This window comes from Ornithorhynchus anatinus, chromosome 5 (assembly GCF_004115215.2).
Source record: "Ornithorhynchus anatinus isolate Pmale09 chromosome 5, mOrnAna1.pri.v4, whole genome shotgun sequence".
Lineage (NCBI taxonomy): Eukaryota > Metazoa > Chordata > Mammalia > Monotremata > Ornithorhynchidae > Ornithorhynchus > Ornithorhynchus anatinus.
The window spans coordinates 59,093,682-59,381,060 of NC_041732.1; the positions used below are offsets into that span (position 1 = coordinate 59,093,682).

Below are 287,379 nucleotides of genomic sequence, written 5' to 3' on the forward strand. Positions count from 1 at the left end.
AACTGAGATTTGATCCTAACTCCACCACTGCTTTGCTGAGTGACTTCAGACAAGTTCCTTTCCCTCGCTCGAGACGGGGTAGCAATCAATCAGTTGCATTTATCGAGTGCTTATTGTGTACAGAACACTCTACTAAGTACTTGGGAGAGTACAATACAACAGAGTTGGTAGATAGGTACCCTGTCCACAATGAGCTTAGACTTCATAAAATGGTTTCCACAGTGTACTTTCAGTTCCTTGAAAAAATATGCTAATGGCAAACTAATATAATCATTATTATTATTATTATTTCCAGTGGTATAATGACAATGGGATTGGGATTCTAGATGGGCTGTATCTGAGCTCTGGGTGGATCAATCCGTCAATCAATCAACACTATTTATTGAGGTCTTAGTGGGGACAGAGCATTATTACTAAGCTCTTGGCAGAGTACAACTGAGCAAGTAGACACAATCTGTCCCAGTGCTTAGAACAGTGCCCTGTACATAGTAAACATTTAACAAATACCGTTATTATTATTATTCCCTCAAGGAGAAGAAAACTGTAATAAGACTTTGGCTAATAATAGTAACATTTGCATTCTGCAAGTGTTTACTCTGTGCCAAGCACTGCATTAGGGCACTGTATTAGATGCAAGATAATCCAGTCCCGCATGGGACTCACGGCCTAAGTAGGAGGGAGAACAGGTATTAAACTCCTATTTTGCAGATGAGATAACCGAGGCACAGAGAAACAAAGTGATTTGCCCAAGGTCAAACTGCAGACAAGCAGCAGAGTCAAGATTAGAACCCAGGACCAAACTCTTTTCACTAGGCCATGTTGCTTCCCCAAGAGAACAGTAAAAAAGCAGCTTCTGCCCTCAGGGAGCTTATACTCTGAAGGTATGCAGAAAATATTTGGAAAGAACTCAAATATTCAGCATGGAAAAGAGCCACTGTGAGCCCCATGTGGGACACGAAGTGAGCCCAACTTGATTAATTTGTATCTACCCCAACACTGAGAGCGTAGCTCAACACACAGCAAGCGCTTAACAGATACCATAATCATCCTCACTCGGACAAAGACTCCGTTTGCCAACGGAAAAAAAAAATCCTGCAGAGGCATTGCTCAGTTGGGTCCATGCGATGTGAGGGTGTTTGCTGTTGGGAGATGTGTGTTCTTGAAGGTGAGTAAGTCTCGGTCTTTCTGTTTACCAATTTCTCCATTCCCTAAAGAATCAAACTGCATCTCCAGGATCCCTTTTCTCCACTCTCCTCTCTTCAACACGATGCCAGCTGTTTCTCCTAGCATCAAGTGCTAAGAGAATCCCGGACATTTTTGCAGGACATGGTGGGTGACCTCAGCATTTGTTATCAAAGCACGTATTCCAGCCAACAGAGTTCCTCGGAAATGAGTCTCAACCTTTCGGGAACCATTACAGAAAAAGCCTTTATGGCTGCTAGCTTAGTAAGACTGACGTGCCCAAGTTCCTGCCCACGGTCACTCCATTCTATCAGGCATTACAAAGTCTCCTCGCCGACAAGTTACTGATTAACGCTGGATTTTTTTTTTTCTTGGAGGAAAAAAAAAGAGTCACTGCTGCTCCAGAGGGGACTTGCGTCCAAGGCAGCTGTCATCGATCAATCACACACGTGATGAGCGGAAAAGTGCTGAATAAAATGAACCTCTGCTCTGTCCAACCCTCACACGGACTGAGCCGGAGCAGATCACGGTTCTCTCACGGCAGGCAGCATGGTCGGAACCCAGACGGAAAGCGAGTCGCATCTTCCGGGACCACCGGGTCCAACCCTGACCCGTCCCGGTGGCTCGGAGCATTCAGCCCCAGGGACGAGACAACCGGGCTCTCCTAGAGCATCAGCGGGAGAGAGGAGCGCTTCCGATTCCTCCAGAGCCTCGGTCGACAGAGACATGGACTGTCTAGTGTGTTGCAACAGGTACGGCCCCTACAGGCCGCCAAAGCTGTTAGCCTGCCGGCATGTTTTCTGTGCCGTCTGCCTGAAACTCCTTCTGAGTGTCCAGGAGAGCTCTTGGGTGATCACCTGCCCCCTCTGCAGAAAAAACACAGCCGTCCCCGGCGGGCTGATAGGCAGCCTTCGGGACCACGAAGAGGCGAGGCGGCAGATGGAGAGGCTTCGAAAGGAGGTCCGCCTGTCCCCTCAGAGACTGGAGGGCTTCCCCGGCTCTCAGGCCCCGGGCTTTGCGGTAGAGGAAAACCAAGACTCTGTCAGTGCTAACAGAGTGGCCGCCAGGAGCCTGGTGGTGCACCTCCTACTGCTCGTCCTCCTCATCGTCTTCATCCTCCCGTTCGTCTACCCGGGCGTCATGAAGTGGGTCCTGTGCTCTATGACATTCCTGGTCCTGGTCTTGTCCGGGATGCTCTGCTTATACTCAAGTTTCAGAAGGCGTTGCTCTTCGGCCGCCAACTTTGCGGGACAGCCGAAGGATAACCCCATCGTCTCCATCACCTAAAGAGACGCTGCTCGGGGGACTTTCGGGTCCTTTCCCAGGGTTGGGGGGGGGGGTTTCCTGGACTCCCCAAACCAGTTTCTCCAAACAGTTTCTCGGGCAGTGAGTTCGACCTGGAAGGTTGGAGGAGGTCGAGGAGGAGGAAGCTCTCAGATACCACCCATAAGGAGGGGGAAGATTTTCAGGGAACCGAGCCTTGGTTCCCGGTGATTCTAGAAGGGGGTTTCCTGGAGTGGTATTTCACGAATAGGATCAGAGGATCTTTTTTTTCTTTCACCTTGGACTTCTAAGAAGGTCTGAATGCAACCGTCAATACGGGAGCTCCCTGTAGCTCCCTTGCCCTTTCCCAGCCCGACTGCACTTATATCACTTGTTGGGGGGGATTTGGAGACTTGATGGATACTTGTTGTAAAGGTAAAGGGATCATAAAAGCAAACTGTGCTACCAGCCTGCCCTAAACAGCTGTCTTTATCCAGTGGGTTTTTGTTATGAAATGCCCATTTTGGAGAAAGATGTGGAGGAGGTCTCATCCAGTCTGACCTAGAATTTCCACATCTAGTTCAGCTCCTGAGCAATGCAGATGGATTTGCTGAACTCTTGAAATGTCCATCTGGTTTGGATGAAGTTTCTCACTGACCTCCAAGTGAAGATGAAGATCAATTCTTAGAGGTCCCGGAAGGATTTGGGTGACTCCCAGAGAGGCTTAGGAATTGACAGAGAGAGAAAGCACTTGGCCACCCAAACAAACATTTTCATAAAACTCAGGGTGAGTTCATAAAGAATAGTCTCATTGTACCTTAATCATCAGAAGCATCTTCACTATCCATTAAAATTTGCATGCTATAGGACTGGGAGATCTGGGCCATAATCTGAGGGAAGAGAAAATTTTCTCTCAGTGCTGTGAAGCTGCCTTTCTTTTTATGGTATTTGTTAAGCACTTTCTATGGGCCAGGCACCGTACTAAGCCCTGGGGTGGATACAAGCTAATCAAGTTGGACGCAGTCCATGTCCAACATGGGGCTCACAGCCTTAATCTCCATTTGTAGATGAGGTAACTGAGGCACAGAGAAGTGAAGCGACTTGCCCGAGGTCACCCAGCAGACGAGTGGCAGAGCCGAGATCAGAACTCAGGTCCTCGGACTCCCGGGCCCATGCTTTATCCACCAAGCTGTGTTGCCTCTGGAATTTGTTTGGCATTTCCAGTTAAATAGATTCTGCCCCCAGATGCTTTCCTGGAAAGCTAAATTCATGTATGTTCTAAGGAAAGCTACCATAACTCCTTTCCTTCTAACTCCCTAAAATCAAAACCACAAGAATTGCTTTGGAGGCAGGTGGGGGGAGAGGGGAGAGCCTAAATGAGAGTTTTTATGTTTGAATCGCTTGAAAACCTACGTCATAAACCACGTTAGTTCCTCTGCATCGGGTGGGTTAATGTGTTTTTAAACTATGCTTCTTAGCCTATGGGAACACTGTGTTTCTGAAATATGAGTAAATTAAGAAAACCTCTTTGCATTTCCTGCTTCTCCATTTTCAGTGTGCAATTGTCTTTCTTCCACCCCAACAGGGTTGGGGCTTTTTTCATCTTTTATCTTCCAGGACTGTTGATGGAGGGGAAATAAAAGATTTGGCAAGGCAGCTGTGCCAGTCACCGAGAGTTTGCACAGCACAGAGAGCCTTTTTCCTGAGTATTTACATGCACAGACATAGAACCCCGTTTTGACAGAGGGCCCTTCTCGGGTTGCCGATCACCAGAGCCTCCAACAGGTTGGCCAGTTTCCCGCTCCCCTTGACTTTGCAATCGATCAGTGGTATTTACAGAGCACTTACTATGTGCTAAGCTGTACTAAGCGCTTGGGAGAGTGCAATCCAATCGAGTTGGTAGGCAATTTCTCTGCCTGCAAGGAGTTTACATTCCTGGGGCCATGACAAGGCCTGGAGGGGAAGGCTGAGAGAATGGTAAGGAACCAATTGGCAGAGGTGTTGGATACAGACACTTCCTCCTTGTCACAGCTGATGCTTCGTTCTGACAGCTGGAGAGGGCTCCCACTGCCCTCCTCTCTGGACGTGGCCACCTCACTCCCCCCATCCTGTCTCTGACCTGGAACTCCCTCCTGATTTATACCCATCAGACAATGACTCTCCCCACCTTCAAAGCCTTACTGAATTCATATCTCCCTCCAAGAAGCCTTCCCTGACTTTCCTTTTCTCCCATTCCTTTCTGCGTTGCCCTGATTTTCTCCCTTTATTCACCCCTACACTCACTCCTGCAGCGCTTATGTATGCGTTCATTATTTATTTATATTACTGTCTGTCTCCTCCACCATACTCACAGTAAGCTCACTGTGGAGAGAAATTGTCTACCAACTCTGTTATATTGTATTCACTCAAGCGCTTAGCACAGTGCCGCACAAACAGTAAGGGCTGAATAAATACGACTGATTGATGGATTGAACGATCACCATTCCTCCATTCTGCCTGGTATCCCCAACCGTCCTCTCATTGCCACCTCCCCACCCCCACCCCCACCCCGGGTGGTACATTGGGGTCTGGATATCCATCTCCTCAGCAAACTAATGATGAACAACCTGACGTAGCCAGGGTTTGCCGTGGAACACCGAGGGCCGCTGTGGGGGGACTGGGGATGGGTAGAGGAGGAGATGGAAGAGGGGGAGGAGGAGATGGAAGAGGGAGGAGGAGGAGGCGGAAGAGGAGGAGGCGGAAGAGGAGGAGGTGAAAGAGGGAGGAGGAGGAAGAGGAAAGAGGGAGAAGAGGAGGAAGAGGAAGGAGGAGGAGAAGAAGGAGAAGAAAGACACACCCTATGAGAAGAAAGTGAATTGGATGGGTAACTTTGAGTGACTGGTTATAGCAACATGGAAGGCCCAGAGGTGGGTGCTTTGCAAGGGATTTAGTACCAGAGGCAGTCATTCTCTGGGGACAAAGTTATTAAAATCCCCAAGGCTCAGGTCAGGAACAGGGAGTATGAATACCCTCCAGACTGTAAGCTCTCTGTGGGCAGGGAATGTGTCTGTTTAATAATAATGTTAGTATTTGTATTTATTATTTGTTAAGCACTTACTATGTGCAGAGCACTGTTCTAAGCGCTGGGGTAGATACAAGGTAATCAGGTTGTCCCACAGAGGGCTCACAGTCTTAATCCCCATTTTATAGATGAGGGAACTGAGGCACAGAGAAGTTAAGTGACTTGCCCACAGTCACACAGCTGGCAAGGTCATGGGTTCTAATCCCAGCTCTGGCACTTGTCAGCTGTGTGACTGTGGGCAAGTCACTTCACTTCTCTGTCCCTCAGTTCCCTCATCTGTAAAATGGGGATGAAGACTGTGAGCCCTCTGTGGGACAACCTGATTACCTTGTATCTACCCCAGCACTTAGAATAGTGTTTGGCACATAGTAAGCGCTTAACAAATACCAACATTATTATTATTATTATGATAATGGGATTTGTTAAGTGCTTACTATGTGCCAAGCACTGTTCTAAGCACTGGGGTAGATCCGAGATAATCAAGTTGTCCCACATGGGGCTCACAGTCTTAATCCTCATTTTACAGATGAGGTAACTGAGGTGCAGAGAAGTTAAGTGGCTTGCCCAAGGTCACACAGCAGACAAGTGGTGAAGCTGAGATTAGAACTCAAAACCTTTCAGCTCCCATTTCCCAACTACAGCTCCTGATTGGTTTCTACCTCTTTGGCAAAGTAGAAAAGTAAGGAAGAGCCGAGTGGTGAAAGGCAGAGGGGCTGCTTTCAGCAAGTCTAGAGCACTTATTGAGAGCTCACAGGATCCAGAGAGCTGTACTGAGCACTTGTCATTTGAAGTGCAGTAATGATAATAATAATGGCATTCGTTAAGTATTTGCTATGTGCCAGGCACTGTTCTAAGTGCTGGGATAGATACGAGGTAATCAGGTCGGTAACAACCCCTGTCCCACATGGGGCTCACAGTCTTAATCCCTATTTTACAGACGAGGTAAATGTTGGTATTTGTTTTGTTAAGCGCTTACTATGTGCAGAGCACTGTTCTAAGCGCTGGGGTAAACACGGGAATCAGGTTGTCCCACGTGGGGCTCACAGTCTTAATCCCCATTTTTTACAGATGAGGGAACTGAGGCACAGAGAAGTTAAGTGACTTGCCCACAGTCACACAGCTGAAAAAAAATGAAGCGCTTACTATGTGCCGAGCACTGTTCTAAGCGCTGGGGTAGACATAGGGGAATCAGGTTGTCCCTCGTGGGGCTCACAGTCTTAATCCCCATTTTACAGATGAGGGAACTGAGGCACGGAGAAGTTAAGTGACTCGCCCACAGTCACACAGCCGACAAGTGGCAGAGCTGGGATTCGAACTCATGAGCCCTGACTCCAAAGCCCATGCTCTTTCCACTGAGCCACGCTGCTTCTGAGGCACAGAGAAGTGAAGTGACTTGTCCAAGGTCACACAGCCAACTAGTGGCAGAGGCAGGATTAGAAACCACTTCCCCTGACTCCCAAGCCTGTGCTCTTGCCCCTAGGCCATGCTCATTCCCCTAGGGGGTGGTCCTCAAGGAACCTACCATCTATCAAGGAACTTACCATCTAATAGGATAAGGTGTGGTAAAAAGGAAGAAACAAACATGCATTCATAGTCAAAGTAAACATGAGAAAATGCAAATGACAGAAGCAAGTACAGTAAGTGACCTCCAAAAAAAAACAACTTGTAAATACATTCTGTACAAGGATATGCTTTAGTGAAGGGGAATTCCAGGGTCGATCAGAGTGTAGAAAGTCAAGTGGACTTCAAAAAGCTGATGAGTTTCTAGCAGGATTTCAAAGAAAGTGAGAGGCCCAGTTCTCTTAATGAAAAAAATACATGTGGTATTTGTTAAGCACTTACTATGTGCCAGGCACTGTACTAAGCGCAGAGGGAGATACAAGCTAATCAGGTCCCACATGGCGTTCACAGTCTAAGTAGGAGGGAGAACAGGTATTGAATCCCCATTTTGCAGAAAAGGTGGCCCAGAGAAGTGAAGTGACCAAGGTCACACAGCAGACAAGTGGCAGAGCCGGGATTAAAAGCCAGATCTTCTGACTCCCAAGCCCGTGCTCTGTCCACTAGACCACACTGCTTCTCTCATCTCAACTCCTATCAGGGAGATCTGGGCAACGAGTGATATCATAGAAGTCTCAGAGTCACAGAAACCATTCCCTTAAGGTGGGAAAGTCTGACAGAGCAGAGCAAGACCTTGTTCTAACAGGTGAAACCTCGGTTCTTGAAGCTAGGAAAGGGATGGGATGTGGGAGGGTGTTTGTTTCTTCGGTTTTTTATGGTACTTGCTAAGCACGTACTATGTGCCGGGCCCTGTACAGGGCAGATTAAAGCTAATTAGGTTCAACAAAGTCTCTATCCCAAATGGTGCTCACAGTGTAAGTCACGGTGACAGACTAGACTGTAAGCGTGTTGTGGGCAGGGAATGTGTCTGTTGTGCTCTCCCCGCTGCTTGGTACAGTGCTCGGCATATGGTAAATGCTCAGTAATACAATTGACTGACTGACAGACTAAGGTAGTTGGGCAGACTGTAAGCTCCTGATGGGCAGTGAGCATGTCTACCAACTCTGTTGTACTCTCCCAACGCTTAGTACAATGCTCTGCACCCAGTAAGCACTCAGTAAATTCCATTGATTGACTGACTGAAGGTGCTACACTGAGAAGTTGCTGAGTTGACAGAGGCTGAAGTGCCAAATTTCATCATTCTAAACAAAATCTTTCCTTAACCTTCTCCCTCTCTCACGAATTTTTTCTTCAGACTAGATGTACAGTTGTCTTTTGTATTCAGAGATGACATCACTGACAATGTAATCAATCAATAAAGTGATTGGATTTATTGAGCACTTACCATATGCAAAGCGCTGTACTAAGCGCTTGGGAGAGTACAGTGCAACAGAATTAGTGCCTTCCCTGCCCATAATGATCTTAATGCAGTTCACAGCATGGCATGATGGCTACAGCACAGGCCTGGGAGTCAGAAGGTCATGGGTTCTAGTCCCGGCTCCTCCACTTGTCTGCTGTGTGGCTTTGGGCAAGTCACTTCACTTCTCTGTGTCTCAGTTCCCTCAGCTGTAAAATGGGGATTAAGACTGTGAGCCCCATGTGGGACATGGTCTATGTCCCTCCTGATTAGCTTGTATCTAACCCAGTGCTTAGTTCAGTGCCTGGCACGTAGTAAGTGCTTAACAAATACCACAATTATTATTAAGAATTATCAATAGTAACAATAATAATAATAATAATGTGTGTTTGGCTGGAAAGGTAGAATATGGGAAACCACAGTCCAAGGGGTCATACAAAAATGCTCTCTTTCGTTGTGTTGCTGTGTGCTTAATACTGTTACTTTGTCCACTTTTGTCTCCTTGTCTCTTTCTACAGGATGCGTTTGCTCAAAAAGAGCCACTTCCTTCTGGACGACAATCAAGGCTCCTTGCTTTCGATTTCCTACCTGACAGCAGAGGTAGGGAGCCTGGAAGTAGCAGTTCCAAGGAAAGCAGGCTATCACATCCATGCAACTTTTCACGGGTCCTACAAGCCCTGAGAGAAGCAGCGTAGCTAGTAGAAGCAGTGTGGCTTAGTGGAAAGAGCATGGACTTGGAAGCCAGAGGTCATGGGTTCAAATCCCAGCTCTGCCACTTGTCAGCTGTGTGACTGTGGGCAAGTCACTTCACTTCTCTGGGCCTCAGTTCCCTCATCTGTAAAATGGGGATTAACTGTGAGCCTCACGTGGGACAACCTGATTCCCCTGTATCTACCCCAGCGCTTAGAACGGTGCTCTGCACATAGCAAGCGCTTAACAAATACCAACATTATTATTTAGTAGTAGTAGAGAGCCCGAATTGTTGCCGAACTGTACTCTCCAAGCATTTAGTACAGAGCTCTGCACACAGTAAGCGGTCGATAAATATGATTGAATGAATGAATGAGTCCTGGGAGTCCGCAGGACCCGGGATCTAGTCCCGGCTCCACCACTTGTCTGCTGTTTGACCTTGGGCAAGTCATTTAAGTTCTCTGTGCCCCAGTTCCCTCATCTGTAAAATGAGGGACAGGAACTGTGTCCAACCTTGTATCTTCATCAGTTTAGGACAGTACAAAGTAAGTGCTTAACAGTTCAGTTCTGGGTCCCCTTCTATTCTCCATCTACACCCACTCCTAGCAGCTCTATGCAGATGATACCCAAACCTACAACTCCAACACTCATCTCGCTCCCTCTCTGCAGTCTCGCATTTCCTCCTGCTTTCCCGTGTGTTCTCCCGTCAACTCAGGTTAAACACGTCCAGAACTGAACTCCTTATCTTCCCACCCAAACCCTGCCCTCCCCCTGACTTTCCCATCAATGCACCACCATCCTTCCCGTCTCCCAAGCCCGCAACCTCGGCATTATCCTTGATTCCTCTCGCTCATTCAACCCACATATTCAATCCATCACCAAATCCTGTCGGTCCCATCTTCACAACATCGCTAGAATCCACCTTTCCTGCTCCATCCAGTCTGCTACCACATTAATACAATCACTCATCCTGCCTCACCTGGATGACTGCATCAGCCACCCGGCTGACCTCCCAGCCTCCTGTCTCTCCCCACTCCAGTCCATACTTCACTCTGCTGCCCGGATCATTTTTCTACAAAAACGTTCAGGGCATGTCACCCCACTCCTCAAAAAACTCCAGTGGTTGCCCATCCACCTCCACATCAAACAAAAATTCCTCACTATTGGCTTTAAAGCAGTCCACCACCTTGCCCTTTCCTACCTCACCTCTCTACTCTCCTTCTACAACCCAGTCCACACACTTCGCTCCTCCAGTGCTCACCTTCTCACTGTGCCTCGGTCTCACCTGCCTCGCCACTGACCCCCTGGCCCACGTCCTGCCTCTGGCCTGGAACGCCCTCCCTCCTCACATCCGACAATTACTCTGCCCCCACTTGAAAGCCTTATTGAAGGCCCATCTCCTCCAAGAGGCCTTCCCAGACTAGGCCCCCCCTTTCCTCTTCTCCCATTCCCTTCTGCATCACCCTGACTTGCTCCCTTTGTTCTTCCCACCTCCTAGTCCCATGGCATTTATGTACATATCTGTCATTCATTTGTATTGATGTCTGTCTCCCCCTTCTAGAATGTAAGCTCATTGTGGACAGGGAATGTGTCCGTTTATTGTTGTATTGTACTTTCCCAAGCGCTTAGTACAGTGTTCTGCACACTCTAAGTGCTCAATAAATATGACTGAATGACCATAGTCATTATTATTATTACATTCATTGCATTACTTTAGAGAAGCAGCAAGGCCTAGTGGATAAAGCCCGAGCCTGGGAGTCAGAGGACCTGGGTTCTAATTCTGGCTCTGCCACTTGTCTGCGGTGTGACCTTGGGCAAGTCACTTCATTTCTCTGGGCCTCAGTTACTTCAGCTGTAAAATGGGGATTAAGACTGTGAGCCCCAAATGAGACAGGGACTGAGTCCAACCTGATTACCTTGTATCTACCCCAATGCTTAGAACAGTGTCTGGCATATAGTAAGCACTAAACAAACACCATAAAAAAAATTCAGGATTAGATTTGCCTTAGTTTCTGGCCACAAGAGGAATTTTCCCCTAAGAAATTCCACCCTCTAAATGCATCTGCCTCTTGCAGACCTAGCCACTGTCCCTCCACAGGTCATATCCAAGCTCCACTTAGAGATCAGTCCCGGGAAAAGGAAAAAAAAAGTCACCAAAATAAATGATCATGTCAACACAGAAAAAGTCAATAAGAATAATCTCTTTCTCTTTGTATTCCAAAAGGCGGGAGGTTTCTATGGGAGCAGGCTTTTTTCATATCATTAGGTCTGTTTGCCTTCCAGGAAAATTTCAGCTCTCCTTTTCATCTGCTATTTCTCAATCTGTTATGATAGCATGACTCAATAACCACAGTTAAGTCCCGGGAGCATGGGAGAAGTGGTTAACAGCATGTAAATTACATATAAAATAAATAACAGGACTTCAGCAAATTAGTCACACTACTTGTCAGTCCAGTGAAAGGAGTCTGAATGGAATATGTATTGCTAGGTATTCAAAGAGAAACCCACTAATTAGAGTTTATGAGTGAGAGTGGGCCTCAGGAATTCTGCCACTGACCACCAGTGTGACCCTGGATAGGGCTTTTCTCTTTTTTCTGTGCATTCTCAGATATGATCTCAATTCTGGCACAGTGTGCCCCTTGGCTAGGCCTTCTCTCTTCTTCTCTGTGCATTCTGGGACATAATCTCCATTCTGCCATTGACCAGCAGTGCCATCTTGGATAGATCTCTCCTCTTCTTCTCACTGACTTCCCAAACAACCTCCAACCCCTCTGGGTTTGATGGGAACTTGGTGGAATGTGAAGCCTAATGGGCTCCTTGGTTAAAAATCACTCAGGGTCTCTCCCACCTGCTTGTTTTTGGTGGGGTGCAGTTAGTACAGTGTTCTGCACACAGTAAATGCTCAATAAATATAATTGACTGACTGACTGACTGACTGATTGGGATGACCGACATTGCCCTGTCTATGTCCTCTTGCCTGAATAACCACCACTCAGGAATATTACTAACAAACTGGCTGCTAGTGTTAGGTGAGGAAAAAAATGTCTATTGCTACACAGGAATCGGGAAGACAATGAGAAAACCTATGGCTTGGGAAAATGAATAAAGGCACTGAAGAGTACAGAGAGGCATGAGAAGTTACATGAAATACATGCTCTTACATGTTCTCCCCTACTTCAAAGCCTTAATGAAGGCATGTCTCCTCCAAGAAGCCTTCCCTGACTAAGCCCTCCGCTCCTCTTTTCCCACTCCCTTCTGTGCCGCTATTAACTGCTCCTTCATTCATCCTCCCTCTCATCCCCACAGCATATATATATGCTGCATATATTTGCAACTTATTTATCTAATTATTTATTTACATTAATATCTGTCTCCCCTCTAGACTGTGAGCTCACTGTGGGCAGGAATGTGTCCGTTTGTTGTTCTATTTTACTCTCCCAAGCGCTTAGTACAGTGCTGTGTAGACAGTAAACACTCAATAAATACGATTGAATGAATGAATGATTGAATGGGTAGGCATCCACTTTGTGAAAGTTCAATGAGTTCATCCAAATTTTAGGGCATTTCCCTATGGCCTGCTCTTACCAACTTTCTCCAGACCAATTGTATTGCCCTTCCAGGTCCCCCTAAACATGGAAGCCACGTCCGAGCTGCAGAGAGAGGGTGGGTGGCATCCGGTGCAGAGTCTGTCCTGGATAATGCTCAGGACCAGCTGAAAACCAGAGGGCTGGCTACCCTACCTACGATAGCCGCGATGCCACTGCAGAATACGGCTTTCATGTCTGCATCTTGACCACAGGATCTTGATTCTCAAGCCAGTATTGTCGATGTATTTCTCCACCCCAGTGGTCCTGCATCCTCTGTTCTCTATCCTGCCCTTCTGCCCCCCAGTTCCACAGTTGTGGCCTAGACGGCCCCTTCAAGAAGTAGCGTAATTTAGTGGACAGAATGTGGGCCTGGGAGTCAGAAGGACCTAAGTTCTAATCCTCACTCTGCCACATATCTGCTGGGTGACCTTGGGCAAATCACGTCACTTTTCTGGGCCTTAGTTACTTCGTCTGTATAATGGGAATTAAGACTGTGTCCATCCGATTAGCTTGTATCTATTCCAGGGCTTAGAAGCATAAAGAAATGAGCCAACTTCTTGTATTTTTTCTTCCATATTTCTAAGTATTGCTACTTGTTTTGATGTCTGTCTCCCCTCTTCTAGACGGTAAGCCAGGTGTGGGCCGGGGTCGTCTGTCTTTATTGCTGAATTGTATTTCCCAAGCACTCAGTACAATGTTTTGCACACAGAAAGCGCTCAGTAAATACACTTGGATGAATGAATGAAAGAACAGTGCTCGGCACAAAGGAAGTGCTTAACAACTACCATAATAACAATAACAATAATAATTTCCTCTTGCTTTTCTCCAGCAACCGCTGATTGAAAGGTATATCCCCAATGACAGCTGTTAGTCCTCTATCTCTCTGAGAAGTGGGACTCTTCTGATTTGGATTTAGTACATAGAATGCTCTCTCTCTCTCTTTCCCCTACTCAGTAATTATAATTAACCATAATAATAATGGTGGTGCTTAGCACCTTCTATGTGCCAAGCACCATACTAAGCACTAGGGTAGATACAAGATAGGTTGAAGGCAGTCCCTGTTCCATATGGGGCTCACAGTCTAAGTAGGAGAGAATGGGATCGAAGCCCGATTTTACATACGAGGAAACCGCGGCACAGAGCAGGTAAGTGACTTGCTCAAGGTCCAACAGCAGACAACTGGCTGAGCCAGGTTTAGAACCCAGGTCCTCTGACTTCCAGACCCATGCTCCTTCCACTATGCCACGCTGCTTTCATTTCCCTTCCCTCCCTCTCCCCTCCACTCTCTCCTTCCCATTGCCCAATTTATGCCAGGAGAATTGTAGAATAGTAAAGGATGGGTCCCAAGAGGGCATTTGAAACTAACCGCATCCATTCTCCTGCCTTCCTAATGACTACTGGTGCTAACTCTCTTAGAGGGTAAGAGCTTTACCAGCTATCGCTGCATCATTTCCTTTCGAAACCAGCTTTCTAAAGAACGTAAGCTCTCTCAAGGGCAGGAATTTGTTCTATTCTTCACTATATACCCACAACCGCCTCGCTCCTGAATATGCAATGCTCAATCAATGATCTGTTTTGTTGGCTAACCTTCCCGTGTTGATCTGACACTGCAATATTATGATACCAGCTGAAGTCCCTGACTATTGGCATTGGGCACTAAGAGCCTTTGTTCCTTTTATTTACTAAACTTCAAATCATTCTGTCCTTGTGATTGCAACTTGCTTGCTTTGACTGTTGGGGTAAAAAACACAGAAACAAAACCCAACAATCAGATTCCACGTCGAATAAATCACCACCCTTCATCTCTCCTTGGCACAGTTTTTTTTAAATTAAAAAATAACAACCACAGCAACAATAGGAATAATAATAATTTGTGTTATTTGTTAAGCATTTACTATTTGCCAGGCATCGTACTAAGCAATGGGACAAATACAAGCAAATTGGGCTGAACACATCTCCTGTCCCTCAAGGGGCTCACAGCCTTAATCCCAGTTTTATACATGAGGTTATTGAGGCATAAGATGCTCCATCCACTAGGTTACTAGGAGCTTACTATGCGTCAAGCACTGTTCTAAGCACTGGTGATGATACAAATTCATCAGGTGGGACACAGTCCCTGAACCAGATGGGGCTCATAGTCAAGTAGGAGGTAGGAAAGGTCTTAAATCCCCATTTTACAGTTGAAGAAACTGAGGCACAGAGAAGTTAAATGACTTGCCCACAGTCACTCAGCAAGCAAGAGGCAGAACCAGAATTAGAACGCAGGTCCTCTGGCCCCCAAGCCTGTGCTCTATCTACTAGGCCACACTGCTTCCCAGTTCATTGAACGTTGTCCTATTAAGGATACAGGGATCTGTAATTAGAATGTAAACTCCTTTTGAGCAGGGAATGTGTTTATTGTTATATTTTATTCTCCCAAGTGCTTAGTGCTTTGTGCATAGTAAGTGCTCAATAAATGCAACTGAATGAATGAATGAATGAATAATTAGATGAAATGAAGGACTGAGAGAGCTCTGCCTCCATCTCCAAAAACTCTGCTTCCTCCCTAACTTCTCCCCGGCTCCAATTCCCTCTGGGGATCTAGGTGGGGGTGGTGACTGGGACGGGGAGAATACCATTTCTCTGAGGACAAGTTAATGCTTTCAAAGTGTTCTTTAGGTTCTTGGATGAAAGGCAGAATATCAAGGCAAAGAATAATCACTACTTCATGAAAATCCATTCAGGACCTCTTGGCTTCAGAGACAGCAATCTGGATCCAAAAAATAAAAAAACCAACAACAGAAGTAGAGTGTGGTGAATCTTCAAGGAAAGGGAATGAAAAATACATTTTCCTAAAGTTAATTCAATTTTGTAATGGGTTTTGTCCAAATGCAGTGCTAGGAAACAAAGGCCAAGTGCTCAGGGACAACTTGCAGCCAAAACCCTTTGCAGTAGGGATAAACATTTCAACAAAATAGCAAGCCACGGCCTAGTAACCACTGTCTACAAAGCCAGGGAGAGGCCTGATTTCCTTTTCATGTGTTTACCCCTTCTCTCTTCACTAATGGACTTCTCTGCAAAATACTCTGCCAGCTACATTAAAGCCCTGCCCTTTCTCCTCAGAAAATCAACATTCAAATTGTGAACCGAGCAATGCAAGTAAATTTAAAGGGCAGCATCTTCACCACCAGCCTGCTGATCTGCAGAGAAAACCTTCGACGATACTTTATCGCTCATATAGAGAAGCAGCGTGGCTCAGTGGAAAGAGCCCGGGCTTGGGAGTCAGAGGTCATGGGTTCAAATCCCAGCTCTGCCACTTGGCAGCTGTGTGACTGTGGGCAAATCACTTCACTTCTCTGTGCCTCAGTTCCCTCATCTGTAAAATGGGGATTAAGACTGTGAGCCTCACGTGGGACAACCTGACGACCCTGTATCTACCCCAGCGCTTAGAACAGTGTTCTGCACATAGTAAGCACTTAACAAATACCAACATTATTATTATTATATTTACTGAACATTTATTGTATGCAGAGCACAGTACTAAGTGCTTGGGAGAGTACAATAAAACAGAGTTGGTAGACATATCCACTGCCCACTAGAAGTTTATAGTCTAGAAGGAGAGACAGATATTAACATTAATTCTGAATAAGTAGTCAGTTGATCATATTTATCGAGTACTTGCTGTAATCAGACACTGTACTAAGTGCTTGGGACAGTACAATTTAAAAAATATAACAGGAATGCTTAAAACTGCTCTTACTAGACAACCAAGAAAGTCTTACTGAAGTCATTGGCCAACAGAAAAGTGAAAAGGGAGCAAAGACAGGTGACCCTCTCAGGGTCACACCTGGAGAGTTTCCAGTAGTCTACAAGTCTCGACTATGGAAGGGAGAGTCAAGCAGAGGCCTAACCATTCCATTCCTAGCTCGGGCAGTAGCTAGTGAGTGGAAGACAATCGGCTAAAAGTCAGAATTCACCTGCGCTGGGCAGCAGCAGCACAGGACAGAGTCGAGGGCTGAGACTCATTTACTGCGTGGAAGGAAGCGATGGTAAACCACTTCTGGATTTTTACCAGGTCTATGGATCCACTACCAGAAAGATTGCAGGTGGAGGTGGGGCATTCTGGGAGAGATAATAATAATTAATAATAATTATGGTATCTGTTAAGCGCTTAATATGTGCAGAGCACTGTTTGAAACGCTGGGGTAGCTACAGGGTAATCAGATTGTCCCATGTGGGGCTCACATTTTTTTAATCCCCATTTTTCCAGATGGCGTAACTGAGGCACAGAGAAGTTAAGTGAGTTGCCCAAGGTCACACAGCAGACAAGTGGCGGAGCTGGTATTAGAACCCACATCTTCTGACTCCCAAGCCAGGGCTCTTTCCACTAAGCCAGGCTGCTTCCACGGTGTCGCTATGGGTCGGATGTGACTCGACAGCATAAGACAACAACAACAAAAACAGAGACATGCGCCACAGTTAATCTGTGGAGTTTGCAAAAGGTCTGACCATCCTGAGCCAAAAGCTAATGCTTGTTTTGCCACTTATCTTAAATCAAACATAATTGTTTGACAACTTCTGAAATCTCTGCTTAAAAGAGATTGCCAAATCCTGTCTTATTTGGGGAATGCTGGCTCAGTGGAAAGAGCCTGGGCTTAGGAGTCAAAGGTCATGGGTTCGAATCCCCGCTCGGCCACTTGTCAGCTGTGTGACTGTGGGCAAGTCACTTCACTTCTCTGTGCCTCAGTTACCTCATCTGTAAAATGGGGATTAACTGTGAGCCTCACTTGGGACAACCTGATTACCCTGATTCTACTCGAACAATGCTCTGCACATAGTAAGTGCTTAACAATACCGTTATCATTATTATCATTATTATTATTATTAGAGCTGGGCTACATGCTCATCTTTTCAGAGCCAACTACGGGTGCATCGTTAGAACAGAAGGCCCTTGACTTTGTTCACCAACCCCAACCCCCTCAAGCCCCTCTGCACTTATGTATATATCTGTAATTTTATTTATTTGCATTGGTATCTTTCTCCCCCTTCTCTAGGCTGTGAACTAGTTGTGGCAGGGAATGTCACTGTTTATTGTTGTACCGTACTTTCCCAAGCGATTAGTACAGTGCTCAGCACACAGTAAGTGCTTAATAAACACGAGTGAATGAATGAATGAATGCACTCCGTTACTGGACTCTCCCAAGCGCTTAGTCCAGTTTTCTGCACACAATAAGCACTCAATAAATATCATTGATTGATCGATTGACTGTGGAAGTCTGTCCAGGGCAGGGCCGAGCTAGAATGTGTGACGGGTGGGGGAGATGTACTACGTTCCAGGCGCTGCCAGGCCCAGTACTGGACAGCAGTGAGAAGGAACAAATCCGTCTGTCACCTTAGAAGCAACCGCACGCCCTGTGATGCTCCTACCCCTTTCGCTGGTCACTGAACTAGCCTCTCAATAATAACGATAATAACTGTGGTATTGGTTAAGCTCTTACTTTGGGTCAAGCGCTGTATTAAGTGCTGGGAAAGAAAAAGATAATCAAGTCCACGTGGGGCTCACAGTCTAAATAGGAGAAAAGGTATTGAATCCCCTTTTGACAGACGAGGGAACTGAGGCCCAGAGAAGTGAAGTGTCTTGCCCATGGTCACACAGAAGACAAGCGGCGGAGTCGGGATCAGAATCCAGGCCTTCGGACTTCCAGGATTGTGCTTAATGGAAAGAGCTTCTTTCAACTGCAGCCTTTCCTTGCTCCAGGTGTCCCGATTCTGACACTTGGAGGAGGGATAGGGAGAACTGTGGGTGGGGGAATGAGAGAGCTCAGTAAAACAAAGCTTTGGAGAGAAGACGATTTGTGGAGGAAAGGAAAAAGATGTTGAAGTGCTGCTGTGGGCTTTCTATAAGAAAGCGGAGAGATTTAGACGTTTGTGAAGTCTAGCCTTGCTTGCCTGCAGTTCATGGTTTTCACAAGCCAGGAAAAGAGTTTAAAAGCTACTCACCTTATTGTACTGGAGAAGCAGTGTGGCCTAGTAATAATAACAATAAGGTATTTGTTAAGCACTTACTATGTGCCAGGCACTGTAAGGCTCGAGCCAGGGGAACAGAAGGACCTGGGTTCTAATCCTGCTTCTGCCACTTGTCTGCTGTGTGACCATGGATAAATCACTTCACTTCTCTGTGCTTCAGTTACCTCATCTGCAAAATGGGAACATAAACTGTGAGCCCCACATGGGACATGGACTGTGTCCAACCTGATTATATAGTAAGTACTTAACAAGCACCATATAAAAATTGTACTTCCAAAAACTGGGTAAAATGTCACACAAGGAAATTGATGGCAGAATAAGGAAGACTGAATATTTTCCTACGTGGGAGCGGTTTCCAGGAAGTAGTTTTCTTTTTTTTTCTTTCTGTTATTATTACTTTTTTTAATGGTATCGTTAAGTACTCATTAGGTGCCCGGCACTACACTAAACCCTGGGGTAGATACAAACTAATCATGCTGGACACAGTCCATGTCCCCCATGGGGCTCAAAATCTTAATCCCATTTTACAGATGAGGGAACTGAGGCCCAGAGAAGTGAAGTGACTTGCCCAAAGTCACCCAACAGAGAAGTGGCAGAGCTGGGATTAGAGTCCAGGTCCTTCTGACTCGCAGGCCTGTGCTCTATCCACCCGGCCACGCTGCTTCTCGCCCGTTACTTTGATTTTCTGCAGCCTAATGCTGAGGTGAAGATTTCCACCTAAGCCGGAGAAGCACCCTCCTCGCCCATTCCCCTTAGAACAGACATTTAAATTTCCCACATATTTCACAGGAGAAATGTTCTCCACCAGGTGACAGGTGGGCAGGAGTTCCACTGTATAAATTCCAATCTTTCTTTTTTAGGTTGGCTTCAGACTCCCCCTCGCTCTGCCAGATTTTCAGCGCTCCCTGAAGGTATCTGAGCTTGCCCAGAAGAGAAGCCTAGCATGCAGTAGCCAGTTTGCTGGGATTGTTAGATAATTCTTTAACTTCACCTCTCCTCCTTCTAGAAAGAGAGAATTCATGGACTTGATTTAAAGCTAAGTCCCCTGAAATTCAGTGAAAATGAATTGGTTCAAAGAAGCCTCACTTCACTTCTCTGGGCCTCAGTTTCCTCAACTACAAAACCTGTTTTTCCTCCTTTTTAGACTGTGACCCCCATATGGGACCTGATTATCTTGTATCTACCCCAGCACTTAGCACATAGTAAATGTTTAACAAATACCAATATTATTATTATTATTATTTTGTTCCCTGCCCAGAAGGATCTTGCAATGTAGAGAGGGAAACATACATTAAAATAAATGATGAAGATGCACATAAGTTCTATGGGCTGGAGGGAAGAGTAAATATCAAATGCTGAAAGGGCACAGATCCAAATGCAAGGGTAACCAAGAAGGGAGTAAGTGACATGAGGGCTTAGATAATAATAATACTAATGATTAGAATAATAATAACTAGTATTTGTTAAGTGCTTACAGTGCCAAGCACTCTTCTAAGCACTGGAGTGGAAACAAGCAAATCGGGTTGGACACAGTCCCTGTCCCACGTGGGGCTCACAGTCTCAATCCCCATTTTACAGATGAGTTAACTGAGGCACAGGGAAGTTACGTGACTTGCCCAAGGTCACACAGAACACATGTGGCGGAGCCAGGATTAGAATCCTGGTCTTCTGACTCCCGTGCCCTATCCACTGGGCCACACTGCTTCTCTTTTTAGTTGGGGAAGGCCCCTTGAAGATGTGATTTTAATACAGATTTGAAGGTGGGTTGAGTCATGGTCTGTTGGCTATGAGGGGGAGGGAGTTCCAGGCCCGAGGGCAGAGGAGGGCAAGTGGTTAGAGGCAGCATGGCCTAGTGGATAGAAAGGTCAGGGAGTCAGAAGGATATGTGTTCTAAACCTGGCTCTGCCACTTGTCTGCTGTGTGGCTTTGGGCAAGTCACTTCACTTCTTTGTGCTCAATCACCTCATCTGTAAAATGGGGATTAAGGCTGGTGAGTCCCGAGAGGGACAGGAACTGTGTCCAATCTAATTACCTTGTAAGTACCCCAGTACAGGGCTTGGCACACGCTTAACAAATAAAGGATAAACAAGATCGAGGTTCAGTGAGGAGTGGCATCAGAGGAGTTTAAGTGAGCAGGCTGAGTTGTTGTAGGAAATCAGCAAGGTAAGATAGGAGGGGGAGAAGCTATTGAGTGCTTTAAAGCCAACGATAAGGTGTTCTGTTTGATGTGGAATTGGATGGGCAAAAATGGCGGTTCTTAAAAGCAGTGGAGAGATGTGGACTGAACTGTTTTTTAAGAAAAATCGTTCAGGCAGAAGAATGAAGTATGGACTGGAGCTGGGAGAGACAGGAAATAGGGAAGCCAGCAATGAAGCCGATGCAGTTGTCAAGGCGGGATAGGTTAAATGCTTGGAACAGCAGAGTAACAGTTTAAATGGAGAGGAAACGGCAGGTGTGAGCAATGTTGGGAAGGTAGAACTGACAGGATTTGGTGATAGATGAATACATGGGTTAAATGAGATAGAAGAGTCGAGGGTGCCATGGTTACGGGCTTGTGAGCTAGGTGGTGGGAGGTCAGGTTTTGGGGTTTACCATCTTCTTGTCACCCACTCCCAGCACCACAGAACAGGAGGTGGGATTGCTGAATGGGCTAGAGGAGGTGATTAATCAGTCAGTTGTATTTATTGAGCACTTTAAAGCACTGTATTAAGCGTTGGGAGAGTACAGTATAACAACAGACACATGCCTGCCCACAACGACCTAACAGTCTAGAGGGGGGAGAAAGACATTAAAATAAATAAATAAGAGATATATACAGATAATGAAAGGACAAACTTTCTGAGCAGAGGCACTGGCTATCTCCCCTCTCCAGCTGTGTTGCAGAATGACTTTCTAGCTGCTCTTCCAGAACAGTGCTTGGCACATAGTAAGCGCTTAACAAATTCCATAATTATTAATCATTATTATTATTATTCCAGAGCTGGGAAGTGGAGCTGAAAACTAGGCAGCACACCCCCCACCCCCCACCCGGCCCTCGCCCAGACTACGCACCTCTATCAGGCTCGCAGCAAGGGTCAAGTGAGAGCACAGCAGTAACAGGATTGAGATTTATGATATCATGAAAGGTGCGGAGAGGGCCAACAAAAAAAAATAATTGTTTTTTCACCAAATCCCATTACGCCAGAACAAGGGGGCACCCACTGAAGCTTGAAGGCAGTTCATTCACGACAGGCCAAAGTCTATCAAATTCATTACTGCAGGGAATCGTGCTAGCCAAAGATAATAGCCGCTTCAAGAAAGGGTTCGATAATCTATTGGCAAAGGATTTTTAATGTGTTATTGCGGAAGGTGGCCTGTTCTGCACGCAATAAGAGTTCAAGAAATACCACTGATGGATTGAAAAAAAGAAGGTACATAGAAGTACATGCACATTTTACATACGTATAGCCATAATAGATGAATAACAATCAAGTGATCATCATCTAGTTCCTCCAGGCATCCTGTTGCCATTCCTCCAGACTAAATATTGTGTTGGAGGGGCCAATGGCCTAAAATTTTATTACAATTATTTTTACTGAAAAAAGGTTTCGCCACTTGTCGGCTGTGTGACTGTGGGCAAGTCACTTAACTTCTCTGTGCCTCAGTTCCCTCATCTGTAAAATGGGGATTAAGACTGTGAGCCCCACGTGGGACAACCTGATTCCCCTATGTCTACCCCAGCGCTTAGAACAGTGCTCGGCACATAGTAAGCGCTTAACAAATACCAACATTATTATTACCGCCCCACAAGAACCTAAGCAGTAGCGATGGTAATGCTTAGGTTCTTGTGGGGCGGTAATAGCTAAAAACCTTTTTCTAAAATGGTATTTAAGTGCTTACCAAGTGCCAAGCGCTGTACTAAATGCTGGGTAGATACAAACTAATCAAGTTACACACAATCCCTGTCCCACATGGGGCTTCACAATCTTAATCTCCTTTTACAGATTAGGTAGCACGCACATAGAAGTGAAATGACTGGCCCAAGGTCACAAGTGGTGGAGCCAGATGTAGAATTCGGATCTTTGTGATTCCCGGGCCCGTGGTCTATCCATTTAGGCCATGCTGCTTTTATCCAACTTCCTTCTCTGAGGTCAAACTTGATATCAATTATCCTCAGACAGTTTTTGTAGAGCACGTTTATTTCCCAAAGCCTCGACTTATCCCGTTTTTGCCCTCATAACAATCCTGAGTTAGGTGAAAAGGCAAGCATTATTACCCCCATTTTGCAGATGAGGCAATTACAGTCCAGAAAGTTTTTGTGACTTTCCCAAGGTCACACAGGCGGCTGGTAGCGGAGCTCCGACTTGAATCTCCCCCCCCTCAGCACTGTACTCGTCCGCTCAACTGTATATATCTTCATTACCCTATATATTTTGTTAATGAGATGTACATCACCTTGATTCTATTCATTTGCTATTGTTTTCATGAGATGTTCTTCCCCTCGATTCTATTTGTCGCCATTGTTGTTGTCTGTCCGTCTCCCCCGATTAGACCGTAAGCCCGTCAAAGGGCAGGGACTGTCTCTATCTGTTACCGATTTATACATTCCAAGCGCTTAGTCCAGTGCTCTGCACATAGTAAGCGCTCCATAAATACTATTGAATGAATGAATGAATTCAGACTCTCTTGCTTCCAGACGACCACTCTTCCTCTACACCCTGCTGCCTCCCCTTCTAAGAGAGGGGATTCCTCATAATCAGGTGGCGAATGTGAGGTAGGAAGAGCCTGCAGACGAGAAGCAGCATGGGCAGGTGGATAGAGCAGGGACCTGGGAGTCAGAAGGTCGAGGGTTAATGATGGCATTTGTAAAGCGCTTACTATGTGCAAAGCACTGTTCGGAGTGCTGGGGGAGGACACAAGGTGATCAGGTTGTCCCACGTGGGGCTCACGGTCTTAATCCCCATTTTACAGATGGGGTATCTGAGGCCCAGAGAAGTGAAGTGATTTGCCCAAAGTCACACAGCTGACAAGTGGCGGAGCTGGGATTCGAACCCATGACTTCTGATTCCCAAGCCCTGGCTCTTTCCACTGAGCCAAGCTCCCAGCTTCACCACTTGTCTGCTGTGTGACCTTGGGCAAGTTACTTCACTTCTCTACGCCTCAGTTACCTCATCTTTAAAATGGGGATTGAGACTGGGAGCCCCAGCTTGGGAGCCAGAGGTCATGGGTTCAAATCCCAGTTCAGCCGCTTGTCAGCTGTGTGACTTTGGGCAAGTCACTTAACTTCTCTGTGCCTCAGTTACCTCATCTGTAAATTGGGGATGAAGATTGTGAGCCCCATGTGGGACAATCTGATCACCTTGTATCCTCCCCAGCGCTTAGAACAGTGCTTTGCACATAGTAAGCGCTTAACGAATACCATCATTATTATATGGGACAGGGATTGTGTCCAACTTGATTTGCTTGTGTCCACTCCAGTGCTTAGTACAGGGCCCGGCACATAGTAAGCGCTTAAGAAATTCCATCATTATTATTATTAGAATTGAGTCAACGGAATCCCCATTTCCTGACTCCCAGTTCATAGTGCCATCCTGTCTTCTCGTTAGATTATTAGTCCTCTAATAATAATGTTGGTATTTGTTAAGCGCTTACTATGTGCAGAGCACCGTTCTAAGCGCTGGGGTAGAGACAGTGTGATCAGGTTGTCCCACGTGAGGCTCACAGCTAATCCCCATTTTACAGATGAGGTAACTGAAGCACAGAGAAGTTAAGTGACTTGCCCACAGTCACACAGCTGACAAGTGGCAGACTGTAAACTCAGTGGGAGCTGGGAACGGGGCTGCCAGCTGTCATACTGTATTCTCCCAAGCGCTGAGAATAGTGCTTTGCAGACAGTAAGCGTTCAATAAATCCCACTGATGATGAGATGTCAGTGTTATCGCCCTCCAACATCTTCCTCAAGGTTTTAGAGGGCAGTGTGAGGGGCTTCTGGAGGGGGGACCTGGGCAGGCAAGTTGCTCAACACCCAACCCAAATTTTCAGGACAAGGTTTCCTGGGGCTCCAGCAAGGAATTCCTCTGTTAGAGAAGGAGCGTGGTCTGTAGTGTCTGGAGCACCGGGCCGGGAGTCAGAGGTCATGGGTTCGAATCCCAGCTCTGCCACTTGGCAGCTGTGTGACTGTGGGCAAGTCACTTCACTTCTCTGGGCCTCAGTTCCCTCATCTGTCAAGTGGGGATGAAGACCGTGAGCCTCACATGGGACAACCTGATTACCCTACCAGCGCTTAGAACAGTGCTCTGCACATAGTAAGCGCGTAACAAATACCAACACTATTATTCTTTGGGCCTCAGTTACCTCATCGGTAAAATGGGGATTAAGATTGCGAGCCCAGTGTGGGAGAGGGATTGTGCCTAACCTCATTTGGTTGGATCTACTCCAGGGCTCAGTACAGTGCCTGGCACCTAGTATATGCTTAACAAATACCACAGTTATTATTATTTGTTGGGGCTGACTAATTGTAACTGTCACACCTGCCTGGTGGGAGGCTGATAATAATAATAATAATTATTATGGTATTTACTAAGCACACCCTAGCGCTGAGAAGCAGAGGAGCTTAGTGGAAAGACCCCGGGCTTGGGAGTCAGAGGTCATGGGTTCCAATCCCAGCTCTGCCTCTTATCAGCTGCGTGACTTTGGGCAAGTCACTTCACTTCTCTATGTCTGTCACCTCATCTGCAAAATGGGGATTAAGACTGTGAGCCCCACATGGGACAACCTGATTACCCTGTATCTACTCCATCACTTAGAACAGTGCTCGGCACATAGTAAGCGCTTAACAAATACCATCATTATTATTATTACAATTCAGGAACAAATAGACGCAATTCATTCATTCAATCATATTTATTGAGCACTTACTGTGTGCCGAGCACTGAACTAAGCGTTTAAGAAGTACAATTGAGCAACAGAGACGATTCATTCATTCAATCATATTTATTGAGCGCTTACTGTGTGCAGAGCACTGTACTAAGCGCTTAGGAAATACAATTCAGCAACAGAGACAATCCCTGCCTACAGCGGGCTCACAGTCTAAAAGAGGGGCGACAGACATTAAAACAAGCAAACAGGCATCAGTAGCATTATAAATAGAATTATTTATACACATCATTAATAAAAATAGAATTATAATTATAGAGAAGCAGTGTGGCTCAGTGGAAAGAGCACGGGCTTAGGAGTCAGAGGTTGTGGGTTCTAACCCCAGCTCCGCCACCTGTCAGCTGTGTGACTTTGGGTAAGTCACTTAACTTCTCAGTGCCTCAGTTACCTCATCTGTAAAATGGGGATTAAGACTGGGAGCCCCACGTGGGACAACCTGATTACCCTGTAGCTACCTCAGTGCTTAGAATAGTGCTGGGCACATAGAAAGCGCTTAACAAATACCATCATTATTATCCCTGCTCTGCCACTTGTCAGCTGTGTAACTGTGGGCAAGTCACTCAATTTCTCTGTGCCTCAGTTACCTCATCTGAAAATGGGGATGAAGACTGTGAGCCTCATGTGGGACAACCTGATTACCCTGTATCTACCCCAGCGCTTAGAACAGTGCTCTGCACATAGTAAGCGCTTAACAAATACCAACACTATTATTATCATTACAATTCAGCAACAAATGGACACCATTCATTCATTCACTATGGAGCGGGGAAAGGTGTCATTTTAAAAGGTGTCATCTCATGACATTAGGGCTATGAAGGGGGGAAAGGTGTCATTTTAAAAGGGGTCATCTCAAGTCACTAGGGCTATGTTGTGGGGGGTAAAGGTGTCATTTTAAAAGATGTCATCTCATGACACTAGAGCTATGCAGGGGGGGAAAGGTGTCATTTTAAAAGGTGTCATTGCAGGACACTAGGGCTACAAATAGGGGGGAGAGATGTCATTTTAAAAGGTGTCATCTCAAGACACTAGGGCTATGTGGGTGGGGGGAAGGTGTTATTTTAAAAGGTGTCATCTCAAGACACTAGGGCTAAGTTGGGGGGGAAAGGTGTCATTTTAAAAGGTGTCATCACAGGACACTAGGGCTACGTGGAGGGGGGGGAGATGTCATTTTAAAAGGGCTCATCTCAAGACACTAGGGCTACGTTGGGGAGGGAAAGGTGTCATTTTAAAAGATGTCATCTCATGACACTAGAGCGATGCAGGGGGGGAAAGGTGTCATTTTAAAAGATGTCATTGCAGGACACTAGGGCTACGTGGGTGGGGGGAGAGATGTCATTTTAAAAGGTGTCATCTCAAGACACTAGGGCTATTTGGGGGGGGGGGAGGTGTTATTTTAAAAGATGTCATCTCAAGACACTAGGGCTATGTTGGGGGGGAAGGTGTCATTTTAAAAGGTGTCATCGCAGGACACTAGGGCTACGTGGGGGGAAAGGTGTCATTTTAAAAGATGTCATCTCATGACACTAGAGCGATGCGGGGGGGGGGGGGGGGGGAAGGTGTCATTTTAAAAGGTACCATCGATACTAGGGCTATGTGGGGGGGGGGTGTCATTTTAAAAGATGTCATCTCAGGGGACACTAGAGCTATGCAGGGGGGGAAAGGTGTCATTTTAAAAGGTGTCATCTCAAGACACTAGGGCTATGCGGGGGGGGGGGGGACGACGACGGGGGGGAAATGTGTCATTTTAAAAGGTGTCATCTCAAGACACTAGGGCTATGGGGCGGGGGGGGGGGGAAGGTGTCATTTTCAAAGGTGCCATCTCACGACACCTCGTGGTCTGTCGCGACCGGTCCCTCCCCCTCGGCCCCCCCCCCCTTTTCCTGTGCCCCGGCCGGATGGGCCTCCCAGGAAGAAGCCCGGAGCGGCCCCGCGGGCCCGACCCCTGACCCCTGACCCCTGACCCCGGGCCAGCGGCAGGGCCCGGGCCCCGCGGGGAGGCCCGGGGGCGGCAAGGACCGGAGGAAACCCGGAAGCCACCGGCCGGAGCAGCCGACACGGTAGGGTCGGGGAGGGCGGGGGGCGGCCAGTCCTGTCCCCCGGGCCCGCGGTTGTGCTGCCCCCCCATCCATTCATTCACCCCTTCGTCTTTATTGAGCGCTCACTCTACTAATAATTATGCTGGCATTTGTTAAGCAGCTTCCTAATCATTCCGTCGTATTTATTACGCCCTTACTATGTGCGGAGCACTGCACTAAGCGCTCGGGATGGACAATTCGGCCACAGAGACCATCCCTGCCCAATGACAGGCCCCCGGTCTAACCGGGGGAGACAGGCAGCAGAGCAGAATAGAACAAAAAAAGGACAATTCATTCATTCAATAGTATTTATTGGGCGCTTACTATGTGCAGAGCACTGGACTAAGCGCTTGGGATGGACAGTTCGGCAACAGAGACCATCCCTGCCCAATGACAGGCTCCCAGTCTAACCGGGGGAGACAGCAGAGCAAAACAGAGTAAAAACACAAGACAATTAATTCAATAGTATTGATTGGGCGCTTACTATGTGCAGAGCACTGGACTAAGCGCTTAGGATGGACAATTGGGCAACAGAGACCATCCCTGCCCATTAGCGGGCTCACAGTCTCAACAGGGGAGACAGACAGGGCTAAACAGAGTAAAAACACAAGACAATTTATTCAATAGTATTTATTGGGCGCTTACTATGTGCAGAGCACTGGACTAAACGCTTAGGATGGACAATTCGGCAACAGATAAGACACCATCCCTGCCCCATGACTGGCTCACAGTCTAAACGAGACAGACAGCAGAGCAAAATAGAGCAAAAAAACAAGACAATTCATTCAGTAGTATCTATTGGGCACTTACTATGTGCAGAGCACTGGACTAAGTGCTTAGGATGGACAATTCGGCAACAGAGAGAGACCATCCCTGCCCATTAGCGGGCTCACAGTCTCAATGGGGTAGACAGAGCAAAATAGAGCAAAAAAAAGACAGTTCATTCAATAATATTTATTGGATGCTTACTATGTGCAGAGCACTGGACTAAGCGCTTAGGATGGACAATTGGGCAACAGAGACCATCCCTGCCCATTAGCGGGCTCACAGTCTCAACAGGGGAGACAGACAGGGCTAAACAGAGTAAAAACACAAGACAATTTATTCAATAGTATTTATTGGGCGCTTACTATGTGCAGAGCACTGGACTAAACGCTTAGGATGGACAATTCGGCAACAGATAAGAGACCATCCCTGCCCCATGACTGGCTCACAGTCTAAACGAGACAGACAGCAGAGCAAAATAGAGCAAAAAAACAAGACAATTCATTCAGTAGTATCTATTGGGCAGTTACTATGTGCAGAGCACTGGACTAAGTGCTTAGGATGGACAATTCGGCAACAGAGAGAGACCATCCCTGCCCATTAGCGGGCTCACAGTCTCAATGGGGGAGACAGAGCAAAATAGAGCAAAAAAAAGACAGTTCATTCAATAATATTTATTGGATGCTTACTATGTGCAGAGCACTGGACTAAGCGCTTAGGATGGACAATTCAGCAACAGAGACCATCTCTGTCCATTAGCGGGCTCACAGTCTCAGCGGGGGAGACAGCAGAGCAAAACAGAGCAAAAAAAACAAGACAATTCATCCATTCAATAGTATTTATTAAGCACCTACTATGTGCAGAGCACTGGACTAAGTGCTTAGGATGGACAATTCGGCAACAGATAAGAGACCATCCCTGCCCAATGACTGGCTCACAGGCTCAACAGGGGAGACAGGCAGCAAAGCAAAACAGAACAAAACAAGTAGTCTGACCTAGGTATCATCAAAATAAATAGAATCATAGATAGAGACACATCATTAACAAGATAAATGGGGTAATAAATAATATAGACAAATATGTACAGTGCTGAGGGGAAGAAGGAAGAGCAGAGGGCGCGAGAAGGGGGAATGGGGAGGGGAGGAGGAGCAGAGGGAAAGAGAGGGCTCAGGCTGGGAAGGCCTCCTGGAGGAGGTGAGCTCTCAGAAGGGCTTGGAAGAGGGGAAGAGAGTTTGGCAGATGTGAGGAGAGAGGGCATTCCAGGTCAACGGTAGGACGTGGGCCAGGGGTCAATGGCAGGACAGGCATTCAAATGTATTTATTAATAATAATGTTGGTATTTGTTAAGCACTTACTATATAATAATGTTGGTATTTGTTAAGCGCTTACTATGTGCCGAGCACTGTTCTAAGCGCTGGGGTAGACATAGGGGAATCAGGTTGTCCCACGTGGGGCTCACAGTCTTAATCCCCATTTTACAGATGAGGTAACTGAGGCACAGAGAAGTTAAGTGACTTGCCCACAGTCACACAGCCGACAAGTGGCAGAGCTGGGATTCGAACTCATGAGCCCTGACTCCAAAGCCCATGCTCTTTCCACTGAGCCATGCTGCTTCTCATATGCCAAGCACTGTTCTAAACACTGGGGTAGATACAAGGTCATCAGGTTGTCCCAAGTAGGACTCAGTCTTCATCCCCATTTTGACAGATGAGGTCACTGAGACCCAGAGAGGTAAAGTGATTTGCCCAAGGTCACACAGCTGACAAGCGGCAGAGCCAGGATTCGAACCCATGACCTCCGACTCCCAAGCCGGGGCTCTTTCCACTGAGCCTCGCTGCTTCTCAATATTTATTGAGTGCTTACTGTGTGCAGAGCACAGTACTAAGAGCTTGGAATGGACAACTGGGCAACAGATAGGGCCCATCCCTGCCCAACAACGGGCTCACAGTTTAACCGGGGGAGACAGACAACAAAACAAAATAAAAAAAACAAGTAGTCAGGTAACAAAACAAGTAGCCAGGCATCACTGGGCACCCCGGGCTGCCCACCCAACAGACCCCCCAGTGTCTAGCAGCTCCCCTGCCCAAGGGGGTCAGCACCGCGCCTGCGCAGTTGCACCTCCCCTCCGCCTTCGTTCCCTCGCACTGCGCTGCCCTGGGGGAGGGCGGGGGAAACTGGCTGATCTGCGCCTGCGCAGTTGAGCCCCCGTCCGCCTTCGTCCCCTCGCACTGCGCTGCCCTCGGGGGGTGGGAGGGGGAACTGGCTGCTCTGCGCCTGCGCAATTGAGCCCCCGCCCGCCTTCGTTCCCTCGCACTGCGCTGCCCTCTGGTCACTGCCGGGTCGCCGTCACGGCCGTCGGCTCTGCACCTGCGCAGTTGTGCCCCCGTCCGCCTTGGTGCCCTCGCACTGCGCTGCCCTCCTCAGCTCTGCGCCTGCGCAGTTATGCTTCCGTCCGCCTTCGTGCCCTCGCACTGCGCTGCCCTCCTCAGCTTTGCGCCTGCGCAGTTATGCCCCGCCCGTGCGGGGTCGGAGTGGCCTCATTTTCCACAGATTCGCTGCCCTCATTCATTCATTCATTCATTCATTCATTCATTCATTCACTCACTCACTCACTCACTCACTCACTCACTCACTCATTCACTCATTCATTCGAAGCAGCAAGACATAAGGGTTAGAGCACGAACCTAGGAGTCAGAAGGTTATGGGTTCTAATCCCAGCTCCGACTCTTGTCTGCTGTGTGACCTTGGTGAAGTCACTTCACTTCTCTGGGCCTCACCTATAAAATGGGAATTGAGGCTGTGAGCCCCACATGGGACAGGGAGTGTGTCCAACCCGATTTGCTTGTTTCCACCCCTGTGCTTAGGACAGTGCCTGGCATGTAGACAGCACCTACCATCATTATTATCCATTCGTTCAATTAATCGTATTTACTGAGCACTTACTGTGTGCAGAGCACTGTACTAAGTGCCTGTGAGAGTAAAATACACAATTGTATTGTACAGTTGTACAACAGTATAACAAAACAACAAGAAGCAGCGTGGTTTAGTGGACAGGGCGCAGGCTTGGGAGTCAGAGGAGGTGGGTTAATTAATGTTGGTATTTGTTAAGGGCTTACTATGTGCCAAGCACTGTTCCAAGCGTGGGGTAGATACAAGGTAATCAGATTGTCCCACGTAGGGCTCACAGTCTTCATCCCCATTTTACAGAGGAGGTAACTGAGGCACAGAAAAGTTAAGTGACTTGCCCAAGGTTGCACAGTTGACAAGCGGCAGAGTCGGTATTAGAACCCATGACCTTCTGATTCCCAGGCCCATGCTCTATACACTAATCCACGCTGCTTCTAGTCTAATCCTGGTTCTAATCCCGCCTCTGCCACCTGTCTGCTTTGTGACCTTGGGCAAGCTACTTAACTTCTCTGTGCCTCAGTTACCTCATCTGTAAAATGGGGCTTAAGACTGTGAGCCCCATGCGGGACAACTTTTTCATTCATTCAGTAGTATTTACTGAGCACTTACTGTGTGCAGACCATTGTAGTCAGCACTTGGAGTTGTACAATTCAGCAACAGATAGAGACAATCCCTGCCCAACAACCGGCTCACAGTCTAAAAGGGGGAGACAGTCAGCAAAACAAAACAATTAGTCAGGCATCAATGCCATCAAAGTAGATAAATAGAATCGTAGACATAGACACATCATTAATAAAATAGAGTAATAAATGATATATACAAATATACCCAAATGCTGTGGGGAGGGGAAGGGGGTAGAGGAGAGGGAGGGAGTAGGGGCAGTGGGGAGAGGAGGAGGGGCCCAGGGAAAGGGAGGGCTTCAGGGAAGGTCTCCTGGAGGAGTGAGCTCTTAGTAGGGCTTTGAAGAGGGGAAGAGAGTTAGTATGGCAGAGATGAGGAGGGAGGGCATTCCAGGTCAGTGTAGGACAACTTGATTACCTTGTATCAACCCCAGTGCTTAGCACATAGTAAGTGCTTAACAAATACCATTATTGTTATTGTTATTATCATTATTAACAATGAATAAACACATTCCCTGCCCACAACAAGCTTACAGACTAGAGCAGGGGAGACCTCCAAGATGCCTTCCCTTAAGTCCTCTTTTTGTCTTCTCCTCTTCTCCCACTTCCTTCTGTATGACCCTGACTTCCTCCCTTGATTCATTCCCTTTCCCAGCCCCACAATACTTATATGCATATCTTTAATTTATTTATACTAATGTTGGTATTTGTTAAGCGCTTACTATGTGCAGAGCACTGTTCTAACCGCTGGGGTAGATACAGGGTAATCAGGTTGTTCATTCATTCATTCATTCATTCAATAGTATTTATTGAGCGCTTACTATGTGCAGAGCACTGTACTAAGCGCTTGGGATGAACAAGTCGGCAACAGATAGAGACAGTCCCTGCCGTTTGACGGGCTTACAGTCTAATCGGGGGAGACGGACAGACAAGAACGATGGCACTAAACAGCGTCAAGGGGAAGAACATCTCGTAAAAACCGATGGCAACTAAATAGAATCGAGGCGATGTACAATTCATTAACAAAATAAATAGGGTAACGAAAATATATACAGTCGAGCGGACGAGTACGGTGCTGTGGGGATGGGAAGGGAGAGGTGGAGGAGCAGAGGGAAAAGGGGAAAATGAGGCTTTAGCTGCGGAGAGGTAAAGGGGAGATGGCGGAGGGAGTAGAGGGGGAAGAGGAGCTCAGTCTGGGAACGCCTCTTGGAGGAGGTGATTTTTAAGTAAGGTTTTGAAGAGGGAAAGAGAATCAGTTTGGCGGAGGTGAGGAGGGAGGGCGTTCCAGGACCGCGGGAGGACGTGACCTGGGGGTCGACGGCGGGATGGGCGAGACCGAGGGACGGCGAGGAGGTGGGCGGCAGAGGAGCGGAGCGTGCGGGGTGGGCGGTAGAAAGAGAGAAGGGAGGAGAGGTAGGAAGGGGCAAGGTGATGGAGAGCCTTGAAGCCTAGAGTGAGGAGTTTTTGTTTGGAGCGGAGGTCGATGGGCAACCACTGGAGGTGTTTAAGAAGGGGAGTGACATGCCCAGATCGTTTCTGCAGGAAGATGAGCCGGGCAGTGGAGTGAAGAATAGACTGGAGCGGGGCGAGAGAGGAGGAAGGGAGGTCAGAGAGAAGGCCGACACAGTAGTCTAGCCGGGATATAACGAGAGCCCGTAATAGTAAGGTAGCCGTTTGGGTGGAGAGGAAAGGGCGGATCTCGGCGATATTGTAGAGGTGAAACCGGCAGGTCTTGGTAACGGATAGGATGTGTGGGGTGAACGAGAGGGACGAGTCAAGGATGACACCGAGATTGCGGGCCTGCGGGACGGGAAGGATGGTCGTGCCATCCACGGTGATGGAGAAGTTTGGGAGGGAAGATGAGGAGCTCAGTCTTGCTCATGTTGAGTTTTAGGTTGTCCCACGTGAGGCTCACAGTTAATCCCCATTTTACAGAGGAGGTAAGTGAGGCACCGAGAAGTGAAGTGACTTGCCCACAGTCACACAGCTGCCAAGTGGCAGAGCCGGGATTCAAACCCATGACCTCTGACTCCCAAGCCCGGGCTCTTTCCACTGAGCCACGCTGCTTCTCTAATGTCTGTCTTCAACTTCCGGCTCTGCCACTTGTCAGCTGTGTGACCAACTCTGTTGCCTTGTATTCCCCCAAGCGCTTAGTACACTGCTCTGCACACAGTAAGCGCTCAAACACCAATGACTGATTCCCAGTCCTTCCCTCCTCTCTTACAAGATGGGATTGTGATGTTCCATCCAGTCAATTGAGGGAAAACGGCCCCCGCCAATCCACCCTTGGGATGGGGAAATTACTGGCAAAGGCTCCTTCCCCTAAAACATCTCTCATCTCTTGCTGATAGAAAGGGCCTTCGGCCCTTGGGAGGGGCTGCATTTGGAGTTTTCGTTCTTGGCGGTGTCCAGAGGATGGATGAGTTCAGCTGTGTAGATAGTGTGACATTATGGTGTAGTGCTTAGAGCATGAGCCTGGGCGGCAGAAGATCCTGGGTTCTAATCCCGGCTCCGCCACTTGTCTGCCATGTGGCCTTGGGCGAGTTACTTCGCTTCTCTGGGCCTCAGTTACCTCATCTCTAAAATGGGGGTTAAGATTGGGAGCCCCATGTGGGTCAGGGACTATGTCCAACCCGATTTGCTTGTATCCACCCCAGGACTTAGTACAGTGCCGGGCACATAATAATAATGTTGGTATCTGTTAAGCGCTTACTATGTGCAGAGCACTATTCTAAGCGCTGGGGTAGATACAGGGTAATCAGGTTGTCCCACGTGGGGCTCACAGTTAATCCCCATCTTACAGATGAGGTAACTGAGGCACAGAGAAGTTAAGTGATTGCCCACAGTCACACAGCTGACAAGTGGCAGATCCGGGAGTCGAACCCATGACCTCTGACTCTGAAGCCCAGGCTCTTTCCACTGAGCCACACTGCGTAAGTGCTTAACAAACATCCTATCGTTATCATTATTATTCATGCCAACAGACATTTTTATGACTTGCAGTTTGTTCGATAGCCTCCTCCACGTTTCACGGAGATGTTGCACCCACCTTCTGACACTGAGCTTCAGTAACCTTAATACTAATCATTCAGTCAGATATATTGAGCGCTTACTGTGTACAGAGCACTGTAATAGTGATAATGTTGGTATTTGTTAAGCGCTTACTATGTGCAGAGCACTGTTCTAAGCACTGGGGTAGACACAGGGGAATCACATTGTCCCACGTGGGGCTCACAGTCTTAATCCTCATTTTACAGATGAGGAAACTGAGGCACAGAGAAGTGAAGTGACTTGCCCACAGTCACACAGCTGACAAGTGGCGGAGCCGGGATTCGAACCCCTGACCTCTGACTCCAAAGCCCAGGCTCTTTCCACTGAGCCATGTACACTTGGAAAGTACAATTTGGCAACAGATAGAGACAATCCCTACCCAACCATGGGCTCAGTGTCAATGCTGAACAGAGTATTTCTCAGTTTAACAATTGATAAATTAACATCAATTGGTAGCTTGGAGATACAGAGGCAGTAACCTAAACCTGAAGACGACCTTAGCTTCTCACTAAATATGCACTCATGGGAAGCAGCATGGCCTAGTGGATAGTGTAGGAGCCTGGGAGTCGAAAGGACCTGGGTTCTAATCCCAATTCTCCCACTTTTCTGCTGTGTGACCTTGGGCAAGTCACTTCACTTCTCTGGGCCTCAGTTACCTCATCTGTAAAATAGGAAGCTGTGAGCCCCATGTGGGTCAGGGATTCTACCTGACCCGATTAGCTTGAAACTACCCCAGTGCTTAGAATATAGTGAGCGCTTAACAAGTACCATCATCATTATTACTGATATTATTATTAAGCACTTGGGGAGCAGACTCTGCAAAATCTGCATTCATTCATTCATTCATTCAATAATATTTATTGAGGGCTTACTTTGTGCAGAGCACTGTACTAAGCGCTTGGAATGGACAATATGGCAACAGATAGAGACAATCCCTGCCCAATAATAGGCTCACAGTCTAAATGGGGGAGACAGCAAAGCAAAACAGAACCAAACAAAACAACATCATCAAGATAAATAGAATCATGGAGATAGACACCTCATTAACAAAATAAATAGGTTAATAAATAATACATACAAATATGCACAGTGCTGAGGGGAGGGGGAAGAGCAGAGGGTGGGAGGGGGGGAAGGGGAGGGGAGGAGGAGCAGAGGGAAAGGGGGGCTCAGTCTCATTCAGCTTCCACATCCGCCAACACGCTTCTCAAAATTTCTTATTAATTTATAATGGTGCCATTTTATTGAATGGGCACTTTGTGGCATTTAAACACTGCTGGACATCATTTCATTTACATGTACCAAAATAAAGAATTCCCCTCTTGGGACTGCTTCTGGAGAGTTTCCAGTACTCTACTGGTCTCGGTTATGGGAGGGAGAGTAAAGCAGAGGCATACCCATTCCATTCCTGGCTTGAGCAGTGGCTAGTGAGTAGAAGGCCATCTGCTTCACGTCAAAACTCACCTGTGCTGGGTAGCAGCGGCATGGGAGACAGTCAGTAGAGAGTGTTGAAAGGTCAAAATTGGGGCTGCAGAAAATAGGACCTTTGGGTCTTATTCTTGGCTGACTTATTGGGTAACTTTAAGCCAGCCACGCACCTTCTGGCTTTTGTTAAAAGTGTAAATAAAGGAAGAACAGCATGGGGAAAATCCTGAGTTGATGAACCTCATCCCTTTATTTTTTTACTACAAAGTAACTAACACATATCCCCTCTCAGGATCACACTTGGAGAGTTTCCAGTACTCTACCAGTCTCGACTACGGGAGGGAGAGACAAGCAGAGGCCTATCCATTCCATTCCTAGCTTGGGCAGTGGCTAGAGAGCGGAAGGCCACCTGTTACAAGTCAAAACTCACCCGTGCTGGCCAGCGGCGGCACAGGAGAGAGTGGAGGGCGGAGACTCAAGTTGACTGCACGAAAGGAGGCGATAAGAAACCACTTCCTTATACCTACCAAGAAAACTGTATGGATACGCTCCCAGAACGATCGCAGATGGAGTTGGGGCGTTCTGGGAGAGATGCGTCCATGGAGTCACTATGGGCCGGAGACGACTCGACAGCATAAGAGAAGACTATAATAAAGAATAGAAGTCTGGTGTGAGGGAATGATTTGAAAAGTAAAGATTCTGCAATTGAAATTAGCTCCATCCCTCATAAACCTCACCTCCTACTCCTGGACTAAGGCCAGAAATGTCGGGCCTATCCCCACAAGGACAGTCCTCTCAGTGCGACGTTGCAAATTTGTTGAGATTTCTCCAATTGCTAATGAAAAACTCACATCGGCTACCTGAACTAGGTCAGACTTCAGCCACCCAGAAGCGAACGATTAAACTTGCAGAGATGTTCTTTTAGAAAAAAGAGTAAATGAGCTAAGGAGATCAGAGCCATTTTCTCCAAATTCCCCTCTAAGACTTAAAGGCCCCCAGACAGACTCAAGCGCCTGCCCCACGCAGGCTCTTACAGTTAGATACTCCACATTTCCACAGACATCAAGAGAGTTCATTGTATTATCCTTGCAAATTGTTGGACTAGGGTGTGGGAGGAGGGAATTCTTAATGGATACACGGAGGCATTTGGGGAATTTTATTACTGGATTATTTTAAGGACTTGGGGTTCTTTTGTTATGAATTTGGTGGTTGTCATGGAGACGTAGTGAGACAACACAAAAATCTTGGGCTCTTTGGTCAATTTACTCAATCGGAGATACTCATCCAAGCCCGCAAGACACCGATGGGAGTAATTCAGAAAAGAGAAAGCGCTGGGTTTTAACATCACCAGTTTTGGGTTTATTTTAGCTTCAGCCATCATGTGCCGTGTCTCTTTTAGAGAGGGATAGTTTCTGATATTTAATAATATCGGATAGTGCTTTAGAGTAGGCATGCTGCTTTGGAGAAACAGCCTGGCCTAGAGGATAAAGCACAGACCTCGGAGTCCAAAGGACGTGGGTTCTAATCCCTGCTCTGCCACTTGCCTGCTCTGTGACCTTGAGCAAGTCACTTCACTTCTCCGGGCCTCAATTATCTCATCTGTAAAACGGAGATTAAGAGTGGGAGCCTTATAGAATAATAATAATGTTGGTATTTGTTAAGCGCTTACTATGGGTAGAGCACTGTTCTAAGCGCTGGGGGAGATACAGGGTCATCAGGTTGTCCCACGTGAGGCTCACAGTCTTAATCCCCATTTTACAGATGAGGTAACTGAGGCACAGAGAAGTTAAGTGACTTGCCCACAGTCACACAGCTGACAAGTGGCAGACCCTGGATTCGAACCCATGACCTCTGACTCCCAAGCCCGTGCTCTTTCCACTTAGCCACGCTGCTTCTCTATATGGGACAGGGACCCGTGTCCAATCTGATTACTTTGTATCTTAGTATAGTGCCTGGCGCAGAGTAAGCGTTTGGTAACCACAATTATTATCATTACTAGTAGTTACTAGTAGGACAGACTGGTATTTATTGAACACTCACTGTTTTCAGAACACTGTACTAAGTGCTTGGAGAGTACAAAGTAGGTGGGAAGAGGATTTAAGCCCCATTTATTGATGAAGAAATTGAGGCACAGAGAATATTAATAATAATAATAATAACAATACTAAAATAATTGCAGTATTTGTTAAGCGCATACTATGGGCCAGGCGCTGTACGAAGCAGTGGGGTGGATACAAGTAAATCGGGTTGGACACAGTCCCTGTTCCACATGGCGCTCACAGCTTTAATCCTCATTTTACATATGAGCGAACTGAGGCCCAGAGAAGTGATTTGACTTGCCCAAGATCACCCAGCAGATGAGTGCTGGAGCCAGGAAGAGAACCCTAGGCCTCCTGACACCCAGATCCATGATCGGTCGACTAGCCCACACCGCTTCTCACTTCCAGTGAAACAGTTATCTCCAGGATAACTGATTGGTCAATCAATCATATATATGGCGCACCTACGTACTGGGCACTTGGGAGAGTACAATTGAGTAGGAGACTTGGACCTTGTCCTCCAGGAACTTACAATTTAATGGGGGAATTTGAAGACACAAAATGCGTTGACCTTTGAGACCAAAAGAATGGAAAGATTAATAGATACATGTCAGTGGCACTTCATATCGATTGAGAATGGGCATAAGTGCTCTGTGCATAAACAGTCCTCCAGCTCATCCCTTCTTCCTATTTCACATCTGGCAGATCATTGCTCTCCCCATTTTCAAAGCCCTCACTAGTCCAGGAGGCCTCATTAATTTCTCATCTCCCCATCCTATTCCCCCCCCCCCACCATTAATATATCTCTGCTTTCTAGCTGTGCGACTTCAGGGAAGTCACTTAACTTCTCTGTGCCTCTGTTACCTCCTCTGTAAAATGGGCATTAAGTCGGTGAGCCCCACGGGGGACAACCTGATCACCTTGTATCCTCCCCAGTGCTTAGAAAAGTGCTTTGCACATAGTAAGTGCTTAACAAATGCCGACATTATTATTATTATCCATATGACCCAAGCACTTGGGTACTCACTGTCACTGTCCACCCCCAGCATATTTTTTTAAACTGTATATGTTAAGCACTTATTATGATCCAGGCACTGTACTAAACGCTGGGGTAGATGCAGATTAACCTGTTTGGACACAGTTCCTTGTCCCACACGGGGCTCACAGTCTAAGTAGCGAATCCCCATTTTACAGATAAGAGAACTGTGGTCCAGAGAAGCAAAGTGACTCTTCCGAGGTCACACAGCAGACACGTGGCAGAGCCGGGATTGGAATCCAACTCTTCTGCCTCTCAGGCCTGTGCTCTTCCCATAGGCCAGGCTCTATTACATTATTATCATTAGTATAATTATTGCATGTGTCAAATACTGTCCTAAATGTCAGGGTAGATACAAGTTAATCAGGCTGGACACAGTTCCTGTCCCACTTGGGTCTCACAGTCCATGTAGGCGGGAGTAAGATTTAATCCCCATTTTACACTCAAGGAAACTGAGGCACAGAGAAGTTAAGTAACTTGCCCAAGATCTAAAAACAAGCAATTGGCAGAACTGAGATTAGAACATAGGTCCTCTGACTCCCAGGCTCTTTCCACTAGGCCAACCTGCTTTGTCCTAGCTATAATTTATCCTAGCGTCTGTTTTATTCTCGTGTTTGTCTCCCCTTATAGAATGTAAGCTCTGAGCGAGCAGGGACAATGACCACTATAAATAATTCTATTTTACTCTTCCAAGCCCTTAGTCTTTGATGATGATGATGGCATTCATTAAGCGCTTACTTATGTGCCAAGCACTGTTCTAAGCACTGGGGTAGATACAAGCTAATCAGGTTGTCCCACGTGGGGCTCCCAGTCTTCAACCCCATTTTACAGATGAGGGAACTGAGGCACAGAGAAGTGAAGTGACTTGCCCAAAGTCACACAGCACGACCTCTGACTCCCAAGCCCAGGCTCTTTCCACTAAGCCATGCTGCTTCTCAAGACTTTGCACAGTTTTGTCTTATGCCATCGAGTCGTCTCCGACCCATAGCGACACCATGGATATATCTCTCCCAGAACGCTGTGCTCTCCGCCTGCAATTGTTCCGGTAGTGGATCCATAGTGTTTTCTTGGTCAAAATCCAGAAGTGGTTTGTCATTGCCTCCTTCTGTGCAGTCAACTTGATTCTCTGCCCTCGACTCTCTCCCGTGCCGCTGCTGCCCGGCACAGCGGAGTCTTGACTTGTAACAGATTGCCTTCCCCTCACTAGCCACTGGCCAAGCTAGGAATGGAATGAATAGGCCTCTGCTTGACTCTCCCTCCTGTAGTCGAGACTGGTAGAGTACTGGACATAGTAAGCGCTCAATAAATACTCTTGCTCGCTTAAGAATCAGCCTATCCTAGTGACAAGCGGGCCTGGGAATCAGAGGACCTGAATTCTAATCCCAGCTCTGCCAAGTGCTAGCTGTGTGACCTTGGACAAGTCATTTCACCTTCTGTGCCTCAGTTCTCCTGTTCTCCCTCCAACTTGGACTTTGAGCTCCATGCGGGACAAAGACTGTTCCAATCTAATTAACTTGAGTCTACCCCAACGTTTAGAACAGTGTCTGACGCATAATAAGCACTTAACAAACACCGTAATTTTTTTTTTTTAATGTGCCAGAGGCAGCTGTTAGATGGATGAAACGTGGGAAGGTGACGGTTAATCCGAGAAAGCCTAGTAGAATGGATGGGAATTAGGGAGGGCTTTGAAGATAAAGACAGCTGAGGTCTGGAGGATTTTGAAGTGAGAAGGATTTCCAAGTAGGAGGAAAGATGTGAACAATCAGAAGCTGGAGAGTCGATACAGCGAGAACGCCAGCGTAGGAGGAATGAAGACTGGTCAAACCAGGCTCTAACATTTGGGCCCATCAGCCAGAAGTTATATTGGAAGGCCCCGGGCTGCAAGTGTCGCCTGCATCTTGGATCCTTTCCTGCTCCTCTAGACTAAGCTCTGGTGGGCAGGGATCGTGTCTGCCCACTCTATTATATGTACAATCCCAAGCGCTTAGAGAGTGCTCTGCACGCAATAAGTGCTCAAAAAATACCTCTGATTGATTGGTGACTAGAGGTGTGGTCTGTAAAACGTGATTGGGATTTGGGCCTGCATAAATGAATGGGGTTTTCCTCCCGCTTATCGTGGGTGTCCTAAGATTTTGTGAACACCCCCGTCAGCTACAGCAGAGGATTTCTTACAAGCAGCTATCGTTCCCCAGGACATCTGGATCATTCAGGGCAGGGGAAGCCACCCAGAATCATCTGGGGAGACACCCCTGAAACCCTCTGGATTCCCCCTAGCAAACAAGACTAATCTTGGGTTACTCTGGAAATCAGGCGGGCTTGAAGGAGATGAATAAGGCATGGCCCAGTGGAAAGAGCCGAGGCCTACGAGTCAGAGGACCTGAGTTCTAATCAACTTGCCCCTTCCTACCTTTCCTCCCTTCTCTCTTTCTACCGCCCACCCCACACGCTCCGCTCCTCTGCCGCCCACCTCCTCGCCGTCCCCCGTTCTCGCCTATCCCGCCGTCGACCCCCGGGCCGCGTCCTCCAGTCGTCCTGGAACGCCCTCCCTCCTCACCTCCGCCAAAGTAATTCTCTTCCCCTCTTCAAAACCCTACTTAAAGCTCACCTCCTCCGAGAGGCCTTCCCAGACTGAGCTCCCCTTTTCCCTCTGTTCCCTCTACCCCCCTTCACCTCTCCGCAGCTAAACCCTCTTCTCCCCCCTTTCCCTCTGCTCTTCCCCCTCTCCCGTCCCATCCCCTCAGCACTGTACTCGTCCGCTCAACTGTATATATCTTCATTACCCTATTTATTGTGTGAATGAGATGTACATCACCTGATTCTATTTATTTGCCATTGTTTTAATGAGACGTTCTTCCCCTCGATTCTATTTATTACCATTGTTCTTGTCTGTCCGTCTCCCCTGATTAGACTGTCAGCCTGTCAAAGGGCAGGGACCGTCTCTTTCTGTTACCGATTTGTACATTCCAAGCGCTTAGTCCAGTGCTCTGCACATAGTAAGTGCTCAATAAATACTATTGAATGAATCCCAGATCTGCCACCTGTCTGCTGTTACTTAAGTTACTTGACTTCTCCTTGCCTCACTTATCTGTAAAATGGGGATTAAGACTGCGAGTCCCATGTAGGACAGGGACTGTGAACAACCTGATTATCTTGTATCTGCCCCAGCGGTTAATCGAGTGCCCGGCACATAATAAGCGCTTAACAGATGTCACAGGGGCATGAGGTAATCTTGCCGTTACTCTGGAGATCAGGGCTGCCCGAGGGAGATGAACAGGGATATGAGGAATGTCCCTCCTCCCAGGGTTATTGGGTATTTCCCTTGTGGTCATGTACGCCCATTCTCAGTGAAATGGATTTGCATCATCAAACATGTTTTACATGGCTATTTCATTAAATATAATCTGCTTCAGGCACTTCAGAGTTGTGAAAAATCGAACCTGCTTTACCATCTCGTGACTGCTATCAGTGCAGCTGCAGAATGGAGAGCAAAGCAGCTCGTTACAGGCAGAGAACCTGTCTAGCAGCTCTGTTCTATTGTACTCTCCCAAACGCTTAGTACAATGCTCTGCACATAGTAAGTCCTCAATAAATACCAGAGATTGATCACTTAATATGGTCAAAAGTGCTGTGGAGGTGTGAGGGGGTGAGTGTCGAAGGGCTTAAAGGGGTACGGACCCAAGCATACAGGGGGAAGGGCAAATAGGGCCAAGAAATGAGAGGTGAATCAGGGAAGGCCTCTTGGAAGAGATGTGATTTTAGTAGAGGTTTCGAGATGGGGAGAGCTGTGGTCTGTCAAGAGAAATTCTTATCTGTCCTCGTGTACCAGGACCATCCCTGCAGAGTACATAACAGCTAACCGTCTCATCTCAGTCATACTCCTCAAGAGCCGTACGGTGGCTACAATCTCGAGTCCGGTTTTTCCAGCTCTCTCGCTTGGCAGCCTCCGATGTCATTTGCATAACCGGGGGAAGGTACCCGGAAAAGCCGAGAGCTCTGGTTCGCAGCTAAAAAGAGTTTGAAGCCCAGGCTCCTTTCTTAAAGCCCCCGTAAGTACTATGTGGCCACCAGACAGACAGTTGTTTCAAATCACTGGGGGTCAGGGAGGCCCTTTTTGCCATAAAAGAGAGTGGAACCAACTTGCTGGAGAATGTCAACCCGCCTAGAGTTCCATTAGGGAGAATTAGAGGGAATCGGATTCAGGATTAACTATAATAGCTTTCTTCCCTAACAAAGCCTCACAGAAGGCTTGCTTTGCGACGGCTTGTTTGAAATCCCAGGGTAAGCGGGATTATTATCCTCAGCCTCTAATGGAGTGTGGAAGTGATTGAATTAAATAGAAGCTGCCGAGGGCGTTGATGTCGGAGGGTTGGTTTCTGGTCTCGGTTTTACGTGTTCTTCCGACATCCAGGTCAGCCCTGCGGAGTTGGAGGTTTGAGGTCTTCTTTATTTAAAGCATATTATGAGATGCCTTAAATTTTCTGCCAGTTGAATTAGTAATCTTATTCCGGGTAAAGTGTAAACAACTGTCCTGCAACAACACTGTTGTATTGTTAGACTGTACTCTCCCAGATGCGTAGTACAGTGCTCTGCACACAGTAAATGCTCAATAAATCTGATTGTCTGATTAATGAACTAACACTGATCCTGATAAAGGAGAAGTCAAGGTGAGTACTGGTCTCCTATTTAAACTTCGGCTCAAAGCCTCAGGGATTGGCTGAAATCTGGGGTTCAGGTGGTTCGTAGCAGAATGCCTTTGCTCCAAAGAGGGCAAAGTTGACCAGGTTCTTCTTTAATCTTCAGGAAATCCTTGTGAAATTTTCAGAGGAGGTAGTATATTTCCTGAATAGATGAGGGAAATGAGGCTAAATGATTTACCCAGAGTGTTGCAGCTTTTCGGCGGTGAGCGCAGGCTAGGAATGAGCTTTTTCAGTCACGTTTTAGGGAGATTTTTCTGCTGGTTTGGTATAGTAATAATAATAATTATGGTATTTGTTAAGCACTTACTATGTGCCAGGCACTCTTCAAGGCGCTGGGATGGATACAAGCAAATCGGGTTGGATACAGTCCCTGTCCCACCTGGGGCTCACAGTCTTAATCCCCGTTTCACAGATGAGGTAACTGAGGCTGAGAGAAGTGAAGTGACTTGCCCAAGGTCACACAGCAGACAAGTGGTGGAGCCTGGATTAAAATCCATGAACTTCTGACTCCCAGGCCCATGCTCTATCCACCACACTATGCTGTAGTATCTGAGTAGTGTGGCTTAGTGGAAAGAGCACAGGCTTGGGAGTCAGAGGTCATGGGTTCTAATCCCAGCTCCACCACTTGTCTGCTGGGTGACCTTAGGCAAGTCACTTAACTTCTCTGTGCCTCAGTTACCTCATCTGTAAAATGGGAATGGAGACTGTGAGCTCCACGTGGGACAAGCTGATGACCTTGTATCTACCCCAGTACTTGGAAGAGTGATTGGCACGTGGTAAGAGCTTAACAAATACCATCATCATTATTATTATTATTATTATTTCTACAAAGCACTGGGTTAGATACAAGAATGTCAGGTCACACATGGAGTTCAGAGTCTAGATTGTAAGCTCATCCTCTAGACTATAAATTCATCCTGGGCAGGGAATGAGTCTGTTTATTGTTCTATTGTACTCTCCCAAGTGCTTAGTTCAGTGCTCTGCACACAGTAAACCCTCAATAAATACGATTGACTGACTAGGTTGGAAGGAGATCAGGTATCGAATCCCCATATTGCAGATGAAGAAAATGATGCACAGTTAAGGGATTTGCCCAAGGTCATGACAGCTGATACGTGGAAGAGCCTGAATTAGAGCTCGGGTCCTCTGACTCCTCCCGTGCTCTGTCCACTGGGCCCCAGCTGCTTCATCTCTGATTTTTTTTTTTTTCCCTCAGGTGCCCGGATGGCAGCCCAAGAGAAGGGGAGCCGGAGGGCTTGGAAGCAGCGGAGGAGAACTGACCAGGTGGAGGGGGTGGAGCCGTGCCTGCCTGTGAGTGAGCAGCTGACAGAGGCCAACAAGTTCGCCTACGCCGCGCTCTGTGGGGTGACCCTGGCCCGGTTGTTTCCTGAGCCGGAACAAAGGTAATGTATCGGCCGGGTGAAGGGAGAAAAATGGGTTCGGTTCTGTCCACCAAGCAACAACTTTAGGAAACGGAGTCGACGGATCGTATTTATCGAGCGCTTAACGTGTGCTGAGCGCTGTACTCAGCACTAGGGAGAGTACAATATAACCGACACATTCCCTGCCCACAGCGAAGTTACAGTCTGGGGGGAGAAAACGGTGCTCTGTAACTGCCGGTTGGTGATAAAGTCACTCTTGATGATATCAGCTCACTGTTATGGAGAATAATATAGTGGACTCCATATAATAGAGGTCAAGGAGTCCAGTTGTGTTGTACTTGGCTTCAGGAAATTTGAAAAGGCGTGGTCTAGGGGATAGAATATGGGCCTGGGAGTCAGAAGGACCTGGATTTTATTGACCATTTAGTGTTTTATCGTACTTTCCCAAGCACTAAAATCAATACTCTGCGCACAGTGAGTGCTCAATAAATACCACTGAATGAAGGAACAAATACCATTATCATTATATTATTACAGTCATTACAATACATTTGAGAAGCAACGCAGCCTAGTGGATAAAGTCTGCGCCTGGGAGTCAGAAGGACTTGGGTTCTAAATTCTGGCTCCACCGCTTGTCTGCTGTGTGACTTCGGGAAGGTCGCTTCACTTCTCTGTACATCATCTGTAAAATGGGGATTAATAATATTTGTTGGTATGTGTTAAGTGCTTACTATGTGCAGAGCACTGTTCTAGGTACTGGGGTAGAACAGGGTAATCAGGTTGTCCCGTGTGAGGCTCACAGTTAATTCCCGTTTTACAGATGAAGAAACTGAGGCCCAGAGAAGTGAAGTGACTTGCCCACAGTCACACAGCTGACAAGTGGCAGAGCCGGGATTCGAACCCATGACCTCTGACTCCCAAGCCCGGGCTCTTTCCACTGAGGCACGCTGCTTCTCTAATAACATTGATATTTGTTAAGCACTTATTATGTGCAGAGCACTGGTCTAAGTGCTGGGGTAGATACAGGGTCATCAGGTTGTCCCACGTAAGGCTCACCGTCTTAATCCCCATTTTACAGATGAGGGAACTGAGGCACAGAGAAGTTAAGTGACTTGCCCACAGTCACGCAGCTGCCAAGTGGCAGAGCTGGGATTCAAACTCATGACCTTTGACTCCCAAGCCCGGGCTATTTCCACTGAGCCACGCTGCTTCCTGCCTAATAATACTACTAATAATAACAGTGTAATGATGATGATATTGGTTAAGCGCTTAGTATGTGTCAAGCACTGTAAGTAGATACAAGCTAATCAGGTTGAACAGAGGCTCTGTCCCACATGGGGCTCACGGTCTTCATCCCCATTTTACAGATGAGGTAACAGGCACAGAGAAGTAAAGTGGCTTGCCCGAGGTCACACAGCAGACAAGTGGCAGAGCCAGAATTAGAACCCAGGTCCTTCGTTTTCCAGGCCCTTGCTCTGTCCACTTGGCCTGTGAGTCCCAAGTGGGACATTCACTGTGTCCAACCTGATTAGCTTGTAGCTACCCCAGCGCTTAGCACAGTGCATGGCACATAGTAAGTTCTTAACAAATGGCATTTAAAAAAAAAATTAGGACCTGCGTTCTAATCTCTGCTCTGCCTCCTGTCTGCCGTGTGACCTTGGGGAAGTCACTTCACTTCTCTGTGGCTCATCTGTCAAATGGGGATTAAGACTGTGAGCCCCATGTGAGCCAGGGACCGTGTCCAACCCGAATAATTTGTAATAATAATGATGATGATGATATTCGTTATCAGGTTGCTTGCTCCCTTCCTAGGCTGGAGCTGCTGGCGAGCAGTTGAATTAATGGCCATCGTGACAGCGGGTTTTAAGCAAAGGCATTTATCAATCAATCAATCAACGGTATCGATTGAGAGCTTACTATTTGCAGAGCACTGTATTGAGCACATGGGAGAGTGCAGTACGACCAAATTAGCAGACGTGTTCCCGTAACGAGCGCACGGTCCAGGGGACAAAGAATGTCCACCCAGGACCTGCAGGACCCCATTCTCCTAGAGTGGTTTGACAAGTTGGAGTTCCCGGAAAACATCCCACCGTGGATTTTTCTATGGCGGGAAATTCCAGAGCCGTGCCCAGCCCAATCAGATGATGATGTGGGGATTGAGGTTAGATTTTCTTCTGGCCGGGACTGGCTGCCTTAGCTGACTTGTCGGGCAGACGGAGGGAGGATCGGGTCCGTGTGGAGGCCGTGGTACCTGCAGGGAAATCCAGGTAGCCTCTGCCTACGTGGCAACCGACCTCCAGATTTGCTGGGGGGCTACTGTCCTGGGCCCATCAGCGGGGCTCAGTGGAAAGAGCATGGGCTTGGGAACCAGAGGTCATGGGTTCGAATCCCACCTCTGCCGCTTGTCAGCTGTGTGACTGGGGGCGAGTCACTTCACTTCTCTGGGCTTCGGTTCCCTCATCTGTAAAATGGGGATTAAGACTGTGAGCCCCACGTGGAACAACCTGATTACCCATATCTACCCCAGCACTTAGAACAGTGCTCTGCACATAGTAAGCGCTTAACAAATACCATCATCGTAATTATTATTATTATTACTACAAAGCATTGGGGTAGATACACGATGGTCAGGTCACACATGGAGTTCAGAGTCTTGTTTGTTATTATTAAAAGGCCCGATTCAAGCTTCTACCGCAGCCAAACCTGGCCCGTTTTTCTTCTGCCCAGTTATAGAATGGGCCCGTTCAGGATTCTTCCAATATAAATTTTATTACGTCAGAAGTCGAAATGATATGCTGTGTCTCCAGACTGTTAACCCAAGTCACGGTTTGGGAACCCAGGCCACAGAGGCAAAGGACCTCTCCCCACACTGATTCTCAAGGTGGATTTGTGGTATTCCAGGATTACTCTGGCGATTCAGGCTGCCTGGAGTCAATCAATCAATCATATTTCCGAGGGCTTACTGTGTCCAGAGCACCAGACTAAGCATCTGGGAGAGTACACTATAGCAATATAACGCAGTTAGAAATATTCCCACGAGTTTACAGTCTGGGGGGGGTGGTATTTGTTAAGCGCTTCCTATATGCCAGGTAACGTTCTAAGCACTTAGGGTAGATACAAGCTAATCAGGTTGCACACAGTCCATGTCGCACGTGGGGCTTACACTCTTAATCCCCATTTTACAGATGAGGTAACTGAGGCACAGAGAAGTGAAGTGACATTCCTGGGAGCACCCTGAGAGACGGACCATTTCTAATTCCCACTTTTGTATTCTCTCCGAATGTTCAGAACAAGGCTCTGCATAACATAAATGTTTAATAAATACTATTACTGCTGCTTCTTGCCCAAGGTTGCACAGCAGACAAGCGGCAGAGCCGGTCCCAGAATCCAGACCGTTCTGACTTTCAGGTCCATACTCTATCACCTGGCGATGGAGGGCTGACAGCTATAGCAGAGGAGGTCACTGAAGGCCTCTGTATTGTACTGGGGCTTTATACGTGTTAGTTTGTCTTATGCCATCGAGTCATTTCCGACCCATAGCGATTCCATGGACCCACCTCCACCTGCCATCGTTCTGGTAGTGGATCCATAGAGTTTTCTTGGTAAAAATACGGAGGTGGTTTAGCATCGCCTCCTTCCGCGCAGTCAACTTGAGTCTCCGCCCTCGACTCTCTCCCGTGCCGCCGCTGGCCAGCACGGGTGAGTTTTGACTTGTAACGGGTGGCCTTCCACTCGCTAGCCACTGCCCAAGCTAGGAATGGATTGGTTAGACCTCTGCTTGACTCTCCCTCCCATGGTCGAGACTGGTAGAGTATTGGAAACTCTCCAGCTGTGACCCTGAGAGGGGATATGTGTTAGTTACTTTGTAGTGAAAAAATAAAGGGATGAGGTTCAACATCCCAGGATTTTCCCCATGCTGTTCTTTCTTTATTTGCACTTTAACAAGAGCCAGGAGGTGTGTGGCTGGCTTAAAGTTACCCAATACCTCAGCCAAGAATAAGACCCAAGGATCCTATTTTCTACGGCCCCTATTTTGACCTTTCAACACTCTGTATTGATTTGTATTTAGGAGATCTTGCTATTAGACCTTGGTAACCATAAGATTCTGAAAATACCAAGCAAGATAGTGTCATTGTAAAATATAATCCCCTGTGTAGTCAGACAGTGCATGTGCACTGTAAATATTAATTGACTATAATACACCAAAAATATAGGTGCACTAAAAGTCACTTCTTTTGGTTGTCTTGTACAAATCTCACTGTCCAAATATTTTTAATGCTTATTTATTTTGAAGCTGATTATCTTGCCTGTGAATATCCCAGTCTTTTGCTTCTTGCTTTTCTGGCTTCCTGCCACTGGGACATTCCACTATTCTGTAAATAGCTTTCTATTTCTGTTATTTAACTGCCTTTACTTCTTTCACTCTATCCCCACCTGTGTTTTCCAGCCCCCAAATCCTGTTTGTTATCCCTTCTCCATCACTGTCCTATTCTGGCCCCTAGCACATGGCACTGGACTCATCCAGGAATGTTTTCTTCCTCCTGTTTGTCAAACCTGGCAAATTTGGATAGTTTCCTCTGATAGATGGTGAAAAAGGGTGAAAAAGGAACAACTTCCTTCTTCCTCAGAGTTTAGAAGGAATGCTTTGCACTCAGTGGGTGCTCAGTAAATACCACCCACTAACTATATTCATCCCCCCTCCTAGCCCCACAGCACTTATTTATAGATCTGCAATTTATTTTCCTCTTTTGATGGATGTACCTGTCTGAGTTTGTTAGAAGTCTGCTTTTTCAGGGAAGTTAAACTTTTTGAGGGCAGACTGGAAGAGTTCTTGAGTACTTTTCACCCCAGGTTAGCCAATACATCAGTCAAGAATAAGACACAAAGGTGCTATTTTCTGTGGTTCCTATTTTAATGTCTGTCCCCCCCCCTCTAGACTGTAAGCTTGTTGTGGATCTGTTATATTGTTCTCTCCCAAGCACTCAGTACAGTGCTCTGCACACAATAAGTGTTCAAGAAATTTGATTGACTTCTCTTTAATACTTCCACCTGAAAGTGGGCAGGGGAACATAAAGGTGAAGAAATCCAAAGCTCTTACTTAATCTGATGAATGATTAGCCTCTCTGTGAAATGGCGGAGTAAGGGAAGCGGTTAGAAGTACCCACTGACTAAAATATTGTTATAGGTTTGTCTGTAGATTTCAATTACACACACTTTGCCTGTCCCGCATTAACATGAATAATGGAGGGATGGCTGGAAAAGGTACTAAGTGGCCAAGTTTACCTGAAACGATGATGTCTTTCAGCTCCTTTCGGGAGGAGTTTGTCAGAGGGCTGGTGAAATGGCTCCAACTGTCAGATGCGGTCTTGCCTGCCATGATGGCTTTTGCCAGTGGCCTGGGAGGAGAAGGAGGAGAAACATTTGCTCAGATGTTACTGAAGGACCCCATCTTACAAGATGATTCCCTGATTATCATTCAAGTAAGTGTATTCACTGGGTTTGGGCTCATGGAAAGGTTTTTTTAATAGTATTTATTAAGTGTCTACTAAGTGCCAGGCCCTGCACTTAGGACTAGAGTAGATGTGAGATAATCAGTTTGGACACGTCCCTGTCCCACGCGGGACTCAGTCTTAATCCCCTTTTTACAGGTGAGGTAACTGAGGCACAGAAAAGTTAACTGACTTGCCTAGGGTCACATAGAAGGCGAGTGACAGAGCCAGAATTAGAACCCAGGTCCTCTGACTCTCAGGCCTGGGCTCTTTCAACTAGGCCTTGCCACTTCTCAATCGAGAAGCTGGGAAGGAAAGATTTTTTGTTTTTGTTTTCATTTTTTTGGCAATTCCCCCAAAAGATAACTCTAATGATGACTCCTGAAAATAGACTGGCTTTTCTGAAGAGTGGGTGAGCAAAACTTTGTAATGACAAACCGTTAGCATTGGTTTGCTGGTTGACCTTTGGGAAGTTATTGTCCTTTCTGTGCCCAGTTTTCTTATCTAAAAGGGAGGCACCATGGACGAGTGGAAAGAGCACGGGTCTGGATTCTAATCCCGGCTCAGCCACTTGCCTGTTCTGTGGCCCCAGCTTCTCTGTGCTGCACTTTCCTCATTTGAAAACTAGAGTTTTGATACCTCTTCTCCATCCTTCTTAAACTGGAAGCCACATGTTGTTTAAGGGACTATGCTCACACTGATAATCTTGTATCTGCCTCCATGCTTATGACACTGCTTAGGCATAGCAGGGAAGCAGGGGAAGCAGCGTGGCTCAGTGGAAAGAGCCTGGGCTTCGGAATCAGAGGGCATGGGTTCGACTCCCGGCTCTGCCACTTGTCAGCTGACTGTGGGCAAGTCACTTAACTTCTCTGTGCCTCAGTTACCTCATCTGTAAAATGTGAGCCTCACGTGGGACAACCTGATGACCCTGTAGCTACCCCAGCGCTTAGAACAGTGCTCGGCACATAGTAAGCGCTTAACAAATACCAAATACCAACATTATTGTAGTATAACCTTAACAAATACCAAAATTGTGAGGTGGGGATTAGGGTGGGAGGGGAATCGCAAGGCAAGGAATGTATGGGAAAGAAGTTGGGTGACATTCATTGACATTTGCTGCATTTCAGCATTAAGGTGACTAGCTAGTATTAATATTTTCAATGAAAATTTAATTACATATACAGTTTCCTGGTAATGTTTCCTTTTCTTTTGTAGGACCTTGTGGCCTTCTCTCTGAAGGATGGTAAGTTCTCTCCTAGTTTTAATTTCTAAGGCTTCACCTGACCAATGCTGCTAGCTGGAAGGTCTAGCTGTCCACTAATGAGTCCCTTTAGTACTATTCTGGTCCATCACCAATCAGTGCATCAATCAGTGGTAGTCAGAAGGTCATGGGATCTAATCCTGGCTCTGCCACTTCATTCAGTAGTATTTATTGAGCGCTTACTATGTGCGGAGCACTGTACTGAGTGCTTGGAATGTACAAATCAGCAACAGATAGAGACGGTCCCTGCCAATTGATAGGCTTACAGTCTAATCGGGGGAGACAGACAGACAAAAGCAATAGCAATAAATAGAATCAAGGGGATGTACATCTCATTAAAATAAATAGGGTAATAAAAAATATATACTAATAAGCGGACAAGCACAGTGCTGAGGGGAGGGAAAGGGAGAGGGGGAGGAGCAGAGGGAAAGGGAGGGAAAGGGGGGCTTAGCTGATGGGAGGTGAAGGGGGGGTAGAGAGGGAGCAGAGGGAAAAGGGGAAGCTCAGCCTGGGAAGGCCTCTTGGAGGAGGTGAGCTCTCAGTAGGGCTTTGAAGAGGGGAAGATAATTAGTTTGGCAGAGCTGAGGAGGGAGGGCATTCCAGGACCGCGGGAGGACGTGGCCCAGGGGTCGACGGCGGGATAGGCGAGACCGAGGGACGGTGAGGAGGTGGGTGGCAGAGGAACGGAGCTTGCAGGATGGACCGTAAAAAGAGAGAAGGGAGGAGAGGTAGGAGGGGGCAAGGTGATGGAGAGCCTCAAAGCCTAGAGTGAGAAGTTTTTGTTTCGTGCGGAGGTCGATAGGCAACCACTGGAGGTTTTTAAGGGGAGTGACATGTCCAGAGCGTTTCTGCAGGAAGGTGAGCCGGGCAGAGGAATGAAGAATAGGCTGGAGCGGGGAGAGACAGGAGGAAGGGAGATCAGAGAGAAGGCTGACACAATAATCCAGCCGGGATATTATGAGAGCCCGTACCAGTAAGGTAGCCGTTTGGGTGGAGAGGAAAGGGCGGATCTTGGTGATATTATAAAGGTGAAACTGGCAGGTCTTGCTGACAGATCGGATGTGTTACCCCTATTTGTGGGTATCCACCCCATTGCTTAGTATAATAATGATGGTATTTGTTAAGCACTTACTATGTGCCAAGCCCTGTTCTAAGCGCTGGGGTGGATACAAGGTAATCAGGTTGTCCCACGGGGGGCTCACAGTCTTCATCCCCATTTTGCAGATGAGGGAACTGAGGCTCAGAGAAGTGACTTGACCAAGGTCACACAGCAGACAAGTGGCGGAGCTGGGATAAGAACCCATGACCTCTGACTCCCAAGCCCATGCTCTTTCCACTAAGCCATGCTCCTTCTCTGGTGCCTGGCACATAATAAGTGCTTAACAAATACCTTTATTATATTACTGAGTGCAGAGCATTTGAGACTGTACAAGAGAAGCAAAAGACATCAGCCCCACCGTCAAGACTCTTACAGTCAAAGAGGTGAGACAGGCAGAGGTTATTTACAAATAGTCGGAATAAGTATAAGGACTAGTATGGAAGAGTAGAAAAGCTTTGAGATTAATAATCATCATCGTGATATATAATAATCTAAAATGTAATTTCATAAGTAATGAATAGTCATCAATCATCATGATATATAATATCTATAATGTAATTTCATAAGTAATGAATAGTCATCAATCGTCAGTAGCATTTACTGAGCACTTTCCGTGTAAACAGCACTGTTCTCAATACTTGGGAGAGTACAAAAGAATTACTAGAGGCAGTATTGCTTAGAACAGCGCTTGGCACACAGTAAGCACTTAACAAATACCTTCATTATTATTTTTATTATCATTACCACCCCTCAGAGAGTTTACAGTCTATTTGGGGAGGCAGACAGAGCAGGGAGAGAGAGAGTATATAAAATATACATCCATATAGTTGTCCTTTGTATTCAAAGAAGTCACCAGTGATGATAAAATTCACCCGAGCACACGTGACTGAAAAGCTAATGTGGATCCCCCTCTAGACTGCAAGCTTATTGTGGGCAGGGAACATCACTACTAACTCTGTTGTATTGTACTCTATAAACACTGAATACGGTGCCCTGCATCAAAATAAAATAAATGGTGGTATTTGTGAAGCGCTTACTATGTGCAAAGCACTGTTCTAAGCACTGGGGGATACAAGGTGATCAGGTTGTCCCACGTGGGGCTCACAGTTTTAATCCCCGTTTTACAGATGAGGTAACTGAGGCACAGAGAAGTTCAGTGACTTGCCCAAAGTCACACAGCTGGCAAGTGGCAGAGCCAGGATTCGAACCCATGGACTCTGACTCCCAAGCCCGGGCTCTTTCCACTGTGCCATGCTGCTTCTCTACAGTAAGTGCTCAATAAATACCACTGATTGCTCCTGCAATTCCAACCATACTGTGCACAGAAAAAACCACTGTCTCTTGTTATGCTGTCATGTTTGATGTTTAGAGTGCCTGTCACTATTTTCTGATATAATAACAAAAATGATAATGATATTTGTTTAGCACTCAATATATGCCAAGCATTGTACTAAGCGCTGGGGTAGGTACAAGAAGAGAAGCAGCGTGGCACAGTGGAAAGAGCACGGGCTTTGGAGTCAGGGCTCATGAGTTCGAATCCCAGCTCTGCCACTTTTCAGCTGTGTGACTGTGGGCAAGTCACTTAACTTCTCTGTGCCTCAGTTCCCTCATCTGTAAAATAGGGATTAAGACTGTGAGCCCCACGTGGGACAACCTCATTCCCCTGTGTCTACCCCAGCGCTTAGAACAGTGCTCTGCACATAGTAAGCGCTTAACAAATACCAACATTATTATTATTATTACAAGATAATCAGGGTCCACATGGGGCTCACGACCTAAGTAGGAATGAGAACAGTATCGAATCCCCATTTTGCAGAAGAAGGAACTGAGGCACAGAGAAGCAAAGTGACTTGCCAAGGTCGCAACAGGTAAGTGGTGGAGCCAGGATTAGAACCCAGGCCCTCTGACTCCCAGGCCCATGTGTTTTCCCCCAAGCCATACTGCTTCTCCTTTGCTTCGCTTCTGCTCTAAAAGACCAGCTCCTTTCTTGTTATGCCATGCTGGGCTATCCTCGGCTGTGATTCCCGATTTTCAACTGGACTTGTGACTTTTTTTTGTCGGAGACTATTTTTTTCACCGTGCCTTGAAACATTTCCTCTGTTGGCCTTGCTTTTGGTTTCCCAATTTCAGCTCTCCGTACATCAGTCGTTTGGGTATTCCGCTGTTGTTCATTCAGGTCATGTGATCCACCCCGCATAACTGAGTTGAAGTGAGCATTCACTCTGTCGGCCTTGCTTTTTGGTTTCCCAATTTCCGTTCTGCATACATCACTCGTTTGGGTAATCTTCTGTTGTTCATTCTCCTCATGTGATCCACCCGGCACAACTGAATTGACGGGTAGCCTCGATGCTAGGAGACTGACAGCTTTGCAGAACTTTGTATGTGTTCTTGTCTTGCCATTTGATATTGGGTGTAGCCTGTTGAGCTACTGGAACAACTGACGGAGCTGGATTTTTTTTTTAATGGTATTAAGCGCTGCTTATGTGCCGGACACATCAGGTTGGACACAGTCCCTGTCCCACGTGGGGCTCACAGTCTTAATCCCCATTTTTCAGATGAGGTAACTGAGGCCCAGAGAAGTGAAGTGGCTTACCCAAGGTCACAGAGTTGATAAGTGAAGGAACAGGGATTAGAACCCAGTTCCTTCTGACTCCAAGGCCTGTGCTCGCACCATTAGGCAGTGCTGCTTCCCAGATTTGGCACTCGTGTGGGATCTAGGTCTCATAATCACAGTGAACAGCACAACGTGCCCGGAGCATGATGCATCCTGCCACCATACTCTCTCTGACAGCTTCCCAAAGGATGAGCTACATTTTTGGTTATGGGTGCGGCTTCCCTGCACACCTGGGTGATTTGGATAAAGGGAACAAACCCTGACTTACTCCCTTTATGCATCCCCCCTCTCAGCCCCACGGTAATTAGGTACATATCTGTAATTTATTCATTTCTATTAATGTCTGTCTCCCCCTCTAGACTGTAAGCTCACTGTGGGCAGGGAACGTGTCTGTTCTGTTGTTAGACTGCACACAGTAAGCACTCAATATACACAACTGACTAACTCACTGACTCGGTCAAGAGGCCTGACCCGATGCTGTTTTGGGGAAACAGAGGTAGTGGAGCTCCACCATCCCCCCTACCAGTCTCCCCTGACAGTGGTCTCCCTTGACACCCCACCTCAGGGTTGGGAGATCTCTCCAAGAAATCGAGACCTCCCTTACTCCCCCTTTGACCACTTCCAATGCTCCTCCCCAATTCCATCCAGGAGTGGGTTTCCTCACCTCTGATGTCATTTTGGGGAGGCCTGGGGCATCCCCGAGTTGTGTCTCTACATTTTGGGGTGTTTCCTAGTCGAAAATCTGCACAACCTGGCAAGAGGTCCTGGCCAGTTTGGCTGTCCTGGCTTCTCTAGATGGAAAACCACTTTGAGATCTCCAGGGAGGTGGGGAAGGTTTTTTTTATCACTCCGTGATTGCCGCTCTTATTGTTCCCCTGTACTCCTTTTGTGTAATGGTCTCCGTGCCCTTTCTGGAGAAAATGGATTCACATTGTTCTTATTGTAGATCCACTGTCCTTTTCTATTGTTGCCCGTTCCTTCTTACCCCATCATTCTGCTTTTTGTTATATTGTACTCTCCCAAGTGCTTAGTACAGTGCTCGGCACACAGCAAGTGCTCAATTGATATGATTTATTGATAGAGCGGAGAATGGGTATTAGTATTAAGAGAGGTTCCTGGAGTGATACAACTTGAAGTTGGGGGAATTCTTTGGGGAAAACACCTTGAAAGTAGGATTTTTTTGGAGGGCCTTGCAGATGGGAAGCAGCATGGCCTAGGGGATAGAGCACAGGCCTGGGAGGCAAAAGGACCTGGGTTCTAATCCTAGCTCTGCCACTTGACCTTGGGCAAATCATTTCACAGCGCTGTAGTTTACCTCATCTGTAAAATGGGGATTAAGACTGTGAGCCCCACCTGGGACATGGACTGTGTCCAACCTGAATAGCTTGTATCTACCCCAGCGCTTAATACAGTGCCTGGCACGTAGAAAGAGCTTAAAATAAATAGCATAGGAAAATAAAAAAGGTAGGAAGAGCTGTTGCCCCTTCCTTCCCTCTCTTAGTTCCCCACCCATCCCAAAATCCTTATCCAGTTTCTTTCATTTCCAGATAGTTAAGCAAGTAAGGACTTGCCTTTCTCTTCATGTTTTTCCACATTGCTTAAACTGGGAACTGGCTGACGTTCATGCTATTCGGGGATGGTGAGGAGTTTAGATGAAATGAAATCCCCAGAGAATCCAAAAATCCTGTTTTGTCCAAATTTTACCAGGCCCCTTCACAAAATCTTCCAGCGCTCCTATCAAAAATTAGATCTACCGGTTTTGATTTCCCCACTTTTTATTATTTTCCCTTCCCGTCGAAAGGCCAACGAGCAATGAAATGGCCAAAAGTCAGACAGCAAGAGGGAGAAATCAGAGAAACCCAGGCGAACAACCGATTGGATAATCAGCCCCTGGATAATCGAGGGTTAGCCACTGATTGTTTCACACTTACCAGTCATCTTTACCTGGCTCAGTGATTCTGGGAAGTTGGCCGTTTTTTTGTTTCATAATGGGGAAAGGGACAAGTGGTTTCCCCACTGTCCTTGACCGTTATTCTACCTGAAAACTTTGGGCAGCTGAGACACAGGGTTCTCTTTGAGATAAATGTAAATATTGGTTTTCGTTTTGCATCACGAGGCAAATGGCTCAGTTTGAGGAATGAGGGCTCAGGCAGGGAAGGTTTCTGGGACAACTGCCCTAGTTAGGAGTCTGTCCAGGCCTGGATCATCTCTGGGCCGGAAGATCTCGGCAAGTCGAATAGGTTCTGGCGGCCTCCTGGGGCGTTAGAACTGTTCTAGGATGGGCCTGGGATTGTGGATAGGGAACGTGTCTGTTTATTGTTAGATTGTACTCTCCTTAGTGCTTAGTTCAGTGCTCTGCCCACAGTAAGGACTTAGTAAATAGCCTGACTGACTAATTCCAACCCAACACCATTCCTCTCCGACCCACCCTCCTTCCTTCAACCCCCGGACTTTCCATTCCAGATCCATTTCCCTGGAGCTAGACTTATGACAGACTATGACAGAGTTATTAATAAAAATAATAGTAATTTTGGTATTTGTTAAACACTTTCTAGGTGCCAGGCACTGTTCTAAGAGCTGAGGTGGGTTGGACACAGCCCTGGTCCCACATGGGGCTCACAGTCTTAATTCCCATTTTACAGATGAGGTAACTGAGGCCCAGAGAAGTGAAGTGACTTGCCCAAGGTGATAGAGCAGACACGTGGTGGAGTCGGGACTAGAACCCAGATCCTTCTGACTTCCAGGACCATGCTCTATCCACTAGGCCATGCTGCTTCTCAAGTTACTCTCCCAAGCACTTAGTACAGGGCCATGCACACAGTAAGCACCCAATAAATATGATTGAATTAATGTATGGAATTGAAGTTCTATTTGACTTTTGAATAATAATAATTATGGTATTTAAGTGCTTACTGTGTGCCAAGCACTGTTCTAAGCACTGGGGTAGATACAAAGTAGTCAGGTGGTCCCACGTGGGGCTCAGTCTCAATCCCCATTTTACAGATGAGGTAACTGAGTCTCAGAGAAGTTAAGTGATTTGCCCAAGGTCACAAAGCGGACAAGTGGCGGAGTCAGGATTAGAACCCACCACCTCTGACTCTCAAGCCCGGGCTCTTGCCACTAGGCCAGGCTGCTTCTCAGATTTTGTCTCATTCCCTGATTTTGGCTCACTGCCACACCTCACAAAAGCCATACCCTCATCCACAAAGACTAAGCATCTGAAAAAATAAAAGATACATGGTTCCGTTTTACTCCTCAAGCCAAGGAAAAAATTTGACATCTGTATAGTGAATGGAGGCTATGTCGACAGATGGTTTAGGTCATTCAGAACCAGAGAAGCGCCACAGCGGAGCGGAAAGAGCGTGGGCCTGAGAATCAGGAGACCTGAGTTCTAATCTCACTCTGCCACTTGCTCGCTGCGTGACTGTGGACAAGTCACTTCACTTCTCTGGGCCTCAGTTTTCCCATCTGTAAAATGGGGATTCAATATCTGTTCTCCCTTCCCCGTAGATTGTGAGCCCCATGTGGTACAGGAACTGTGTCTGACTTGATTTTTTTGTATCTACCCCAATACTTAGAATGGTGCTTGCCACATAGTAAGCGCTTAACAAATACTGCGTTTGTTATGGTCATTTTCAGCGAGGAATTCCTCTTTCCTAGTAGATGTCTGTACTGCCTCCAGATTCCCTTGGACTCCAGATCTGTCCAGGCTGCTAACAAAGAATTCTTCACATCTCATCATCATATTCTGCCTCAATTTTTCCCAAAGAAGGGAACACTTAATACAGTGCTTTGCACACACTAAGCGCTCATTAAATGAATGAATATATGAATGAATGGTAAGCACTCATTAAATGAATTAATATATGAATGAACATAAGATTTTGCCATTGTTCAGCTTGGGGCTGTTTCAGGCATTGCTCTTGGGTAGTATACTCCAGCCCACACCACCTTTTATGTATTTTATTCATTCAATCGTATTTATTGAGCGCTTACTGGGTGCAGAGCACTGTACTAAGTGCTTGGAATGTATAATTTGGCAACAGATAGAGACAATCCCTGCCCAACAACAGGCTCACAGTCTAAAGGGGGGAGATTTCTTAAGTGCTTACTATGTGCCGGACACTATAATAAGCGCTGGGGTAGATTCAAGCTAATGAGGTTGGACACAGTTCCTGTCCTTCTTGGGGCTCACAGTTTCATTCCTCACTTCACAGATGAGGGAACTGAGGCACAGAGAAGCTAAATAACTTGCCCACGGCCACCCAGCAAACAAGTGGCAGAGCCAGGATTAGAACCCAGGTCCTCTGGCTCCCAAGCCCGTGTTCTTTCCACTAAGCCACACGGTATTTTATAACACCTTATGGAATTTTATTAAGCAAAAACGGTGGAGGCGGTTCCCCGGCATATACTTGTTAATCTCGTGAGGCATCGACCACAATCGTTAAAGCAGTTTTTCATTGATATCTGTTAAGCGCTTACTCTGCCCCAGGCCCTACACTAAGCACTGGGGTAGATACAAGCTAATCGGGTTATACACACACAGTCGGTGACCCACATGGGGCTCACAGTCTTTATCCCCATTTTACAGAAGAGGTAACTGAGGCCCAGAGCAGGGAAGTGACCTGCCCACGATCACACTGCAGTTAAGTGGCAGAGCCGGGATTAGGACCCAGGTCCTTCTGACCCCCTCTGACTCCTCTGACTCACTAGTGGATATTGTTGCTTCTCCTCAGTTCTCTCCCAGAGACTGCAGTTAGGGCATGGTATTCATTCCCGCAGCCGACTGCAGTTCCCCAGGGTGTTCTTGGATGGCGGCCTGGTACTGCCTTCTCTTCTCTCTGCTATTTTTGCATGCTTGGCTGGATTGTTCAGAAGGGATTTTACGAATGTAAACTGGCATTTCCTAGGTTGTTTTTCCTCTCCTCAATTTCTTCTCTCAGTGGCCTTCAAATAGCGATGTTTCCAGGTAGACCAACTTGCAAAACTATTTTCCATTTTATAGTTTTGCGTAAATGACACATCATTATTCAGGAGTGAAATTCTGCAGGTAGTAATAACTTGATAAATCATCCTGATCGGCGCCATTCCAAACCACTTAATCTGACGGCCCTCGCCGTATTCCCATGAACCCGGTGCTTAGTACAGTGCCCTGCACATAGTAAGCACTCAAATTACATTGATCGATTGATTTTTTTTTTTTAATATTATTCGTTAAGCACTTAGTAAGTGTCAGACACTGAACCGGGAGCTGAACTAGTTACAAGGTTGTCAGATTGGATAGAGTCCCGGTCCCACACAGGGCTCCCAGTCTTAATCCCCATTTTAAAACGAGGTAACTGAGGCACGGAGAAGTGAAATGACTTGCCCAAGGTCATACAGAAGACACGTAGCAGAGCTGGGATTAGAACTCAGGCCCTTTTAACTCCCAGGCCCAAGCTCTGTTCACTAGGCCACACTGCTTCACAAACTGACTGATGGGATTGATTGATTGATTAATAACTCAAGTTAGGGGCCGAGGACTTCCCTCCTCATTGTTATCTGAAAAATATCAGTTACCCAACCAGACTCGAACCCTCATAGTGGGAATACCAGAGAGTATGTTGTGTACTTCAGAAGAGAACCTGACCGTTTTTCTTTAGAACCCTCTCTCAGGTGCAAAGTCTAATCGGCAGCAGATGGCGAGAGCAAAAACCCAAATGATCTCTTTCCCCAAGAGAGGAGGTTTTTCCCCAAGTTTAAATTCATTTTGGTAACTGATCCCTCCGCTCATTATCAAACCTCTCAGAGGGGTAAAGATGGCGGAAAGCTTTTTTTAGGGTACTGATCGGCTGATTAGTTGGATTACTTACGATGTCTTCCTGCCTTCCCGTGGCTGGCATTGCTCGTTATGAGGAGGGGAAGAAATGAGAAACACCTCAAAGTTGCAACTTTTTGGACTTTTTGAATGGGTGCTAATTTCAAGGATATGTCTGAAAGCAGTTTAGGAAATTAGCTTGAGAACAGGCTTGAAGGTTCTATTAGGGACTTAAGGGATGGATTGACCTTTTCTAACTAACTATATGTATCTTAGTCACAAAATGTTTCCATAGTGGTGGAGTGGAATTTTTTTTTAATGCTAATCCTGTTCCCTTTGCCCTAAAATACCTTATGAAGGGTATTTACCCACCTTCTTCTTTTTGGTTAAATTTACTAAATTTTCCTCCTTATGCATAGATAGTTGTAGCGAATTAAAAATGAGGTGGCAATTCTGGGGCAGGACGTATAAAATTAGCTCTCTATTATTACAAAATTCTCAACATGCTGTTAACTTTTATTTTTCAAAAATAGCCCATGTGCTCTATAAAGAAGAAAGACATTGTGGTCTAGTAGATCAAACGCTCCACTCGGATTTAAGAGCTTTTGGTGCCTCGTAATTTTCTCGGAGACCTTGAGAAGGCCTCTTTCCCTCCAAGAGGGCAAGAACTCCTCACGGTCCATTTCAAAGACACTCCGCCAGCTCATGCCACTTTACATATCCGTTCTCTTGAACCATTACTCCCCAACTCACTCTTCCTTCTCCTGAATCATTTTTTCCGAAAAACTATTCAGGCCCCATTCCCTCGAAACCTCCAGTGGTTACCCATCCACCTCGGCACCAGGCAAAAACTCCTTACCGTCGGTTTTAAGTCTGTCGGCTCTCTCCCTCCTAATTTACCTCACGGATCTCCTACTACAACCCGATCAGAACCATCAGTTGTATTTTTTGAGCACTTACTGTGTGCAGAACGCTGTACTAAGGGCTTGGGGAAGCAGCGTGGCTCAGTGGAAAGAGCCTGGGCTTCAGAGTCAGAGGAAATGGGTTCGACTCCCAGCTCTGCCACTTGTCAGCTGTGTGACTGTGGGCAAGTCACTTAACTTCTCTGTGCCTTAGTTCCCTCATCTGTAAAATGGGGATTAACTGTGAGCCTCACGTGGGACGACCTAATTACCCTGTATCTCCCCCAGCGCTTAGAGCAGTGCTCTGCACATAGTAAGCGCTTAACAGATACCAACATTATTATTATTACTATTGTACTATTTGTCTAGAGGGGGAGAAAGACAGTAATATGAATAAATAAATTATGGCTGCGGACATAAGTGCCATGGGGCGGAAGGTAGGGCGAATATCAAATGCATAAAAGGTACAATCCAAGTATAGGCAACTCAGACCCCTTACTTATATCCATCCTCTGACCTGCAACTCTCTCGCCCTCCATATGCAACAGACCCCAACGCTCCCCACCTTCAAAGCCAAACTAAAATCACATCACCTCCAAGAAGTCTTCCCAGAATAAACTCACATTTCCCCTACGTCCTCCCCCTTCTGTGTTGTCTATTCACTTGGTTCCGTACACGTTAAGCACCAGATATTCACCCCACCCTCAACCCCACAGCATTATGTCCATATCCATAATTTATTTTTATTACTGCTCTCCTCTGGGCCTTAAGCTCCTTGTGGACAGGGAATATGCCAACCAACTCTAGTACTTTCTCAAATGCTTAGTATTGTGTACCTCACATGGTCAAGTGGTCAATAAATACCATCGATTGTTCGATTGAGGAGTAGGGGAAACGAGGGCTCAGTCAGGGAAGGCCTCTTGGAGGAGATGTGATTTTAGTAAGGCTTTGAAGTTGGGCAGTGGGTTGTGGTGGTATGGTATTATGATTCTTGTTAAGTGCTGTTAATGTGTCAAGCACTGTTCTAAGCACTGAAGTCGATAGACGCTAATACGGCCCAACATAGTCCCTGTCCCGCATGGGGCTCACAGCCCAAGTTAGAAGGAGAACGAGTTGAATCCCCATTTGCAGCTGAGGAACCCGAAGCACAGAAAAATTAAATGACTTGCCCAAGGTCACAACGCAGGCAAGTGGCGGAGCTGGGTATAGAGCCCAGGTCATTTGATGCCCGGGCCTGTTCTCTTCCCACTAGGATATGCTGCTTCCTGTATGTGGTCTGACAAATATGAAAGGTGGGGGAGTTTCAGGCCAGAGAGAAGATGTGGGCGAGGGATCGGCAGCAAGATAAATGAGATCAAAGTACGGTGAGAGTAGGTTGGCGTTATGGGAGTTAAGCATGCAGGTGGTAGTAAGAAATCAGTGAGGTAAAACAGCATGGGGAGAGCTAACTGAGCGCTTTAAAGCTGTTGATAAGGAGTTTCTGTTTGTTGTGAAAGTGGATGGGCAACCAACAGGACTGAACTGTTTTTCGAAAAGCAGTATGGTCTAGTGGTTAGAGCACAGACCTTTGAGTCAGAAGGACCTGGGTTCTAATCCCGCTCTGCCACTTCTCTGCTGTGTGTTGCCTTGGGGAAGTCCCTTAACTTCTCTAGGCCTCGGCTACCTCATCTGTAAAATAGAGATTATCACTGTGAGCTCCACATGGGAAATGGACTGTACCCAACCTAATTATCTTGTATCTACCCCGGCGAGAAGCAGCGTGGCTCAGTGGAAAAGACCCGGGCTTGGGAGTCAGAGGTCATGCGTTCGAATTCCGGCTCTGCCACCTGTCAGCTGTGTAACTGTGGGCAAGTCACTAAACTACTCTGTGCTTCAGTTACCTTGTCTGTAAAATGGGGATGAAGATTGTAAGCCTCACATGGGACAACCTGATTACCCTATATCTACCCCAGTGCTTAGAACGGTGCTCGGCACATAGTAAGCACTTAAGAAATACCAACATTATTATTATTACAGTACTTGGAACATACTAAGTGCTTAATATCATTGAAAAAAAAAGCCAGGCCCAGTTTATTGTTGTACTGTACTCTCCCAAGCGTTTAGTACAGTGCCCTGCACATAATAAGCTCTTATTAAATTGACCGACTGATTGACCGGGGACCCCAAAGCTGATTTGCGGTTTCCCACGCCCCGGACGGTGGGGTGGACCGGAGCGGAGGAGCTAACGTCTTTCAGCAACAGGCGTTGTCCATTCAGACTGGGAAAATATCTCCACCAAGCATGCGAGGGCCCGGGGAGGACGCTTGCAGAGCGGTCAGTCATTAGCACTGAGCTCTAGAGCCGCAGTTCAGTCATTCCTAGCTTCTCCCTTTGGCTGCTGCCTCCCTCCCTGCTTGGATCAAGGGGGAGGCTTGGGGAACCCAGCCCCAACTGAGCTGGGGAACCCCACTTCATCAGGTGAGGTCTCTACGAGGTAGTGGCTGCCGGGCCCGAAGCAGGCCTAGGCACCACGGCACCCGGCCGAGCTCTGCCCGAGCCTGCCCTGCCCATCTCTCCCCGCTCCCGGTGCCCACCAAAGGGAGCACTCTGTGGTGTGGGAACCGGAGCCTTCTGGCCGGCTGCCGGCGGGGTAGCCTGGACCCTCTGAGGTGGCCTTTGTGGAGTTTGGACCCGTTTATTCATATTAAAGTTGGTCTCCCCATCTAGACTGTGGGCTCGTCTCTGGACTGTAAGCTCATCTCTAGACTGGAAACTCGTTGTGGGCAGGGAATATGTCTGTTTATTGTTGTGTTCTATTCATTCATTCAATAGTATTTATTGAGCGTTTACTATGTGAAGAACACTGTACTAAGCGCTTGGAATGTACAAATCGGTAACAGATAGAGACAGTCCCTGCCCTTTGACGGGCTTACGGTCTAATCGGGGGAGACGGACAGACAAGACAAGACAATTCTGCTCTCCCAACCGCCTGGTATGGTGCTCTGCACACAGTAAGAGCTCAATAAATATGATTAAATAAATGAACTCTCTTCCTGAGACTTGAGCAGGACACTTAAAGCTGCTCCCAGGAACCATTTAAGATGGTACAGTTCGCCAACACCACAAACTTTATCTACAAGGCCAATAGCGGGATATAAAATTGTGTATCCAGGTCACTCGATCCATCAGTGGTATTTATTGAGTGCTTGCTCTTTGCGTACTAAGCACTTGGGAGAGTAAAATGCAATAGAGTTAGTAGACACATTTCCTGCCCATAACGAGCTTACAGTCTAGTAGGGGGAGACAGGCATTAAAATAAATGAGTAATTTATAATTTAAAGATTCGTACCTAAGTGCCATGGGGTTGAGGGAGGAGCAAAATATTCATTCATTTAGTCGTATTTATTGAGCACTCACTGCGTGCAGAGAACTGTACTAAATGCTTGGGAGAGTACAATACAACAATAAACAGACACATTCCCTTCCCCAGTGAGCCTATTCATTCATTCGATCGTATTTATTGAGCACTTACTGTGTTCAGAGCACTGTAGCAAGCGCTTGGAAAGTACATTTCGGCAACAGATAGAGACAATCCCTGCCCAACAACGGGCTCACAGTCTAGAAGGGGGAGACAGACAACAAACAAAACAAGTAGGCAGGCATCAATAGCTTACAGTTTAGTGCCCAAAGGTCACAGATCCAAGGCATAGATGACACAGAAGGGAGAAGGAGGGTTTAAACAGTAAGCCCTCTTGGAAGAAATATGACCTTAATAAGACTTTGAAGTTGGGGAGGACGGTGGACTGGTGAATGTGGCTCGGGAGAGGACATGCGAAAGGGATCATCAGCAAGATAGGCAAGGTCAGGGCACAGTCTGTAAGCCGGCCTGCTAGAGGAGTGAAGTGTGCAGGTCGGGCTGTAGTAGATCAGTGAAGTGAGGTAGGAGACAGAGAGCTGATTGAGTGCTTTAAAGCCAGGAACTGTTCTAAGCGCTGGGGTAGATGCAAGATAATCAATTTGGACACAGTCCCTGTCCCCAGTGGGGCTCACAGTCTCAATTCCCATTTTACAGATGAGGGAACTGAAGCAGGGAGAAGTGAAGTGACTTGCTCAAGGTCACACAGCAGACAGGTGAATTAAAACCCAGGTACTCTGACTCCTAGTACAGTACTTTCCACACGCTGCTTAATAAATGCCATTGATCGATTGATCCAGCGTTTAGCACAGTGCTTGGCTTATAAAAAGTGTTAAATACCGTTAAAAATACTGTTCAGGATAAAGAGGGTGTGAAAGATAATGGCTGGTGAAGAGTTGGATCTGAGAGAGGATCCAGGCCACATGAAAAACATTTTAAATATCTGTTTCCCGTTCCTATTTCTGATTTTTCTTCACAAGACTAACACCTTCCTCCCAGGCAAAAGTCTCCTTTTCTCCAGTTCCCAATGGACAGAGTAAGTGCCTGCAGTCAATCTGCCAGACACATGGATTGCAGTTGGCTTGCCATTGCTTTTTTCCCATTTAATATTTGTTATTGAAATGGAATTCCCCGATCGTGATTCATCAAAGAAATGGGGAATTTCAAGCTTATCTTTTGAGATGCAATTAGATATAACTTTACTAGCAATTACCAAATTTCTAGCCCCAGTGCTGTTTTCTTCCTGTATCTCTCTCACCTTGAAGTGGTATTGAAATCGTTTGGCTCTTAAAAAAGCTGTCTGTAGTAATCTCCCGTCTGCCGTTCTATAAAGGAGCCCGGTGGACCAGGATAAAACGGGCTCAGGGGTAGTGAGTTTTTGGAAGTTTGATGAGAAGTATCTTTGCACTCCAGGGAAAAGAAGGATAAAGAATTTTCCAAACGCTGTTGCTGAGATAGCCTTTATAGTCCATCCATCAATCAATCAGGCTTTGGTATTACTGAGCGCTTACAGTGTGCAGAGCACTAGACTAAGCATTTGGGAGAGAACGATGTAACAGAATTGGTAGGCACATCCCCTGCCCTCATTAAGCTCACATCTCTGGAGGGGGAGACAGACATTGATATAAATAAATGATTCATCTTTCCTCCCTCTCACTGACATTTGTGTTCCTCCACCCCCTCTTTGAAGGGGTAGTCTAGTTCCGTTTTCCTACCAGTGCAGGTTGGGAAACATAGTGGCTTGCTTTGCGTTCTTTCCGGTGATGAAATATCGAAAAGGGAAATCCTGTCCCCAGTTACCTGCAGTATAGATATCCCTCTTTTCCCTCCCCTTTTAGACTGTGAGCTAAGGACGGGGACTTTGTCTAGACTGACTGAAATATATTTACCTCAGCGTTAAGTGCAGTGCTTAAAAGCACGTATAATGTTGGTATTCGTTAGGCGCTTACTATGTGCCGAGCACTGTTCTAAGCGCTGGGGTAACTACAAGGTCATCAGGTTGTCCCATGTGAGGTTCACAGTCTTAATCCCCATTTTTACAGATGAGGTAACTGAGGCCCAGAGAAGTTAAGTGACTTGCCCAAAGTCACACAACTGAAAGGTGGTGGAGTTGGGATTAGAACCCATGACCTCTGACTCCTAGACTCCTAAGCCTGTGCTCTTTCCACTGGGCCACACTGCTTCTCTATAAGCACTTAAATCTCACAATTACCATAGTTATCTTCGCCCAAGGCCCCACTGTCCTCTGGTGGTAAAGCAAGGTTTTGACTTCTACAGTGTCCACTTTTACTCTGAGCTATTGGTCACTGACATGTAATAATAATTGCGTAATAATGTAATAATGCATGCAATAAGAATTGTGGTATTTGTTAAGTGTTCACTGTGTGCCAGGCACTACACTAAGCACTGGAGTGGAGACAAGCAAATCGGGTTGGACACAGTCCCTGTCCCACAAGGGGCTCCCAGCTCAATCTTCATTTTACAAATGAGGTAATTGAGGCACAGAGAAGTTAAGTGACTTGCGTAAGGTCACGCAGCAGACAAGACGCAAAGCTGGGATAAGAACCCGTGACCTTCTGACTCCCGGGCCCGTGCTCTATTCACTAAGCCATGCTGCTTCTCTAATCAATCAGTTGTATTTATTGAGTGCTGACTGTGTGCGGAGCACTGTACTGAATGCTTTAGAGAGTCCAGCAGAACAGAGTTGGTAGACATGTTCCCTCTCCACAGGTAGCTTACAGTCTAGAGTGTGAGACAGATATTACTATAAATAAATCAATTACAGATGTGGATTCATCACCAGTATGATTTGAGAACTGTCCCGACTTTAAATTATGGAACCATAAAGTTCCACCTTCCGCCTTCATCTGTTGGTGAATTCCTTAAGGGCAGGGATTTTTTTGAAAAAATAGTGTTTGTTAAATGCTTACTATGTGCCAAGCACTCTATTTCGAGTGCTGGAGTAGATACAAGATAACCAAGTTGGACACAGCCCCCGTCCCATTTGGGGGATACAGTCTTAATCCCCATTTTACAGACAAGGTAACAGAAGCAGAGAGAAGTAACTTGCCCAAGACGATGGAATCGGAATTAGAGCCCAGGTCCCCTGATTCCCAGGCCCTTGCTCTTTCCACTAGGCCATGCTGTTTCTCATGTGATTTTGTCTCTTACCTCTTTTTTTATGGTATTCATTAAATGCTTTCTGTGTGTCAAACACTGTTCTAAGCCCTTGGTTAGGTACAAGTTAATTAGACCAGACTAGTACCTGTACCTCACAGTCTAAGTAGGAAAGAGACCAGGTATTCACTATTTTATAGTTGAGGAAACTGAGGCACAGAGAAGTTAAGTGATTTGCCCATGGTCGCACTCAAACAACAGGCAGAGGGGGTTTAGAACTCAGGTCCTCTGACTTTCAGGCCCATGCTTTTTCCACTAGGTCATGCTTCTTCTCTTTGTGTAGTAAAGCAGGGGTTCAATTGACTGATTGATTGAGGCGTGATTATGCCTAAAGACTATCCTTGTTTCCCCCACTTCCCTAAGGCTCCTATTTTGGGTCTGTCACCAGGCCGTGCCCGTCTGGCAGCAGGTCCGATTCTTGTAGGCTCCCCCGCCCCCCAATCGGGCCAAGGAGAGAAAAAGGCTCACCCACATCAGCCCCAGCCTGGCCGGTAGCAGGTCCGATTGTCACAACATCCCCTCGCGGGCTCAAGAGAGGACAGGGGTCACCCACGCCAGCCATCTTGCCACCCCAAATCCGGACAGACAGTGGATTGTGGCCATCCTGCTCTCCTCACCAAAGAGCCCAGCAGCCTTTTGGCGGCCTTTGGTCAGCAGAGCAGAGATCACCCTGCAACAAACCCTTAGACCGCCTCCGTCATCCCCACACCCCTCTCTGCTCCCTTTCTCCTCCCCAGGAGCAGGTTTTCCCACTTCTGACTTGCCCTTTAGCTGTGTCAGGCTGGGCCTGGAAATGAATGAATCAGTCAGTAGTATTTATCGAGCTCTTACTATGTCCAGGGCCTTGTACTAAGCACTTGGAAGAGTATGCTATAAGAGGTTTGGTGAACATAATAATAATAATGATAATATTTAAGTGCATACCGTGTGCCAGGGACTAAGCGCTGGGCTAGATACAACGTAATTGGGTTCGGCCCTGTCCCTGTCCCACCTGGGTCTCACAGTCTTATTTTCCATTGTAAAGATGAAGGAACTGAGGCCCAGAGAAGTGAAGTGACTGTCCCAATGTCACACAGCAGCAAGTGGTGGAGCCGAGGTTAGAACCCAGGTCCTTCTGACTCCCAGGCCCGAGCGCTATCCACTAGGCCGTGCTCCTCCCGTTCCCTGCCCACCATGAGCTTACAGTCTAGAGGGTATATTGGATTGTTCCTGGGCAATCCTGGCCTTGGTCGTGTGTGCTGGAGGTGTGTGTGATCTTGTTTTCCCATCCTCCTCCTCATGGATTCTATCTGGTCTGCTCAAAGCTTGCATTTGGACCTTCCATGATCAGGAGATTCTCTTTATTCATTCATTCATTCATTCAATAGTATTTATTGAGCGCTTACTATGTGCAGAGCACTGTACTAAGCGCTTGGGATGAACAAGTCGGCAACAGATAGAGACAGTCCCTGCCGTTTGACGGGCTTACAGTCTAATCGGGGGAGACGGACAGACAAGAACAATGGCACTAAACAGCGTCAAGGGGAAGAACATCTCGTAAAAACAATGGCAACTAAATAGAATCAAGGCGATGTACAATTCATTAACAAAATAAATAGGGTAACGAAAATATATACAGTTGAGCGGACGGGTACAGTGCTGTGGGGATGGGAAGGGAGAGGTGGAGGAGCAGAGGGAAAAGGGGAAAATGAGGCTTTAGCTGCGGAGAGGTAAAGGGGGGATGGCGGAGGGAGTAGAGGGGGAAGAGGAGCTCAGTCTGGGAAGGCCTCTTGGAGGAGGTGATTTTTAAGTAAGGTTTTGAAGAGGGAAAGAGAATCAGTTTGGCGGAGGTGAGGAGGGAGGGCGTTCCAGGACCGCGGGAGGACGTGACCCGGGGGTCGACGGCGGGATAGGCGAGACCGAGGGACGGCGAGGAGGTGGGCGGCAGAGGAGCGGAGCGTGCGGGGTGGGCGGTAGAAAGAGAGAAGGGAGGAGAGGTGGGAAGGGGCAAGGTGATGGAGAGCCTCGAAGCCTAGAGTGAGGAGTTTTTGTTTGGAGCGGAGGTCGACAGGCAACCACTGGAGTTGTTTAAGAAGGGGAGTGACATGCCCAGATCGTTTCTGCAGGAAGATGAGCCAGGCGGCGGAGTGAAGAATAGACCGGAGCGGGGCGAGAGAGGAGGAAGGGAGGTCAGAGAGAAGGCTGACACAGTAGTCTAGCCGGGATATAACGAGAGCCCGTAATAGTAAGGTAGCCGTTTGGGTGGAGAGGAAAGGGCGGATCTCGGCGATATTGTAGAGGTGAAACCGGCAGGTCTCGGTAACGGATAGGATGTGTGGGGTGAACGAGAGGGACGAGTCAAGGATGACACCGAGATTGCGGGCCTGCGGGACGGGAAGGATGGTCGTGCCATCCACGGTGATGGAGAAGTCTGGGAGCGGACCGGGCTTGGGAGGGAAGATGAGGAGCTCAGTCTTGCTCATGTTGAGTTTTAGGTGGCGGGCAGACATCCAGGTGGAGACGTCCCGGAGGCAGGAGGAGATGCGAGCCTGAAGGGAGGGGGAGAGGACAGGGGCGGAGATGTAGATCTGCGTGTCATCTGCGTAGAGATGGTAGTCAAAGCCGTGAGAGCGAATGAGTTCACCGAGGGAGTGAGTGTAAATGGAGAACAGAAGAGGGCCAAGAACTGACCCTTGAGGAACTCCAACAGTTAAAGGATGGGAGGGGGAGGAGGCTCCAGCGTAGGAGACCGAGAATGATCGGCCAGAGAGGTAAGAGGAGAACCGGGAGAGGACAGAGTCCGTGAAGCCAAGGTGAGATAAGGTACGGAGGAGGAGGGGATGGTCGACAGTGTCAAAGGCAGCAGAGAGGTCAAGGAGGATCAGAATGGAGTAGGAGCCATTGGATTTGGCAAGAAGGAGGTCATGGGTGACCTTAGAGAGAGCAGTCTCGGTAGAGTGGAGGGGACGGAAGCCAGATTGGAGGGGGTCTAGGAGAGAATGGGAGTTAAGGAATTCTAGGCATCGATTGTAGACGACTCGTTCTAAGATTTTCATTCAATAGTATTTATTAAGCGCTTACTATGTGCAGAGCACTGTACTAAATGCTTGGAATGTGCAATTTGGCAACACATAGAGACAGTCCCTGCCCATTGACGGGCTTTCAGTCTAATCGATCCGAGAGCTGCCCTTATATTTGTCTTCCTATTGGCTGGAGATTCTCTCCTGTTTCGGGTTGCCTCTCCTTCTGCGATACTCTTGTCCTTTTGCCTTACAGTCTTCCTTTCCCATTCCTCAAGCAGCATTCTATTAATAACAATAATAATAATAACGGTATTTGTTAAGTGCTTACTATGTGCCAAGCATGTTCTAAGCTCTGAGGTGGTTACAAGGTCATCAGGTTGTCCCACGTGGGGCTCACAGCCTTAATCCCCTTTTTACAGATGAGGGAACTGAGGCAAAGAGAAGTGAAGTGACTTGCCCAAAGTCACACAGCTGACAAGTGGCAGAGCCGGGATTAGAACCCATGACCTCCGACCCCTAAACCCATGCTCTTTCCTCTGAGCCATGATGTGCCTCCCCAAGGACTCCAAGCATCCCAAGGGAGTCAGAAGACCTGGGTTCTAATCCCGGCTCTGCCACTTGTCTACTGTGTAACCTTGGGCAAGTCCATTATTTTCTGTGGGCCTCAGTCACCTCAACTAGAAAATGGGGATTAAGACTGAGCCTCGAGTGGGACATGGACTGTGTCCAACCTGATCAGCTTGTATCTACCCCTGCACTTAGTACAGTGCCTGGCACATAGTAAGCACTTAAAACATGCCATTAAAAACAAACAAATTTTAAGCCCCACAGAGCAATCACTCTCAACAACATCCAGCAAGCCTAAGACTTAATGTAGTGGAGATTTTTGCACTTGCCAAACATGTCAAAAAGCCATGGGTTGATTATTGAAAGTGCAGAGACTGCAGTCAGAAAGTTGGAAGCATCTTTAGCCTGGGATTTGCCAAAACTCTTGAAGTGTTTTTAGGAAAGGTGAATCCACTCGAGTTAATTCCTAGAAGAAAGGCTTTCATTTGTACCTTCTCTTCCTTTTAGGCACAGAAAATAGCAGAGGTTCCGCAGAATTCTTCATCTCAAAGTAATGAGTGAATGTCTTAGGTGAACGTTTCTGCCCGTAGAGAACTTGGCTTCCAAATCAGATTCAGGCAGGTACCCACAGGGAGGGTAGGAGAGAAAGGGTAACAGTTCTCAAAGAAATTGGGAGTGCTGGCAGTAGCCCTGTGCAGATCCCGTTGCTATGTTGTACTCTCCCAAGCGCTTAGCACGGTGCTTCGCACAAAGCAAGCGCTCAATAAATACGATTGAACGAATTAGTGAATCTCCCACAGGAAATTTCCTTTCAGACAGTACTCTTGTCTGTTACCGAAACAGACGTCGTCTTCCTAACAGTGCTTCCCCGGGAAGAAGTTCAAGGCTTAGGCAGGGAGAGTCCACTGGAATAATAATAATAATGTTGGTATTTGTTAAGCGCTTACTATGTGCAGAGCACTGTTCATTCATTCAATTCAATAGTATTTATTGAGCGCTTACTATGTGCAGAGAACTGTACTAAGCGCTTGGAATGTACAAATCGGTAACAGAGACAGTCCCTGCCCTTTGACGGGCTTTCAGTCTAATCGATAATAATGTTGGTATTTGTTAAGCGCTATGTGCCCAAGTACTGTTCTGAGCACTGGGATAGATACAGGGCAATCAGGTTTTCCCATGAGGCTCACAGTCTTAATCCCCATTTTACAGATGAGGTAACTGAGGCACCGAGAAGTGAAGCGATTTGCCCAAAGTCACACAGCTGACAGGTGGCAGAGCCGGGATTAGAACCTATGACCTCTGACTCCTAAGCCCGTGCTCTTTCCACTGAGCCACGCTGCTTCTTCACTGTTCTAAGCACTGGGGTAGATACAGGGTAATCAGGTTGTCCCACGTGAGGCTCACAGTTAATCCCCATTTTACAGTTGAGGTAACTGAGGCACAGGCCACGAGGGGATGGATAGCCCATAAATCTTTGGGTTGGGGCCAATGCTGCCAGACATACTGCTTTGAGGGTGACAGAGGAAAATCTGACCCCTTTTTACCACCCGTTTTGACACTCAGGGATAAAAAGCACGTGGACGTGATTAACTGCACCTTCCACGGCCGTATTAATGACTGGATGTTAATGGGTCTCGAGAGCGATCGCTTCAGACGCCATACGGGAGGCGGGTCCTGGCATGAAAAGTAATTAGCACTCTGAACAAACTGTGCCGCCTCTGGGTTAAACGGCGTTCTTAATCCAATGTGATATTTCTTCCTTTTTTTTTTTTATAAGGTTCCTACGACGCTCGAGCCAGGGTCCTCATCGGTCACGTCACTCTGCTGCTGAGAATTCCCTTGGAGGAGTTGGAGATCTTAGAGGAAACCCTGCTAGAAAGCCTGAAGGACAAGAAAGAAGAAGAGTCTGAGTAAGAACATCTGTGACTAGTAGAATTCGGAAGTGAGTCCTGCTGTTTGAAACTGAAAAGTCCTTTTCAGCCAGCTGGACATTCCAGAAAAAGAGTTGTCAGATTTAGGACAGAGAACCCCGTCCCCTTCTAGTGCTTTAAAGTGGTGACTCCTCTCCCTTCAATAGGGGAGACTTTGAAATGGTCCAAGGCCAACTGTGGCCAAGAAATCTTGCTTAGTACAGTGTTCCGCACATAGTGAGCACTCAATAAATACTACTGAATGAATTAAATCTGATTAGAGTAGTTCAAACCCTGTGACACCCTATCCCAGGTCACCACATACACTACCAAGGGAACTGAAAATATGGGAAGCAGCGTGGCCTAGTGGATAGAGCACGGGCCCGGGAGTCAGAAGAACCTGGATTCTAATCCCGGCTCTACCGCTTGTCTTTTGTGTGGCCTTGGGCAAGTCACTTCACTTCTCTGTGCCTCAGTTACCTCATCTAAAATGGGGATTAAGACTGTGAGCCCCGTGTGGGACAGAGACTTTGTCCAACCTGACAAGCTAGTATCTACCCCAGAATTGAGAGCGGCGCTTGGCACATAGTAAGCGCTTAACAATACCGTAAAAAAAAAACCCATCAGGAACACCAACTCGGTGCGTTGCTACAGAAATTCTCTCCTGTTTCCAGGTGCCGCTCCTCCTGTGATACTCCTGTCCTTTTGCCTTACAATTTTCCCTTCCCATTCCTCAAGGAGCATTCTCTTAACTCCTAATGTGCCTCCCCAAGGATTTGAGAATCCCAAGGGAGACAGAGTACCTGGGACTCTACCACTTGTCTGCTGGGAGACCTTGGGGAAGTCACTTCACCTCTCTGCCTCAAGTACCTCACCTGTCAAAATGGGGATTAAGACCGAGTCCCAAGTGGGACCTGGACTCTGTCCAACTTGATTATCTTGTAGCTAGCCTTGTCTTCTTTCCCTTCCCTGCCCTTCACAACTTCACAGGGAGCACAGGTGTTGTCTTGCAGCAAGCCTGTTTCTCACTTTATTTTCCCACAAGAGAGTCACAACCCTGACGTGAATTAGTCTCGGCTGTTTGAAACAGGTCCGGGGCTGAGCCTTGACCAAAAACTGTCAAGGAGGCTGAACAGGATGATGATTTGGGCCAATTTCTACTGAAAATATGAGTTTTTATATTGCTACCTTTGCCTTTTTCATTTGCACCTTTGCCTCTTTCGTTTGTTTGAGCTATTCGTCCAGAAGGGGTTGTCAGGTAGGCAGAAGGTCATACTTTACAGTCTAAGGATACTTCGGTGGGCAAGCAGAGTGCTCTAGTGGAAAGAGTGTGGGCTTTGGAGTCAGAGGACCCAGATTCTAATCTCAGTTCAGCCACCTTCCTGCTGTGTGACCTTGGGTAAGTCACTTAATTTCTCTGTGTCTCGGTTTCCTCATCTGTAAAATGGGGATTCTGTACCTGTTCTCCCTCCTACTTAGATTGGGAGCCCCACATGGGATAGGGACTGTGTCCGATCTGACTATCTCAGTGCTTAGAACAGTGCTTGACGCATAGTAAGCGCTTAACAAATACCACAGTTATTATTTCTCACTCACTTTTTAAGTGAGGGAGGAAAGTGCTGGTGACCTGCATGACTGGAAATGAAAATCTTTGGGACTGGACGTGGCCCTCTTCCAGACTGCACTTGGAGAAACACTAAGAAAGAAGGATATGAAGGGGAATCTGGAAAAACCAAAGCTCCAGGAAGTTGCTGCCTCCAAATGGCTCAAACGAGTTCCTCAGAAATTCTATTCATGAATATGACTGTCAGCTAGTATTAAGTAGCAGCATTGTGTCATCCGCTATTATTTATTTGGAACATTAATTTGTGCTCCATACCAATCTAAGCATGGAGGAACTGTCGTAAAGTTATTTAAATGAAACAACTCCTACTCACAGGCTTATTATCTAAGGATCATGGACAGAGAAAACTGAAAGATCTTTCAAATCAGCCTGTCCATATGGACCTTAGGAGCAAAAAATCAATCTACCCAGGGATTCAGGATGTGAAACTTTATCCCAATATGGATACCCAATAGTAATTATGGTATTTGTTAAATGCTTACTATGTGCCAAGCACTGTTCTAAGTACGGGGTAATCAGGTTGTCCCACGTGGGGCTCACAGTTGTAATCCCCATTTTACAGATGAGGTAACTGAGGCACAGAGAAGCCAAGTGGCATGCCCAAGGTCACACAGCGGTCAAGTGGCGGAGCCGGGATTAGAACTCCCAAGCCCGTGCTCTTTCCACTAAGCCGTGCTGCTTCTCTTATGGACCCAGAGGGGTGTCAGATTAGCCACAGCTGGTTTAGAGGGGCATATGGATGACTGCAAGTTGAAGTGACTACATTTTCACAGTTTAAACCTCCCTCAGCTACCCTGCTCACCCTGGTGGCCCTGAGGACTTGGCAAAGTCTGTAAATTCTCCACAGACAAAATAATTTTCTACTCCTGGCCAATCTGCCCATCCATCTCCGCATCAAGCAGAAACTCCTCTCCGTCAGATTCTAGGCACTCAGTCAACTCTCTCCCTCTTACTTATCCTCACTCCTCTCCCAGTACGATCCAGCCCACGCACACTTTGTTCATCCTTCTAATGCCAACCTACCGTGTCCCTCGCTCTCCCCTCACCCTCTGCCGACCTCCGGCCCACGCCCTCCCTCTTCCCCGCAACTGTCTCCTGGTACATATTCGACAGACCTCCATTAATTGTTTATCCTGTTTGTCCTCTAGACTGTGAGCTCGTTGTGGGCGGGGATTGTCGCTGTTTATGTCGTATTGTACTTTCCCAAGTGCTCAGTACAGTGCTCCGCACACAGTAAGCGCTTAATAAACATTCATTCATTCAGTAGTCTTTATTGAGTGCTTACTATGTGCAGAGCACTGTACTAAGCGCTTGGAATGAACAAGTCGGCAACAGATAGAGACAATCCCTGTCCAATGACGGACTCACAGTCTAATCGGGGGGGACAGACGGACAAAAACAAGACAACATAATCACGATAAATAGAATCAAGGGGATGGACACCTTATTAACAAAATAAATAGAGTAATAAACATATATACAAATGAGCACAGTGCTGAGGGGAGGGGAAGGGAGAGGGGGAGGAGCAGAGGGAAAGGGGGCTTAGCTGAGGGGCGGTGAAGGGGGGAAGGGTGAGGGAGCAGAAGGCGGAGGGAGAGCAGGGAGGGAGCAGAGGGAAAAGGGGAAACTCAGTCTGGGAAGGCCTCTTGGAGGAGGTGACCTAAATGTAGTGACTCTCCTCCAACTCTCCCCATCTTATATATCTGCTCTCTTGACCCACGGCGTTCCAGCCTACTTTCTTCATTCTGCTCAAACCAACCTTCCAGATAAAACTGGTTCCTGTTTCTCCTTCTTCAACTCTCTTGCTTACACTGTTCTACCAATCTGGATCTCCTTCCCCCCGCTTAGTGTGACAGATTATAGCTCTCCCGCATTCCTCACCTTCAACTATCTCTTAAATCAATCGATCAGTCAATACTATTTACTGTGGGCCGAGCAAAGCACTAACTGCTTGGGAGAGTAGAGACCCCCTTTCCCCCCTTTTCCTCCGCTCCTCCCCCTCTCCCTTCCCCTCCCCTCAGCACTGTGCTCATTTGTATCTATTTTTATTATCCTATTTATTTTGTTAATGAGGTGTACATCCCCTTGATTCTATTTATTGCTATTGTTTTTGTCCGTCCGTCTGCCCCGATTAGACTGTAAGCCTGTCAATGGGCAGGGATTGTCTCTGTCTGTTGCCGAATTGTACATTCCAAGCGCTTAGTACAGTGCTCTGCACATAGCGCTCAATAAATACTATTGAATGAATGAATGGACGTGCATCTGCCATCATTCATTCAGTCGTATTTATCGAGGTCTTACTGTGTGCAAAGCACTGTACTAAGCACTTATCGTGGAGTCGATAATCTGGATAAACAAATTACAGATAGGAGGAAGTAACAGAGTTTAAAGTTATGTACAAGAGTGCTACTTAAGTGTCAGTGGGGAATGCTGAAGTGACGGCTGAAGATATAAAGTAGGGATATTAAAAATCAGTGGGGGGAGGCTTCCTGGAGGAGATGTGATTTCAGAAGGGCTTTGAAAGATGAGAACAAGATCTGTCAGGTGAAGAGGCGAGAGGAAGCTCTAGGCAGGAGAGCAAGAGGGTGAGGTCAGTAGGGGGAGAGACGGAGAATAAGGCACATTGAGTAAGGCAGCTTGAGAAGAATGACGAGTGCGAGCTGGGCTGTGGTGGGAGAAGAGAGTAGATAAGTGGGAAGGCGAGAGCTAAGTGCATTAAAGACAATTGTCAGGAGTTTCTGCTGGGTTCAGAGAAGAATGGGCAACCATTGGAGGTTTTTGAGGAGGGGGAGATACGTGCAGAATGACATTTTTTAAAATGGTCCGACCTTCTCCAACAAGGCTTCCCTGTTTAACTTGCAAAACCCCAGGGCTCATCAACCCATAAATCACCTCTAGCACTTACATGTTTATTTATGATAATAATAATAATAATGGTATTTGCTAAGCACTTACTATGAGCTGGACACTGTAACTAGGCACTGAGATGGATACAAACAAATCAGGTCGGGCCCAGTACCTGTCCCAAATGGGGCTCACAGTCTCAACCCCCATTTTACAGATGAGGTAACTGAGGGCCAGGGAAGCGAAGGGACTTGCCCAAGGTCACACAGCCGACAAGAGGCAGTGCTGGGAATTAGAACCCATGACTTTCTGACTCCCAGGCCTGTGCTGCGGCCACTACGTCACGCTCCTTCCTCATGGAGTGGCTAGAGACTTATCCACACCCTCAAACATTTATGTATATCAATCATTCGGTAGTATTTATTGAGCACTTACGGTGTGCAGAGCACCTTACTAAGCCCTTGGGAGAGTCCAGTAGAGTTGTAGACGTGATCCCTACCCGCAAGGAGCTTACGATCTTCAGGGGAAGGCAGATATTAAAATAAACTACAGACTGGGGAAATGGGACAGTACGAGGTTATGGCGGTAAGTGCTGTGGGGTGGCAGGTGGGGCTAAAGGCGTACAGATCGAAGGGTACGGGGCAACACAGAAGGGATGGCGAATATAAGAAATGAGGGCTTAGTCAGGGAAGGCCTCTTGGAGGAGATGTGATTTTAGTAGGGCTTTGAAGGTGGGGAGAGCAGTGGTCAATCAGATAGGAAAGGGAAGGGAGTTCCAGGACAGAGGGAGGACTTGGGACGGACAGATGAGATCAAGGTACGTTGAGAAGGTTTGCGTCATTATCGTTATTACTATCATTACACTGTGGGACTGGAGCTGGTTCACGTGATTGAACCAGGACCGGCCTGTGTGAAGGCTTTTTCTTGGAGAAGCAACGCGGCTCAGTGGAAAGAGCCCGGGCTTGGGAGTCAGAGGTCATGGGTCCGAATCCCGGCTCTGCCACTTGTCAGCTGTGTGACTGTGGACAAGTCACTTAACTTCTCTGTGCCTGTTACCACATCTGTAAAATGGGGATTAACCGTGAGCCTCACGTGGAACAACCTGATGACCCTGTATCTACGCCAGCGCTTAGAACAGTGCCCTGCACATAGTAAGCGCTTAACAAATGCCAAAATTATTGTTATTATTATTATCTTAGGAGTGGTCGCATGTCCCGGCAGGTCAGTTACAGCCGCAGACAGCGGAAAGGCCCAAAAATAAAGGTGCAGTGAATTTTGCTTGGCTTCTCCAGGGGTCGGGTGACTACAGTGATATTGATAACAGAGAAGCAGCTTGGTGTAGTGCCTAGAGCCCGGGCCTGGGAATCAGAAGGTCGTGGGTTCTAATCCCGGCTCCGCCACATCTTCTGTGTAACCTTGGGCAAGTCACTTAACTTCTCTGTGCCTCAGTTACCTCAACTGTAAAATGGAGAGCGAGACTGTGATCCCCATGTGGCATAGGGATTGTGTTCAACCCAATTTGCTTGTATCCACCCCAGTGCTTAGGATAATACTTGGCACATAGTAAGCTCTTAACAAATACCTTAATTATTATTATTCTAAAGAGAAATGTTAATTCTTTTCCCTCTACTTGTACAAACCCACTTGGACTAACTAGACTCTACCCGCAGAACTCAGAAAAGCAGGATGGCCGAGCGGAAGGAGCACGGGCCTGGCAGTCAGGAGGACCTGGGTTCGAATCCTGGATCCGCTTATGGCTTGCTGTGTGACCTTGGGAAGTCACTTCACTTCTCTGGGCCTCAGTTCTCCTGTTCTCCCTCCTACTTAGACTGTGAGCCCTATCCGGAAAAGGAACGGTGTCCAACCTAACAACTTACATCTAACCCCAGCGTTTAGAACAATTTTTGACACACAGTAAACACTTAACAAATACCATTTAAAAAAAAAAACCTGCTGACACAGGGGTCATTAGTATTATTGGGTTATTATTATTATTAGGGGTTATTATTATTATTATTATCTGTAATTCATTTATTTATTTATTTACTTAGCTACATTAACGTCTGTCTCCCCCTCTAGACTTGAGCTCATGGTGGGCAGAGGATGTGTCTGGTTGTTGTTGTAGCATACTCTCCCGAGCGCTTAGTACAGTATTTTGAACACAGTAAGCGCTCAATAAGTACGATTGAATGAAGGAATGAATGACACTACTCTCTAGAGAGGGAGAATAATAATAATGTTGGTATTTGTTAAGCGCTTACTATGTGCCGAGCACTGTTCTAAGCGCTGAGGTAGACACAGGGGAATCAGATTGTCCCACGTGGGGCTCACAGTCTTAATCCCCATTTTACAGATGAGGCAACTGAGGCCCCGAGAAGTTAAGTGACTTGCCCAAAGTCACACAGCTGACAGGTGGCCGAGCCGGGATTCGAACCCATGACCTCTGACTCCAAAGCCCGTGCTCTTTCCACTGAGCCACGGGGGTGGGAGGGCTCACCTCCCAGGGAATGTCAGTTTATTGTTCTGTTGTACTCTCCCAATCGCTTAGTGCCGGGCTTTGCACACAAGAAGTGCTCGAGTAATATGAATGAATGAATGAATGGATGGATGAATGGATGAATGCTAGGCCAAGGCCCACTGAGTCCTTCCTCAGTGCTGTCTCACACTGGGACTTTTGGCCCAGGATGTGCAGTAAGTCCTAACCTCCTTAACAGCATCTCAGTCGTTAGAAATCATTTCCAAGATTTCCAAGCGGTGCGTTGATTTTATTGCAGACATTAGCTTCCCTCCAAGGATGGAAACAGCAAAGGCTGGTAAACCCCGACGTGGGCAGGTCAACGAGTTCTTCCACCTCGTCCCGCTTCCCTTTCAAGGTTGAAGAATTGGCTAACGCCAGACCTAAAACACGTGACAAAAGGCCATTTCTAGTTCAAGGAGAGCGGGTAGGCGGCTGGAAGTGCCGAGGGCACGAAGCCTGAGGTAGATACGGTTAACAGCTCTGGGCCTGAAGGAGCCTCCTCGTAAACAAGTAGAATCCCCAGCCACATTTCCTGGAAGAGGGGAGACGGAGAGGCCGGAAGGCCAACACGTTTCTGAAGTTTGTGGGAGCCGGTGGGGAGCCAGCTCGGGTGGGAGAGAGGTCCCCGGGCGTTCCCGATGAAAGAGCGTGCGGCAATCAGTCAGTCAGTCGCATTTACTGAGCGCTTACTGTGTGCAGAGCACTGTACTGAGAGCTTGGGAGAGGACAGTATGGTTACGTGGCAGCACAGAAGATGGCTACACTCCTAAGATGAGTAGTACTGAATGCTTTTTAATGTCTTTCTCCCCCTCTAGACTGTAAGCTCATTGTGGGCGGGGAATGTGTCCCTTTATTGTTATATTGTACTCTGCCAAGGGCTTAGTACAGTGCTCCGCACACGGTAAGCGCTTAATAAATATGATTGAATGAATGAATGAATCCTGCCACACTGTCATTCCTGGGACTCCCCGTAGCCATCGCGTCTCTCGATATGAGCAAGGAATGGGCCACTTTTGTGTGTGTTTGTGGTATTTGTTGAGCATTTACTCTATGTCGGGCACTGTACTAAGCCCTGGCGTAGATTCAAGCTGATCAGGTTGGACACAGCCCCACATGGGGCTCACAGTCAATTTCCATTTCACAGATGAGCATAGAGAAGTTAAGTGGCTTGCCCAAGGTCACACAGCAGACAAGTGGCGGAGCTGGGATTAGAACACAGGTCGTTTTTTAGGGTATTTGTTACGCGCTGTGTGCCGGGCCCCGTAGTAGGTGCTGGAATAGATTCAAGCTGATCACGCTGGACGCAGTCCATGTTCCACTTGGAGCTCTTAGTCAGTTCCCTTTTTACATCTGAGGTAGCAAGCGTAGAGAAGTTAAGTGACTTGCTCAAGGTCACACAGCAGACAAATGGCAGAGCCGGGATTAGAACCGAAGTCCTTCTGACTCCCGGACCCATATTCTATCCACCATGCCGTGCTGTTTCTCCAATCCCCGGTAGGAGATTCTCAAATCCCCAGTAGGTAGAGTGAATCAAACCATCAAAGATATTTACTGAGCCCTTACTACGTGCAGAGCACTGTACTGATCGCTTGGGAAAGTACAGTACAACAGAGTCGGCAGATGCGATCCCAGCCCTTGAGGAGCTTAGAGTCTACAGGGAAAGTTCCTAACGCAAGCTGGCTCAGGCTGGGAGCAGGAGTGGGGGCCCTGCACCCCTTCAAAAGTTGGGGAGTGGAATGGGGTGGAAGGAAGGTTCTTCCTAACTGAAAATTTGCCTCCACAACGGTGACAGCGTGAGCTCAGGAGCTGGGCCTTCCATCAAGTCTCCATTCCAAGTTAAGCCCCCAGTCCTTCCCTCGGTGCCTCCTCCTTCCCCATTTGCTTCTGGAGCGCTCTGGCTGACTCCAGTTCTTAGCTTGCCCGAAAGTGCTGAAGAGAAAGGAGAAGGGGGTCTGGAGGCTTATGGTAAAGCAACACAGAGACAAAGGATCGGTGGGAGGGAGAGAGGGTATTGAAGGATTACCGTGAGGGGGTCGGCATAAAGGTCGTAGGAGTTTGGGTTGGGCAATACCGCCTTAACCTGTTATGACTTCCCAGCGGCTCGTTAATATCCTAATTCGTGTCGGAGAAACGTGTTCTAAGCGACACAGGGGGAGATGCAGTTTGAAGCCTGAGTGGGTGGGGGAAGAAAAAAGCAAATTTCTTTTTCATTTGACCTTCAGTTCTCAGTACGTCTTGTAAATATTGCTTTTGTGCTTTTTTTTTTTTTATTATTATTCATATTGCACTCCGGTTAGGATGGATCCTTGGGGTAAGTAGATTGGCCTGAACTTTGCTTCGTTCTTCGGTTCAGTTAAATCTGTGGTTGGCCGTCTCCCGTTATCGTCGGATTATTTCTCGGGTCCCGCCCCGCACGATGAAACGCTCGTGATACCCGGGGGTCCCGAGAGAACTCAAGCATCGTGGTGCTGGACTGACGGCTTCCTTCTCTCCCAGAATGGCAGAGGCCGCCCGGAAAAAGAAAGAAAAGCAGAAGAGATTGAAGCGCTATCTGTTGATTGGTTTGGCGACAGTAGGAGGCGGGACGGTAATAGGTGAGGTTGATTCATGGCTTCGGAGCTTGGTCGAAAAGCACCCTAATGAAGGTTGCTCACAAGGTAAAGATTACTTTCAGGGCAGGGAAAGAAACTTTGGGGCAAAAACAGCAGCTCACGTGACTTAGGATGCCGAGTCCGTCAAGAAATCACTGAGTTCCTCTTCCTTCCTGGGCAAATGAGCATGTCTTCTTTTTTTTAACCATCTCCACAGAAGCAAACTCTAGGTAATGATAATAGTAATAATTATAGTGCTTGTTTAACACTATGTGCCAAGCACCATTCTAAGTGCTGAGGTAAATACAAGTCAGGTTGGATATAGTCCCTGTCCCAAGTGGGGCGCACAGTCTCAATCCCCATTTTACAAATGAGGTCACTGAGGCCAAGAGAAATGAAGTGACTTGCCCAAGGTCACACAGCAGACATGTGGTGGAGCTGAGACTAGAACCCATGACCTGACTCCCAGGCCTGTGCTCTCTCTCCACCATGCCACGCTGCTTCCAGGTCCTCTTTCAATTTTCAACTCATCTCTATGATGTAAATGACCAAAAGCAAGGAGAGCAGAGGTAGCATTTTAAGGGCCTGGTGGTAGCAAAAGAAATAATAACAGTAAGAATAATAGTGGTATTTGTTAAGCGCTTACTGTGTGCCAGGCACTGTACTCAGAGCTGGTGTGGATACAAGCAAATGGGGTTGGACACAGTCCCTGTCCCACATGGGGCTCACAGTTTCAATCCCCATTTTTCAGATGAGGGAGCTAGGACACAGAAAAGTGAAATGAATGGCCCGAGGTCACGCAGAAGAAAAGTAGCGGAGGCGGGATCAGAACCTACGAAAACAAAGCCCCAAGGCAGTGCCTTAGGCCACTGCAAGCAGAAGCCGGTGGCCAAGGACAGATCTGCATGGCGCCCTGCCATCAAGAAGGGAGCGGCTCTCTCTGAGCACACGCTTCCTCTGTTGAAGCAGCGGATCCTAGCGGACAGGAGTATCGGGTTGGGAGTCAGAAGGACTTGGGTCCTTGTCCCGGTTCTGCCACTTGTCTGCCGTGTGGCCTCGGGCAAGTCGCTTCACTTCTTGGGGCCTCAGTTACCTCATCTATAAAATGGAGATTAAGACTGTGAGCCCGATGTGGGACATGGACCGTGTCCAACCTGATTATCTCGTATCTACCCAGCACTTAGAACAATGCCTGGCACATTTAAGCGCCTAACAGATACCATTAAAAAAAAGGGAGAGAGAGAGAGGCAGAAGAGAGAACCACATCAGACGCAGCAAACACTACCCCCGACACAACAAGGGACAAGCTTTTAGTTTGCCTAAATTAGCCTTTGTACCCAAATACACACTCCTAGATGAACTTCACTGTCAGTGATAATGTCTTCAAATCCGCGAGATGACCGTAAATATATATATATATGTTATATATATATAAATCTCTCACGCTGTGGTTTACGCTGATTTCATCTTGTTCGGACCCTATTGCACATCCATGCTTTACTTTCAAGCCGCCTCTCGCTTTGGGGGAAGCAGCGTGGCTCAGGGGAAAGGGCCTGGGCTTCGGAGTCAGAGCTCATGGGTTCAACTCCCGGCTCTGCCACTTGTCAGCTGTGTGACTGTGGGCAAGTCACTTAACTTTTCTGTGCCTCAGTTACCTCATCTGTAAAATGGGGATTAACTGTGAGCCTCACGTGGGACAACCTGATTACCCTGTATCTCCCCCAGTGCTTAGAATAGTGCTCTGCACATAGTAAGCGCTTAACAAATACCAACATTATTATTATTATTTTCTGATCTTCAAGGTGGATGGAAGAGTGAAAGGAAGGACAGGACAGGATTAAAGAAGGTACCGAGAGCAGTCAGGGAAGGAGGAGAGAGAAGCGAGGAAACAGAAACTGACAAAAGTGCGGAGAAGATAAAGTTAGGGTGTGGCTGGGAAGAGGGAGAGGGGTTGGGAGGGAATGGTGGGGAGAAAATCATTGGGAAGAAGAGTCTAAATTTGATGTGGGAGGCACGGGGAAGTGATGGGTTAGGTCTTTAGAGGTAGCAATCAATCAGTGGTATTTTTCGTTCACTTATGGTGTACAGAGCACTGTTCTAAACACTGTGGCTTAGTCGATAAAGCACGGGTTTGGGAGCCAGAGGGCCTGGGTTCTAATCCCAGATCCACCACTTGCCTGCTGGGTCACCTTGGGCAAGTCACTTAACTTCTCTGTACCTCAGTTTCCTCAATTACAAAATAGGGATTCAATACCTGCTGTCCCTCCTCTGACAGTGAGCCCCATGTGGGATGGGGACTCTCTCCCGGCCTGACGAACGTCCAGCGTCTAGAATATCTCATAAGCATTTAACAAAAACCATAAAAAACCCCACTTAGCGTACAATTGCATAGTGTTGGCGGACATGAGCCCTGCCCTTAATCCATTCATTCAATCATTCATATTTATTGAGCGCTTGCTGAGTGCAGACCACTGTACTGAGCACTTGGGTGAGTACAATAGAACGATAAACTGACATATTTCCTGTCCACAGTGAACTTACAGTCTAGTGGGGAAGACAGATATTAGAAAAAATGAGAGGTAGGGGAAGCGGCAGAGAGCAGTGATGAGTTTGAGTGTCCACATGGTGTCTGTTATCCGTTGTAGGCCTGACGGGGGGTCTGGCTGCCCCGCTGGTGGCTGCAGGAGCCGCGACGGTGATCGGCAGCGCCGGAGCGGCGGCTCTGGGCTCCGTGGCTGGGATAGCCGTCATGGCCTCGCTCTTCGGGGCCGCCGGAGCCGGTCTCACAGGTCAGCGGGACGCTTTGGGACCCCTGAACTGGGGGGAAAAGGGTAACATTTAAAGCCGGGCCGCCTCCACCCTCCATCGCACTGGGATAGTTCTATCCTCATGGGCCGGCTGCGACCGGGCCTGTCTCTTTGACGGGACGTCTCAGCGGCTCAGAACCTGGCACTCTTGGGGACAGGGGAGGGAAAAGGTGGGAAATATGGGGTGTCTTCCCCTCTTGGTGATAAGGAGGTGGCCCCAGTCCCCTCTTTTGCTCCCTCGGTGTTCCCTCTCACTCTATTTCTTCTCCTTCCTTTCTCCCTCTCCCGTCAGCGTGGCCTAGTGGAAAAAGTGTGGGCCTGGGAGTCAGAGGCCCTGGGCTTTAATCCCCGCTCGGCCACAGGTCTGTTGTGTGACTTTAGGCAAGTCACTTGATGTCTCTGAGCCTCAGTTACCTCCTATGTATCCACGCCAGCGATCAGTACGGTGCCTGGCCCGTAGTAAACGCTTAACAAATACCATAATTATTATTATTATCTGTAAAAGAGGGATTGAATACCTCTTCTCCTCCTACTTAGATTGTGAGCCCAGTGTGGGAACAGGGACTAAGCTGACCTGATGATCTTGTATCTTCCCCATATCTTCAAACAGTGCTTGACATATAGTATGTGCTTAACAGACACGCTTACAATTACTAATAATATCACCTCAATATTAATATTATATTATCTCCTTCTGTGCCTCGTTGAAGTGAAGCTAGTCCATCAATCAGTGGAATTTAGTTTCGACCTGGTCGGCAGCGTGTCGATTTTATTGTCATAAAGATTCAAGGCTAAAGGATCGATCGAGCGGTCAGTGGTGTTTCCCGATCACTTATTGGGTGCAGAGCACTGTATTAAGCGCTTGGGAGAGTACAATACAACAAAGCCAGCAGTAACGTTCCCTGCCCAGAGTCTGCATCATCCTGACCCAATCAATTAATCAATCAAAGGTTGTTATTGAGAGCTTACTATTTGTAAAGTTTGGTGAGTATAATACAACAGTTGTGAACAGTTGTCTTAAAGGAAAGATGGAATAAGGTAGTAGAGAATCCCGTGACCTTACTAACCCTGTGCTGAGCTAGCTCCAGGGCGGTTCTCTAGACTCACAGTTCCTCATGTGGGCGGAGAATATGCCTTCCAACTCTGTTATATCGTAGTCTGCCAAGCGCTCCGTACAGTGCTCTGCACACAGTAAGCAGAGCGCAGGGCCGGGACTCAGAAGGACCTGGGTTCTAATCCCGGCTCCACCATTTGTCTGCCGTGTGATCTTGGACAAGTCATTTAATTTCTCTGTGCTTCGGTTGCCTCGTCTGTAAAATGGGGATTAAGACTGTGAGCCCCACGTGGGACAACCTGATTACCTTGTATCTACCCCAGCGCTTAGAACAGAACCTAGCCCATGGTAAGCACTTAACAAATACCATCCAAAAAGATTTTTTTTAATAAATCCCATTGATGAATTGATTGATTGCTACTTGTTGTGGGCAGGGAACGGGTCTACCAACTCTTTTGTGTTGTACTCTCCCAAGCGGTTAGTACAGCGCTCCACATACAGTAAGCACTCAGTGAATACCATTGATTGATCGATTAATTAATAGATGTCTCCATTGCCTGACTTAATCATTCTTGGCCCATCCATCACAAAGGCGGGTCCTCTAAACAGTAAACTCATTATGGGCGGGGAATATGTCCGCTAATTCTGTCGTATTATACTCTCCCAAGCTCTTAGTACAGTGCTCTGTACATTTACTATGCACTCAATAAATACCAAGGATTGATCGATCGATCTTGGGGGCCAGATTTTCTGGCCGAGAAAATTTGGTCAAGCATGGGGCAACTTTATAATACGGTCGGGCAAGCGGCCCAAGGGAATCCTCCCCAACAACAGAGAGGTCTGGGAGGGAGAACCCGAGAAGTTGTCTCTGGCCCAAGTCTGGTCCATCTTTCAGACGGGAAATCACACAGTTCCCAGGAAGCGGAAGATCTGGCCCCCAAGATCAATCGATCAATCCTTGGTATTTATTGAGTGCCTAGTAAATGTACAGAGCACTGTACTAAGAGCTTGGGAGAGTACAATACGATAGAATTAGCGGACATGTTCCCTGCCCATAACGAGTTTACTGCTTGGAGGCCCCGCCTTTGTGATGGATGGGCCAAGAATTATTAGCTCAGGCAATGGAGACATCTATTAAGTTTCTTCTGGCAGCTTCTGCTGTGGAGAAGACACAATAATCGGTATTTGTTAAGCGCTTACTATGTGCAGAGCACTGTTCTAAGCGCTGGGGTAGATACAGGGTGATCAGGTTGTCCCACGTGAGGCTCACAGTTAATCCCCATTTTACAGACGAGGTAACCGAGGCACAGAGAAGTTAAGTGACTTGCCCACAGTCACACAGCTGACGAGTGGCAGAGCCGGGAGTCGAACCCGTGACCTCTGACTCCCAAGCCCAAGCTCTTTCCACTGAGCCACGAGCATGGGCCTGGGAGTCAGAGGGACCCAGGTTCTAATCCCAGATCGGTCTGCTGTGTGTCCTTGGGCAAGGCATTTCACCTCCCTATGCCTCGGTTCCTTCATCTGTATAATGGGGATTAAGACTGTGAGCCCCATGTGGGACAGGGACTGTGTCCAACCTGATTAGCTTGTGTCTACCCCACTGCTTAGTACAGTGCCTGGCACATAGTAAGTGCTTAACAAATGCCATTAAAAAAAAGACAGTGGGGTGAGTGGTATCTATTCCTGTAGCTCGCTGTGAGCAAGGAATGTGTCTGTTTATTGTTGTATTGTACTTTTCCAAGCACTTAGTACAGTGCTCTGCACACAGTAAATGTTCAATAGATATGATTGAGTGAATAAGTGAATATCTACCGCTGACAAATTTTTCTCATACCTTTGGGTTTTTTGGTCTTTAGGGTACAAGATGAAGAAACGCGTGGGAGCCATTGAGGAGTTTGAATTTTTACCCTTAACCGAAGGGAAACATTTGCACATCACCATTGCGGTCACTGGATGGCTGTGTACTGGCAAATACGGTGAGAATTCGGGGACCGAGATCACGATCCCACTCATGATCACGATCCACTCAAATTGTATGGCTTCCTCAAGGCAGGACCAGATGGAGCAGTTACCACTGGAGTATTGTTTCAAGAACTAATGCCAGCAAATGATGCTGAAATGATAAGGCACACAAATAATAATAATAACGTTGGTATTTGTTAAGCGCTTACTATGTGCAGAGCACTGTCCTAAGCGCTGGGGTAGGTACAGGGTAATCAGGTCGCCCCACATGAGGCTCACAGTCTTAATCCCCATTTTATAGATGAGGGAACTGAGGCCCAGAGAAGTGAAGTGACTTGCCCACAGTCACACAGCTGACAAGTGGCAGAGCCGGGATTCGAACCCATGACCTCTGGCTCCCAAGCCCATGCTCTTTCCACTGAGCACGCTGCTTCTCCAAATGAAAAAAGCAGTGTGGCCTAGCAGACAGAGCACGGGCCTGGAGTCAGAAGGATTTGGGTCTGCCACTTGCCTGCCGTGTGACCTTAGGCAAGTCACTCCACTTTTCTCTACCTCAGTTTCCTTGTCTGTAAAATGGAGATAAAGACGGAGAGGCCCATGGGGGATAGGGACTGTGTCCAACCTGACTTGTTTGTCTCCATCCCAACGCTTAGTACAACGCCTAGAACATAGTAAGAGCTTAACAAATACCACAGTTATTATTACTATTAATATTATTCTCGTTCTCTCACCTCTGGCAGGGGAACCCGCCCTGCAACGGGCCCAGGTAAATGGCCACGACCCAAGAAAAACTGACATCTTTCTCTTGGATCCAAAGGCATTTGCTCCGCTAGAGGACAGAATGTACCCCAACGCTTTTCTGATCAATTTTCCAGAAGAGTTGGGATCCAAAGGCATCCCGGGCAGCCTTTCAAAATCTACCTCAGGGGGAACGTAACATGCAAAGGCTAGTGTCAGTGGAGCTCGAACAGATGAATGTTTGTTTAGATAATCCCCGTCCCGTGTCTCGGGGACCGGTGTGGTTAGCGGGTGGATAGGAAAAAAAAACGCGGCATTCCGGGGACAGAGACGCTTTCGCAAGATTAGATCTCTACAGAGCGTGGATCCGGGAACGGTGATCGAAACGTTGTTTGCTCCTCCATCCGCCTTTGCCAGCGAACGCGGCTTCTTGGCAGGACGCATCCGTTCTCTGCCGAGGCACTAAACTCCGCCGTCGGAACGGTGACGGGGGAGGAGAGCCAGCAGGCCGCAGCCTGGACTGAGAGCGATACCATCTCTCGTACAGTCACTTAGGATCATCATTTTTAATTGAAATTATGGCAGCCGGCTGCCACTAGCGATGGCTTTGCGAGCCAGCCTGAAAAGCTGCCAGTGGATTCTGTTCCAAAAAGCAATTAATGGAAGATGGGCTATTTGCCCTGGGATGCTGTTCCTCCTAATCCAGAGCTTCCCTTTAAAAACGTTCTTTAAAAATCCCTTCCATTCTCCCTGTCACTATCACCTCCAACCTCCTTCCCCTCTCCTCCCACATCTCCTCCTCCTGTTTTTTTCCTTTCTCTGGGTCGCTTGCAGGTTTTTTAGCTCTACTGTTGGCAGGCAGAGGGAGAAGGGAGTGGGCTACGGCTGTTTGCCCCTTTCAGGATTGTTAGTCATTTTGAGGAGGCTTTAGTCCGCAAAAGGATGCTAATGAATACTGAGCCCCTTCCCTTACTCCTCCCTGGATTGCGACAAAGCTCATGGCATTTAGCAGTCGCATAAATTCATTTCTGGTGAAGGTTGCCTCTCCATTTCATCAGCCTGAACTGGGCAAGATTATCCTACCTGCTTTCCTCACCTCAGGGAGGAGAGGTGGATGAGAAGGGGATTCGATACCTGTTGTTCTTCCTCCTTCAGGTGCTCAGTATAGAGGAACGGCGTGACCCGCCGGAACGAGCACGGGCCCGGGACCTGGGTTCCTACCCCGGCTCCGACACTTGTCTGCTGTGTGACCTTGCGCAAGTCACTTCACCTCTGTGCCTCAGTTCCCTCATCTTCAAAATTTGATTAGGAATCTCGCTCCTACTTAGACTGCGAGTTCCATGTGGGACTGGATCATCTCATATCTGTCCCAGCGCTTAGAACGGCGCTTGACCCGTGGAAAGTGTTTAACAAATACCATAGTTATTCTGATTATTACAGATTAACTCTAGATTGCAAGCTCATGGTGGGCAGGGAACTTGACTGCTAGCTCTGGTATTGTACTCTCTCAAGTGCTTAGCACAGTGCTCTGCGTACAGTAAACACTCAAAAAATGCATTTGATTGATCATTCTGCAAACGGTAAGCACCCAATCGCTACCATCGATTGATTGATAGACCGTCAGCTCTGGGTGGGACGGGGACTACGTCTGATCTGATGATCTTATATCTGCCCCGGGGTTTAGACACATAATAAGCACTTAACAAATACCACAGTTATTAAGCAGCATATGGCAGAGTGGACAGAACCTGGACTTCGGAGCCAGAGGTTATGGGTTCTAATCCCGGCTCGGCCACTTGTCTGCTGTGTGACCGTGGACGTGTCGCTTCGCTTCCCTGGGCCTCAGTTACCTCATCTGTAAAATGGGGATTGAGACTGTGAGTCCCACACGGGACAGGGACTGTGTCCAACTTGATTTGCTCGTATCCACCCCAGCGTTTAGCACGGTGCCTGGCACATAGGAAGCACTCAACAAATGCCATCATCGTTATTATTATTATGGAAGGGTGGTATGTGGTTTTCTGATGTACCGGGGACAAATCTTGGTATCTTCTTGGGTGCAAATTGAGACACTGAGGAGGTTGGGATTTATATACTTTTCCGCCAATCTTCTGTTTTGTTTCGGTGGGAGTCAGTGTGCCTTTCTTGCCCTCCCCAGCCCCCAGCCACAGGTAAATCTCCTCAAGACCTCTACGCTTTAAGCTCGCCTTCTAGACTGTAAGCTTGTTCTGGGCAGGGGATGCATCTGTTTATTGTTGTATTCTCCCCAGCGCTTAGCCTAGTGCTCTGCACACAGTAAACCCTCAATAAATGCGACTGACTGACAGACTGACAAGACCAGTGTTTCAGCCCTCATCCAGGAGAGCGACTTGTTCTTAAGATGGTGCCGAAATCTCCACCTTTCTACCAGTTTCTCTCACGTGAGTTCCCAGATTTCACAGTTCTGCCCAGTTCCAAGTTGCCACTGCAAGACTGGTCCTTACATAACATTGGCGGAAGAGGGCAGGGCAGGGAGACAGTGTGGCCTAGTGGAAAGAGCATGTGACTTGGGAAGTGGGTGACTGGAGTTCTAGAGAGGCAGCAGCGTGGCTTAGTGGAAAGAGCCTGGGCTTCGGAGTCAGAGGTCATGGGTTCGAATCCCGGCTCTGCCACTTGTCAGCTGTGTGACTGTGGGCAAGTCACTTCACTTCTCTGTGCCTCGGTTACCTCATCTGTAAAATGGGGGATAACCGTGAGCCTCACGTGGGACAACCTGATTACCCTGTATCTACCCCAGCGCTTAGAACAGTGCACGGCACGTAGTAAGCGCTAAACAAATACCAACATTATTATTATTATTAGCATGGTATAGTGGATAGAGCACAGGTCTGGGAGTCAGAAGGTCATGGGTTCTAATCCTGGCTCTGCCACTAGTCTGCTCTGTGACCCTGGGCAAGTCACTTCACTTCTCTGGGCTACAGTTACCTCATCTGAAAATGGGGATTGAGACTGAGCCCCAGTGGGACGGGGACTGTGATCAACTTGATTTGCTTGTATCCTCCCCAGCGTTTAGTACAGTGCCTGGCACATAGTGAGGACTTAACAACTACCATCATTATTATTACTGTTATTAATAATAATAAACCCAGCACTGCCCATGACCTGCTCTGTGACCCTGGACAAGTCACTTAACCTCTGTGCCTCAGTTTGCTCATGTGTAAAATGGGAATAAGATTCCTGTTCTATCTTTTCCATTATAGAACAGGAACAGTATTTGATATCAATCAGTGGTATTTATTGAGCACTTACTTTGTGCAGAGCACTCTACTAAGTACTTTGGAGAGCCAAATACAACAGAGTTGATAGGCACATTCCCTGCCCGCAAATAACTTACAGCCTAGAGGGGGAAAGAGACATTAAAATAAATTACCGTGTGAACGTAAAGTGCCGTGGGGCTGAGCATAGAGTGAATATCAAGTGTTTAAAGGGTACAGATCCAAGTACAAGAGAGATGCAGAAGGGAGAGGGAATAGGGGAAATGAGGGTTTAGTCGGTAAAGGCCTCTTGGAGGAGAAGGAATTTTAATAAGGTCTTGAAGGCGGGGAAAATTGTATGTGAAGGGGGAGGGAATTCCAGGCCAGAGGGAGGACAAGGGTTCAGCAGCAAGACAGACAAGATTAAGTTACACTGAGTAGTTCATTCATTCATTCAATAGTATTTATTAAGCGCTTACTATGTGCAGAGCACTGGACCAAGCGCTTGGAATGTACAAATCGGTAACAGATAGAGACAGTCCCTGCCCTTCGACGGGCTTACGGTCTAATCGGGGGAGGCAGGCAGACAAGAACAATGGCAATAAATAGAATCGAGGGGAAGAGTATCTCATTAAAACAATAGCAAATAAATACAATCAGGGTATACATACAGTTGAGCGGACGAGTACGGTGCTGAGGGGATGGGAAGGGAGGGGGGAGGAGCAGAGGGAAAGTGGGGGAGAAGAGGGTTTAGCTGCGAAGAGGCGAAGGGGGGGAGGTAGAGGGAGCAGAGGGAAAAGGGGAGCTCAGTCTGGGAAGGCCTCTTGGAGGAGGTGAGCTTTCAAGAGTAGTCTGACAGAGGAGTGAAGTGTGCGGGCTGGGTTGTAGAGGGAAATCAGCAAGTTAAGGCAGGAGGGGGCAAGTTAAATGAGCGCTTTAAAGCTGAGTTTCTGTTTGATGCAGAGGTGGTTGGGCAGCCACTGGTGGTTCTAAGATTAGGTACCTCAGTGATTCATAAATCTGATAATGATAATAAAGAGGAATCCACTTGGCCTAGTGGAAAAGAGATAGGAAACAGCAGGATAAACCACCTGTTCTCTCGCCTTCTGAGATTGTGAGCCCTGTGAGGAACAGGGGCCTGTGCCTGATCTATCTTGTGTCTGTTTAATGCAGTTTTTAGACTTTGGAGAGTGCTTAATAAATAGCATTATCAGAGCCTGAGAGAAGGTCATGAGTTCTAATCCCAGCTCCGTTACTCCTCTGTTGTGTGACCTGGGGCAAGTCACTGCACTTCTCTGTACCTCAGTTACGTCATCTTCAAAATGAGGATTGACAGTGTGAGCCCCACATGGGACAGGGACTGTGTCCAACCAGATTTGCTTGTAATAATAATGAAGGTATTTGTTAAGCGCTTCCTATGTGCCAAGCACTGTTCTAAGTGCTAGGGTAGATACAAGGTAATGAGGTTGTCCCACGTGGGGCTCACGGTCTTAATCCCCATTTTACAGACGAGGTAACTGAGGCACCCAGAAGTAAAGTGACTTGCCCAAAGTCACACAGCTGACAAGCGATGGAGTTGTACCCACCCCAGCGCTTAGTACAGTGCCTGGTGCATAATAAGCCCTTAACAAATACCACTATCATTTCCATTATCATTATTATAATTAGTTAGGGGGCTGGGCCCTCTCAGGGTTGCATCTGGAAAGTTTCCAGTACTCTAACTGTCTCGACTATGGGAGGGAGAGTCAAGCAGAGGCCTAACCATTCATTCCTAGCTTGGGCAGTGGCTAGCGAGCGGAAGGCGATCCGCTACAGGTCAAAACTCACCTGTGCTGGGCAGCAGCGGCACGGGAGAGAGTCAAGGGTGGAGAATCAAGTTTACCGTGCGGAGGGAGACGGTGGTAAACCACTTCCCTATTTTTACCAAGAAAACTCTCTGGATACAGTACCAGAACGATTGCAGACAGAGTTGGGGCGTTCTGGGAGAGATGCGTTCATGGCGTCGCTATGGGTCGGAGATGACTCGACAGCATAAGGCAGGAGAAGGGCCTGGGAGACCAGCTGGGCAAAAGAAGTTCCACAGCATCGTCCGACACTCGCAACTTGGCTTGCTGCTAAGGCCTGAAGTTCTGAGGCTCCCTGAGCCTTGGAGGCATATTTACCTCCGTCTGTTCTGTCCTTCATCTTAGAGAAAAAGCTTTCCTCCACCTGTTGCGGTGTCACGGCGCCCAGTTCTGCTCTCAGATAAAACAGTCAGGGTCCCGTTCAAGGCCAGAATTGGAGTCTGATGGTCGTTTCTCTGGTCTCGGTGAGGCAGTCTGACAGCGTTCGTCGCTTTGTACCTGCCCCTCTTCATCGGAGCTCCCTAGACTTTGCTGGGAGGAAGCCCTGTTATCTCCAGGCCCTGATAAAAGTAATGGAATTTATATATTCATTTCTAATGATGTCTGTCTCCCTCTCTTGACTGTAAGCTCACTGAGGGGTGAGACTGTGTCTGTTTATTGCTGTACTGTAATCTCCCAAGCCCTTAGTAGGGTACGCAGGGAATGTGCCTTTTTATTGTTGTATTGTACCTTCCCCAGCGCTTAGTACGGTGCTTTGCAAACAGTGAGCGCTCAATAGATCTGACTGAATGAATGAATGTCTAAGAGATTGTCAAACCCTGAGAGGTCCAAGTCGCGTCTGGAAGCAGGAATGGTGGAAATCAGAATGCCGCACTGTTCAGCAACTCCGCCGAAGCACATGCTAAAGAAAATCATTTCCCACTCGGGTTTTCTTTAGCCCCATAACGGAGATTTTACTCTCGTGTTTTGTTTCGTCGATTCAGCAGCGCAGAATGTGGGCGATAGACCTCTCAGAAGTCTCAGAAGGTTTTTTGAAGTCTTTTGGAAAGACTAGAAGCCGCCGCTTTGCTCACATCAGAAGGAGGAGGAGAGGCAGTGAGGTGTTACGGGCCGGCCCGTGATTCGGCGTTTTTCTTGCTGATGCCTTAAAATAATTAGGAATGATTAAGCCGTGGGTCATCCCAAGATTGTGATGTTTTCCCCATGAAGGGAGGGAGTGATTTTTTTTACCCTCCTCTTCCTTAACTTCACAATCTGCTGGAGGGATTTGTAAACTCCAGAGCTTAAACTGCAGAGCTATCAGTGTCGACTGCTGGTCCTCTTTCAGCCAAACAGCGAGATTTCTGCGGCCTTATCTACCGATGAATGCTTTCTGTTTCCGAAGGGTCAGATTAGAGGGGAATGGGTGATTAGCAACTTTGAGAGGGAAAAAGTGGGAAAACTTCCATCCGATTAGCCGGAAGGAGTACTGTAATTGTTTCTGAACTAATGAACCCGGGTCAGGTCTTTAGGCAGGGAACATGTTGGCTAACTCTGTTGTATTGTACTCTCCCAAGCGCTTAGTACAGTGCTCGGTAACTACCATCGATTGATGGATTGGATCAGGACAGTGCACTCTCTGGGCAGAGAACGTGTCTACTAATTTAGTTGCATTATACTCTCCCAAGCCCTTAGTACCGTATCATGAATGCTTAATAATCTTGGCATTTGTTAAGCGCTTACTATGTGCCAAGCACTGTTCTAAGCGCTGGGGTAGATACAGGGTAATCAGGTTGTCCCACTTGGGGCTCATAGTCTTCATCCCCATTTTACAGATGAGGTAACCGAGGCACCGAGAAGTCAAGTAACTTGCCCAAAATCACACAGCTGACAGGTGGCGGAGCCGGGATTAGAACCCACGACCCCTGACTCCTAAGGCCGTGTTCTCTCCACTGAGCCACGCTGACTGACTGACGCAAAGTGCATGGCTTTCTAAAGCCGCCTTCTGAAATAGCATCACATCACATTGGAAGCAGCCTGGCATAGTGGCGAGACCACGGGCTTGGGAGTCAGAAGGTCAGGGGTTCCGATCCTGGCTCTGCCGCTTGTCTGCTGTGTGATCCTGGACAAGTCACTTAACTTCCCTGGGCCTCGGCTATCTCCTCTGTAAAATGGGGATTGAGACTGTGAGCCCCACATGGGGCAGGGACTATGCCCAACCCTATTTGCTTGTATCCACTCCAGCGCTTAGTACAATGCCTGGCAGATAGTAAGACCTCAACAGATACCCCAATTATCATTATTTTTATTATTCAGGTTATCTTTTACTTGAAAGAGAACAAGGCAAAGGTCAGTCCAGGAGTTTCCAAGCTTGACCAAATTATCATTTTCTAGCTTAGCAGCTGGGTCTCTTCTCTCTAGCCCATCTCAGGGGGGATCAAGAGTAACAATAATAATAATAATATTGGTGTTTGTTAAGCATTTACTATGTGCTCTGCACATAGTACTAAGCTCTGCACTGTTCTAAGCGCTGGGGTAGATACAGGGTAATCAGGTCGTCCCACGTGAGGCTCACAGTTAATCCCCATTTTACAGATGAGGTAACCGAGGCACAGAGAAGCGAAGTGACTTGCCCCCAGTCACACAGCTGACAAGTGGCAGACCCGGGAGTCGAACTCATGACCTCTGACTCCGAAGCCCAGGCTCTTTCCACTGAGCCACGCTGCTTCCCAAGAGTAGCTTGAGTTAGCTTAATTTCTAGTGTGGCCAAGCAGAAAATGGGCTGAAGAAAAGTAAAAGCAAAAGTAGAGGATGAAACATGAGTTTGGTATGTGCCAACCCGGGGTCAATTAAACTTTCTGGGCCTCAGTTTCCTCCTCTGTAAAATGGGGATCAACTACCTGCTTTCCCTTTCTCTTAGTTTATGAGCTCCATCTAGTACAGGGACTGGGTCCAATCTACTCTTTCTACTTTAATAATAATCACAACTGTGGTATTTGTTAAGCACTTACTATATGCCAGGCACTGTACTAAGCACTGGAGTGGATACAAGAAAACTGGGTTGGACACAGTCCCTGTCCCACATGGGGCTCACATCTTAACCTCCCTTTTACAGATGAGATAACTGAGGCACAGAGAACTTAAGTGACTTGCCCAAGGCCACATAACAGGCGAATGGCAAAACAACAGGCTGGTCGTTCCAAATCTTTCATATCTTACATATCATATCCTACTTCATTTACTCTAGCACTCAGCACAGTGCTTGGCAAATAGCAAACATAAAAACGATTGTGATATTTGTTAAGTATCTACTATGTGCCAAGCACTGTACTAAGCAATGGGGTAGGTACTAGATAATCAGATGCCACATGGGCTCACAGTCTAAGTAGGAGGGAGAAAAGGTTAATGATCTCGCATTTTGCAGACCTGAGGCCCAGAGGTGTCAATTGACTCACCCAAGGTCACACAGCTGGTACATGGTGAAGTCAGGATTAGAACCCAGGTCTTCTGACTCCAGATGTGTGCCCTTTTCTCTAGGCCATGCTGCTTATCCATCTAGAAACCGATTAGCTTGTATCTACCCCAGTGCTTAGTACAGAGAAGGAGTGTGATTCATTGGCTAGAGTATGAGCCTGGAAATCAGGAGGTTACGGGTTCTAATCCCGGCCCTGCCGCTTGTCTGCTTTGTGACGCTGGACAAGTCACTTCTCTAGGCCTATCAAATAATAATAATGATAAGGGCTTACTGTGTGCCAGGCACTGTACTAAGCGGTGGATGGGGATCGAGACCGTGAGCCCCCCATGGGACGGGGACCGTACCCAACCCGATTTGCTCGTATCTACCCCCTCGATTAGCACGGTGCCTGGCACAGAGTAAGCGCTTCACAAATACCACCGTCATCATTATTAGGATTGCAGTGTCTGGATCTGAGTAATCGCTAAACAAACGCCTTTAAAAAACGCATATTAGAAGTTGAACTTGTCACCCAAGGTTTAACTAACTTCCCTTTGCTCAGAGGCTGCAGCGATTCTGCTACCGGCTGTTTGTGGCTCGGTTCCCTTCATCGTCCAGCGGGTTGGAGGACGAGGCCTACGGCTTATCTGGCTCTCGGCTGCCCTGCGAGGCGGGCGTGCCTGTCCCCGGCGTGGCCGAATGCCGGGTCTCTGCTTCTCCCTAGGTAGCTTCGTGGCCCCGTGGACCAGTATGTGCCAGAGTAGGGAGCAGTACTGCCTGGCCTGGGAGTCCAAGTACTTAATGGAGCTGGGCAACGGTCTGGTTTCCCTGATGAACGGCCTTGTGAACATAGTGGCGCAGGAAGCCCTGAAATACACCGTGTTATCGGGTAAGAGGGATGCCGGGGAGCTGTACCGTAAGGTACGTGGTAAAGTCGACTCATTTCATGGTATCTGTTAAGCGCTCACTATGTGCCTCGCACTGTATTAAGTGCTGGAGGAGATACAAGATAATCAGGGGGGGACACAATCCACGTCCCACGTGGGACTCACAGTCTTCATCCCCATTTTGCACATGAGGAAACGGAGGCACGAAGAAGGGAGAAGGGAAAACTGCATAGAGTTTTCCTGATTAAGAATCTGGAAGTGATTTACCATCGCCTCCTTCTGTGCAGTAAACTTGATTCTCCACCCTCGACTCTCTCCCATGCCGCTTCTGCCCAGCACGGGTGAGTTTTGACTTGTAGCAGATTGCCTTCCACTCGCTCACCACTGCCCAAGCTAAGAGTGGATTAGGCCTCTGCTTGACTCTCCCGCCCCTGGTCGAGACTGGTAGAGAACTGGAAACTCTCCGGGTGCGACCCTGAGAGGGGATAGTCAGCGCTCAATAGAAACAGTCGAATGAACGAATGGATGAATGATCAGCCCGACCGTGTCCCCAAGCACTTATTCCCTCCATCCTGTCTCCGTCAGGCATCGTGACCGCTTTAACGTGGCCGGCTTCACTCCTTACCATCTCCAACGTCATCGACAACCCCTGGGGCGTGTGTCTCCACCGCTCGGCCGAAGTGGGCAAACACCTGGCCCAGATCCTGCTCAGCCGACAGCAGGTAACAACCGGCAGAGGGTTGCAACCGACAGCGGGTTACGCCCGGCAGCGGATTACAACCGGCTGAGGCCTCGGGGTTACGGGTGCAGGCAGCTGAGGATCCAGGAAGTCCAGGGTTGAAGAGAACCCAGCTTGGCAGCTGGGACATGGGCACCACCCAGAAAGGGGTGTACACACCAGCGTGTAGAACAGTGCCTGGCACATAGTAAGCGCTTAACGAATACCGCAGTTATTCTTATCATCCTTGGATCAGAAACCTTCCCCTCTGGTGGCAGGGCCTTCCCTGTTTCTGGCTGTTCCGTCCCGGAGAGTGGTCACTGTAAGCACGTTGTGTGCGGGGAATGTGTCTGTATATTATTATCTTGGGCTCTCCCAAGTGCATAGTACAGTGCTCTGCACACATAAGCAGTCAATGAATACGACTGACTGACTAAACGTGTGCAGGCAGGGAGCGCGTCTACCAGCTCTTGTTATATTGTACTCTCTAAAATGCTTAGTACGGTGCTATGCACACAGTAAGCACTCAATAAATGCCATTGAATAAGTAAATGAAAGAACACAGAGCAAAGAGAGTTTTATTTTTAAATGGTATTTATTAAGCCCTTCTTTTTCTTTATTTTTTTTTATGGTATTAGCTATTTACTTTCTGTGTGTCAGGCACCGTTCTAAGCGATGGGGTGGATACAAAGTAAACAGGTTGGACGCAGTCTCTGTTCCACATGGGGTTCACAGTCTTAATCCCCAGTTTTCGGATGAGAGGACTGAGGCCCAGAGAAGTGAAATTGACTTGCCTAAGATCACATAGCAGACACGTGGCGGAGCCAGAATTAGAACCCAGATCCTACTGACTCCCTGACCTGTGATTTATCCCGGCTAATCCCGGCTCCACCACATACCTGCTGTGTGACCTTGAACAAGTCACTTCACTTCTCTGGGCCTCAGTTGCCTCATCTGTAAAATGGGGATTGAGACTTTGAGCCCCACGTGGGACAGGAACTGTGTTCGACCCAGTTTGCACTTACCCACTCCAGTGCTTAGTACAATGCCTGGCACGTAGTAAGCACTTAAAAAAAATACCAGAATTATCATTTATCCACAAGGCCACACTGCTTCTCACTGTGCAGAATTAGCATCCACCTCTCGCTTTGAATTCTCGCTGTCAACGCGTTTGATGAAAATGGTGGGAGGGCTTGTTGTTGGATTGACAGGTGGCAATTAGTCCGCTGTCCTGCTGCCGACCTCTTGTCCTCATCAGTTCCAGGACTGAGGGAGGATTCATTCAATAAATAGTATTTATTTATTTATCCTCCCTCAGTCCCGGAACTCCCCCACCCCTACCCTTTGTATATCCAAGAGTACATCCCTCTCCCCACCTTCAAAACTCTCCTAAAGTTACATCTTCTCCTAAAGTTACATCTCCTCCAAGAGACCTTCCCTGACTAAGCCCTCATTTCTCCTTTCCACCTTTCCCTCATCACTGACTGTGCATTTGGCTCTGAATCCCGCAGCGCTTACGGAAATATCTTCATACTCTACCATCTACTCCTATCTGTAATTTATTTTAATGTCTGTCTCCCCCGTAGGCTGTAATCTTCTTCTGTCAGCCACCTGTATTATACTGCCCTTCTGCACACAGTGCTCTGCCCACGAAGTGCTCAATAAATACCATTAATTGATTGGACCGAAATGAAGCAAACGTATTTCTCGTGATCTCTCCAAAACCCAGAAGCGAGCGTGCGTTTTAATAGCGCCAGTCTAATAACTTGAGTAACAAATGATTATGACTGCCACGTCTCATTGATTTCAGGGCAGTGAGGCTTTGCCCTAAACAAGGATTGCACAACCCATCGATCAATCCATGTTATTTATTGAGCACTTACTTTGTGCAGAGCACTGTACTAAGCGCTTGGGAGAGTATACTACTAAAGAGTTGGTAGACACATTCCCTGCCCAGAACGAGCTTCCAGTCTCATCTACCAAAACCAAATAACACACTGAGTCAGACCCAGGAACTGGAAAGAGAACAAAAAATGATCAAACGACGCAGGATTATGCGACCAACAGAAATAACCAGAGGAATCATCTTCTGGAGAGATTTTTTTTTTTTTTTAGTAGGTTAGCTGTTTGGAACAATTAGGGAAAAATTAGTCCGGTCTGGAGGGCGGTGGATGGTCCAGATTATTCTCGGCAGTTCCTTCCAGGGTGAGGACTCCATGATGGTTCACCTCCACGATTGTGAATGTGGGTTAGTGTGGAGATGGTTGTAGGGAAGCGGCACGGGGTAATGGATAGAGCATGAGCCTGGGAGTCAAAAGGTCATGGGTTCTAATCCCGGCTCCACCACTTGTCTGCTGTGTGACCTTGGGCAACTCACGTCACTTCTCTGGGCCTCAGTTACCTCACCTGTAAAATGAGGATTGAGACGGTGAGGCCCACGTGGGACAGGGACTGTGTCCAACCCAGTTTGGTTGCCTTAGTGCCTGGCATATAGTAAGCGCTTAACAAATATCAAAATTATTATTATTATTAAGTTGCTCCGTGGAGGAAGATTGGTCTCACTGTGGAAAATTACAGAGGTTAGTGCTTCCAGGGTTTACTTTCCCCGTCCCCTCTCCCTTTGCTTTTAGATTAGGAGACCGTCTTTTTTAATCCTAAAGATCTCCAGGAAAAGAGACTGCAAGACCCTCTAGCCTGTAAACTCATCTCTAGGCTATAAAGTTGCGAGCGGGAAAAGTGTCTACCAACTCTGTTGTTTTGTTCTCTCCCAAGTGCTTAGTTCAGTGCTCTGCACACAGTAAGCGCTCAATAAATATCGTGGATTGGTTGAAGGATTCGTTGACCCTGGACTGCACTCCCTAGGGAAGTAGACTAAACTGTATGAATGGAATAATAATAGTAGTAATAATAATAATAAGGGTATTTAAGTGCTTACTAAAATGGGGATGAAGATGTGAGTCCCACATGGGACAACCTGATTACCTTGTATCTGCCCCAGCACTTAGAACAGTGCTTGGCACATAGTAAGCGCTTAACAAATACCATCATTATTATTATTATTTGAGTCAAGCACAGTTCTAATCACTGGGGTAAATACAAGTTAATAATAGTACTTATTAAGTGCTTACTATGTACCAAGCACTGTTCTAAGTGCTGGGGTAGGTACGGGGTAATCAGGTTGTCCCACATGGGGCTCACAGTCTAAATCCCCATTTTACAGATGAGGTAACTGAGGCACAGAGAAGTTAAGTGGCTTGCCCAAGGTCACACAGCAGACAAGTGGCGGAGCTAGGATTAGAACTCACGTCCTCTAACTCCCAAGCCCGTGACCTTTCTTCCAAACCACACTGCAATTAGGTTGGACACAGTCCCTGCATGGGGCTCAAAGTTTAAGTAAGAGGGAGAACAGGTATTGAGTCCCCATTTTACAGTTGAGGAAACTGAGGCACAGAGAAGTGAAGTGACTTGCCCAAGGCCACGCAGCAGGGAAGTGGCGGAGCTGGGATTAGAACTCAGGTCCTCGGACTCCCAGGCCTGGGTTCTTTCCACTAGGTCAAGCAGCTTCTGGAAGGCAAGAAGTAAAAGTGCTGTTATCTAGTGAAAGCGTGAGTTAGAAAGAGGCAGGGCATAATAATAGTTATAATAATAATTGAAATATTTAAGTGTTTACTCTGTGCCAGGCACTGTACTGAACACTGGGGTAGATACAAGATAATGAGGTCCCAGATGGAGTTCACAGTCTAAGTGAGAGGGACAAGAGGGTATTTTGCAGATGAGAAAAGCTGTTATACATGGGAGACTGCTGTAATTGGAAGCAGAACAAAAGTTCCTAAATAAAACTCTCCCTCTCTAGTGCTGATATAGAATCTCCAAAATGCAGTTGAAGTCTCTTCTGTAGTTCCCCGTTTCATTTTGCATTATAATTCGAGAGATGTGAATGAGCCCAGATTTATCTCAAGGGATAAGGAAGTGAGTCGCTGAGTGAGCCCTGAGCATCAGACATGCATTTCAGAGAAGCTAAAAGCTAGTGTCGAAACGAGTTTTGCCTAGCTAAGAACTACCAGGGAACCCTTAACTTCCCAAGCGCCGGAAACCCCATGGTATGTAAGTAGGACGGTAAATCACCAAGATGCTTTTAAAATTAGAAGCGAGCTTCGGAGGGGAAAAACCCAAACCCTAAATATAAACTTGAGATGGAGCAACTCGGGTGATCAAGGGGGTGAAGGCAGCACAGAGGGGAACATGAGAAGAGGCTACAGATGCTGGCTAATTTAAACTTCACACCAAGTCGAGGGAGGAGGGATTCTCTTGGGCTTGAAGAAATGGTCTAAAGTTAAGGAAAGAAATCAAATCTGGCTGGAAGAGACTTCAGAAAGTCAGCCGGTCTGTTCGTTGGCTTCTGGGCAACACTAAACCCAATCCGACGCAAAGAATTGCCTACTTTTCTTGAAAATCTCCAGGGATAGAGATGCTACAATTTTTCAAGGTAATGTGTTCCATTGGCTCTCAGCCCCTAGTCAGGAAATTCTTCCTAAAGCCTACCTAGGATCCTCATCCTGCAGTGGAAACCTGTTTTCTTCTTGATCTGCCTTCAGTGGATATTTAAAACAGCTGTCGACCATCCATGGGAGACTATCATCCCTCCTCCCCCCCCACCATCCCCTTCCTATCTTCCAGCTTTCTAGGAATTGGCTCGGGGGAGGCGGTGGCTTGAATCCCTGCCTCAAAGAAAATCAATTTCAGCAGACACTACATTTCCACCTAAAAGAGGTCCCCGTATCCCGCTAATTAAGAGACCAGCAAGACGTGTGGAATAGCAGATGTGTCGATTCAGTGAAAGGAAGAAAAATTACAGGCTATTTAAGCCCTTCGTCATTTAGAAGGCTAGAGAAAGGTTATCCAAGATGCCGTCTGCTTTGCGAAAATGCCCGTGTGTCCATTTTCTGCTGAGGTGGTCCGTGCATTTGTGCTTGCTCTTTCCTAGGGCAGACGGCCCGTCACGTTGATCGGCTTCAGCTTGGGGGCGAGAGTCATTTACTTCTGCCTTCAGGAGATGGCTCAAGAGAAAGGTAAGTCTGAGGGTAGTTCAACCCTGATGTTGAAACCTCCCCTAGTTATCTCTTGGAGGGAGTATCCTTTGGGACCACGTCGGAGTGGGTTAAATTGGTCAGATGAGTAACTAGAAGATGGAGGAGTGGAACGAATATTTTCAAGAGATTTTCAAGAAAAGTAGGCAATTCTTTGCGTTGGATCGGGTTTAGTGTTGCCCAGAAGCCAAGGAACAGACCAGCTGACTTTCTGAAGCCTCTTCCAGCCAGATTCTATTTCTTTCCTTAACTTTAGACCATTTCCTCAACCCCAAGAGAATCCCTCCTTGCGATGTAAGGAGGGAGAGACTTTATTTTCTCCTCTAAATTGTAAGCTCGTTGTGGGCAAGGAATGTGTCTACCAACTCTGTTGGAGTGGACTCTCCCAAGCTCTTAGTACAGTGCTCTACGCCCAGTAAGCGTTCAGTAAATACCATGGATTGATTCCAGGCACTAGGTGGTTGAGGGAGAATCTGGGAGCCTAGTGAGGGGCCTCAACGACTCTTTTAGCCATCACGAGGACTCGTGAATTTCGACTTAACGATCTCACATCTCTCTGAAAGAGATGGCAGTCCAGCCTGGTAGATCTAGGAGACTTTTCCTGTTGCAGAGGCAAGACTGTATAGTGTAAGCTCTTTTTAAGCAGGGAACATGTCAACCAACTCTGTTGGTTTGTTCTCTACCAAGCATTTAGTACAGTACTCTGCTAATAGTAAGTGCTCAATAAACACCATTGATCGATTCTAGGCACAAGGTTGTTGAGTTAGAGCTAATGAAGGCATCCAGTAACTCACTTAGCCATCAGAAGGACTTGGGAGCACATAAGACCCGTAAATTTGGCTTAACGATCCCATTTCTCTCTGAGAAAAGATGGCAATCCAGCCTGGTAGGGTTGGGAGACTTGGTTCGTGTCAGAGACAAGATTGTAGACCGTAAGCCCTTTTTGAGCAGGGAAGGTATCCACCATCTCTGTTGTATTGCGCTCAGTAGAGTGTTCTATACACAGTAAGGGCTCAATAAATACCATTGATTGATTGATCAGACTTTTCAGACCAGAAAGATGAAAGCTGAAAGGTGCCGTGATTTGAGTCTATAAAGAAGCTGAAGACAGAATTGTCATTCCCCAAATCCCATAACGTTGCGATTGAAGGGGTACTCGTTGAAGCTTGAAGGTAGAATGCGCAAAAGAAACGAGGAAAACTTTCTGTGCCTAGTAGGTAATGAACATGTGGAATCTGTTCCCACTGAAGTGCCATTTACAGTAACCTCATCTGTAAAATGGGGATTAAAACCGAGCCCCATGTGGGACATGGACTGTATCCAACCTGATCAGCTTGTATCTACCCCAGCACTTAGTACAGTACCTGGCACAAAGTAAGCGCTTAAGAAATACCGTAAAAGAGTGGTGTAGGCCAAAAATGCTATTGAGATCTGGATATGTTTATGGTTGAAAAATCCATGAAGTCTTGCTAGAAGGAAAGTTGGGTAATGGAGGGAAAAGTTAAGGATTTTGAATGACATATCCTTAACCATAAAGATCAGTCAACCAATCACTTGTATTTATTGAGTGCTTACTATGTGCAGAACACTTGGGAGAGTACCATATAACAGTGTGGGTAGACACATTCTCTACCCAAAATGAGCTTACGGTCTAGAGGGGGAGACAAACAGATATAAATAAATAAACTCTTTATTTATTAAATCAAAATGTGTTTTAATTTACTTATCAATAATTAATAATTTGAATATTTATTTAAAGTGATTCAATTACAGTGTCGAAGATCACTGTTAAAGAAGGTGATCATCTCATTCTTATTCCCTCCATCCTATCGCCATTATCAGAGACAGGCTCCAATACAAGGATGGACTTTCTTTTACTCTTAAATTTTAGTTATTTTATAATTCAGCTTTCCTCCTCACTTGCTGTCAAAGTCCTTCTACCCCATCCTTCCTCCCAATTTTGTTTCCACACCTGTTAGTGCCTCAGGCATCAATCAATCAATGAATCGATGGTATTTAATGAGTGCTTACTCTGTGCAGAGCACTGAATTAAGCGCTTGGGAGAGTACGATACAACAGAATTAGCAGACACGTTCACTGCCCATAACGAGCTTACAGTAGATGCTTAAACATACTACCAACCAGTGGCATTTATTGAGCTCTTACTATGTGCAGAGCACTGTACTAAGTGCTTGGGAGAGAACAACACAACAGAATTAGCAGCCATAATGGATTGAGCATCGGCCTGGGAGTCAGAAGGTCATGGGTTCTAATCCTGGCTCCGCCACTTGTCTGCTGTGTGACCTTGGGAAAGTCACCTCGCTTCTCTGGGCCTCAGTTACCTCATCTGTAAAATGGGGGTTGAGACTGTGAGCCCCAAGTGGGGCAGGGACTTTGTCCAACCGATCTGCTTGTATCCACCTCAGCGCTTAGTACAGTGCCTGGCACATAGTTAAGCATTTAACAAATACCATAATTATTATTTCCTGCTCATAACAACCTCTGTGACGTTCATTCTGTTGCATTGCCCGTTTCAGTTTTCAGGTAATTACTTGATGGGGAAGAGGCTGTCCTGCCTTGGATTCTGCCTTGGGAAGAAGCCTGTTTCCTCCTGCTTGACAAAGTAGAAACTGGGGAGGTGGTTCAGATGTAGCTCAGATGTACGTATGACACTTCCTGTCCTTAATGGAGCAGGGAAATATATTCTGGGGACTAGCCCGAGAGACCAGGGAGTATTGACTGGCAGAACCAACATGGGGGAATGGCAGTAAACCAGGGCCTGAAGGAAATGTGCGTGAGTCACCCTCCTTCTGTAGCCCCTGTGGTTCTAACCCAGATCTTTATGATCCCCGAGTTTCTGCGGAGCAGTCCGTGGTTTGTCGGACAGAAGTCCCAAAGAAATTCTGAAAGACCAGAACTGTCCCACAGTGCCCGTGTCCCAAATCTTGGACAGGATTTCATTGGTTCCGTGGTCAGTCGCCCAGCTTTCTGTCTCAGTAATCTGGCCCAGTTGTTCAACATAATTCCTTAACTTTACGGAGGTTTTCAGTTTGCCCTGGGGAAAGCTTGGAGCTTTACAGGTTAAAAAACAAAAAATATAAACTCACAGCAGGGAGCGAGCAGGTGGAGTTTGGTTCCCCAGGAAGTCATGCTGACTGAAAGGACCAGCGGATTCCGGAGAGGTTTAGGTAAATTCACAAGCAATTGGTCCATTATGGGTTACTAGAAGTTGGTGTCAAGCGTTTGGTACAGTGCTGTGCACACAGTAAGCACTCAATAAATAGCAATGATTGATGGATGGGGAAGATTTTAGGACTTTAGACGGTAAAACATGAAGGCAGATAGCCACCCCCATATGGTAACTTGCTAAGGAGGACAACCACTACATGCTTATTAACAATAATAATAATACTTAAGCACTTACTATGTGCCAACCACTGTGCTAAGTGCTGGGGTAGATACATGTTAATGAGGTTAGACACAGACCCTGTCCCACATAAGGCTCGCAGTCTGAGTGGAGGAATAGGATTTAATCCCCATTTTATGTTGGGGTAACTGAGGCACAGTGAAGTGACTTGCCCAAGGTCCTACAGCGGGCAAGTGTCAGAGCCAGGATTAGGACCCAGGTCCTCTGACTCCCCGGAAGAAGTCTATTCTTTTCTCCACTGGGTAGGTTGAATGGTGAGAAAGAGGGGGTACTCTTGAGATTTGTGCCATTGCTTGGATTGCAGCCTTGCTAAATTCTTGACAGATTTTATCAGTGGCATTAGATGACTCAGTCAATCATATTTATTGAGCATTTACTATGTGCAGAGGATGATACTAAGCACCTGGGAGAGTATACTGTAACAGAGTTGGTGGGCATGTTCCCTGTCCACAATGAGCTTGGAACAGTATAGAGGAGTCCAGAGGGTGTTCTTGCAAACTGCTCTCTTCTCCCTGCTGAAAGGGTAACTTCCTTTCATTAGGTATTCTCCAAGATTATTATCTTGCCTTCATTCCTTTCAATTCAGTTGTATTTATTCAGTGCTTACAGTCTGCAGAGCACTGTACTAAGCGCTCGGGAGAGTACAGCATAACAACAAATGGGCTCGTCTTACAGTCTAGAGACGAGCAGTCTACAGAAACTAAATGATGGTGGGCAAAACCATTTCTCCTGACATTACATGGCATTATACCTAGGTAGATGCGAGTTGTGGAAAGGATGTTCCCTAATTCCTCTAGAGAGGTCTGGCACCCAAACAATAATGAAAATATACTTAATAGAAGAGCTGATTATGAAGGAGCAAAAAGAGGAGAAACAGATAACAAAGAAACAAAATTGTCAAGCAGATCATAAACAGTCATTCATTCATTCAGTCGCATTTACTGAGCGCTTACTGTGTGCACAGCACTGTACTAAGCGCTTGGAAAGTACAATTGGGCAGGCAAGGTCAACTTGCTCATTTTATACTCAGTCTCCGCCTACTATTTCATGATAATTTTTCTCGCAAGTCACAGGCAAATCAATTCAATCATGACTTGTTACTACTTGATGTGATTTTGTTTATTAATTTTGGGGCTCTCAGATCATTATCTTCACCATTACATTTTTTCATTTCCCCCACCCAGCTCATTGAATTCATTAACTGTTACCCTTAAAGAATGCCATTAATGAGGAAGATCCCTTAGACAACACTCATTAGCAGCACCCAGAATGTGTGGAGAGAAGAGAGAAAAAGATTTCTAGATATCAGTCAATCAGCCAGTTGTATTTATTGAGCATTTATTATGTGCAGAGTATTGTACTAAGTGCTTGGGACGGTACAATACATCACAATTGGCAGATGTTCCCTGTACACAATGATGATGATAATTATGGTATTTGTTAAGCACTTACTATGTCCCAGGCACTGTACTAAATGCTAGGGTGGATACAAGCAAATTGGGTTGGACATAGTCCCTGACCCATGTGGAGCTCACTGACTCAATCGCCATTTTACGGATGAGGGAACTGAGGCCCAAAGAAGCGAAGTGACTTGCCCAAGGTCACACCGCAGACAAGTGGCGGAGCTGGGTTTAAAACCCATGACCTTCTAACTCTCAGGCCCATGCTCTATCTCAGGAATACAGGCAGTCCTCAACTTGTGCCTTCTTGAGTTCCAGTGACTGGCACTGTCAACGTTTCGAAATTACCATCCCAACTTTATGACACAAGCCTCCTTTACTTCACCAGCTCCATTCACAGCCCACAGCAGCACAGTGCTTCAGCCCAGGTAAAAACAGATGTGTTGACCCTGCCTAGTGACTTTGCCTGGCAATCAATCGGGGAGCTAATCTCGTCCGTCTTCCACCCCTTCCCTTACCCCCAGCCTCTCCCGCTCCTTCCCCACACCTCTTTAAACTTTCCCCCTTTCTTCCCCCAAATTATTTCCCCATTTTCCTGGGTCCCCAGTAGCTTCCCCACTCTCACCTCTTAAGGTCTAGAGGGAGGGAGAGACATGAATATAAATGAGTAATTTATAAGACAGCCAAATTTTCTCTTGACAAACTCTGATAAAGATATCTTAGATTTAATGAATGCAGTCCCAAAAATTGTTTCTGACTTTCCTCCTGCTCAGCGTGCTAATGACGATGGAACGGTTCTCAGTTTTTCTCCAATGTTCTAAAGGTTTAGAGTCTCCCCTGGTGAATGCGGGAAATAAGACAGCAGAGAATGTCTCGTCTTATCCTGTCTAATCCCAGCTCTGCTACGTGTCTTCTGTGTGAACTTCGGCAAATCACCTCACTTCTCTGGGCCTCCGTTACCTCATCTGTAATATGGGATTAAGAGTGTGAACCCCATGTGGGATAGGGACTGGGTCCAACCTGATTAACTTGTATCCATCCCAGCGCTTAGAACGATGCTTGCCACATAGTATGGTACATAGTAAGCAACTAACAGTTACCACAACAAGTACCGTAATTAGGTCATGCGACACAGCAGAGACTGAGTATAAAATGAGTAAGTTGACCTTGCCCGCCCAATTGTACTTTCCAAGCGCTTAGTACAGTGCTGTGCACACAGTAAGCGCTCAGTAAATGCGATTGAATGAATGAGTGACTGTTGACGATCTGCTTGACAATTTTGTTTCTTTGTTATCTGTTTCCTCTCTTTTTGCTCCTTCATAATCAGCTCTTCTATTAAGCATATTTTCATTATCGTTTGGGTGCCAGACCTCTCTAGAGGAATTAGGGAACATCTTTTCCACACTCGCATCTATCTAGGTATAATGCCATGTAATGTCAGGAGAAATGGTTTTGCCCACCATCATTTAGGAGTAGTCCCTGCATCGTATAAAAACTAGTTGTACTTTTATGCTCTTCCTCTTTGACCCATCTCCGTTCTCATCTTCATGTCCCTTTTCTCTTTTCTTTGAATCAGAAAAGCGGCATGGCCTAGTGGATAGAACACTGGCCTGGGTGTCGGAAAGACTGGGATTCTAGTCTCAGCTCTGCTAATTGCTTGCTGTGTAACCCTAGGCAGGTCACGTCTCTGTTTTTCAGTTTCTTCAACTGTAAAATGGAGATAACTGTTCTCCCTCCTACCTAGGCAGCGAGCCCCATGCAGGACAGGGACTGTGTCTGGGACAGGGACTGTGTCTGACCTAATGAACTTGTAGCTTCCCCAGAGCTTAGAATAGTGTTTGACAAGTAGGAGGTGCTTAAAAAAAATACCATAAAAAGCAACTGCTCTGTCATTATTAGCAAAATGAGCAGCCTCTCAATCAGAGCAAAAATGGAATTTTTAAAGTCATCTAATCTAACTCCAGAGTAACTCAACGTCCCCCAGAACCTTCAGGTGGTTCTGCTTACAGCACCCCAATCAATCAATGAAATTTAGTAATAATAATAATAGTATTTGTTAAGTCTCATTAAGTGTCAAGCAGTGTTCTAAGTATTCATTCATTCAATAGTATTTATTGAGCGCTTACTATGTGCAGAGCACTGTACTAAGCGCTTGGGATGAACAAGTCGGCAACAGATAGAGACAGTCCCTGCCGTTTGACGGGCTTACGGTCTAATCGGGGGAGACGGACAGACGAGAACGATGGCGATAAACAGAGTCGAGGGGAAGAACATCTCGTAAAAACAATGGCAACTAAATAGAATCGAGGCGATGTACAATTCATTAACAAAATAAATAGGGTAACGAAAATATATACAGTCGAGCGGACGAGTACGGTGCTGTGGGGATGGGAAGGGAGAGGTGGAGGAGCAGAGGGAAAAGGGGAAAATGAGGGTTTAGCTGCGGAGAGGTAAAGGGGGGATGGCAGAGGGAGTAGAGGGAGAAGAAGAGCTCAGTCTGGGAACGCCTCTTGGAGGAGGTGAGTTTTAAGTAGGGTTTTGAAGAGGGAAAGAGAGTCAGTTTGGCGGAGGTGAGGAGGGAGGGCGTTCCGGGACCGCGGAGGACGTGACCCGGGGGTCAACGGCGGGATGGGCGAGACCGAGGGACGGCGAAGAGGTGGGCGGCGGAGGAGCGGAGCGTGCGGGGTGGGCGGTAGAAAGAGAGAAGGGAGGAGAGGTAGGAAGGGGCAAGGTGACGGAGAGCCTCGAAGCCTAGAGTGAGGAGTTTTTGTTTGGAGCGGAGGTTGATAGGCAACCACTGGAGTTGTTTAAGAAGGGGAGTGACACGCCCAGATCGTTTCTGCAGGAAGATGAGCCGGGCGGCGGAGTGAAGAATAGACTGGAGCGGGGCGAGAGAGGAGGAAGGGAGGTCAGAGAGAAGGCTGACACGGTAGTCTAGCCGGGATATAACGAGAGCCCATAACGGTAAGGTAGCCGTTTGGGTGGAGAGGAAAGGGCGGATCTTGGCGATATCGTAGAGGTGAAACCGGCAGGTCTCGGTAACGGATAGGATGCGTGGGGTGAACGAGAGAGACGAGTCAAGGACGACACCGAGATCGCGGGCCCGAGAGACGGGAAGGAGGGTCGTGCCATCCACGGTGATAGAGAAGTCTGGGAGAGGACCGGGTTCGGGAGGGAAGATGAGGAGCTCGGTCTCGCTCACGTTGAGTTTTAGGCGGCGGGCCGACATCCGGGTGGAGACGTCCCGGAGGCGGGAGGAGACGCGAGCCCGAAGGGAGGGGGAGAGGACGGGGGCGGAGATGTAGATCTGCGTGTCATCTGCGTAGAGATGGTAGTCGAAGCCGTGAGAGCGAATGAGTTCTCCGAGGGAGTGAGTGTAAATGGAGAACGGAAGAGGGCCGAGAACTGACCCTTGAGGAACTCCGACAGTTAAAGGATGGGAGGGGGAGGAGGCTCCGGCGAAGGAGACCGAGAATGACCGGCCAGAGAGGTAAGAGGAGAACCGGGAGAGGACAGAGTCCGTGAAGCCAAGGTGGGATAAGGTATGGAGGAGGAGGGGATGGTCGACAGTGTCGAAGGCAGCAGATTTCCAATAGCATCTCTCCTCACCTTGCCGCCCTGTCCTCTCTTCCCACTCTCGACGATCAGGTCTCCGCTCTCAACTCCACCCTCTCTACTCATCTCGACTCTCTTGCCCCCCTTTCCCTCCGCCGCTCTCGCTCCACTAACCCACAGCCCCGGATCACTTCCTCCGTCCGCCTCCTACGCTCCTATGCTCGAGCTGCTGAGCGCTGCTGGCGAAAGTCCAAGCACCGAGCCGACCTCACACACTTCAAATTTATCCTTTCCTGCCTTAACTCTGCCCTCTCCTCCGCCAGGCAAAGCTTCTTCTCCTCCCTCATCGACACCCATGCCCGTCACCCCCGCCGATTGTTCCGGACCTTTAACTCTCTCCTTAGGCCCCCTGAGTAGATGGTAGGTAGATAGAAGCTGATCAGGTTGAACACAGTCCATGTCCCACACCGGGCTGGCAGACTCAATTCCTCAGACAGGTGGCAGAGCCGGGACTAGAACCCAGGCCCGTGCTCTATATACTAGGCCATGCCTCTTGAAGCGCTTGGGAGCGTACAGTTCAATAGAGTTAGTAGACATTATCCTGCTCTCAAGAAGCCGACAATCTATTCTTTCCCTTTGAAGATGCTCATTAGATAGCCAAAAAAGATAACACATCCCATTGGCTTGGTTGCTTGACGTCACCTTAGAAATTAGTTCTGGAGTCCTCCGATGGAGGAGAATAATTTGGGTGTACTCGTCTTAACTTCTGAAATCAACAGACACACCACGGCCAAAGCTGCTCGTTTTCATCTGGTGTAAACCAGCCATATTCTGCAGACAAGGAAAGCTGAGGAAAAGAATTGAAATTCCTGTCAGATCTGCCAGACATTGTTACCTTTTGGCTTGCATTTCCTGTTTTCCTCCATTTCTCTTTAATGTCTCCCCGTGGCCCTCTACTGAGGCAGGAGTTAATAAATGTTTCCCCGTACAGATCTTGCCCTTGAACCCAGTTCAACTACCAAAACCTGCTGGAGAGGGGCACTCGGATAAGATCTCAGAGAGAGCTGGCGGGTCGAGGGTTGTGATACTTGTGAGCTATCGGAGGCAGCTGAATCTGCCAGGACCGTGCCTTTGGGGGGCTGGTCTTTTTTCCAGACTCAGGTGACTAAGGGCCTGGATCATTGGGAATGTCTTAATTCAACGTTGCTCTCTCAGCGGGCTTCCAGTTGGGGTAACAGATCTCTCTTTAGATACACCCCAGGGCTACTTGAGTTTTTGATTTTCCATGTTCTTTTTCAGAGAGTTAAGTGGGCATAGAAATAGGAAGACACCCAACTTCCTGAGAGAACCAAGGCAGTAGCTATTTTGTTTTCACCTGTTAGGCCTCCTGCTCCTCTGAGCTATGTTGGGGAGGACGGGAGAAGGAGCGTGGCCTAGTGGGTAGAGCACGGGCCTGGGAGTCAGAAGGACCCGGGTTCTAATCCCAGCTCTGCCGCTTGTCTGCTGTATGACTTTGGGCAAGTCGCTTTACTTCTCTGTGCCTCAGTTACCTCATCTGGAAAATGGGGATTGAGACTCTGAGCCCTTTGTGGGACAGGGACTCTGTCTATCCTGATTAGTTTGTATCTTCCCCAGCAATTAGTACAGGGCCTGGCACACAGTAAGTGCTTAACAAATGCCATTTAAAAAAAAAAAAGATGGTAAAATTACTGACTCTGGTTATTACATGCGATCATTTTCAGCACAGGCTTCGGAGTCAGGGGACCTGGGTTCTAATCCTGGCTGAGGCACGCACTTGCTGTTCGACCTTGGGCAAGTCACTTAACATTTCAGATTCCTCATCGGTAAAATGGGGTCTAGATACCCACTCTCCCTGCAACTAAGATTGTGGGACCCACGTGTCGGATTTGATTATCTTGTATGACCCCAACATTTAGTATAGTGCCTGGCACATAGTAAGCACTTAATAAATTCCATGATTCCATAGACTGTAAGCTCACTGTGGACAGGGAATGTGTCTGTTTATTGTTGTATTGTACTCTCCTAAGCTCTTAGTACTGTGCTCTGCACACAGTAAGCACTCAATACGATCGAATGAAATACCATGAAAAAACAATCAGGTTGGACGTAGTCTCTGTCCCACTTGGGGATCACGGTCGTAATCATCATTTTCAAGATGAGGGAACTGAGGCAAAGAGAAGTAAAGTGACACAGGGTTACACAGCAGACTAGTCAGGATTAGAACCCCAGTCCTCCCACGCCCTTGTTCTTTCCACTAGATTTGCCACTTGCCCTGTTTCACCTCAGGCTAACCTAGCAGCTCCTTCCTCACCCTCCAAGGAAATCCTTCGGCACTTGTATAATGGACATTTTAAAGCTACAGTAAACGAGTAGGTCCATGAATGGATTACTCACTATTCTCCTCTCACTGCTATTTCAAAACTAATTCGGGCCTTCGGGCCATTTTATATTTGGGGTTTCAAATAGGGTCGCTTGTTTATCACACAATTAATCTGCTTATTCGGGAGAATGGTTATCTAAATGCGGGAAAGCTGTTATTATCTGAGTTGGGAAATATAAAAGAATTACTCTAATGCATTTGAATCCTCTAATTGTTTTCAATGGCCCATTCTTCTCTTGAAGTAAAATGTAGCTATAAACCAAGCTTAAATCTCCAACAGAACATAATCCATCAAAACCACCTGCAAATTTTCCCTACCTCCCTAGGGAGAGGTAGTCCGTGGAATTACTGTATTTATGGCTTCCTCTTCCCTCCCACCCGGTGATGTCATAAACAGCTGAAGTTGCCTTGAAAACCTTATTGGATAAGCCTGCAGCCCCCATTTTTTATGGTATTTGTTAAGCACTCACTATGTGCTAGACACTCTACTAAGCGCTGGGTTGGATACGAGAGAAGCAGCCTGGCTCAGTGGAAAGAGCACGGGCTTGGGAGTCAGAGGTCATGGGTTCTAATCCCAGCTCTGCCACTTGTCAGCTGGGTGATTTTGGACAAGTCACTTCACTTCTCTGTGCCTCAGTTCCCTCATCTGTAAAATGGGGACTAAGACTGTGAGCCCCACGTGGGACAACCTGATTACTTTGTATCCCCCCTAGCACTTAGAACAGTGCTTGGCACATAGTGAACGCTTAACAAATGCCATCGTTATTATTACAAGATAATCAGGTTGGACACAGTCCCTGTCCTACGTGGGGCTCACAGCCTCAATGCCCATTTTGCCAATGAGATAACTGAGGCCCAGAGAAGTGAAGTGACTTGCCAAGATCACACGGCAGACAAGCAGCGGAGCTGGGATTAGAAACCATGACCTTCTGACTCCCAGGCCCGTGCTATAGCCACTATGCCATTATTATTATTCTCTCCTTTAGTCCCATGAGCCCATTCCTAAGGGTAGAGAAACAAAGGCACAGAAAAGTAAATTCTCATCCTGGGTCTGTGTGATAGACCTATTACTTATGGGGAAAATCAATTATTGGCATTTCTTGAGCACTTTCAACACGCAGAGCACTGTACTAAGCACTTCAGATAGTACTACAGAATTACTGGACACATTCCCTGCCCACAACAAAAGACCACTCCACTCGGGACAGAGTGTAATCCAGGTATTTGGTCTTCTGATGCAGTGGGTATTTTTACCACCGCCGTGCCTGAAACTTTACCTCCTGAGCAGACCAAGTCTGTATAATAGATTAACAATAGATTTATATCTATTTCTTACCCAGTGTGGGCCATTTTCTTATAGTATTTTTTAAGCGCTTACTCTGTGTCAAGCCCTGTGCTAAGCACTGAGGTAGATACATGATAATCAGGTCGGATAGAGTCCCTGTCCCACATGGGGCTGACAGTCTAAGTAAGAAGAGAACAGGCTCTATCTGTGGCCAAATTGTACATTCCAAGCGCTTAGTACAGTGCTCTGCACATAGTAAGTGCTCAATAAATACTATTGAATGAATGAATGAACAGGCATTAACTCTCCATTTTACAGCTGAGAGGACAACCGTCCCTGTCACGGCTTTAATCCCCATGTTACAGAAGAGGTAACTGAGGCCCAGAGAAGTGAAGTGACTTGTCCAAAGTGACCCAGCAGAAAAGTGCAGACCCGGGCTGAGATTGTTTTTCTCTGGGAACAGAAACTCCAGTGAGCGGTATCAGAGCTGCTGCACGTTAGATTCGATCTATTTTTCCGCTCCCCAAAACGGATAGACTCAGAGCATTAAGGGACCGATTCTACAGAGCGCAGGCAATCCATTCCAGGGAATTTTTGCACTGTGTCTCCAAGCCAAATGAGGAATTTTCCATGATTTACTCTTTTGTCCTAAATCCTTCTCTTACTTGCTAACACAAGCACATTCCTCTGAACCCTGGGCCGTGGATGCCAAAAGGGGAATCTCTGCTAGGCAACAAAACAAATAAATATGAGGTTAGGGTCATTATGTAAGCCAAGGAAACAAAAAGAAACCATCTAAACTTCATCCATTTATTAGGGCATGGGGATAGGAACTTACCTCCCGTAACTTCATCTTTGAAAGTGAAAGATGCCTCGTATCAATCAGTGGTATTTATTGAGCACTCTCTTTCATTCAATAGTATTTATTGAGCGCTTACTATGTGCAGAGCACTGTACTAAGCGCTTGGGATGAACAAGTCGGCAACAGATAGACACAGTCCCTGCCGTTTGACGGGCTTACGGTCTAATCGGGGGAGACGGACAGACGAGAACGATGGCGATAAACAGAGTCGAGGGGAAGAACATCTCGTAAAAACAATGGCAACTAAATAGAATCGAGGCGACGTACAATTCATTAACAAAATAAATAGGGTAACGAAAATATATACAGTCGAGCGGACGAGTACGGTGCCGTGGGGATGGGAAGGGAGAGGTGGAGGAGCGGAGGGAAAAGGGGAAAATGAGGCTTTAGCTGCGGAGAGGTAAAGGGGGGATGGCGGAGGGAGTAGAGGGGGAAGAGGAGCTCAGTCTGGGAACGCCTCTAGGAGGAGGTGATTTTTAAGTAAGGTTTTGAAGAGGGAAAGAGAATCGGTTTGGCAGAGGTGAGGAGGGAGAGCGTTCCAGGACCGCGGGAGGACGTGACCCGGGAGTCGACGGCGGGATAGGCGAGACCGAGGGACGGCGAGGAGGTGGGCGGCGGAGGAGCGGAGCGTGCGGGGTGGGCGGTAGAAAGAGAGAAGGGAGGAGAGGTAGGAAGGGGCAAGGTGATGGAGAGCCTCGAAGCCTAGAGTGAGGAGTTTTTGTTTGGAGCGGAGGTCGATAGGCAACCACTGGAGTTGTTTAAGAAGGGGAGTGACATGCCCAGATCGTTTCTGCGGGAAGATGAGCCGGGCGGCGGAGTGAAGAATAGACCGGAGCGGGGCGAGAGAGGAGGAAGGGAGGTCGGAGAGAAGGCTGACACAGTAGTCTAGCCGGGATATAACGAGAGCCCGTAATGGTAAAGTAGCCGTTTGGGTGGAGAGGAAAGGGCGGATCTTGGCGATATTGTAGAGGTGAAACCGGCAGGTCTTGGTAACGGATAGGATGTGTGGGGTGAACGAGAGGGACGAGTCAAGGATGACACCGAGATTGCGGGCCTGCAGGACGGGAAGGATGGTCGTGCCATCCACGGTGATGGAGAAGTCTGGGAGCGGACCGGGCTTGGGAGGGAAGATGAGGAGCTCAGTCTTGCTCATGTTGAGTTTTAGGTGGCGGGCCGACATCCAGGTGGAGACGTCCCGGAGGCAGGAGGAGATGTGAGCCTGAAGGGAGGGGGAGAGGACAGGGGCGGAGATGTAGATCTGCGTGTCATCTGCGTAGAGATGGTAGTCAAGGCCGTGAGAGCGGATGAGTTTACCGAGGGAGTGAGTGTAAATGGAGAACAGAAGAGGGCCAAGAACTGACCCTTGAGGAACTCCAACAGTTAAAGGATGGGAGGGGGAGGAGGCTCCGGCGTAGGAGACCGAGAATGATCGGCCAGAGAGGTAAGAGGAGAACCAGGAGAGGACAGAGTCCGTGAAGCCAAGGTGAGATAAGGCTCTACGTGGAAAGCACTGTACTGAGTGTTTGGGAGAGTGCAATACAGCAGAGTCGGTAGACAGCCTCCCTGCCCACGGCGAGCTAACCGTCTCATGTAGGTAAGAGGCAGTGTGGCCTACTGGAAAGAGCACAGGCCTGGGAGTCAGAGGATCTAGGCTTCACCACTTGCCTGCTGTATGACCTTGGGCAGTTCACTTAATTGCTCAGTACCTCAGTTACCCCTTCCGTCAAATGCAGATAAAATATCTGCTTTCCCTCCCTTTTAGACTGTGAACTCCACGCAAGACGGGAGCTAGGTCTGACCTACTTATGTTGTATCTGCCCCATTGCTTAAGTGCAATGGTTGAGGAGGTTTTTTAATGGTATGTGTTAAATGCTTACTCTGTGCCAGGCATCGTACTAAGCGCTGGGGTAGTTAAAAGATAATCGGGGTGGTCACCGCCCCTTGCCCCACATAGGGCTCACAGTCTTAATCCCCATTTTACAGATGAGGTAACTAAGGCAGAGAAGTGAAGTGACTTGCCTCAGGTCACACAGCAGACAAGTGGTGGAGGCAGGATTAGAACCCGGGTCCTCTGGGTTGTCCTTGTCCAATGCCATCATTATTATTACCATTAGACATAGGCGCAGTATACTGTTCCAAACCCACAGTGATGAGAGAGCAAGGCCACCCTTGACTGTGCTGAATAATATTGACGGTATTTCTTAAGCGCTTACTATGTGCCAAGCACTGTTCTAAGCTCTGGAGCGCTGTTCTAAGCACTGAGCACTGCCACTGTGCCTGCAGAATCCAAGACTAGAGGGCAACCCTAAAAAATTCAGGGACACTGACCAATTCTGTCTTCCAAATTCTCCCATTCGAGCTGCTCTTTTGCATCGGTTTGATTTTCACTCTCTCTTCCCTTCCGCATCATCTGTGTGCTTAATATTCTCCCAGCCATGGCACTTATATATGGATCTGTATATTGTAAAGTATTTTTATATTAATGTTTGTCTCCCCCTCTAGCTCACTGTGAGCAGCGAACATGTTTACCAACTCTGCTGTAGTATACTCTCCCAAGTGCTTAGTAGACTGCTCTGCTCACAGTAGGCTCTCATTAAATACCGTTGATGATGATCATGATGATGAGAACATTGGGGAATCAGCAAGCTTAGTGGATGGAGTACGGGCCTGGGAGTCAGCAGGTTATGGGTTCTAATCCCGACTTTGCCATTTGTCTGCTGGGTGGCCTTGGCAAGTCACTTCACTTCACTGGGCCTCAGTTCCCTCCTTTGTAAAATGGGGATTGAGACTGTGAGCCCCATGTGAGATAGGGACTGTCCAACCCGATTTGTTTGTCTCCACCCCAGCACTCAGTCAGGGCCTGACACAGAGTAAGCGCTTAAAAAATAGCACTATTAGTATTCTTCTTATTATTGTTAAAACCAAATATAGGCACCTGGGCCCACTTTGGCATTCCAACTGAACTCCTCTGACTTAGACCCCACTCTGCAAACAACAGCTCTTATCCCCTTCTAAGCTCAAGTCCCCGGCCTGGTTTCTCTATCGACGAAAGAGAAGATGGGAGGAAAAAGCAACCAAACTCTTTAATGACAATCGTCTTTCATTTCTTGATCCCCTTTCTCCTGGGAAGCTGGAAGCACAGCACATACTTTCTCAGTGAGGTCGTGAGGAAATAGAGATTATCATCTCCAATTTCTGTGGGGGAAATCGAGGCCCAGGGTTGACAGGTGCCCTCCTCTAGTTCACAGAGTGAATCAGCGGCAGAACCGAGATTAGAGCCGGGCTGAGAGCCAGGCTTCCCAAAGCACTATGGCTTTTTTTGTCATCTGCTAGCAATAAAATGAAAACAGGGGGGATTTGAAACTGATCTGCACTTTGATTTTGATCCACCAGTCTATAGTGATATTTGTTAGGCACTTACTACATGCCAAGCACTGGGGTAGATACAAGATAACCAAGTTGGACATAGTTACCGTCCCACAAGGAGCTTACAGTCTAAGCAGGGGGAGAAAACAAGTATTTAACCCCCATTTTACATTGAGGAAACCAAGACACAGAGAAGTTAAGTGACTTTAAATCACACAGCAGGCAAGTGATGGATTTAGGATTAGAACCCAGGTCCCAACAAAAATTGTGGTATTTGTTAAACACTTACTATGGACAAAGCACTGTATTGAGCTGTGGGGTAGATCGAGAATAATCAGGTCCCAGATGGGGCTCACGATCTAAGTAGGAGGGAGAACCGGTGTTGAATCCCTATTTTACAGATGAGGATACTGAGGCACAGAGAAGTGAAGTGATTTGCCCAAGGTCACACCACAGGAAAGAGGCGGAGGCAGGATTAGAACCCAGGTCCTTGGATTCCACGGTCCATACTCTTTCCACCAGGCTGCTATTTAACAGCATTTAAGTTTAAGAAGCCAGTTTTGTAGGCGTAAATTAATTTTGTAAGTGGAAATATACCCACCCACACCTTTTTTTTTTACAATTTTATCCTCTATAGCGGGGAAGAGTGCCAGGAAAATGAAATACATAAATTGTCTTTACTACTTGCCTAGCATAAAATGATAGTTACATTGGACAAATGCATTAACAGCTGTAGAAACAGCTACTCTTTACAATGTCACTGGCAAAAAAGTCACCGAATCTGCTGTTCTGCAAAATAAGCCACAAACACCCCACCCACCCCAATTTATCCCAAAACAAAACTGAGTTCATCCAAACCATAGGGTTTGGGACCCAAATGGAGAATCCTACTGAACATCCTGTGTTCCCGATTCTTCCTGCTTTCTTTGAAAGTAACTTTGCATTCATTATTCAGCAGGCAACATTAAAGATGAACACTGGCAGTTAATACATCAACTAAAGGCCGAATGAGCCAGCTCTAGTGGTAAAAAAGAATCATAATCTTGGGATTCTGGTCATTTCACTTTTGGATTACTGTAATCTGCTCTTCATCAGCCTTCCAGTCTCCTCTGCAATTAATTTAGTTGAAAACGTTACTGCTGCCAGGGCTATTTCTCACCCATTACTTTGATGATATTGCTCTCCTCCTCAAAACCTTTCTCCAGCAAATTCATATAGCTTTTTGTTTCAATCCTGGTGTTATCTTCCCTTCCTCCCCTATGCCCCTTTATTTTCTTTTCTCCAACCACCTTTCCTTATTCCTCTGATCTCTCACGTCTGGGCCCCTCCCCATAAATAATAATAGTAATAATAAAGATTATGGTATTTAAGAATTTACTGTAGACTAAGCGCTGTACAAAGTCCTGGGGTAGATCCAAGTTAATCCAACTGTGAGCCCGTCGGGCAGGGATTGTCTGTTGCCTGATTGTACATTCCAAGCGCTCAGTACAGTGCTTTGCACTTAGTAAGTGCTCAATAAATACTATTGAATGATGTATCAGATGCCACATGGGGCTCACAGTCTAAGCAGGAAGGAGATAAGGTATTGAAGCCCCATTTGGCAGATGAGGGAACTCGGAGGCCGAGAAAAGTGAAGTGACTTGCCTAAGGTCACACGGCAGAGAAGTAGCAGAGCCGGGATTAGAACCCACGTCCCCTGATTCCCAGGCCCGTGCTTTTTCCGCTAAGCCACACTGCTTCTCCATGAAAGTCTCCTCGACTCCCTCCTGCTTTATGTCATCACAGCAAAACCCTCCCCGGCAGGCTCAGAGTCACCAATAGCCTGACATCAATCAGCAGTTTGGGAAGCAGTATGGGCAAGTGGAAAGAGCACAGGCCTGGGAGACAGAAGACCTGGGTTCTAATCCTGGCTCTGGCACTTGTCTGCTCTGTGACCTTGGGCAAGTCACTTCACCTCTCTGGGCCTCAGTTACCTCACCTGAAAAAGAGGGATTAAGACCGTGAGCCCCATGCGGGATATGGACTGTGTCCAACCAGATTAGCTTGTATCTATCTCAGTGCTGAGTAAAGTGCCTGGAATATAGTAAGCATTTAAATTCCAATAAAAAAAAGGTTTCAGTGAGCAATAACTGTGTGCAGAGCACTAGGCTAAGCCCTTAGAAGAGTACAACTGGACTCTGTCCCACCCAATTTGCCTGTATCCACCCCAGCGCTTAGTACAGTGCCTGGCACATAGTAAGCACTTACCAAATACCACAATTATTACAGTTCAGCAGAGTTAGTAGATTCCTACCCTCACGGAGCTCCCAGTCTAGCGGATGGATTCATAAGTGCCTTCCTAGGCACTTATCTATATGTGTAGTCAAAAGCTTATTTTTCCATTTCATCTTTTCATATTCTTACCTCTACCAGTTATATACCCGCACTGTTCCTTTTGCTGCCGTGATCTGTAAATAATTTCTGTCTGCATCTCTTCCTCATTAGATTGCAAGCTGCTTTGAGGGCAGAGGGGACCATGCCTTTTGTTTCTGCGAAGCAGCATGGCCTAGTGGATAGAGCATGGGCCTGGGAGTCAGAAGGACCTGAGTTCCAAATCCTGGCTCTGCCACTTGTCTGCTGTGTGACCTTGGGCAAGTCACGTTACTTCTCTGTGCCTCAGGTTACCTCATTTGTAAAATGAGATTGACTGTGAGTCTTATGTGGGACAGGGGCTGTGTCCAATCTGAATATCTTGTATCTACCTCAGTGCTTAGAACAGTGTATGGCATATAGGAAGTGCTTAACAAATATTACAATTATTATTTCTAATATTTTTCAAGCACTCAGGAAAGTGCTCCTCACGTAGTAGTCTCTACCAACTCGGTTATATTGACCTCTCCCAAACGCTTAGTACAGTGCTCTGTCCCCAGTAAGCACTCAATAAATGCCATTCATTGATGGGTTGATCGATTAATTGAAAGACCGGAAGCCACAACACAAATACTTGGACAGCTTCTTAGATTACTCCATAACGCCTCAGATTCCAAACTCCCTCGACAAACTGCCTCAAGACTGTAAGTGGGCAGGGAATATATCTGTTTATTGTTCTATTGTATTCTCCCAAATGCTTAGTGTGGTGCTCTGCCCCCAGTTAGTGCTCAATAAATACGATTGATTGATTGAAAGACCAGAGGCCACAGCACAAATACTCGGTCAGCTTCTTAGATTACTCCATAAGGCCTCAGACTCCACACTCACTCACCAGATATAGGTGCTGGGCAAGCGTAGAGGCAGGGAGGGAAAAGGAATCCAGAATGTTGCATCTGTCTGAGTTGCCTCTAGAATGTCAGCTTTGCGAAGGGCCTCCAAAATATTCGGCGTGGGGGGGGGGCATTTGAGTGGAGTCTCTCCCCTACAACAAGAATGTATAAACTTCAGAAGGCCGTTTGGATTTTGTTCCCTCTTTGTCTTGAGCGGATGGATAGATTTTATGTGCTAGAAAAGTGGAGAATCAGCATGGCCTTAGGAAAAGATCACGGGCCTGATAGTTGACGTACTTGGATTCTAATTCCAGTTCTGCTCTCTGCGGGTCTGATAGTTGACGTATTTGGATTCTAATTCCAGTTCTGCCGCTTGCCTGCTGGGTGACCTCGGGCAAGTTGCTTAACTTCTCTCCTCAGTTTCCTCTTCTGTAAAATGGGGATTCAATACCTGTTCCTCTCTCCCCGCTACACCGCGTACCCCATGTGGGACAGGGACTGTACCTATCTCGCACATACCCCAACGCTTAGTGCAGGGCTTGGCACAGAGTATTTAATAATTTATTATTAATTGGGAAATTTAACATAGCATGAGGCCAATGTACGCTTTCAGCCGATCTTAGCACTGACAAGTGCTAAGAAATAGACTGATTCTGGCCTATACTGCAAGCTATTGTAAAGTTGGTGCTTGCCCTTTGTCTTGGCTTAGATTTGGGGCTGTCAATCCCCAAATTAATTAGGTTTCTCAATCCCCACATTAATCTCCATCTTTAACTTAAAAGAGTAAACACATTTCCCGCAGTCCTTGCCGCTTTCTGGGTTAGTGATCTGAAAAAAGTCTCCCATCTCTCTCAGAGGTGATATTGACAGAAGTATTGACTCTGCGCTGAAGGAGCATGTCTACCTTTAACTCAATCAGAAGTCAGGCTCAAGAGACTTACTAAGAAGGCTTCCCTGTGAAATACGTTTCCATAAAAGAAGTATGTTTGGGCTAGGTACACAGTAGGTTTATATAAATAATCTGAGGGCTAAAATAGGGTTTTCTCCAATTGTTTTTGTTGTCTTATGCTGTCGAGTCGTGTCCGACCCATAGCGACACCACAGACACATCTCTCCCAGAACGCCCCGCTCTCCATCTGCAATCGTTCCGGTAGTGGATCCACAGAGTTTTCTTGGTAAAATTCCGGAAGTGGTTTTCCATTGCTTCCTTCCTCACAGTAAATGAGTCTCCGCCCTCGATTCTCTCCCATGCCGCTGCTGCCCAGCACGGGTGAGTTTTGACTTGTAGCAATTGCCTTCCGCTCACTAGCCACTGGCCAAGCTAGGAATGGAATGGGTAGGCCTCTGCTGGACTCTCCCTCCCGTAGCCGAAACTGGTAGAGTACTGGAAACTCTCCAGGTGTGACCCTGAGAGGGTTCTCCATCTGTCACTAAGGAATGTATTAAGCGTTTTCTGGTGTCAAGCACGGTGCTGACTCCACAAGGGACCCGCAATCTACACAGATAGAAAATAGAGATAAATTACAAGTCACTCAGTACAGTTCATTCATTCAACAGTATTAATTGAGCACTTGCGGTGTGCAGAGCACTGTAATAATAATAGCAATAATAAAGGTATTTGTTAAGTGCTTACTACGTGCCAGGCACTGTACTAAGCACTGGGGTAGATATAAGATAATCAGGTTGGATATGGTCCCTGTCCCACATAGGGCTCACAGTCTTAATACCCATTTTACAGATGAGGAAACCAGGGCCCAGAGAAGTTAAGTGACTTGCCCACTATCACACAGCAGACAAGTGGCAGAGCCAAGATTAGAAAACATCTGACTCCCAGGCCCATGCTCCTTCCACTAGGCCACACTGCTTCTCTTAGCGCTGTACTAAGCGCTTGGGAGAGTACAGTATAACAATAAACAGACACATTCTCTGCCCACAATGAGTTTACAGTCTAGAGAGAGAGTTTACAGTGTAGGGGGAGCAATTAAATGAGAACAATTACAAATTAAGAGTATTATATAAGTAGCTGAAGGGGACTTCAATCAATCAATGATATTTATTGAGCACTTACAATGTGCAGAGCACTGTACTAAGCACTTGGGAGAGTACAGTACAGCAGAATTAACAAATATGTTCCCTGCCCATAACTAGCTTCCAGTCTAGAGGGAGGGAGCAGTCCTCAGACCCCTCCCTGCTGAACCTCACAGTCCTTGGAAATGAATAACTCAGTCACCCCAAAGTTACCTAGCACCCTCCCTTCCTGTTAAGGGGTTTGTTTCAGGGTATCCTTAAGCACTTACTATGTGTCAAGCACTACTCTAAGCGCTGGGGGAGGTACACATTTATTAGGTTGGACACGGTCCCTGTCTAACATGGGGCTCCCAGGCTAAGTAGGAAGGAGGACAGATATTGAATCCCCATTTTAGATGAGAAATCTGCAGAGATGTGGAGTGACTTGCCCAAGGTTACACAGCAGGCAAGCAGCAGAGCCAGAATTAAGACCCAGGTCCTCTGCGACCCAGTCCCGGGCTTTTTCCATTAGGCCATGCAACTTCTCCTGTGGCCTGGGAGTCAGAGAATTTGGGTCCTAATCCTGGCTCCACCCCTTACCTGCTGGGTGACCTTGAGTGAGTCACTTATTTTCTCTGTGCCTGGATTTCCTCCTACTTAGACTGTTAGCCCCATGTGGGACCTTACATCTTCTGTCTATCCCAGCACTTAGTACAGTGCTTGGCCCATTCATTCAATAGTATTTACTGAGCGCTTACTATGTGCAGAGCACTGTACTAAGCGCTTGGAATGAACAAGTCGGCAACAGATAGAGACAGTCCCTGCCGTTTGACGGGCTTGCGGTCTAATCGGGGGAGACGGGCAGACGAGAACGATGGCGATAAATAGAGTCGAGGGGAAGAACATCTCGTAAAAACCGATGGCAACTAAATAGAATCAGGGTGATGTACAAGTGCTTAACAAGTACTATTATTATTATTACCAATATTAACATTATTATTAGTTTATCCCCCTCATCACGGGGCAAGTAGGCAGTACTTTGCTTAATTAGATTTCTGAGCCTTGGGTCAGTGATCTCAGCTGGTTATAATAATAATGTTGGTATTTGTTAAGCGCTTACTATGTGCGGAGCACTGTTCTAAGCGCTCGGGGAGATACAGGGCTATCAGGTTGTCCCACGTGAGGCTCACAGGCTTCATCATTTTACATGAAGTCCCTACCTAGTAGAGGTAGAAAGATGAGAGATGATGTTTTTCAAATAAGTACTCCACCAGTTTTGCTGGACTATAGTAGAAAGTGTTATGGAATCTTTTAGCCTGGACTTCTTTGGGAAGGTGGCAAGGTTGGGAATAATCCCCTGCTTGATTTGAGTGAGAAGGCAGGTGTTGGGAAAGATTTAACATCAAATATCGACAAGATTAACTAATCAATCAATGGTATTTATTGAGTGCTCAGTGTCTGCAGAGCACTTTACCGGTGCTTGGGAGAATACTGGAGAGAGGAGATCAAAGAGGCAGAAAGGTCCGTGAGGACGCTGATGCAGTAATCAAAGCGGGATGTGATAAGTGCTTGAATCAGCGGTAGTTGTGGTTTCGATGGAGAAAAAGGGCAGATTTTAGAGATGTTGTGAAGGAAGCAGTATAGCCTAGTGGATAGAACACGGGTATGAGTCTTTAAGGGTACGGGTACGGTCTTTATCCCGGCTCAGCCACTTGTCTGTTCTGTGACCTCGGGTAAGTCCTTTATCTTCTTTGTGCCTCGGTTACCTCATCTGTAAAATGGGGATTAAAACTGTGAACCACATGTAGATCATGGACCGTGTCCAACCTGATTACCTTGTATCTATCCCAGTGCTTAGTACAGAATCTGGCACATAGTAAGTGCTTAACAAATACAGTTTAAAAAAGGACAAACCGATAGGATTTGGCAATAGACTATGTGGGTTGAATGAGAGATATGAATCAAAGATCATGCCATGGTTATGGGCTTTTGAGAGGATGGTGGTGTTGTCTACAGTTATGAGAAAGTCTCGAAGGACAGATGAGGACTTCTATTTTGTATGTGTTAAGTTTGAGATGTCTGTGAGGTAACCACGATAAGTTGTCCTGAAGGCAGGAGGAACTGCAAAATTGCAGAGAAGGAGAGGTTAGGGCTGGAGAGGTAGATTTGGAATCATCCATAAAGAGATGGGGGTTGAAGCTGTGGGAGTGAATGAGTTCTCCGAGTGAATGGGAGTAGATGGAGAAGAGGAGGGGACCCAGACCAGAGACTAGAAGAACTCCCACAGTTAAGAGGTGGGAAGCCAAAGAGGAACCTGCGAAAGACACTGAGTAGCACCAAAGAGTTCTTAAAACATAGAGCGTCGGCATCGGAGCAAACCTCCTTGACTTGTACATGCCCCTTTCTAGTTCCCCCCGCGGCAGCTGCCTGTGTATCCTGCAATCGTCCCTTCTCCTCACGTATCCGACCCAGTGTAGTCAAGTTGAGTTGAACATAGCTTCAATGCTAGGAAACTGACTACTTTGAAGGACTTGGTCTGGGGTCTTGTCTTGCCATTTGATATGGAGTATGGGCCGAAAATAAGCTCCGATGGAACTGCTCGGGGAGTCCGGCTCTCCCAGCCAGAGTAAGCACTCAGTAACTATGATTGATTGATAGTGGAGAGCACTGCGACTCTGGAGACCTTCAGATTGGTCTGAAGCCTCATTACCACACTCGCGCCTCACTCCGTTGGATTCAATTCAATTCAATAGTAGTATTTATTGAGCGCTTACTATGTGCAGAGCACTGTACTAAGCGCTTGGGATGAACAGGTCGGCAACAGATAGAGACAGTCCCTGCCGTTTGACGGGCTTACAGTCTAAAGGATGTGCTGGCCGCCTCGATTTGCTTTTCTACTTCCATGTCTGCCATCGCATCATTGGTTGGCGGGGTGCCCAGGTAAAACAATTCTTCGAGCCCATTTAGTTCTGTGTTTCCAATATTGAGAGACCACCCTACCACCACAGCAGACAGAGACTAGCTCATTGTGGTCAAGGAATGTGTTCTATTGTACTCTCCCAAGCGCTAATACAGTGCTTTGCACACGGAAAGCACTCAATAAATATGATTGATTGATTGATTGATTGACTAGCTCAGCAGGCAAAAATCAGGAAAGGAGTTCCCTTCTAGAGCAAAGGCTTTATGAAGACCAGGACAGAAAGCGACAGAGTTGAAAACAGATGAGCATGATGTAGGACAAACGCAGTGGGCAATAAGGATCCATGTTTTCCTGTGAACAATGAGGGAAGGGGTCTCAAACCCATACTAAAATGTGAAAAACGCCATTTTGGGCCCGCCCCGTGTCCAGCCAGCCGAGTCTTTTGTCTCTGATGGTGGCAAGAGAGCTTACTGGGAAGAATAACGTGAATAGTTGTCCCTGACATCCTTCGTCACACCATCAAACATCTCCAACGTTTCCCTGTGGTAACATCCTAAAACTGTCACCCTTATGTCTGTGTAACTTTCCTGGAGTTTAGTAATATCCTTACCATTTCCTCCTAACATACACAAATATCTTCTACTAAGCCTAAATGTACCCTTTGTTCATTAATTCATCTAATCTCTCCTTAAATCAATAAATTTTATTTATTGAGCACCCTCTGTGTGCCAAAGCACTGTACTAAGCACTTGGGAGAGTACAATACAACAGAGTTGGTAGACCCGTTCCCTGTCTACTAGCAGCTTACGTCTAGAGGGGGAGACAGGCATTAATATAAACAAATTGCAGAGATGTACATAGGTGCTGTGGGGCTGAGGGTGGGGTGAATAAAGGGTCCAGTTCCAAGTTCAAGGGTGACATAGAAAGGTAATGGGAGAAGAGAAAGTGAGGACTGAATCAGGGAAGGCCTGGAGGAGATGTGATTTAAACCTGCAGCTCAACTCCCTGTGGTAACGAATTCCACGTGCTTCCACCTCACTGTGTGGAAAAGCTTTTCCTATTGTTCATATTTAGTTTACCACCTTCAAACTCCAGGGAGCACTCCCTAGCCTCAGTGGTGTGGGATTGGGTGAACGATAATTCTGTTTTCGCTCAGTTCATACCCTTAATGATCTTGTCCTTGTCAATCGTTTCGCCACCCAACCTGCATAATAATAATAACGGTATTTTTTAAGCGCTTACTATGGGCAAAGCACTGTTCTAAGCGCTGGAGGGGATACAAGGTGATCAAGTTGACCCACATGGGGCTCACAGTCTTCATCCCCATTTTACAGATGAGGTAACTGAGGCACAGAGAAATTAAGTGACTTGCCCAAAGTCACACAGCCGACAAGTGGCGGAGTCGGGATTAGAAACCATGACCTCTGACTCCCGAGCCCGGCATCACCTGCGTCTCTCCAGACTGAATTTTCCAGCCTCGAACAGTAGCCTCCCCCTCCCCTAATCATTTTGGTTGCTCTTCTGTTAATGAAGAAGTAGTGGCAGGATTTTAATTGGTAATCTGGCATTTGAGAGAGGGAAAAAACCTAGTTTGAGTAACAGGCATTGACCTATGAATGCCCGTTTGGCTTGTATGTGTTCTCATTAGAGCGTTTTCAGGGAGAAACATAAAAAATTTAATAGAGTACGCTTCACCTTAAAGAATTCCAATATGTCCAGAAGCAGAACAAAAGAGGGATCATAAAGTCCAAGCTAAACTGTTTCCAAGCCATGGCATGGGGTGGTTGATGCAGCCCGGCACGATGTAAAAATATCACCACCTTGTAGCAGCTACTCCACGGTCACTTGCATTCTGCGGCAGGATCCGTGGCTTCCGGTTCAAATAAATACCGAGTCATTAATTGAACCATTAATTTGTCGGCACGAACGGTACAGTTGACCTACCCGAAGAGAAGCCCCGACATTTCAGATGAAAAAAATCCCAAAGGTTAATGCCCTTCCCATCGTGAACTGATGAAACGTCCTTCACTGACACTCACCGTTGCCTGAAGCGGACGTGTCAAATTCATTACCTGCGGACGAACGGCTCCGTACTTGGGCAGCGCTTTGAAAAGCCTGCAGATTTCGCGTGCGTCCTCTGTAAATTGCATTGTTCAAAAAGAAAGGAAATGAAATGAAGATGGTTCTAGTCACGTTCTGGCAGCTATAGTGTCCAGTTTCTATGGGGGCAGGGCAGTGGGCCATGATTAATAATAATAATGGTGGTATTTGTTAAGCGCTTACTATGTGCAAAGCACTGTGCTAAGCGCTGGGGGATATAAGGTGATCAGGTTGTCCCACGTGGGGCTCACAGTTTTAATCCCCATTTTACAGATGAGGTAACTGAGGCACAGAGAAGTGAAGTGACTTGTCCAAAGTCACACAGCTGGCAAGCGGCAGAGCCGGGATTAGAACCCATGACCTCTGACTCCCAAGCCGGGGCTCTTTCCACTCAGCTACACTGCTTCTAGGATGGAAAAAGGCAGGAGAAAAACAGAAAGAGACTCAGGGAGACGAGAAACCCACTCATAGACTCACACACTCTCACTCTCGTATAAACACCCACTCTCCTAGTGGTGAGGAGTCAGCCTGGGTTGGAGCGTCAGAGACCATGTCTATTTCCCACTGTGTTTTCTCTCGTCATCAGCAGCATCGATGGTACTTAGAGAAGCAGCGTGGCTCAGCGGAAAGAGCCCGGGCTTGGGAGTCAGAGGTCGGGGGTTCGAGACCCGGCTCTGCCACTTGTCAGCTGTGTGACTGTGGGCAAGTCACTTCACTTCTCTGGGCTTCAGTTGCCTCATCTGTAAAGTGGGGATTAACTGTGAGCCTCACGTGGGACAACCTGATGACCCTGTATCTACCCCAGTGCTTAGAACAGTGCTCGGCACGTAGTAAGCGCTTAACAGATACCAACATTATTATTATTATTACTTCTCGAGCATTAAACTGTGTGCAGAGCACTGTGCTAAGCTCTTGGAAGAGCTCAGTACCACCGAGTTGGCAGACACGATCCCCTACTACAGTGCTCTGCACCAGTAAGCGCTTAATCAGTATTCTTACTATTAAATAACAGCAGCGGTGCTGGGTAGGCACTCTGAGGCTTTCACCCAATTCTTTCTCGCCCTGATCCTTTAGTCTAAACTCCCGGAGCATATTGAAAAATGCTGTTATACTTACAATTAGTGTCGTGCCATCTAGTGGCATACTTTTTGGCTCCCTGTGGACTGATGAAACCTAGTCGTAAACGAGCAGCTACCAATGTCTCAAAATATATCCAGATAGATTGACTAGAAAATACCACTTTTCAGAGGTTTTGTGGAACTAGGAGACACTGTTCAACTGGAGATTGTATCGCTCAGGGTAGAGCAGTTGTCAGTTTTGTTCTTAAGACGATCTGTGTAGCCTAGATGGAGAGGAAACACAAAGAAGACAGACCAAAATGGAATTTATTATCTCTGGGTTCAAAAGGCTCTGGCCAATAACCATCCTATCACACTATGGGGATGGTCATTCTTTAAAGAAGTGGGAGCAATAATTATTACTGTATTGGAATAGTGCTTGCTATGTGTCAAACACTCCGTCCTATAGATTTAGTTTTATTCCTTGTATACTGTATATTCTTTCCTTCAAAGTGTGTTTCTTGGGACTGTTCCAGGCCCTGGGGTAATAATAATAATAATAGTCCTTGTCTTATGTGGGGCTCAGTCTAAATAGGAGAGAGAACAGTATTGAACCCCCATTTTACAGTTGAGGAAACTGAGGCATAGAGCAGTTAAGTGACTTGCCCAGGGAGATAAGGCAGGCATTTGGCTGTGCCAGGATTAGACTCCAAGTCTTCAGACTCCCAAGGCCCGTGCTCTTTCCACTAGGCCATGCTGCTTCTCCAACAAACTGGGGGGGTATAATAATCATGGCATTCATAAATATGTTATTCATTAAGTGCTTTCTATGTATTAAGAGCAGGGTAGATACAAGGTTATCATACCATCACATCAGTCCCTGTCTCGCCCCAGGTTCATAATCCAGAGAAGCAGTGTGGTTTAGTGGAAAGAGCATGGGTTTGGAGTCAGAGGACAAGGGTTATAATCCCAGCTCCACCCCCCGTCTGCTGTGTGAACTTGGGCAAGCCACTTATCTTCTCTGTACCTCAGTTACCTCATCTATAAAAATCAGGATTAAGACTGTGAGCCCCTTATGGGACAACCTGTTTACCTTGTGTCTACCCCAGGGCTAAGAACAGTGAATAAATGGTGGTGTTTGTTAAGCGCTTACTAGGTGCAAAGCACTGTTCTAAGCGCTGGGGGATACAAGGTAATCAGGTGGTCCCACGTGGGGCTCACAGTTTTAATCCCCATTTTACAGATGAGGTAACTGAGGCACAGAGAAGTTAAGTGACTTGCCCAAAGTCACAGAGCTGGCAAGTGGCGGAGCCGGGATTCAAACCCATGAACTCTGACTCCCAAGCCCGCGCTCTTTCCACTGAACCATGCTGCTTCTCTAAGTGCTTGGCACACAGTGCTCGGTACGGTGCTTGGCACACAGTAAACTCTTAACAAATGCCATCGTTATTATTATCTCCCTTCTCCCCATTTTACAGATGGGGAAACTGAGGCCCAGAAAGGGTAAGTGACGTCCAAGGTGACGCAGCAGGCAAGTGGCAGAGCTGGGACTTAAACCCAGGTGCCTGAATTCCCAGTCCTATCGTCTTTCCACGAGGATACATCCACCCCACCCCCTCACCCCACCTCTCCAGCCAGTTAGACCAGGATTGCTATCGCCTTGGACAGTTGAGGAAACTGAAGGCAAGAGGATGAGTCCTTTGCTCAAGGTGACTTCATTCAATCATTCATTCAATCGTATTTATTAAGAGCTTACTGTGTGCAAAACACTGTACTGAGAGCTTCCGGGGCCAGGGTGAAACATTTCTGATTTTGTCATTTTCCCCGTGAACCTACACTCAGCTGAAAACAAACTTTAGTCTGTTGGATGGATTTAAAATAATAAGCAAGCGATCAAAAGCTCTGGATGCGATTTACAAGTTCCAGGGAAATGAGTCCTCTGTGGCAGTTGTCCTATCTCTTCACCCCGACCTCTTATTTTTTAAAATCTTACTCTTTTCAGACAAACTCCTGGAGACTCAAAGTCCCAGATTCCCCTGGGTCATGTTGCAGCTAAGTCCAAATAAAAGATAGGAATAAAGAGGAGATTAGAGCTTTAGGGGAAAACTAAAGATCTCGTTAATTTTTAATTAATTATTTTTTCTCATTGACCTATTTAAAGAGTTACCATTTATTTACACCACACATAATTGTTCATCTGCATCTTCACACAGTGAAGACTGTGTCTTGTCTTACGCCATCGAGTCGTTTCCAACCCATAGCGACACCACGGACGCATCTCTCCCAGAACGCCCCGCTCGCCATCTGCAATCGTTCCGGTAGTGAATCCATAGCGTTTTCTTGGTAAAAATCCGGCAGTGGTTTACCATCACATCCTTCCGCACAGTAAACTCGAGTCTCCGCCCTCAACTCTCTCCCATGCCGCCGCTGCCCAGCATGGGTGAGTTTTGACTTGGAGCAGATCGCCTTCCACTCGCTAGCCACTGGCCAAGCTAGGAACGGAATGGGTAGGCCTCTGCTTGACTCTCCCTCCCGTAGTCCAGGCTGGTAGAGTACTGGAAACTGCGACCCGTCTGATTTTCTTGAATCTATCCTAATGCTTACAGGTCTTACATGCTTAATAATAATGAGTAATTTTGGTATTTGTTAAGTGCTTAATATATGCCAAGTACTGTATTAAGAGCTGGGGTAGCTACTAAGATAATCAGGCCCCACAGCAGACTCACAGCCTAAGTAGAAGGGAGAACAGGTATTGAATCCCCATTTTGCAAATGAGGCAACTGAGGCACAGAGAAGTTAAGTGACTTACCCAAGGTCTCACAGCAGACAAGTGACAGAGTCGGGATTAGAAGCCAGGTCCTCTGATTCCCAGACCTGGGGTCTTTCCACTAGGCCACCCTGCTTCCCTTATCCAAGAAGCTTAACAAATACCACAATTATTTACTGTCAGAAGAGCTTGCTCCCCTTTGTCTCTCTCCCCTATGGATTTATTGATTTTTTTTCCTTGTGTGCTTTATAGTCTTTCCTTCAAAGTGTGTTTCCTGGGAGGTAGGAAGAAGACAATTATCTTGTTAGCTTCTTGTCTTATCACTAGCTGCACAGAATACCTCCTGGGTCTCGGGAAGGGAAAGAGAAAATCCTTCTTTTCGGCTGTCAACATTTAGTTGCTCTGGTCTTTGCAAACCAAGGGAATCACATTAATGATGGAACGATGGGGATGTGTGATGGTATCTTTTCAGTTTGGAAAGAGAAGGCGATATTCTGCATTTAGAAATAACTTGGGAAGAATATACAGTGAAGGATATAGTACGACTACTAAAATGCTTTTATCAATCAATCCATCAGTCATATTTTTGAGCATTTACTGAGTGCAGAGCATTGTACTAAGTAAATGAGTACTAAGTACCTCTCAGGGTCACACCTGGAGATTTTTCAGGACTCTACCAGTCTCGACTACGGGAGGGAGAGTCAAACAGAGGCCTAACCATTCCATCCCTAGCTTGGGCAGTGGCTAGCAAGTGAAAGGCAACCTGCTACAAGTCAAAACTCACCCGTACCGGGCAGCGGCGGCATCGGGGAGCGTCGAGGGCGGAGACTCAGGTTTACTGCATGGAAGGAGGCGATGATAAACCGCTGCTGTATTTTTACCAAGAAAACTCTATGGATACCGGAACAATTGCAGATGGAGGCGGGACGTTCTGGGAGAGATGCGTCCATGACGTCGCTATGGGTCGGACACAACTCGACAGCATAGGACAACAACAACTGTACTAAGTAAATAAGAGAGAGTACAATATAACAAAGATGGTAAATATATTCCCTGCCCACACCGAGCTTTCAGTTTAGGGGAATGCTGTTATTCATTAATTCAATCAGTCATATTTATTGAGCTCTTACTGTGTGCAAAGCACTGTACTAAGCACTTGGGAGAGTATACTGTAACAATAAACAGACACATTCCCCACCCACAATGAACATACATTCTAGAGGGGGAGACTGGTATTAAGAGGGGGAGGTGGACATTAAACTGAAGTGAAAAGCACTTGAATAAAAACATTCCTACCCAGCTACAGTGGAGCGGAAGGTCTGAAATTTCTGACAGAAAAAGCTGTCATGTTGCCCTGAACAGGGAGAGCCAGGGAATTTTGCCAAATTTTATTTTTTTTTTGAGAGACTCTCAGTACCGCCTTCCGCCCAGCCCAGCTGTACCCAACCCACAACGAGACTGTACACAAGGGAGGACTGAAATCCACAGATTTCTCCAGGAGACCTTCCTTGAACGGGCCAAGTCAATCTGACATCTAGGGAGCACAAACTGTTCCCAAAAGTAAGCAAGTCGTCGTCAGTATTAACCAAGTTCTCTCTGGGTACCAAGCACTGGACTGAACTAAGTTACTATGGGGGAATAGACAGAAAGCAGGGCGGCCTAGTGAAAAGAGCAAGGACTTGGAAGTCAGAAAGACCTGGGTTCTAATCCCAGATCTGCCACTCATCTGCTGTGTGATTGTGGCTTCACTTCTCTGTGCCTGTTACCTCATGTATAAAATGGCGATTAAGACTGTGAGCATATGTGGGGCATTGGCTGTGTCCAAGCTAATAAGCTTGTCTGTCCCAGCACTTAGTACAGTCCCTGGAACATAGTAAGTGCTTAACGATACCATAACCAAAAAACCTCGTTCCAATCTTAAAGGAAGAGAAGCAGTAAGAAATAGTAAAATAGACCATAGTTAAAGATCACAAGAGAAGATATTCCTAATGAACACAGAAAAATCAATCCTTAAAAATGGACTGACAAGTTCCTGAGAGGGCTGGAGGTGGGTAAAGGGAAGTAGCATGGCCCAGTGGACCAAGCACAGGTCTGGGAGTCAAAGGACCCGGATTCTAGTCCCGGCTCCACAATTTGTCGGTTTTGTGCCTTGGGCAAGTCACTTCACTTCTCTGTACCTCAGTTACCTCATCTGTAAAGTGGGGATTAAGACTGTGAGCCCCATGTGGGACAGGAACTGTGTCCAACCTGATAACCTTGTATCTACTTCAGATCTTGGCACATAGTAAATGCCGAACAAATACCATAAAAGAAAAAGATGGGATAAACGTCATTGGTGTGACATTCCACATTTTTGGTGTAGTTAAAGTTACTTCTCAGGGCTTTTCTTAGGATTGGAAGTTCTGGGGAAAAATCCACTGAGAAGAAACTTTAATTTGAGGGGGAAAAAAAATCAGAAAGCAACCCAGAAAAGTTTGGCCTCTGACTTCACCTCTGCCCCAGGGCAAAACAGTATAAATTGCTGTTCCCTGGGCCGGGAACAGTCAAGAATCCAGTAGGCCACTGTAAAAACCTCCTCCAAGGCTGCTATAAAAGAGGCACCAAATTCAACAGTTTTGATAATCCCTGACTTTGCTACACCTGAGTTGAGATGTGCTAACGGGACTGATGATCCAGAACAGTCCCGATACAGGGGGATTTAGGACTAGGGCTTTTTGCATTTTGACAATTGGGGAAATGCCAGCTAACAGTGCACAGTGAAAAGGAATTGAATCATTCTTGGAATCAGAGACAATAGGCATCACATTAAAAATGTCTTTTCTGTCATTTCACTCATTCGAGCCTTTCTTGGGGATAGAAAGCACAGTGCAGCCATTTAGGGCCATATTGTAATAGCCATGTCGCTAAGGTGACACAGTTTTTCTTGGAACAAATTGGTATCACCACATTTCTTCCCAATATGTTCGTTTGATTGATGTTGCTACCGTGAATGCCAGAGAAAATGAACTCAAAGATCCTAGGACTTGGCTGTACTTATTGCCGCGATCATTTGCCATAGATAAAGGACGTGGAACTTCTCTTGTACCATGTGTACTTTTCCCCCACTGGGGAGATGCCCCAGGATCACCCTTGCAAATAAGTACCAAGCACCAGCCCAACGTTCATTTTTTTAATCTGTCAATAGCATTTGTTGAGCGCTTAGCATGTGCAGAGCACTCTATTAAGTGCTCATCAACAAAATCAGCGAACACAGTAAGCGCTCAATAAATAAGACTGAATGAAAATCTAAAACATCAGGTGTGATCTCCCTAAAATCTCCCCTGCTCCTCCCCAATACCCCATCTCCTCCTCCACCCTCTTTGACTCTCCCTATGTTCCCTGCAGTAACTCAAAATGAAATTTCTCACCTCTTTGAATCTACCCCCTCCACCTGTACTTTTGACCCCATCCCTTCAGACCTTTTTAAACACTCGACCCCTCAACTTTTTCCCTCCTTGACTGCCATCTTCACTGTTCGCTTTCTAACGGCTTTTTCCCCCACTGCTTTCAAACATGCTTATGTCTCCCCTGTCCTAAAAGAACCCTCCCTTGACCCCACGGCTCCCTCCAGGTATCGCCCCATCTCCCTCCTACCATTCCTCTCCGAACTCCTTGAGAGAGTTGTTTACACCCACTGTCTCCACTTCCTCTCCTCCAATTCTCTCCTAGATCTCCTCCAATCTTGCTCCCGCCCCTTTCACTCTGCAGAAACAGCCCTCTCTAAGGTAACCAACGACCTTCTTCTCATCAAATCTGACGGCTTCTACACCATCCTACTCCTCCTAGAACTCTCAGCCGCCTTTGACACTGTAGACCATACCCTTCTCCTTGAAACTTTATCCAACCTTGGATTCACTGACATCGTCCTCTCTCGGTTCTCCTCCCACCTCTCTGCCCTCTTCTCGGTTTCTTGTGCTGGCTCCTCCTCTGCCTCCCCTTCTCTGAGAGTAGGGGTCCCTCAAGGTTCAGATCTAGGTCCCCTTCTATTCTCCCTTTACACCCACTCCCTTGAAGAACTCATTCCCTCCCATGGCTTCAATTACCAACTCTAGGCAAATGATTCCCAGACCCACATCTCCAACCCAGTCCTTCCCTACAATCGTACGTTTCTTCCTGTCTTCGAAACGTAGCTACTTGGATGTTCCACTGAAACCTCAAATTAAACATCCAAAACTGAACTCCTTATCTTCTCACCCAAACCCTGCCCTCCCCGTGGCTTGCCCATCTCTGTAGATAACACCATTACCCTCCCTATCTCACGAGCCCGTAACCTTGCTGTTGTCCTTGACTCATTCCTCTCCACCCACATATTCAGTCTGTCACCAAATCCTGTCAGTTCTACCTTCACGACATGGCTAAAGTCTGCCCTTTCCTCTCCATTCAAACTGTTATGTTGATCTAGGTACTTATCCTATCCCAACTTGATTACTGCATCTGCCTCTTTGTTGATCACCCAGCCTCCTTTCTCTCCCCACTCCAATCCATACTTCACCCTGTTGAATGGATCGTTTATCAGGCCACGTCTCCGCACTCCTCAAGAACCTCAAATGGTTGCTAATCCATCCGTATCGAACAGAAACTCCTACATTGGCTTTAAAGCAGTCAGTTGGCTCACCCCATTCTACTTCACCTCATTAATCTTCTACTACAGCCCAGCCTGCACACTCTGCTCCTCTAATGCCAGCTTACTCACTGTGCCCTGATCTCATCTATCTCACCGCCCACCCCTTTCCCATGTCCTCCTCCTCCTAGCCTGGAACTCCCTCCCCCTCCATATACACCAGACCACCATTCTGTCCACCTTCAAATCTTTATTAAGGTCACATCTCTCCAAGAACCCATCCCCAATTAACTCCTCTTTTCCTCAGCTTGTTCTCCCTTCCGCATCACCTGTGCACTTCCATCTGTTACCTTTAGACTATGTTTGCCCCACCTCCAACCCCACAGCATTTGTGTACGTATCTTTAAATTGCGTATTACAAATTATTTACTCATATTAATGTCTGTCTCCCCCTCTAGACTGTAAGTTCGATATGGGCAGGGATCGTGTCTGTTAATTCTATTGAATTGTACTCTACTAAGTGCTTAGTACGGTGCTCTGCACCTAGTAAACGCTCAATAAATTCCATTGATTGATTGACCGATTGATTGATACTAAGCACTTGGGAGAGTATAATACCACCGAGTTGGTAGACATGTTCCTTGCCCACCATAAGCTTCACTTTACAATACCATCCTGTTTTCCCCATCTAGAGGCCATGGGGAAGTAAAAGTAATGAAAACGTCAATATCAATCTTTCAGTGGTATTTATTTATTTATTATTAGGAAGCAGCATGGCGTAATGGATAGAGCACAGGCCTGGGAGTCAGAAGGCCATGAGTTCTAATCCCAGCTCTGCCACTTGTCTGCTGTGTGATCTTGGATGAGTCACTTTGCTTCTCTGTTCCTCAGTTACCTCATCTGTAAAATGGGGATTGAGACTGTGAGCCCTGTGGGACTGTGTCCAATCCATCCCAGTGCTTAATACAGTGACTGGCACAGAGTAAGTGCTTAACAAATACCATTGTTATTTTTATTATTATTATTATTATTAAATGCTCACTGTGTGCAGAGCTCTGTATAAAGAGAAACAGTGTGGTCTAGAGGAAAGAGCATGGTCCTGGGAGTCACAGTTCTGCCACTTGTCTACTGGGCGACCTTGGACAGGTTACTTAACTTCTCTGTGCCTCAGTTTCCTCATCTATAAAATGGGTGTTCAATTCTACTCCCCACTACCCAGACTGTGAGCCACATACCCATACCCAGGGACTGTGTCCAATCTGATTATCTTGTATCTACCCCGGCATTTAGAACAGTGCTTAGCACATAGTAAGCACTTAAAAAATGCCCTAATTCAGTGTCATCACCAATTGTACTTACTGAGCTCTTTCTGTGGGCAGAGCCTAGTAAGAAGCCCTTGGGAGAGTACAATACATCAGACTTGGTAGCCATGTTCCCTGCTCACAGTGTGGTTACCCTCTAGACAGAGAGACAGGCATAAATATACATAATTTATAAATAAATTTAACCAACACCTTAATTTAATTTTTCCTTTTTACTAAACATCTGGGAGAGTACAGTTTAACAGAGCTGGTAGACAGGATTCCTGCCCCCAAAGTGCTTAGTCGGGGAGACATTATTTTTTATTACTTCTTGGCCCAGAGTTACTTGGTGTGAGCAAGTTAAGTATTTGCAAGACCCTGATAGTCCTGACTCCCTTTTTCGAGCTCTTGCTGGCATCCTTGCTGCTGCCGGAAAATTGTTGGGGTCTCCTTCGGGGCCCCCTGAATTTTGACGCTATCGACAGCTGAAGCACTTTCTCCAACTTTTGTGTAGCGGTACTCTGAGAATTGAAAGAACGTCTTTGAAGTGGAGACAGTAGGAATGCCAGAGAGTTCCCTCATTTTACATCATGGTAAATGGTCTGGAGTCTAGTTCTGCGATTCTAATTGCTCTTCTAGCCCCTTCCCCCGAGTGTTGATTGGAAAATCACCCAGCTGTGGGCACCACATGGGCCGTCTGACCCTGGGTCGGTACAAATCCGTTGGTTGGTATGAGATATTTGGAGAGGATTCTTTTTATGGAGAAATCCTCACTTTTTCTCCATCTGCTTGAAACATGGGGCCTCTTTAAGAGATCTGAGGGTTTTCCCTTGGAATAAGAGACTCCCCACTGTGCTAAATTGTCAGAAAGAAACAGCAAATCTGTCTTTTGCCTCCAAAGAAATGTTGTCTTTTGCCAGCTTCCATTCCTCTCTCTGGCCCAGCAGTTTGCCTTTTCAAACCATCTGTCCTGGACAAAACTGTCAGTTTCTTTGATCTCTTAAGGCGTCCCAACCTCTGCGATTCAGTACGACTGGGAAATAAACCATTGCAAATTGAATACCCTGTGGCTTTCGATTGTCTGTGAGAACTAGGACCGTTCCTGTGAAATACCGACCTTCCAGAACATATTTATAATAATTTAGCCATTCCTTCCAGCGCACTACGGCTAATTAATGTGATTGGGAGAAAGCGATTATCTTTGTTAAATTTATTGCTGATTAGGGGTCAGTCATTCACCAGTGGAGAAGGGGATTTAATGAAGAACAAGGATGAATGAGATTGGGCATGGAGAGGATCGTGTGTGCTCTGTTCCTGGAAATGAGTCTGAAGAAAGTTGGACTTACTGTAAGCCATGGTTGGGGAGCAGTGTGACCTAGTGGAAAGACCATGGGCCTGGAAGTCAGAAGACCTGGGTTCTAATCCCAGCTCTGCCACTTGTCTGCTAGGTGACCATAGGCAAGTCACTTCACTTCTCTCTGCCTCAATTGCCTCATCTGTAAAATAGGGATTAAATCCTATTTAGACTGTGAGCCCCATGTGGGACAGGGATGGTGTCCAGCCTGATTAACTTGTATCTACCCCAGCGCTTAATACAGTTCTTGGCACATAGTAAGCGCTTAACTTGTGCCATAATTACGATTATTCTAACCCGGGAACAATCTCCAACCAAGAGGAGGAAGGAGGTTTATCCCTCCCCTTACTGGATTTAAAGCAATGGTATGTGCTGAAATAGATTTATCAGATCCAAGCCTAACATGACAGATTTCATTAGAGAAGCAACATGGTCTGGTGAAAAGAGCCCGGGCCCCAAAGTCAGAAGACCTGGGTTCTAATCTAGGCTCCACCACTTGTCTGCTGTGTGACTTTGGTCTGGTCACTTCACTTCTCTGTGCCACAGTTCCCTCATTTGCAAAATGGGGCCCCAATACCTGTTCTGCCCCCTACTCAGACTGGGAGCCCCACGTGGAACCTGATCATCATTTTTTAATGGTGTTCGTTAAGCGCTCACTATGTGCCAGGCAATGTCCTAAGTGTGGGAATAGAAACAAGCTAATTAGGTTGGACACAGTCCATGCCCCGCATGGGGTTTACGGTCACAATCCCCATTTTACAGAGGAGGGAACTGAGGCAGAGAGAAGTAAAGTGACTTGCCCAAGCTCACTGTGAGCAGAGAAGGTCACTGTTGTACTTTCCCAAGCCCTTACTATAGTGCTCTGCACACAGTAATTGCTCAATAAATACGACTGAATGAATGAACTGGATCAGGATCAGAAACCATGTCCTCTGACTCCCAGGCCCAAGCTCCATCCACTAGGACACACTGCGTAAAGAAGCGGCATGGCATAGTGGCTAGAGCACTGACCTGGGAGTCAGAAGGTCATGGGTTCTAATCCTGGCTCTGTCACTTGTCTGCTGCGTCACCTTGGGCAAGCCCCTTCACTTCTCTGGGCCCCAGTTACCTCACCTGTAAAACAGGGATTGAGACTGTGAGCCCCATGTGGGACAGGGACAATGTCCAACTCAATTTGCTTGAATCCACCCCAGCACTTTGTACACTGCTTAGTACATAGTAAGCACTTAAATACCATAATTATTATTATTATCTACTCCAGAGCTTAGAACAGTGCTTGGCACGTAGTAAGCGCTTAACAAATGCCACTATTAATGTTATCGTTGTTGGATTCCCCGTGCTTCAGATCTGCCCACGTAGATGGTGGCGAATGGCTTGCTGAGGCTTTACAAAGAGGCCTGGGAATCTCCTAGGGTACGTTAAGTGCGGACCTGGCTAGGAAAGGAGAGTTTCTTTCTGCCCAGATAGTTTGGGAAGAATGCGATTGAGGGCCAGAGGCCTGCTACTGGATTCTGTTCCTGTGTCTCCACAGATTGCCAGGGGATCATAGAAGACATCGTCCTGCTCGGAGCTCCGGTGGAGGGAGAAGCCAAGCACTGGGAGCCGTTTACAAAGGTGGTGGCGGGCAAGATCATCAACGGCTATTGCAGGTGTGTCTCTGAGTTTCTTGGCTTTCATTCATTCCTGGAGGGTTTATGACTCTCCGTTATGAGGTAGAGGCCCATCTGTGTATCTAAGGTATGATCAGTGATAATTATTGAGTGCTTACTGTGTGCAGAGCACTCCACTTAGCTCTCGGGAGAGTACAATATAACAGAATTAGCATCTTACAATCTAGAGGGGGAGACAGATATTAATCTGAATGTGAATATCAACGAACCTCCACCCCCCCCCCCCCGGATAAGTGCGAGAGAAGAAAAAAGGGAAAATTTCTATGCTGAGGTAGATAGCCTGGGTTATTCAGATATCCTGTCTATATACCGTTAGATGACAGTTAAAAATGGAGTGAATTTTGAGCAGGTCACATTACAAAGAGGGAGAATGGAAACCGGCAGTAGGCACTATGGTTAGGAAGAACAGTAAGAGGTGGTCTTTTCATGCAGCCCATGTGGAAGAGATTGTCAGATATACCCACAAACTTTGAAAAATATCACAGAAAGGACCATTATCGCTGAAGAACCCCCCAGATCTTTGGAGAACAATCCTTACCTAAACTCCCTCCCTTTTCACATCCAACAGACCACTGTTGTCCCCATCTTCAAAGCTCTTCTGAAATCACATCTCCTCCAGGAGGCCTTCCCTGATTAATCTGTAATCTCCCCACTTTATATACCCCGAACCGCCCCCGCAGGGCCACTTCAGCACTTCCCCATCATCCAAACTTTTGGGAACTCTCATCCCCCCTCAAACATTAATGCTCGTTTCCATATCTCTATACTCTATTACTTTTTCCTGTGATGATTGATAAGGGTGACTGTGGTATTTTGTTAAGCGTTTGCTATGTGCTAGGCACCGTATGAAGCGCTGCAGTGGATTACAAGCAAATCAGGTTGGATAAAGTCCCTGTCCCACATGGAGCTCCTAGTCTCGATCCTCATTTTACAGATGAGATAACTGAGGCACAGAGAAGTGAAGTGACTCATCCAAGGTCACACAGTAGACACACGGTAGAACTGGGATTAGAACCCAAGCCCATGCTGTCTTCACTAGGCCATACCGCTTTTCCTCTGTGTAGTTTATTTTAGTACCTGTCTCCCCCAATAGATTTTTAAGATCCTTGAGGTCAGGGACCACGTCTACTAATTCTTTTGTACCTTCCCACAAGCTTAGTACAGTGCTCGGCAAATAAAAGACACTCAATAAGTACTTTTGATTATGCTTGGCACATCTACTCATACGTACACATAGTCAGACACCCACACGCATATTGTACATTCACAGTCTGTCAGAAGACCGTTCGAAAACAGCGTCTTTTTTAGACGGCTGCAAGTCAGGTTAGCCTGTTCTAGTTACTATATCATTTGAGGACTGTGTTTTCTAAATGTCTCATCTTGTCTTTAAATGATTTCGTCTGTCCTCCTACCCCCATTTCAGGTCAGTAGAATAAGCAGCATGGCTCAGTGGAAAGAGTATGGGCTCAGGAGTCACAAGTCGTGGGTTCGAATCCCAGCCCTGCCACTTGTCAGCTGTGTGACTTTGGGCAAGTCACTTCACTTCTCTGTGCCTCAGTTACCTCATCTGTAAAATGGGGATGAAGACTGTGTGTCTCACAGAGGACAACCTGATTACCTTGCATCCCCCCCACCAGCGCTTAGGACAGTGCTTGGCAGTCAGTAAACTCTTAACAAATGCCATCATTATTATTATTCTCCTCACATATCGCACCTAGTAAAGTTGTGTCGAGACAAGGATCGCCTCAAGGATTTTAAAGGATTATCAAATCACTTTTCGCCTTTCACATTCTCGAGCATTTCCTCCACCAGCGCTTATGTGACCTTCGGTCTGCTCTGGAAAACAAGACCAGGGTGCTATGGTGAACCTCCTCAAAGAGTCAGCCCTTAGAACCCAAATAATCTACTGAGTCCAGAATCACTATTATCAGTAATAATAATAATAAAGATGGTATTTGTTAAGTGCTTACTTTGTGCCAAGCACTGTTCTAAAGCACTGGGGTAGATACAAAGTAATCACGCTGTCCCACATGGGGCTCACAGTCTTAATAATGAGCTACTCTGTGGACAATCAATCAATCAATCAGTGGTATTTATTATGGTTCTTGTACTTGTTAAACGCTTACTATGTGCCAAGCACTGTCCTGAGCACTGGGGTAGATACGAGTTAATCGGTTGGACACAGTTCCTGTCCCACATGGGGCTCACGCTCTTAGTCCCCATTTTACAGATGAGGTAACTGAGGCCAGAGAAGTGAAGTGACTTGCCCAAGGCCACACAGCAGACATGTGGCGGGGCTAGGATTAGAACCCAGCTCCTTCTGACTCCCGGCTTATGCTCTATCCACTAAGCCATGCTACTTCTGTGTTTATTATTTACTTATCTATTGAGCGCTTACTGTGTGCAGAACATTGAACTGAGTGCTTGGAAGAGTACAGTATAACAGAGTACTGCACCGAGCTTGCAGTCTTGAGGGGAAACAGGTTATCTGTTCTCATTACAAAGACCCTTTTGATTTTGGAGTTTGGTGGCTTTTTTCCTGGTGGCAAGACAATGGCCACAACACAGTTTCTCAGTTCCTCTGCTGGAGAGTGGGGAGAGGGAGAGAGACTAGAGAGAGGGTGCTCTGTTTATATTAGAAAATGAGATTTTTTTTGTCTGTTTTAGCAACAAAACCACTAAGAGAAAATAATTGAAATGAAACATAGCTTTATTAAGCCCATCCGTTTTCTGGAATTTGGGTGCCAAGGACTTTGACTATCATTTGTTTTTCAATCAATCAATCATATTTATTGAACGCTTACTTTGTGCAGAGCACTGTACTAAGCGCTTGGAATGTACAATTTGGCAATGGATAGAGACAATCCCTGCCCAACAATGGGCTCACAGTCTAAAAAGGGGAGACAGACGGCAAAACGAAACAAGTAGCCGGTATTTACCGCCAAAGGGACCACGACAGTGCTGGGCCACAGTGCCATAAACTGGCAGACCTTGTTAGTCGCTGTCCCTCTTCAACAGGGACATATGGAGCACACAGTGTTTAGCACGCAGTTAGTACCCTCAATGGGTACTGTGAAGCATCTGCCAGAGGCAATATCCTTTCTCTCAATCAAGCTTGCATTTTTGCAGCTTGGGTTTTCATCCCCCTGCCTGGAAATATTAGAACTCTGTGCCCAAATCTACCATCAGCCAGAAAGCCAACTCTGGATCTCTGAAGCCAGTCACCTGGCTCTGAGGTCCATTCAGCAAGTGTGAGTTCGGCCACTTCACATTGTTCTAGTGTTCGATTAGCTTCATTCTGAAATAGTCCCCCTCTGGCCTGAGAAACAAGATATATAGTCAGTCAGAAATCTGACACTTTCTAGAACTGAAAATTGGTAGATTTTTGATGGTGGCCAAACCTGGTAATGAAGATGTTCAAATTCCTATTGGAGATGAGAATGAGATCCGGGGACGGAAGAGGAAGAAGAAAATCTATTCCTGAGGTACCTTCTGCCTGGGAATTACATTTCCCAGAATCCTGGGAAGTACTGTGGCCTAGTGGAAAGGACGTGGGCCTGGGAGTCAAAGGACCTGGATTCTACTCCCAGCTCTGCCACTTGCCTGCTGGGTGACCTTGGGCAAGTGCTTAACTTTTCTGTGCCTCAATCAATCTTTCAATCAATTGTATTTATTGAGTGCTTACTGTGTGCAGTGCACTGTGCTAAGCACTTGGGAGAGTACAATATAACCGAGTTGGTGGACACATTCCCTGCCCACAGCAAACTTAGTTCCTTCATGTGCAAAATGGGGATTCAGTACTTGTTCTCCCTTCTACTTAGAATGTGAGCCTCCTGTGGAACCTGATTATACCATATCTACCCAAGCACATAGGAACATAGGAAGTGCTGAGCAAATACCATTCATTCAGTCGTATTTATTGAGTGCTTACTATGTGCAGAGCACTGTACTAAGCACTTGGGAAAATACAATAAACAGTGACAATCCCTGCCCATGACAAGCTCACAGTATAGAGAAGGAGAAATAGATACAAATACAAGTAAATAAAATTATTCATTCAATAGTATTTATTGAGCACTTACTATGTGCAGAGCGCTGTACTAAGCGCTTGGAATGAACAAGTCGGCAACAGATAGAGACAGTCCCTGCCGTTTGATGGGCTTACGGTCTAATCGGGGGAGACGGACAGACAAGAACAATGGTAGAGATATGTATATATGTGCTATGGAGTTGGGAGTGGGGAAGAGCAAAGAGATAAATAAAATTACAGATATATTCATAAGTGCTTTGGGGCTAAGAGAGGGAAGGAGCAAAGGGAGCAAGTCAGGGTGATGCAGAAGGGAGTGGGAGATGAGGAAAAGTGGGGCTTAGTGTGGGAAGGCCTCTTGGAGGAGATGTGCTTTCAAGAAGGTTTTGAAGCGGAGTAGAGTGGTTGTCTGTCGGATTAGAGGAAGGAGGGCATTCCAGGCCACAGTAAAATTATTATTGTTATCATTTTCTGGGAATGAAGGCCAATCAGAAAACTGGATGGAGCCTTTTAGATTCAGAAGAGGAAACTCCGACTGGTACATTCTCTCTCTCCCGCTCTCTAGCTCTCCCTTTTTCCCCTTCATTCTCCTTCTCTTTCCCATCGCCTCTCTTTCTTTGACTTCTTTGTCTCTCCTTCTCAGCTTCCTTCTCTTCTCCTTTTGGAGCACACTCATAACCATACTGAATGTCCTACCCTTGGGCCAATTTATGGATGTGCAGGCTCTAACCGTGCCTGCGAATCTAAGGAAGTTTTCTCTCTACAGTATTCACATCAGTTTATGGATTTATCAGAACCTGTGTATGTAGGGTTGTGTAGGCATTTGGATCTGGTTCAGTTCACATCCTTTTTTCTTGGTATGCCTAAGTTTGGGGATTGCTGGGGAAATGTCCAAAGATACCCTAAACTTCTGTCAGGTTCCCTTCCCTGATATCCTCACTTATGGGTTTATCAAAACTTATATATGTAGGAGTGCATTTGGCTCTAGTTTAGTTCACTCAATGTTTCTAAGTTTGGAAGTATGGGGGAATGTCCAAAGATATCATGAACTTCTAGCAGCCTCCTTCCCTTGCTTATGGGTCTAACGAAACCTGTATATTTAGGGCTATGTAAGCATTTTAATTCAGTTTACCGTCCTTTTTCTCAATGTGCCTAGGTTTGGAGAGATTTAGGGAAATGTCCAAATATACCATGAACTTCTATCGGCTCCCTTCCCCGATATCCTCGCTTATGGGTTTATCAGAACTGTGTATGTAGGGGTGAATAGGCATTTGGATCTGGTTTAGTTCACCCCCTTTTTCTCGGTGTTTCTAAGTTTGGGAGTGCTGGAAAAATCTCTGAAGATATTGTGAACTTCGGTTGGGTGCCTTTTACTGATATCCTCGTTTATGGATTTATCAAAACCTGTATATGTAGGGATGTGTAGGCATTTGGCTCTAGTTTAGTTCACCCTTTTTTCTCTGTGCGTCCAAGTTCGGGGAGTACAGGGGAAGTGTTCAAAGATATCATGAACTTCTAGCAGGCTCCTTCCCCGATATTCTTACTTATGGGCCTATCAAAACCTGAATATGCAAGGGTGTGTAGCATTTGGATTTAGTTTAGTGCACCCCTTTTTTTCTTGGGGTGTCTAAGTTTGGGGAATATTAGGAAAATGTCCAAAGATACAATGAACTTCTGTCAGGGTCCTTCCCTGATATCCTCGCTTATTAGTTTTGTCAAAACCTGTATTTGTAGGGATATGTAGGCATTTTTATCTAGTTAATTTACCCCCTTTTTTCTCTGTATGTCTAAGTTTGGGAGTACGGGGGAAATGTCCAGAGGTACCATGAACTTCTGTCAGGTTCCTTCCCTGATATGCTTGCTTATCAAAACCTGCATATGTAGGGATGTATAGGCATTTTGAGAAGCAGCGTGGCGCAGTGGAAAGAGCCCGGGCTTTGGAGTCAGGGCTCATGAGTTCGAATCCCAGCTCTGCCACTTGTCGGCTGTGTGACTGTGGGCGAGTCACTTAACTTCTCTGTGCCTCAGTTCCCTCATCTGTAAAATGGGGATTAAGACTGTGAGCCCTATGTGGGACAACCAGATTCCCCTGTGTCTACCCCAGCGCTTAGAACAGTGCTCTGCACATGGTAAGCGCTTAACAAATACCAACATTATTATTATTATTATTATTTGAATCTGGTTTAGTTTACCCCCTTTTTTCTCGGTGTGTCTAAGTTTGGGGAGTGTTGGGAAAATGTCCAAAGATACCATGAACATCTGTCAGTTTCCTTTCCCTATATCCTCACTTGGTCAGCTCTCACTAAAAGCCCCATGGATGGTAATTGCAGTCTGGGGCTTGGAATCATGTCTGAGACATCTTAAAGAACACAGAGTCTCACAAACAGGCTCAGGAAACAAAGATTCTTGCTGGTTTTAAAAGACAGGAACCACAGATTGTGGTCTGAACATACTGTAACCTTAGGAGCATGTTTTAGTTAGAATAAATAGAATCTGTTTCTAATCAGTATAATTACGAATGAATACTAAAAAGCATGATGGTACTATCTGGAAGGGAGGGATAGAAGCAAAATAGATTCTGCAATTAAGCTTGGCCCCGGATGGAGAAATCTGAACGTTTGCAGCCTTTAGATATGTGGATTTTAGATATTTTTGTAGCTTCCCAGTTTAGGATAGCCATAGGAGAGAGCAATTCATCTTGAGAAATAGCAGCAGCACCTTCCTTCTTGGATCAAATCCAGACCAGAACCACACTCCTTGCAGACAGGGTGTTCAAGCTCCCTTTCAAGTGCCTTGAATGAAAACTGGTGTTATTTCCCCCCAGCGTACACCGACCAGCGTGCACTGCAGCGGATGATAGAAAAGGCCACAGTTCCGCTCGTTACTCAGAAGCCTGAGTTGGGGAGATAGCTCTCTCTCTCTTCTCCCAGAAGCTATCAACGATTAGCCATTTGTGTGTATAATTGAATTGGTGGCGGAGAATTGTGTTTATCAATGTGGAGCAAAGCAATTTCAGTTTCCTTCAGTGCAGAAAGGATATTGAGTTGTGAAATGTTAAAGTCTTTTAATAGTTTCACAGCTTGCCTAGGCTGAAAAATAAAGGTGGCTCTGTCCTTGACTGTGGAGGGGATCTGATCGGGAATCTTGGCTGCTTGGGTTCCAGAGGCAAGGAAAAATTGGCTCCATAGGTCCCTCTGGTTCAGGGAACAAGATTTGGGATATTACTATTAATAATAATGGTGGTATTTCTTAAGCACTTACTATGGGCAAAGCACTGTTCTAAGCACTGGAGGGATACAAGGTGATCAGGTTGTCCCACGTGAAAGTCACAGTTTTAATCCCCATTTTACAAATGAGGGAACTGAGGCACAGAGAAGTGAAGTGACTTGCCCAAAGTCACCCAACTGACAAGTGGCGGGGCCAGGATTAGAACCCATGACCTCTGACTCCCAAGCCTGGGCTCTTTCCACTGAGCCATGCTGCTTCTCTAATAATTACTACTGATATTACTACTAATAATAATTATTATTGTTATTATATTTGTTAAGTACTTATTATGTGCCAAGCACGGTACTAACTGCAGGGGTAGACAAAAGATCATCAGATTGGACATGGTCCCTGCCCCCATATGAGGCTCCCGATCGAAGCAGAATGAAGAACAGGTATTGAATCCCCATTTTGCAACTGAGAGAACTGTGGCACAGAGAAGTTAAGTGACTTGTTCAAGTTCACACAACAGACAAGTGGCAGAGTTGGGATTAGAACCCAGGTCCTCTGACTCCCAGGCCTGGGCTCTTTCCATTAGGCCACATTGCTTTTTTGTGTGTTCTCAAAACCAGGTGCTAAAGTCTTCGGTCACTGGATTTGGAGTACCCAATCAGGGGACAATGGAATATAATAATACTAATACTACTACTAATAATAATAGTAATGTTGGTATCTGTTAAGTGCTTACCATGTGTCAAACACCGTTCTAAGCGCTGGAGTAGATACAAGGTAATCGGGTTGTCCCACGTGGGGCTCATAGTCTTCATCCCCTTTTTACAGATGAGGTAACTGAGGCACAGAGAAATTAAGTGACTTGCCCAAGGTCACAGAGCTGAAAAGTGGCAGAGCTGGGATTAAAACCCACGACCTCTGACTCCCAAGCCTGTGCTCTTTCCACTAAGCCACGCTGCTTCTCAATAGGTGGGAATATCACATCCCTTGGTGTGGTACCCGGAGTCAGGCCTTATACCACGTCAAAGATGAGATTCAATCCACTAGTGGTATTGATTGAAGACTTACTATGTGCAGAGCACTGTACTGAGTGCTTGGGCGAGTATATTACAACTGAACTAGCAGACATGTTCCCTGCCCATAATGAGCTTACATTCTAGAGAAGCCATCCCTCTGCAGCTCCTTCTTGCATGACCATAAGGTCAGGTGAGTCTGGGTTCCATTAAAATCTCCACAGAGGCACTGGAGTCATTCATGGAGACGCTGGAATCATAAGGACGGGTGAAGACCCGGGGTTCAAGACAGATTTTTTTTTTAAAACAACTGAGGTACCAACTTTTCATCTTGAGGGGGCAGAGATTTTAGGTGGAAGATAGAGATGGCAGAAGATGTAATTTCAGAAGGGTTTTGAAGACAGGGAGAACTATGTTCTGCCAGATGTGAAGGGGCAGCAGTTCCAAGCAGAGAGCAGGGGGGGAGTGAGAAGTCTGTGGTGAGTGAGAGGAAACTGAGGCACAGGGAATAAGTTGGCTTGAGAGGGGCAAAACGTGTGAGCTGGAGTTCAGTGGGATAGAAGTGAGGACAAGTAGTTGGGGAAGGGCTGGTTGGGGGCGGGATGAGGACGGAGGAAAGCAGGAGAGGGGAGATTAAGCAGGCAGACAATCTCCTTTCGAGAAATAGCCACAGAGGATGAGAGATTGGGGGTCGGGAGGGAATTGAAAGAGAGATTTGGGGGAATGCACACCTGATTATTTGGATTTTGTCTGAAAATTGGCACTTGAACAGGGTCAAGAGAGTGGGGGAGCGGGGCACTCAGGGATTCAGGAAGGAATTAAATGTCAGGGAGAGTTGGTGGGTAATAGATATGGGAAGAGGTGGAAGAGAAGCAGTATCCTCTATTCTGCAACCTCGTTATGGGCAGGGAATGTGTCTATTAATTCTGTTGTACTGTACAGTCCCAAGTGCTTAGAACAGTGCTCTGCACATAGTAAGTGCTCAAAAAATACGATTGATCGATTGTTGAGCAGAGGAGAGGACAGTTATGGGGTGGGGGGGGACCCCATCTTCCCAAGATTTATACCAGTCAGTAAGGGTTAGGTTTTCCTTGAGGTTCCACCAACTCACTGGCTTTCTCTCCTCTTCCTTTACACCATCTCCTGCTCCCAGACCCTTCTCCAACCATTATGAAGCTCAGGAAGTTGGCTCTGCACACTGCTGTGGACAACTTTTCAGGAGGCCTCCAGAGAAAATAGGGGGAAGAGGAAGAGAAATGGTGTTTTTTGAACACCTACTGAGAGCAATGCACTTTACTAAGCACTTGGGAAGACATGAGGCATGTGCTTTTCCCAAAAGGAGCTTATAGTCTAATAGGGCATTCAGACCAAAAGAAATTACAGTCAAACCAGAAGAAATACGAGAAGCAGCACGACCTAGTGCAAAGAGCATAAGCCTGGGAGTCAGAGGACCTGGGTTTTAGGCCCAGCTCTTGCTTGTTGTGTCACCTTGGGCAAGTCACTTATCTTCTCTGTGCCTCGGTTCTCCTGTTCTCCCTCCTACTTAGCTGTAACCCCCTTGCAGGACAGGGGCTGTGTCCAACCTGATTAACTTGTGTCTATCCCAGTACTTAGAACAGCATTTGACATATAGTAAGCACTTAACAAATACCATCAAAAAAAAAACCAAAAACCACATGGAATGTTCAATTGAATTATGCATATTATACCCAAGTGCTGAGGATGTAAGCTTGTTTTGGGCAGGGAATATGTCTACTAACTCTATTGTAATGCACTCTCCCAAGCATTTAGTACTGTGATCTGCACACCATAAGCGATCAATAAATACCACTGATTGATAAGTAAATGCAAGAGATGGCTATAGTTGGTTCATTCAATCATATTTATTTATTCAGTGCTTATTGTGTGCAGAGCACTGTATTAAGCACTTGGGAGAGTACAGTACAACAATAAACAGACAAATTCCCTGCCTACAACAAGCTTACAGTCTAAAGGCATGACTCGGGGGCTCCCAGAACATGCCCCAGGCTGTCTGGTTGGCTAGGGGTAAAGCAAACCTGTGACTCCCAGCAGACTCTGGAACCCCTGACATGAGATCCTTCTAGCAGAGTCCCAGAAACCCTCGGGCCTCCACTTCTGGCCCATTTATGGTTCCAAAAGGCAGGGACCGGCTAGCGGGCTGTGGCGGGAGGCCCATTAGAACATCTCCAAGGAGTTGGCACCACTGGACCCTGAAAGCATGGGGACGTGGGAGGACAGGGGGCAAATTGATCCAGAAATCTCGAGCTGCTCCTGGGGGAGAGTCCAAATCCATGTTGTCTGCAGCTAAGCCACATTCCATGGCTCTGCCCTTCCCTTAGGGAAACAGCATGACGTAGTGGATAGACTATGGGCCTAGGAGTAAAACAGTCATGGGTTCTAATCCCAGTTTTGCCACTTGTCTGCTGTGTGGCCCTGAGCAAGTCACTACACTTCTGTATGCCTCAGTTACCTCATCTGTAAAAGGGGATTAAGACTGTGAGCCCTATGTGGGATAGGGACTGTGTCCAACCCAATTTCTTGTACCTGCCCCAGTGCTTAGAACAGTGCCTGCACATAATGTTGGTATTTGTTAAGCGCTTACTTTGTGCCAAGCACTGTTCTAAGCGCTGGGGGAGACACAGGGGAATCAGGTTGTCTCACGTGGGGCTCACAGTCTTCATCCCCATTTTACAGATGGGATAACTGAGGCACCGAGAAGTGAAGTGACTTGCCCAAAGTCACACAGCCGACAAGTGGCCGAGCTGGGATTCAAACCCATGCCCTCTGACTCCAAAGCCCGTGCTCTTTCCACTGAGCCACGCTGCTTCTCTGCGTGCTCTTAACCAATGCCATAATACTAATTATTATTATTAGGAAGTCCATCTTTTGTCCTTTCTCAGTTCAGCTCCTCCAATCCCCTGATCCCTACACCTCTTCACTAGGTAGAGCAATTCACCTGTGACCAGGAGAAACAGCTTGCTGACTTTGTTCAGTGACAGAAACTTCTCTGGGGAAGAACCCTGGAAAAAAATGATGGGGTTTTTTTCTTGGCAAAATGCAACAAACTGGAGTTCGGTTTCTTCAGATTCTATTCCTAGGACCAGCTTTGTGCCTTGAGAATTCCCTGCAAGTGACGTATCACCAGTAAACAAGAGTTTTGCTTCCTCTTGGGGAGAATCACATTCAAGAAACAGCAAGAAAAGATTATGTGGTCCAAATGAGTAATGCACTCTTCCTCCAGGAACTGAATTCTGTATTCATCAACAATCTATTTGCCTGGGGAAGAGGAGCCTCTGAAGAGCTATAAACACTACCTTCAAATCTCTAAGGGGATGTGGAGAATCATACGGCATTGATCTCTATTTTTTATGTTTGTTAAGCACTTATTATGTGCCAGGCACTGTACTGAGCACTGAGGTAGATACAAGCTAATCAGATTGGACCCAATCCATGTCCCACATGGAGTTCACAATCTTAATCCCCATATTACGGATGAGGGAACTGAGGCACAGAGAAGTTTATGTGCTTTGGTCACACAGCAGACAAGTGGCATAGCTGGGATTAGAACCCAGGTCCTTCTGATTCCCAGGCCCGTGTTCTTTCCACTAGGCCACACAGCTTCTCTAACTTAAAAACGTTTCAGCTGAATCAGAGGAAAAGGGAATGGTCCTGAAGAGCAGTGGGAGGGGTTTGAGGAAACGCTCGCTTTTTTCTCTGAGGGCAGGGTGACCGGGTGGAGAAACCCTGCCCATTAAGAGGAAGCCACTGCAGTGAAGAAGGCTCCCATCTGGTCCCAGCAGGAGATTAAGAAAGGCTGCAAGAGCAAGGGAGAGCCAGAATTTCCTTGGAAGAGTCCTGTTGCAGCCTAGCGGGAGGCTAGAGGACCCAGCTTCGTTTTCTTTTAGGGCAGACTTTTGTTTGACAGAGAGTTGTTCAATCCCAGGAGGGGAGCCTTCCCGTGAAATGCCACAGGATTACAAGATTTCTTTTCTGGAATTTTCCACCTAAATCAGTCAATCAGTCATTATCGAGCGGCTACTGTGTGAAGAGCACTGTACTAAATGCTTGGGAGAGTACAACAGATTTGGTATTCACGTTCCCTGCCCACAAGGAGCTTACAGCCTAGAGGGGAAGATGTACATTAATATACCTAAATACATTATGGATAAGAACATAAGTACTGTGGGCTGAGTGCAAAGTGAATACCAAGGGCCCAGAGGATACGAATCCAAGTGCGGGAAGCAGTCATCTGTGATACGAATGGGGATTTCTTAACTTCCCCAGTAAATCATTCATTGGGATTTATTGAGTCCCTATTGAGTGCAAAAGACTATATTAAGTGCTTAGTACAGTGCTTGGCACATAATGAGTGCTGAACAGATACTATAATTAGTATTGCCTTGAGTTTGAATAAGGTTCTTGTCTTTCAAAGCACTTTTAACACCCCTTATATCCCATATTATACTCACAACCTCTCTGGGGGGGGGTAAAGATTACCATCCCCATTTCACAGATGAAGAAACTGAGGACACAGAGTAGGCTAGAGCGAGAGAGCAGGGGCTAGAACCCAAGTCTCCTGACTCTTTCCTTAAGGGTAAGCTGGCCGACTGACTGACCGCCCTCTCTGCCTCAGCTTCCCTGTCTGAAAAAAAGAAGAAAATAACACTAACCTCTCTCACAGACCCACTGTGCGCTATAATGACGACAACGAAGTATCCGCAGGCTGCTCAATACTGAGTCACTTTAGTCATCTCCCTAGGTGCTGGCTGAGGCGAAAACTCAGTCGAGATTTATGCGGGTTTGGGTGGGTGCGCCCGTTCTCTCTCTCCTCTCATCTGCCTTGTTCTCGGTAAGGCTCTCTGTGACTAAGCTTTCCCACGACATTATACGTTTCTCTCCCTCTCCGTGCTTCCTCCTAGGGGAGACTGGCTTCTGAGTTTTGTGTACCGGACCTCCTCCGTGCAATTTAACGTGGCCGGCCTGCAGCCCGTCGACCTGAATGACAGGAGGATGGTTAACGTGGACCTGTCATCCGTGGTGAGTCGTCCCTCCTCCCCTTCACTCACCAGTCGGTTCCACCACATCGCAGGGTTTCGTTACGTGTCACGGACTGAACGCGGTAGGCAACGTAATAATAATAGAATGCGAGAGCAGGATGAGGAAATGTTCTTCCGGCAACATAGTAATAACGTTAATAATATTCACGGTACTTGTTAAGCGCTATATGTGCCAGGCACTGTTCTAACCGCTGGGGTAGATACAAGTTAATCAGCTTGGACACAGTCCCTGTCCCACATGGGGCTCACATTTTTATCCCCAATTTACAGATGAGGTAACTGAGGCGCAGACAAATGAAGTGACGTGCCTAAGGTCACGTCACTTATTTTAACGTCTGTTTCCCCATCTGTAGGCTGAAGGCTCCTTGTGGGCAGGGATCATGTCTACCGATTCTGCTGTATCGTCTTTTCCCAAGCACTTAGTACAGTGCTCTGCACATACTAAGCACTCAATAAATCCCAATGATTGACTGATTGAGCAGTCAGTCATATTTAATGAGCACTTACAGTGTGCAGAGCACAGTAGTAAGTGTTTGGGAGAGTACACTATAACAATAAACGGACACAGTCCCCGCCCACGACGCACTTACAATGACTTACAGTGCAACAGCCAGAAGTAGAGAAGACCACCAGTGGGGAAGGTTTTTTTACCAAAAGATAATAATAATAATAATAACTGTGGTATTCATTAAGTACTCCCTACGTGCCAGGCATTGTACTAAGTGCTGGGGTGGATGCAGGCAAATCAGAATGGACACCGACCCTGTCCCACATGGGGCTCCCACTCTCAATCCCCATTTTACAGATGAGGTAACTGAGGCCCAGAGAAGTGAAGTGACTTGCCCAAGGCCACACAGCAGACGAGTGGCAGAGCTGGGATTTGAACGCGTGACCTTCTCACTTCCCAGCCTGTGCTCTATCTACTAGGCCATGCTGCTTCCCCTCACCTTGGGCATCGGGGCAGTGGGCAGTTTCAGCCTGAGCAGTGAAAATAACGAGCTGACATGGGCACCGAAAACGGTTGCGCCCACCGGAGCAGCTGTCCTATCAGCTGCCTGTGGATCAATGGTGCCACAAAACAGCATCACAATTATGCTGTGATCATTTGGATCACATATAATAATAAAGTTGGCATTTGTTAAGCGCTTACTATGTGCAAAGCACTGTTCTAAGCGCTGGGGAGGATACAGGGTGATCAGGTTGTCCCACATGGGGCTCACAGTCTTAATCCCCATTTTACAGATGAGGTAATGAGGCCCAGAGAAGTTAAGTGACTTGCCCAGAGTCGCACAGCTGACAAAGCGGTGGAGGCAGAATTTGAACCCATGACCCCTGACTCCCCAGCCCGTGGTCTTTCCACTGAGCCACGCTGCTTCTGTGGCCACAGTAAGCGCTCCATAAATACGACTGAATGACTGACTGACAGTCGGCTCTATAATCAGTTTCATTGAACAGGTTCTCGGTCCCCAAATCTCCAAAACTGGACGGAGGCCTGTCCACCATTTTGGACAGAAAACTCCATCGGTGCCCAGACCCGGTGGTCGGAGCACTTAGGTTCCAATGGGGACTCCTCTGCTTGTCTGCTGGGTTGTCCGTGAGCACATCGTTTAATTTTTCTGGGCCTCAGTTTCCTCATCTGGAAAAGGGGGATTCAGTACCTGTTTGCCCTTATATTTAGACCGGCGAGCCCCGTGTGGGACAGGCACTGGGTGTCTGACCTGCTTATCTTGTATCTTCCCCCAGTGCTTAGCACAGGGTTTGGCACATCACAAATACCACAATTATTTCTATTACAATGAATGGACCGTGCACTATAGTGTCCCCTAGTGGTCTGAAACTGGTAATGCTCCTCCCTAAAACACTATTTTTATTTATTTATTGGTAATAAAAATGTATTACCAAGAAACACACCCAGTTCTTGGGCACCATATTCTTGCAAAAATTACTCTTTTGTACTCCCCAATTCCAATGTCTCATGCTTGTTCACAAGCTATTTCATCCAACACCATAGCTAACACACACGTGTGTGTGTTTGTGGGAGTGTGTGTACCCCAGCCCCCGGCTGTCTGAGCTGAACCCCTGGGCTCGCTCATCCCGGCTCACTAAGGATCAGTCAGTCAGTCAATCAGTGGTATTTACTGAGTGCTTATGGTGTGGAAAGCACTGTTCTAAGTGCTTAGTACAACACAGTAAGTGCATCCTGTACTAAGCACTGCTGAGGGAAGATAGAGCATGGGCCTGAGAGTCAGAAGGACATGGGTTCTAATCCCGTCTCCGCCACTCGTCTGCTATGTGACCTCGGACAAGTGCCTTCTCTGTGCCACAGTTACTTGGTCTGGAAAATGGGAATGAGTCCCACGGGAGACAGTGACTGTGTCCAACCCGATTTTCTTGTATCCACCTCAACATTTAGTACAGTGCCTGGCACATAGTAAGGACTTTATAAATACCACAGTTATTATGATTACTACTAAGCACTTGGAAAAGTACAATACAACAGAATTGATAGACACAATCCCTGCCCCCATGAAGCTGAGAGTTTCTATTTGAAGCTGAAAAATCCCCAAAATAGTGTCTTTCTGGCCTATTCAATCTATTTGAAACCTCTCCCCTCCCAGCCCTCATCTCTCCTACAATCCCCCGCCTGTTCTTCACCCCCTAATGCTCAAAATGAAAAGTTGGCACCTCTGCATGGAGCCGGGGGTTGCTTGAGTAGAGCTTTGCCGAAGTGGTGTCCCTCCCACATTGATTAACGTGTTCTGCTCCGTAATTCCGATTTGGATTGCCCCTGCCGTCTTCTCCTTGCCTCTTCCTCATTTTCATTCTCTATTGGCCTCGTTTATCTAAATCTGTCACTGGATAACAAATGAAATGCCCACCCACTCACCCCTCACTGCTAGGAAAACCCCCCCCGCCGCGGCTTACAATGTAACCGATTGGTTCAGCGCCTTATGCTGTCTCCCGTTACCGAGGCTGAGCGAGTAATTACATCGAAACAGATCAGACCGATTGCTGTTTGTTCAAATGAGGAGTGGACCCTGTATAGCAACAACCGGGGAATATTGGAGAAAAGTTTTGGAAATTTAGGACAGACTAAAGACGGCAGGCTTCTGTAACAGCATGGTGACCACCCAGAGATTGAAGAGGGATGAGGTGTTTTGCAATGAAACGGGAAACGGGGAGGAAAAAGGCTCTGAAGCTATTGGAGGTGACCCTGAATCCAAGTGGAATCTGAGGGCCTAAACCAAATTGAAGGTGTGAAGGGGAACAAAATCCAATGCAGGGCACCTCCATCTAATGCTTGTACTTAAATCTATCCCAAGTCGCGCAAGAGTTCACCCTCACCTGTTTATTATTATATTGAACTCTCCAAGTGCTTAGTTCAGTGCTCTGCACACAGTAGGTGCTCAATAAATACGATTGATAGACTACTCTCATGCTTTCTGACTCCAAATACCCTCCCAGCTGCTCAGCGGAAAGAGCCCAGGCTTAGGAGTCAGAGGTCATGGGTTCTAATCCTGGCTCTGCCGCTTGTCAGCTATGTGACTTTGGGCAAAGTCACTTAACTTCTCTGTGCCTCAGTTACCTCATCTGTAAAATGGGGATTAAAACTGTGAGCCTTAAGTGGGACAACCTGATTACCTTGCATGCCCCGCCCAGCGCTTAGAACAGTGCTTTGCACATAGGAAGTGTTTAACAAATACCATCATCATCATCACCATACCTCCAGTTCATAATAAATCTTCACTGCTTTCAGCCTGGTCAAATTTGAAATATTCAAAATACATACCAATTCAGGACAGTACTTCATGGGGCCAGGGAATTCAGTCGATCAATCAGTGGTATTTAATGACCACCACTTGTGGACAGAGCACTTGGGAGAGTCCAATAGAATTAGTTGACAGACTCCCTGTCCTAAAAGAGAATACAGTTCAGCGGGAGTGTCAGACACTAAAATAATCTACAGAGGACAAAGGAAGGGGGATATGAGCATACATTTTTTATCATTATTATTATTATTATTGTCATTATTATATTTGTTAAATGCTTACTAGGGAAAATACAAAATAATCAGATCAGACACAGTCCCTATCTCACATGGACTTCACAGTGTAATTAGGAGGAAGAACAGGCATTGAATCCCCATTTTACAGATGAGGAAACTAAAGCACAGGGAAGTTAAATGACTTGCCCACAGTCACACAGCAGGCAACTGAAGAGACGAGGTTAGAACCCAAGTTTTCTGACTCTCAGACCCACGTTCTTTCACTGGGCCATGATGCTACCCCTGTTTAAGTTAGTTCTTAAATAAAAGGTATGTAAGATAAGTGTAAAAATGTTACAGAAGGTTGTGACTACTTTAGTGCTTAGGTGGTACAGAAGTGGTGGAGAGGTAGTAAGAGGGAATATAAGCTTGGGAAATGAAAGGAAATCGAGAAAGGCCTCTTGGAGGAAATGGGATTTCGGAAGGGTTTTGACATGTCAGTGGGGAAAGCTGTGGTCTGCTGAATTTGAAAGGGGAGGAAATTCCAGGCAGAGGGGAATGTGGGCAAGAGGTCAGTGGCGGGAAAGTTGAAAACAAGGCACAGAGAGTCCACTTGAGAGGAGCAACAAGTATGAACTGGATTGTAGTAGGAGAAAAAGTGGATATATGGGAGGGAGAGTTGATTGCCTTGAAGCTGATGGTCAGGAGTTTCTACTTGATGTGGGGAAGAATGGGTAGCCCTTCAGGCTTTTGAATACATATGCAAAATGACACCGTGGAAAAATGGTCTGGGTGGCAGAATGAAGTATGGACTGGACTGGGGAGAGACTAGAGGCAGGAGCCTGCCTGCTGCCTGCTAGACTGTGAGCCGCTTGTTGGGTAGGGATTGTCCTTATCTGTTGCCAAATTGTACTTTCCAGGTGCTTAATATAGTGTTCTGCACACAGTAAGTGCTCAATAAATATGATTGAATGAATGAATGAGGTCAGCAAAAGGCTGATGTAATAATCAAGCCGGGATTTAAGCAACCTAAAGCAATCAAGAAAAATTGACAGGGTACCTGAAGAACACGATTTGGTTCTGGGATGGAGGCCCAAGTAAAAGGAGAAATACCATCCCTATCATCTAGAAACTTACAGTTCACTGTGATAGACAAGGCAGGCCGACTACATTGAACAAATTAGCACATTAAAAACTCGGCATTGGCAGGAGTTAATTTGGGGAAGAGGCTTGGAGAGTGGGTAGAGTGATAAATAAGAAATGTGGTATTTGTTAAGTGCTTACCATGTTCCAGGCACTATACTAAGCCTAGGGGTAGATACAAGTTTATCATGTTGGGCTCAGTCTCTGTCCCACTTGGGGCTCACAGACTCAATCCCCATTTTACAGATGAGGTAACTGAGGCACAGGGAAGTGAAGTGATCTGTCCAAGGTCACACAGCAAACAAGTGGCAGAACCGGGATTAGGACCCATGACCTTCTGACTCCCAGGCCTGTGGATTATCCACTCTGCTATAGAGTGAATTTGAGGAAGCTTGGCTCTTGGACCCCTGGAATCTTTTGCTTCAGATTTTTCCTTGATAAAATGAAGAAGATGCCAACAACCCAGAACGAGCCTCTAAGAAGTTGAACGTTATTGTTCAACTGAATCAACTACCAAATGTCATGAGAACATACAGTGGCCTCTGGGCCAGTTCTGCAGGTCTCTGTGCCACTAAAATCATTGGTTGCCCTGTGCCATATTCCTTAGGAGATTAATATATGTTAAATCCATCCCCTACCCAAGCACAACAGGAGGAAAAGGTCACTCTTTCTTTCAAAGAACGTATTCCCACTGGGTTACTTCCTTGTAAAAGCCAACAAAAGAAGCTCTGTGCAGAATACAGTATTTCTCCTACATCATGGTAGTTGTATTCTTGCAACCCTGTGTTATCCAGAAATGATGATGTGTCAACAATTGTTTCACTGGAAAATGAGGGGATAAGAAGAAGATGGTTTGAAAACAGTTGGCAAGTGAAATTCAAGGAATTATCTTGTCGTGGATTATTACATTTTAGTGTTTCTCTGACATTTCTTTGAAACTTATCTGACACCAGTGGTCTTTAGCACTCACAGGGAACCAATTTGCACTGTTGAAAAACCAGTTTCTAGAAAACAGTATTAAATACTTGCTCTTGATTCCCCTTGCAGTGTTAATGAAGGACTAAAAACAGCTTCCACATGATGCTGTCGTGCTTGAAACAGCATTCCAACCAGTGGTATTTATTGAGCAGTTACTGTGGGCAGAGCACTGTACTACTAATCATGCTATGAACTTATGGTAACCTTTTCCCCCTATTCTTCCATCACAGTCTATCCAAACTGTGTTTACGTGTTGTAACAGAAATGACTGTATACTTCAGTGAACATGAATAAGCCCAAAGCTGTGCTGACCCCTTAAAGCAGGGTGGCCTAATGGCTAGAGTACAGGCCTGTGAGTCAGATGGACCTGAGTTCTAATCCCAGCTCCACCACTTGTCTGCTGTGTGACCTTGGGCAAGTCACCTCACTTCTCTGTGCCTCAGTTCCCTCATTTGTAAAATGGGGATTAAGACTGTGAGCCCCCTGTGGGACCAGGACTGTTTCCAAACTGATTAGTTTTACCTGCCCCAGTGCCTGGCTCATAGTAAGCACTTACCTGCCTTAAAAAAAAACAAATGTGCAAGCCCACATTAAAATATTTTCCAGGCCACATTCCCCCAGGAGGGACAGTAGTAGTAAAATAAGCCTAATTGGCCTTTTTTGTGCCTCACATGACCCAAAAGGTTAAGAAACTATTTTCATATCCAACCTAGAGGGCATGGCTATTTCCTTCTTCTTAAATCTGATTCCTTTTAATCATTCTAGGATAGAGGCGAAACAGCTCAGAGCTTCCCACACGGAGCCTATCTCCAATAAGGAATTTGTCGAAAGCACTAGCAATTCTCCTGCCTTCTCTTCAAAAGCCTTTAATTTCTCACGCATTTGAATGTGAATCGAACACTCTTAGTTCTCTTGTCCCTCTTGAGACTGCCACAAACCCGGCAGGATCCTAGTTGAAGCTTATTAGGTCTTTATTGTATTAAAGACACCTTAAGTAAGGTGGTGCTTTCCTCCTCTGGTAATTAGGTGTGATTAGAATTCCCTTTGTGCTTACCCTGTTATTTTCCTAGAAAAATCACAGTTCTTGGTTGGAGAGTTTCAGTTAGATTCTATTAGCTGGCAAGTTTTCCTGGTGCCTTTTTAAAGAGGTGAGACTGTTTTAGGACTGTTCTTTTCCCCTGTGGTGCACCACTGCATCATAGAGCCCTTCTCTACGTATAAGATGATTTCCAAAGGCTTGATGATTTCTGCTGGTCAATGTTTTTTTTTTTTCCAAAATGACCCCTGGGGCTTGTTGCCCACAATCTCCTTCTGGTGTGGATTCCTGGACGGGAACCTCCAAGAGCCACAACAACATCGGTCTGGCCTATGGTACTTGTTAAGCGCTTATTATGTGTCAAGCACTGTTCTAAGCACAGGGGTTGATGCAAGTTAGTCGGATTGGACATAGTCCCTGTCTCACGTGGGGCTCTTGCTCTTAACCCCCATTTTACAGATGAGGTATCTGAGACCCAAAGAAGTTAAGTGACTTGTCCAAGGCCACGCAGCAGAGGTGTGGCAGAGCCGGGATTAGAACCCAGGTCCTCTGACTCCCAGGCCCGTGCTTCTCCAAAAGTCCGAGATCCATTGAGAAGCAGAGTGGCCCAGTGGAAAGAGCCCGGGCTTGGGAGTCAGAGGTCGTGGGTTCTAATCCTGGCTCTGCCGCTTGTCAGCTGTGTGACTTTGGGCAAGTCACTTGATTTCTCTGTGCCTCAGTTACCTCATCTGTAAAATGGGGACTAAGACTGTGAGCCCCACGTGGGACAACCTGATCCCCTTGAATCCCCCCAGCACATTAGAACAGTGTTTTGCGCATAGTAAGCACTTAATAAATGCCATCATCATTATTATGATCTCCATTCATTCATTCAATAGTATTTATTGAGCGCTTACTATGTGCAGAGCACTCTACTAAGCGCTTGGAATGAACAAGTCGGAAACATATAGAGATAGTCCCTGCCGTTGACGGGCTTACGGTCTAATCGGGGGAGACGGACAGACGAGAACGATGGCGATAAATAGAGTCGAGGGGAAGAACATCTCGTAAAAACCGATGGCGACTAAATAGAATCGAGGCGATGTACATCTCATTAACAAAATAAATAGGGTAATGAAAATATATACAGTTGAGCGGACGAGTACAGTGCTGAGGGGATGGGAAGGGAGAGGGGGAGGAGCAGAGGGAGATGGGGGGAAAAGAGGGTTAAGCTGCGGAGAGGTGAAGGGGGGACGGTAGAGGGAGTAGAGGGAGAAGGGGAGCTCAGTCTGGGAAGGCCCCTTAGAGGAGGTGAGTTTTAAGTAGGGTTTCGAAGAGGGGAAGAGAATGAGTTTGGCGGAGGTGAGGAGGGAGGGCGTTCCGGGACCGCGGGAGGACGTGGCCCGGGGGTCGACGGCGGGACGGGCGAGACCGGGGGACGGCGAGGAGGCGGGCGGCGGAGGAGCGGAGCGTGCGGGATGGGCGGTAGAAAGAGAGAAGGGAGGAGAGGTAGGAGGGGGCGAGGTGATGTAGAGCCTCGAAGCCTAGAATGAGGAGTTTTTGTTTGGAGCGGAGGTCGATAGACAACCACTGGAGGTGTTTGAGAAGGGGAGTGACATGCCCGGAGCGTTTCTGCGGGAAGATGAGCCGGGCGGCAGAGTGAAGAATAGACCGGAGCGGGGCGAGAGAGGAGGAAGGGAGATCGGAGAGAAGGCCGACCCAGTAGTCTAGCCGGGATATAACGAGAGCCCGTAGCGGTAAGGTAGCCATTTGGGTGGAGAGGAAAGGGCGGCCCACGTTCAGCAAAGCAAGAAGCTGCATGGTGTAGTGGATGGAGCACAGGCCTGGGAGTCAGAAGGTCATGGGTTCTAATCCAGGCTCTGCCGCTTGTCTGCTGTATGACCTTGGGCAAGTCACTTCACTTCTCTGGGCCTCAGTTCCTCCTCTGTAAAATAGAGATTAAGACTGTGAGCCCCATGTGGGACAGGGACTGTGTCCAATCTGATTAATTTATATCTACCCCAGAGCTTAGTACAGTGCCTGGCACAGAGTTAGTGCTTAACAAATACCATTATTATTATTATTATTATTATGCAAAGTGACTTGGCCAGACAGCAGACAAGTGGAGGAGCCGGATTTAGAACGCAGGTCTTTCTGACTCCCAAGCCCATGCTCTATCCGCTAGGCCCTGCTGCTTCTCAACCTAAGGGCTTAATTCTCAGATCACAAGGAGAGAAAAGAGGAAGGTTGGGGGCCAGGCGAACTAGATTCTATTGCTTACCATTTACTAATTATACAGGCTTCAGTAAATACACAAACTTCCACAAATGCACAGCAACATTCTGTAAACACACAAGCTTTCTTGGTCCTAAGCAAATTAGTCATGATTCACCAGGTGGTCAGAGGAAACTGCACATCAGAGCGGGTCAACCAAGCAGCTGAGCCAGGAAAAGAAGCACCTTAGCCTAGTGGATAGAGCATGGGTCTGAGAGTCAGAGGATCTGGGGGATTAAAACTCCGCCACTTGTCTGCTGGGTGACCATGGGCAAGTCACTTCACTTCTGTGCCGTAGTTACCTCATCTGGGGAACTGAGGTATAGAGAAGCGAAGTGACTTGCCCGAAGTCACACAGCATTCGTTCATTAAATCATATTCATTTTACTTATTTACTGTGTGCAGAGCACTGTATTGAGCACTTGGGAAAGTACAATACAACAATAAATAGATACATTCTCTGCCCACAACTAGCTTACAGTCTGGGGGTGGGGAAGACAGGCATTAATATAAATAAATAAATTACAGATTTGTACATCAGTGCTGAGGGGCTGGGAGGGAGAAAGAACAAAGGGAGCAAGTCAGGGTGATGCAGAAGGGAGAGGGAGAAGAGGAAAGGGGGACGTAATCAAGGAAGGTCTCTAGGAGACGTTCCTTCAATAAGGCTTTGAAGGCGAGAGGGAGAGTAACTGTCTATCGGATTTGAGGAGGGAGGGCGTTCCCGGCCAGAGGCAGGACGCGCGAGCTAGGGGTCAGCGGTGTGATAGATGAGATTGAGGTACGGTGAGAAGGATAACATTAGAGGAGCAAGTGTTCGGGCCTGATTGTAGTAGGAGAGCAGTGAGGTGAGGTGGAAGAAGGCAAGGTGATTGAATGTTTTAAAGCCAATGGTGAGGAGTTGTTTGATGTGGAGATGGATGGGCAATCACTGGAGTTTTCTGAGGAGTGGGGGAAACGTCTCCTAAACGTTTTTGTAAAAAAATCAGAGTGAAGTACGGACTGGAGTGGGGAGAGACAGAAGGCTGGGAGGTCAGCAAGGAGGCTGATGCAGAAATCCAGGCGGGATAGGATGAGTGATTGTGTTAACAGGGTAGCAATTTGGATGGAGAGGAAAGGGAAGATTTTAACAATGTGAAAGTGGGACCGACGGGATTTAGTGGCAGAGCCGGGATTAGAACCTAGGTCTTTCTGACTCCCAGGCCTGTGCTCTATCCATTTGGCCACCCTGCTTCTTTCCCACCCCTTACTCACCCCCTCCATCCTGTCTAGAACTCCCTCCCTCTTCAAATTCTCTAACCTACAGCTCACCCTGTGTTCAAAGACTTTCTGAAATCACATCTCCTCCATGAAGCCTTCCCAGATTAATTCTCTCGTCTCCTCATGGAAAGAGCACGGATTTGGGAGTCAGAGGTCATGGGTTCGAATCCCGGCTCTGCCAATTGTCAGCTGTGTGACTGTGGGCAAGTCAGTTAACTTCTCTGTGCCTGTTACCTCATCTGTAAAATGGGGTTTAAGACTGTGAGCCTCATGTGGGACAAACTGATTACCCTATGTCTACCCCAGCACTTAGAACAGTGCTCTGCACATACTAAGCGCTTAACAAATTACCAACATTATTACCACCTCACCACTTCTGCTCCAAACACCTGTAACACTTCTTTACATATCAATTCACATCCCAAACAACTCCAGCACGCACTCATCGACATCGTTTTTCCTCCTTCCCCCTATTGTAAATCATTTTCAAGTCTGCCTCCTCAACTAAATCATAAGCTCCTTGAGAGATGGATTGTCTAATCAAATCAGTTAATGGTATTATTGAGCACTTGCTGTGTGCATTAATCATTCTACTGTTCTCTTCCACAATAATCAATCATTTATTGAGCACTTACTGTGTGCAGAACACTGTACTAGCATGGCTTAGTGAATAGAGCACGGGTCTGGGAGTCAGAAGGTCATGGGTTCTAATCCTGGCTCCGCCACTTGTCTGCTGTGTGACCTTGGCCAAGTCACTTCACTTCTCTGGGCTTCAGTTACCTCATCTGTAAAATGGGAATTGAGACTGTGAGCCCCATGTGGAACAGGGACCGTGTCCAACCCGATTTGCCTGTGTCCACCTAGGCGCTTAGTACTATGCCTGGCACTTAGTAAGAGCTTGACAAATGCCTTCATTATTATTATTATTACTAAGCACTTGGGAGAGTACAATATAACAGCGTTGTAGACAGGTTTCCTGCACACAGTGAGCTTACAGTCTAGAGGGGGAGGTTTGAACCATGTGATTGACTGATTGATTGATTTAATTGTAGGGTCTTTCTCCACCCATCTTCCCTCTCTTCTCCAAGGGAAAATTCCTAAAGAAATTCTCTTTCCTTCACCCCATCTATCTTCTTCCTGACCAAATACCATCTCAAACCAACTATGTCCTAGGTGCTGGCAGTCCACACCAGAAGAATTAGAACAGGCAGAGGGAAAAAATAGGCATCTCACCCACCCTACCCCCACCTCCACCCCTCTGCGCCGGGGCCTGGGTTTACAGGGATGGAATCCAACCAGGAGATCTTACCATGACCCCTAGGGTGGAACTAATCTCCCCAGTGCAGTTTTTCCAGCTTAGTTTTTAAAATTCCCACAGTTGGGGGAAAGCCTCCCATCTCCCCTATTTCTCAGTACACTCTCAGCGCAGTTCCAGAGGAAAAGACCCACCCATTATCTCCACTGTGATCTTAATCCATTTTCATTGGATTAAGCTCTCTCTCAGCTCTCATTTTCACTTGATTAGACGCCCCGAAATGAAAGGATTGCTTTCCTGACCACCTCAGCTCCCCCGACAGATGACCACAGGGAAATAGCTCCCAAGCCGTGGGGGCGGAACATTTCCTAGATCCTATTGGTTTTCGGAACTGCTAATCCAGGACGGGGGTCACGGGCAACAGCAGGAGCTGGGCCTTTTCCAGTGCGGTCGTGGAGCGGCTAGCACAGCTTCCCCACCTTTCTGGCCACCTGGTTCTGCAAACTCCCATCTCTGCCAACCCCCCAGGTTTCAAACCCCTCACCGGGCCAGGAGAAGGAACTCTTCCAGAGAGGGGGAAGGCCACGGGCAAGAGGTCAGGAGCGAGACAGAGATGGGAATGAGGCAGTTAAGTAGATTAGTCTTAGCCTGGGAGCTCCATGGGGACAGGGAATGTGCCCGACCTGATAATCTTGTATCTACCCTGGCGCTTAGCACGGTGCTTGGCAAAGAGTAAGTGCTTTACAAATACTATCATCATCTTCATCGGTATGGGAGAGTGAGAGCACTGCCCATTAAATCTTTCCTTTTCCCAGACTTCTCTACCTACTTTACGTTGTTGAAACAGAACAGTCGATGTCTATATGGCACTCAGAACACCACAGAGAGAGGTACTAGACACATATTCTTTGAAGGGTCTCACTTTCTAGAACTTTCTGGAGCTTTGTGGGGCTTTAAGAACTTCCTAACTCACTTACCCTTCCCTTTCAACCCACCACCCAGCCTTCTGAGAGCAGGATGGCTTCACTTAACTGTAGGGGAGGCTGCTAGGCCTCTCTTTTTTATGGTATTTGTTAAGTGCTTACTATGTGCCAGAAACTCTACTGAGCACTCGGTAGATACAAAGTAATCAGTTTGGACATAGTCCCTCACAATCTTAATCCCCACTTTACAAACGTGGAAACTGAGGCATAGAGAAGTGAATTGACTTGCCCAAGGACACACAGCAATAAGTGGCAGAGCCAGGATTAGCCTCCAGATCCTTGTGACTCCTAAGCCCATGTTCTATCCACTGGGCCCATGCTCCTTCTCCAAGGCTCTTCTTTGGTCGTCCTTTACCAAGTGCTTAGTACAGTGCATGCACCCAGTAGGCACTCAGTAAATTCCATTACTGGGCCTATATTTTAATAATAATGATGGTATTTGTTAAGCACTTACTATGTGCCCAGCACTGTTCTAAGTGCTGGGGTAGATACAAGGTTCTCAGGTTGTCCCATGTGGGGCTCCCAGTCTTAATCCCCATTTTACAGATGAGGTAACTGAGGCACAGAGAAGTTAAGTGACTTACCCAAAGTCACACAGTTGATAAGCGGCAGAGGTGTTATTAGAAATCCAATTTGCTCCAGGGCCAACTCCTGCTGGGCCGGGAATCTCCTTCCCAGATATTCCCCAGGGGTTACAGTTCTTAGCAAATAGTAAGCGCTTAAAGTACCATGGTTATTATTATTATTTTTTAACGATAACAACAACAAGGGTAGCTAATCCTGAAACTTACTGCTGTCAAATTTTGAAAATCCAGTGAATCAGCCACTTTTATCGAAATGTGTTTTCAGGGTATCCGGTTTGCAAAAGGTTCTGCCTTGGGTGCAATTTGAATATCCTCATACTGCATCATGAGGGGGTACTTCTTTTCAGGTGTAGTTTTCCCTTAAAGATGTGTCTTTTCACAAAGCCCCGATAACTGTCCTCCCCGCTCACCTAAGCACAAGTGTCATCTTTCTGACCACAGAAAGAGTTGCTCCGTGGGTCAGGGCAGATTCTAAGGCGTCAGGCCCTCCAGAGCCATGCTGTCTTGCTTCCTCCCGGCAATGAGCTGCAGAGGCAGAGCATCCCGTTATTAATCAAGGGCCCCCATGCTGGACCCAGCGGCCTCTTTCAGGACGCGGTGACCGATTTTGAAGCTATTTGTTTCCTAGCCTCCTTCCCTTTCACCCCATCCCCATTGTATGAATTTCCCCCAACCCCTAGGATGCCCTTCTCCTCTCCTCCTGCAAAATTCTCCCACAGTCCCAGCAGCCCAAAGGAACCTCCCTGTCTCCGTTCCTCTCCACAGACGATCCCACGCCAAAGCCAGATTCCCCACAGGAACAGACTTATAATGACCACAAGTACTTAATAATAATAATAACAATAATGGCATTTGTTAAGCCCTATGTGCCAAGCACTGTTCTGAGTACTGGGGTAGATACGAGGTAATCAAGTTGGACACAGTCCCTGTCCCACCTGAGGCTCACAGTCGTAATCCCCGTTTTGCAGATGAGGTAACTGAGGGACAGAAAAGTTAAGTGACTCGCCCAAGATCACACAGCAGACAAGTGGTGGAGCCGGGATTAGAACCCACACCCTCTGACTCCTAAGCCCGGCTCTTGCCACTAGGCCATGAGACCATTCCCTGGGTGGAACCTATGAATCCAAAGTTTCGTTCTTCCGTCTCCATTCGTTCTAGCCACGTAACCGCCCGGTGGCTTTGCCTTTGTATGAATGTAACCATCTATGGCAAGATATCATGTTTGAAGGTGCCAGTTCCTAGAGGGCAGAGATGGGTCTGAGACTGTTATAGCTGAAATGCAATTACAGGCTCCAGTTTGACCTGCCACTGGCAAGAGGATGGTTCTCAATGGTATTTATGCAGAGCACTGTACTGAGCGCTTGGGAGAGTATAATAACAGTTGGTAGACATTCCCTGCCCACACAAACTAACAGTCTAGAGGGAGCTTTCTTTTCCGAGTCGTGTGTTCTTCCCTGCTCACCTTTGCCCAGAGGACATGACGTGGGAAAAACTAAGCCAGCTCACCAATTGCGAGTCCCCAGAGATTGACGCTAGTGGAGAGAGGAGCCAGCACTAAACCAACATGTTGGCTGCTGGGCGATAAGCCCTTTGTGGGGGCGTCGGTCCCTTGGCACATAGTAAGCGCTTAACAAATACCAGTTATTATTCTTTTTCTGGCCTGAGAGGAGGGGGAGAAATTACAATACACAGTTAAGGCTTTAAAAAGCAGGGTGTCCTAGTGGATAGGAGGCAGAAGGACCTGGGTTCTAATCCCAGCTCGGCTACTTGCCTGCTGGGTAACCTTGAGCAGGTCACTTCACTTCTCTGTGGCTCAGTTTCCTTATCCCCCGTTTAGACTGTGAGCCCGTCAATGGGCAGGGATTGTCTCTACCTGTTGCCGAACTGTACATTCCAAGCGCTTAGTACAGTGCTCTGCACATAATAAGCGCTCAATAAATACTACTGAATGAATGAATTAATTACCTAGCAAAAAGGGATTAAGACTGTGAGCCCCATGTGGGACATGGACTGTGTCCAACTTAATTAGCTTGTATATAGCTGAGCACTTAGTACAGAGCCTTGCACATTGTAGCATTTAACAAATACCATGTCTGCTGCAGGCCCTCTGGGTCACCTGAATATTAATGCAGCTTTGCAACCCACTGGTCCTCCCTCATCGGCATCCTTCCCGGGACGTAACTGGGTTTCAGTGCTTACAAGCCCAAGGCTACTGGCCTTCCGGGCCACCACTCTGGATCCCGTGTCCTTCATGTCTTACTCAGAGACGGGGGGCCAGATAACGGGGAGGATCCAGGAACAGTGGCACTTGAAGGCAGAACCCCAGAGCGACGGAGCAGACGCCAATGCCTCGTATCAAAACCTGGTGTGTCTGACAGAATGGCCTGGGTACCATCTCCCAGAATGCGTTCTGGGGTGGTTCACGATGATGTCGGAGGGTTACACCGATGATCGTCAGGAGACGTTTTCTATAATTTTCTATGGTGAGACAGGTGATAATGCCTTCATCCTATGTGACCTGGGAGACCTGTGGGTTGTTTTAATTACAGAGCTAATCTGGGCTATGCGGCTAGGGCCCGGGAAGCCATCTGGGCTGATAAACGGTGCACGTCGCGATGCTAACGGGGTGGGTGAATCATGCCTACATAGTGCTGCCAAGATCTGGGGCGCCCCCAGCCCTCGTTCTCCTTGGCTGCCTCCTGGCTCCCGGCAAACTCGCTACACCACCCACCACGCACCCGGACCCCTGGTCACACACAGAGACACCCCAGTGGGGAAGCGAGAGGAGAGTGGGAAGGGAGGCAGACGCTTTCTCTTCACTTCCCAGCGCCTGCTCCTCAGAGTGACTGCTTCATGGATTTTAAGGAAAGTGTCAGAATTGTTGAATTCTGTAATAATAGCGAGGAGGAGGAGGAGCTCTGGGTGAGTGCAGATGCCATCTTAGAGCCCAGATCAGTCACAGGAGGGAATTCCAGATAACCTTCCCATAAACCCCAGGGGCTGCCTCCTAGACCCTTCCAAAAATAACAATTGTAGTATTTGTTAAGTGCTTACTATGTACCAAGATAATCAGGTCAGAATAGCCCCCATCCTACATGGAGCTCACAGTCTAAGGGAAAAGGAGAATGGGTATTTAATCCTCATTTTACAGATGAGGAAACTGAGGCACAGAGAAGTGAAGTGACTTACCCAAGGTCTCACAGCAAGCAAATGGCAGACCTGGGATTAGAAGCCGGATCCCCCGACTCCTAGGGCCGTGTTCTTTCCACTAGTCCACGTCGCTTCGAGGGCTGTTCTGTTTAGACATGAAAAAGTCACTGCTTCCATTTAGAAATGATCTCCTGTTGCCTAGATTCTGAGCGCTGGGGGAATCTCTGGACACACCGATCCATCTCCTGAGCGTCGTGCCACGAGATCTCCCCCGAGGCAGGGTTCCGATCCGTCGAGCTGAACTCGCTTGTCCCGTCTGTCTTTCAGGTCAGCGGCCACCTGGATTACATGAGGCAGATGGACACCATCCTGAAGGCTGTGGGGATCCAAATCAAGGGGAGTCACCAGAGAGACAAGGGCCTCTCCCTCTCCCAGAACGGCCAACCCAAGGAAGAGAAGCTTTGGGAAGAAGAGGCCACCACCAGCTCGGAGAAAGTCGACCCCGGTGATCACCGGTCCCAGGATCCCAACAACGGTCGCCAGGATTCCCCAGGGGACGGCGGCCCGTGGCCTGACTCAGCTGGGCCTCCCACCTCCTCAGAGTCCAGACAAGCCCAGAGCCCAACGGCGCCCAGGTGCGCCTCAGAGCCCAGCCCTTCAGGTATCCCTAGGACCCGTAGTCCGTTCCCCCCGGGCCGCCCCAAGAATGACGACGAGAACAAGGAGCGGGCCCCCAGCCCGGGACTCAACTGACCTCCAGGGTGGTCAGGAACCAACATAGCTCCCTGCCGATCATCACTGGACCCTCGATCTCCTGCGGCAACCCCGGCAGAGTTGGGCAAATGGTGATGGTTTTAAGTGGGTACCTGCACTTGGGTGTAGGGAGAAGCCGTGGGCGTCCCCTCTTGCTTGGATGCTGTCTGGCCAGAAAACGCTCAGATGTTCCAAGGAGAGAAGATCGAGGCTCCTTCTGCCCCTGGGGAACTTGACTCACATCCCTGCTTCCTCCTGTTCCTTCCCCTTGAAATAAGAATAAGGCTGGCACCCAATGCCATCTTTGGACCTCAAAGAGATGGAGATTCAGCCCAGAGGACTCCCAGCCATGGCCTCTGTCCTGATGAACTGTTGGATATTACCTTTTGGGGCTTTAATATTCTGACCTATCAGAGCTTTAATATTCCTACCTATAATAATATATTATATATATATATATAATATAATTACCATCTGACTGGTTTAGGGTCTACATTTCCCAGGAGACTGGGAGGACAAGGCAAACCCACCACTCACCGCCCTGCAGGAGGGTTCCCTCAGGACAGGATTTCACCCCACACGTCTGTGGCAGAGTTGTACTTGAAGGTAATTTTCCCTTAGCTGGAACTGGGCACGAACATGGATTATTAACCGGGTTTCCTTGTTTGTAAGGGGAGCTGTTAAAACCTCCTATGTGCCTTCCCACTATTCTAAGCAATTAAGCATCATCTGGGCACCATCAGTGCTTAAACTTTCTGCTTTCTGGGCACCGGGCAAGGTTTTTCTCTTTCACTCCCTGGCTGCTCCTCGGTAGACATTAGTATTCATTCCCACTCTGGTCTCGGGCCCATTAGAGTCACGTCATGGTTATAAAGTTCTCTGTCTGTGCCTACCAAGAGAGAACGGGCTGATTTGACAGCACCGAACCCCACAGCTCCTTTGATTTCCCCAAGCTAGAGAGCCGAAGTGGGGGTGACAGAGGGCCCCCCTTCCTCCAACCCCTTCCGTCTTCTGGCCAGGAGCACCCCTTACCGCGGCAGTAAATGGGAAACCAGTGCTGCTCCTCAATAGCCACACGCAAAGGTTTGTTGGAGGGGAGAGATCCAAGTTCTTAGTAGCAGATTTGAGGATTATTCGCCCCCATGAGCACGGGTAATTGAGACTTGGCTTAGAGAATGTAAATGGAACCTCAGCACCTTCCCCCGGGATTTGGAGGCCCATTTAAGGCCCTTACCTGGAAAATGCACTTTGGGAGCAAGGTGAGTGTGAAAGGCACCTTCTCCAAGCATCCCAGGGGATTGCCTGGGTCATTCTCCTCCGTGACTGGCAGCCATCTTTCCCGCCTCTGCTCTCCTCTGAGTCTTCCCGGGTGTCCTCTGGCCTCCCTCTATCGTCTTCCAAACGGCCTTCTCCAAGATCCAGTCGGCCCCCTCCCCACCAAGGGTCACCCATATTGAGGGTGGCCATCGGAGCTGTTACCCGACCCCCCTCCCGGCCGCCAGCCCGTAGCTCCCTCTTGGAGACCCCCTGGATAGTCCAACTCGTGGACATCAGAACCCATATCCTGGGACCGGGGTTACGATAGATCAGCTTTAGTAACCACAGTGAAGTCTTATTTGTGTTACTGCAGTAAGTTTCCTGCTTCTATTTGTTGGCTATTAACTGTCTGCAATAAACCTTGTTTGAATACCCAGAATGGTGCCCCTTCATTCCTGGTGGGTGGTTATTTGGGCATGTTCCTCCAAGAGCCTCCCCCACCTAATTGGCCTTGGGCTGCTGCCAGCTTGAGGAGATTTGGGGCAAGACACTTTACTCCTCGATGCTCCAGTTTCCTCCTCTGAAGTTGGGGATTCAGTACCTGAGAAGCGGCATGGCTTAGTGGACGGAGCACAGGCCTGGGGGTCGGAAGGTCATGGGTTCTAATTCCGGCTCCACCACCTGTCTGCTGTGTGACCTCGGGCAAGTCACTTCTCTGGGCCTCAGTTACCACAACTGTAAAATGGGATTAAGACTGAGAGCCCCATATGGGACAGGGACTGTGGTCAGCCTAACTTGTATCTACCCCAGGGCTTAGAACAGTGCTTTGTACTTAGTAAGCGCTTAACAAGTACCATAATTATTATCCTCTAGACTGTGAGTTCAGTGTGGGCAGAAACGTGTCTGTTGTTATAATGTATCCTCCCAAGCGCTTAGTACAGTGCTTTTCACACAGTAAGTGCTCAGGAAATAAATACTGTTCTCCCTTCCCCTTAGTCTTTGAGCCCCAGGTGGAATAGGTAATGTGTCTGAACTGATGATCTTGTATCTAGTACAGTGCTTGGCATAAAGTACCATTATCATTATAATTATTATCTAGAGGCCTTGACTTCCCTCCCACCGTTCAAGTCAAACCCTTCCCATCTTCCCGGTAACTGACTCCCCCTCTCCCCGCACCCATCCCCGCTGTGACCACTTGAGATGGGGGCAGGGGGAAGGATGGGAGAAGGGATGACAATCTCGGACCCCACTTACCTGCTTGGGCCTTGCTTCCCGCTCAGTCTCCTGACCCAGCTGGTCAGATTCCCAGATGGCTAGACGCCGGGTGCATCTCCGAGTTCGGCCCCGGGGTCTGGTGCCCGGGAAAAGCTGGACCCGATGGGTTAGGGAAACTCCTGGTCTGAGTGGAAGTTTTTATTGGGGTCTGTCCCCCTTCTTGGATAAAAATGGCACAATTGTTTAAAGAAGCCACTCGCAACGCACACTCAGACCGAGTCAGATTACAGTTCTCCCAGGCCCAAGGAGGGTAGGCTCAGCAGCCTCGCCTCAAGATTCCTCCTCCCTCAGGCCCCCTCAACCAGTCCAGGAGTCGGTTTTCCACCTTTCCTCACCCTCCTTGGCCTCCTGCTACTTGTGGCAAATCTCGTTGGATAACTTGGCCCAAGGGGAGTGTGCCACGGCAGTTCGGGAAGGTGGCGGGTTCTGCTATGCCCGCTGGGTCTGGGCTTGTTACGGGCAGGGAAGGCCTCTGCTAATTCTGCTGTAATGTACTCTCCCAAGTGCTTAGTACAGTGCTTGGCACAGAGTAAGGGGCTCAATAAATACCATTCAAATACCTGGGCTGCGGCATTGCCTTAGGTAATCCTATTAACGTCCTACGTCCTCCTATGGATTGTAAGCTCGTTGAGGGCAGGGAATGGGTCTGTCAGGTTGTACGCTCCCAAACACTTAATACAGTGCTCGGCAAACAGTAAGCGCTCAATAAATACGATTGACTTACTGATGTGGAGGAGACGGGCATGGAGTTGAAGGCCAGGAAAGACGGTGCTAGAAATCGTCCCGCGAGAAATGTCACCCCCTGAGGACTGGAAGGCCCAAGGTTCCCAGCTAGGCTGCCCCTCTTTCCTGCTCCCCCTTTCACATGTCTTCTCCCCACCTTTCCAGGGGCAGAGGCCATGTGGAATTTGGACCCTCTGGATCTGAAGGCAGAAGCAAGAGCAGATTCCTGCGATGGCAGAGAGTGGGGAGGGGGAGGTGAGGGCCCTGTAAAACCCCTAAGGATTCAGCTGCCTGGGTCAGCAAACCGTTCACTGAGAACACTGAGGGCCTGGAGAAGGAGTGGCACAGACCACAGGGAAGGCAGAAAAGCGGGTCCAAATTCAAGGAGGCCCAGGAGCAAGTCACCCAGTTCGCTTGAAGAAACATGGCTCGAAAACCGCCCCGGAACCGAGGACATGAGTTTAAGGGAGGGTAAAACAGTCAAATGAGGCCAAATGGTCTGGCTGTCTTTTGCTTAGCATTCCTCTGTACTGCAGCAAGCAGGAGCTTCCACTGTGCAAATGAAGAAAGAGAAAGGGACCTCTTTGTCTCAGGTAACCCTGTGGAACCATGGACGGCGTGACCAGGGTTGGGTACAGTACAGGATGAGGACTTGAGAGCCTCATCCGGTGCCACCAGCTCCAGATTCCACTCTCCCAGGACACAAGTCCAGGCGGATTGCTCTGTCCTGCCTCCTCCCTGCCCCCAATGGGCACTCATTCTTGTCCCTGCCCTTATCATCTGGAAAACAGAGATATGAAGAGGGTGGTGTCAGGGTGGGGGCAGAAGGGAAGGAGCCCAGGAGCTGGCCAGGCTGGGAACCTCTCATCTGACCAGCTAATGGGCTCAAGGTTGGGAAGAGGCAGCCAGAGGCAGAGCCGGGCCTGAGGGAGCCTTGGCTGGTTTCTCTCTCTGAGTTGGCAGGGCTGTTTCTCCAGCCAAGGTGGTCTCCTGCCAGTAACCCCAAACCCCATCTGCCCTCTGCCCCGTTCCCGTCCCGAAGTCCTCCGACCGGGGGGGTCTGCCCAATTCTCACTTGCCGCCCAGCCCTGGGGGTGGCAGAGGAAGGGTGGCCCATCTACAGGCTCTTGACCATCAAAACCCCAACCACTGGAAGAGGCAGGTTCCACCCCCGGGGAGAGGGATGGGGAGGACCAGACGCGAACCCCAGCTCCGCCCAGCCCTCCGCTTCAGTCCATGGGCGTGTTGAGCGGGTGCAGACGCAGTTCCTGCTCGGCGGGGTCCATGTCGAAGAGGTTGACCGAATCGGCCCCCCTCGGCGGCAGCGGGTCCAGCCCGGGGTCCTTGGGCAGCAGGAGGTGGTCGGTGACCTGCAGCACCGAGTCGCCCGAGTCCGTCTCCCCCGGGAGGGTCAGGGCGTTCTTGAGGGCCAAGCCGAGCCGGGGGCCGCTGTGCGAGTTGCGCGCGGAGAGGGAGATGGGGCTGGCCTGGCGCTCCCAAGCCCGCTGCGGGCAGGGGAGGACCTTGGCCATGGCCCTCTTGAAGTCTCTCATGAAGAGCGGGTAGATGATGGGGTTCATGGTGCTGTTGCAGTAGCCCAGCCACGTGAGAATGTCGAAGAGGCCGGCAGGGACGCAGTCGCACACGGCCTGCGGGCAAGGAGAGGGGCACGCACAGACACCCGCGTGCGCCCACGCGCAACATGGTCAGAACCAGTTCCCGTGAAACCCAGCTCTGTGCCCCTTGCTCACTCCCCAGGGCACATGGGCCCACCATCAAGTCAGTCAGCAGGAGTGCTAGAAGTCAAGGGGCTTCCTCGGGAAAGGCCGAGCTCAGAGCAGCGTGATGAGTTGGGGATTGGGGGATGTAGGCAACCTTTCCGGGAGGCTGGCTAGCCATCCGCACTGCTCTACGACATTGAATATGTCACTCTAGACTGTAAGTTTATGGTGGGCAGGGAATGTGTCTGTTATAATCTTAATTGTACTCTCCCAAGCACTTAGTATCGTGGTCTGCACACAGGAAGCACTCAGTAAACACAACTGACTGACTGACTGATGGACTGACTGACTGAGGAGTCTTGGTCAAAGAAGTCTTGGGCTGAAAAAAAATCCCTGAGAGGTCATTTAGTCCATCTTTCTGCTACCCCGAGGCTCCTAGGTCAGGCGTAATAATAATATTAATAGCTGTGATGATAATTGTTAAGCACTCTTCCTTCTCTTTCTCAGCACTGCACTGCCTTTCCCCTCTACCTTTTAGCCACTCTTCCTTTTGGTTTCTGCCAAGCTGTCCTTTAGAAGCCGTTAGTACAGTGCTCTGCACACAGTAAGCACTCAATAAATACAATCGAATGAATATTCTCTTGTTTTCTACGCTGAACCAGACCAAAGAGGGCCCCTTTCTCTTGGACACTCACACTCTGTCTCTCTAGACTGAAAGTTCCTGGTGGGCTGGGAACATGTCTACCAACTCTGTGTACTCTACTCTCCCAAGTTCTTAGGGATTGATAGAAGATAATCAGGTCAGACAGTCTCTGTTCCACTCAGGGCTCACAGTCTAAGGGGAAGAACAGTTATCTTATCCCATTATACGGACGAGGAAACTGAAGCCCTGGAAAGTGAAGTGACTTGCCCAGAGTCACAGAGCACAAGGGGTGAAACTGGGACTGATAATAATGTTGGAATTTGTTAAGTGCTTACTATGCGCAGAGCACTGTTCTAAGCACTGGGGTAGATACAGGGTAATCAGGTTGTCCCACGTGAGGCTTACAGTCTTAATCCCCATTTTACAGATGAAGTAACTGAGGCACAGAGAAGTTAAGTGACTTGCCCACAGTCACACAGCTGACAAGTGGCCGAGCCGGGATTCGAACCCATGATCTCTGACTGCCAAGCCCGTGCTCTCTCCACTGAGCCATGCTGCTTCTCTAGAAAGTAGAAACCAAGTTTCCTGAATCTCAGGCCCATGCACCTTCCACTAGGCCACACTGCTTCTCAACTATCCCCAGCTCAAAGGAAGTGTTGCCTGGCTAAAAACTCTTCAGGAAAGGAGACGCCACAACTTCCCTTTACCATCCAACTGCTTTCAACATCTATAACCAGGAATTCTTGATGTCTAACTGAAGTACCTTCTGCGACAGTGTGAGACCATTGCATCCTCTGCTCAGCTCTGTTCTTTTTCAACCCCTTCCCTACAGAGAACACACACCTGCTTAGCTCAGTATTCATTTATCCAGCTCAGAGGGGTGGTCTAGACCCCCATTCCCTCGTTTGGGAGGCGAAGAGCAGGGCATCTGGGACACTTTCCTCCCAGGGACTTGATCCTGCCTGGATGCAGGGGAATGGCCAGGATGAACCCTGAAGGTTCCTTCCCCCTCTCCCTCCCTGACCCACAAAGTCCCTCAGTACATACCTGGGCCAGGTTAGCCACGAAGAAGGGCAGCCAGGCCACAAAGAACATGCCTAGAAGGATGCCCAGGGTCAAGCTGGCCTTCAGCGCCTTCCGGCTGTGCTTGGTGACAAACCGCCTGTTGTCGGTCGGTGTCCTGGGCACCTGTGGGGGAGACGAGGGGAAGGGGGGGACTGTGAGTCAGCAAAGTCCCTGATGGGGGGGAATTGCTGGGAATCGGGAGGAACCGAGTTGAGCCTGAGGCTGTTTCTCCCTGGGGCCTCAGAGGCGGAGATGCGGCCGGGGGCTGGGAGGGTGGTAGGATGGGGAGGGCAGCGTCTGCCTGAGGTCTGACAGGAAGCCGGAAGTCCCGCTCTCTTCTTTAAGGCCCAGCCCTCTATTCCCCGGGGAAATCCTAATCCTTTTTTTCGGTAATTCTTAAGCACTTGCTATGTGACAAGTACTGTATGAAGTGCTGGAGTAGATACAAGTAAATCAGGTTGGACGCAGTCTCTGTCCCACAAAAATAATCCCCATTTTACCATGAGGGAAGAAAGAGGCAGATATGACATTAAAATCAGACTTCTTTCAATAATAATAATAACTGCGGTACTTTTTAAGTGCCTACCATGGGTCAAACGCTGTTCTAGGCTCTGGGGTAGATACAAGTTAATCAGGTTGGACACGGTCTCAGTCCCACGTGGGGCTCACGCTCTTAATCCTCATTTTACAGATGAGTTAACTGAGACCCAGAGAAGGGAAGTGCCAGGACCAGGGTCACACAGCAGACGAGTGGCGGGGCCGGGATTAGAACCCAGGTCTTTCTGACTCCCAGGCCCGTGCTCTATCCATTAGGCCACACTGCTTTCCCACACCCGGCAGGGATCTCAGCTCTCCTGCTTCTTGCTGATCCCCTGGATGCTTTGAGCTCCTTGCGGCCTCGCCGTGGAGGTCTCCGGGTCGGCCGGCCCGAGGCTGAGGCCTGGGGTACGTGGTGGGACGATTTCCCCCTCCCTTGGTCCTTGAGGCTGCACGGATTTGCTCGCTCTGTCTGGGGTCCTGAACTCCATCCTCCTTGACGCGTCTTGGATTGCACCAATTTTCAGCCTCCTGCTTAATAATCGTAACTGTGGTCTTTGTTAAGCGCTTTTCTATGTGCCAGATACTGAACTAAGCACTGAGGTGGATTCCAGCGCTTACCTCTGTCCCACGTGGGGCTCACAGTCTCAATCCCCATTTTACAGACGAGGTAACGGAGCTCCAGGGAAGTGAGGTGACTTGCCAAGGTCACCCTGCAGACAAGTGGCAGAGCCGGAATTGGAACCCATGACCTTCTGACTCCCAGGCCCGTGCTCTATACGCTACATCATGCTGCTCCATGGTTTCAAAAAAACTGTTCTCCTTCGGCAGGGATGAAACTGTTCTCAGTGATGTGAAGCATCTCATCTATCTCGCCACTGACCTCTCACCCAAGTCCTGCCTCTGGCCTGGAACGCCCTCCCTCTTCATGTCTGACAGATGATCAATTCTCCCCACCTTCAAAGCCTTTTTCAACCAATCATATCTCTTGAGCGCTTACTGTGTGCAGAGAGAAGCAGTGTGGCTCAGTGGAAAGAGCCCGGGCTCGGGAGTCAGAGGTCGTGGGTTCTCATCCCGGCTCCACCACTTGTCAGCTGTGTGACTCTGGCCAAGTCACTTCGCTTCTCTGGGCCTCAGTTACCTCATCTGTAAAATGGGGATGAAGACTGTGAGCCCCACGTGGGACAACCTGATTACCTTGTATCTCCCCCAGCGCTTAGAACAGTGCTTGGCGTGTAGTACGTGCTTAACAAATACCCTTATTATTATTAACTGTAGCAAGCACTTGGGAGAGTACAATATAACAGACATATTCCCTGCCCACAGTGAGCTTACAATCTAGAAGGCACATCTCCTCCAAGAAGCCTTCTCTAAGTCCTCATTTCCTCTTCTTCCACTCCCTTAGGCGTCACCCTTGAACTTGGATTTCATTCAATAGTATTTATTGAGTGCTTACTATGTGCAGAGCACTGGACTAAGCGCTTGGAACGTACAATTCGGCAACAGATAGAGACAATCCCTGCCCAATGACGGGCTCACATTGCATCCTTTATTCACCCCTCTCTCAACTCCGTTCACCATGTACCAATCCCTAATTTCTGGATTTGTATCAATATCTGTCTCTCCCTGTAGACTGTGAACCTACCGAATCTATTGTACTGCTGCACTGTACTCTCCCAAGCTCTTGGTACTGTGTTCTGTCCACAGTAAGCACTCAATAAATATGACTGATTGATTGAAGCAGCAATAAGTGAGATACATTAAGGAAAAGGGGGTGTGGTAAAATAGAAAATGAAGATACAAAGAGTGGGGAAGAAAAATGGTCAATCCAGTAGTCACATTTAGCATTTAAGTTCATCTCAATTGATCAATCTTGTCTTGCTTTTGTTTTGTTCTGTTTGGCTTTGCTGCCTGTCTCCCCCATTTAGACTGTGAGCCCATCACTGGTCAGGGATTGTCTCTGTTGCCGAATTGTACATTCCAAGCGCTTAGGACAGTGCTCTGCATATAGTAAGTGCTCAATAAATACTATTGAATGAATGAATGAATCAATCAATCAATCAGTGTTATTTATTGAGCATTTTCTGTGGGCAAAGCACTGTATTAAGCACTTGGGAGCGTACAAGATAACAGAGTTAGTAGACACGCTTCCCTCCCACAACGAGTTTACAGGCTAGAGGGGGGAGACAGACCCTACGAGAAATTACAGAAATATCCCTAAGCGCTGTAGGGCTGAAGGGTGGGGTGGAATGAGTCATTTATCCTTATTTATTCATCTTTTTATGTTCTCATACTCCTGCTTTCAACAATGTAGCACTGTTCTCTCTCCCAATCTCTCTTTTTGTTAATAATTTCTTCCTGCCTGCCTGCCTCCCTGACTGGATTGTAAGATCCTGGAGGGCAGGGATTGTGTCTTCTAACTCCATCGTACTTAGCACAGTAGGGGCTCAATAAATGCACGTGATAAATACGATTGAGAAAACTACTTCAAAGTGAACAATATTAACTGAATGCATAAGAGCTCAGGCTTAGCCTCAGCTTAGGCACAGCTAGGCGAAGTCATCAGGCAAATAAAATGGGGCTGGGAGGACAGTGGCAAAAAGAAATGTGGAAACTGAGCTGAGAATCTCCAGACCTTTTATCTTAGTGTCCAGACAGGCCCCATTTTTCTCATTCCACTAGGCAGGGCCACTGTGCCCTAGACTTTATATATATTGATGTCTGTCTTAATAATAATAATGTCGGTATTTGTTAAGCGCTTACTATGTGCCGAGCACTGTTCTAAGCGCTGGGGTAGACACAGGGGAATCAGGTTGTCCCACGTGGGGCTCACAGTCTTCATCCCCATTTTACAGATGAGGTAACTGAGGCACCGAGAAGTGAAGTGACTCGCCCACAGTCACACAGCTGGCAAGTGGCCGAGCCGGGATTCGAACTCATGATCTCTGACTCCAAAGCCCGTGCTCTTTCCACTGAGCCACACTGCTTCTCTTGTCTTCCCCTCTAGACTGTCAGATCGTTGTGGGCAGGGAACGGGTCTGTTACATCATTATATTGTTCTCTCCCTAACACTCAGTACGGTGCTCTGCACACAGTAGTCGCTCAATAAATACGACTGACTGACTGACTAGAGGAAACCCACTGGGTCTCCATCTCAGTCCACACTACCTAGTCCAGGCTGCCGCTCTAGATCTCCCTCTAGTACATTTTCTAGAATGGGGTGGCCCCTCTCTACAGCTTTATAAATGCTCCTGATCCTCTCAGGGTCCAGGGCCCAAGGCTGCTGGGGGAGAGGTCAGGCCAAAAAATGAAACCCTCGATTCCTCTCCTCTCATTCTCCACTGTCCTCTCCCTGCTTCTCCGGTGATGATGACGATAAAGGTCCTTGATAAGCGCTTACTATGTGCCAAGCCCTATTCTAAGCACTAGGGTAGATACAAGTCAGTCGGATTGGGGACAGTCCCTGTCCCACATGGGGCTCACACTCTTCATCCCTATTTCACAGATGGGGTAACTGAGGCCCAAAGAAGTGAAGTGACTTGCCCAAAGTCACACAGCAGACATGTGGAAGAGCCGGGAATAGAACCCAGGTCCTTCTGACTCCAGGCCCGTGCTCTATCCCACTCAGCCACACTGCTTCTCTGGCACATTGGGTCTGGGACCTAGACAGCAGGCAGCCAACCCACCTCTTCTCCTTCAAAGCCCTATCCCCATCCCCTTGACGGATGACTAAGACAGAGAGGTTTAAGGATCTCAGTTGGACGCAAGTATTTGAAATGGGTCTGGCCCTGGCCGACACCTAAGCCGACCCCCTCATTATCCCCACACTCCTCTTCCACTTTTCTCCTTTCCCTTATCTTCAACCAACTAAAACGTCACTAGAGGCCCAGGCCCGCTCGCGGGTCTTGCAGCAGTGGTGTGGCCGAAAAGGAGGTCAAGTCAAGCCATCGTAATAATCACTGTGATATCTGTGCCAAGCACTCTGCTAAGCACTGAGTTAGATACAATAGAAGCAGAATAGACACAGTCCCTGTCCTTCACAGGACTCTGTCTCCCTCTCTACACTGTAAGCTCACTGTAGGCAGGGTCGTTATATCCCGGCTAGACTACTGTGTCAGCCTTCTCTCTGACCTCCCTTCCTCCTCTCTCGCCCCGCTCCGGTCTATTCTTCACTCCGCCGCCCGGCTCATCTTCCCGCAGAAACGATCCGGGCATGTCACTCCCCTTCTTAAACAACTCCAGTGGTTGCCTATCGACCTCCGCTCCAAACAAAAACTCCTCACTCTAGGCTTCGAGGCTCTCCGTCACCTCGCCCCTTCCTACCTCTCCTCCCTTCTCTCTTTCTACCGCCCACCCCGCACGCTCCGCTCCTCCGCCGCCCGCCTCCTCGCCGTCCCTCGGTCTCGCCCGTCCCGCCGTCGACCCCCGGGTCACGTCCTCCCGCGGTCCCGGAACGCCCTCCCTCCTCACCTCCGCCAAACCGATTCTCTTTCCCTCTTCAAAACCCTACTTAAAAATCACCTCCTCCGAGAGGCGTTCCCAGACTGAGCTCCTCTTCCCCCTCTACTCCCTCCGCCATCCCCCCTTTACCTCTCCGCAGCTAAAGCCTCATTTTCCCCTTTTCCCTCCGCTCCTCCACCTCTCCCTTCCCATCCCCACGGCACCGTACTCGTCCGCTCGACTGTATATATTTTCGTTACCCTATTTATTTTGTTAATGAATTGTACGTCGCCTCGATTCTATTTAGTCGCCATCGGTTTTTACGAGATGTTCTTCCCCTCGACGCTGTTTATCGCCATCGTTCTCGTCTGTCCGTCTCCCCCGATTAGACCGTAAGCCCGTCAGACGGCAGGGACCGTCTCTATCTGTTGCCGACTTGTTCATCCCAAGCGCTTAGTACAGTGCTCTGCACATAGTAAGCACTCAATAAATACTATTGAATGAATGAATGAATGAAGGTGTCCACCGGCTCTGTTCTATTGTGCTCTCCAAGCGCTTAGAACAGTAATCTGCACATGGTAAGTGCTCATTAAATACCACCGATTGACCGTTTGATCTCAACAGGGAGGAACGGGGAACAGAATGAGCTAGTGGAAAGAGCACAGGCCTGGGCATCAGAGGACCCGGGTTCTAATCCCGGCTGTATCACTTGTTTGGTGTGTGGCCTTGGGCAAGTCATTTCACTTCCTCTGTGCCTCAGTTTCCTCACCCATAAAATGGGGACTGGATACCTGCTCTTCCTCCTACTTAGACTGTGTCCAACTTGGTTATCTTGTATCTATCCCGGCACTTAGAACAGAGTTTGCCACATAGTAAACGTTTAACATATACCATATTAATGTTAAGAATAACAGAGCCCTCACCTTCTCCCACCATCTCTCTGAGGATTTTAATGTCGGTCTGTTCGACTGGGTCTCTTCTGTGTAGTTGGAGATGAGAGGGCCGGGGTTGGGTGGTGAGATGGGGAAGGCCGGCGTCACAGATTTTCAACTCCCTCTGATCTGCTCCATTTCTGGAGCCTAAGACCCTCTACCCCAATAGAGGGTCCAGTGCTGCTTAGGTCTCAAAACAGAGAACCCACCCTCCCCTACAAGCCCCAACCGACCCCACTTCGGACGGCTGCCCGCCTCCTCAGGTGGAAGGGACAGCTGCCCCAGGCAGACGGGATGCCCGGGGCTTAGTGGACAACCCGTGGCTGGCCCGTTGGAATTCCTCCTGATGGAGTCAGGGGTGGTGAACGTGACACTTGCTGTCACCTCCCCGGGAGAGGCTGCCTGTGCTCGATTCACCAGCCCAGACTATGAAGAAGAAGGAGGCCATGGTGAATTGAAGCTGAATGGGGGGTGTGCGGGGGAGTTCTAATGGAGTGTGCTCTCCCTCTTGCCCACCTCCCATCCCTCAGCTCCTCCACCTCCCCAGAAATGGGAAACGGTCCTTCTCCCCAGAACAGAAAAGTCTGGAGCTGCTTGCTGTGCCAGAGAAAGCAGCCTTCCCTCTCCTCCTCCTCACGGTTATTTTTATGCCCCTGTTTCTTTCTCAACAGGTGAGGCTGGGGACGGGGACCCTGCACAGAAGAGGAGAAGGAGGCGCGGGAGGGGAGGAGAGGCAGGCAAAGAGGTTTTTAGTTGAAGCAGAGAAGTCATCAATTCAAGAAAGCGAAAGGAGGAAGACAAAAAAAGAGGCGCAGCCGGGCAGAAAGTGACAAAAACAGAGAGAGAAATAGGCAGAGAGGCAGAGACCAGGACAGGGAAAGACGTGCCTGGCACACATTTTCTAGAGCTCCACCTTGCACTAAGGTCCGCAAGTCAAACAACCTGCGCTGTGTTTTTCTCCTGGTGGCTCTTGGATCCCAAACAACCTAAATGTTCTAGTGGGAGCCCCCCCACTGGCCTCCTCCGATGCCCCCCCCCACTTTTACCCTCTGCCCCCACCCCAGGACTGTGTGCTCATTGTGAGCAGGGAACATGGCTGCTAAATCTGTTATATTGTTCTCTCCCACGAGCTTACTACAGTGCTCTGCACACAGTACTCACTAAATAAATGCGACTGCCTGATGGACTGACTCAACCCAGATGGCTAGGACCCAATTCCTAAATCTCCAACGTGTCCTCACCTTCTCCTTCCCCACTTGGAGGTCACTCGGTACAGAAACTGATCGGGCTCGGGGAGTTTAACTGGAGCAGCAGGACTGGGAACAAGAATTTCTGGGTTCTGTGGTCAGTCAGTCGATCGTATTTATGGAGCATTTAGAGTGTGCAGAGCTTTGTACTAAGCTTTTGGGAGAGCACAACAATATAACAGGCTTATTCCCTGCCCACCACGAGCTTGCAGTTTAGATATGGGGGAGACAGACTTTAATATAAATAAATAAATGTCAGATATGTACATAAGTGCTGTGGGGCTGCGTCTGGGGAATAAAGGAAGCTAGTCAGGGCGACCCAGAAGGGAGCGGGAGAAGAGGAAAAGGAGGGTTTAGTCAGGGAAGAGGGCTTGGTCAGGGTTTGTGGTCCTGGTCGCGGACCACCATCGTGAGGGATGGACACCTGGGCACGTCTCTCCCCGTTCGGTGCCTTTTCCTCACCTGAGAAGCAGGAGCGAATTCACCAACCTGGACCCAGGTCCCCAGGAGGCTTCGGTTTGGGGAAAGAGAGGGGAAGCGAGCCCCCAAGACCACTCTGAATTCAGGTAGCAGTCAGGAAATCCCATTCCAGCATTCAGGAAATCCCATTCCAGCAGCAGGGAGTTGCTGGAGGGAAAGCCCAGGGTCAGTGGAGGAGGAGAAATTCAGTTGACTGGGATGGCCAAAGATGCAGGTGATTTCTTAAAGAAGGGAAGGGGGAAGAGATTCTGAACTCAGGGAGCTCTCTAGACTGTAAGTTCGTTATGGACAGCTAATTCTGCTGTATCGTATTCTCCCAAGCACTTAGCCCAGTGCTCCGCACATAGTAAGCACTCAATAAATACCATTGATTGATTGGTTGGTGTCCAGCTGTTCTCTGACTCCACCGGGACAGGATGATGAGAAATGGGTTTCAGCTGTTCTCTACCTCCATCGGGACAGAACAAAGAGAAATGTGTTTCCGGGACAGCAGGAGGGATTTAGGTCAGACAAGCCTGTAGGCAGTTTCCCAGAAGCCAGAGTCAGGCTAAAGCCCCTGAAGATAGCTCCCTCCCACCCTGAGATTTTCTAGCTCCAAAAGAAAGAATTTGGGGGTTTTGCAGCGTGGCAACTAGATCCCGAGGGGCGGGGGGGAGCCCATCTGGGAGGCGGGGCGGGGAACCACTAAAAGACAGCCCTGCCCACCTCTCTCGCTTTCCGCCCTGTTCGTCTGAGACAGATTCCGAAGGAAAGAGTGGGGGAGGGCACTGGGCTTGAAGACCTCCTCTACAGAGCGAACCCACGCAGAAGCGCCAGGCCAGGGAAACCGACACTAACTGAGAGTGACACTGAGCCCCGGGACCCAAAAAAGCAGTTATACCCATTCGGTGCCACTCAACTTTACAAGACTGAGGGAGGGGCATCGACCCTCGGTCAACCGCTAAGATTCAGATCTCCCCAGAAGGCCTTGGGCTTGGAAAGAGAGGGAAACGAACAACCCCTCAAGGCCACTTTGCGGTCAGGTAGCAACTGAGTCGCTCACCCCATTACCAAAACAGCTCCGAGGCTGCTGGTGAAGCAGCGTGGCTCAGTGGAAAGAGCCCGGGCTTGGGCGTCAGAGGTCATGGGTTTGAATCCCGGCTCTGCCACTTGTCAGCTAGGTGACTGTGGGCAAGTCACTTCACTTCTCTGGGCCTCAGTTCCCTCATCTGTAAAATGGGGATGAAGACCGTGAGCCTCACGAGGGACAATATGATGACCCCGTATCTACCCCAGCGCTTAGAACAGTGCTCTGCACATAGTAAGCGCTTAACAAATACCAACATTATTGTCATCATTATTATTATTATTATCCCAGCCCCACCCACCAAGGGAGGCCAAGGGCAGTCCTGAGCAGGACTGAGGGGCAAGGGGATCCAGAGCGGGTCCCAGCCCCGGGCCAGACGGCCAAGCGACTCCTGAGATCTTGACCCTGACCCTGCCTGGGGTGAGACCCTCAACCGCTTCAGAACCAAATTTGGCTTGAGCAGCCAGGTGCCAGCCCCGGAAATTCACTCAGGGGCGGCATTCACCATCTCCTCCCCCAGCCCCCACCACCCATCACGGAAGTGTGGACTGAGTTTTCAGATCCCATTCCTCGACTACGGGACCACAGCGTCTGCCACGGCTGAAGCCGCCGGCTTAGCCGGTCTGGTGGCTGGGCGTGTTTTCGATTTCGTCATCCCCAGGCCGGACCCCTCCGCGTAGCCCCTCCGGCACTCTCCCAGGCCGGACGTCCCATCGTCATCCCTCAACCGGCACAGGACCCAAGACGGCAGGATCCCGGCCTGCGTGGCGTCACCTAGGAGTGCCTCTGTCCTTCCCCGACGGCCGGGGGCCGACCCGAAGGCCGCCCCCCCCCACCCCGTTCCCACTCCCACCCCCACGGCTCCGGGGGAGGAGGCGCGATCCAGCCGGTCCTCTTTCAGGTCCCCCCCGCCGGCCCCCCCGTGTACCTGCAAGGGGTCGTCGGAGGGGCCGGCCACGTTGGTGGTGAGAGACGCCACCTGGACGGCCTGCTTGCGGGCGGCCAGCAGGATCCGACAGTAGGTGAAGGAGATGGCCACGGAGGGCAAGAAGAAGGTGAGGCAGGAGGCCACCAGGACGAAAGGCAGGCTGACGGGCAGGCGGCACCGCCCGTCCGCGGGCTCCCCGGCCCGGGGCGCCCCCGGCGCCGTGGCGTCGGGGGCCCGGGCCCCCAGCCGGTGCCACCCCAACTGGATGGGGAGGAAGGAGGCCAGGGCGGCCAGGGTCCAGGCGGCCAGGATGAGGGCCAGGGCTCTCCGGGGGGTCATGCGGAGCTTGTACCGCAGCGGGGACAGGATGAGCAGGTAGCGGTCCAGGCTGATGAGGCAGAGGTTGAGGATGGAGGCGCTGCAGCACATGACGTCGAAGGCGGCCCAGAGCAGGCAGAGGCGGCGGGCCAGCACCCAGCGGCCGTACAGCTCGTTGAGCATGGCCGGGGGCATGACCCCCAGGCCCACCATCAGGTCGGACGCGAAGAGCGACACCAGGAAGTAGTTGGACGTGTTGCGCAGCGCCGGCTGGGTGCAGATGAGCAGGATGAGCAGCGCGTTCCCGGCCACCGTCAGGGCGATGATGAGGCACAGCGAGGCGGCCGCCCAGCCGCCGCCCGACGGCGGCGGACCCTCCTCCAGGCTGCCGTTCCCCGGACCCAGGTCGGGGGTCATGGGGCCGGCGGGGGCTGGGGGAGGATGGGGAAGGGGGAGGGGTCGGGGGGAGGGGTCGGGGGAGGGGCCGAGCTGCCAGGGAGAGGGTGGATGGGGGTGGGGCCGAGGTGAGAAGGTGCGGCCCAGGTGAGAGGGCGGAGGCCTAGCGGCTGGGGCAGGAGCTGGGCGGGGGGCGGGATGAGGGGGCGGGGCCTGGCTGGCGGTGGGCGTGGCCCGGATGGGGTGGGGTCTAGATGGTGGGGGGTGGGGTCTAGATGGTGACGGGCGGGGGGGGGGTCTGGATGGGGCGTGGTCTAGCTGCTGGTGGGCGGGGCCTAGCGGGCAGTGGGCGGGGCCGGGGTGAGAGGGCGGAGTCTAGTGAGTAGTGGGCGGGGCCTGGATGGGGTGGGCGGGGCCTGGATGGGGTGGGCGGGCCCGGGGCAAGGGAGACCAGGGGGGCCCGGCAGGTGCGGGGCAGTTGGGGGATCGCCGGTGGGGTGGTCGGGGCCGGCGGCTTCTCTGCCGTCGGTCCCGCGGCCGGTCCTGGGGGGGGGAGGGGGGGTTCTGCGGGAGAACAGCACGGGCGGCTGGGGACGGGGACGGGGACGCCCCCCGGCACACCTCCCGGCCCCGGCCGTGGTGGCCCTTACCTGTGCTCGCCCGGGGCCGCCGGCCGGTGCAACAGGAGGCGCTGCCCCCGGGCCCCGCACCGCCGGGGGGAGGACAGGACAGGACCGGCCAGGGCAGGACCGGCCAGGGCAGGGGGCGGTCCCCGGCCCGGAGAGGCAGGCAAGCCCGGCTCCACGGGCGGTGAGTGGGTGGGTGGGCTCGGGGCCCCCACGTGGAGGCGGCGCCGGGAGAAGGAGGAGCAAGCGGGGAGGGAGGGGGCGGAGGGGCCTCACCGGCCAGGGGAGGGGCCTGGCGGGCAGGGGGAGGGGCCGGCCCGGGGGGGGGGGGGCTCCCCGAGCCGGGGGTCCCGGCCCCCCCACTGTGGAGGGGGCGGCCTGGCCACAGCCAGCCCGGCGGGACCAGAGGGAGGAGGAAGAGAAGCAGCGTGGCTCAGGGGCCAGAGCCCGGGCTGGGGAGTCAGAGGTCATGGGTTTGAATCCCGACTCCGCCGCCTGTCAGCTGGGTGACTGGGCGCAAGTCACTTCCCTTGTCTGGGCCTCAGTGGCCTCATCGGGAAAAGGGGGATGAAGACTGGGAGCCTCACCGTGGGGCCACCTGATGACCCTGGATCTCCCCCAGCGCTTAGAACAGTGCTCTGCACATAGTAAGCGCTTAACAAATACCAACATTGTTATTATAAGGAAGGGAGGGGGAGGACAGGTAGCCACAGGCGCCGTCCCACACCTGAGTTCCCAACGCCTCACCGTTGGTTTCCGAGCTCTCCATCACCTCGCCCCTTCCTACCTCTCCTCCCTTCTCTCTTTCTACCGCCCAGCCCGCACGCTCCGCTCCTCCGCCGCCCACCTCCTCACCGTCCCCCGTTCTCGCCTATCCCGCCGTCGACCCCTGGCCCGCGTCCTCCCGCGGTCCCGGAACGCCCTCCCTCCTCACCTCCGCCAAACTAACTCTCTTCCCCGCTTCAAAGCCCTCCCGAGAGCTCACCTCCTCCAGGAGGCCTTCCCGGACCGAGCCCTCCCTTTCCCTCTGCTCCTCCTCCCCATCGCCCCGACTCCCTCCCTCTGCTCTACCCCCTTCCCCGCCCCACAGCACTCCTGTATATATGTACCTATAAAGTATTCTATTTAGTGTATTAATGATGTGTATACATCTATAATTCTATTGATATCAATGCTGTTGATGCCTACTTGTTTTGTTGTCTGTCTCCCCCCTTCTAGACTGTGAGCCCATCGTTGGGTAGGGATGGTCTCTCTCTGTTGCCAAATTGTACTTTCCAAGCACTTAGTACAGTGCTCTGCACACAGTAAGCGCTCGCTAAATACGATTGGATGAATGAATGACTGAGTAAGGGCTTAAACGGTACAATGGGCAAGTCTAAATAGTAACAATGATGGTACTTGTTAAGCACTTACTGTGTGCCAAGCACTGTTCTAAGTTGCTGGGGTAGATACAAGTTAAACAGACTGGACACAGTCCCATCCCATATGGGGCTCACCCTCTTAATCCCCATTTTAGAGATGAGAGAACTGAGGCCCAGAGAAATGAAGTGACTTGCCCAAGGTTACACAGCAGATGTGTGGCAGAGCAGGATTAGAACCCAGGTCCCTCTGACTCCCAGACCCATGTTCTGTCCACTACCTGTGCCTTAGTAATAATAATAATGTTGGTATTTGTTAAGTGCTTACTATGTCCCGAGCACCGTTCTAAGCGCTGGGATAGATACAGGGGAATCAGGTTGTCCCACCTAAGGCTCACGGTCTTAATCCCCATTTTACAGATGAGGAAACTGAGGCACCGAGAAATGAAGTGACTTGCCCAAAGTCACACAGCTGACAGGTGGCGGAGCAGGGATTAGAACTCATGACCGGACTCCTAAACCCGCGTTCTTTCCACTGAGCCACGCTGCTTCTCTAGTATATTAGCTCAGACCTGGTAATTGGGAGGATGTGACTTGGGGAGAAGCAAAATCAATTGGGGAAGGCCTCCTGGAGGAGGTGAGACTTCAGATGGGCTTTGAAGGCAGAGAGAGAACTGTGATCTGGCCGATATCCAAGGGGAGGGAGTTCCAGGCAGGAGGAAGAGCTCCTGCAAGAAGTCAGAGATGGAAGAGTCCAGAATGGGGCGCAGTGAGCAGGTGAAATTGAAGGGAATGAAGAATGGGAGCTGAGGTGTAGTGGGATAAGAGAGTGGATAAGAGGGGAGAGAGGTGCCAATAAGAAACTCTATTAATGTGGAGTAGAATGGGTAACCAATGGAGCTTTTGTGTTTCTACTCCCACCTGCCCTCCGGCCCCAGAGTTTAGATATAGGTGACGGGGATAAAGAAGAAGTCAAATAGTGACAGTGGAGAGGCCTCGGGATTGGGGTCCGGAGCACCTTCCTTCCATTCAGGCTCGGTGGAGAGAATATCCCCGCCTGAAACAAGCCTGGTTCTCAGCAGACTGCACAGAGACCAAAACCCCCACAGCCGCAGACAAACCCCATGGCCAGCTCCCAGACCCCTGCCTGCTCCAGGCCCTTCTCCCAACCTCACCTCTCGCTTTCTGGGACCACCCCCCCATCCATTCCCAGCTGGAAATGAGTTGTAGCCGGTGGTGATTCAGGGAAGTTCCTACCCCTACCCGACTCTATCTGTCCCCCCTTCCCCCAGTCACCACCATCCCTCACCTGTACAGGGCAGAGACCCCCTACCTGAGATTTGGCCATTTGAAAGCTGTAAGATGAACTCTAGACTCGAAGCTTATTTTGGGCAGGGAACATGTCTACCAACTCCTCTGTTACACTGTACTCTCCTAAGCGCTTAGCACAGTGGTCTGCTCATGTTAAGCCCTCAATAAATATGACTGATTGATTGAAAAGTGATACTACTGGTGGGGAGATCTAAGTCCACACCAGGGGAACGCAGCGCATCCTTGGCCACTTAGGGTATCAATTTGGGAATGGGCCAATGAGTGACGGTTATTTTCTTATTCTTGGTTGTTTTCTGTCGGTCCCAGCGCTGCGAGGCTAAACCCGCCGGATGCGGGTTTCTGGAGAACCAGATGTGAGGGAGGGCGATGGTTTTTAAGGCATCTTTTCTGGCGCCTTCTGCCTTCAGGATGAGCGGCGCGTTCCTAAACGAGGCTGCTCGGGCCCCTGGGGAGACCCGGAACCACTGCTGCCAAGCTCTCGACTGGCTCCTGGCTAAAGACTTTGCTGTAGGATAGGATAGGTAAGAGAACAACGTGCCAACAGCAGGACTTGAGCTTCGCTTGTTTTTCTGGTAATCAGGATCGGCGGCACAGAGCCATCCACCCTCTCTCATCAGAAGCAACCAGGTGCAGTGGATAGAGCACGGGCCTGGGAGTCAGAAGGTCAAGAGTGCTAATGTGGAAATAGCACGGGCTTTGGAGTCAGAGGTCATGGGTTCAAATCCCAACATTATTATTAATCCAGGTTTACCACTTGTCTGCTGGGTGACCTTCGACAGGTCACTTCACTGGGCCTCGGTTACCTCGTCTGTAAAAAATGGGGATTAAGAGCATGAGCCCCGTGTGGGACAGGGACTGTGTCCAACCCGATTAACTTTTAATAATAATAATTTTGGTATTTGTTAAGCGTTTAGTATATGCAGAGCACTGTTCTAAGCGCTGAGGTAGATACAGGGTAATCGGGTTGTCCCACGTGAGGCTCACAGTCTTAATCCCCATTTTTCAGATGAGGTAACTGAGGCACAGAGAAGTGAAGTGACTTGCCCACAGTCACGCAGCTGACAAGTGGCAGAGTGGGGATTCGAACCCATGACCTCTGACTCCCAAGCCCGGGCTCTTTCCACTGAGCCACGCTGCTTCCCTAACTTCTAATTAAAGTTGGTATTTCTTAAGCACTTACTATGTGTCCAGCACTGTTCTAAGCGCTGGGGTAGATACAGGGTAATCAGGCTGTCCCACATGGGGCTCACAGTCTTCATCCCCATTTTACAGACGAAGGAACCCAGGCACCGAGAAGTTAATTGACCTGCCCAAAGTCACACAGCTGACAGGTGGCGGAGCCGGGATTAGAACCTATGACCCCTGACTCCTAAGCCCGTGCTCTTTCCACTGAGCCACGCTGCGTACCTATCCCAGTGCTTGGGACATAGTAAGCGCTTAACAGGTACCGTAATTCTTACTGTTAACACGGTGGCCAGACAGTAGGGGTTGGAACAAGGCTGAGTGGGGTCAGAGGAGCAGCCTGCGGAGGCGTCCTCCGCAGAGGTCGTTGCCCAAACCTTCTCCCATCGAAGCATCCAAACCATCGAGGTCTACAAAAGTTCCCTAGACGGTCAATGCCATCTAGTGGAAAAAACATTGCCTCGATTGGCTCTCAAAACTCAAAGATTTCTCACACTCCCAACAACACCCCTTCAACCGCCCCCCCCCCTGAGGTGGAGAGCGGCACGAATTATTATTCCCATTTTATAGACGGGGACACTGAGGTCCAGAGAGGCTGAGTGACTTGCCCAAGTTCATACAGGAACCAAGTAGACTTGGGGGCCCGTTGTTGGGCAGGGATTGTCTCTATCTGTTGCCGAACTGGAGGTTCCAAACGCTTAGTACAGTGCTCTGCACATAGTAAGCACTCAATAAATACGATTGAAAGAATGAATGAGGTAGACGACTTAATAATAACTAAGGTATATGTTAAGTGCTTACTATGTGCCAAGCACTGTTCTAAGCGTGCTTACTATGTACCAAGCACTGTTCGAGGCTCGCTATGTGCCAAGCACTGTTTTAAGCATGCTTACTATGTAATACAAGGTAATCAGATTGTCCCACATGGGGCTCACAGTCTCAATCCCCATTTTACAGATGAGGTAACTGAGGCACAGAGAGAGAGTTAAGTGACTTACCCCAGGTCACACAGCAGACAAGTGGAGAAACCGGATTAGAACCCACGATCTCTGACTCCCAAGCCCATGTTCTTGCCACTAGGCCTGTGGGCAGGGATCGTATCCATTCTTTCATTCAGTCATATTGATTAAGTGCTTACTGTGTGCAGAGCACTGTACTAAGCGCTTGGGAAAGTACAATATAGTAATAAAGTGACATTCCCTGCCCACTTCGAGCTTGTAGTCTGGGGGGGGGGGACTCAGCATCAATACAAATAAATAAAATTACAAATATATATATATATATGTGCTGGGGGTAGGGGGAGAGCAAGTCAGGGTGATGCAGAAGGGAGAGGGAGATAAGGAAAAGTGGGGCTTAGTCTGGGAAGGCCTCTTGGAGGAGATGTGCTTTCAATGAGGCCTTCAATATCTACCAACTCTATTGTATTCTCCCAAGCACTTAGTACAGTGCTCTGCATATACTAAGCGCTCAATACATTTCAGTGATTGTCTGATTGAAGAGTTAGGATTTATGGGATGGGGCTGACAGGCTGGGGAAGAGCAGGAGTTGATCTAGGAGGGGAAACTAGAGGCTGGTGACAAAGGGGTAGGGGGCTTTCTACTCATCTTATTGTTTGCCAGGGTGCTAAGATTACTCAATCAATTAATAGTACTTACTGAGCATGGGACACTGTACTAAGTGCTTGGGAGAGTGTAGCACAACAGCTGGTAGACACATTCCTTGCCAAGGATCTTATAATCTACAGGGGGTGAGAGATATTTAAAAAATATGGACATGTACATAACTGCAGTGGGGCAGAAGGTGGGGTGAATATCAAGTGCTTACAGGGTACAGATAATAATAATAATAATGTTGGCATTTGTTAAGTGCTTACTATGTGGAGAGCACTGTTCTAAGCGCTGGAGTAGATACAGGGTAATCAGGTTGTCCCACATGGGGCTCACAGTTAATCCCCATTTTACGGATGAGGTAAATGAGGCACAGAGAAGTGAAGTGACTTGCCCAAGGTCACACAGCTGACATGTGGCGGAACCGGGATTCGAACCTATGACCTCTGACTCCCAAGCCCAGGCTCTTTCCACTGAGCCACGCTAGATCCATGCACATAGATGATACAGAAGGGAGAGGGAGTAGAGGAAATGAGGGCTTAGTCGGGGAAGGTCCTTTGGAGGAGATGTGATTTCAGTATGGCTTCAAGGGTGGGGAGAGTGGTGGTCTGTTGTATATAAACGGGGAAGGAGTTGCAGGGCAGAGGGAGGACGTGAGCAAGGGGTCAACAGGGGGACAGATAAAATGGAGGATACAGTGAGTAGTTTGGAGTTAGAGGAGCGAGGTGTGCGGGATAGGCTGCGGTAGGAGATCAGGGAGATAAGGTAGGAGGGGGAGCGTGGATCGAGTATTTTAAAGCCAATAGTAAAGAGTTTCAGTTTGACCCGAAGGAGGATGGGCGAACGCTGGAGGAGGAGGGGAACGTGGACTTAACATTTTTTAGAAAGATGATCCAGGCAGGGGACTTGATTATGGACTGGAGTAGGAGAGATTAGAGGCAGGGAGGTCCCGAGGGATAAGATTCATGGACGCAGTTTGGAATGGGCGGATTCTAGAGGCGGTGTGAAGGTAGGACTGACAGCATTTGGTGACAGATTGAATATGTGAGCTGAATGAGAGAGATGAGTTGAGGACAACACTAAGGTTATTGACTTGGGAGACAGGGAGGATAGTGGAATTGTCTAGGGTGATGGGAAAGACCAGGGGAGGACGGGGTTTGGGTGGGAAGATGAGGAGTTCTGTTTTAGGCTGGTTAAGTTTGAGGTGTCGGCGGGACATCCAAGTAGAGACGTCCTAAAAGCAGGAGGAAATTGAGGTTGCAAAGGAAGGAGAGAAGGTCTAGAGATATAAATTTGGAAATCATCCACATAGAGGTGGTAGTTGAAGCCATGGAAGTGAATGAATTCTCCAAGTGAATGTGGGTGTAGATGGAGGATAACAGGGGACCCAGAAGTGAGCCTTGAGGACTCCCACAGTTACAGGGTGACGGAGAAACAATAGAGGCGAAACCCCACTGCCCAGACGTTCATGGTACATCCACATTTTTGAAGGGACCTCATGGTTGTATCATGGGGTAGGTAGATGTGAGAGTCTGCCCCAACAGGATGACCAGGCCCTACAGATAGATAAAAATTTTGCCCCATCCCAGCCCCAACCTAGCCCAGTCCCAACCCCAGCCCAACCCAGACCCAGGCTTAGCCCCAGCCCCAGCTCGGGACAGTCCCAGCCCCTGCCCCAGCCCAGCCCCACCCTTACCCTACCCAGGAAGGGGAGGGAAAGGGGAGGCTGGGAGCAGGGCCGTGGTGCCAGCAGCCATGCCCGAAGCAACACCTACTGCTGCCCGCAGCCTGCCCTGCTTCATCCCTGGGGGCTGGGGCTGGAAAGGAGAAGAGGGGCTATAAGCAGGACCTAGGAGAGTGGGGCGGGGTCGAGGGTGCCAGGCCAGACGTAATCAGGGGACCGACCTGCGGCCTCGGGGAGGCCTACTCCATCCGGCTGCTCTTGCAGGCAGCTTGCAGGGTGGGGACGGGACGGAAATGGGGCTGGAGGGCTACAGACCCTGCGGCAGGACTGGTAGTGGCAGGGAGGGTTGGGTTGACTAGCTGGGAGATGCTGTGGCTGGATTGGAAGTAGTGGGGTGTTGGGGGTAGAGCGGGTGGGTGTGTATGTGTGTGTGAGAGAGCAGGTGGGCAGGGGGCCGACCAGCTGGGAGACCCTGTGGCTGGATTGGAAATGGCAGGGAGCAGGGCTGACTGGCTGGGAGACGCTGAGATTGGACTGGAAGCTGTGGGGCGGGCTGGGCTGAGCGGGCATTTCACATTTCCTGAACCCAGACTCGAAACCCAAATGGATAAGATTGGATAGAAGGGGCGGAGCCCTCAGGTTGGCCTCAATCGATGGACTGTACTGAGTGCTCAATTTGTGCAGAGCACTTTACTAGACACTTTTTTTAGCGCTTACTACATGCCAGGCATGTACTATGTGCCAGGTGCTGGGTAGATGCAAGGAAATCAGGTTGGACACTATCTTTCTCTCATGGGGCTCACAGTCTTAATCCCCAATTTACAGATAGGGTAACTGAGGCATAGAGAAGTGACGTGACTTGCCCGAGGTCACACAGCAGACAAGTGGCAGAGCCGGAATTAAAACCCAGGTCCTTCCGATTCCCGGGTCCATGCTCTTTCTAGTAGGCCATGCTGCTTCTCGCTGTTATACACTTGCGAGAGTATAATAGGGTAAATAGACACAATCCCTGCCCTTAAGGCGCTTACAGTGTAGGCAGGGAGAGGGATTAAAATAATATATAGAGGAAATATCTGAGCATAAGGATATGTGCTGTGGATGGGGGTAGGGTGGGTGTGTAAGGGTTTAGGGAGTAGGGCATAGGTGATGCAGAAGGGAAGGAAAATAAGATGGTGAGACGAAGGATTAGTCACGGAAGGTTTCTTGGAGCGGATTGGATTTAAACTGGATTTGGAAGATGGAGAGATGAGGGACGGCCTAGCAACTTCTCCTACTTCTCCTCTAGTCTCTGCTGCCTCCCCCACCCCGAGATCCTAAAGATGCAGAGAAGACAGGCATCAAGCCTGTGATTGGGAAGTGGCAGGGTGGAGGAAGAGATGGAGAGGGAATTAACTTCTTGGCAGCAATTAAACGCAATTTTGGAGCGGGGCTTACAAATCCTGAAATACGTCAGCAATTGATATAAGATGTGTTTTTGGGCTTTACGAACCGTGGTTGTTCAGAACCAGAGTTACATCTGCCTTGATGCATCCCCTTCCATTTCCATCTCCGCTCTTCACCTTTCCCTCCCATCTACTATCCCTCTGCCGGGACTCAAGAACTGAACGCTCCCTGAAACCCCCACAGAGAGGAGATATGCAGAGGTGCCCAAGAATCAGATGGTGAAAAACAAAAAAAAAAGAAGTTGAAACTAAATTTATTTATTTATGAAAACTTTAAAAGAGAGGACATGGAATATTGATTACAAGCTCCAAAAGCTTTTGTCGTAATGGCGGTGGGGACGGGGAGAGGAGGCTAGAGGAAGCTGGTGAAGCCAAGGGCAATCCTGGGAGACTCTCCGTGTCCTCAGCCGCTCCGGAGAGCAGCTCCCAATCCCAACCCTCTTCCCATGAGAGACATAGCCTCCATCCCCTCCTGAAGTCAGCGAGTCCCCGCCCCGTGGGTTAAAGTGCAGCTGGGGGACAAGCTTGGGAAAATACTTATTCCCTCCCCTGACCCACCCAGTCAAAGCCCACAGCCTGGCACGGGGACACGAACCCTCTGGTTCAGCTTACCTTCCTTGGAGACAAGAGTCTCAGCCGCTTCTCACCTCTTCCCGCTCCCCCGTTCCCCCACTCCCGTGCCTTTAAGGTGACGAGTGTGACCTCAGGGAGACAACGCAGAAGCCGTCCGACACCTCTGTTTCGTTCTTCGGGGTCACCCTCCAACCCACGGGCACTGAGCCTCCTCCACCCTCCATCCACCCACCGCCATCCTGCAGGTGCCTGGCTCTGTGGCTAGATTTGGTCCTGTTGGAAATCGACAAGGAGGAAGAGCGGCCGGCCCCCCATTTGGCCCTACTGGCAAGTCAGAAGGAAGAATCTACAACACTCCAGGTGATTGGATAGTCTTTACTCAGACCTACCCCCCAAAACTGAAAGGGGATATTTAATTGGTGGGCATGTCTTCCCGGCTAGCAGTGGTGGGGGAACCCATCTCCCCACGGCCCCGCTGTCCCCTAAAATTCTGAGGGGCCGGGGCATCCCAGCCAGAGGGAGGGGACAGAGGGTGACACGTTGCTCTCCAAGTCCCTTCCTACCAAGGCCCAGACAGATCTGCTGCTGAAGAGCCAGGAATGGGCCCCAACAGTTCTGAGTTCCACCTCTGTCCCCACCTGGCCCAGAACTGCCCCAGTCCCAGGAAGGAGGGGGCTGGGGCCTGCCTTGGACTTGAGGGTGGATGAAGGGGGGCTGACTTTGGAAAAGGGAATAGAAGGGTCGTGCTATTCCGCAGTGTAAGCTTGACTCCTGCCTGCTTCAGGTCGTTCTGCCCTTTCCCACCCCAGCCACTTTGCTGGCATTAACTGCAAGCTCGCTGTGGGCGGGAAATGTGTCTACTGAATCTGCTGTATTGTAATAATACAAATAATTATGGCAATTGTTAAGCGCTTATTATGTGCCAGGATTCGAACCCATGACCTTCTGACTCCCAGGCCTGAACTCTATCCACTGTGCCAACTGGCTTCCCTACTGTCCCAAGCACTTAGTACAGTGCTCTGCACACAGTAAGCCTTAATAAGTACCACTGATGATGACTGAAGGTGAGGGCAGAAGCCCTGAGGCTTCAAATAATCCTTTTTCTGGGACTGGACCCTCAGCTGACCCCTCAGCTTGGACCACCCCCCCACCGGCAGGATTGCCCCCCCGATCCTATCCACCTACATATGCCTCAAGGCTCCAGCCTCTAGCCAGAGACCCTGCCCAAGAGAAGCGTGTTCTGATGCTTCGGCCCACCTCCCTGAGAGCGGCCATCTTCAACCCTACCCTTCGCTTCCGCAGCCCCGACCGACAGCCCCAAATCCGGGCCTCTCCCCTGCCCGTCACTCCCCGCCACACACACCCACCGGCCTCCAATCCCACCAGGCCGAAGGGACGTCACACCGGGTGGGTGGAAATCTCCAGCTCTAGCTAAGGGCAAGGGCTGGATTCCCTTAGCCCTCCCTCAGGAACCCATGCCCCATCTCTCCCCCGTCCCCCAGTCTCTTCAGAATATATTAACATGTGCAGCTCGATTCTCCTCCCGAAACGTCCCCCCACCCCAGCCAAAAATCTCCAAGGCAACCCCCAGTGGTCTTAGTCCACCTCTGTCCGGAGATCCCGCAGCGGGGGCAGAGCCAAGAGCTGAGCCCCAGCCCTGCCTGTGTCGGCCTCTCCCCTCCCGCTCCCCCGCCTGCCGGGGCAGAAGAGTTCCAGGGCGGGGAGGGGAGGGAGGGCCCGGGGCTCACTCCTCGCCACCATCCTCCTCCTGGTGGTTGGAGCCCGGGGGCTCCTCGACCTCGGGATGCGGGCCGGAGTGGTGGGGGCCTGGCACCTCGCCCGCCAGGGCCTCCTCTCCGTGCACGTAGACGCTGAGCCCGTCGTGGCTGGGCTCCTTGCCGCAGGCCTGACAGCTGCAGTGTAGGATCTTCTCCACCAGCTTGTCCACTCGGGGCACCTCCTCGTTGCCTGGACACTCGAGGGTCACCTGAGTGAGGGAGGGGGGCGGGAGGGAGGTTTAAGGAGCACCTTCCCCTCCCACCTCTGGCCCACGCCAAGGCGGGAAGCTCCCACCTGTTAAGGGGAGGAGGGTGGGATTTGAATTTGGGGCTGGGGGCCTGGGGAGGACCAGGGACAAGGTGGGAGGTGGATCATAGACAGGGAGATAATAATAATAATGGTGTTTGTTAATTACCCATCAAGTACTGTCCTAGATACAAGAGTTAAGTCCCACATGGCACTCACAGTCTAAGTAGGAGGTATTTAAATCTTCATTTTACAGATGAGGAAACTGAAGCCCAGAGAATTGAAGTGACTCGCCCAAAGTCAGTCAGCAGGTAAGTGGCGGAGCTGGGATTAGAACCCAGGTCCTCTGACTCCCGGACCCGGGCTCTTTCCACTAGACTACGCTGCTTCCCTGGAACGGTTGGAGAGGTAGGAGAGGAAGAAGGTTAAGGAGATGGGAGAGAGAAGGGGGAAAATGGGAGGTAGCGGGAGATGAAGGAGGAGGAGGATGGGTGGATGACCTTAAGGTCAGACTCCTGGTCATCTTCACTCTAAGCCCAAGTCTGAGCCGCCAGGGCTGGTGGGGGAGAGGTGTGTGTGTACAGAGAAGGGGCCTGGGGAAGATTGGGGTGGAGGAGGTATGTGCAGGAGAGGGGGCTGGAGCAGATTTTTAGGGAGGTTGTCCAAGGGAAGGGCTTGGGACAGATCTTGGGAATCGGCAAGGCTTAGTGAACAGAGCACAGGCCTGGGAGTCAGAAGGAACTGGGTTCTGCTTCTGGCTCTGCCACATGTCTGCTGTGTGACCTTGGGCAAGTCACTTGACTTCTCTCTGCCCCAGTTGCCTCATCGGTAAAATGGGATAAGTGTGAGCCTCCTGTGGGACAGGGATTTTTGTCCAACCTGATTAACTTTTATCTACCCAGAGCTTAGAACAGTGCTTGGTACATAGTAAGCACTTAACAAGTACCACCATTCTTATTATTATTTATTTTGGGCGCCAGAAGGGTGCAGCGAAGGGGTCTGGAGCAGATTTTGGTAGGGGGTGTATGCAGGGCACTGGGCTAGGCAAGATTTTTTAGGGGATATGTGTATGCAGGGGAGGGGTTCGGGGTGGATTTTTAGGCAGGGGGCGTGCAGGGGATGGACCTGGAGAAGATTTTTAGAGTTGGGGGGGAGGCAGAGCAGATTTTTAGGTGGAGGGTGTGCAGGGGAGGTGCCCAGGATGGATTTTTAAGGTGCATGTGTGTGTTGGGGGGAAGGTCCTGTGGTGGATTTTTATGGGGGAGAGCAGGGTTGCACCCTGAAGGGGCCTGGGGAGGACTTTTAGGAGGGAATTGTGCAGGAGAGGGTCCCAGGGTGGATATAGGGGTGGGGTGGGGACATGCAGGGGAGGAGCCGGGGGCGGATTGGTACTCACAATTTCCCACATGGACTGGGCTGGCATGCAGGAATCACAGTGCACCAGGGACTCGGTGGACTGCGGGAAGGTGTTGGGGACACTGTAGCTGAAACACTGGCCCAGGCAGGCCCTGTGGGGAGAGGAAATAGGTGGGAGGAAGAGGAGCTGCAGTGACCAACTGGATGGAGACAGACAGCATCAGATGACCCACTGCCCCGAGAGGCCAGAGATCTCTCCATTTTGCCAAGGGGTAGACCGAGGCTGGGAATGGGGAGGGAACATCCCCGCGGCCCATACATCGGGTATCACTCCCTGTCCGTGAGGGGGCCCAAATCCCCCTCCATCCCAGGGCCCGGGACCCAGCCCCACCTGTTCTGGATGGACACGGCCTCACAGCCGCTGTGGCCCACAATCTGGGTGATGTTCTTGGCCTCGCACCAGGCGCTCTTGTCGGGGAACAGGGCCAGCTTGTTGATGGGCGGCGGGGCGGCCAGGAGCAGGGCCGCGGGCAGGACGGCCCCCACCAGGAGCTGCAGCATCATGCCCGCCGCTGCCAGAGCCCTACAACTGAGCACAGAGCGGCCGCTGAGTCCCAGGCCCCTCCCGGCCCCGTCTCTGTGGAACACCCAGATGGGGGGAAGCTTTCGGGGGAGTCGTGGCGCCCGGGGGTGGGGACGTTGGTCAACCGATAGTGGAGAGAGTGGGCTTCCACGCTCTCCACCAGTTAGTTACCTCAGCTGTAAAATGAGTATTAAGATTCTGAGCCCCATGGGGGGCCGGGACTGTGTCCAATTACCTTGCATCTACCCCAGCACTTAGTACAGTGCTTGGCACATAGTAAGCACTTAACAGATACCCCTATTATCATTATTTTCCCACTTAAGTAACCGCCCCCTCTCCCACTGCACCCCTGCTCAAGCTCTCTGCCCCAAGGAAGCAAGCCTGCTCATCTTTTCTCCACACGAGTGAAGCAGCATGATGTAGTGGATACAGCTGGGAGTCAGAAGGTCACGGGTTCCAATCCCAGCTCGGCCATCTGTCTGCTGTGGGACCTTGGCCAAGTCACTTCACTTCTCTGTGCTTCGGTTATCTCATCTGTAAAACGGGGATTGAGACTGTGTCCAACCTGTTTTGGTCGTGTCCATCCCAGCACTTAGTACAGTGACTGGCACATGGTAAGCACTTAATAAATGCCACAATTATCATTATTATTACTACGAGTCTCCCCACTCCAGGCTCTTGCTCAAGCCATTCTTCCACCTCCCGGACTGAAGTGATGATAATAATAATAATAGTAATTGTTAAGCACGTACTACGTGTCAAGAACTGTACTAAGCACTGGGACAGATCCAAGACAATCAGGTCCCATAGGGAGTTCACAGATTATGTAAGAGGGACAACAGGTAATGAATCTCCATTCTGCAGGTGAGGGAACTGAGACCTAGAGAAGCCAAATGACTTGCCCAAGATCACACGGCAGACAAGTGGTGGGGTTGCGTTTAGAATCCAGGCCCTCTGACTCCCGGGCCCATGCTCTTTCCACTAGGCCATTCTGATCCTTAACTCATAATCCTGGAGGTCAGAGCTCCATGCCCACCCCAATCTTTCTAGAGGCCTTGGCTTCCCCCACCCTGCCAGGGAAAAATCCAGCAGGCTCAGGATGGGAAGAGTGGTCGGCTCCTGCCAACTGGCTCATCGTTCCAGCAGTGGCCGCAGCCCCCAGCAAGCCCAGTGGTCGTGGCACCGCCCCGCAGATGGCAGCTCTCCTCTATGGCACTTGGGCCAAAGCTCACGTGCACCTGCAGCGTTGCGTGTCCTCATAATGCCCAGGGGCTGCCACGCGTGCGCCTCACATTCGCTCAGAAGGTTCCCCCCAACACAGTCCCCTCACCCCTCATGTCCCCCACTTCATCTTCCAGGAATAGGCCAGGCAGGCCCAGGACAGAATCTAGTTGGCCCTACTTTCTGGCCTTGCACTGTGGCCTAGTAGAAAGAGCACAGGCATGGGGTCAGAGATCCTGGGTTCTAATCCGGGAAAATGGGGATTTTTTTATGGTATTTGTTAAGCGCTTTCTATGTGCTGAGCACTGTTCTAAGCCCTGGGGTAGATACAAGGTAATCAGGTTGTCCCACCTTAAGGCTCACAGTCTTAATCCCCATTATAGAGATGAGGTAAATGAGGCACAGTAAAGTGGCTTGCCCAGGGTCACACAGCAGACAAGTGGCAGAGCTGGGATTAGAACCCACGACCTCTGGCTCCCAAGCTGGTGCTCTTTCCATTGAGCCGCCCGGATTCAAGCCTGCTCCCCCTCCTACTAACACTGTGAGCCCCATGTGGGACCTGAGTATCTTGGATCTACCCCCAGCACTTAGTACAGTGCTGAGCATATAGAAGGCCCTTAACAACTGTTGTCATCATTATTACTATTATTATTATTATTAATAATAATAATTGCGGTACAGTAGTCTCCTGGAGGTATAGAGCTAAGCCTCTAGAGGGCATCACTTGCCTCCTTTAGAATCCAGTCCAAGGATTCCCTGGACAAAACCTTAGAGCACAGCACAGGGTCTTCACTAAGGGCAGCTTGGAGAATGAGAGATTCCTCAGGCCGAAAGCCCATTTAGTCCAACCCCCTGCCTCTGTTGTTTAACGCAGGCAGGGCTGTTAAAAGTTCCCGGAGAAGGAGACAGCAGAACCTCCCTCAGCCACCCAATCCAGTGCCTGAACTAGGCCCCAGGCCTCTCTAGGACTGTGGCTCTCCCTCCGGCCACAACTTCCATCTGTTTTGTACGGCTCTCCCTATCATTATCATCATCGTCATTGTTGCTGCTATTGTTGTTGTTATTATTAATGATATCATCATCATCAAGCGTGAGATCATTATGGGCAAGGAATGTGTCTGCCAACTCTGTCGTAGTCTCCCGAGCATTTAGTGGTAAGCACTCGATAAATACCATTGATGATGACGATGACGACGAAGCAGCACAGCAAGGCCTAGTGGATAGAGCATGGGTCCGGGGGGCGGTCAGAAGGATCTGGGTTAGAAAAGCAGCGTGGCTCAGTGGAAAGAACCTGGGTTTGGGAGTCGAGGTCATGGGTTCTAATCCTGGCTCTGCCACTTGTCGGCTGTGTGACTGTGGGCAAGTCACTTAACTTCTCTGTGCCTCATTTACCTCATCTGGAAAATGGAGAATAAAACTGTGAGCCCCACGTGGGACAACCTGATCACCCTGTATCTACCCCAGCGCTTAGAACAGTGCTCTGCACATAGTAAGCGCTTAACAAATACCAACATTATTATTAATAGTGCCGGCTCTGCCACTTGTCAGCTGTGTGACTCTGGGCAAATCACTTCACTTCTCTGTGCCTCAGTTACCTCATCTGTCAAATGGGGAGGGACACTGTGAGCCCCATGTGGGACAGGAACTGTGTCCAACCGATTTGCTTGTATAGATTCCAGTGCTTGCTCAGTGGAAAGAGCACGGGCTTGGGAATCAGACTTCATGGGTTCGTATCCCAGCTCTGCCACTTGTCAGCTGTGTGACTGTGGGCAAGTCACTTAACTTCTCTGGGCCTCAGTTACCTCATCTGGAAAACGAAGATTAAGACTGTGAGCCTCACGTGGGACAACCGGATTAGCCTGTATCTACCCCAGCGCTTAGAACAGTGCTCTGCACATAGTAAGCGCTTAACAAATACCAACATTATTATTATTATTATTATTATCTGACACATAAGCACTTAACGAATACCACGATGATGATGATGATGATGATGATGAATGAAAGGAAAGCGTTTCAGGACGTCATTGCCAGGCATGACCGGCAGAGGGCGCTGCTGCCCGGCACTCAGCTTTGACCACTGGGCTGAGGGGAATAATAATAATAATAATAATAATGGTATTTGTTAAGCCCTTACTATGTGCAAAACACTGTTCTAAGCGCTAGGGGGGTAGAAGGTGATCAGGTTGTCCCACGTGGGGCTCACAGTCTTCATCCCCATTTTGGGAGCCTCTCTGAGAAAACCAGGCCCAGCCTGTCCCACTCCCAGACCTGGACTTTCTCTGCCCTTCTTCTCCTGGGACAGAGAATTTCTAGAGGAGCTTCTTCCCTCTCTCCACCGTCCAACCAAAGGGGCTGTCCAGACAGCCTCAGTCCAGCAGACCTCCCCTAAGGCAGACAGGGTCAAGAAGAAAAACCCTGAAATGCTGTGAGGCACCAGGGCAGACCCGTCCCTGGGCCCGCTGTGAGCCGGGAGGTGGAATTAGCAGCATGGGGCTCTAGAAGCAGTGATTTCGCCTACATGGCACCATCCCCATCAGATGTTCCCCTTGTTCTGGGATGATTTCAGCCCCAAATGGAATTTCTTCAATAAAATCGTTAAAAGGGAACACTGAGGGGTAGAGTGTTTTAAGTAGAGGCATTAGGTTTGTGGGTCTCTTCAACCTCTGTGAAATCCAGGTGCTGTGCTAGCTCTGCTCCGGTGTCCCAGAGTGACCTCCAGCCCGGTGGTCAATGACTCTCAGGGGTCACTCTCCAAACTCATTAGCCCCTGCAGATTTTACCCATTTATAACTTCCTTTGGTTTCTTTCCCACTTGGTTTCTTCTCCCCCGCCATAATCTGAATGCCATTTACATGCACCAGCACCAGTCTTTCTAATGGATAGGGTATGGGCCTGGGAGTCATTTGGAGCTGGGTTCTAATCCTGACTCTGCCACTTGTCTGCTGGGTGACCTTGGGCATGTCACTTCGCTTTTCTGAGCCTCAGTTACCTCATCTGTAAAATGGAGATCGAGACTGTGAGCTCCGTATGGGACAGCGACTGTGTCCAACCCGATTTGCCTGGCACATATTAAGCGCTTAACAAATACTATTATTATCATTCAAGTTCAAGCATTTCTAGTGCTCCTGGGTGGACTGCATGTCTCAATTTTTTTTTTTAATCCGGTCCCTCTTCGTCCTCCCTCTGTTTGATACCTTCCCCAGTGGCTGGAGATGGCATCCAGACCTCAAGAAGGGCTCTGGAGGAGGGAGAGCAGCAGAAACCCCTGTAGGACCCCAGGCCCCGGTGGAGTGAACCTTCCTGTGTTAGTCCTGGCTGCTAGGGCTCCTGGATGATTTCTTCAATCCCCTCCTAGGCCCTGTACTCTGTCCTTCTCCAAACCCCAAGAGGAGCCCAGGCCCTGCCCTCAGAAAACTCCACTCTAATGCTGCTATGCACTCTAACTGTGGCATTTGCTAAGCACTGGGGTAGATAAAAGATCAACAGGTCCCACATGGGTCTTACAGTCTAAGACAAGGGAGAACAGACGTTGAATCCCCATTTTGCAGATGAGGGAACTGAGGCCCAGAGAAGTGAAGTGATTTGCCCACGATCATTCAAGAGACACCCGGCAGAGCCGGGATTAGAAGCCAGATCTTCTGACTCCCAGACCCATGCTCTTTTTCCTGGGCCAACCTGCTTCTCGGTCTCTTTATGACCAAGGTTTCCACGGGTCCTCTCATGGCCAGTGAAGAAGCGAATCCGACAGGTGGGGAATCTATTGCCAGGCCGCGTGGATCAAGAATGACGAGATCCAGCCGGCCAGGCCCCTTGCAGCAGCTGCAGGGTCCGAGGAGAGCCTTGGAAACAGAATGGAAGAAGGCTGGGAGGGTCCAGAATGTGGCTTTTCACCAAGTAGCCAGGATCTGTGGCTATAGGACCTGGAACCTTAAGCATTTAGAGTCCACAGTGGGGAAGACTTTTACCCAAATGCCTCTGACACCAAGTGCAGGGAGCCATGGGGTAGGTTGCCCTGCCATCTGTCACTGACACCCACGCCTCCAGGACCGGGACCAGGATGGGGGCAGTGGGGGGAGGCGGGCTGGGAGGCTTGAGGAGGCAGTCTGGCCCCAGGAGCTCCCCGAAGGCTGATTTTAGTTCCAGAGCTGATGGGGCTGAGCTCAGATTCGCTCAGGAAATGGGGGCTGCCTCCTTACCCACAGCTGGTTTTGGGTGGGGGGAGGCTGAAGCTTCCCTCCCCTGCAGGAGACAGATGTGAGAAAATAAGGAGCCGGTCCCCCTCCCTCGCACCGCCCATGGACCACCAGGACTCTCCTGGGGCAAACTGATCTGCTTCCGCACAGCCAAAGGGACGGGAGGGTGGAGGAGGGAGGGCACTATCCAGTGGCCGCTGGGACCCTGTATCCTCCAGAGCTGGGATAGCCCAGAACTGAAGCAGACGCCACCAGTCTTCCCCAGTCCCGAACCAGAACCGTGGCTAGGATCCAGGGTGAAGGCGGGGTCTGCGAGGACGCTGTCCTTCCTATGACCTGACCCCTCTGGACCGGGCTCTGGGCTCAGGGCTCAGTACTTCCTGGCCCAGACAGAGAGGAGCCCGGGCCACAGACACGCTGTCCCAACCCAGGGACAGCCAAAAGGGCGGGAGGCCCAGGCTAGAGGGGCCTCCGAAGGGGTGAGTCAGACTGCCTCTCCCTGGCTGGGCAACTCCAGGCTCCAGGCTCTGTCCTTCCCCGGGCCTGAGGCTGGGAGTATGAGTAATAATAATAATAATAATTGTGGTACTTGTTAAGTGCTTACTATGTTCCAGGCAATATACTAAGTACTGGGGTGGATATTCACAAATATCATCAAAAACAAATTGGGTTTACCCCAGTTGTAACCATGAAGGAAGGGCCCAGCAAAACAGCTGGATGCCACTCCCTCTTTTTTTTTTTTGATAATATATAAGTGCCAGGTACTGTACTAAGCGCGGGGTAGTTACAAGCTAACTAGGTTGGACACTGTCCCTGTCCCATTGGGCTTCACAATCTTAATCTCCATTTTAAAGATGAGGGAATTGAGGCACCGAGAAATGAAGTGATTTGCCCAAGGCCATTCAAGCAGACAAGTGGTGGAGGCAGGATTAGAACCCAGGTCTTTCTAACTCCCAGCCCCGGGATCTATCCACTAGGCCATGCTGCTTCTCATGTGACCTCTGTCCTTACACCATCCTCAGGGCTGAGAGTGTGAGTGTCCTCTGTCCTTCCCCAAGCCTGGAGCTGAGAGTGTGAGTGACCCCGGCCGGGAGAGCTTTGGCCTAGCTCCGAGCCCATGGGAAATGCTGTAGGCAGGACAGAGTGGTCCGGATAAGAGTGTATCTGAAGGATTTTAGATGAGAAGGATTATGTATACACACACAAATATGCTTTTGGGCCCACATTTCCACACTCTTGGGCACTCATCCACCCTCACTCACTCACTCACACATGAGCCAGCTCTGGGAGCCGGGGACCATTATAGAGCTCAGTCCCATGGCCACAGGCGGGATGAACAATGAAGCATCCTGGCTTCCCCTGACCCATCCCAATAGGAGAAGCACTGTGGCCTAGAGGATAAAGCCCGGGCCTGGGAGCCAGAGGACCAGTGGTCCTAATCCCGGCTCCACCACTTTCCAGCTGTGTGACCTTTGGCAAGTCACTTCGCTTCTCTGTGCCTCGGCTTCTTCAGATGCAAAATGGGGAATCAGTACCTCTTCTCCCTTCTGCTTAGTCTGTAAGCCCCAAATGGGACAGGGCCCGTGTACGGTCTGATTAACTTCAATCTACCCATCACTTAGAACAGTGCTTGGCACTTAACATCATCAAAAACAAATTGGGTTTACCCCACGTATAGCCAAGAAGGAAGGGCCCAGCAGAGTAGCTGGATGCCACTCCCCTTTTTTTTTTTTGATGATATATGTGCCAGGTATTGTACTAAATGCTAGGGCCGATACAAGCTAACCAGGTTGGACACTGTCCCTGTTCCTCATGGGGCTCACAGTCTTAATCCCCATTTTACAGATGAGGTAGCCGAGGCATAGGAAAGGGAAGTCACTTATCCAAAGTCACAAAGCGGAGAAGTGGTGGAGCCAGGATTAGAACCCATGACCTTCTGACTCCCAGGCCTGTGAGGGGCAGGGAAGGGCAGCTTCAGGAGTTCAAGTGCTATGAAATCTTCATGTGAAGGAACGATGTCCTTTTTCATTCGAGTTTTTCCTATTGATTTATAACTTCAGAATTTTCCACACCCACTAACTCTGAGAGCTTTCTAGACAACGGGTTCCTGGACACTCAATAATAATAATAATGTTGGTATTTGCTAAGCGCTTACTTTGTGCCAAGCACTGTTCTAAGCACTGGGGTAGATACAGGGTAATCAGGTTGTCCCACGTGAGGCTCACAGTTAATCCCCATTTTACAGATGAGGTAACTGAGGCACAGAGAAGTGAAGTGACTTGCCCACAGTCACACAGCTGACAAGTGGCAGAGCTGGGATTCGAACTCATGACCTCTGACTCCCAAGCCCGTGCTCTTTCCACTGAGCCACGCTGCTTCTCTGCCAGGAACGACTACTCTGAACCACAGATGTCCAGAGAGGGCGGCCCCAGTGGGCCCTGAGCCCTGCCAGGCCCTCTCCTCACCAGGCCGCATGCCTCCCCCCTCTCCCAACCCCCTCCCCCAGCTCAAGGAGGGGACAAATTAGGGCCTATAGAGAGTAAGGATGGCCAAAAATAGGAGAAGTCTTTGCTTCAAGAAATACAAATCGGAGCTTCCAATCTTAAACTGCAGCAGGAAGGACTTGGGCTAGACATCTGAAGGACTGTCTGCTGGTAAGAGTTAGAGACAGTAGAACCCAAGAAGGTTGGGGAGTTCCCTCCCCTGAAGATGTACATGTAAGCTCATTGTGGGCAGGGAACGTCTCAGTTTATTGGTGTATTGTACTCGCCCAAGCGCTCAGTACGGTGCTCTGCACACAGTAAGCGCTCAATAAATACGATCGAATGAATGAATGATTTGAATGTAACTGGGCCTGGAGGCAGGGGGATGGGCTAGCTGACTGATTGAGTCCATTCCAGCCCAAGGAATCTGAGCTCGGCAGCGGCCCTTTGGGTTAAGAAGGACCCGAGAGGTGTCTAGGCCCAAATCATTGTCCTCGGAACCGCACCCACAGACAGGTGAGCTCGTGTCCAGTCATCTTGGGCTGGATAGGAGGAAGCCAGGGTCTGCCCCAGGGGGGAGAAGCTGGGCAACGGGGACTCCATGGTCCTTCTCCAGGGACATCCTTTGCTGCACAGGGGGAGAAGACTTAGAAGAAGAAGAAGTATAAGATTTGTTAAGCACATACTTTATGTCAGGCACTGTTCTGAGCACTGAGGTAAACACATGCTAATCAGGTTGGAGGTAGTCCCTGTCCCACATGGGGCTCACAGTCTTTATCCCCATTTTACAGATGAGGGACTCTAGGCACAGAGAAGTGAAGTGACTTGTCTGAGATCTCACAGCATTCATTCAGAAGCCAGGCGGCCTGTGGCTAGAGCACGGGCCAGGGAGTCAGGTCAGAGGTTCTAATCCCAAGACCTCCGCTTGTCTGCTGTGTGACCTTGGGCAAGCCACTTCACTTCTCTGTGCCTCAGTTACTTCATCTGTAAAATGGGGATGAAGACTGTGAGCCCCAAGTGGGGACTGGGTCCAACCCAATTGTCTTGTACCTACCTCAGCGCTTAGAACAATACCCGGCACACAGTAAGCGCTTAACAAATACCATAATTATTATTACTACTCATTCATTCAATCGTATTTTCCGAGTGCTTTCTTTGCTCGTTAAATATGCAGACAAGTGGCAGAGTTGAGATTAGAACCCAGGTCCACCTGATTCCCAGTGGAATAGAAAATGTTAGTGGTGGAAGAGGAAGAGCTCATTCCTAGAGAGAATCTGTGAGGCTTCTTCCGCTTGGAGCCCCCCTTCGCTCGCCTACTTGGCCCTTCGGGTTTTGTTCCTCCGACATTCGAGCTGACGAGCTGGATCCCCCAAGCCAGCTGGGAAAGGGGAGGGAGAGCAACAGGGACTGGAAGTAGGGGAACGGGGCAGGCCGGTAGAAGGCCTAAGAGATACAGGGAAGAGAGGAGACAGAAGCTGGGCTCCCGTCCTTCCGTGCCCGATCCCTCTGTACCTAGAGTTTCTGGATAAGCGCCGTGTGGTCTACTTAGCTCCCAACTGGGATTTCCTTCCAATCTGGGAACCCTGAGTAATGATGATAAATCCAATTACTATTCATAACAATGACAACATCCTTCCCTCCTGTTTCTCTACTCCCTCCATCCAAGGGCTCAGAGCAATTTATCCATCTCACTGGTTCTCTCCCCTCCCGCGTCGGCCTGGGATTAAGAGTGACTGAGGATGGTCAGAGAAACGAGAGGACTTCTGGTCCAGTCCCCAGCCTTGGGGCAAGTGAATGCCAAAACCCTCCAGGAGAGATGGGAGTTCCCCTTTCTGAGTTGGGAAAATTGAGTCCCAGAGCAGGACAGCTGTCCAAGGATGTTTTCCCAGAGGGGAGAGAAATCAAAAGAAAACCCAGGCCCTGCCTGCCCTGATTAGGACTGTCAAATTCACTCCCCTGAATCCACACCACACCCCAGCGACCCTCAAAGAACAACAAAGGGAACCTGGTATGCGCTTTAGACTCAGAGAAAAAGGGAACAGAGAGGACTGGAAACAAAAATAATAACAATAACAGAATTTGTTGAATGCTTACTGCGTGCCAAGTCCTGAACTAAGCCCTGGGGTGGATACAACTTAAGCCGTTAGGACACAGCCCCTGCCTCCCTTAGGGCTCACAGTCTAATGGGGAAGGAGAACAGGTATTTAATCCCCATTTTACAGATGAGGAAACCGAGATACAGGGAATGAAGTGTCCCGCACAAGGTCACACAACAGGCAAGCAGAGGAGCCGGGATCACAACCCAGGCTCTATCCCAGGCCCGTGCTCTAACCACTAGACCACACTTAGTTGGCTGGAGGTCGAGGTCCTGGTCTCCCATCCTGACCCAGAAAAATCAGACTTTGCTCTTCCTCAGCCATGCCTGGAGCCCAGCAGAAAAATCCTGTTGGAAACCTGATGAGTCCTCTGCCGGGGCGAATTGTTTTTCTCTACGGCCTCAGTCTTCCCCATGGACAGGATGGGCGGAACTTAACCCTGTCCCCCTCCACCCATTGCTCAGAATCACAAATCAGCTGAGAGAGCTCACTGCCATGGCACTGCCCAGGCTCGGCCCAGGCTCACAGCCCAGGCTCGGGCCACCTGTGGCCAGCCAGACCGGGAGGAAGAAGGGCCAAGATCCTGGGAAAGGCCTGTCACTGTCCTATCTCAGGACCTGCCAGGATCCACCCTCCAAAGAGTGCCCCAATTTGGGGGGAGGCACTAAAGGCAGCTGGGGTAGAGGAAGCTAGGGCACCAGGAAGGGGAACCCAGCCCAAAGAGTCACAGTTGCTCTCCCCAAACTCCCTGGAAGCCTGCTGGCCCTTGGGCCCCAAAGGGAGGCTGGAAGCGTTCGTCAGATGCACAGGGGCTGTAAACAGGGCCGAACCTGGCCCCTGTGGATCCCATGCCACCTTCCCACATGCCCTCCCCTCACCACTGGGCCCCAGATAAGGAACTGATAAAGAGTAGGGAAGTGCAGGTGGAAGTGGTGACACGAGGACCCACCCCTGACGCCCCTGGTCCCAGACCCCTCCCAGCTGAGCAGTGGGGTGGGCTAGAGAGGGAGAGCAGGGAAACTGGAGGCAGTAAATTCCTCATCACCTCCACCAGCGGTAAGGCTGAGGAGTCCTTGACCGTCCCCCTTGCCCGCCGGGCAAAAACTCCCAATTGTCCTGCCACTAGCACAACTCTGCCACACGCTCCTCGAATTGAGGAGCAGCCAGAGGCCTAGACTTCTTTAGAGATGGGGGTGGCCCTGGCCTGCTCAAGCCTACTGCCCCACCTCCTCTCCGTGCTCTCGGCCCACCCCCCTCACCCCAACACAGCTCCCCGAGAGGAGCCAGGTTGGCCCCGAGAGGACGGAAGAGGCAGCATAGCCTAGTGGATAGAGCACCGGCCCGGGAGTCAGAAAGACCTGGGTTCTCATCCCGGTTCTGCCACTGGTTTGCTGCGTGACCTTAGGCAAGTCACATTACTTCTCAGGGCCTCAGTTACCTCATCTGTCAAATGGGGTTTAAGACTGTGATCCTCATGAAGGACAGGGAGTGTGTCCAGCCCAATTTGCTTGTATCGATGCCAACGCTTAGTACAGTGCCCGGCGCACGGTAAGCACTTAATAAATACCACCATTATTATGGCCACGGGGAAGCAGAGAACCAGCCGTGGCTTGCAGCAGCTGCAAGAAGGCTTATCCAACCCAGAGATCCAGGCACAGCAGGGCTCCAGCTCCCACTTAGCCTCATTTACCGTCCTGAGGCCTCTCCTTCCTTCCACCACTGGGAAAGCGAGGGAGAAAGCCCAGGGGATGAATGGGTGGGCAGGCTCAGCGCTCTGCTCACCGAGTGAGATCCAAGCGACTTCAAGTTGGCGGAGGGGAAAGGAGGGGAGGAGGTTTGGGGGGTCCCAGCTCCTTGCCATCCAATCAGGAGCAGGTCAGGAGATGAGGGGAAGGTTCAAGGGCAGGAGAGGAAAGAATCTAAGTGTTGGGCTGATTGCTGAGGGCTGGTTTTCGGACCCCGGGGTCCTCTGTCTGGGGGGCCCAGCGCACTGGAAACCAGCTGTCAGCTCCTCGATTCCACCTTGGAGGGTCCCTTCTCTCCCTTCGCGGGAGTCCCCGTCGACCCCCTCCACCCACTCCCCCTGGAAGGGACCCTAACCCTCCCCTCCCTCGCCCAGGGGTCGGCCGGCCCCCGGGAGGCTATTGGCCAGCGAGGAGGCTGCCAGGGCGTGCCCAAAGCGAGGGGGGCAGAGGGAGGGAGCTGCGACGGTCCGGGGGTGCGGCGCTGGGTTCTGTAGAGGGAGTCCCTCCCTCGGGGGCGGGCCGGCCCCAGGGGTGGATCTCCTGGCCGGATCTGCACCCTGCACCCTACGCTCTGCACCCCAGGCTTCCCCTCCTGGGCGGGACCTCCGTCGCCTCCCAACCCAACGGGGCCAGGACCCCCTACACCCCGACTTTCAGTCCCGGGGTTTCTCAGCTCAACCTAATCTCCAGACCCCCCCAAAAACACTCCCCCCAAACGCTCCCCGCCCATCTCCGGCGCAGAGTCCCCCGGAGGCCCGGCCGTTGCGGGGGCCGCTGGTCCCGGGCTGTCTGGGGTCGGAGTGCGGGGGGCGCAGGGAGCCCCGACCCCGTCCCTTTTGGCCAGTCCTGCCCGCAGGAGGCTCAGCGGCCCGGACGCGCGCTCTCCTGGCCGGGCCGGGCGGGGCCGGTTTTGGGGGAGAGCCTGCCGCGTCGTCCCCCGGCCCCCGGCGGGCAGCATCGGCCGCGGACCTCCCACTGCCCAGACCGCCTAGCCCGGACGGGCCCCCGCACCACCGACCCCACACCCCACACCCGGCCCTCAACCCTCCCAGCCCCAGCCCCCTAACCCTTTCAGCCCCTCTGTCCTCGGACCCCAGCCCCCAACTCTCCCAAACCCCCTCCCCAGACTTCTAACTGTTCCCAGACCTCTAACTGTCCCCAGCCACAAACTCTCCCAGCCCCCTAACTCTCCCCAGGCCCACTCTCCCAGCCCCCTAACTCTCCCAACCCCTCTCAACAGACCCCTAACCCTCCCCAGCCCCCAAACCCCTAACTCTCGCAGCCCCACACTCCCCAGCCCCAGCCCCCTAACTTTCCCAACCCTTCTTCCCAGACCCCAAACTCTCCCCAGCCCCCAGCCCCCTAACAAGTCTCCTAATGCCCCTCTCCCCGGCCCCCCGCCCGCCTCACCCTCCCAACCCCTCTCTCCCCAGCCCCCCATCCTAACCCCCACCCCCAGCTCTGGGCGCTCTGACCTCCCCCGGCCCGGGGGGTGGGTGGGGGCACAGAGGGAAGGAACCTAGATGGGGGTCCTGGGGTGGGGTCTCAGGTCCGGCTGGGTCCCCGGGTCCCAGTCCTGGGACCAACCCTGTTGCTGGCCCCATTTTCCCCGAGCTTTCCCGGCTCTCCCCTGGCCGGGTCTCCTACCTGGCCGGGTCTGTCCCGTTCCCCCCGGGTCCGTCCTGTCCACCCCGGGTCCGTCTCCCCCGGGTCTAACCCGTCCTCCCCGGATCTGTCCTGTCCGTCCGTCCCCCGGGTCTGTCCTGTCTGTCCCCCCCGGGCCTGTCTGTCCCCCCGGTCTGTCCTGTCCTCCCCCCCACCCCCCCAGCCCCCAGGCCTGTCTGTTCTCCTCGGGTCCGTCCTGTCCCCCCCGGAGTTGTCCTGTCCCCCCGGGTCTGTTCTGTCTGTACCCCCCCCGGCCCTGTCTGTTCTCCTCGGGTCTGTCCTGTCCGTCCCCCCCGGGTCTGTCCTATCCGTCCCCCCCGGGTCTGTCCTATCCGTCCCCCCCGGGTCCGTCCTTTTTGTCCACCCGGGCTCTGTCCTGTCCACCCCGGATCCGTCCCGTCCGTCCCCCCCGGGGTCTGTCCTGTCCGTCCCCCGCCCCGGGTCTGTCCCGTCTGTCCCCCCCGGGTCCGTCCTGTCCAGTCCCCCCCGGGTCCTCCCCGTGTGTTCCCCGCCCCCGCCGTGCTCACCCAGCCGGGGTCGGCGGCGCTGGCCGGGGTCCGGGGGCGGCTCGCAAGCCCGTCCAGTGGCCAGGCCGCTCCTCCGCCCGCCCGCCCGCTGCGCCCTGGACATTAGCGGGCTCTTCCCCCCGCTGGCACCGAACGAACGACCGACCGACGGGGGGAGGGAGGGATGGACGGACGGACGGACGGAGGGAGGGAGGAGAGGGGAGGGGAGGGGAGGGAAGTGGGTGGGGAGAGAGGAGGGAGGGACCCCCGGGCCGCCCCCGCCCCCGGGCCCGCCTCCCGCCGGCCCAGAGCTCGGTGCAGAGGGCTCGGGGCAGCATCGGGCCTCTGGGGAGGAGGAGGTGCAGGTCAGGGGGGTCCGTCAGGGGTCCGTCCCCCCCAAAACCCGGCTCGTCCAGCTCCGGCGGCCCCTCCCGCCTCTGGCCGCGGGGCCCAGCCAGGCCTCCGCCCGCCCCACCCGCCGAGACAACACAAGGAGAAATCAGCAGCCCAAGGCGGCCCGGCGCCCACCCCCCGCCTCCCACCGGCCCGGGCCCTCCCCGGCCACACCAAACCCGCTCCCAAATTCCCCTTGGAAACCCAAGAGGCTGCGAGGGAGAGGACCGACGGGTGCCTGGCCAAGGCAGACCCCCAGACCCCTACACCCCCAGCCCCCCACTCCCCTACCGCTGAGCCCCAGCCCTCTATACCCTAGGCCCCCATTCCCCTACCCCTCGGACCCCCACCCCTCTACCCCCCAGATCCCCATCCCCCTACCCCCCAGACCCCTCAGACCCTCATCCCCCACCCCTCAGACCCTCCAGACCCCCATCCCCCTGCCCCCCAGACCACCATCCCCCTATCCCCCCCAGACACCTCTCCCCCAGGTTCCCACCCCTCTACCCCCCACCCCCCAGACCTCCACAAGGGCCAGCAAGCTCATCTGCCTTTGAAAGCCCGAGAGAGGACGGGGTGGGCACGGACGGGCGGACGGACAGACGGGGGGTGGGGGTGGGGGGGGTGGAAGTAGGGGGCCCTGGGGAAAAGACACATTTTCTGCCTTAAATTGGGACCAAATTTCCCCCCCCCCCCCCTTTCTCTCTTTCCAGGAGATTGCGAGGGGGAAAAGTGTTTCAGAAATCCTGAAAAACGTCTCCCCGCTACTGGCCCGAGTAAGGGGGCTCTTATACGCGCATACACACACACACACACACACACACATAATAATGATGGCTTTTGTTAAACTCTTACTAGGTGCCAAGCGCTGTTCTAAGCGTTGGGGGTCGATAGAAGGTATTCAGGTTGTCCCACGTGAGGCTCACAGTCTTCATCCCCATTTTACAGATGAGGGAACTGAGGCCCAGAGAAGTGAAGTGGCTTGCCCAAGGTCACCCAGCAGGCAAGTGGCGGAAGTGAGATTAGAACCCACATCCTCCGACTCCCAAGCCCGGGCTCTTTCCACTGAGCCACGCTGCTTCTCTGCGTATATATATATATGCATATATTCAAGCACTTAGTGCAGTGCTCTGCACATAGTAAGCGCTCAATAAATACTATTGAATACTATGAATGAAACGTATGTATACACATATATATATATACACATACGTATATACACACATACACACACCTATACACAAACACATGCACATACACACATGCATACAAATATACACACACATGTGTACATAAACAGATGCATTCATATATATCGACAAGCACATACACATGCATATACATGTACCCACATATACATAAACAGATGCACACATATATACAAAAGCACAAGCACACACATATACCCACGCACATATACGTACATATACACAGACACATATACGTACACACACACACACTCTTATCTCCCCTCCCCATCCTACCTCTTCTTAATCACGGCGGAGGACGCATAGTGAGGTCAGCAGCAGCAGAGCAATGTCGAGGACGGGTTCTGCCCCCTCTCCTCCGACCCCTGGGGTCGGGTTGGGGGGAAGGGAGGTCGGGGATCCCCGATAGACAAAACTAGTCCCCGAGGCTGAGAGATCCCTCTCGCAGCTTTTGGCAAGGACAAGGACAAGCCGGGCTCCGGAGGGGAATGGGAGAGACGAGTCCGGAGGGCCTTCTCCTCTCTGGTTCCCGGGCCGCTTTCACAAGTCCCAATCGATCTGTGTTACCCAACTTGGCCAGCACCGTGATGTTCTCCTGAAGGGGTTTTGTGTGTGTGTGTGTTTGAGGGTGTACGTATGTGAGGAAGGGTGTGGCGGGGGGAGAGGGTTTGTGAGGGTCTGTGTATGTGTGCAAGGGTGTATGTGTTGGGAGGGTACAGGCATGTGAGGAAGGGTGTTTGGGGGGGGGGTCAAAGAAGATGTGCGACGGTATGTGTGTGTGAAGGTATAGGTGTGAGGGTGTTTGAGCGCATATGTGTGGGGGGGGGTGTATGTATATGAGGAAGGGTGTGTATGGTGGGTGAGAGAGGGTGGGTGAGGGTGCATTTATGTGAAGAAGGGTGCATATGCGTGTGAAAGAGCATGTGTGTGTGTGAGGGTGTTTGAGGGCATGTGTGTGAGGGGGTGAGAGAGGGTGTGGGAGGGCCTATATGGGAGGGTCAATGTATGTGTGAGAGGGTGTAGGTATGTGAGGAAGGGTGTGTATGTGGATGAAATAATAATTATAATAATGATGGTATTTGTTAAGCACTTACTGTGTGCAAAGCACTGTTCTAGGCGCTGGGGGTTCTAGGTTCTAGGATCCAAGGTGATCAGGTTGTCCCACAGAGGGGTGTGACGGTGTGTGTGTGTGTAAGTTCTGGGGTGCCCCTCCTTGAGTCCCGTCCCCCACCGACAGCCACCGCCTGAGACCCCGAGCCCCTAAAATGCGGTCGGAGGCGTTGGGCTCGGGGCTCTTCTCTCTGACCAGAACCCCGGCCTGACCGCTGCAAATCCGGGGAGGACAGACAGAGGCACAGAGACACAGAGATACAGGGCGAGACAGAGAGAGAGAAAGCTGTCCCCGAGCTCAGAAGTTCAGAGCCTGCCCGGCCTGAGCCTCCCGGCCCCTGCCCCATCGATCGGCCTGCAGGATCAATACCCAGTGGATTGATCCGAGGTGCAGGAAGGCCTGCGTCTCTGTGTGTCTCTCTGGGTGTGTCTGTGTGTGTGAGAGAGAAAGTGGGTGTGTGTGCGAATGTGTCTGTGCATGAGCGTGTGCTATCCATCAAGGGACGGGTGCGTGAGTGTCTGTGTGTGAGCGAGCGAGAGAGAGAGAGAGAGGGTGTGTGTGCGAATGTGTCTGTGCGTGAGAAGGTGCTATCCATCAAGGGAGGGGTGTGTGAGTGTGTCTGTGTGTGTGTGTGTGTGTCTGGGAGAGAGAAAGAATGGGTGTGTGTGCGAATGTGTCTGTGAGGGAGAATGTGCTATCCATCAAGGGAGGGGTGGGTGAGAGTGTCTGTGTGTGTGTGTCTGGGTATATGCGTGAGCGAGAGAGGGAGCGGGTGCATGTGCGAATAATTATGGTATTTGTTAAGCGCTTACTATGCTCCAAACGCTGTTCTAAGTGCGAATGTGTCTGTGCGTGAGCGTGTGCTATCCATCAAGGGAGGGGTGCGTGACTGTGTCTGTGTGAGCTAGAGAAAGTGGGGCGTGTGTGCGGATAATAATTATGGCATTTATTAGGCGCTTACTGTGGGCCAAACACCGTTCAAAGTGCGAATGTGTCTGGGCGTGAGCGTGTGCTATCCATCAAGGGACGGGTGCATGAGTGTGTCTGTGTGTGGGAGAAAGTGGGTGTGTGTGCGAATAATAATTATGGTATTTGTTAAGTGCTTACTATGTGCCAAACACTGTTCTAAGTGCGAATGTGTCTGTGCGTGAGCATGTGCTATTCATTAAGGGAGGGGTGTGTGTGTGCGTGCGAATGTGTGCCTGAGTGTGTGTGCGAGAGAAAGTGGGTGTGTGTGCAAATATGTTTGTGCGAGAGCGTGTGCTGTTCATCAAAGGAGGGGTGCGTGAGTCTGTGTGTGTGCGAGAAAGAGAGTGGGGGGGTGGGGTGTGCGAATATGTCTGTGCGTGAGCGTGTAGCTGAATGTGTGCCTCAATGAGCGGGGCTCGAAGGGGACACTGCAAATCTGGTCTTCATCAATGGGGGACGGGGACGGAGGGAGGAAGGAAGGGGCACGTTTGGTTTCTAGCAGGGGGATTCGGGGATGACCCCTGCCGCCCCCGGACCGGCCCCCCAAATCCTCAACCTGAGGGCCTGGAGGGAAGGTGGGGGGGCCACCGGCCAGGCCGTGAGGCTGGGGAAGGGGCTGGGCCCAGAACCCACGACCCACAGCCTGCCCTCGACCCCCGCCCCAGACCGGACCCCCGACAGCGGGGCCCACCTGCAGGGCTGGGGAGCACTGTCTGGCCCAGAGATGAGTGGGGAGCTCGGGGGGAGCTGGGGGTGGGAGTTGGGGGCAGGTCCCGGGCCCGGGCTCAGAGCACCCTGAGTCCAGGTGACCCCCGACCCCGGTGCCCTGGAGCCGGACAGCGGGGCCTGGGACACACCAGACGCAAGTGGGAGGCCGGAAGAGGGGCTGAACACTGGACAGGCACACGGAGACAGACAGAGTATGTGTGGGGGGGAGTAAAGTGGGGGGGGGGGCAGGGACAGCCTTTAAAAATTGTGTGCAAAATTACTCTCTTTAAAAGCATCTCAGACAGCGCTGTCGTACACAGGGACATGTAAGGTACAGACACATACACACAGGTACAGAGCCGCCCAGCTGCAGAGACACACAGAGGTACAGTGACATGCGAAGGTACGGATGTGAACACATCTCCCATCTACAGATCCCCATATGATTTTTTTCTCTGTCTCCCCCCTTCCCCCCTGTCTTCATTCCCACTCTCCCTCTCCCATCACCTCCTCCGGTCTCTTGCGGTCTGATCTATGCCAGGCGAGTCACCCCACCCACCACCACCTTGTTGGCCACAGCTCGCCAGAGTGGCACCCTCTCTCCCTCCCTACCTCAGGCAGGTATTGTGCAGGACCGTGGCACTTCTCTATGGAGGTGGGGGCTCTTCTGAGGGAGACAGGCCGCAGCCCCGCCGTACGAGCTGAATTTTCTGTCCCCGGTACCCAGAACAGAACATCTGTGCCCCGATCTCTGACCACTTCTGCGTTCAGCCTCTCCCAGGCTAAGCAGTCCAGGGCTTCACGAGGCTGAGGGGAAGAGGCCCTTGGAATCTGGAACTGCCAGGTCAGGGGGATTTCCAGAGCGGGGGTTTCCCGGGACTCGGAGGAGCCAAGACGGCCGTCTCTGAGAAGCCAGCCTGAGACCCTCCGGTGCCAGGATGGAGGTCGAGAGTTCGCTGGGAAGGGAGCCTGACTTTCTGGGGTCCAGGATGCACCCCTCCCCGCCCACGAGGGTCCCTCTTCATTCGGTAACAACAGTGCCCCTTTCCCCTGTGCAAGCTGTCTGGCCCAGCTTCCCACTCCTCCAGCCTCTGGATGAAGCTGGAGCACAGAGATGTTGTGAATCATTTTAGGTCTCACAGCCAGTCGAAGCCCCAGCTGGCAGTGGGACTCTTAGACTCTGAGCTCCACGTGGGACAGAGAAACTGTGTTCACCTGATTATTTTGCGTCTTCTTCAGCAATTGTCACAGTGCTTGGCACATAGTACATGCTTAACAAATACTGTCTTTAAACATAACCCCCAAGTCCCGGCTCCCAATCCAGGGTCCTAGACCTCGTTACTTTTCCTCTCTCTGAGGTTTCCTCCCATCCAAACACACCTGTTCCCAGTTAGGATCTCGCCTCCTAACCAGCTGCTTCTGATGAAGATGAAGAGCCAGGGGTCAGCCACCCCTGGGCACGCGCGGGAGGGGAGTGGGGGGGAAACGTTGCCATGCCAAGGCCTTCTGGCACTGATGAGGTAAACCCAGCTGCCCCTCCAGATGACAGCTCTAGTTGGAGGCTGGAGATTTGGGCAGGCACTCAACCTTCTAATAAACACTAGAGCAGACCACCTGGAAGGTTGGGATGGGGAAAGGGGTGGGGGGGATTCTTAGGGAGTCTAGAATGGAGATTAGGGCCGTGAAGATTCAAACGGCTGATTGGGGATGATGGTGGTTGGGGGAATGGCAGAGAAGCAGCGTGGCCTAGTGGCACGAGCACGGGTCTGGGAGTTAGAGGACCTGGGTTTTAATCCTGGCTCCGCCACTAGTCTGCTGTGTGACCTTGAGTAGATAATAATGATGTTGATGTTGGTACTTGTTAAGCGCTTACTATACGCAGAGCACTGTTCTAAGCGCTGGCATAGATACAGGTTAATCAGGTTGTCCCACGTGAGGCTCACAGTCTTAAACCCCATTTTACAGATGAGGGAACTGAGGCACAGAGAAGTTAAGTGACTTGCCCACAGTCACACAGCTGACAAGGAGCAGAGCTGGGATTCAAACCCATGACCTCTGACTCCCAAGCCCGTGCTCTTTCCACTGAGCCACGCTGCTTCCCCAATAATAACAGATAATAATAATGTTGGTATTTGTAAAGTACTTACTATGTGCAGGGCACTGTTCTAAGTGCTGGGGTAGATACAGGATAATCAGATTGTCCCACGTGAGGCTCACGGTCTTAATCCCCATTTTACAGATGAGGCAACTGAGGCACAGAGAAGTTAAGTGACTTGCCCACAGTCACACAGCTAAGTGGCAGAGCCGGCATTCGAACCCATGACCTCTGACTCCCAAGCCCGTGCTCTTTCCACTGTGCCACGCTGCTTCTCTATGTCTTGGTTACCTCAACTGTAAAATGGGGATTAGAGACTGTGAGCCCTCTGTGGGACAGGGACTTGGTAAAATCTGATTAGCTTGTAACTACCCCAGGGCTTAGTACAGTGCCTGACACATAGTAAGCACTTAAAAACTACCATAAAAAAAATAGCCCAGATTGTACATGCATCTTCTCCCCACCTTATAAGAGCACCTCAGTTTTCTTCTTTTCCTGACATTCCCCTGTTCACCTAATTAATAATACCGATAATTGTGGTATATAAGTGCTCGCTAGGTGCCCAGCACTGTACTAAGCACTGGGGAAGACACAAGATAATCAGGTCAGACAGGTCATAATTTAACTAAGAAGGAGAACGGGTACTGAATCCCCATTTTGCATACAAGGAAAGTGGGGCATAGAGAAATTAAGCAACTTGCTCAAGGTCACACAGAAGGCATGTGGCAGAGCAGAGATTAGAACCCAGGTCCTCTGAGTCCCAAACCTGTGCTCTTTCCATTAGGCCACACTGCTCCTCATTGCCCCCAGAACAGTACTGATCTGTTAAACATGCCCCACTTCCTATTGATCACCTCTTTCTGGGCAGAACGTGGGAAAGATATGGCTCCCCTTCTTCAGATCATGTGTGTTGCAGGCGTGTGTGTGCTCCATTGTATTGATTGAGCCCTTACTGTGTGCAAAGCACTGTACTAAGCGCTTAGGAGAGTACAATACAACAACAGATAATAATAATGTTGGTATTTGTTAAGCGCTTATTATGTGCCGAGCACTGTTCTAAGCGCTGGGGTAGACATAGGGGAATCAGGTTGTCCCACGTGGGGCTCACAGTCTTCATCCCCATTTTACAGATGAGGGAACTGAGGCTCAGAGAAGTTAAGTGACTTGCATTCCCTGCCCACAAGGAACTCACAGCCTAAAGACTCTGTGCGCGTAATGGGAATGGGAGCCCTGTGGGTATTGTTTGTATGGATCTCCCCAGAGAAAGGGTCATGGGAAAAATAATTCTTGCAAGCCCTCTGAACTAGATTAACATAAGTGATGATTGTTCGATAGCACTATCCTCTGCAAATTTCCCCCTTCTCTCTCCCACTCCCTCACCCCCGTGACCCTTTCCTTGTAGATCTGCCCAAGTTTGGCATTGTTCGAAACGCTTATTCTAAGCCAAAATTATTTTATTCACATTAAGAGATGTTATTTCTGGATTTTGCTTTGGAGTAGAGTTTGGGGAAATCCATGGATGAGGTATTCGTGGTGGGTTATTAGAGGGAGAGATTGGATGGCTCATGAAGACATAAGCTCCCTTGGAAAGGGATGGTGCTTTCTACTCCTACTGTTCTCTCCCAAACAGTGGATACAGTGCTCAGCCCACAACAGATGGCCAATAAATACTAGAATTGGTTGGAAAGGGTCTAATTAGATGTTTTATATGGATTTTAGGTCCAGTGCAGGATACCTTCCCAGACTAAGCCTCTCTTTACCTCTGCTTCCCTTCCCCTCCCCGTCTCCCCGACTCGCTCCCTTTGCTCTACCGCCCTTCCCTTCCTACAGCACTTGTATATATGTTCATGTTTATAATTATAATTCTATTTCTTTCTATTAATGATGTGTACATATCTATAATTCTATAGATCCCAAGATCTCTGACGCCCAAGCCCGGGCTCTTTCCACTAAGCCACGCTGAGGTCAATAAGTTCCCTCTACACTGTAGATTCATTACAGGCAGGGAACGTGTCTAATTCTGCTGTACTGTACTCTCCCGAGCGCTTAACTGGGAGTCAGAAGGACCCGGGTTCTAATTCCGGCTCTGCCACTTGTCTACAGTGTGACCTTGGGCAAGTCACTTCATTTCTCTGGGCCTCAGTTACCTCATCTGTAAAATGGGGATTAAAAGTGTGAGCCCCATGTGGGACAGGGACTGAGTCCAGTCTGATGAGCTTGTATCTACCCCAGCGCTTAGAACAGTGCTTGGCACATAGTGAGCGCTTAACAAGTACTGTAATTATTATTAGTAGTAAACTCTGCACATAGTAAGCAGTCAATAAATACCACTGATTGATAATTCTCTTCTAAGTGTCTTTGGAACCCGCAGTTGGAGTCCAAATATGGAATTGGATGGCACTAGATTTGAAGGCAGATCTATCAATTCTCTCCTCATATCTATCAGATAATTATTCTCTCCCATTTCAAAGCCTTATTGAAGGGACACCTACTCCAAGAAGCGTTCCCAGACTAAGCACCTCTTTCCTCTTCTCTCACTCCCTTCATCGCCCCAACCTGCTCCCTTTGTTCTTCACCCCCATCCCAGCCCCACGGCACTTATGCCCGTATCTGTCATTTATTTATTTGCATTGAAGTCTGTCTCCCCGACTCTAGACTGTAAGCTCCTTGTGGGCAGGGAATGTGTCTACTTATTGTTATTCTTATATTTTACTCTCCCAAGCTCTTAGAACAGTGCTTTGCATACAGTAAGCGCTCAATAAATATGATTGAATGAATGAATGTTATATTGTACTCTCCCAAATGCTTAGTACAGTGCTTTGCACACAGTAAGTGCTCAATAAATAGGATTAAATGAATGAATGTTCTATTGTACTCTCCCAAGGGCTTCGTACAGAGCTCTGCAAGCAATAAGCACTCAATAAATACCACTGATGGATGGTAGTTCTCATGAGCGAGTTCTAGCTTTCTGCCCTATCCATTCCTGACGGAGATGCTTTGGGCACTAAAACCCAAAGGAGAACCCACAACTGTGGTATTTGTTAAGCATTTATTATGTGCCAAACACTGTACTAAACACTAAGGTAGGCACAAGATCATTAGGTCCCACACAGGGCTCACAGTCGAAGCAGGAGGGAGAACAGGTATTGAACCCCAATTTTAGATGAGGAAACTGAGGCACAGGGAAGTTAAGCGACTTGCCCACTGTCACACAGCAGGTACTTGGTGGAGCCAGGATTGAAACCCACTTATGTGAAATTCTGAATTAGTGGGAGGCTCCTGACCAGCATTTCAAGAGTTTCCATCTTAGTGAAAGAGCTCTGTAACCTCTCAGATTGTGAGCCCCCTGAAGGACAGGGACTATGTCTAATTCCCACCAGTGTGTTCTTTCCCAGCTTCATAAATGCAATTATTAAAATTATTACTTGGCACTGCCCACATATGTTTTTTAATGGTACTTAAGGGCTTACTTTGTGCCACACACTGTACTAAGTTTTGGGATCCTGTCTTATGCCGTCGAGTCGTCGCCGACCCACAGCGACGCCATGGACAGGTCTCTCCCAGAATGCCCCGCCTCCATCTGCGGTCATTCTGGTAGGGGATCCATAGAGTTTTCTTGGTAAAAATAAAGAAGCGTTTTACCATTGCCTACTTCCGCGCGGTCAGTTTGAGTCGTCCCCCTTGATTCTCTCACCTGCTGCTGCTGCCCAGCACAGGTGAATTTCGACTTGTAGCAGACTGCCTTCCACTCACTAGCCACTACCCAAGCTAGGAATGGGATGGATAGACCTCTGGCTGACTTTCCTTCCTTTAGTCGAGACTGGTAGACTACTGGAAACTCTCCAGGTGTGACCCTGAGAGGGGAAAAGAGGCTAAGTATTGGGATAGATACAAAATAATGAGATTAGACCCAATCTCTGTCCCACATAATAATAATAATGTTGGTATTTGTTAAGCACTTACTATGTGCGGAGCACTGTTCTAAGCACCGGGCTAGATAAAGGGTAATCAGGTTGTCCCATCTGAGGCTCCCAGTCTTAATCCCCATTTTACAGATGAGGTAACTGAGGAACCGAGAAGTTAATGACTTGCCCAAAGTCACACAGCTGATACATGGGGCTCACAGTCTAAGTAGTAATAGTGATAAGAGTATTTATTAAGTGTTTACCGTGTGTAGAGCACCGTGCTAAACAGAGAGACTACAAAGGTTGAATTTAGACATGGTCCTTGTCCCTTGGTGTTCATAATCTAAGAAGGGGGGCGGGGGGAAGGGTATTGAATCGCTATTTTACAGATGAGGAAATTGAGGCCCAGAGAAGTCAAGTGACTTATCCAAGGTCACCCAGCAAGTGATAGGGCTGGAACTAGGATCCAGGTCTCCTGGCTTCCAGGCCCATGCTCACTCCACTAGGCCATGCTGCTTCTCATGCTCCACACTATCCTAGTCTCTATAAAGACCAGTGGATTCTTGTACTAAGCTCCTCCAGCTCTGTGGATCACTGTAGCTTCCTTTTCATTCAATTCATTCAATAGTATTTATTGAGCGCCTACTATGTGCAGAGCACTGTACTAAGCGCTTGGGATGAACAAGTCGGCAACAGATAGAGACAGTCCCTGCCGTCTGACGGGCTTACGGTCTAATCGGGGGAGACGGACAGACAAGAACGAAGGCAATAAATAGAGTCAAGGGGAAGAACATCTCGTAAAAACAATGGCAACTAAATAGAATCGAGGCGATGTACAATTCATTAACAAAATAAATAGGGTAATGGAAGTATATACAGTTGAGCGGATGAGTACGGTGCTGTGTGGAGGGGAAGGGAGAGGTGGAGGAGCAGAGGGAAGGGGGGAAAAGGGATTGATTTAGCAATCTACCTGTCACTGCTGGGAGGGTGGGATGCTGTAATCTTCCAAGCACTTAGCACAGTGCTCTGCACACAGTAAATGCTCAATTAATATGATCGATTGACTGGGAGGGAGGCGGCATGAATGCACACTGGCCACCTCTCTCAACAGGGCACCTTTCGCAGTAATACCTTAGTCAATTATATTTATTGAGAGCTTACTGTGTACAGAACAATGTACTAAGCACTTGGGAGAATGCAACACAACAATATAACAGACAACGACCCTACGGTTTAGAGGAGGAAACAGACATCAATATAAATAAGTTACAGATATATACATAAGTACATCCGATCCGTTACCAAGACCTGCCGGTCTCACTTTTATAATATCGCCAAGATCCGCCCTTTCGTCTCCACCCAAACGGCTACCTTACTGCTACGGGTTCTCGTAATATCCCGGCTAGACTACTGTGTCAGCCTTCTCTCTGATCTCCCTTCCTCCTCTCTCGCCCCGCTCCGGTCTATTCTTCACTCCGCCGCCCGGCTCATCTTCCTGCAGAAACGCTCCGGGCATGTCACTCCCCTTCTTATAAACCTCCAGTGGTTGCCCATCGACCTCCGCTCCAAACAAAAACTCCTCACTCTAGGCTTTGAGGCTCTCCGTCACCTTGCCCCTTCCTACCTCTCCTCCCTTCTCTCTTTCCACTGCCCACCCTGCATGCTCCGCTCCTCCGACGCCCACCTCCTCACGGGCCCCTGTTCTCTCCTATCCCACCGTCGACCCCCGGGCCACGTCCTCCCCCGGTCCTGGAACGCCCTCTCTCCTCACCTCCGACAATCTGATTCTCTTCCCCTCTTCGAATCCCTACTTAAAGCTCACCTCCTCCGAGAGGCCTTCCCAGACTGAGCTCCCCCCTTTTTTCCCTCTGCTCCCTCTACCCCCCCTTCACCTCTCCACAGCTACACCCTCTTCTCCCCCCTTTCCCTCTCCTCCTCCCCCTCTCCCGTCCCATCCCCTCAGCACTGTACTCGTCCGCTCGACTGTCTATATCTTCATCACCCTACTTATTTTGTTTAATGAGATGTACATCACCCTGATTCTATTTATTTGCCATCGTTTTTACGAGATGTTCTTCCCCTTGACTCTATTTATTGCCATTGTTCTTGTCTGCCTGTCTCCCCTGATTAGACTGTAAGCCCGTCATAGGGCAGGGACTGTATCTGTTGCCGATTTGTACATTCCAAGCGCTTAGTACAGTGCTCTGCACATAGTAAGCGCTCAATAAATACTATTGAATGAATGAATGCTGTGGGGCACAGGGGAGGAGTGTGAATACAGGGAGCAAGTCAGGTCTATTATTGCTTTTACTGCCAAATCACTTTCACATTAATTCGTTTGTTTCAGCCCTCACAACAACCCTGTGACGTAGGAGAAGGCAGGCGTTATTATCCCCATTTTACAGATGGGAAACTGAGGTACGGAGACGTCAAGTGACTCACCCACAGGCACACAGCAGGTGAGCGGCCCAGCTGGGACTTGGACACGTGCCCTCCGGCTCCTAGACCAGCGCTCTGCCACTTGGTCAGGCCGCTTCCCCTGGACAAGAGGGCCTTCCGGTGCCACTGAGCCAGGAGAGCCCAGTCAGGGGCCGAGGCGGCTGGGCAGAAGGAGAACCTAAAATAGACTGAAATATTCATTCATTCAGTTGCATTTATTGAACACTTACTGTGTGCAGAGCACTGTACTAAGGACTTGGAAAGTACAATTCGGCAACAGAGACAATCCCTACCCAACGACGGGTTCACAGTCTAGAAGGGGGGAGCCAGACAACAAAACAAAACAAGTAGACACATCAGTAGCAGCAAAATAGAGTCATAGATCTATACACATCAGTATTAGAATAAATAGAATACTATATATGTACATATACACAAGCGTTGTGGGGCAGGGAGGAGAGTAGAGGACAGAGAGGGAGTCGGGGCAATAGGGAGGGGAGGAGGAGCCGAGGTAAAGGCGGGGCTCAGTCTGGGAAGGCCTCCTGGAGGAGGTGAGCTTTCAATAGGGCTTTGAGGGGGGGAAAGAGAGTTAGTTTGGTGGATGTGAAGAGGGAGGGCATTCCAGGCCAGAGGTAGGACGTGGGCCAGGGGTCGACGGCGGGACAGGCCCTGGGCGGGGGGGCCAGATGGAGACTACGGAAACTGTGCCACCCAAGAAGGAAGAGTTCGATCCCTCGCTAACGGTATGTGAAAACCACAAGCGGCCCCATTTACCCAACCCTCATCTGCCCATCGGGCTATAATCTCCCACACAAGACTGAGAGGCCTGGTAGATAGATCAAAGGCCTGGGAGTCCGAAGGATCTGGGTTCTAATCCTGACTCCGCCACTTGTCTGTTGTGGGACCCTGGGCAACTCATTTAACTTCGCTGTGTCTCAGTTCCTTCATCTTTAAATGGGAATTAAGGCTGTGAGCCCCACTGGGGACAGGGACTGTGTCCAACCTGATTATCGGGTATCTAACTCACTGCTTAGTAGGGTGCCTGGTACGTAACAAGCGCTTAACAAATACTGTAAAAAACCCGCCAAACCTCTTCATACTTCTGGGCTCACATGAGGGGAAGGTCTGAGGAGATGCCCAGAGACCCGGGGCGGGGCGGTGGGCAGAGATGTGCCCCCCCCGCCCCTTTAGAAATACTGAGACTCCAAGATGGAGCTCCGAGAGAGGCCCCTGGCTTGGAATCGCTGCAGTGACACACCTGGTTGGCAGCAGAGACTTGAGCTGCCCGGGCAGGCTTGGCTGGCACAAGGCAGCGGGGCCCGAGGACGGAGCCATCTGGCAGGGGGCCGGGTGGCGCGGTGTGGTTAGCCCCGGCCGGCAGAGGCAGCGTGGGACCTGAGCCGCAGTGGCCAGTTGAAAGGCTTTCTTCTCCCCGAGCTCATTAGAAAACATCTGGGCTCAGAAAATGACCTGGAATGCGACACGGCTTTTTGGGGGGGCGGAGGGGAGGGCTCTTCCTGAGTCCCGGGAATGTGAGCTCCCGCAGGGCAAGACTCGAGCCAGCTGTTTCCTCTAATCCCGTCAACCTGGCCTCCGACAGGGGTCCCGAGCCTCCGCGCTCTTGCCGGAGAAGTAAAAAATAAAGCAGAGCCCCTCGGTGCCCTAGGCGAGGGGGATTAGTGGCTCCTGTGGGGCTGTGCCAATACATTCTAAGGCCAGAGGGCAGCCATGAAAAATTGCTCTCCTCCCATCTCCGAGCAAACCCAAGTGTGGTTAATCACTCATCTCTCTCTCTCTCTCTCTTTCTACCTTGTTCTTTCCTCTTCCTTGCCAGGAACAGGCCTCTTGAGTACTCTCCCATGACTCGCCTGCTCTCCCGGGTTGGATTCCCGACGCCCTTAGCCACGATGGTTACATTTGGGAGTCTTGGACGACGGCGAGGGTCTGAGACAGGGACTCGCTTAGGAAGACAAATCCGGACCCGGAGAATTGTCGCCACTCTCGTGTTGGGGAAGATGGAAGCTGTAGGGCTATCTTGGTCTGAAGAAAGGTTGCCGACCCCTTCCATCCGCTACTCGGAAGCCGCTCTCTCCTTTTTCTACATTGTCCTCTCACGACCACTCATCTCCCATTGGAAGAGGATTTTACTGAAGTTGCTTGAGCTGGTGGTCTTGAGAAAGGAGTTGAAAATTCCTTTAGCGAGCCTCCGGAACTACCACGAAAAGCTGGGGGTTTTCTGGGGGGGGGGGGCGGGGGGGGAGCGTGAGAACTACTCTGGATAATGTTTATGTTAAATATGTATTTAATTGCTCTTACGGGGGTTGAATTTTGAGGAAAAGTAGTTTGATCTCCAAAATGGGGAGAGGAGATAATAGCTTGGATTTCTCTAGCAACTTCTTCGATGACCTCATTTAGCTACATGATGTCCCTGTGGTTAGGAAGGGGCCGGGATTATTCTCCCATTTTACAGTTACGAGATACCGAGGCTCAAAGAAGTAAATTAGCTTGCCCAAAGGCACTCAGTGAGTCAGGAGGGGAGCTGGGGCACAGGACGAGTTTCTTGGCTCCCAACTCAAGCATGCTATAGAAACTAGACTTACCAGTATATATATACATATATATGTATATTTTTTAAAAATCAAAAGACACACCTTGAAAGTCAGTGGCGGGAGAAAAATTGTGAATGGTTCCAACCTGACTATGCCTTGGCAAAGACGAGATACGAATGCCAATCGGGAGAGGACGACACGGCTGCCAAACCGTGAACCGTAGTTTCTGTGCCACGGATAGGTCAACACACCAGTTCTTCCCACTCTTGCTGAGAAAAAGAACACGTTCCTTAAAATGGGAGTTTCTGTGAAAGGCGATACTGGGCCATTCTACGCCTCACGATCGGCTTCGAGGCTCTCCGCTAGTTCTTCCTATCTTACTGGTAATCGATCAATGGTATTTGTTGAGCGCTTGCTGTGTGCAGAACACTGTGCTACACCTTTTTTGTTGTTTTTAGCTATTAAGTGCTTACTATGCTCCAGGCACTGCTCAGGGGTAGGAACGAGGCAATCAGGTTGGACACGGTCCTTGTCCCACATGGGGCTCACGGTCAATCTCCATTTTACAGATGGGGGAACCGAGGCAATGAAAAGTGAAGTGATTTACCCAAGGTCACCTAGCAGAAAAGTGGTGGAGCTGGGATTAGAACCCAGGCCCTCTGACTCTAGGGCCCATGCCCTTCCCACTAAGCCACACTGCTTCCTTTGTTAACCCCCTGCATTCATTCATTCATATTTATAATAATAATAGTAATAACGTTGGTATTTGTTAAGCGCTTACTATGTGCAGAGCACTGTTTTAGGCGCTGGGGTAGATACAGGGTAATCAGGTTGTCCCACATGAGGCTCACAGTCTTAATCCCCATTTTACAGATGAGGTAACTGAGGCACAGAGAAGTGAAGTGACTTGCCCACAGTCACACGGCATTAGAGGAGTAATAATGCTAGAATTCGAACCCGTGACCGTTGACTCCCAAGTCCGTGCTCTTTCTACTGAGCCACGCTGTGCAGAGCACTGTGCTAAACGCTTGAGAAAGTACAATACAACAATAAACAGTGACATTCCCTGCCCACAGCGAGCTCACAGTCTGAGTCGCATCAACCCAACTCTAGCCCTTAGGTATTTATTAGTATCTACCCATTGCTCTTGGGCATCTATGAATTGTCAGTTATATATTCAATCATTTATTCAGATTACTCTCTTTGTAAATCTTTTTGTCTCCCCCTTTAGTGTGGGCAGGGAACGTGTCTTCTGCTTCTGCTGAACTCTAGGCACTCAGGAGATGCTCAAGAAATACTGTATCATATAACTACTACTATCATGAGATTGTTTCCACGTCAAATGCACAGGCGCTCAAAATACATCTATCCTTCTCTAGACTAAGATCATTGTGGGCAGGTAACATGTCTGCTAACTCTGTCGTACTGTAGTCCCCCAGGCGCTTAGTACAGGGTAGATAGTAAGCACTCAAATACCACTGATTGATCCTTTAATACTTCAGAAGCAGAAATCTCCATTCAATGTACTTCTGAAACACCATTCCACTGAGCTCATAACTGCAACCTGTTGGCAGAACACAATATCGGGTAGAGAAACCTACCTGGAAGGTTTAGTAGCTGCTTTGCCTAGTGGATAGAACTTGGACCCGAGAGTCCCAAGGACCTGGGTTCTAATCCCACCTCTGCCAATTTCCTGCTGTGTGACTTTGGGCATCACAACTTTTCGGTGCCCCAGAAAACGGGATTTAAGACTGTGAGCTCCATGTGGGACATGGACTGTGTCGAATCTAATTAGCTTGTCTCTATCCCGCTGCTTAGTACATGCCTGGCACATAGTAAGTGCTTAATAAATTCCCCCCACCAAAAAAAACCCAGATCGCATTTCCCAATGTGCTAAGAGTTACAATTATTATCATTATGGTATGTGTTAAACAGTTACTATATGCCAAACGCTGTTTTAAGCACTGGGCTAGATACAACATAATTGGGTAAGGCAGACTCCCTGTCCCACATGGGGATGAGGAGGAGGGAGAACAGGTAATAAGAATAATAATTATGGTACCTGTGAAGTGCTTACTTTGTGCCAGACACTGTTCTAAGTGCTGGAATAGACGCAAGATAATTGGGTTGGACACAGTCGCTGTCCCGCATGGGGCTCGCAGTCTTAATCCCCATTTTACAGATGAGGGAACTGAGGCACAGATAAGTGAAGCGACTTGCCCAAGGTCACACAGCAGGAAAGTGGCAGAGGTGGGATTAGAACTCAGGTCCTCTGACATCTAGGCCCATGCTCTTTACACTAGGCCACGCTGCTTCCCAAAAATATACTTAACGTCAGTGGTTAAAGTAACGGCCGCTTCTGTGGAGCGGAGTACTTTTTGTTAAAGTTTTCATTCATTCATTCATTCATTCAATAGTATTTATTGAGCACTTACTATGTGCAGAGCACTGTACTAAGTGCTTGGAATGTACAAATCGGTAACAGACAGGCTTACAGTCTAATCGGGGGAGACGGACAGACAAGAACAATAGCAATAAATAAAATCTAGGGGATGAACATCTCATTAAAACAATAGCAAATAAATAGAATTAAGGCAATGTACATTTCCTTAACAAAATAAATAGGGTAATGAAAATTTTTAAAAATATATACAGTTGAGCGGATGAGTACAGTGCTGAGGGGATGGGAAGGGAGAGGGGGAGGAGCAGAGGGAAATGGGGGGAGAAGAGGGTTTAGCTGCAGAGAGGTGAAGGGGGGCGGGAGAGGGAGTAGAGGGAGAAGGGGAGTTCAGTGTGGGAAGGCTTCTTGGAGGAGGTGAGCTGTAAGTAGGGTTTTGAAGAGGGGAAGAGAATGAGTTTGGCGGAGGTGAGGAGGGAGGGCGTTCCGGGACCGCGGGAGGACGTGGCCCGGGGGTCGACGGCGGGAAAGGCGAGAACGGGGGCCCGTGAGGAGGTGGGCGGCAGAGGAGCGGAGCGTGTGGGGTGGGCAGTGGAAAGAGAGAGGGGAGGAGAGGTAGGAGAGGGCAAGGTGATGGAGAGCCTTGAAGCCCAGAGTGAGAAGATTTTCAGCTGAACATGCATGCATTTAGTGGGCTGAGGGGGATTTACATCTTCAAACAGTTTGAGCCTTGTCTTTTCGAGTGTGGGAGGAGGGGATGATGAGTTCTATAGTGGAATAAGCGCTTTGTCTTCTCAGAGCAAGACAAGAGCAAATTTCCCATTCAGAACACCACAGCTCTGGACTCATTAAAGACCTGTTTCCTGGGACTGATGAAACAAACTCAATGAGTCTCGTTTTTTCTTAAGAAAAGACTGTTTTTGGCTATTTACTAGTGCGTCTCTCCGGGAGCCCAGTGGGAAAACTGAGGAAGAGGAGCGATCACATTCGCTCCCAAAAAGGAAAGCTACTTTAGAATGGGGATTAGAAGCAGCATGGCTTAGTGGGTAGAGCACAAACCTAGGAATCAGAAGGACCTGGGTTCTAACTCCAGCTCCATTTGTCAGTTGTGTGACCTAGGGCACATCACTAACTTCTCCCTGCCTCAGTTACCTGTAAAACAGGGCTACAGACTTTGAGCCGCATGTGGGACGTGGATGGCACCCAACCTGATTAGTTGGTATTTATCCCAGTGCTTAGTACAATGCCTGGCACATAGTAAGTGCTTAACAAATACCAAGAAAAAAATAATTGGGGGTTTTGAGTTTCCCCTAACTAGACTGTAGGTTACTTGGGGCTGGGATTATGTCTGCCAACTTTATTGTACTGAACTCTCCCAAGGATTTAATGCAGTGCACGGTAGGTGCTCAATAAATACCACTGATCGACTTGGACCCTGCTTGAGCGGAACTTGTCCCTATCTAGTTAAGCTGGTACCCCCCGATAGTTTATTCCAGAGAGGAAGCAGTAGTGGATAGAGCATGGACCTGGGAGTCAGAAGGTCATGGGTTCTAATTCCGGCTTCACTACTTGTCGGCTCTGTAACCTTGGGCAAGTCACTTAACTTCCCTAGGCCTCAGTTACTTCATCAGTCAAATGGGGATTGAGACCATTAGCCCCGTGTGGGACAGAGACTGTGTCCGATCCGATTTGCAAATGCCAAATTATAAAGGATGTTGCCGCTGAGATAACATTTCTCTGGACCCTTTAGCCCAGCCCTCAGGCTCCTCAGTCAGTCGATCCTATTTACTGAGCGCTTACTGCGCAGAGCACTGTAGTAAGCACTTGGGAGAGTACAATATAACAATAAACACATTCCCTACAGTCTAGATGAGGAATAGAAGTCCTCTTCACCCTCAGATGAACATGCTCAGGGCTTCTCTTCGCTGAGCAAGGGATAATTTTAGAGGAGTGTCCGAAAGGGATAGGATGCTCGCTATTTCCTTTCACCACCACTTTCCCACTTAGCACTGGGCCCAGTTATTGAAGGCCCATCTCCTCCAAGAGGCCTTCCCAGACTAAGCCCCAATTTTCCTCATCCTCCACTCCCTTCTGCATCCCCGACTTGCTCCCTTTGCTCTTACCCCCACCTCTCAGCTCCACTGCACTTACGTATGTATCCGTAACTTTACTTATTTGTACTGATGTCTTGTCTCCCCCGCTCTCGACTGTGAGCTCGTTGTGGGGCAGGGATCGTCACTGTTGTTGTATTGTACTTTCCCAAGCACTTAGTACAGTGCACTGCACACAGTAAGTGCTTAATATATGATTGAATGAATGAATTAATTAATGAAAGAAAGTACCATGAGCTCATACCCTATCACGGGCAGCTCCTTTAAAGGTAATGGGAAAAGATGGAAAAAAAAAGCTTCCTCGATGAGTAGCGCCCGGCTTCCATGCCCTCTGGAGCGTGCCACGCCGTCTGAGCAGCATGGCCTAGGGAAAAGAGCAAGGGCCTGGGAGTCAGGGGACCTTGGTTCCAATCCCGGCTCCTCCACGTACTTGTATGACCTTGGGTAGGTCAACTTTACAACTCTGTGCCTCAGTTCCCTCATCTGCAAAATGGGGATTCAATACCTATTCTCCCTCCTACTTAGATCGAGTCCCATGTGGGATGTGATTATCTCGGATCTACCCTAGGACTTAGTGCAGCGTGGCCTAGTGGATAGAACAGAGGGCTGGGAGTCAGAAGGACCTGGGTTCTGATCCTGGCTCTGCCACTTGTCTGTGTGACCTTGGGCAAGTCACTTAACTCCTCTATGCCTCAGTTACCTCATCTGTAAAATGGGCATTAAGACTACAAACCCTGTGTGGGACAATGACTGTGTCCAGCCCGATAACCTCGTATCTACTCCAACCCTTAGTACAATGCCCGGCACAGAGTAATCACTTAAAAAATACAATTATTATTATTCTGAGATGCCTGTATTCATCTTCAAAAAGCATGACTTTAGTGGAAAGAACATCAAGCTGGGAAGTCCTAGATGCCCATTCCATCAGGCACTTAACTTCCTGCACCAGAGAGCGAAAGTAAGAATTCTCTGTCCCCACCTTTTCACCGGAATGAGAACACATGGATGAAAGGGTAAAGCACTTGGGGTAATAAGATCAAACCTGAAAAAAACGGCATTCTAGAAATGCAAAATTGAATTATGTTCAGGGCCCTTTCCAAGCATTTTAAAAGGTCATCTATTTAAATATCAACAGGCATCCATCTTGGGGGTAACGACTTCTCCCGTGGCCTTGGCCTCCCCAGCAAATCACCGCATGCTCTTTGAGGACAGAGAATCTACCATCTCACTGATCCTATAATATCATTTATATGGTGGGTGCTTAAGTACTGACACTGACGAGGAGGAAGAGGAAAAGGAGGAAGAGGAGGAGGAGGAAAAGGAGGGAGAAAGAGGAGGAAAATGAGGAGGAAATCAATGGGGAAGACCATGATGACTAAGGAAGGGGAGGATGAGGGTTTGAATAGGAAGCGCTCTTTGTGTTTTCCACTAAACACTTTGGGGAAAAGTCTACCTCCTGCTCCACTATCTCCTACCTAACAAGCAGCATGGCCTAGATGGTAGAGCCCAGGCCTGGAAGTCAGAAGGAAGCTCCCTATTGGTAGGGAACATTTCCACCAACTCTGTTATATTGTACTCTCCCAAGCGCTTAGTACTGCATTCTGCTAATTAAATACCACTGATTGACCTGGTTCTAATCCCAGTTTCACCACTTGCCGGCTGTGTGATCTTGGGTAGGTCACTCAACTTCTTTGTGACTCAGTTACCTCACCTGTAAAATGGGGATTAAGACTGTGAGCCCCACGTGGGACACTGACTATGCCCAATTTGATTAGCTTGTATCTGCCCCAGCACTTCACAGCTCCTAATACATAGTAACAAATACATTTAAAAAAATAGTGAAGTTGGGGACTTCTCCCTTTTGGCTTACCATGTTTTTGCCTTTGTTCAAATTATCCCCAAGTCATCCTTCAGTGCCTGAGAGGAAGTGGTGATTGCAGCAGACATGAAGAAAACGTGATAGCTTCCAGATGAGCTTATTATACTAAATTCAACATTCCTTTTGGTACTTAGAATTTCCACTTTCTCCCCCTCCCCACCCTCCTCCCCCCAACCCCTTTACATTTCTGTAATTAGAAGTCAAGCGACAGGAAAATGTTGTCCCCACAACTCGATTACAAGGACCGCCTCACTCCCATACCGAATTATCCTTGTGGAAATACTTTGCAACGTTTATTTGGACAGGTTCAAAAATAGTCCTTTAGCAATACAATCAAATTAAACCACGACGAGCAAAATGCAATTATGGCTTGGTAGTAAAAAAATGTAAACAGCGAGGTTTTGAAAAAAAAAATCAAATCTATGCTGCTATCCCCCCAACCCACGGGGGCCCCACCCACCCACCCAAATTCTACACTTTCACTCAAGTTTCCAGTGCAGGGACTCTCCTTTGAATTGGGTGAGAGAGGAGAGATGGAGAGAATCAGGGATTCTTCCGAAATGAGGTGTCTAAACAGAGCACGCTCTCAAACCCAGCCAAGCCTTCTGCGGAAGGAAAATCCATTGTGATAAAGCTCCCTGTGGTATTTGCAGCATCAAAGATGTTCATCTAAATGACTTCAAAATACATATTGTTTTGCTCCAAATTATAAGGTGTCAGTTGAGCCTGTATGTATTTATATATGTTGGCAGAGTAGGCCCCTTTTAGGGCGCCACAACAATGTTCCAGCATCCCGTGCCCAGCTGGTTCCTGGCATTTTCTCCAGCAAAACCCACTGCTTTCTTTGTGTTCTGTTCCGAAAGGGCACATGAGAGGCGAAGCCGAACTCTCACAACCCCGTGACGGAAAAGGGTCTCTGAAGAACTGACTTTCTAACGAAATTTGGAGGGGAATTAAGACAACTCCCTTAATGGCCGGGACCTCTCTGACGATTGTTTTGCACACAGATGGGGAGAGGACCGGAGCAACTAATGCATCTTGGACAAGTGTCTTGCTGAATAATAATAATAGCATTTAAGTGCTTACTATGTGCCAAGCGCTGTTCAAAGTGTGAGGGTAGATACAAGGTAACCTGGCTGTCCCACGTGGGGCTCACAGCCTTAATCCCCATTTGACAGAGGTAGCTGAGGCACAGAGAAGTTATGTGGCTTGCCCAAGGTCACACAGCAGACAGGTGGAGGAGCAAGGATTAGAGCCCATGTTCTCTGACTCCCAAGCCCGTGATCTTTCCACTATTGAGACTAAGCTCGTTTGTGGGCAGGGAATGTGTCTATTGTTATTTTGTTCTCTCCCAAATTCTTAGTACAGTGCTTTGCATACAGTAAGAGCTCAATAAATGAGGGCGAATGAATGGAAATGAGGCAGAAATACAAAGCACCTGGGAATTGAAGCAGAGGGACAATCCCACCCCTAGCTAGCCTTTGCCCAGAGCCGCTCTCTGTATGAAGCCAACTACTTTCTGAAACAAGTGGTACCTATAAGTTCCCTGGGAAAGGAGTCCATCTTATCGTAATGCCTGTAATTACCATTCAAAGAGATACCAAGGATAGAGCTTTTAGTGTCTCTTTGCCTCCCCATTTCTCTGTCAGTGCTGAAAAAGTATTGCTGAATTTTTTTTTTCTATTTTATTGTCTTTCTTGGAGGGTTAAGTTGTCATTCTTTTCTCTGCTTTGCTCCTGATAGAGCAGGATAATTTACAATTAAAAAAAATATCGAGAAACCAGGTGAGAGCTAACTGGGTGGGGAGAGCAGAATGCCCTCATTACTGGGTGAAGACAGTGTCAGGAAGGGGGAGTGGAAAAGTGAGGGGTGGGGCAGAAACCACAAGAAACGCCAACATTGTAAAAATTCAGATTTCACATCAAATGACGTACTCACCTCCCGAAGCCGGTAGAAAACGTCTGAGGATGGAGGACTCAAAGCAAACAGCAGGGCAGAATTCCCAAGAGGCATTCTCTGTTGAGTGAGCTCTTGCTGACTTGAGCATTTTGAGTGGAGAGAAGGGACTCACAGTGTTGGGAGCAAATAATGGCAGCTCTGCACCCTGATTTCAACCACTGTCTCAAAACATCGCAAGCAAATTGAGACCAGAGATTGGGAATCAAGCACAGAGCCTACTCCTGGTCCCATCACTCATACCCACTAAAATCACTGGCAGCTCCTCAGCATCTCATGTCCATTTATACAGTGGACAGCATTGTGCTTCAAATAGTACTGATGCTCAGTAAGCACATCCTGTGTGCAGAACACTGTACCTTAAGCACTGGGAGATGATGTACGGGTGGGAATTAAACATGGTCCCCGGTTTTCGTGGGGCTCAGGTGATTTGTGCTCCCTCTCAGAGAAACAGCTTTTCAGACCCCAGTTAATCAAATTTACTGAGCGCTTACTGTGTGCAGAGCATCATGCTAAGTGCATGGGAGAGTGCAATCCTAGAGTGTTGGCAGACAACGAGCTTATAGTCTAGAGGGGGAGACTCATGGATATAAATAAATTAGGGATCTGTAAATAAGTGCTGCAGGGCTGAGGGAGGGGGAATAAAGGGTGCAAATCAAAATGCAAGGGTGATGCAGTAGGGAGTGGGAGAAGAGGAAAGGAGGGCTCAGTCGGGGGAGGCCTCTGAGTTAAAGACTATTGTGTATTCGTCCTCTCCACCTCCAATTTAGACTAAAATAAAATTCCTGGGGGCAGAGGACTTTTTTTTCTGCCCTGGTTCGCTCAGAGTGGCTAACGTGCTTCTCCCTCTCGTCCCGGAGACCCAAGGTTAGCCACTCTGAGCGAACCAGGACAGAAAAAAAAAACTCCAGAAAACAATAACAAAAAATACCCAACACAAAACCAAGTCAACCTCCAGCTTTCGGCCAGATGGCACGAGGAGCGGCTTTAATTAGCCCACCGCGCAGGAGGAAAAAAAACCCCACAACGCTGCAGTCCAGTTCACGTCAGGCTCCATTAAAACCACAGGATGTGACATCAATTAGGTGAACCATCCACACAATTAGATTTCTCACTTTCTTAATTCAGCCAACTGTTTGACGGCGGTGCCGCACGGGCACGTCGGACGTGCCGGGGCCCTTCGGAGAAAACGGGGCTCGGGTTTAACGAGCTGGGCTGCAGCGAGGGAAGGGCACCTCACAACCCTAGGCCTCCTGGTCATAACAAGCGGCAGCGGTCTCCGGGCCCCAGATTTACGAGGTGGAAGCATTTCTGTAAACTATACGTTAGGGGCTGAGTGGGGAGGGAAGCGCCACGGCTGTCATTTCAGCGAGACCCCGGGAGGGTCTGAGGCCAGGTGGTCCCAGCTGCTGGCAGTTCAAACAGAGTCCTTCTTGCTTAGACCACAGAAACACACACGCACGCCCCCACAAACACACGAGGCACCGCATTTTTGTTTAATTTATTTCTCCTAAGACCTTTCTCCTTGCAACTTCCAGAGAGAAAATACAAAACAAGAAACAGAACTTGGTTTCAGATACATAAACAGTGTGCTGGAGTAGAAAGCGTTACTGATAACATTGTTCGAGAAGAATGTCGGCTTACTCCAGGGGCACTTCGATATTCCTGAGGAATAAACATGATTTCTCTTTTCCTCCCACTGGGATGTTCTCAGTCATCAGTCACTGCTCCTGTAAAGCGAGAGCACTCGGATTATTGTTGCCGGGGCAGGGGTCGGCTTCCCCCAGTTTAAGAGCTCCGCTTCGTCCCCCGCGCTTCGGTTCGACGAAGACCATCCGGGTCGCTACAAGTTGGAACTCCGCTTCGGAGCAGAGTTTTCCAGACAGAGGGCTGCAAGTCACCCCCGCCCGGCTCTCCCCTCCCCACACGATTCATTTAAAGAAATGAGAAATCGGTTGTCTGGGCCAACACATCACAAAGCCAATGACCAATACAAAGTAGCTCTTAGTAGAGGTTAAGTGCCTCATTTGAGAGAGAAGAGGCCAACGCATCAACGAGCCAGCGAGTTACAAGACCCTTCTGGGGGCAGTGAAGACAAGCCTGCACAACTATACCGAGATCCTCCATGCCAACCACCAGAATTAAATCAGTTCGCATAGAACAATCCTCAGGCCCTATCCAAGACAACACATTTTGGCCACTTATCCGCATACAAACAATCCAAAGGTTCACCACTTTCCCCGCTGTGTGGGCAAGAACATGCTCCGATTTGTGCCAGAGAGAGAGGACAAGCATGGGGCGGTGGAAACTGTCTGTCGGCAGCCTCGGTGCCATGCTGGCAGCTGGGCTCCTTCTCGGCACTGTCCCTCTGATTACCTCATCCTTCCTGGGACCACCCTAGTTTCAGTGCAGAGAGCACTCATGAGCATTCGGAGCTCAGCTGCGATGGTGCGTTCATCTTCCCCCCATCAGACTGTGAGTCCATCACTGGGCAGGGATTGTCTCTATCTGTTGCCGAACTGCACATTCCAAGCGCTTAGTACAGTGCTCTGCACATAGTAAGCACTCAATAAATACTATTGAATGAATGAGCACGACGTGGGAGGGTACCAGACTCTCCGGCACGCCAGCCCCCTCGGCTCCGAACCCTCTCTGGTGTTCGGCTTTGGCCGTAGGACATCTTCGAGCGGACTGAGAGGGTTCCAAAATGGAGTCTGCTCAGTGGGCTGTGGAATTCTGCTACTGGTGTAGCGGTGCTCGTCACCCGAGATGCTAACGGACCTGGCCGTCCGCGGGGGTTTGAGGATGGCCTGGGCTGGCAGTTGCTCACTCTGAGACACTGGGCGAGTCATTTTCCATCTCTGAGCCTCAGTGGGACAGAGACTCCCGCTTTCTTCTGTCCATTTCAACTGTTTTTATAATCAATCAATTTGAGTGCTTACTGGGTACAGAGAACTGTACTACGTGTTTGGCAGAGTACAATATAAAAGAGTTGGCAGACACACTCCCTGTCCACCACAAGTTTACAGTTTAGAGGGGGAATTAATTAATACGAAAATCTGAATTCAGAGTACACAAAAGTATATGTTGTTCTGGAAATAGCTGTGTCTAACCCTAAACGCTCCCATATCCCCTATCTATAATTTATTTTAATGACTGTCTTCCCACCCTAGTCTCTATACTCCTTATGGGCAGGGAATATGTCTGTTTATTGTTATATTGTACTCTCCCAAGCACTTACTACAGTTAAGTATTCAATAAACATCATTCACTAAGTGGGGGAGGAGGGAGGAAGGAACCAACCAGGCTGAGCTATCCACTTTCTCATCTATCTCATACACTCAGATATACCATTTCAATATCCTTAAACCCTATGCAATTTACCAAAAGACTTTCTAAAATAAGTTCCGCAAAAGTGCTCGATACCATTATAGCATTATAGTTCAATACCTGCTTCATTCAACCAGTTATTTTTTTACCAAGGTAGATGGGTTAAATCCTATTTCCCCTCCTCCCCTCAGACAGTCAGTTCAACTACTAACATCTACCTAAAGATCAGCAAAGGTAATAGAACTTGGGAGCCTCCACTTCTTCGTTCAAATCCCATGCCGATTACAGGCAGCGTGATTTTATGCTATGGCTTTCGATTCTCTTATTTCCTCATCCATAAAAAGGGAGACAATACCAGTTGAACCCTATCTGCTGTGGGGATGAGGGATATAATGCCCCCGGGCTTAAAATGACTTAGGTGCCATTTATCTACTTCGAGGTTCAAGTGTCAGCTTTACTTTTTCAGTAATTTCAACTAACACCTATAAACTACAAGGGATGAACTTTCCAAGGCTCTCTCTCTGAAATCCACAAACTGTACGGACACATATGGTCATAAACCTAAGACAAGGAAGAAAGAAAGGACAGCTATTATTTAGTTAGCAGGAGTTAAGACAACTTCCAGTAATTAAAATGTAGCACTCAAGTCATGGCAGCGTGGCGCAGTGGAAAGAGCACGGGCTTTGGAGTCAGGGCTCATGAGTTCGAATCCCAGCTCTGCCACTTGTCAGCTGTGTGACTGTGGGCAAGTCACTTAACTTCTCTGTGCCTCAGTTCCCTCATCTGTAAAATGGGGATTAAGACTGTGAGCCCCACGTGGGACAACCTGATTCCCCTGTGTCTACCCCAGCGCTTAGAACAGTGCTCTGCACGTAGTAAGCGCTTAACAAATACCAACATTATTATGGCAATAGAGGTAGGGTCAAAGAGCTTATTAAGAGCTTTGAAGGAATCACGTCATTGACAAAAATGTAACTTTTTCGGGGTACTCTTTTGGATGTATGAGAAATTCTACTTTGGCTACTGGTAAGACATTTCCTCAATTCTTTCACCAACTTTGAATTGATACGGAAGCCACCTCTTTGGATGAATCTTTACAGTCACACGAAGAGGAAATCTGAGCAATTATCAGGTGGATTTGCACCGGGTAGTCTGCCCAACGGGATAATTCAGGCCCCAAAGTCGAATTTAGGGGCCAAACTCTCCATCTAGGTAGTCTACCTGGCACATAATTGCTCGGGCCTCCATTTCAATTGGACCGAACCCTTGAAGGCAAGTTATCCATTCAATACGTACTTTGACATATTTTCCATGCACGATATATGGAGACTGGAAATCATGCTGGCAGTTGGAGTAGGCCATTCCCAAACCAGTGCCGGAACCAAAGGCCAACGGCCACATCTTTCCTAGGAAGTAGAAAAGGGAGAGAAACCAACAGGGGAACTTTATGAAAGGGAAAAGTGCAGATCAAGGTAAGTTACTTGACATTCCAATGCAAAGTACGTTCCTGAATAGAAAGCCAACTTGATGTTACAATTCTGTGAACAGTAATAAATACTTGAATTTTTTTAATAATTGTAATTTCAGTCTCAAAAAAGAATTATCTGCTCTGAGTTATGATTGGTATAGACCTGAAGTTATTGGGAAAGGCTGGGGGTAGGGGTTGGGGTGAGAGGTTTGTTTTGGTGGGGGTTGAATGACTCCGGTTAGGGCACTAAATAGGGCAGTAACACATTAAACGCAACAATCATGGACTGAGAGTTCATTCACTCCCAAAAGGTGATAAATTTACTTCTTCTTGGGTAGTTCAGGCTGGTTAAATCCTAGAACAGTTTTAGAGGTTGCAAAAGGTGTCAGTTTCCATTTCTAACTTGCTTTTTTGGGCTGTCACAAATTGCAGATGATCCATGTGAAGGACAGGCAATGTTTAGAAAGGTGCAATGATTTTTATTGTATTGACCATGCTCAGAGTCAAAGGAATTCTGACTACTATATCCATCTCAATGAGTAGATCATGCCAAACTTTCATAGAGGCAGTCTGGTTACAGTGTATTCCTTTCATTCTTTTCAATAAAAATGAAAATGTCTAGAGGCCGCCTTCTCAACCACTTCTTCAGGGGAAGACTGGAGCTCAAAATCAATTTTTAAAAATGGTCCTACAGGATCTGGAAAAGTACAGAAACAACGAACAGTAGATCGCCAGGGCCCCTGGCCTCCCTTCAGGAAGATTCTCAGTACCATGCTCTTTTGTAAAACGGAAAAGGAGTCATTAATTAGACCCGCATAAAACCTCTCAAGGGCTTAGTCATATCCACATGATCTCTGGCATAAATATCTGGATTTCTTCATTTATTCCCCAGCCAAATTTTAGGAGCACTGACTCAATGCCCAAGATAATTTTTTAAATGCCCAATCCACCCTGGCTACTATGGGTCCAGATCTCTTTAAGGCATATCTGTGCAAACTTCCCCAAAGTTTGTTATACACACCTCTGAGAGTTAAGTCTGAGCTAAAAAGCATTAATTACTTACTTTTAAAGAAGATAACTGAGAAAACAATTCCTAACCCAAAGCCGGCACCTGCAGAGAGAGAAAACAACAGGAGAGGGTTAAAGGTCACAAGGAAAAATTAGATTGGGCTTTTTCCATTCAATTATGAAGTAATCAAATCAGCATTTAACCCAAGTATTTTATAATCTTAGGAAGACATTCTTTTCATGAACTAAGCATAACTCAAACCTCAGAGTTTCCTCTACTGCCTGTTTCCCTTAACTTCTGCTTCAGGATCTTTTAAAGATACTTTCCAGGGTCTAAATGGGTTTGTCAGTAGAGGTGGAAAAAGCGTTCCTATCTTGAATGGTTTCTTTAGGGCTCTGAGTTTTTCAACTATCTTACAAGACAGCACTACCTCCCTGGGTTGCTTCAAAGCTCCCCTCATCATCTGGGTCATCCTAGATCTCTCCTTAGTTAACTAATTTAGAACTCAATTCTCAATATTCGGGTCCACAGAGGATGGTAACAAAATCTTTCGAAGTGGAATTTTTCTTAAATGAAACTGCAAGCTTAGTTTGGCCACTAATTGGCTAGAATTCCATTCGGGAATTAGGGGATAGTCTTTTGGCAAGGCAAACCTGTTTGGGGTCAGTGTATACCGTCACAGAAACGGATTGCATCCTTGCACGTGGCCTAGAGAGAATGCAACTCACGTGTTAGGGGAGAAATGGGTGTAATGCCTAAAGTATTGTAAAATGGTCTGTATGAATACAGCAAAAAATGTGAACTAGCATAGAATCACTAGCTCATTACTCATTGATAATAATATGTACAAATCAGTTAACTTCTGTCTCTCCCTCTAGACTGTAAGCTCATTATGGGCAGGGAAAGTGTCTGCCAACTGTACTCTCCCAAGTGCTTAGTAGAGTGCCCTTGCACACCAAGCACTCAATAAATACTATTGACGATGGTGATTAATTCCATATTCTCACCTCTTTTCCTTTCGACAATTTTGATAGTTTATTACTTAAGCTAAATGGCTGTAGTTAAAATGTCTTCGCATTAGTTTTGAATTACTCTAAACATTAAAAGGAGAGGAAATAAACTGGCTTCGTCGGCAAGCTAAAACATACTAAAGATAAAGTCCAATTTATCAAGTTTGTTTCGGAGCTGAGAAGATAGACGACTTGTTTCTGAAAGGTCTTTTTGTATGCTGCATAGTTTCTAAAATCCAGTAACAAAAGACAAATACTTTACCAGTGCATTTCGATTCACGAGGAAAACTTGCCAAATATGCAACAGCAAATGAAGAACTCTGATGACAACTTGTCAACTGGGCTAATATAACCCCCATAACTGACAATTTAAGCAAGTGAGCACTTACATATAAAGATGGAATCTCACTTGTCGAAAAGATTCTCCACTTGTGCTTTCAAAATCTCTAAGAGTTTTTCCAGATATCTGAGGAAACTTTAGGGGATTTTCCTGTGCGAGGCCTTGAGCTAACCATCAGAATCTTGTTCCAACAACTCTGACCACGTACGATAGTCCCAAGGGAAGAGAAATCTGTGCCCTCATTGACAACGCCTTTGTTTGTGCCTTTTTTCTAAAGGTGATTTTAATTCATTCACTTTTCTACCCCATCTACGCAACTGTCCAGCTGGTGAAGGACTGAAGAGTGGGTTTATGCTATTAGGAATAATTACAATCTATAAGAATTCATAAAACAAACTGTTTCGACCCTTGACCCAAGGCGCATTCTGACTATTCCATTCTACCATATGTGGTTGTGTTGCTGTTTCATTTGATTTCTGGTCTATAAAATCTGAACCTAAACTGAAAACCATTACTTCAAAAAGCCCAACAGGCACAATACGGGCATTTTAATTGTCCAACTTATTCGTTCATTCAATCGTATTTATTGAGCGCTTACTGTGTGCAGACCACTGAACTAAGTGCTTGCAAAGTACAACACAGCAACGTAGAGAGACAATTCCTGCCCACAACAGGTTCACAGTCTACACCCTTTATGGATCAAGAAAAATGAGAGTCCTTAGAAAGAGTGCCATGAAGGGAAGCAGCGTGGCCTAGTGGACAAAGCTCATGCCTGGGAGTCGGAAGACCTGGGTTCTAATCCCAGCTCTGCCACTTGTCTGCTGTGTGATAATGGGCAAATCACTTCACTTTTCTGTGGTTCGGTTTCCTAAACTGCAAAATGGGGACTCAAAACCTGCTCTCCCTCCTGCTTAGACCTTGAGCCCTATGAGGGACAGGGACTGGGTCTGACCTGATGCATTTATATCTAGCCTAGTGCTGAGAACGGTGCTTGACCCCACTTCACAAATACTATAATCATCAGTTCCCTCTAGATCGTAAGCTTGTTGTGGGCAGGGAATGTGCCTGTTTATTATCATTACTTTGTACTCTCAGTGCTCTGCACACTGTAAGTGTTCAACAGATACGACTGACTGAATGAACGACTACGATGGGATTACCAAGATACCACCTATTTTCAAACTTAGGGGGAATTTTTACAACCCATCTGAACAACAGGCGAATCACTGAGAAACGACTGACTTACAAAATGACAAATGCTAGGTCATCCAAAAAGTAAAGCCCATAAATCCCTATTGCCAGAATTTCCAGGCAGTCGGTTCAACGGCTTTCACTTTCTGCTGGTGCCGCAGGAAGCTGGCCTGCAGAACCCACGAGGCGGTGAACATTCTCTTTCATTCATTCAATCGATCACATTTATTGAGCGCTGACTGTGTGCTGAGCACTGTACTATGCGCTTGGGAAAGTATAATGAACAGACATTCCCTGCCCACAGTGAGCTTACAATCAGAGCTCTCAGGGCTGACAGAGTAAACCAGCTATTATGTTATTATGCTTTGTGCACAGGGGAACCCAGGAAGCCCCCAGATTCCAGTTTCCCTTCGCCCATCACAATCACTATCTTCCAAGAGAACTGCCAAGATTCTCTTCTGCCATCCAAATAAGGACAGTCAGGAAATGAACCACAGTCTCCTGGCAGCAAGGCAGAAAATTACTCCTAGGCAACCAAGCGCATGCCCAGCTACTCCGGCCAGAAGTCCTCATTGGGATTCATGGCTACCTTGATCCCCCCCGAGCACGGTGTCTTAGCAATAGAGCAATGCTTTAGAACTTTTAGAGCCCAGGCATTTCCCAGATCTGGGAGCCATCTCTGGGGCGAGTGTCTCCTGCTAGCCATTTCACTGAACTGGCTTGAGGTCCTCTTTGGAGACTGTGGTATTTAACGCTCATCTCCTTAGCTGCTGGAAGATGAGTAAAACAGCAAATTAGGGCTAGCGAATGAGGTAAGAGAGATGTGCCAGTCCACAGATTTAACTCGGGCAGTGCGATGAGGAGATGGGCCAGGAAAAACATAATGGGTTACAATTAGGACTTTGTTTTTTGCACCTGGAGGCAATTTTTGGCAAATACATTTTAAACCTAAAAGGGAATCTTTCCAGAATTTTTCTTGCCCCTTCTGACTCGCCGTTTTTTTTAAATGGTATTTGTTAAGTGCTACGTGCCAGGCACTGTACAAGGCGCTGGGGCACATACAAGCTCATCAGGTTGAAATGACCGTACATATCCTACATGGGACTCACAGTCTTAATCCCCATTTTACAGATGAGAGAACTGAGGCAGAGAGAAGTGAAGTTACTTGCCTACATCACACAGCAGACAAGTGGCAGAGCCGGGAATAGAACCCAGGTTCTCATTATGCCTGTCTTTTCTTTTTCCACCTAATAAAAGCTATTGATCATTCGATTTAATGAACATCAACAATGTACAGAGCACTGTCCTAAGCATTTTAGGAATCTGAAAGACAAGCTCTCTGCCTACAAGGTTCTTAAACTCTACTGTGGAGGCTGACTAGACACAAGCCATTCAAAAATGCTATAGCTGTTGAGACCAAAAGAAGGGAAGGATAAATCAGTATAAATAAAGAGAAATTGAGACAAGGTATAAGTACTCTGATGTTTAAATATAAGTGCTAAGGGCAGCTGCTGGAGGGATATAACCTGGGAAGGTGAAGCCTAACCTCTTGGGATTTCAGGGTGGCTGTGAAGATGAAGAGCCATCCGAGTAGAGACGTGCTATAGGCAAGAGGAAATGTGAGCTTGCCGAGGAGGTGTGACGTCCATGGATTTGGGAGTCACAGAAGGGGTAGCTGAAGTTGTGGGAGTGGAAGAGATCGCCCCGGCCCCTCACCAGAAGTAGGAGATCCAGAATAGAGCCATTGAGGGTCGTTCTCCTTCCCTCAGCCCCACAGCACTTGTAAACGTATCCCTAATACATTTACTTACATTAATATTTGCCTCCCCATTTAGATCAAAACCTCGTGGTGGGCAGGGAAGATGAATATCAACTCTGTCATAATGTACTCCCCCAAGGGCTTAATACAGTGCTTTGCCCACAGTAAGCGCTCAATAAATACCAAGACTGGACTGATTGTGGACTGACTGACAATCAATCCAAGGTGGACTGTCAATGCAAGGTGGACTGATTGGCCACCTCCTAGCAGGAGACTAAGGCTCACGCTAAGTTTTTGGCTCCTGGGAGCCCCACATTTAGAACGAGGAGACATACCCAGGTTTTCCTAACTGACGTCTATTGAACTGTACTTTCCCAAGTGCTCAGTACAGTGGTCGGCACACAGTAAGTGCTCGATAAATACCACTGATAGATGGGCTGATGAACCCGCAAGTCAGCATCCCTTCTCGATGACGACGGATGAGCCTCGGTCCTGAGACTAAAGAACTGAGCCGTGCGCAAAGGAACCGACTATGGCGCTGGTGGTTTGCACCTTACCACTCACATTCGCCCCTTTCTTGCCAGTCATGCTTCCCCTGGGGCACAGAGTGCAACGACTGAGTAGGTGGGCAGGGGTGAAGCACACCCTTAAGTGCCCGCAAAGGTTTTTGTTTTGTTTTGTTTTACCTGCAGGACCCATTTATGGCTGCAACTGGATGAAGCCCCGTAGTCGAAGCCGCGCCACAAAGTCTCACGTTCGGGAAGACAGTGGCCCGACCACTACTGAAGCCTTCGTTGTCCAAGTCAGCGATATGTCAGGATTCCTACTGGGTCATCCAATTTCCGGGACACCTTACGTGGCTCCTTGTTTGGAAAATGTCACCCCAGGGGGCGGAGACCCCATGGGCAGAACTGGGCCAAGACCCCGAGTCTCCTGATTCATCCATTCATGCAGGCATTCATTAATTCAATCATATTTATTTAGTGCTTACTGTGTGCAGAGCACTGTAATAAGCATTTGGGAGACTACAATATAACAATTAACAGACACATTCCCTGCTCACAATGATCTTACAGTCTAGAGGGGGAGACAGACATTAATATACATAAATTACAGATATGGACATAAATGTTGGCTGATTCCTGGAGTGGTTCTCTTTCCCTTGGATCGACAACAGCACACCTCTGAACACTCTCAAAATCAGTTGACGTGCTAGCAAAAGGAGGGGACTTCAAAGGGAGCTTAATTCAATCTGACATCTGCCTGGCTTAAGACAGTTGATTTCCATGAATTATTTTCAACTGAACCCCATTTCCACTGGGTTTTCTCTTTTACGTTTTAGAGACAAAAAATCCGCAAGCACACTTCCTTGGTGGAAAAAAAAAGAATAAGCAGGGAAACCAAAAAAAAAAACCAAAACCAAGTTTAACTTTAGGTTAGCTATCTGTGTTATATAAGAGATAAACAGTGGTGAAACCTGTTGATGAGATTTACAGGTTCAAGTTTTCACATGCTCAATTTCCTTTTAAAAAGCAACATGTTGCTTCAAAGAGCCTCCCACCTGATCGGGGGACACTAGCTCTGCAGCTGTTTCCACTAAAGATTGGCACCTCGAGGACAGGATTTAACTTCATAACAATAAAACATGAAAGGTTTGCCTTACAATAAAAACAAACCAACATGGAAAAGTGAAGGCTTTGCTGCTCTGGGCCACTTTTTTCTCTTCTCCTTATCCGACAGACTCTTTTGGAGGAAAATGCCAAAGGAAAAGAGTACAAAGCATTTTTCACCTACCCTGGCAGCTTTAAATGTTTTAACTAGAAAAACAGCCTATTCAGCACTCTCAGACTATCCATTTTTTTCCAGTTTGATCCCCACCTCCCTTTTTTTTAAAAAAAAAATTCATGTCAACTGGAAACGGAGTCTGTCTATAACCCCTCGATTTTGCTGCACATCTTTCTACCTGATGGTCAAATTCTGGACTGCTGCAAGGCTCAAGAAATTATCATATAGAATTGGCATCGGGCGTTTTGCCCATGCTCTGAAGCCATTTCTTTGAACTTATTTTCCTGTCTCATAATCTCTCAACAGAAAATCACCATGCCCCAAATCAATCTATTATGTACTCAAACACATGCCTCACACCTATTAGGACATCATAAAAATGCCTGGCGCATGAGCATGGATTCTTGGGATGGATTGATTCCTCAAAAGTTCATTTGGGAAAAGGCTTTAAATAGCAATTAAGAACCATTATTGAAGATGGTCCCAAATATACACACTATCACTGTCTACCTAGTACCCTGTCTGCGCACATGGATTTCATAACCAAATTTAAAATAGAATGACAATCACAGCTACACGTGTTTGTCTCTCCACCCCCCAACCTGAAGACAGTCTCAAATTCAATATGAAAAAGAACGCAAAACATCCATTGGCAATAAACACTAGCAGTTATTAGAGTGCATGGCCTGTTTCCCGTTAAAGCCACTTTCTTTTGTAGTTCAAGTAACCTCCTAAATTACCCCCCGTCACACAATTCATACTCTAAAACTTTATTTCACTGTAAATAATTATAACTACAAAGAAAAGCTACTACTAGGGGCCAATAAAGATCCATGCAGTTACGAAGGAATCAATCCGTGGAGCTTAAAGATTAGAAATGTACATTTGGAAGCTAACCCCTCGATGGAACAAGTCAGAGCAGAACATTCTCCCATAAAACTAACTTTGCCAAATCTGCAACTGTCGGTGGTCTTCCAGCTCCGAAAACAATAGCCCGGGACCCCTAAGGCGGATCAGAACCCTGAGCGGTTTTAACGACAAGTTATTTTTAAGTCGGCTGTACGACAACTCCATGGTCCTCTCGCTAGTCTGTGACCAGCTTTGAGTGTTAGAATGATCGTGGTCTCACTCCACTTTCCACTTCTTAAGTTCACATTTTAGCAGCTGAGAAGAGTGCTTAGTACAGAACTCTACACAGAGTAAGCACTCAAATACAACTGATCGACTGAATTTTGGAGAGACTTCCTATCCGAATGCTACCGATTGTAATATTACAAATTCTAAAACCACAGGTTCGTGGTTTCTTCTCCTTAAAATAAATAAGGACTATGGAATTATGTTAGGAAGGCAGCAACTCTCTGAATCTTCTATGAATAATTTAGTGAATCGTTTCTTCCCAAAATGGGCTAGCTGTGTTCCGGATGGTCTGAAAGACTGAATGAACAGGCAAATCCCATTAATCAGGAATAGACTGAGACCAAGCCCTCGTTGGAACAGCTTTTTCCAAAGAAATGGTGATCTTCGGAAAAAACTCTTTTCTAGAGCAGGCGGAGGAGACCTTTCTGGGGGGACTGGGAGCCACAGATCCCCCAAATGAGCTCATCCGTCAAAGATGGGGCTTGGAAGAAATACTGGCATCAGAAAAAGGGCAGGAGGATGAGCCAAGAGCCAACTCAGGCTCCATGGAGAGGAGATTTCCAAAGTATTGGGATCGTGGGCTTTGAAAATGGGATTTACCCGTGCCACCAATTCTCTCATTATGCGTGCTTAAGCTAAGTATTTGGACTAGAAAGCGGTTGGGAAATTAGAATACGTTTTCCCCAGCAACACACGCCTGTCCAGAAACAGCCCGAGTTTTCCTTAACATGGGGTTCTTCAGAAACCTAGCCCTTAGGATATTACCTCCAAAAAGCTAGGCATTTACTCCTTTCGCCCCTGGCAGATTAGGCCTTTGCTTGGAAGGAGCATTACAATAATGAAATATTTCTAAACAAAAGCAACAAGAGGGCCAAGGTATTTTTTGTTCAGAGGATGATCTTTATTCCCAGAGCCTCCCTTCCCAGCGAAATTTCTCTGCTTTCATCTGTTAGTAGTATGGCCTTAGTCTAGTTACGGGGTGTTTTTTTTCTGAAAATGCTTTGGCCACCTACTATTGAACTTGTCATGACAAGTTACCTTTAAATCAAAAGAAGAATAGATTTTCCTAAATACTGCATTGTGTTTAATAACACCATATTTATGCTCTAACAAATTGAGTAATGCTAAACTGACCTATTCACAATAGGCATATTTTCCTGCCCAATCATGTCCCTATCAAAGCTATTAAAATCACTGTAAGCATTTGTTCTGACAGGACAAACAAGAATTTGCCTTCACAGAACAGTGCCCCTGGGACTACATTTAGCGAGAATTACATTTCCAAGAAACAGTCCTGATTTATGAAAGATGTTCAGGGTCCAATTTGCAAGGGGAAAAAAAATCGTTTTAAGTAAAATCCAAACTCTTATTTAATCCTTTGAGGCAGAGTCAGATTTTCCCAGGTGTCTGTACCTGAAGCCAAGCAATGAACACAGAAGCATACCAGTCCAAAGAGGTCCAAACAAAAGGAATGGTCTTTTTGGGGGGAGGGAAGCCTCATCAACTCTAAAAGCTAACACGCTTCTGGAGATTTCAGGAAATGAACATAGAGGGAGGAAGTTTTCAGGAGACTCTCAGACATTTAGGGGGCTGGCCAAGATTCAGCAGCAACAGGAGGGTTCGGGGTGGGCAACCAGTTAAGCAGGCTTCGGGTTGGAACACACGACTCATTCGGTGGGTGGAAGTAAGCATTCAAATCAGTCACATTTATTGAGCTCTTACTGGGTGCAGAACACTGTATTAAGGGCTGGGGAGAGTACTCTATAACAGATACATTCCCTGCCCACAACAAGCTTACGTTCTAAAGGGAATCACAGCACCTGCCTGTCCAGGACTCCGGTGCCAAAAAGGCTAAGAGGGCACGGGATGCCCTTCGAGCAAAATTAGCCCATTCGCTTTTCGGTCTAGGGCACAGAAAACTAAGAGAGAATGCAGAGAGAAAATAACTGATAGAAAATGATTAGGTACCTGCAACCAAGACACCTAATAGGTCTTGTCTAGTTTCACTTAAGTGTAAACTGAACCCGTAATCGGCTAACAATTGGTCTCCAAGTTTTTTGCCTAGGTTAAAGCATATAAATAACTGGAGAAAATGTTCCTCATTTCCTCAAGGAAACGCTGGTTACAGCTCTGATTGTTGATTTAAGATTTATCAAAGTAAACAAAAATGAACCTTGAATTCCTCCAAGTAACTAATAATAAATGACTGACCAAATCAAGCCATGAAACATTTTGGCCTTTTTGCATTGATTTTAGATTAAAATAAATCCAAGTGGTCTGAACACATCAGTAGTCCAAATCACTTATTATTATAGTCAGCCTGGTCCAAACCTTTTCCTTCCTCACTATGAGAGGGAAGGGCGATATACGATGATTAATCTTTTGTCTCTCATCTTCACCGGTGTCCAGGAAAACCTGCCATTTGAGTCGCAGGGCCCCATCTCCAAATTTCCAAATTCTTTTACTCCCAACCCTGCTTGCAAACTTGCTCTTGAATTGTTCAAGTTTGCTTCACCAGCCACTGATATGCTAAGGGAAATTGACTACACATTCCTCCAGTCCTCTCAACAGCAAAACAAGGCACGGGGGCTGAGGCTGAATTAGAGGTGGTGAAACTACTTTGTTTTTCTTCCTTCCTTTCCTACAAGTCCCTCTTCTTGCAATAAAAAAAGTGCAACGGGTCATGTGGTATGATGCCAGTCAAAGGCTTTGTGAATAAGCGTAGCACTTCACTGGACTTGGGCAGTGCCCGGATTCGGGTGTTTGGGAGTTGGGAGCAGAGAACCAAACACCACGTATCCAAGAATCACACCAGGAACTCTGAATGTTCTTTGGCCCGCCGCTTCCCTTCAGGAGTTAAGGCCAGGGCTAACATTAAAAATGATCATCCAGAAAACACTTACCAAAATCAAATCTATGATTTTTTGTCCCTGACCATCAAAATCCTTTTTACTCCGTGATCTGAAATATACGGGGGGATTGATGGGGTACTCTAAGAGTTACTAGGGAGAAACTATCAAACGAAACAAACTGAAACACGAAATCGCTTTCTCCTATTCCTTGGCATTTTTCTAGGGGATCTCCCCCTTTCTCCATTGTCTCAGTTTGGGGCGGGTGCCAGGGCAAATCAATTCAGGGACAACCGGGGATGGAGAACAAATAAGTGCAGGCCGAGGGAAGGATTTAGGAAAGGAAGGGTTTCATTGGCTTCTCTAGGTAGAGAAACTCCTTCCATAATGCCAGCACTTGTCAGAAAAGACGGCCCCAGCCGCCCACCCCCCCACCTCTGTCCCCATCCAAAACCTCAACGCACAGGGTCCAACTGACTCATAAGCAAGACCACTTTCATCCTTACTTCTTAATCCGTTCTTGGCAGTCACTTCCTCACTCATATTTATTCCATGGCCTCCAGGCTGGCCAGGCCAGTAAAATATTCTGGAGTGAAGAAGAAACGGCCAAAGAGAAAAGGAATGCACACTTTTAGCCTTTCTTCCATAGTCTGTTTGCTTTTCGGCCCAGCTGCAGCAGACAAGGTTGAACTTTAAAGAAACATTTAATCATAAATGGCTGACTTCTGAAAATTTTTTAAAAAAAAAATACAATTTAGCTCAATTAAAAGTCAGACATGCCATAAGAGTTCTGCAAAATGCAAATCATTCATGGCGAGCTTTCTTTACAACAGTGGATTTATAAGGAACAGACTCTGATGCGCTACAAAAATCTCAACAGTTGCCTAGATCACCCACCGTCGTCAAAACGTCAATCTCTTCGGCCACCACCCCATAACGTCTTTACTAATACTCACCAGACGGCAGCTATATACGAGTGCCCATTATCAAATATTTAGAGATCCACAGTTGTACCTTTTTAACCCTCTCTATTTTGGCTCTGCCCTTAGCAAGGTGATTATGTATGGATGTGGTAAGATTTTTTACCAATCCTAGAGTCTTCTTTGCTCTGCAGTTTGGGAAAATAGCTGCCAAAGGTAGAAATCATTTAATCTTCTGTCCTCATGCAACATCAACCACTTCCAACCACCTGTCTATCCATTTGTACAAACAAGGAGAAAAGCTAGGTGTCATCGATAGTATTCACTAAATGCCAGTGTTGGGCAGAAAATTCATTCATTCATTCAATAGTATTTATTGAGCGCTTACTATGTGCAGAGCACTGTACTAAGCGCTTGGAATTTACAATTTGGCAACAGATAGAGACAATCCCTGCCCAATGACAGGCTTACGGTCTAATACGGGGAGACGGACAAAAACAAGACAACATAATCACGATAAAAATGATAATGATACCAAGCCCCTAGGATATCTAGAGAGTGGAAGACAGAGACCCTGCACTTATGGATTTTAAAATCTCATTGAAAAAACACTATTTTAGAATGGATTTCTAGAGAAATCGTCATAATCGTAGCATTTCATCCAGGGAGCTCAAAGAAATGGTTAAATAGCCTCATTTTAAAAAAGGGATAAACTGAGTCAGGTACAGGGGCCAAGAATTTAAAACCTACACCTGCATCTTTCCACTTACCAAACTGCAGGTGGAACTGACACAAACCCTAAGTCAGTACTTCGCCTGACTGTATGCCCATATTTTTGATACAAAAACACACATTATTTTTTCTTTCATTATAGCCCTAAGCATCTTGTCCAAAGATCACACTGGGGGAATTACAGAGTTGGAAATAGCACCTAACTAACCTTTCACTTTGTAACAGCATCAACTTCTCTAGGAAATAAAACGTTTTAGGTAGTACCTTCAATAGCATTTCATTGTCTTTTCCAAATTCAAACCCTCCTGCAAATGGCTAGAGTGAAACAGAACTTAGTTTTTGCTTTTTCGTATGGAAAAAAAAAAACCCAAAACACCACACCACATCTCCTAAAGAAGACTTCAGCCAAAAGAAACGACATTTTAGCTGCAGCTCTAAAAGAAAATAAATGCTGCTTTTTTGTCATCATCAAAGTTTTTATTCAATTCAAATTAGAAGCATTTCTCCTTCAAGTGTCAAAACAAAATGTAGGATTAGAGAGAAATATCTACATTTACATGTATATGAGCAGTTACATGTACATAACTGCTCCCAACAGAGTGGGTTATTTATGAGCTTGCAGACTAGATTTTGTCATGTACAGGCATATGTTGAAATGGTAAAATCTCACACAACTACTAGACTTCAATTTAGTCATCTGAAATGGATGCCAAAAAACTAGCAAATTTCTCAGTTATCTTTAGAGTGAAAAATGGATTAAAGTGCTTATATCATTTGCCCCACTTAATCATTTAAAAATCCAGCAAGATGCAGTTTCCAACAGGAACTTTTACTGTTTGATATGTGCAGGGTCTGATGAACAAACAGAAACATTTGTTCAAACTCTGTTCTGACTCGAAAAATTTTGTCAAAGTAAAGCAAACCCGGAACCAATCTTTCAGCAATTATGTCACTACCCTGCAATAATTATAAATGATCCTAAAGTCTTTGATATAGGTTTAAGTTGGATGAAAGGGCAAGGTAACACTAATTCTTAATCAAACAATTTTAACTTTCTTTCTGGGATTACATAATTTAAACCAAGAAACTCAGCATAATTTTAAACTGGGGCAAATTCTGTGAAGTGTGCATATTCTCTAATAATCTCCCACTTTTGCACCTTCAATATAATAATTAAGGATAACAGTATCTGCTAAGAGCTTATTATGTGCCAAGCACTGCACTAAGGATTGGTAGATACAAATTATCAGGTCCCACATGAAGCTAACAGTTTTAAGTCAGAGGGGAAACAGGTACTGAATCCTCATCTGCAAAATGGGGATCTGCTACAGAGGCACAGAGAACCTAAGTAACTTGCCCAAGATCACACAGCAGGTACACGGCGGAGCCGGGATTCGAACCCAGTCCTCTGCCTCTCAGGCCCGTGCTCCTTCCACTAGGCCGCACTGCTTCTAATTTCGAGCTGGAAGGGCTGTCAAGTCTTGCATAGGTGCAACAATAATGCAAAGAGGGAATCCGTCAAAAGGAACCCAAAAGGGCCGAGGGGTGTTTTTACTTTGGAAGCAATTCACAAACTTTTCGTATCACCCCTCCTAAACTTCCCCTCACCCCATCAAAAAATGAGTGGCAGGACTTCCATGTGGGAGCAAGGGAGAATTACCGTAAAATTGTTCCATTGTGTGTTTTTTTTTTCTTCTTCCCAGGAGGGAGGCAGCCAACACACAGCGTGTGGAATCGTTGGGGGAATGGAGGGGGAATAACCAAAAGCAGGGTAGGAGATTCAGGGCCAAAAACTGAAGGCAGTGACCATCATGTTGGGGGAAGATGTTGGGCTAATAGACCACATAAACTGCAGCCACCAAACAGCTGCTTGGAGCTACACAATTCCTGTCTGGGTGAAGGGTCACAGCTTCAGTTGGAGAAATATTCATCCAGTAGGAATCTATGAATAAGAGCCCATGCAAGAGACTGGGATCGAAGACACAAAGCTCTAAGCAAAAATAGTGTGTGTGTGTGTGTGTGTGTGTGTGTGTGTGTGTGTGTGTGTTGGAGGGGCCGGGGGCGGCGAGGGAGGAGATGAGTAAATCCTTCAGAAAGACAAAAAAATTACCCACGAATGTACTGACAATCACAAATGGGAAAGCCCAGCAGAAGAATCCAAAGTACAATTCACTGTGCATCCCCGCCCTGGCAGATGCAAACCTGGCAACCAGGAGGAGAGTTGCCAAAAGGAATTCAAAGCCCAAGGCAAGTTGAAACAGATTTTCACTTTAACCGCTCAATTGCTAATAACAAAGCTAAGATAAAAATATAATGCATTTTTATGACTGACAGTAATCCTCAACCTCAATTACAGTGAATTTAGCTAAAACTCTTGATTCTGCTCTCAGCGGTTCATTTGAAAGTAGCGGAAATACCACGCTCTTCCCCACCCCCGAACTTCTGGCTCCCCAGATTCTGTTGTTACTCCAGAAGCTCCCTTCTTCAACTCAGCTGCCACTTTCCCAGGCACAAAGATCAGACTTAGGTGAGGAGAAGGGAACCTTAAGGAAAAAGAAGGATCCCATGGGGAGAAAAATTTCTCAACAAAACATACAATTATTATTATTATGGTATTTGTTAAGCGCCTACTATGTGCAAGCATTGTTCGAAATACTGGGGTAGATCCATGGTCTTCAAGTTGTCCCATGTGGGGCTCATGGTTTTAATCCCCATTTTACAGATGAGGGAACTGAGGTCCAGAGAAGCAAAGTGACTTGCCCAGGTCACGCAGCAGACAAGTGGTGGAGCTGGAATTAGAACCCATGACCTTCTGACTTCAGTACAGCGCCCGGCACAGAGTAAGTGCTTACCAAATAACATAAAAAATCTAAAAAAAAAAAATAATACATCACACGTAAAGTTGTGGAGGGCAAGGATATCTTTTTCAACTCTGGTGGGAGGCAGAGAGGGATTCTCACCAGACCCCACTACAGTCAGTAATACGACGCAGGCTTTTCCTCACTCCAATCTATCAACGTTATTTATTGAGCAAATAACCGAGGATGTATTCAGTGCCATGCACTGAAAGAAGCGCTTGAGAGAGTACAATACAGCAGAGTTGGTGGACATGCTCCCTGCCTACACCGAGCTTACAGTGCGGAGGGAAAACAGGGGTGGTAACACGTCGACGTGCTACGATGAAACACAACTCCACTGCCACTCAGGTGTCCGGCATAGTGCGGTCAGAGCTGCAGGGGACTTACTGGCCAGCCTGGATCCCGACTCGGACCTCAATGGAGGTGAAGGAAGTTGGCCCAGCCAAACCTCTCGAGAGGCAGCGCGGGAAGGGAAGCCGAGCCAGCGTGTCTTTCCAAAATCAACTCTCCACGGCAGCCCAAGAACTATATTGGCAAACAGGCACAGGCCCGAAGTGATGGCATTATGAAAGGCGCCCTGGACTTTGTTGTCAGAGGTAAAGTCTAAAATGATATTTTTTCTTGATCCAAGCGGAGCCATAAGAACGGCCTGCAGACTCTACACCCAATCTATCGAATAATCAGTTACCAGGATATCCAACTTCTCAGTAGAGTGAGCAAAACAGAAAACCATACAATTTTTCCTACAATCAAAACATCATCGAATAGAATAGAGGCAATGTTATTTTTAGTCCCCAAAAGACTATTGTGACACTAGAATTTTTTTTTTTGAAAGCCCAATGACAGTAAGTCATTAGCTGTTTTTTGGCCACCTAGAGAATCTTTCCTCGAAGGCAAATAAGGGTGTAAAATATTAAAAGTCTAATCAGGAAATGCAATTGAGTCACCTCGCCTTCCTGTTCTAAACTGACACGACTGATGGTCAAATTAATCCCGAGTGGCAGGGCATGGAAGCAGCGTGGCTGAGTGGAAAGAGCACGGGCTTGGGAGAGGCCGTGGGTTCTAATCCCGGCTCCGCCACTTGTCAGCTCTGTGACTGTGGGCAAGTCACTTAACTTCTCTGTGCCTCAGTTACCTCATCTGTAAAATGGGGATTAAGACTGTGAGCCGCACGTGGGACAACCTGATGACCCTGTATCTACCCCAGCGCTTAGAACAGTGCTCTGCACGTAGTAAGCGCTTGACAAATACCAACATTATTATTATTAGGTCTGGGAACAGCTGATCAACGCTTGCCTAAAGGAACCATTGTATTGTCTTTTGCAATACCTGATGCTGCTTTGGGTATTCCTCTTGCAATCCTGATCTTTCTGATACCCGTGCTACAAAGATTCAGCCACATTCTCAACTGGCACCCCCTAGACTGCTTTATTCCCTATAAAGTTTTTGTGAAGGTATTTGTTAAGCGCATACTCGGTGCCAGGCACTCGTACTAAGCGTTGGACACAGTCCCTGTCCCACACAGGCCTCACACTCTTAATCCTCATTTTACAGTTGATGGAACTAAGGCCCAGAGAAGTGAAGTGACTTGCTCCAAGTGACACAGCAGACAAGTGGAAGTGACGGGATTAGAAGCCAGGAACTTCTGACTCCCAGGCCAGTGCTCGATCCACTAGACCACGCTGCTTCGAGTTACACGAAACTGTTTCAGGCTGTGCTTCATCCTGACATGAAATATGTTTCTATCACATTTCCCTGCTGACATGTTCCTCACTACACCAAATAACAACTGCTTGGTGTGGTGCGGGGGGAGGTTTCTTCTCTTTCCCTTTCTCCTTACTTATACTACTTGGCAAAGTTGTCTTTTTGCTTGATTTTGCACTTCGATCCTATTTGGTGGACAGCACTGTAAACTTGAGAAGAGTCGGAAGGACCAAGGTTCTAATCCCATCTCTGCCACTTGGCTGCTCTGTGACCTTGAGCAAGTCAATTAACTTCTCTGTGCCTCTGTTACCTCATCTGTAAAATGGGGATTAAGACTGGGATCCTCATGTAGGACAGGGACTGTGTCCGATCTGATTACCTAGATTCAACAGTATTTACCGAGTGCTTACTATGTGTGGAGCACTGTACTAAGCGCTTGGAATGTACAATGTGGCAACAGATAAGAGACAATCCCTGCCCACTAACGGGCTCACAGTCTAATCGGGGGAGACAGATGGACAAAAACAAGACAACTTAATCACGATAAATAGAATCAAGGGGATGTATACCTCATTAACAAAATAAATAGGGTAATAAAAATATATACAAATGAGCACAGTGCTGAGGGGAGGGGAAGGAGCAGAGGGAAAGGGGGGAAAGGGGGCTTCGCTGAGGGGAGGGTGGAAGGGGAGCAGAGGGAAAAGGGAAAGCTCAGTCTGGGAAGGCCTCCTGGAGGAGGTGAGCTCTAAGCAGGGCCTTGAAGAGGGGAAGAGAGTTAGTTTGGCGGAGGTGAGGAGGGAGGGCATTCTAGGACAGCGGGAGGACGTGGGCCAGGGGTCGACGGCGCGATAGGTGAGAACGGGGGGCGGTGAGGAGGTGAGCGGCAGAGGAGCGGAGCGTGAGGGGTGGGCAGTAGAAAGAGAGAAGGGAGGAGAGGTAGGAGGGAGCAAGGTGATGGACAGCCTTGAAGCCTAGAGTGAGAAGTTTTTGTTTAGTGCGGAAGTTGATGGGTAACCACTGGACGTTTTTAAGGAGGGGAGTGACATGCCCAGAGCGTTTCTGCAGGAATCTATCCCAGCACTTTACTGAGCACATGGTAAGCATTCAATACCATAAAAAAAAACCACATTATTGATGACCCTTCAGCAGCCTTTTAATAAATTCAGCTCCTAGATGACTCTAATGAGGCTACTTGAGAAGCCAGTAGCAACACTGGCATCAGGTATCACTGAAAGAAGCAGCATGATGTAGTGGATAGAACATGGGCCTGGGAGTCAGAAAGTCATGGGTTCTAATCTCAGCTTGGCCACGTGTCTGCTGTGTGACCCTGGGCAATTCACTTGACTTCTCCGTGCCTCAGTCACCTCATCTGTAAAATGGGGATTGAGACTATGAGCCCCATGTGAAACAAGGGGCTGCGTTCAACCCAATTTGCTTGTATTCACCCCTGTGTTTAGTACAGTGCCTGGCACACTGTAAGTGGTTAACAAATACCATTATTATTATAAGATCTGTCTTACAGATCTTTAAATTTAACCCGAAGCTTGATGAAACTTTGGAGCTATTCTGTCAGTCTTCCAGCAGGTAATTTGGCTTTCCATTCCTTATCTATTAATGCTTTATCGGGTAGCGGGGAGCTTGGATAGCAGAATGCGGAGACAGCTTTCGGCCCTATGAATCAACGGTATTTATTGAGCTCTTACTGTGTGCAGAATGCTGTACTATGCACTTGGTCAAGGCCTTGAAGGAGATCTTGGGTTGTATTTGCAAGTTGGTCAATAACCTTGGCCCTTCTTCTGGTTTATTACCTACCAACTGCACTTCCCATTTTATATTTGCAGTTTTCTCGAGTCCTTGCTTTTGGAGCCCGGTCACTGGTATACAGTAGCTCCTACTTGCCTGATTCATGGACTTTCAATAATATTTAAAGGCTTTTCATTTAGAGTATCCTGAACGATCACCATGGCACATCACTGTGGTGAACTCAAGCTTGAGGACCCGGAATTGCTTTAAAAAGAACAGGCCTATAACACCATCTGGCTTTTTTTCCCATTAGCAATAAAGAATGGGTGTTGACAGAACCAGCCATACCATCGTGGACTGCCCTCCGTCACACTAGCAGGCAGCTTTTCAACTAATAAGTAGTACTTTGCAGCATCCCAAGTGGTACTTGGCCCTGTGCTAGACCACCACAGTGTCTGCTGTAGATAAACCGCTCTTTAGTGTTAGGGGAATTGTTTACTGTTGACTTGTGTGATGTTTCTGTGACTTTTGTTTCAGTTCTCCATTCTGGGTCCATCAGCTGTTCCCATCTGGTGGGTTAGCTCTGGACAGGCGTACCAGAACCTGGGCCCGCCGACTTCAAGGAGGACAAGACTGTCACCGAAAGGGGACAATACCGAGGACTGCAATGCAAGCAATACAACGCGAAGCAGAGCGGCCTAGCGGGAAGAGCATGGGCCTGGGAGTCGGAGGACCTGGGTTCGAATTCCAGCTCCACTTGTATGACTGTGGGCAGGTCACTTCACTTCTCTGTGTTCCAGTTGCCTCATCTGTAAAATGGGGATTAAAACTGTGAGTCTTAGGTGGGATACGGACTGTGTCCAATCTGATTTGCTTATATCTACCCCAGTGCTCACTTAGTACTGTATCTGGCACCTGGTAAGTGCTTAAATTCCTAAAATAATAATAATAATAATAATAATGATAAACTTCTACAGCTCTAGGATCGGCCAACAAATCAATGGAATCTATTGAGCACTTAAGGTGTGCAGAGCACTGTGGTTGGGAGGGCACTATACATCAGGGACAGTAGACTCGATCCCTACCCTCAAGGAGCTTACAGCTTTGGGGGAGGGAGAAGCAGCATCGTCTAGTGGTGTCTATCCTAGTGATGCCTAATTGTTTCGTTTTGCTGTCTGTCTCCCCGTTCTAGACTGTGAGCCCGTCGTTGGGTAGGGATTGCCTCTATCTGTTGTCGAATTGCACTTTCCAAGTGCTTAGTACAGTGCTCTGCACTCAGGAAGCCCTCAATAAATACGATTGAATGAATGAATGAACACAGTATGGGCCTGGGAGTCAAAAGGACCTGAGTTCTAATTCTAGTTCTGCCACTTGTTTGTGGTGGGATGCTGGGCAAGTCATTTCACTTCTCTGTGCCTCAGTTACCTCACCTGTAAAAGGGGGATTAAGACTGTGAGCCCTAAGTGGGACTTGGGCTGTGTCCAATCTGATTAATCTGTATCTACTCCAGCATTTAGAATAGTGCCTGGCACACAGTAGGCATTTAACAAGTACTACTTAAAAAAAAAAAAAAAGGAGGAAAAATGATTTGGGACCTGAACCCTGCCCAAACCCAACCAGGCCTTTATCTGTCCAGTCACGACCCAATAATGGGGCTCAGAATCCTTAACCAGGTTGAGGGCCAATGACCATTTGAGAGTTGTCAGAGGAAAAATAAACAAAAAATACCCCACATTAACAGTTCAAAGGTCATAAATAAAATATAACATACCAGATGATTTTTATATAGTAAATGTTATTTTGTGTGGCTTTCTTGGAATCAATACAGGAATACAGCTGCCAAGTGAAACAATTCAGCATATTTACAAATAAATGGTCTCAAACCACATTTTAGAAAACCATAAAAACCACTGCAAACACAAAGAAGGAAAGCACAAATATCTCTGCCTCTCTGTTTCCCTACTGTGCCTCTTCAGTATTGTTAACTGAAAATTATTCTTTTTGGAGGGAGCACGATGTTCCAGTATTCACAGTGCCATGGAAAATCAGAAAATTCTATAAGGTGCTTTTTATGCATTCATTTTGTCCCAACTGCTGTCTGAAAATATACCTGACCATAATAGAGACTAGGATGCTGATTCGACAGTTGGTAGATACTGATCTTGAAAAAGGAACTGCAAAGCCAAAACCCTCTGAAATCTTTTATTCTGGTCTTAATTGATAACGTAGAGACTGAAGAGGGAAGAAGTTTGAAAAACAGGTTACCCAAAGGCAACTTCTGGTGGGCCACCAATGCCTTGTGGAAATGCAAGTTGAAGAAATACCTTGTGGAAATGCAAGTTGAAGAAGCAGATACTTAAAAGAAAAACGGTAATTTGCTTAAGTACTTTTTCCAGAACCATATTTCAAGGTCCATCTCCCTGCCTCTTTATTTAGGACATAAAAAAAAAATCCATAGTTGCTCTTTGCACACATATAAAAGCTAAGAGATTAGCTTTCCTTCCATTTGGTCATCGTTACATCTCCTGATACACACTGCCCTCAAGAACGACAATTATGGTGACAATTAGAACGACAATTATGGTGACAATTTTGTCTGCAAGGAGGACCCAATAATCTCCTGTATCCATGGCCAGGAGGTGACAGTAATGACTTTCAACCACTACTGAGCTAAACTGAACGTATATTTAAATCCGTAACTTTGCCCAGATGACTTTATGACCTAAACTCCAGGCTTCAGGCTTTTGAGCTTTTTATACCAGCCTTTGCTGTGTTCTTCAAATGAACTGGAGGAACACCGGTAAATCTGGGTTGTTTTTAGGGGACATCATTCAGAATCCGCATCGCTCTCCAGAAATCAGTCCACCTTCACGGTATCCTTTTTCTTAGGCCCGCGCTCGCTCCAATAGGGCGCGGCATCTGCAAACGGCCAGATTTCTCACTGGTGGTACAAAAACTCCAAGAGGTGGCCTTCACACCCTCCTATTTTAGCATGGAGTATGCTGGTTTTGATTATGATGTGATGACGCATGTCCTAGTCAAGAGAGGCTGTTAAGAGGGAATCCCAGCCCTGCCTTCTCTCTTGGAAGCCTGCTGGACCTCTAGAAGGTGGACAGAGCCCCCGGTCGGAGCCAGGGTGAATAACTCTCACTCCTACGGCACCAAGGTCCGGTAGTCTTCCCCGGGGTTACTGGCAGAGATCCTCCCCTGCTATGGAACGCTGAACCGCTTCAAGTTCCCTGGCCTCGTTCAGGGCTACAGAGTCTCACTGGGCTTTTCCTTCTTTCTTTCTTACGGTATTTGTTAAGCACTTACTAGGTGCCAGGCCCTGTATTAAGCACTGAGGTGGAAATAAGATAATCAGGTTGGACGCAATCCCTGTCCCACAAAAGGCTCACAGTCTTAATCCCCATTTTACAGATGAGGTAACGGAGGCCCAGGGAAATGAAGTGACTTGCCCGAGGTCACAGAGCAGACACGTGGTGGAGCCGGGCCTGGAACCCAGGGCCCCCGACTCCCAGGCCTGTCCTCTATTCACTAAGCCACGCTGCTTCTTTAGGCTTGAAATGAGATGGGGAGGAGGCTGTATTTATCCTCCCTCAACTGGTTCCCTGTAGCCAACTTGCTCACTGTGCCTTGTTCTCATCTCTCTCGCCCCCGACCTCTCGCTTTCACCTTAACCCTTCTGCCGATTGTTCCGGACCTTTAACTCTCTCCTTAGGCCCCCTGTTCCTCCCCCTCCCCCATCTCTCACCCCCAATGATCTGGCCACCTATTTCCTCACGAAAATCAACACGATCAGGTCTGAGCTCCCCAAAGTCACCCCTCCGCCTCTCCCCTCCCCCCCACCGACCCCCTCCCCTACTTTCCCATCCTTCCCTGCAGTATCCTCAGAGGAGATCTCCTCCCTCCTCGCAAGTGCCACCCCCTCCACCTGCGCCTCGGACCCCATTCCCTCTCACCTTCTTAAAACCATCGCCCCTGCCCTCCTACCTTCCTTAACTTCTATTTTTAACCACTCAATCTCCAAGGGCTCCTTCTCCTCTGCCTTCAAACATGCCCACGTCTCCCCCATCCTAAAAAAACCCGCTCTCGACCCCACTTCCCCCTCCAGTTATCGTCCTATCTCCCTACTACCCTTCCTTTCCAAAATCCTAGAACGAGTCATCTACGATCGATGCCTAGAATTCCTTAACTCCCATTCTCTCCTAGACCCCCTCCAATCTGGCTTCCGTCCCCTCCACTCTACCGAGACCGCTCTCTCTGAGGTCACCCGTGACCTCCTTCTTGCCAAATCCGATGGCTCCTACTCCATTCTGATCCTCCTTGACCTCTCTGCTGCCTTTGACACTGTCGACCATCCCCTCCTCCTCCATACCTTATCTCACCTTGGCTTCACGGACTCTGTCCTCTCCTGGTTCTCCTCTCACCTCTCTGGCCGGTCATTCTCGGTCTCCTTCGCCGGAGCCTCCTCCCCCTCCCATCCTTTAACTGTCGGAGTTCCTCAAGGGTCAGTTCTCGGCCCTCTTCCGTTCTCCATTTACACTCACTCCCTCGGTGAACTCATTCGCTCTCACGGCTTCGACTACCATCTCTACGCAGATGACACGCGGATCTACATCTCCGCCCCCGTCCTCTCCCCCTCCCTTCGGGCTCGCGTCTCCTCCCGCCTCCGGGACGTCTCCACCTGGATGTCGGCCTGCCGCCTAAAACTCAACGTGAGCGAGACCGAGCTCCTCATCTTCCCTCCCGAACCCGGTCCTCTCCCAGACTTCTCTATCACCGTGGATGGCACGACCGTCCTTCCCGTCTCTCGGGCCCGCGATCTCGGTGTCGTCCTTGACTCGTCCCTCTCGTTCACCCCACGCGTCCTATCCGTTACCGAGACCTGCCGGTTTCACCTCTACGACATCGCCAAGATCCGCCCTTTCCTCTCCACCCGAACGGCTACCTTACTATTACGGGCTCTCGTTATATCCCGGCTAGACTACTGTGTCGGCCTTCTCTCTGACCTCCCTTCCTCCTCTCTCGCCCCGCTCCGGTCTATTCTTCACTCCGCCGCCCGGCTCATCTTCCCGCAGAAACGATCTGGGCATGTCACTCCCCTTCTTAAACAACTCCAGTGGTTGCCCGTCGACCTCCGCTCCAAACAAAAACTCCTCACTCTAGGCTTCGAGGCTCTCCGTCACCTCGCCCCTTCCTACCTCTCCTCCCTTCTCTCTTTCCACCGCCCACCCCGCACGCTCCGCTCCTCCGCCGCCCACCTCCTCGCCGTCCCTCGGTCTCGCCCGTCCCGCCGTCGACCCCCGGGTCACGTCCTCCCGCGGTCCCGGAACGCCCTCCCTCCTCACCTCCGCCAAACTGATTCTCTTTCCCTCTTCAAAACCCTACTTAAAAATCACCTCCTCCAAGAGGCGTTCCCAGACTGAGCTCCTCTTCCCCCTCTACTCCCTCCGCCATCCCCCCTTTACCTCTCCGCAGCTAAAGCCTCATTTTCCCCTTTTCCCTCCGCTCCTCCACCTCTCCCTTCCCATCCCCACGGCACCGTACTCGTCCGCTCGACTGTATATATTTTCGTTACCCTATTTATTTTGTTAATGAATTGTACATCGCCTCGATTCTATTTAGTTGCCATCGGTTTTTACGAGATGTTCTTCCCCTCGACGCTTAGTGCCATCGTTCTCGTCTGTCCGTCTCCCCCGATTAGACCGTAAGCCCGTCAGACGGCAGGGACCGTCTCTATCTGTTGCCGACTTGTTCATCCCAAGCGCTTAGTACAGTGCTCTGCACATAGTAAGCGCTCAATAAATACTATTGAATGAATGCCTGAAGCCCCTCCCCTTTTACATCCAGCAGTCCAGTTCCGCGTGGTCTTCAGAGCCCTTCTGAAATCACCTCCAAAACCTCATTAATCTCTCCTCTCCTCACCCTGAATCCTCCCTTCAAGCTGCAGCTTCAGTACTCCCACTCCTCCACCCCTTAAACACTTGGGTATTCAAATCCCTCTCCCACACCCCCTCACGCTTTGGTACACATCTTTATACTCTATTGCTTCCCCCTCTCTGTCATTTATTATAATTATGGGATTTATTAGCTGCTAACTACGTGCTGGGGTAGATCTTCTCGACTGTGAGCTCGTTGTGGACAAGCAGGGAACATGCCTTCCGACTCTGTTATATTGGCCTCTCCCAACTGCTTAGTGCAATGCTCTGCACACAGCATTCAAGAGATACCACTCTCAGATAACAAGGTTGGATGCAATCCACGTTCCTCCTACTTAGACGGTGAGCCCCACGTGTAAGTAGGATTTAAGCCCTATTTTACAGATGAAGAAACTGAGGCACAGAGAAGTTAAGTGACTTGAATGACGATACACAGCAGCCAACTGGCGGGGCCGGGACTGGAACCTAACGTCCTCCGACTCCCAGGTCCTTGCTCTATCCACCGGGTCACATTGCTTGTCGTGTTTGTCTCCCCAGCTGAGATCGCAAGATCTTTGAGGGCAGGGATCAGGTCTACTAATTCTGCAGTAATATCAGCAGTGATATTTCATAAGCATTTAGTGAGGACTCAGCACTTGACTCAACGCTTGGAAGAGCACAATAAACAGAGTCGGCAGACACCTTCTCTGCCCACAACGAGCTTACGGTCTGGGGGGGACAGACGTTAATATAAATAATGTATAATTAATAATGTTGGTATTTGTTAAGCGCTTACTATGTGCAGAGCACTGTTCTAAGCGCTGGGGTAGATACAGGATAATCAGGTTGTCCCAAGTGGGACTCACACTTTTGATCCCCATTTTCCAGATGAGGTAACTGAGGCACTGAGAAGTGACGTGACTTGCCCACAGTCACACAGCTGACAAGTGGCGGAGTGCTGTGGGGCACAGATCCCAGTGCATGTACTCTCCCGGGCATTTCGTACAGTGCTCTCTGTGCAGTAAGTTCAAAAATATTACTGAGTGATTATCTGAAACCGTGAAGCCATCAGTAGCTGGGCTCCCGCCTACCTATCTAAGGAACCTAAACATGCAAGTGATAATTTATTGACCAAGCCACAGAGCCTCACCTCCAAGCTTCCACCCCTAATATGAGCCTTACGTTTTATTCATAAATTCTTCTTCTTCAGTAGGTGTTATATTCACTGCCAGTCTTTGATATAACTGCAGAAAGACAATCAATGATATTCGTTGATATTCACAGATGGCTTACTACCACTAATAATAACTGTAATATCTGTTAAGTGCTTATTAAGTGCCAGACAGCACCAAGCATTGGGGTAGATACAAGCAAATCAGGTTGGACACGGGCCCTGTCCCACATGGGGCTCACAGTCTCAATCCCCACTTTACAGATGACGTAGCTGAGACCCAGAGAAGTGAAACGACTTGTCCAAAGGCACGCAGCAGGCAGATGATGGAGCAGGGCATAGACCCAGGTCCTTCTGACTCCCGGGACCTGGGTTCTATCCACTAGGCCATTTGGGAAAGTACAATACCACTGACTCGGTAAACATGATCGCTGCTCACAAGGATCTTAGTTTGTGGAGGAGACAAACACTAAAATAAAATACAGACAGGGACCGGGGTGAGTATCAAAAATTATTACAAGCATATCTGAACTTGAAAACTCCAAAAATTAGTAAAACATTGAATGAATAACTATCTGCAAACTAAATCAATGTTAAGGAATACAACACTCATAAATACAGTCCTCCTCATCACAATTTAATTTCCCGCAACAAGATTTTGGCACAGTACTTTAAAGTCAACTGAAAGTCAACTCTGACATAATAAGATACTATTACTTGTGTTTGTTCAATTACTCCAAATCACCACTGCATTACTTGATTATTAAGATTCTGACAGCATAATTACATATCATCTGGAAGGAAACTAGATACTTTCCATGAAAATATTTACCACTGGGATTTCTATAAAGGCATGCGTGACATAAAGACACAAAGACATAATGTTTTGTTTAAATGGCAAATGAAATTATAAGACTGTGGTAAACACCCCCTGAACACTAAATCAAGTTTTCAACTTAGCAAGCCATCTTTTGCATGTTCTCATCAACCAAATAACGTCTGGCACTTTCTGAGGAATCAAAACTACAAACCAAAAAAAATGCATTCAAAATGGAAATATTTATTTTCTGCCCAGATTAGATAAACATTTAATTTTTTCATCCTCCTCCTCCTCCTTTCCCACATCTCTCTACAACTGCACATTTGTACCAGATTCACCAGATGCACCAGATTCAATCATTTTGCTGAACACGTACTGTATACAGAGCCGTGTACAAACGCTTGGGAAAGAACAATGCAACAGAGTCGGTAGACGCATCCCCTGCCCGGGACACGCTTACAGTCTAGAGGGGGAGACGGACATTCATATGAATAATTCAGAGCTATGTACATAGGGCAGTAATGTCTGTTGGGCTGTCGGGGACAACAGCTGCTCGTGACATTCTTGCCCCAAAAAGTCATGTCACCTTGGTTTACCTTCTCTGGCCCCACAGATTTCCCACCCTGAACCCTAACTCTTTCCTCCATGCGCTCTAGGGTCCGGGGACCTCTCTTCTTTTCATTTTTTTTTTGGGGGGGGGGTGGTCAAAAAGTGCAGAAATCTGATTAAAGGAACTAAAAAAAGCCCTGAGGAGTGCAGGGAGACAGCAGATAAGGAGTGAGTTTGGGATGCAGGAGGCCGGGGAGACAGCAGGGCCGGGCTTACTTAGCTCGTGATTCCAGGAAAATGGAATGCCGGACACTCTTCATTTACCTACTTCTACTTATCGGTTCCTCACCTCTTCTCTGTCATTGCCCTGTTATTCTCCTTAGCCTCCTCCTCCTCCTAACATAACCTTCTCGCTAAGCCACTCCATCAGACTGTGACCTCGAAATGGGCAGGGAATGTGTTTACCAACCCTGTTATATCGTACTCTCCCAAGTGCGTAGTTATAGTGCTCTGCGCAAAGTAAGCGCTCAAAAAATATGATTGATGGATTGATTGAATCAGCTCTTTCCTCACTCCTTAGACTCAATCTTCATCCTTACACCCAGCTGGTACAACTGACTGCTCTCGGTGTCTCGCTCTTGCCTTTACTGCTGCTGACCTCTTGTTCATGCCTTTCCTTCTCCCCTTTACAACCAGCAGACCACAGCTCTCCCTATTTTCCAAGGACTTCTGCAATCACATTTCCTCCAGGAGGTCTTTCCTGATTCTCATCTCCCCATCCTATCTGCCCCATGTTGCAACAGCTAAGCAGTGAGGAATGTATCCCTCTTCCCCCCAGCAGTTGGCCGCTTCCTCTGACCTGTAATTTATTCGGGGATCCGTCTTCCGGAATAGACTGTAAGCTCTGGGGCCTGCAGCCTCCTGGTGAGCCTGCCTTGATGTCCCCCGACCCCCACCCCCCTCGAGAACACCGGAAAGCTGCAGTCCATGAGAAACTGGACTTCACCACGACCCTTCCTCCCCCCACCCCATCTCTGTCCCTCCTCTCTCAATGCCACCCCAACCACCCATTCCCGCCATCACATCCCTCTCGGTTCACTACCATCCGCTTTGAGGAGCAGCGTGACCTGGTAGAAAGAACAAGGGCCTAGGAGTCAGAGGATCCGGGTTTTAATCCTGCCTCCACCGCTCGTCTGCTGTGTGACCTTCGGCCAGTCACTTCACTTCTTTGTGTCTCAGTTCCCTCATCTGTAAAATGGAAATTGAGGCCACGAGCCTTATGTGGGACAGGGACAGAGTCCAACCCGATTATCTTGAATCTACCCAGCGCTGAATACAGTGCCTGATACAGCAGGCGCTTAAATACCACACACACAAAAAATCCAGCGGGTTCCCAACCCCAGCAGTTTCGTTGGTAACAGGTGAGCAGTTTGTACCTCTTTCCCCCAACTCCTGGAGTGCAGACAGATGGGATGGATGCCACTCTACCACTCAAGACCCCCATGGTTTCCTGCTCCAGCCATGGGAAGGGCTTGTTGAGCAGCAGCATGATGTCATCTCAACTTTTAGAGTGCCGAGGTCACCATCACGGACATGGCTCTGACCTCTGGGATTAGTGGTCTGAACTACGAGGTGTCTGAAATCCGGAAGCTCCTTTCATCACCTCTGCCTTTGGTATTTTCGTTCGCCGTCCCTTACGTGCCTGTCGCCAACACCCCCACTCCAAGACTGTTGAGCCACTCGGGACCAGAGATCCCCAGCTACACGTCTTCCCCTCTAGACTGGAGACACCAAATCCTGTCGGTCTCACCTTTGCAACATCGCCAAGATCTGCCCTTTCCTCTCCATCCAAACCGCTACCGTGTTAGTACAATCACTCATCCTATCCCACCTACATTACTGCAGCACCCTCCTTTCTCACGTCCCAACCTCCTGTCTCTCCCCACTCAGTCCATACTTTACTCTGCTGCCCGGATTACCTTACTACCGAAACTCGCCCCCTGCCCAAAAATCACCAGTGGTTGTCTATCCACCTCCATAGCAAACAAAAACTTCTCACTATTGGCTTTCAAGCTCTGCATCACCTTGCCCCCTCCTATCTCACCTCCTTTCTCTCCTACATCCCAACCCGCACATTCCGTTCCTCCGGTGCTAACCTTCTCACTGTGCCTCCATCTCTCCTGTCTCGCCACTAACCCCTGGCCCTTGGGCTACCTCTGGCCTGGAACGCCCTCCCTCCTCAAATCCGCCAATCACTCTCCCCTCCTTCAAAGCATCCTTAAGGTGCACCTCCTCCAGGAGGCCTTCCCAGACTAACCTCCATTTTTCCTCAGCTCCCATTCCCTTTTGCGTCACCCTACTCACGCTCCCTTTCCTCTTCCTCCTCCTCCCCACCCCAAAGAAATTATGTATATATGTATATATCTATAATTTTATTTATATTGATGTCTCTTTACTTGTATTGATGTCTGCCTCCCCTCCTCTAGACTGCGAGCCTGTTGTGGGCAGGATTGTCTCTATTTGCTGTATTGTACTTTCCAAGCGCTTAGTACAATGCTCTGCACCCAGTAAAGCACCCAGTAAATACAAGTGAACTGTAAGCTCATTGTGGATAGGGAGCATGTCCACAACCCTGTTATTTTGGACTTCCGCAAGCACTTAGTCCAGTATTCTGTACACAGTAAGCGCTCAAGAAATTAATTCAATAGTATTTATTGAGCGCTTACTATGTGCAGAGCACTGTACTAAGCGCTTACCATTGATGGATCCACATATTTCTTTTCCAGAGCTTAATATTAATAATGATTGTATTTGTTAAGCACTTATTACGTGCCAAGCATTGTACTAAGCACTAGGGTAGATACAAGACAATCAGATCCCATAAGAGGCTCACAATCTAATAATTAGGAGGGAGAACGGGTTTTGAAGCCTCAATTTGCAAATGAGGGAACTGAGGCCCAGAGAAGTTAAGTAGCTTGCCCAAAGTCACAAGCAGGTAGAGTGGCTGGGATTAGAAACCCGGTCCTCTGACTCCCAGGCCTGTGCCTGGCACTGTCCCACACTGCTTCTGCAGTGCTTTGCCCACAGCAAGGATTAAAAAAATACTATCACGACTATCATGCCTGTCTCTCCCATCCTCCACCCTTTAATTCCATCTCAATGTGGTCTGCGGGACCCACCCATCCAACTCCCCTTCATCCTCGACCCGTTCCTGGGCCAGGCACTCCTCGCCGTCACCCAAACTCGCCCCACTCCAAACGATGCTGTGCCTTTGGAGCTCTCTCCCGGGGCCCCTCACCTCTTCCCATCTCATGGGGAAAGGGGAAGGAGTCTGCTTGCCTCCCTAATGCCACTTTCACACCATCCCACCCGCTCTTATCCCTCACCTTTTCTTCCTTTGATGCCCGCTTTTCCTCCCTCCCTGACCACCATCTTCAGCTGATCATTTACCTCTGCCTTCATGCACACTCTCCCAACTTCTAGCTTCAAAAAAACTCTTCTCTGGATTCCATTCCTTCAATCGTATAAATGAATGCACCGCACCTTCCGGAAGCATCTCCCTCCTCCCTTTCCTGTCCAGACTTCTCCAACGGGTTGTCTACACCCGCTCCCTCCACTTCCCTTCTTCACCTTCTATAATCTAGTCTCCAGAGACTGTTCCTTCCAAGGTCAAAGACTCCCTTGCCTAATCTAATGCCCTCTATCTTAATCCTCCTCATCCTCCTGGCTGCCTTCGACCCTGTGAACCACTTCCTTCACCTGGATACACGATCTAACTTTGGTTTTTCTGATACCAGTCTCCAGGTTCTCCTCTAACCTCTAGGACCAATGCTCCTCAAGCCTTTTTTTATACTTGTTATACACTTACTACGTGCCAAACACTATACTAAGTGCTGGCTAATGAGGTGGGACAGCGTCCATGTCCCACAAGGGGCTCACGGTCTAAACCCCCATTTTACAGATAAGGTAACAGACACAAAGAAGTGAAATGACTTGCCCAAGGTAACACACAAGACAAGTGGCTGGAGCAGGAATTAGAACCCAGCTCCTTCTGACTCCCAGACCCACGCTCTATCCAGTAGGGCATCGTGGCTCAGGGGAAAGAGCATGGCTTGGGAGTGAGGGGTCGTGGGTTCTAATCCCAGCTCTGCCACTTGTCTGCTGCGTGACCTTGGGCGAGTCACAACCTCTCTGTGCCTCAGTTTCCTCATCTTTAAAATGGGGATTAAGACTTTGAGCCCCACGTGGGACCACCTGATTGCTCTGTATCTACCCCAGTGCTTAGAACAGTGCTTGGCACATAGTAAGCACTTAACAAATGCCATCATTATATTATAGGGCACGCTGCTTCTCTTTTGCCAGTTCTTTCTTCTCTATAAACCCTGGGCATCCCTCAAGGCTCCGTGTAGGGCTCCCCTCTCAATTCACTCTCATCCCTGGGGGAGTCAGCTCATCAGCTCTCACGGCTTCGACTACCATGTCGCTAGGCCCGACCTCTCTTCTCTACAATCAGTGACATGTTCTGAGTGCATAATGTGTGCGGAACACTGAACTATGCTCTTGGGAAAGCACAATTCAACAGAGTTGGAAGCCGTAATCCCTGCCCACGAGTTTACAGCTACAGAATGTATTACCTTCTGCCTCCTTGACATCTATCTCCAAGCGGATGCCCTGCTGGTACATAAAACGCAAAATCCCCCAAACTGAACTCATCTTCCCATCAATAATAAATAGCAACTTTAAGGGCTTACTATGTGTCAAGCACTTTGCTAAGTGCCGGGGTAGATCCAGAATGATGAGAATGGACACAATCCCTGTCCCACACAGAGTTCACAGTCTAAGGAGAAAAACTGGTATTTAACCTCCATTTTACAGATGAGGAAACTGAGGCAGAGAAGCTAAGTGAATTGCCCAGTGTCACACAGCAGGTAAATGGGTGGATCCAGGCTGAGAACCCAGGTTTCCTGACTCTCAGATCTGTCTCTTTCCATTAGGCCTCACTGGATCTCCATTTCACGAGAAGCAGCAAGGCCTAGTGGATAGAACATGTGCCTGGGGTCATAGGCTCCAATCTCAACTCCCTTTTAGACTGTGAGCCTGTTGTCTGGGCAGGGATTGACTCTATCTCTTGCCGAATGGTACCTTCCAAGCACTTAGTACAGTGGTCTGCCCATAGTAAGCGCTCAATAAATACTATTGAATGAATGATTGTGTCTGTTGCCGAATGGTACATTCCAAGGGCTTAGTAAAGTGCTCTGCACACAGTAAGCGCTCAATAAATACAACTGAATGAACTCCTCCACTTGTCTGCTCTGTGATCTTTGGCCAGTCACTTCACTTCTCTGGGCCTCGGTTCCCTTATCTGTAAAACGGGGATAACCTGATTACCCGGTATCTACCCCAGCGTTTAGGACACTGATTGGCACAGGGGCAGTGCCTAACAAACAGAGAAGCAGCGTGGCTCAGTGCAAAGAGCCCGGGCTTGGGAGTCAGAAGTCATGGGTTCTAATCCCAGCTCCGCCTCGTCAGCTGTGTGACTTTGGCCAAGTCACTTCACTTCTCCGGGCCTCAGTTCCCTCATCTGTAAAATGGAGATGGAGACTGTGAGCCCCATGTGGGACAACCTGATCACCTTGTATCCCCCCAGCGCTTAGAACAGTGCTTTGCCCATAGTAAGCGCTTCACAAATACCATCATTAAATACCGTAATTATTATTATTAGAGCATAGCTAATTCAGAGTGATGCCACGGCCTGAATTTAAAACCGCAAAGCGCTTTTTCCAAGATTCCAAGGCAGTTCGATTTCAGATGACTTTTATGGAGCCTCTCAACCGAATCACCCCAGACCCTAATTTATGCCCTCTGCCTCGTGCATACCGGAAGACGATTTCTGTCGTCTTCTTCCACCCAGCTCGGCTCTGACCTTGTGCTTCGGTTGGGGAGTAAAGGTTGGCTGAACGCTATGTGCACAAGGAGTCAACTTAAGGCCCCGGGGGGAGTCAAGGACGTTTGCAAACTCTTCTGTTGCCCTCCGGCCCTGAGAGAGGCGAGCCGCATATAATAATAATAATGTTGGTATTTGTTAATAATAATAATAATGTTGATATTTGTTAAGCGCTTACTATGTGCAGAGCACTGTTCTAAGTGCTGGGGTATACAAGGTAATCAGGTTGTCCCACCTGAGGCTCACAATCTTCAGCCCACTTGTCAGCTGTGTGACTGTGGGCAAGTCACTTCACTTCTCTGTGCCTCAGTTACCTCATCTGTAAAATGGGGATGAATGAATGAATACTATCATTAATAACCATTAAATGAATGAATAGCAAGCGCTCAATAAATACTATTGAATGAATACTATTATTAATAATAATCCTTAAATGAATAAATGAGTAGCAAGGACTCAATAAATACTGCTGAATGAATGAATACTATTATTAATAATGATTAAATGAATGAATGAGTAGCAAGCGCCCAATAAATACTATTGAATGAATGCTCTTATAAATAATAACCATTAAATGAATGAATAGCAAGCGCTCAATAAATACTACTGAATGAATGAATGAATACTATCATTAATAACAACCATTAAATGAATAGCAAGCGCTCAATAAATACTATTGAATGAATACTATTATTAATAATAATCCTTAAATGAATAAATGAGTAGCAAGGGCTCAATAAATACTACTGAATGAATATTCTTATTAATAACCACCATTAAGTGAATAAATGAGTAGCAAGCGCTCAATAAATACTATTGAATGAATATTATTATTAGTAATAATCCTTAAATGAATAAATGAGTAGCAAGAGCTCAATAAATACTACTGAATGCATGAATATTCTTATTAATAATAACCATTAAGTGAATGAATGAGTAGCAAGCGCTCAATAATTACTATTGAATGAATGCTCTTATTAATAACCATTAAATGAATGAGTAGCAAGCGCTCAATAAATACTACTGAATGCATGAATACTCTTATTAATAATAACCATTAAGTGAATGAATGAGTAGCAAGCGTTCAATAAATACTATTGAATGAATGCTCTTATTAATAATAACCATTAAATGGATAAATAGCAAGCGCTCAATAAATACTACTGAATGAATGTTCTTACTAATAATAACCATTACGTGAATGAATGAGTAGCAAGCGCTCAATAAATACTATTGAATGAATGCTCTTATTAATAATAACCATTAAATGAATAAATAGCAAGCGCTCAATAAATACTACTGAATGTTCTTATTAATAATAACCATTAAGTGAATGAATGAGTAGCAAGCGCTCAATAAATACTATTGAATGAATGTTCTTATTAACAATAACCATTAAATGAATGAATAGCAAGCGCTCAATAAACACTACTGAATGAATAGCCTTATTAATAATCACCATTAAGTGAATGAATGAATAGCAAGCGGTCAATAACTTCTACTGAATGAATGAATACTGATATTCTAAGGGCAGGGAGGCCCAGAGCAGGCCGGGGCCGGTCCTTGTCCCGGGGCTTGGGAAGGCCTCGGCCTCTCCGCGCCTTGGGGACTTCATCCGCGTTTTAAAAAAGGGGAGGGAAAAAAGGGGAGGTCTTTACCGAGCTTGACGGCCGAATCGGCCAGGCACCGGTCCCACTTTCTGCCGAGCTCGGACTCCGACATGTTCGCCCGCGGCGGCTTCCCTGCCCGGAGGGCCGCCCCCCGCCCAACTCTCGCGAGATCTCCCGCCTCCTCCGGCGCAGAGACGAGGGGGCCGCCTCCAAGTCTCGCGAGACTTCCCTTCCTGCCCCACCATGTCGGCAAGGTGACAGGCAGTTGGGAGGCCTAGGATGGGGCTGACCTTGGGGCCTGCCAAAGGGGCCGCCTATTTAATAATAACAATATAATATTATTAATAATATTATTAATAATAATATTATTAATAATAATGTTGGTATTTGTGAAGTGCTTACTCTGTGCAGAGCACCGTTCTAAGCGCAGGGAGAGATGCAGGGTCATCAGGTTGTCCCACCTGAGGCTCCCGGTCTTCATCCCCATTTGACAGATGAGGGAACTGAGGCCCAGAGAAAAAAGGGTGGTATTGGTTAAGCGCTTACTATGTGCGGAGCACTGTTCTAAGCGCTGGGGAGATGCAGGGTCACCAGGTTGTCCCACGTGGGGCTCCCTGTCTCCATCCCCATTTTATAGATGAGGGAACTGAGCCACAGAGAAAAAAGGGTGGTATTTGTTAAGCACTTACTATGTGCAGAGCACTGTTATAAACGCTGGGGGAGATACAGGGTCACCAGGTTGACCCATGTGAGCCTCCCAGTCTTTAACCCCATTTGACAGATGAGGGAACTGAGGCCCAGAGAAAAAAGAGTGGTATTTGTTAAGCGCTTACTATGTGCAGAGCACCGTTCTAAGCACTGGGGAAGATACAGGGTGATCAGGTTGTCCCACGTGAGGCACCCAGTCTTCATCCCCATTTGACAGATGAGGGAACTGAGGCCCAGAGAAAAAATGGTGGTATTTGTTAAGCGCTTACTATGTGCAGAGTACTGTTCCAAGTGCTGGGGGATACAAGGTGATCAGGTAGTCCCACGTGGAGCTCACAGTCTTTCATTCATCCAGTAGTATTTATTGAGCGCTTACTATATGCAGAGACTGGACTAAGCGCTTGGAATGGACAAATCAGCATGAGAGACAGCCCCTGCCCAATGACGGGCTTACAGTCTAATCGAGGGAGTCTTCATCCCCACTTGATGAAGGAACTGAGGCACACAGAAGTGAAGTGAAGTCCACAGTCACACAGCTGACAAGTAGCAGAGTTGGAATTTGAACCCATAACCTCTGACTCCCAAGCCCGGGCTCTTTCCGCTGAGCCATGCTGCTTCTCTGGTCACTTAACTTCTCTGGGCCTCAGTTACCTCATCTGTAAAATGGGAATGAAGACTGTGAGCCCCACGTGGGACAACCTGATCACCTTGTATCCTCCCCAGTGCTTAGAACAGTGCTTTGCACAGAGTAAGCGCTTAACAAATGCCATCATCATCATCATTATTGGGCAGGGAGGGTCTCTATCTGTTGCTGAATTGTCCATTTCAAGCGCTTAGTACAGTGCTTTCCACATAGTAAGCGCCCAATAAATGCCATTGAATGAATTTGTCATTTTTTTGTTCTTTTTTGCTTTGCTGTCTGTCTCCCCTGTTTAAACTGTAAGCCCATCATTGGGCAGGGAATGTCTCTATCTGTTGCCGAATTGTCCATTCCAAGCGCTTAGTACAGTGCTCTGCACATAATAATAATAATGATGTTGGTATTTGTTAAGCGCTTACTATGTGCAGAGCACTGTTCTAAGCACCGGGGGAGATACAGGGTCATCAGGTTGTCCCACGTGAGGCTCACAGTCTTCATCGCCATTTTACAGATGAGGTCAATGAGGCACCAAGAAGTGAAGTGACTTGCCCACAGTCATACAACTGACACGTGGTAGAGCTGGGATTTGAACCCATGCCCTCTGACTCCCAAGCCTAGGCTCTTTCCACTGAGCCACGCCGCTTCTCTGTAAGCACTCAATAAATTCTATTGAATGAATGAGTGAAAGAGAGGGCTCAGTCTGGGCAGGCCTCCCGGAGGAGGGGAGCTCTCAATCCCTGCTGAGAGCCGGCTGTCTGTCTCCCTCGTTTAGACTGGGAGCCGGCTATTGGGCAGGGATGGTCTCTCTCTGTGGCCGAATTGTCCGTTCCAAGCGCTCAGTCCAGTGCTCTGCACATAGTAAGCATCCAATAAATACGATTGAATGAATGAATTGTCTTTTTTTTCCTTCTGTTTTGCTTTGCAGTCTGTCTCCCCCGTTTAGACTGTGAGCTTGCTATTGGGCAGGGCTGATCTCTATCTGTTGCCAAATTGTCCATTCCAAGCGTTTAGCCAAGTGCTCTGCACATAGTAAGCGCTCGATAAATACTACTGAATGAATGAATATATTCTCCGTGCACCAAACTCTTTCCTTCACTGAAAAATCCCAAGGGCAGTGGCCTTGTCCCCTAGCATTCCTTACAGCACCCCACCACAGCATTCTATAGTAATCCATGACAGTATTCTATAATAATAATAATAATAGCATTTGTTGGGCGCTTACTGTGTGCAAAGCACTGTTCTAAGTGCTGGGGGGGGGATTCAAGGTGATAAGGTTGCCCCATGTGGGACTCACGGTCTTAATCCCCATTTTACAGAGGAGGTAACTGAGGCACAGAGAAATGAAATGACTTGCCCAAAGTCACACAGCTGACAAACAGTGGAGCAGGGATTAGAACCCATGACCTCTGACTCCCAAGCCCGTGCCCGTTCCACTGAGCCACGCTGCTTTGGCCTCCACACTTCTTCTCCATATACCCAACTCTTTCCCTCACTGAAAAATCCCAAGGGCAGGGGCCCTGTCCCCTAGCATTCCTTACAGCACTCCACCACAGTATTCTATAATAATAATAATAATAATGACATTTGTTCAGCTCTTACTATGTGCAAAGCACTGTTCTAAA

At 48.2% G+C, this 287,379-nt stretch overlaps 5 protein-coding genes and 3 non-coding genes across 14 annotated transcripts; 4 read left to right on the plus strand and 4 right to left on the minus strand.

Annotated features, from left to right (window-relative positions):
- Positions 1-1,649: 1,649 nt before the first annotated feature.
- RNF186 (ring finger protein 186) lies at positions 1,650-4,132 on the plus strand. Its single transcript, XM_039912050.1, has 2 exons — positions 1,650-3,232; positions 4,031-4,132. The coding sequence occupies exon 1, from the start codon at positions 1,732-1,734 to the stop codon at positions 2,467-2,469; it is 738 nt and encodes a 245-aa protein (XP_039767984.1). The 5' UTR covers positions 1,650-1,731; the 3' UTR covers positions 2,470-3,232; positions 4,031-4,132.
- A 32,157-nt stretch (positions 4,133-36,289) lies between these two features.
- On the plus strand, positions 36,290-36,427 carry LOC114812579. The gene has a single exon (XR_003760230.1). It is a non-coding gene; the product is annotated as a small nucleolar RNA SNORA7 (small nucleolar RNA).
- Positions 36,428-36,680: 253 nt separating this feature from the next.
- LOC114812632 lies at positions 36,681-36,818 on the plus strand. Its single transcript, XR_003760283.1, has one exon. It is a non-coding gene; the product is annotated as a small nucleolar RNA SNORA7 (small nucleolar RNA).
- A 6,615-nt stretch (positions 36,819-43,433) lies between these two features.
- Positions 43,434-177,826, plus strand: TMCO4 (transmembrane and coiled-coil domains 4). Of its 5 annotated transcripts, XM_039912051.1 has the most exons (15): positions 43,434-43,519; positions 45,387-45,573; positions 50,858-51,032; positions 52,257-52,284; positions 74,632-74,764; positions 84,247-84,344; positions 86,144-86,245; positions 86,987-87,130; positions 90,059-90,178; positions 100,137-100,301; positions 100,885-101,021; positions 106,002-106,086; positions 145,278-145,395; positions 158,616-158,733; positions 175,705-177,826. In XM_039912051.1, the coding sequence occupies exons 2-15, from the start codon at positions 45,395-45,397 to the stop codon at positions 176,128-176,130; spliced, it is 2,028 nt and encodes a 675-aa protein (XP_039767985.1). In that variant the 5' UTR covers positions 43,434-43,519; positions 45,387-45,394; the 3' UTR covers positions 176,131-177,826. The 5 variants fall into 5 exon arrangements, with proteins under 5 accessions (XP_039767985.1, XP_039767986.1, XP_039767988.1 ...); XM_039912052.1 differs by lacking the exon at positions 86,144-86,245 and having other exon boundaries at positions 84,247-84,407; XM_039912054.1 differs by lacking the exon at positions 100,137-100,301.
- Positions 126,920-127,056, minus strand: LOC114812408. The gene has a single exon (XR_003760062.1). It is a non-coding gene; the product is annotated as a small nucleolar RNA SNORA7 (small nucleolar RNA).
- Positions 177,827-178,785: 959 nt separating the features above from the next.
- HTR6 (5-hydroxytryptamine receptor 6) lies at positions 178,786-193,179 on the minus strand. The gene is made up of 3 exons (XM_029065952.2): positions 192,445-193,179; positions 182,797-182,937; positions 178,786-181,034 (listed from the first exon to the last, which is right to left on the minus strand). The coding sequence occupies exons 1-3, from the start codon at positions 193,177-193,179 to the stop codon at positions 180,615-180,617; spliced, it is 1,296 nt and encodes a 431-aa protein (XP_028921785.1). The 3' UTR covers positions 178,786-180,614.
- A 10,747-nt stretch (positions 193,180-203,926) lies between these two features.
- On the minus strand, positions 203,927-226,007 carry LOC114811983 (neuroblastoma suppressor of tumorigenicity 1-like). Of its 3 annotated transcripts, none has more exons than XM_029064294.2 (4): positions 225,840-226,007; positions 206,735-206,932; positions 206,384-206,495; positions 203,927-204,949 (listed from the first exon to the last, which is right to left on the minus strand). In XM_029064294.2, exons 2-4 carry the CDS (start codon positions 206,905-206,907, stop codon positions 204,707-204,709), a joined length of 528 nt encoding a protein of 175 aa, XP_028920127.1. In that variant the 5' UTR covers positions 206,908-206,932; positions 225,840-226,007; the 3' UTR covers positions 203,927-204,706. The 3 variants fall into 3 exon arrangements, with proteins under 3 accessions (XP_028920127.1, XP_028920129.1, XP_028920128.1); XM_029064296.2 differs by lacking the exon at positions 225,840-226,007 and adding an exon at positions 220,860-221,019; XM_029064295.2 differs by lacking the exon at positions 225,840-226,007 and adding an exon at positions 216,339-216,651.
- Positions 226,008-246,043: 20,036 nt separating this feature from the next.
- MICOS10 (mitochondrial contact site and cristae organizing system subunit 10) lies at positions 246,044-284,575 on the minus strand. Its single transcript, XM_029066547.2, has 4 exons — positions 284,458-284,575; positions 250,421-250,468; positions 249,186-249,295; positions 246,044-246,289 (listed from the first exon to the last, which is right to left on the minus strand). The coding sequence occupies exons 1-4, from the start codon at positions 284,519-284,521 to the stop codon at positions 246,281-246,283; spliced, it is 231 nt and encodes a 76-aa protein (XP_028922380.1). The 5' UTR covers positions 284,522-284,575; the 3' UTR covers positions 246,044-246,280.
- Between the last annotated feature and the right edge of the window lie 2,804 nt (positions 284,576-287,379).

What these genes read in the sequence shown, in the direction of transcription:
- RNF186 (XM_039912050.1), top strand. Translation starts at nt 1,732, where the DNA reads ATGGTCGGAACCCAGACGGAAAGCGAGTCGCATCTTCCGGGACCACCG.
- LOC114811983 (XM_029064294.2), bottom strand. Translation starts at nt 206,907, where the DNA reads ATGATGCTGCAGCTCCTGGTGGGGGCCGTCCTGCCCGCGGCCCTGCTC. An exon ending in GCCGTGTCCATCCAGAACAG is followed by an intron (nt 206,496 to 206,734) that starts GTGGGGCTGGGT and finishes CTCTCCCCACAG; the next exon opens with GGCCTGCCTGGGCCAGTGTT. An exon ending in CCCAGTCCATGTGGGAAATT is followed by an intron (nt 204,950 to 206,383) that starts GTGAGTACCAAT and finishes TCCCTCACTCAG; the next exon opens with GTGACCCTCGAGTGTCCAGG.
- TMCO4 (XM_039912051.1), top strand. Translation starts at nt 45,395, where the DNA reads ATGGCAGCCCAAGAGAAGGGGAGCCGGAGGGCTTGGAAGCAGCGGAGG. An exon ending in GGAAACAGAAACTGACAAAA is followed by an intron (nt 86,246 to 86,986) that starts GTGCGGAGAAGA and finishes TATCCGTTGTAG; the next exon opens with GCCTGACGGGGGGTCTGGCT. An exon ending in TCCTGCTCAGCCGACAGCAG is followed by an intron (nt 101,022 to 106,001) that starts GTAACAACCGGC and finishes GCTCTTTCCTAG; the next exon opens with GGCAGACGGCCCGTCACGTT.
- MICOS10 (XM_029066547.2), bottom strand. Translation starts at nt 284,521, where the DNA reads ATGTCGGAGTCCGAGCTCGGCAGAAAGTGGGACCGGTGCCTGGCCGAT. An exon ending in CGATTCGGCCGTCAAGCTCG is followed by an intron (nt 250,469 to 284,457) that starts GTAAAGACCTCC and finishes CTCTCTCTGCAG; the next exon opens with GTGCCGGCTTTGGGTTAGGA. An exon ending in CTCAGTTATCTTCTTTAAAA is followed by an intron (nt 249,296 to 250,420) that starts GTAAGTAATTAA and finishes TCTACTTCCTAG; the next exon opens with GAAAGATGTGGCCGTTGGCC.
- HTR6 (XM_029065952.2), bottom strand. Translation starts at nt 193,179, where the DNA reads ATGACCCCCGACCTGGGTCCGGGGAACGGCAGCCTGGAGGAGGGTCCG. An exon ending in CCTCCGACGACCCCTTGCAG is followed by an intron (nt 182,938 to 192,444) that starts GTACACGGGGGG and finishes TCTCCCCCACAG; the next exon opens with GTGCCCAGGACACCGACCGA. An exon ending in TCGTGGCTAACCTGGCCCAG is followed by an intron (nt 181,035 to 182,796) that starts GTATGTACTGAG and finishes CCTTGCCCGCAG; the next exon opens with GCCGTGTGCGACTGCGTCCC.